At 33.8% G+C, this 288,358-nt stretch overlaps 1 protein-coding gene, 1 long non-coding RNA gene and 1 other non-coding gene across 7 annotated transcripts in view; 2 read left to right on the forward strand and 1 right to left on the reverse strand.

Moving 5' to 3' along the window:
• The window catches only part of LOC146998587 (uncharacterized), a 6,908-nt gene extending 2,782 nt beyond the window's left edge, over nt 1–4,126 (forward strand). Inside the window, exons 2-3 of the long non-coding RNA XR_015039562.1 lie at nt 969–1,058; nt 3,994–4,126. This is a non-coding gene — a long non-coding RNA (uncharacterized LOC146998587). The remainder of the gene's footprint in view (nt 1–968; nt 1,059–3,993) is intronic.
• Nucleotides 4,127–31,403: 27,277 nt separating this feature from the next.
• Hmgcr (HMG coenzyme A reductase) lies at nt 31,404–237,810 on the reverse strand. Of its 5 annotated transcripts, none has more exons than XM_085811156.1 (23): nt 237,248–237,810; nt 140,047–140,221; nt 133,511–133,622; nt 128,724–128,820; nt 126,783–126,867; nt 122,055–122,160; nt 120,711–120,817; nt 118,953–119,072; nt 107,697–107,833; nt 98,734–98,927; nt 95,720–95,785; nt 83,615–83,847; nt 79,784–79,978; nt 76,115–76,273; nt 75,267–75,352; nt 74,265–74,336; nt 63,766–63,871; nt 61,458–61,564; nt 61,270–61,333; nt 49,495–49,635; nt 39,554–39,703; nt 34,615–34,769; nt 31,404–31,783 (listed from the first exon to the last, which is right to left on the reverse strand). In XM_085811156.1, exons 1-23 carry the CDS (start codon nt 237,265–237,267, stop codon nt 31,708–31,710), a joined length of 2,763 nt encoding a protein of 920 aa, XP_085667282.1. In that variant the 5' UTR covers nt 237,268–237,810; the 3' UTR covers nt 31,404–31,707. The 5 variants fall into 5 exon arrangements, with proteins under 5 accessions (XP_085667282.1, XP_085667285.1, XP_085667284.1 ...); XM_085811159.1 differs by lacking the exon at nt 237,248–237,810 and adding an exon at nt 140,567–140,588; XM_085811158.1 differs by lacking the exon at nt 237,248–237,810 and adding an exon at nt 140,358–140,491.
• On the forward strand, nt 223,393–223,465 carry TRNAA-GGC (transfer RNA alanine (anticodon GGC)). The gene has a single exon. It is a non-coding gene; the product is annotated as a tRNA-Ala (tRNA).
• Nucleotides 237,811–288,358: the final 50,548 nt, after the last annotated feature.

Genomic DNA, 288,358 nt, shown 5'->3' on the forward strand with positions numbered 1-288,358 from the left:
TAAATGAGCACATACATTAAATTAATACATACATAAATACCCATTTCAAATTCACTTTAGTTACGGCCATGGGATCCAAAAATTCACGAACACTGTTTCACACAACACAGAATAAAGCCAAATACAAAATTTCCAGATTTTTTCCCGATTTCCCCCCTTTTCCGATTAAAGAACCGTAATTCGTCCATTAATATCACATGACATATCCCATGATCTCTCATTTCCCTCACACAAAATAATGCGTAATCGGAACTGAGTACTGCTCACATTATTACCAAAGTCCCAGGTAGTAACCTTTATCGCCTCCAAAATGTCGCCAAACTACCAGTTACCATATTGTAAAGATCAACCGAATTCTGTTTAATTATATGTGAAAGAATAGTTAAAGTTTGGCATTTAAAAAAATGAATTAATAACATGCAATTATCTTTTTATTATACATATATTACTATATATTTCTAATGCGCTATGTAAATGTCAGTGCTAAACAATTGAGATACTATTGTCAGGGCAATCTTTTCTTATACATGAAAAATTCTGATACTTTCTTATCATCTGCCCTCACAGCTTCAACTTATGCTAAAACAGCAAGTGTATGCACACGATAATAGCAAACTATGAATATGCATAAAACATACATGTATTTACATGCTTTATTTTTATTCTTTATTTCTGAACTGTATTCCATTGGATGAAAAATATGTGAATATTGACCCAATGTATATATTTTTGTGTGTGTGCATCCTAAAATTTCTTGTTTCTTATAAAGTGCTTATTTGAATTACTACTTGTGAACAGAGCAGTAGATATGAACCATAAACTAACCATTTTGCCAATTTTCACAGCCTTGCAGATAGTCAGAAAGCACCAAAATTTGTAATAATGTTAAGTTTAAATGATGTTCTATACTTTTGTGTTAATTTTTCTATTCTATTAATTCTATTACTGTGTTATCAAACTTTCTGCAGGAATTTCAACTGGTTAAGATGTTATTACCATGGGGAGAAGAATTTGGTTTTCAAGCTAGAAAAAATTGCAGCTGAAGGATTTTGTAGAAGGTCAGTCAAACTGGTTTTAGTTAATTTTAATTTAATTTTGGGTGAAGAATTCTCAAATTTATTTATCATAAGTGTCTAAAGGTCTTCTAAATTAAATTCTGCTTGTTTTTGAAATTTTTCATGACATTAATTCTTTGATTATTATTTTTTTTTTTTTTTTTAAATTTACTAACTTATATCCAGGCACATAATGTTGCATTTAATGCCATACCTTAAATATTGTAAAATGTTAAAATAATACATTTCACTTAAAAATGTGGTTGTGACAGTAAATTTTCTGTTACATTTAATCATATCTATAAACATTGGTATACATCATTTTTCAATAATCTGTATATTATTTTGTGCATTTCTTTTACATCCAAGATCTGGCATATGACTTGCTTTTCAAACTGATAACATGGTGTAATAATGTAATCTAATAACTAATAAATAATAAGTTTACTATGGAACGGGCCAAATTTAATAAATTATTCATGTGTTCAGTGTGTCTCATCTTTTTAAATTGCTAAAGTAAATTTTATGTACTTGCATTTAGGAATTTTGACTGTATCAGAGTAATTTTGTTTCAGTTATTATAACATGCAAGGGAAAAAATTCATTCATAGCTCTGTATTTAAAATTAGTTTTAAAGTCCTTAATAAAGAGGGACGTTTTGTTGTTTTTAATGTCGATAGAGTTTAATTAAAAAATATGCCACATTAAGGGTTACTTTTTAACCTAATTTAAAATTTTCATTACTTTAACATGTCCAATAATTGTTATTTTAACTCCGATATTGTAATAATATCAAAATTCCCTATTTTTTTATAGGTAATCCAAATGTAAAACAAGAAAAGAAAAAATTAAATTGTAGAAGTATATTTGTTTCATACCTCTAACAATAAAAACAACACGAGCACTTTTTGCTGTCTATCTGCATAGTGTGGCATGTCCTGAAAGACTGAGATTTGTATGGTCAAATCCATGTTTCAGTTAAAGGAAAATGCATGCGCAGTCTTTTGATTTTCCCTTAGATTAAGGATTCTGTATATACTAGCATAAGAAATATATTAGTTAATGCAGTGTTATACATCAATATTTATAGACAATTATTGTGGCTATGTTTATTATAATTTTGTTCACTGTAATGGCTGGAGTGCCTAAACCATCATGCTTTGTAAACAAAACTCAAATCTTCATCTCTGCATACTGCTCCACTAGTGTTTAAACCACTGAAATGGTGATTATGGTAGAACATCTTTGGTAAAAATTTACTCTACTGTAACCCTTGGCTTTTCTTTTTTTTTATATCAAGATCTTCACCTGAGAGGATCGGCACCAATTTCAAGGTGGCCGCAACACAAAACCAAAATAAGAAGACATACACAAACTCTGTGTCCATGTACACATCGACCTATTAAAACAGAGAACTGCACAAACTGGGCATTGTGCACTGCCTTAACTTTGTACATGTACACATTGATCTATTTTCACTTTAAGAAAATCAGAAAGTTAAAAATATCATAGTTACCAGAAAAAATTCGCCACTGTCTTAACACACAGACAACCAAAAATACACAGAGAGGAATAAGTTACCAAAAATACATATTTCCTAACATAAAAACATTAAACAACAAATCTTCTAACAAAAATTAACACACAGAGACAAAAAAATAAATGAAACGTCATTTTTTTTAACATACCTTTTTTTTCACATGCATATGTTTAGGCTTCCCACCACCATCCTCCAGGTAAGCAATTCAATTAAATTTTTCGTCTCTTAGTCACCTCAGACATACTCAAACGATGGTACCCACACCAAAATAATAAATAGCATGTTCAAAATACAAGACCATACCACTTCCGTGCAACCAAACACAGCAATTGAAAAGAATGGTAAGAACCAAAAACCTGGGACCGTACAAAAGGTTTACTATTAAAAAAAGTAGCCCAAAACTAAATTTATCACAGCACGTTGGCAATATTTGCAGAAATAACTCCTTTTTATTGACAAAAAAAAAAGGGGGGGTTTCCCCCAAAGGCGCAATGGGCTTCCACATTTCACAAACCAATACCACTTTGCGATTTTTTTTTCAGACAGAAACCAAGGTGTACCATACAGTAAAGATTAGCCACACCTTCATTTACTACTGTTACAACTACTTCTTTGGTAAATTTCTGCGGTTGAATTCAAAAGTTTAAAATTGCATTAACATGATCAAGATTCAGAGTCATAGCTAGGGTTTTCAGCGCTCAGGGACAACTGAAGATTTTGCGCCCCCCTACTGCTTGCCAAGGATGGAAAATATTTAATTCTAAAATGTTCTAACATCAGTTTGGCGCCCCTTGGATTCTGCACCCGGGGACAGATGCCCTCCCTTGCCCCCCTCTAGCTACGCCCCTGATCAGATTTTATTTTCTGCACGTAGCTAACAATTACTTACATGTTGTCAGATAAATGTTACCAGATGCAGTTAATTATTTTTTACTTGCCAATCTCATGAGACAAGTTTTTTTTGATCCTGCAAGACTTTACTTTGTGTTGCAAAATAAATTCATTCTCACTCTTTTTGGACTTGCCTACACATTAAATTTAAAATAGTTTTATGAATAGGTAAGATGTGATTATCATAATTTTGTTTCTCTCTTTATCTTGGCAACTTTATATGTTGATTCAGTATCCAGGTTACCTACCAGTGGCTGATTGATAAAACTGCTCATATGTTCAGCTGGTGGTTTGAGTTTATTTTCTGACATAAAAAATTTTAAAAGGCATCCCCCATGTTTATTTTACTATAATCGAAAAATCAAATAATTGCTACTCTGTTTATAGGTACTAAATGTTAAAATATTTTAAATGCTTCCTTGAATTTGCATTCTAATAGTCATTTGTTTAAATTTAATTATGAATTATATTCACATATAGTAATTGTGAGTGTTTTTTTTATTTTAGGTGCTGTGAAAGGCAATGACAGAGATCCAATTTATCAAGAGTTCTTATATACATAAGAATACATGGATATAAGATTGTTTTTCATGAATTCAAATAAAATGTGATAAATTGGATTAATAAAAACTATTTTGAATTTTGAAAAGTGTTTTTCCTCTGTTAATCATAATATAGTGCCATAAATTTCTGAATGTGTTTATTTTTCATCCAAATAAATAGCTTTACAAAAATTTGTCATATTAATAGATATTGCATAATTTAGCATTATTATAAATATTTATTATAGCAGATTTAGCTGAACTACTTTTTTAGTCTCTTTGCAGATGAAGTCACAAAGGTAAGTGGTTAGATATTTTTCTGTATTCCCCATTAAGTAATTTTATCTGGTAAATTACCATTACTTATATACTAAAGGTGAAAGAATAAGCTTTCCTTGAAGATACAAAAATTTGCAGATATTTCAAAAAATTGGTATACGTAAAAAAGTTCTTAAATTGCCACATATGCGAAACTGAAAATGTTATATATGAAATAGTTCAGAAATATAAATATTTTCACTAATTTTTAACTATAATTCACTGCATTTGTTATATATAATCACAGTTTAAGGTAGCAGTGCTTTTCTCACTGTGATTTCTCATGTATTTTGATACATAAATCCACGTATTTTGATTTCTCTTTTGAGACCGAATAAAAAAATGAACTAAACATTCTCGTTGACAATGAGAATTGAATAAAAGCTCACAAATTTATGGAAAATTTTACATTGCATATATTGAGCAGAAAGAGTAAACTGAATATACTTAATGGAATTAATAATTGGTAGAGTTGATAGTAGAATAAAATGCCTTAATTGCATGGTAAACAGTAGATCTTTTGAAGTTTTTCTATGTTGCGTAAAATGCAGATTTAAATTTTTGATATTGATTGTCATATAAATGGCAATTACTGTTTTATTTTGCTCTGAAATGAATGGTTAGCAATAAAATTCTGGATGAGACAACCTTTAACATGCGCTAGAATTTACAAAGTTTAATTTGGTGCTGATTTCAACGGGTAAATTTCATTTTACTGAATTTTGCATAAAATAATACCAATGAACCATTGCAAATTATTTTCAGAACTTTTTTTTTTAATCTAAAAGGGCTATTAGTTTTGAAATGTAACTTCATATTGTACTCGTAAACTTGTTTCGCTTTTCATTCAAGTCTTGCCATTTGGCAAAATTTAACATATTTACCTTTAAAATCTAATATATTATTGACTAACAAGCCAAGCTATTTAAAAGCATTACACACAGTTCTTAACAATGCTTTTTTAAATTTTTAATCTGATTGATTTAAAATGCATTTAATTCATGATATATCTAATTGAAAACATTTTAATATTTCTACATAATTACATGATATATTTCTTCATTTTTCAAATATATAGAAGATATATAACTTTCTGGTGTCAGTATCTTATAAAATGTTTTGCTATTTCCACTGCCCCATCTGGATTGATAATCTATGCATTCATAAACTTTTAGCCTCTTTGAGTGACTGCTAAAATCTGAGGCCTTTCAGATTTTTTTTTTAATTATGTGAGCAGAAAGATAGAATTTTAGAAGAGCTTCTTGAGTTACCTTTTGAATGATATAAAGAATTGTTAACATAATGTCAAATTTTTACAACTAAATATTAAATATATAAAAAAGCCTGCAGCATTCTTATGTTACAAAAACATATTTATTTATTCTGAGGCTAGGAATTGATTTAGTTTTAAAAATACAATTTATTCTTTTTAACAATTTCCCAACAGTGTCATCAAAACACTATAAATTCCTTACATGTTTTAAAGAAAGATGATTCATTTATGTAAAGATTATTAAATAGGTAATTTTATTATTCAATTTTTAATACAAATTAACTGAAATTAGAAACTGATTTTGTAAAATAATTTAATTATGAATAATTCAATTTGGGGGCTATTGGATGTTTAAAAATGATCAAAAGATTTTTAATATCTTAAAAATAAAAGCAAAATTTTCAGTTTTAATATTTTGTATTAATAATTCATTTTAATTTCCTTGCTCAGTTTTAATATATTCACAAATTCAGATTTAAAAACAAAATAAGTTGTATAAATATTTTCAACATTTCTGATTTTTCCATAGTAACCATAGGAGAACGATTTGAGACTTATCTGTGTAAAAAAAAGTAGGTTTTAGATCATCACACCTTCACATACTTTCACTGGAATTTTCCTATATACTGGGATGTGACACTAAGCAGTTGAGAGTATGTATTTAAGAGGTTAAAGGGATATTGTAACTAGTGTTTCAAATCCTGATAACATCCCATACGCTGTCGGTGGGAAGTAGATAGGATGTCCTAAGGATATACTGGGATGTGACATTAAGCGCTCAGGAGGAAAGTGGGATATTACGGGATGTCCTGAGGATGTAGTAAGTAGGACTTTAAATCCTAATAACATCCCATATGCTGTCGATGGGACATAGATAGGATGTTTTTAGGATATAATGGGATGTGCTTAGGAGGTTTGTGGGATGTCCTGAGGATGTAGTAAGTAGGAGTTCATATCCTAATAACATCCCGCACGCTGTCGATGGGACTTGGTTAGGATGTCCTGAGGATATCCCGGGATGTGACATTAAGCACTCGGGAGGAGGTGTTTAGGAGGTTCGCGGGATGTCCTGAGGATGTGCGCATATCCCGCGAGCAACATCCTTGGGATATCCCGAGGATGTTTTTGTGCTATGTGGGGCTGCTTTAAGTGTATGCCACACTTCATCATCATTAGTTGAAGAGGGGTGGCGGGACAGTCTCTCAGCAACCTATGACCAGATGTTTCCAATGGGTGACAGATCTGGAGACCGTGCTGACCAGGGCAGCAATCAAATATCCTGTGTATCGAGGAAGGTCAGAACACGACGTGCGACATGTGATCTTGCAGTATCTTGTTGGAAGATAGCGTTTGGCAGGCCTGGAAGATAAGGTACAAGAAATGTCAGAGATGTACCGATCTGCGTTCAAATTACCATCAATTCGAACTAGAGATGTGTCATGTACCCAGAGGCTGCACAATCCATCACACCAGATGCAGGGTCCTTATGCCGATATTGAATGCAAGGAGGTGATGTGCGGTCTCCTCGCAGCCTCCAGACACGTATATGGCCATCATAATATTGCACGCTGAACAGGGACTCGTCTGAAAAGACGACATTGTGACGTTCTTGTATCCAGTTTTGTCGTTCGGTGCACCAGAATCGTCGTCTTTCTCTATTCTGTATTTTACAAGGGAAGCCAAAATAGTGGTCGTCGTGCTGATAGTTCACTCTGCTGCAGGGCTTTATTTCTAAAATTAGAAGTGCTGGAGCCCTATGAAAGACCACCAGCAAAGAGCAATAAGAGTAAATAAATAAATAAAATGACTATTAAACTCATTAATAATTTGAAAATTAAATAATTATTATCAAATTAATTAATAGCTATTTAAGTAATGTTTATATATTTTATTTAATTGATAATTATTAGATAATTAATTAATTATTGAAATAATTAAAATTAAAATAAATGTAAAGCGACAAATTAAAATCTAATAAGCGATTGCTAAAAATAAAATTGTCGAGTTAAAATTTCTACGGAAATTGTTATTTAGTTACATAAAGATGTGCCGCAGCCTTCTTATTTAGGGCTCCGCTGCGCTCCGGCTAGAATTATGATTTATTACAAAAACTAAGAAGCACCGGAACCGAGTTCCGGCTCAATTTAAGCTCTGATCGTAAGGGGGAAAGTTCTTTTATCATCACAAAAATTAAATATACTTAAAGCATAGCTGAAGAAAATTCAGATAATGCTAAAAACAGGGCGAAACAGAATGAGGGTATGAGGTGGGTGGAAACAAAAAATTAGGGGAATCTTGGTGTGAGAGAACGTTCTCTTTGACCGCGGCTCTCTGCTGATATAATTATAGCCATCAAGCGGATGTGTCAGGAGTATAATGAGTCCTGAATCTGACTCTTAAGGATGAATGTAAAGTTGCTGATTACACTTTTCGCTCCCTCCCGTATTTGCTTACATTAGTGGATACTGTTGGAAGACGATGTATAGGACGTGCTTGAGCAGTGTTTCTCAGCATTTCACTCTTATTGTATTCGCTGTCACTTAACGGACATTTAAGATCACAAATTTTCCTTCCTACGGGGATAACTAAAGGCAACCATCGATAACAAAACACTAGATACGATGGCATGTCGAGAAATTTACGTGTTCCTAAACAAAACCCCAAATTTATTGCCCTTCTTAAAGGGAAAGGTTTCCGCATGTGAGTGAGGGGACTTTACTTGAACATGAGTTTGTATTTCTAAAGAAATAGAGTATTGCAAAGTCTGCTTATTGTTAAACTAAAACGTTAGGAATTCTAATTTTTTTTCCTTGAAATTGTGGCTCAGTTTTATAAAAAGAAGTACCGAAGATCATCTTATTTAGGGCTCTGGTGCGCTCCGGCTAGAATTGTAATTTATCTTAAAAATTGAGAAGTACCGGAGCCGGCTTCTGGTCGGCTCCGGCGCAATTTAAGCACTGCTATGCTGCAAACGTCGACGCACCGTACGAGCGGATACTGGGCGTACTGCAAACATACCCATTTCCTAACTAATGGTTCGTTTAACAATGTGTTTGTGCGGTTTTTTCAAAGCTAACCTCACAATATGTCTGTCCTCTCGGGCGTTAGTCAGGAGACGACGTTGAGATCCTGCATGCCATTCAGTATGACCCTCAGCAACCCATTGATTATATTCGCATGACAGTGATTGGTTGTCGGCCAGTACAACGGGCGATATCACGGAACGATAATCCACACTCTCTATGGGCAACAATTCTGCCTCTATCGAATTCCGACTCTTGCTGGTAAGAATTTCGTCTTAATATTCGACGCATAACACGATATTCTGAGAACACTCTGGCCTTACAAAGCGCATTCTGAATAAGAAATCCACTATACAACTTTTTTATGCGGTACTTCAGATGTCTTTTCTCCCTCCTGCATGGGCTGAAATTCTAATCCATTTGCATATTTAAATTATTCTTCCTGTTACGTGATTTGAACGTTCGTCACATCATTCCTTTCTGGTGTTGCAATTTTAATGGCCAGTAGTGTAGGTGAGAACAAACTCGTTTTCCGAAAAAAAGCCGTGTCCTTATATAAGCTTTCTCTTGTCTTACTTAAAAGTGCCTGAGCAAGGTTTATTCAGTTAAGCATATCGACTAACGTGTCAACGTTCTATAACTTTGACTGCCTATTTCACAGTGTTGTTTGCATTAGCTAATGAGAATGTATCCGAATACTCAATAAATGATAATCCAAATGAATAAATTCGATAGTGACTGCATTACCACTTTCATGGGAACGGACTGATCTTACTGATGAATCGTCTGACCTGAGAATCAGAATTCTGACAAGAGTGTAATACAGTTAGAACTATATTGTTACTAAGCATTACAATAAGCCATTCAGAATCACCAAAACGACAGAGCTAGAATGACAGTTTCTGGGAAGGATCGTGGAATAGCAAGAGTTACTGCAAATTAGTTGAAAGCTTCTACCATTCAGCATCACTTACCTAGATACTCTAGACGTGTAGTTTAAAAAAAAGTGTCACAAAGAAAGGTGGTTTGAATTTTTGGTGTCTGTTGCAATATCCATAACTCCTAGGCATTAAGAGCAGAACAGAACACTGGAGACGAACTCCTGCCCTGGATAAACTTTCAGGAAAATCGTCAGATATCCAGGAGACCATTCAAGCGGACGTAACTCCCGCGGTCTCCTCCGGCTTTATATATATATGGCATTGGACGAAGGATAACGCTCAGTCAATAAAAGTACGAAATCAGCTTTCCAACCGAGTACCACTCCGGTTGCAACGATTAGGGGGTCTAGTCTGGACAGCGGTCGAGATCGATATCGGAAAACCAGTCGGGATTCTCTTTCCACTCGACAGCAGAAGGGAGAGCGAGTCTGGCCCCTTCAAATTCCGTCGGCGGAAAGTGAAGTGGAAATTCCGTGCGGAAGTGACGTTTATTGCATAGCAACCAGTCTATCTTAAGGCTACTATAAAGGTATCTCTAGTAGCTCTAGTCTATCTAACCTCTACATTGCTCCAGGCTCAGGGGAAGGGGTTAGTTTGTTGTCAAAGGGTCTGTTTCGCACGTGCTTATTACTGAGGATGGCGGTAGAAAAGAAAATCGAGTTCGAGTAAATGGTGAAATTTTTCGAAAAAATATGCTGCTGGATTTAGTAAAGAGTATGGAAAAAAGAAATGGGGAACGTTAATGGATATTTTAAACGCAGAAAGAAATGGCCTTTTCAAAACTTCAGGTATGTGAAGAAACGTAAACATAATTTTACGTATGATCTTTTGCAAAATGGAAATTTTCTAAAAGGTTGCATGTTTGTAAACTATTTGTTAACAGAAATTTTATGATTAAAATACATTATTTTGTCTGAAAAGGTTATGCAACAACGTCATAAGTCAAATCATTGAAATATAGCACCGCGTATGCGTGTTTAATATTCCTAATGAGTTTGAATCAAAAAAATTTTAATTTTTAGCAACCCATGATTATACCAATAGATTTATTTATTCAGGAATTATACCTATCACGTAGCTACAAATATACTATGTATTGTAGATACCAATAAGCAGTGTGTAAAAATATAACAAACTTTTAACAAAAGTAATAGGAAGAAAAATAAAATAAATTAAATAACTATAGGTTAAATCATAAAACATATTATTTTGCACACACACATATATATATATTTTAACATATGCAGTGAAAGGAAATTGCAATACATATTCCTATTTATACCCTTTTTAAATCGATCCCACCAGTGACCGTGTGGTAAAATCGCTGAACACTGGTAGTTCGGTCCGATGTCCAAATACTGCGAACGGGTTTGTTGCATTACCAACATACCTCTGATAACCAATATATCTGTCATTACCAACATATTTCTCGTAATTTCCAAAAGCATAAAAAATTAAGGCATACAAAACCTTTTTAAATAAATAACTATATGTATATATAAATGTATTATAAATATATTAATATATGCAGTGAAAGGAAATTGCAGTACATATTCCTATTTATGCCTTTTTTAAGTCGATCCCACTAGTGGCCGAGCGGTAAAATCTCCGAACACTGGTAGTGCGGTCCTAGGTTCGAACCCCGCGAACGGGCTGGACACGTGGGCGTCATTACCAATGTATATGTCATTACCAATATATTATTGGTAACTTCCAGAAGCATAGAAGTTTAAGGCACAGAAAATCTGTTTTATATATATATATATATATGTATATATAACTGTATAAATATATTGACAGATGCAGTGAAAAAATTGTAGTACATATATATTTATACCCTTTTTAAATCGATCCCACCAGCGGCCGGTAAAATCGCTGAACACTAGAAGTTCGGTCCAAGGTTGGAATCCCGCGAACGGGCTGGTTGCATGGACGTTTTCGGGGTTTTCCCCATGTGTTACGTGTATACGAGCTAGGTTTTCTTAGAATGTCCTCCACGAAGGCCACGCTCACTTTAGGCAGATAGCCCTCGAGGCTTTGCCGTAATTACATAAAACCAAAACTAAGCACTTTTTTGATCTGAATAAATATACACAAAACTGATGTAATATCTAAAAGTAGACCACATTAAAAAATCTGATAACTAATTATAAATCTTGCATTATAATATTGACAAGAATTTAACCGAAAATTATACAGGAATTTAACTTGTTTTATACAGGAAATTCTAGAAACTATTGGAAATTGACATTGATATCGGTACAGTTAAAACTACTTAAATAAATTTTTTAACTCAAAGCAAATAAATGTAAATGTTGAATTTAGGATGTGCATAGTTTGAATTATATACTGCATATTCTGTAATGCATGTCTAATATATTACATTTTTGTACACTACACATTCAAATAAAAGTAGAGGGAAATACATTATAATTTAAAACATAAAATTTATAAATTTATAAATTACTCATCGAAACATGAAATTAAGTACATTGATATATACATTAGTTTAAAAATTACAATTTTAAATTAAAAGTATGCACCCCTTCTTTATATATGAAATAGGAAAACACCAAATATATTATTTTCACTAAAATTTAATTAAGGCATTGGTAATGTAGAATAAATAGATAATGTAGAATCGTCAGCATCAAATGCGTTATTTCTATAGGGAAATACTCGAGTTTTTCACAAATCTTAAGAAATTAAAATATCTATTACGTACATTTTCAAAAACAATCCGTGATCCGTGACCTCCGCCGTCCTCAGTTTAGCTCTAAAACGACAGTCAGAAACTTAAACGGCAGCTGTCCAGCTGACGGAAAAATTTCCGACGCGTCGATCTCTGTAATGATCGAGACGATGACACCAGTGAATAAGGCTCCTATATACCAGGCTGAATCATCAGGCATTCGCGTTCCCAAGTGGGAGATTTAATGGCGGCTCTGTAGTTACGGTGCAACAATTTTTTGTGTTTTTTTTGTGTAAAATGGGCGGATGTACAGCTATTACTTGTTCAAATCATTCACGGAAAGGTCATACATTGGTAAAATTTCCTAAAAATGAAGAAAGAAGAAAAATATGGGTAAATAATTGCCGAAGAGACAATTGGAAACCTGGTCCAGGCGCTGAACTTTGCTTAGTAAGTATAATGTTAATTACGCCTTCATTTAGAGTTTATATCTTCTCTGATGTTTATAATGTGCAAGTAAAGTGAAATTCTTGTGTACAATAACCTGAGTATCTGCTAATTTCTGTAATAATAGCTATAATTAAATTAGTCTAGGGTTAATGTACCCGTCGCCAAACATCGCCAATGTAGATGTTTTGAATATGGAAAAGAAATTTCTCTTCTAATATAAAGCGCGGATTTTGTTTTCCTGTGCTAATTGTGGAATTTATACTAATGTAACATGAAAATCATTAGCATATTGAAATTTATTAAAAATAAATAATAATTTGGAAAGTCAAGATAAAATCTCAATGTTTGCTAAAGATATATGTAACATTATACTATAGTTGCAATATCGTTGGAATGATATATAATTTTTTCTTTATTTTATAATCACTATTGTTAAAAAGTTAGATGAGTTGTTTATGCACGGTGCCCACTACTGTTTCTTGGTTAAAATAACTTCCAGAATTTTGACATTGACATCTGAAGTCAATAGAATAAATTGAATAGTGTGAGACAAAATATATATAATCTGACTTAAATAATTGCAAGGATTGTGCAAGTTTATTTATAATCACAGTATTATACAATTTGGCAATGGAGTAAAGATTTAGAAATGAATGCAGAACATTCAAATTAGTATTTTCTTGTTTCTAATATATAGAAATATAGTCTATTTTCCAGTATAAAAGTTTTACTTAAAAGTATGGGAAAGCAGATTTGTTTCATGCATGATCTTTATAATACTGGTATGAAATGAATGAATTTTAATCTGTAAACAATTTTTTGTTAATATTGAAATGCGTTTCTTTGGGTACATTTTTAGGCACTTGTGGATCATGTCAGACAACATGCAATAGAAAAAAGATGTCCGTGTGCATAAATTTTCCCATTGCGTTACTTCAATCTAAATTTCAAGGATAATTCTTTTCATTTTTATATGGCATGTTATCAGTATAAAGGCTAGTGAAAATAAATTGGTATGTGTATCTGTTTTTGAAGTGTAATGCTTAAATAAAAAGATGGTGTGTGTTTCTTCATTTAAACAAAATTTCAAGGATAGTATTTTTCAGTGTTGTACTGTTTGTTATTTCTCAATGTAAAGGGTAACAAGGGGAAAAAAAACTGGTATGGTATATCTGTTTTTTAAGCATGATAATTTTATTTATTTCTTTAGTGATGCATATATATAGAGAGAAGGTGTTTGGTCCAACTGAAGTTATAATAAATCTAATTTTACTAGATCTCTCCCTCCCCTCAGGTGTAGAAAATTTTCAAGTGCAGAAAGTTTATTTGCAGAATTAATTCATTTCTGATAAACTTATTATCATTAATTTTTTTATATAACATGTTATTAAGTTACACATTTGACTACTGTGTAATAAAATTGTATTTAGGACAAAAAATTAACTATAATTTTGCATCTGGTGACTAATATCATATGCTTCTAAGAATATTACTTTAACTTTTTCCATAATTTTTGTATTTCAGGAACATGAAACTGTTATTTTGATATACTTAAATAATAAAAGTGTGTATCTGAATCAATTAATGGATACAGATATTTTACAGTTATTTTTAGAAGATATTTGCCATATCGCTTCTAATAATTCATAAAGTATGTTAAAATATAGGTAAATAATTTGGTGCAGAATTCAGATTTAGGGTTTAAAATATAGTCAATCATAAGACTAAATGATTTTTATTGTCATGATTTGCCTGGGCTTAAGAATGTACTTTTCGCCCGGTGGAAATTGTCATCAAACTGTCCTGAACAGGCTTTTTGTTGATAACTTCCAGGCTTATCAGTACCTCCTTTTGAGTGGAGGGTATGCAAATATAGTACCCAATTTAAATTACATTGTGATTGTAATAATATTGTGGTATTAAATAAGTGATTATAATTACAATTTAGGTAATTGCATTGTAATTATATTACATTATATCTGTGAACTCTTAATTTCATTACTTTATGCAATTATATTGTAAGTGCATAATCTAATTGCAATAATATAATCTATTGACAATTACAAAATAATTATAAATGCAGTTACATCTTAAATAGAGGCCATTTTAATACTTTTAAATTTTCGCGAGATAACTTCCCATTAAGGTTCATTTGGAGGAAACTATGCAAATACTAAAAAAGAAGTTATGCTAAATTTACATATTTTGTACAGTACTTTCTTGTTATAATGCTGTTCAATATATTTTCAATACTTTTGTAAATTTAACGACATTCTTTGCAATCACTGTGGTGCTTTAAAAAAAAGTTTCTTAGTTATGCTTTCTAATAAGAATGGGTTTAAAATTAAGTATTATGTATAATAACTAGCAGTTAAAAACACTTGACTGCATGAAAATGCTGTTGCTGTGTAAAATAAAAAATAAGCTTTCTTTTATGCTTTGAAATGAATTACATGTGGTTAAGTCGTCCTTTTACAATTTAAGAATGTGATTAACACACATTCTTAAATTGGACAGGTTTTATCTAAATTATAAAATATATAAACTATGAATTATTTTGTAACATAACTCAAATTACAAAATTCATTCTATATACGTTCAAAGTTATTATCTTTTATGGAATAACTGTTTTTTAATTTAGGTAAAAATTGGATTTTTAGAAATATTACAAATACAATGCAATACAAAGGTGATCTGATTGAAGAGGAAGGACTTTTTATTACGGTTTCTAGTTCGTATTTATATTACATTTGATGAAAAGCATCCAAAACACAGAATGCTGTACTTTCTTCTTCCATATATGTTATGAAATATTTCACACATTTAAAAGAAAGTGTTTCTTCAGAATCTTGCACAATTATTTCCATATACCTCAGACTTAAATGACAACATATTCTTAAGTTATTTTTTTAGTATGAATTTACAGTGTTTTTATGGAAATTTTTGTTAAAATGTCATTAAGATAAAGTTATTTGCACACTCTAAGCTTTAACTATTTCCCCATTTGACACTATTGAAAGTTTTTATTCATATCTTATTTATTATAGTCCGCTAACGAAACTGAAACATCTAAAGAATAAGTTATTTTGAATATGTTTACAAAATATACGCGAAATTTTTATTTAGGTGAAAACGTCTATATACTATTCGAGAATTAATAAATTATCCGAAAAGTTTATATGCGCTGAATGCCGCGCGTCTATAAAATAAATCTTTAAAAAAACAGCAGACATTCAGCCAGCGTGTGCGATAAACGCGCAAAAATTGGCAGCGCGTTCACTCCCTCGCCAAGAGAGAAAAGTTGGTGATTCAGCCTGGTTTAGAGGAGCCTTACCGTAGACCGATAAAATAGGCTCAAAATACGGATACCGATCGATTTTACCGAAAGTAACGAGTAACAATACGATAGTAACGAGTACTGGTTCACCGAGTAACGAATACATACGGGTACACAATTTCTCGTTACTTCTACAGCACTACAAACTAGACAAGACAGGTTAAGGTTCCTCTAAACCAGGCTGAATCACCAACGTTTCTCTCTTGGCGAGGGAGTGAACGCGCTGCCAATTTTGGCGCGTTTATCGCACACGCTGGCTGAATGTCTGCTGTTTTTTTAAAGATTTATTTTATAGACGCGCGGTATTCAGCGCATATAAACTTTTCGGATAATTTATTAATTCTCGAATAGTATATAGACGTTTTCACTTAAATAAAAATTTCGCGTATATTTTGTAAACATATTCAAAATAACTTATTCTTTAGATGTTTCAGTTTCGTTAGCAGACTATAATAAATAAGGTATGAATAAAAACTTTCAATAGTGTCAAATGGGGAAATAGTTAAAGCGTAGAGTGTGCAAATAAATTTATCTTAATGACATTTTAACAAAAATTTCCATAAAAACACTGTAAATTCATACTAAAAAAATAACTTAAGAATATGTTGTCATTTAAGTCTGAGGTACATGGAAATAATTGTGCAAGATTCTGAAGAAACACTTTCTTTTAAATGTGTGAAATATTTCATAACATAATATGGAAGAAGAAAGTACAGCATTCTGTGTTTTGGATGCTTTTCATCAAATGTAATATAAATACGAACTAGAAACCGTAATAAAAAGTCCTTCCTCTTCAATCAGATCACCTTTGTGTTGCATTGTATTTGTAATACTTCTAAAAATCCAGTTTTTACCTAAATTAAAAAAACAGTTATTCCATAAAAGATAATAACTTTGAACGTATATAGAATGAATTTTGCAATTTGAGTTATGTTACAAAATAATTCATAGTTTATATATTTTATACTAATAATTTAGATAAAACCTGTCCAATTTAAGAATGTGTGTTAACCACATTCTTAAATTGTAAAAGGACGACTTAACCACATGTAATTCATTTCAAAGCATAAAAGAAAGCTTATTTTTTATTTTACACAGCAACAGCATTTTCATGCAGTCAAGTTTTTTTAACTGCTAGTTATTATACATAATACTTAATTTTAAACCCATTCTTATTAGAAAGCATAACTAAGAAACTTCTTTTTAAAGCACCACAGTGATTGCAAAGAATGTCGTTAAATTTACAAAAGTATTGAAGATATATTGAACAGCATTATAACAAGAAAGTACTGTACAAAATATGTAAATTTAGCATAACTTCTTTTTTAATATTTGCATAGTTTCCTCCAAATGAACCTTAATGGGAAGTTATCTTGCGAAAATTTAAAAGTATAAAAATGGCCTCTATTTAAGATGTAACTGCATTTATAATTATTTTGTAATTGCGAATAGATTATATTATTGCAATTAGATTATGCACTTACAACATAATTGCATAAAGTAATGAAATTAAGAGTTCACAGATACAATGTAATATAATTACAATGCAATTACCTAAATTGTAATTATAATCACTTATTTCATACCACAATATTATTACAATCACAATGTAATTTAAATTGGGTACTATATTTGCATACCCTCCACTCAAAAGGAGGTACTGATAAGCCTGGAAGTTATTATCAACAAAAAGCCTGTTCAGGACAGTTTGATGACAATTTCCACCGGGCGAAAAGTACATTCTTAAGCCCAGGCAAATCATGACAATAAAAATCATTTAGTCTTATGATTCACTATATTTTAAACCCTAAATTTGAATTCTGCACCAAATTATTTACCTATATTTTAACATACTTTATGAATTATTAGAAGCGATATGGCAAATATCTTCTAAAAATAACTGTAAAATATTTGTATCCATTAATTGATTCAGATACACACTTTTATTATTTAAGTATATCAAAATAACAGTTTCATGTTCCTGAAATACAAAAATTATGGAAAAAGTTAAAGTAATATTCTTAGAAGCATATGATATTAGTCACCAGATGCAAAATTATAGTTAATTTTTTGCCCTAAATACAATTTTATTACACAGTAGTCAAATGTGTAACTTAATAACATGTTATATAAAAAATTAATGATAATAAGTTTATCAGAAATGAATTAATTCTGCAAATAAACCTTCTGCACTTGAAAATTTTGTACACCTGAGGGGAGGGAGAGATCTAGTAAAATTAGATTTATTATAACTTCAGTTGGACCAAACACCTTCTCTCTATACATATGCATCACTAAAGAAATAAATAAAATTATCATGCTTAAAAAACAGATATACCATACCAGTTTTTTTCCCCCTTGTTACACTTTACATTGAGAAATAACAAACCGTACAACACTGAAAAATACTATCCTTGAAATTTTGTTTAAATGAAGAAACACACACCATCTTTTTATTTAAGCATTACACTTCAAAAACAGATACACATACCAATTTATTTTCACTAGCCTTTATACTGATAACATGCCATATAAAAATGAAAAGAATTATCCTTGAAATTTAGATAAAATGAAGTAACACAATGGGAAAATTTATGCACACGGACATCTTTTTTCTATTGCATGTTGTCTGACATGATCCACAAGTGCCTAAAAATGTACCCAAAGAAACGCATTTCAATATTAACAAAAAATTGTTTACAGATTAAAATTCATTCATTTCATACCAGTATTATAAAGATCATGCATGAAACAAATCTGCTTTCCCATACTTTTAAGTAAAACTTTTATACTGGAAAATAGACTATATTTCTATATATTAGAAACAAGAAAATACTAATTTGAATGTTCTGCATTCATTTCTAAATCTTTACTCCATTGCCAAATTGTATAATACTGTGATTATAAATAAACTTGCACAATCCTTGCAATTATTTAAGTCAGATTATATATATTTTGTCTCACACTATTCAATTTATTCTATTGACTTCAGATGTCAATGTCAAAATTCTGGAAGTTATTTTAACCAAGAAACAGTAGTGGGCACCGTGCATAAACAACTCATCTAACTTTTTAACAATAGTGATTATAAAATAAAGAAAAAATTATATATCATTCCAACGATATTGCAACTATAGTATAATGTTACATATATCTTTAGCAAACATTGAGATTTTATCTTGACTTTCCAAATTATTATTTATTTTTAATAAATTTCAATATGCTAATGATTTTCATGTTACATTAGTATAAATTCCACAATTAGCACAGGAAAACAAAATCCGCGCTTTATATTAGAAGAGAAATTTCTTTTCCATATTCAAAACATCTACATTGGCGATGTTTGGCGACGGGTACATTAACCCTAGACTAATTTAATTATAGCTATTATTACAGAAATTAGCAGATACTCAGGTTATTGTACACAAGAATTTCACTTTACTTGCACATTATAAACATCAGAGAAGATATAAACTCTAAATGAAGGCGTAATTAACATTATACTTACTAAGCAAAGTTCAGCGCCTGGACCAGGTTTCCAATTGTCTCTTCGGCAATTATTTACCCATATTTTTCTTCTTTCTTCATTTTTAGGAAATTTTACCAATGTATGACCTTTCCGTGAATGATTTGAACAAGTAATAGCTGTACATCCGCCCATTTTACACAAAAAAAACACAAAAAATTGTTGCACCGTAACTACAGAGCCGCCATTAAATCTCCCACTTGGGAGCGCGAATGCCTGATGATTCAGCCTGGTTTATAGGAGCCTTAGTATTCGCATAGAAACCGCATCATTCGTACTCGAACAAACCGCATCGTACGACAGATGCGAGTAACGAACAGATGCGAATAACGAAATGAATTTGTGAGTACCGAATCGGTACTTCGAGTCAATCGATGTACCCGTTACTCAGTAACGAACACATGCGGTTTGCTCCAGCTCTACTAGTTTGTCTGTCTGTATCTTCAATGTATTGAAATATATCCATAATATTCGAAATTTTTTAAGTTATTGAAAGTATTCAATATAATCATCGGAAATATTCTCATCGTGCTAAGTTGTATGTCACCATATTAAGCTTATATAACTGTCATTTGTTTATTACATATATGAACCATAGTGTACAGAATATACAGGAAGTAGTATATATGATGTAAAAGTGATCATATGGACATTTTCTAAGTGCCTTATATTGCAAATACTTCTGAGTATTACCTGCCCAGAAGCCACATAATTTTGCTTTCATTCTTTAGAATTTAATGTTCAAAAACACTTCATATTTATCCAAAATTTCTAAATTGTACTAAAAATCTGAATTCTTATTATAACTTATTAAAAATTATAACACCTTTTTCCTCCTTTTTTAAAATAGAAATCTTTAGCTTGCAATATTTGTAATAACTATATTTCTTATAATAATATTTTTAATTTAATACCTTTCCCCCCTCATTCTAAACAGAAATACTTTAAAAAAATTATATTTGGCTTGGAATATATATATTTTTTAATAGTTTAGCAATTAATACTGTTTTCTGGTCTCCACTTCCCTCTTCCTTAATTGCTTTGCTTCCAGAAAAAGAGCTAAATTATTTTGATAACAGGATGAAAATAAAACCATTTTAGTACTATATTTATAGGACATTTACCTATTTGTATATTTTTTTATATAACGAAATGGGCTAATCTTTGGAATTTGGTGACATTTTGGTAAAGCGATAAAGGTTACTAGCTAGGACTTTAGCAGTGTACATGGATAAAGTCAAGAGTGTGCGTAATGCCATTTTTGTGCAATTCTGGGATGTTTTTTAAAGTGAAAATAGGTCGAAGTGTACATGGATACCGTGTATGTGCAATTCTTAAAAACGCGGCAAGCAGTTTGCGATTCTGCACTTTCTCCCAATTTCGCACCTAATCTTCGTCATGATTAAGCACGTTTGTTCCATAAAAGTTCTAGCATAAGCGTAATTCGGATAGCAGATTGTTGGAAAAAAATGTTGAGGGGGAAAAAAAAAAAAAAAACATGCCTTTACTTCGTGAAAACAAAATGGCGTCCAAACAAAAACTAGCAGGTTGCTGTAGCAGGGTTGGTCGGCAAAGTTTCGCCAAGTTACCATAATCCAAAGATTTTGTAAATCTTTTGTAAAAGCTTTTGTAAATCAACACAACCATAGTTTCCAAATTAGTTAACTACAATTTTAGTTTCCAAATTAGAGACTTGCTGCTTAATCTGTAATACTAGACAAATAGTTATGGGTACAAAAGTCAGTAGCTGAGAAACGTGGTTATAGAAACTAAATTACAGGAAATAAATACTTATACTTAGTTATACAAAACGGGCATTCTCTTTCACCGTTATTTCTCCAATGACAAATTACAATTTTATGAAATTTTTAAGCTATAAATTTAAAATAACTCTCTTACATTGCACAGCTACAATATATATTTAAACAGTTGTATTATGGTAAAAATATCGTATAATTTGTTTCATTTGATGATTAATATGAATCATTTGTTTTAAATATTTCTGCATTTTCTAAACGCATTTTTCTGTTCTCTTAACAATTAGAGATTAAATTTAATAGTTTTATACAGTTCATTATGCATAACAATTTTGCATAAATTAATAATTCCAGTTCATAAAGCAATTATTGTTACCAAAGCTGGCTTACGGGAAAACTGTATTACTCTCTTCTGAGAATATACACTATACTGTGATCTGCATAGCAATGCTTAAATACTATTCGTAGCTCATACGGTAAACTGAATGAAAGTCGGCACTGAAATGTTTATGTGTTAAAGTTCTTCATTTAATCAACACATAGGGGGAGTAAACACTTATTGTATACTGACTTGAATGATAGCAGTAATAATTAATATATAACAATTGAAAATAAATTTAAAAATGAAGCGATTGCTGACGAGAAAAATACCAGAAATGCATGAACTTTATAGAAGCGCGAGTAAAATCAATGAAGATTCTTGGCTATCCACAAATTTCGGCAAACATACAATGAAATCAGGACATTTGGAATTATTTTAATACGATTTTATAGAGCAAAGACGAGGATTTAAAAAATGTGTTTTGAGAGGTAACATGAGATATATGCATCCTTTTCCTTTAATATAAACATGATTCAGTTTTTTATTTGATTTAAATAATATGAAGATATTATATTTTACAATGCATATTTTCAAAAAGTTGTTAATTTAATCTAAATGAATCTGTACAACACAGAGCTGTGCCATTTTTGGGCGTATCAGACACTTGCCAGTAATGGGGCACAAATACTGCATAAACAAGGATTCGGAATTTAATAAAAATGTTTAGGAAAAGCAGTTATGAGATTAGTTTGATATTAAAATCTGATGACAAGGCTCTGATGCTGTATTTCCTTTAAAGTACTTCTTCTTCTTTTTTTTTTTTTTTAAACTGGACTTTCTTTAAAGTTATCATTTAATTTTCTTTATTGAAACCAGAAATGATTTCAAAAAGGCATCAACACATATTTTACTATTAATTTTGTTTCTTTACTAGACGGAAATTAAAGAAAACTTATTCTAGTATTTTTTAATTTACTTTTAGCACAATAAGTATGTAAACATGTTTTTGCCTCTCATTTTAGAATCGCCGCAATTAAAACTGAATTTGAGTTATTTACTTAAGTTCAAATTGAAACTGGCTTATTTATGAAAATAAAAGTAATATCTTCATATTATCACTGTTCTGGAAAAAGTATAGCATTTTAATTCTGTTCAGAATGAAATGTTGTTTAAAAATGATGTTTACGTCCGATCATGTCAAAACCCATTGATCTTAATGATAAGTCATTGAATGGTCAATGGTCTCCACGAAAGGATCACCACTCTTCAAAGCAGAGAATGAAAAAAAACAGAGCCTATCCTCTTACTTCCTACCTCCATGGTACAACCACAGCAGTTGCCCCAGGCCCTTCTTTCAGTTAAATTTTGCTAGATTTAAATGTTCTGGCACATGCTCAAATTTGCATAACATTGAGGTCTGAGCAGGTGTTATGAATCAAAAGGCAAAATAATGATTTAATTAAGCTTAACCGTTCCTAAAATATTTCTCTCAGTATAATTTATGAAATTAATATAGGTATCTGGTCACAGTTCTTAATTTTGTACTAAATATGTTTTACATTTTCTTTATAGACATTTTGATTTTCCTATACAAAAAATTCTATTGCAGGATCTTATTCAATATTATTAGTTTCAGCAATCTTGTGAAAGCAAATTCAACATTTATTTACCATTATACTTATTTATAAGCAACACAACATTTATATTTAACATTAGCAACAGAAAATCATAACTTAAAATAATTCTTCAGTGCTTAACAATTTTTGAATGTTTCCGGTTCTGATGAAGTAATTGGATTAATTAAAACCACTGAACATTTTTGCAAGTGGATGATTCTAGAGACTTTTAACTAGCTTAAGCAATACTTAGAAACTACAAAACGTTTAACACGTTCAGTACTTAAGTGAATATTATAATGAAAGAAGGGAAATAAACTTTGAAAATTTGATTGAAATCCTATATCATTTTCATTCTATGTGCATCATAGTAATGTTGGTTAAAGATTAGCATTTTTGCTCAGTGAAAATAGGATTCTGGAAAAGAATAAAAAAAAAAAAAAATAAATAAATAAAATAAATAATAAAAAATAAATAAAAAATAAAGCAGTTTTATCTTTATAGGATTTTGAAAATCAGTCTTTGTGACTAAAATACAGATGAAAGGGAAAAGAGCTCTTCACAAATGTTTAATAGGCTAAAGGAAAGCGAGGTATTTGCTCTATCAAGGAATGAGGAATGAATGTCATGAAGAATCTTTATGAGTAGTGATGGAGTCTATAGGTGCTTTCAGATCTGACATTTGAAAAATGCCTGGAACAAAAGGGACTACAACATTATAATCTAGTCAAAGCTTAGCTTGCATTTAAAAAAAAAAAAAAAAAAAAAAAAAAGCCACTAGCAATATCACCAATTTTCAAATCCTAGTACAAATATCAACAGGGCTTTTAACTAAACGATCAGTGATCTAGTATACTGTGTTGCAAATTGTTATTTGAAAGTTCACCTGGGGGGGGGGAAGGAAAATTAATTCCCTGTGTTTTGCCTAGGATCTGAACTTAGCTCTTGGATACATAATGAGTCTCCATAGTGACTAGAACCATTGTTTATTTGATGGTAAGTTCAGGCTCGTACTGGTAAAACCGTGCCTGCCCCTTGGTTGTGGGTGGCATTGCATTGATAGATATCATAGGTTGTCCTTGCGGGTTTGGCTCTCCTTTATTGACACTGGGGTACAGTCTTTGACCTGATTTTGTTCTCTTTGTAGGAGACTGCTTTCCAGTTGTCATTTCTGCACTACCAATTTTCACTGTGGCCAGTTTTGTTACCCTGGGTTGACTACAGGGGGTTATGCCTCTTTGGATCACTTCTAAGGGTTGAGGTGTCAACACCATGTTAAATGCAAATAGCCAAAGACTGGGAGTCCCTTCTCCCTAGTATATTGCTACTTCAAAATATTGTATTGCAGACAGTATAAAAGACCACACGAAAAGCTCCTTGTTTCTTATTCTAGTAGTGGCAGAGTTGCCGACTCTCCGATTTAGGCGGGAGACTCCCGATTTTCGACCGCTCTCCCGCCAACCCGATTTACAATATATTTCTCCCGACTTTTTCTTATTCTTAATATTTCTCACGATTTTTATGGAACTTGGCTTAATACTTCGCTATATGAACAAAAAAAAAAAAGTGATTTTGGACGTCTGAAAGCAACTGAATTTTCTCTAGATTATATCTAAAATGAAACCTTGCGAATCAGATGAGAATTTCTGCTTTGTGATTGACAGCATACGTATCCAGAAACGTCATTCTCCAGTTGTCCAATGGGCATCGAGCTCCACTGCGTGTCATCTGGCATATATTAGCCAATGAGCACAAAGCAAGCTCAAAGCCGTTGGCCGTTCTTTCGCTATTTCATTCATCTTGTCCTGAGTTGTGTGAGTACACGTGCCTTTAGGAAATAGTTTTAGAAATTATCGTCTTTTGATATGTCTGCGAGAAAGGTGAAATACTCATGCACGTTTCAAAAATCGTACACAGTTGACTTTCCTTCCATTATTTCTTCAAGGAAATTTAATAAATTTGCGATCTGTTGTTGCGATTTTTCGATTTCGCTTGGTGGAAGGGCAGATGTTCTCAAACATGTGCGTACACAAAAACACAAGGACAACATGAGTTATTTTGAAAAAACGAAAAATTAAATTTTTCTTCGGAAACAAAAGACCAAAAAGTGATTAATGCAGAATGTCTGTTCTTTGCCTTTTTACTGGAGCACAACCTGCCACTGAATGCATCGGATCACGCTGCAGCTTTATTTAGAAAAATGTTTCCCGATAGTGAAATCGCTAAGAAATACTCAAGTGCAAGGACCAAAACAGGTGCAATTGTTAAAGAAATGGGTTTGAAAAATAAATTTTCAGTTATTGATTGCATTAAAACAGCTCCGTTCTGCCTCTCTACGGATGGAAGCAATAATACCAATTCAAAACTGTATCCAATTGTTGTTTCTTTTTTTAATCCAGAGTCTTCAGAAATTGAGTGCAGTTTACTTTCTGTCCCCACTTTAGAAGGGCATTCGACAGGCTTTAATATAGCACAGCTAATTATTAAAACTTTAAAATAAAATGCAGTCTTTCTGGATAATTGCTTAGCGCTTGGTGCCGATAATGCACCAGTAATGGTAGGCTTGAAGACTGGTGTTGCAGGCATCTTAAGAAAGGCAAATTCAGATTTGCAGATTATGAGGTGCATCTGTCACCTCTTAAATTTAGCAGTTGAAAAAGGAGCAGCTTCTTTACCATTAAATGTGGATGAACACATTGTTGATATTTATTATTATCTTGAAAGGAGTTCTAAAAGAAAGGAAAAAATTGAAACAGTTCCAACAGCTGCATAATACTGAAATGAGAAAAATTTTGATTTTTTGTAATTTCTGCATCATTCAGCAATTCAACTGGCAGTTCTCAAAATAATACTGCAAAATATAAGCGTAAAGCTGATACAAATTTCTCTCAAAATAAAAAAAAGAAAAAAAATTGCTCAACACATGAAACATTTTCCGATTACTGTAAGTTTTATCTTGTGAAGAACGAATATTTGTTTTTTTCTTCGGACCTTAACAAAGCTTTTTGCTTTTTTTTTACAATTCATTTTGCCATCATTCGATGTTCTGAACACAATTCTACAAAGCAGAATTCCATTAATTCCTGTTTTGCAATCAATGATTTATGATCTGTTTAAAGACATTTTATCAAAGTTTGTAAAACCAGTCTGTGTTTTGTCTTGTAATTCTATATATGATGTGATTTATGGTGAAACAGAAAATCAGAAGGAAGATGAAGATTTGGTAATAGGAGCTGCAACTACAAAAGTAGTGGAAGAACTTTCAGAAGAAGACAAAAATAAGTTTTATCTTCATGTTAGAAGTTACTTCTGTCGAGTATGTGATTACACACTACATAAATTTCCAGTCAACGATGAAGTGATTTTGCATGCTAAAGTTGCTGATGTTTCTGCTCTAGCAAATGCATCTTTTTTTGATATAAGGTACTTTTTGAACAGATTTCCTGTGTTACTTTGTTTAGTCATGAAAGATGATGATATCGATGTTGCTACTGATATACTGCAGTCGCAATTTTGCAGTTTACAATTAGAAAACTTGGATGAAATTATAAAATCAGCTAGGATTGACACCCAGTGGAGGTTAATTGGAAAATTGAAAGGTGCTTATGGAATTTTAAAATATAGTGAACTCTCTAGAATTATGTTGGCTATCTTGACAGTTCCCCATAGTAATGCAGAGTGTGAGAGGATTTTCAGTGTTGTTGCGAAAACGAGGACTAAATTTAGATCTAATATTAGTGATGACACATTAGAAAAACTTTTATTAGCGAAAGCAGGCCTACGTGGCAATTGCTATGAACAAAATTATGAAGTTTCTTTCTTAATGAGAGCAAAATCTGCCACTGTCCATAACATTTGTATGAAAACTGATTAAAGTGCCCTTTTTTTTTTTTTTTTTAACGATGAAAGTAATAAAAATGTTTTTTATGTCTAAGGTATTTTTGTTTTGCTTGCATTTAAGACTTAGTAACTATTTAAAGTTAATTCATTATTAAAATCTATATTTTTATCATTTAAAAAGTCTTTTTAACATTGTGAAAAATCTCCTGATTTTTGAGTGTCATAGGTTGGCAAGTATGTAGTGGTTTTAGATATCTACTTTGGGTCGGACAATCAGTTCCTTTACTGCGCTCTTGCTTTCTTGAGAAAAATAAGGGAAAGTGCCATGTCTTTTAAATTTAGAGATCCTTGAGATCTGCGATAGAAGGCTTGAACTCTATACTTTCACTTATTAGTTTCTTGTACCAGCATGCTAGGAGATGGCTTATAAAGGTATTTTTTGGTAAACAACCAGACAATCCTTTTTAAGCAATTTTTGTTGGGTAGGCGAAGACATAATATAAAACACTCTTGTCATCTACTGCTTTCAATGAGCTGTGGTTATACGAGGGCCATCCAGGAAGTAGATTACGTTTCCGTCTGTGTCCGCTAGGGGCGGGGCTAGCGCGACCATCTTGGGGTCAGAGCGTTGCGCAGCTCAGTCTGCATCTAGCCGTGCTAGTGAGAGGTTCGTGCTGTGCTCCGTTCAGATACTGTGACGGTTTGAAATGTCTGCGTTAATTGAAAATCCCGCGAGGTGCGCTCAGTAATAAGGTTTCTGACTGCAAAATACTGTAAACCGATAGAAATCTATCGGCAGCTTCGTGAAGTGTATGGGGACAACATTATCACTGAAGGTGGAGTGCGTCAGTGGGTCATAAGATTTCAAAATGGCCGAACCAATGTTCACGACGAAGATCGAAGTGGGAGACCCAGCATAGTGACCGCCGAACTTCTCGAAAAAGTCGATGCTAAAGTCCGTGAAAATCGAAATGTCACAATAACGGAACTTTCTTTGAGTTTTCCACAAATTTCGCGAAGTTTGTTGCACGAAATCATCAGCGAAAAGCTTGGTTACCACAAGTTTTGTGCAAGATGGATTCCAAAAATCTTGACAGAGGACCACAAAAATCAGCGAATGGCTGCAGCGTTGAACTTTTTGGACGCTTACCATAAGGATGGTGACTCTTTACTCGATCGCATCGTTACTGGTGACGAAACATGGGTGAAACATGTGAACTGTGAAACGAAATTGCAATCAATGCAGTGGGGGCACACAAGTTCTCCCCAAAAACCCAAGAAATGCATGCAAACAATGTCGGCAAGGAAGATGATGGCAACTGTTTTTTGGGACAGAAAAGGTGTAATTTTGGTGGACTTCCTGGAAAGAGGCACTACAATAAACTCTCAAAGGTATTGCCAAACTCTCCAAAAACTCAGAAGAGCAATTCAAAACAAGCGCAGAGGAATGTTGAGCTCTAAGATCTTGTTGATTCACGACAACGCCCGGCCCCACACGGCAAATGTCACTCGTAAAGTTCTTGAATCTTTTAAGTGGGAGTTGTTTCCTCATCCGCTGTACAGTCCCGACCTGGCACCGAGCGACTTCCACCTATTCCCAGCAATGAAGAAGTGGCTGGCTATGCAGCGTTTTGATGACGACGCACAGCTGCAAGAAGAGGTAACGAAGTGGTTGAAGGCGCAGGCGGCCGAATTTTTCGACGAAGGAATTTCCAAGCTCGTACATCGCTACGATAAATGCCTTAATTTGTATGGTGACTATGTAGAAAAGTAGTATTTGAGTGTGGCTTTCATCTGTATATAATAAAATTTGTTTCCTATACTTTATTTTTTTATTCCAAAACGTAATTTACTTTCTGGATAGCCCTCGTATTTTGAAAAATTGTTTCCTTAGTGTTATCTTAAACTGTACCTACTAAAAACAGAAGCACAACACCTTAGAACCCCCGATTGTGGCCATATTTTGAATAATTATAGGACCTTTAAAACGGACATACATGAATTGTTTGCAAACTTATAAAGGATTCTAAATGGAATGCACAATGAATCTTACTGTGGCAACTGTAACTTAAAACCAAAAACTGCCAAGAACACAAAATAAATATTAGAATGCAACATTGTCTTTCTACCATGACATGTTTACAGAAAGTTTAAATCGCCTAGAACAACAGTTCTCGAACATTCCAAATTTTATTCTCTCTAATTATTCAATAAAATTCTGCAAGAACGTATCTGAGGTTTCCGATATATGGGGTGGCACCCCCCCCAGAAGAATAAATAACATCAGGAGAAATCTGACCTTGACACTTCAACCACCACAGGTTGCTTCATCAGAACCTTTCTTGGGTATTTTTGTATATTTTGGTTCTCATCCATTATTTGTTTCGCAGAGACCCCAAAGGAAGCTCTATAGTTTGAACTGGACTCCTAATTACAGTATTTTAGCTATAATCAAATTCATTCATAATTAATGGAGCTCAAATTATGGTGACCACAGTTTTTCTCTTCCATGAGTATGCATGCAAAATTTTGTTTGAATCTATTGAGAAATCAGATATGCTGATTCCCATTAGGCAAATACTGAATAATCTATGGATTCGTCTACAACTATAGGATTTTGTAACTCTTTTATTTATTTATTTATATTTTATTTTTTTGCAAAGGGTTAAGGGAGAATGGAGATTGCTTAGTATTTTTTTTTTTTTAATTCAATGCTGATCTTATTTGTAAACCTGGCATCTACATATAAATAAAAGAACAGCAAAGTGAAAAATAAACAGCAATGTGATACAGTTAATTATGATTTGCTTCAGATTCAAATGGAGGCAAACAAAAGCTGCAGATAATTATATACCTGATACCATTTTGAATGTGACTGCTATACAATACCTTCCAAAAATAACAATAAAATAAAAGATTCATCATCAGAAGACAGCAACAGATAGTTTGCAGTATATCCACAGGTACTGGACAACCAAGAGGTTTCATGATTTTGAAAAAGGAAGTTTATACTGTAATATCATCAGCCAGCAGTTGCTCATTAATGCTGAGTTGGATCTTTCAGAATGCATGCCGAATGTGCCATTCTAAGATGAATTTATTTAGCAGAATTTCCTTATGCTTTGGCTGTCATCCAGTCTTGATTTTCACCTAAGTTCGATTACTACTAAATAGGACCATACTGTTTATTGAGTAAAAAGCTATGTCTCATAATCTTTCCCCTAGCACTTAATAATTTCTAATGTTACTGATGACTGCTGATAGCAGATAATGTCTGAAAAAAAATCTAATCAACTATTTTTAATGAATTTGAAATCAATGATATTGTTCAAATTTTTTGTACCAGTGTTTTTACTAACTAATGTGTACAATGTTTTTTACTAATTTTATCATCCAAAAATTGAGAGGGGGAAAATTACGCAAATAATTAAATTTCCAAAGGACACAATTATAGTAAGAACATAACAAATGAAAAGTAGGCATATATATAAACCATAGGTAACTATCATATTATTCATAAAAAACTACATTCCAATATGAATACATAATAAATATTAAGATAGCCTCATTTCTACTTTCTTATAACTTGAATCTCATCCATTTGTATTGTTGTTTCTGTTTCTCCTTAGGCCTCAATCTGTCCATAAATAATTAGAGAAGGAGAATGTGTAGTTGACTCAGGAAAATCACAGAATGAGTGTCAGTTGGTGCTTTCCTTATTATGATTGTCTATTTCTTGTATTAAACTTCTTGTATTAAATTGGCATTAGATTCAACAGTAAAAAAAAAAAAGGCTGAACATGATCTATGCAGGGAGTTTGTGTGGGTTTGTTTTTGTTTAGAAGGCAAAAACAATCACTATGTGGACAAATTGATTTTAAAATTTAGGGAAGCTTGTTCTCTGAATGCACTGAAAAAGGGGAAAATGATATGAATATTTAAAAAATTTTTAAAAACCTGGTCTTAAAAATTCAGAAAGAAAATACATGAGAAAATGTTATTTAAAATAATGTGAACTTGATTTTCTACTTATTTTCATATAGTCTTATATACAAACACTCATACAGTGTCACAAACATATTCTGTACTATGTCATATATATAAGTCTTCTGTAATTAGGCAGAATTTGAGTGAAATTGATGAGCTCCAAGGTTGTGCATTTCCTTTGTCTTGTCAGTACAGCTTGGAGTAAAGACGCTAATAATACAATTTCACACACTGATACTAGCAAATTCCATGAAACAAAACAAAAAGCTTCTATTTATAAAGTAAAATTCCAATTATTAAGACCTAACTTTATTTACAAATATTTTCTCTCAGAAAAAATTCAATAAAATTATTTTACAAAACCAGAGAAGAGCAAGAAAATTCAGTTTGGCAGATACGCCCATATTTCAAATGAAACATATTTTACATAATGGAAAAATAGCAGTGCGAGTGATTTTATCCTTTTCTGGCTATTGTAATGCCCGTTATTACAATGATGTTATCTTCAGCAGTTTCAAACTTCTGAAGCATGTTTAACTGAATGTTCTTTAAATATTTCATTTGTTGAAAACTGCAGTGATTCTAAAAACCCCTATTTCATGATGTATAATTCTGATTCACATGGACATCCTGTAATGGAGACTGCAATGATGAATGAACTGTAAGAGATGACCTGTAAAAAAGAAAAAAAAAAAAAAAAAGATTTTAGTTAAAATTCTCAAAAAATATATTTAGTTTATGATAATATAAAAAGGACATGATTGTTATTGTTACCTAACATTTATTTAACTTCCAATGATTTGAACTGCAAAATCTACATTATGTTCATCTATTAAGTACCACTATTTTGATTATAAGATACTGGGAATGATTCCACAAAATGCAAGATTTAAAATTCATTGTTCAATATTTATTAGGCCCTTTAAAGTAATTCTCTCCAACTCCAATGTATTTATGCCAACACCTTTCCCCCCAATTCTTGAAGCATGCTTGAAAGTCATTTTCATGAAACTCTTTCAGGAATTGCAGCAAATTTCTATGCATTCAAATACTAATCACAACATGGCAATTGCAAAAATGAGAAATTCACATGGTGCATATTTGGTAAATACAGAGCTAGTTACAATCTGCCGAGTTTTCGGTCAACATTTCACAAAAACAATAGCAGTATAAGTATGTGAACTGGTACGAAATTCATGAGTTAGAACAATTCAGATATTTTTCAATTCACACAAATGCCACAAAACTCATACATATTTTTTATTTGGAATTTGGCCAGTTGGTAGAAATTCATAATGCATTATATTTGCAGAAAACAGTCAAAATTACCATATTTTGGAGTTAACTGCGACTGATTTTTTTTGGTCTTGCTTTATCTTTAAGTATCATTCACCTAAATGTTGAGCTTCCCCCCCCCCCTAAAGTGTAGACCCACATTTCATCAACAACTCTAAGGCATTTAAAGAAAATTTTGCTTTGAGAATGCATCTTCTGGCTACTTCAGCATGCTGTGTTTCGGGGAAAAATTCAACATTTTTGGATAAACTTGAAAAAATTCAAGTGATAAGGAATTCTTTAGCTGATAACGCTAGCTAAGCACTAAATTTAAATTGACATGCTGGTCATTAATTAAAATAGATGGTCTAGCATAGCCTGGTTCAACTTTAACAATTTCTTCCTTGAACATTTTATAACACTAAAAAAAATTTCATTTTGATAAAGTTCTGCAAAGCTTAAACCAATATTTCAGATGATTCTGTAACATAAATTTCATTGCTTACACTAAATTATTTTCTATTAAAAATTTATTTGTAATGATTGTAATTTATTTGTAAAGAAAATGAAATGATTGTTGTCAGATATTGATGAAAGTTATAACAATTTTTAAAAAGTCTTTAAAAGTGATTTCTTGTAAGTGCATATTTTAAACGAATTATTCATAACAAATTTTTTAATTACACAATGTTGTGTGTGTGTGTGGGTGATTATGGCAAAGCCTCGAGGGCTATCTGCCTAAGGGAAGGGATGCCTTCGTGGAGGACTTTCTAAGGGAAACCGGCTCGTATACACGTTACACATGGGGAAAACCACGAAAATGCCCATGCAGCCAGCCCGTTCGCGGGATTCGAACCTCGGACCGAACTACCAGTGTTCAGCGACTTTACCGCTCGGCCGCTCGTGGGCCCTATTACACAATGTTGTACAATGTGTATGTATGTGTATATGTATATACATACATTCATTTGAACATTTCTTGTAAATATCCATGATTAAAACTACTTTACCCCCCTTCACACTTACTCCGCTTTTACGCTCACATTTCACCTTGCACTGTATCATTGTTACTTTTTTCATGATCTACAGCAGTGTTTCTTAAACTATGGGTCGCAACCTCTAGCAAATCGAAATTCTGATGTTGTGAAAATTCAGTTCGATAGATGAATTTAAAGAAACTGCATAAGACTTTAAAGAAATTATATTAATTGACATTAATGAGATTAGACTTTTAAAGACATTACATTAATTGATATTAAGGAGATTAATTACTTGTAAATACAAAAGGAATTTGTAAAGCTATCTAGCGATTCAAACTTACAACTTGAGTTTTCACAAAAAAGCTTGATGAATTCTCACTACTTCTGAAATGGCATTAAATGTTCTTCTCTAATTCAGCAGCACATATTTTTATAAAACTACTTTTTCAGCTTTAATGTTTGAAACCAAATGCCATTCAACGCTGAAACATGTTGAAGATGCTTTATGCAGTGTAAAATATAGCACCAACGTTGAATTTGTTATGTAGCAGAAAATAAGTACATCTGTCTCATTAGAATTTTCTTTTTCGTTTCCTTAAAATAAATCCCAAAACTACTTCATTTTATATGTATATTGTTTACTAAAGCAGAGAATTATGTAGGGGAGGCTATTTATTTTTATATCTTTATTTTACATTTAATATCTGGGGTCACAATTGAAAAAAGTTTAAGAAGCCCTGTTCTACAGGTATATTAAAAGTTATGATCATCATTTCTATTACACACTGTATGCCATTGCATATGCTGTGGCAGAAATCTGCACATATCATGTAGGTTTATTACAACTACTGTTTTAGGAAATCTTTCAGTGTTCCCTTCTGTTTCCATATTGTGCAATTGTAATGAGTTTTAACTGATAATATGATGCAGTGCAATTTTAATAAATGCCTAAAAATATTTTATGCTTTTTCAGTTAGTTCCCACAGATTACATACAAAAGACTTCTAACATATCACAGTTGCAATTACAGGTGGCAAAATAAGCAGTGAACTGGAAAAGGTGGGAAACTATGCACCACATGAATAAATAGGCAGATGATACTGGTGACAATTTTCAAAAAAGTGTTATTTACCAACATTCAAATAAATTACTTCAATGAAATTAAACATTATATGTATTTCTTTAGATAACTATATATTAGTGAATTATGATTCAATTGGCACATTAACCTGCAACTGTGGACACTCACCTATTATGAGTCATGTGTGAACGAACTAGGTTGCCTTCTGCTAATGCAGAAAGAAGGGACAACTCTCCAGCAAGGACAGTCGCACAGATGATTCTAGCAAGCTTTGCTGAATTATTCCCTGGGTTTTCTTCACAAGGACCTTTCACTCCCAGCATCTAACATTAAAAAAATCAAAACTTCACACATTTAAAACTCACATGTTTAATAATGCTACATATAGGTAGGATTACTAATCTATCTGTATTTTAAGATAGCCAACACAGGACATTTTATGAAAAACTAATTTTAGTGCTAAAGAAGGCCTTAAGATTTTTAATTGAACTTTATCACATAAATTACAGAGACTAATTTTTTTATGTACTGAAGCCATTTAATCAGCAAGAAGCATAAAAATGAATCAGCAGGGTGTGACATTTCCAGTTCTGCATTAATAAGAAAATTTTAATTCATTAATAAGAAATTTAAACTAAATTTCTTAAAGCCTTATTTATTATAATGAATGCATGGGATATTTTTATCCCAGACCCCAAGAAAAAGTTAATACAATAAACTGAGGCTAAGAAATAAAAGCAAATGTAAAAGTTTAGTACTTGATCAACAAAAATAGCCAAAATATTAAAAAATGGACTGCATTTTTCAGAAGGTCTATTGCAAAGATGTAGTTTTTTTTTTTTTTTTTTTTTAAATTATGGGAAAGTACGCTATTGGCTATCTCTTTAAAGGAAAGAATGCTTTCAAGGAGGACTGTAAAGCGAAACAGGCTCGTTTCTGTTACACATGGACAAAACAATGAAAATACTCATGCAGCTAGCCCATTTGCCTGGAATCAAACCTACGTTGAACTACCAGTTTCCAGTGACTTTAGTGGGTACCTTTTAAAGATGTAGATAATGCAAAAGTGTATAATTGAAATTGCCCACTAAGGTCACAAAATTTATCTGGTTTTACCTTTAAATACCTGCATCTCAGTAAAATCATTACTTAGGTTTCTTCTATAATTTAATATTTTTTACTAATAATTATTCTCTATAGTCAAAATTTTATATTTTTAAAAATAAAAAGGAGAGTCTGAAAAATAAAATTAAAACAAGAAGAAAGCATAAGAGTGTATGAAATAAGGCATTAACTTGTTCTTGAGGGGTTGCTACTATGAGATAATTTGACAGCACAGGCATGTTTTACATGAACAATTTAATACTGCCAAAAATAAAATCAACAAAATTCCTACAAATCAGATATTGAACTGTTGATAAATGCTCGTGTCTAAAAAACTCATGGCGAAAATCTTATCAAAAATGCAAAACAAATTAAAAAAATAATATATGGTCTTTAAAAAATAAAATAATTAATTAGCAAAAAAAAATAAATATAAATCTAATAATCATATGCTTGATTCAAATTATCACCATTTCCTCAGCAATGTATCACTTCGATAAGAAAACCATCTGCACACACCACCACACAGGATTAGATTACATTATCCTCAGGAATGTATCAAGCCCTGGTTTTGATGGAAAAAATAAATGCATGAACTGTTTGGACACAACACCGCCTTGATTAGACCACTATTTCCTGAGCAAAAGCTCTGGATTTAATGAAGAACCGTTTGGACACTGGATTATATAATTTATTATTGTTGTGTCTATGCCTATTCAAACAATGCCATGGGCAACGATAACAATACTGGAAATCTGCAAAATGAATCATACAGGTTTGGTCTCGTAAACAAAATCCAAATTTTCAGGAATTCAGTAAGGATGGTTGTACAATCCAAAATGTGTGCAGTCTTTATTCCTGATCAGAATATCACGGTATTAATGCCTACAGAAGCACCTAGTAATTAGCTTATTTATTTCTGTTTGGTGTTAAACGACTTACTGAAAAACAGCTTACAATTTTTTTACTAAGACTGCAATTACAACTGACCTATATTGGTATGCTTTAAATTACATCTGTATTCAATGTTTTCCAGGGAAAGGGGGGGCAAAATTTAAGGAACAAAGATTATCTTTGTGGGTTACAGTTATCGAAACCAAAAAGGCAGAATTTGTTCTATAAAGGCACAAATGCCAACACTAAAATACAAAAAACTGGGAGGTTTTTGTGCTTTGCAATACACTGAAACATTTAAAGTCACTTCATAATTCATAATCTGTGTTTTAAAACCAATTATAATATAATTTTGATTAAATATATTAATTAAATAGGTAATTAATTATTTAAAGTTTATTTTATGTTATGTTTTCTAGCTACCTATATCCAGGTTGGTTAATTTTCTTAAAATTTAATAATAATAAAAAACCAGTAAGGGGGAACTTTTTAAAAAAATCAAAATGATTTTAAACACAGTGAAAGTAAATATGCACAAAATTGCATGGATAAAACTTAATAATGCACCATTATTGATTTAAAGCAAAATGAAATACAAATGTTTAATGACTAAAATACTATGCAAATATTAAACAAAAATTAATTAAATCTTCATAAAATGCTATACAAATCTCTGCAATAGATTAAAATTATTCATATTGAATAAAAATTAACCAGAAAAATTATGCTGACACTCACCTGGAAAGAAAGTTTGATTAGCACAATTTAAGCGTAATTTAGAAAAAGCAATCTCATTACATTTGCATGAAAATACTATAATAACATTTCTTCTTTCTTCAAAACTTAAGTGATCAACAATTTGTCTAGAATTGCATTTGAGAGACATTATCTAAATTTAGCTAAATTAAAAACCGAGAGCTTTAGAGGTAACTGGAAGATACGAAATATTGTGAGTCTCCCAGCTTTACCCAGAGTGGCTGGTAGTTTCGGCAAGGTAATAAACAAACACGGCTAAAAAAAAGTTTTGTGAATATCAAGGTGTCCTGCACTCTTGCCAATGGCTAAAATAAAATTGTATGCATATCATAAAAACATGAGAAAATTAAATACCTCTAAACAAGATGACTGAGCTGGCAGGAAAGTTCCTCCACCAACAGTTCCAACTTCTATGGATGGCATTTTTACTAATAATTATTCTCTATAGTCAAAATTTTATATTTTTAAAAATAAAAAGGAGAGTCTGAAAAATAAAATTAAAACAAGAAGAAAGCATAAGAGTGTATGAAATAAGGCTTTAACTTGTTCTTGAGGGGTTGCTACTACGAGATAATTTGACAGCACAGGCATGTTTTACATGAACAATTTAATACTGCCAAAAATAAAATCAACAAAATTCCTACAAATCAGATATTGAACTGTTGATAAATGCTCATGTCTAAAAAACTCATGGCGAAAATCTTATCAAAAATGCAAAACAAATTAAAAAAATAATATATGGTCTTTAAAAAATAAAATAATTAATTAGCAAAAAAATAAATATAAATCTAATAATCATATGCTTGATTCAAATTATCACCATTTCCTCAGCAATGTATCACTTCGATAAGAAAACCATCTGCACACACCACCACACAGGATTAGATTACATTATCCTCAGGAATGTATCAAGCCCTGGTTTTGATGGAAAAAATAAATGCATGAACTGTTTGGACACAACACCGCCTTGATTAGACCACTATTTCCTGAGCAAAAGCTCTGGATTTAATGAAGAACCGTTTGGACACTGGATTATATAATTTATTATTGTTGTGTCTATGCCTATTCAAACAATGCCATGGGCAACGATAACAATACTGGAAATCTGCAAAATGAATCATACAGGTTTGGTCTCGTAAACAAAATCCAAATTTTCAGGAATTCAGTAAGGATGGTTGTACAATCCAAAATGTGTGCAGTCTTTATTCCTGATCAGAATATCACGGTATTAATGCCTACAGAAGCACCTAGTAATTAGCTTATTTATTTCTGTTTGGTGTTAAACGACTTACTGAAAAACAGCTTACAATTTTTTTACTAAGACTGCAATTACAACTGACCTATATTGGTATGCTTTAAATTACATCTGTATTCAATGTTTTCCAGGGAAAGGGGGGGCAAAATTTAAGGAACAAAGATTATCTTTGTGGGTTACAGTTATCGAAACCAAAAAGGCAGAATTTGTTCTATAAAGGCACAAATGCCAACACTAAAATACAAAAAACTGGGAGGTTTTTGTGCTTTGCAATACACTGAAACATTTAAAGTCACTTCATAATTCATAATCTGTGTTTTAAAACCAATTATAATATAATTTTGATTAAATATATTAATTAAATAGGTAATTAATTATTTAAAGTTTATTTTATGTTATGTTTTCTAGCTACCTATATCCAGGTTGGTTAATTTTCTTAAAATTTAATAATAATAAAAAACCAGTAAGGGGGAACTTTTTAAAAAAATCAAAATGATTTTAAACACAGTGAAAATAAATATGCACAAAATTGCATGGATAAAACTTAATAATGCACCATTATTGATTTAAAGCAAAATGAAATACAAATGTTTAATGACTAAAATACTATGCAAATATTAAACAAAAATTAATTAAATCTTCATAAAATGCTATACAAATCTCTGCAATAGATTAAAATTATTCATATTGAATAAAAATTAACCAGAAAAATTATGCTGACACTCACCTGGAAAGAAAGTTTGATTAGCACAATTTAAGCGTAATTTAGAAAAAGCAATCTCATTACATTTGCATGAAAATACTATAATAACATTTCTTCTTTCTTCAAAACTTAGTGATCAACAATTTGTCTAGAATTGCATTTGAGAGACATTATCTAAATTTAGCTAAATTAAAAACCGAGAGCTTTAGAGGTAACTGGAAGATACGAAATATTGTGAGTCTCCCAGCTTTACCCAGAGTGGCTGGTAGTTTCGGCAAGGTAATAAACAAACACGGCTAAAAAAAAGTTTTGTGAATATCAAGGTGTCCTGCACTCTTGCCAATGGCTAAAATAAAATTGTATGCATATCATAAAAACATGAGAAAATTAAATACCTCTAAACAAGATGACTGAGCTGGCAGGAAAGTTCCTCCACCAACAGTTCCAACTTCTATGGATGGCATTGTGCAACTAATATACAGATCTCCTTTTTTATCTTCCAACACAGTTAAGCAATTGGAACTAGTAACATTTTGAGCTGGATCCTACAAATTATGAAAGAAATATAATCTCAGAATGAATTAAAATTATTTAAAACCAAAGAAGTTTTTATAATTTAATTTTCTACATTTACTTCTTTGTAAAATTTGCATTGTCTTCATATTATCAGCTAATTTTGACAGCAAAAATAAAAAATTATGTGCATCTGTGAGGTTATAATAAAATTATGTAGCACAAACAATTCTACTCCACAAGCATTAACTGGAAAAAATTGCTTTATTTCACTTGTAACTATAATGTTATTTATAACTCAGATATACACTCTTTAGTAAAAAAAAATCGAAGAACTTTTGCGACCATAAGCAAATTTGGTATGCGAAAACATCTTGATCGAACTTGCAAATGATCAGAGTTTCAAGGCAAATGAACAGAAATTGCGATCACAACGAGCATTTCTATTGCGTAATTCGCAAAGTATAAAACCAGTAATAGAGGCCGAAAATTTATCTTTTTTTTTTTTTGTTGCTGCAATTGTAATACCGTAAAGAAGTAACTAAAGATGCCATTACAACGATATTGAAGATCTTACAAGCAACTAAACGATTTCGAACATGGTTGCATTGTAAGGTTGCGTGAACTGGGTTGTCATACCGAGCAATAGGCCACCATCTGTTGCATACAGACACTGCTGTGCAAAGCTGTTGGCAGCAATGGTTGCTAGAAGGAAGTTGCTGATGAAATGAAGGCTCTGGAAGGCCAAGGAGCACAAATGTGAGGCAAGATAGGATGATTGTTTTGCCAAGCCTGAACCGCCTAAACTGTATCACTGTCGACTATTCAACGTTATACTGCAACGTCTATACCTCCCATGGTAGCATCCACCATCTTAAGGCACTTATCTGAGGCGGGGTTACGCTCACAGAGGCCTTTAAGATGTTTGCTTTTGATTCCACAACATCGCAGAGTCGTCTGGAGTGGTGTCACAGCTAATCATCATGGCTGCCACCACACTGACATCGTATAGTGTTAACCCTTTGAGGGGCGATATATAAAATAATTTAAATTGTAGTAAAATACAACTACTACTTATGGACAACTTATGGACCCTAAGGACACAGAATTGAGACTTAAAAAAAATCTACAGCGAAATCCTGAATTTTAAGAGCCGGTATATATTTTATACCGGCGCCCCTCTAAGACATTTTTTTCCAGGTAGCTGCCAACTGCTAATTTTTGTTTTTTAAATTAATTTTGCGTACTTTTTATGTGCTTCTGTAGTGATGAGTGCTTGAATATAGTTATGTAAGCTTTCTTCAATTCAATATTATTATTTTATAATATATATATATATAACACTGCATGCGTAAATTGTATCATGCTGTAACTGAACTAGTATAATATTACAAGCAGATGTAACTCAGCCGAAAATTTAAAAAATTGAAGAATGAAACGCTATGACTCAGCTGAGAAAGTATGCTGCATTTTTGAAGTTGTATTTTATGCTTTAGATAATATGTGGAAAAAATCCATGCTTCATACTATGATACGAAGAATCCCCCCCCTCCACGCATACACACTTTAGATGATTGAGGACTGTAAGCGTCCCTTTTTTATTTTTTGTTAATATAGGTTGTAATATATTTTTTTGTTCAGGAAGAAACACTGTTAAACAATTTTATTATTTGATACACCTCAAAGCTATTCTTTGGCTCTTATTCCGATTTTTAACCCCTTTGGCTTCCTAGGGGCTCCTTTTCAACTTTTGGATAAACATGGCATCTAAACATTTTGGCATCTACTACGGGCCTTAGAAATATTTTCCCTCCTTTCGACAACTGTGAAAATTTATTTCGGAAACAACCTATTTGTATCAACCAGAGGGAAAATTTCTCTAGTCTTTCATCTGAAATTAACAAAGAATTAAAAAGAATTTCCCTAAAGAATAAAAGCATTCCTTCAAACCAGCAGTTTTTGTGATTACACTATGAGATAGAACTTAAGTACATTTCCATTTTATGCGAGCTTTCCCTTTGTATGATCTTATCACACCTCACAAAGGGAAGAAGGCGTGACTCCCGAATGACAAATTGGTTGTCAATCACCTCTTTTCATTTTCCTGGCATTCTAGGATTTTGGAGAACACGAAGCAACAGGTGTCTTTCGGGGGCTAGCATGCCACATTTAACCCCCACAATTGTGTAAAGTTTTGACCCCAGATGGCAATTTTGAAATGAGTCTTCTCTTGGGAAAGGGATAAGTGCTGAAATAAAAATTTTAACTAAACGCAGACTGATGAAACTTGAGCTGAGAACACAAAGAATAAATGAAACTATTATACTTGTATTCAGTCCTAGTGCAGAGTCAGTAAACTCCTCATTCCTTCATGAACGTACTATTTAATCCTAAACGACTTATAAATTAAACATGAAAAATTATTACACCATAAACTGTTATAATAATAAAGAAATTCTGTCATGTCACAGAGTAGAAAAGGAGAAGACTGGTGCTGCCATCTATTGGCGTGGTACCCTCAGTGTGGGCGCCAGTATATATTATATACCGGTTTTAAAATCGTATAAATAATCTTTTGTTAATTATCACTTCTGACTGAAATGAAGTAAATACGAGGGCCATCCAGGAAGTAGATTACGTTTCCGTCTGTGTCCGCTAGGGGCGGGGCTAGCGCGGCCATCTTGGGGTCAGAGCGTTGCGCAGCTCAGTCTGCATCTAGCCGTGCTAGTGAGAGGTTCATGCTGTGCTCCGTTCAGATACTGTGACGGTTTGAAATGTCTGCGTTAATTGAAAATCCCGCGAGGTGCGCTCAGTAATAAGGTTTCTGACTGCAAAATACTGTAAACCGATAGAAATCTATCGGCAGCTTCGTGAAGTGTATGGGGACAACATTATCACTGAAGGTGGAGTGCGTCAGTGGGTCATAAGATTTCAAAATGGCCGAACCAATGTTCACGACGAAGATCGAAGTGGGAGACCCAGCATAGTGACCGCCGAACTTCTCGAAAAAGTCGATGCTAAAGTCCGTGAAAATCGAAATGTCACAATAACGGAACTTTCTTTGAGTTTTCCACAAATTTCGCGAAGTTTGTTGCACGAAATCATCAGCGAAAAGCTTGGTTACCACAAGTTTTGTGCAAGATGGATTCCAAAAATCTTGACAGAGGACCACAAAAATCAGCGAATGGCTGCAGCGTTGAACTTTTTGGACGCTTACCATAAGGATGGTGACTCTTTACTCGATCGCATCGTTACTGGTGACGAAACATGGGTGAAACATGTGAACTGTGAAACGAAATTGCAATCAATGCAGTGGGGGCACACAAGTTCTCCCCAAAAACCCAAGAAATGCATGCAAACAATGTCGGCAAGGAAGATGATGGCAACTGTTTTTTGGGACAGAAAAGGTGTAATTTTGGTGGACTTCCTGGAAAGAGGCACTACAATAAACTCTCAAAGGTATTGCCAAACTCTCCAAAAACTCAGAAGAGCAATTCAAAACAAGCGCAGAGGAATGTTGAGCTCTAAGATCTTGTTGATTCACGACAACGCCCGGCCCCACACGGCAAATGTCACTCGTAAAGTTCTTGAATCTTTTAAGTGGGAGTTGTTTCCTCATCCGCCGTACAGTCCCGACCTGGCACCGAGCGACTTCCACCTATTCCCAGCAATGAAGAAGTGGCTGGCTATGCAGCGTTTTGATGACGACGCACACAGCTGCAAGAAGAGGTAACGAAGTGGTTGAAGGCGCAGGCGGCTGAATTTTTCGACGAAGGAATTTCCAAGCTCGTACATCGCTACGATAAATGCCTTAATTTGTATGGTGACTATGTAGAAAAGTAGTATTTGAGTGTGGCTTTCATCTGTATATAATAAAATTTGTTTCCTATACTTTGTTTATTTTTTTATTCCAAAACGTAATCTACTTTCTGGATAGCCCTCGTATGTAAGATTCAGCATGTGTACATCATATATTTGCAGATTTTGAATTTTTTCTTTCCCTCTAATAGAATTTATTAGTCTTCCAACATGATACCTTGGGACGAGGTATATTAATTTCATAACTGAAAAATACTGAACATTCATAGGGTGATGTTGCCATTTAGAATCAAAAGCAAACACTAGACACTTACGATTATAGCTTTTGGTGTAGAAAAATTAGCATTTTTTGGACGTTAAAAAATTGATAAACAATCGGTATATATTATATACTGGTGCCCTTCAAATGGTTAAGCGATGAATCCTGTTTCACTCTTGAAGCAGACGACCACCATGTTCATATCTGGAGAGGATGGGGCCAGCAGTCCCAATCAGCCTTTGTTTTACAAAGGCATACAGCCATAACCCCTGGCGTGATGATGTGTGGCACTATTTCTTATGATAGCAGGTCATCTTTAGTCATCCTCCATACATCTTTAACAGCTCAATGACATGCTGATATCATCCTGCAGTCAGTTTCATTACCCTTCATGGCATGTCATCTCGGGGCCATTTTCTAACAAGATAATGCCAGGCCACATACGTCTTGCACATCTCTGGGCTGCCTCCATGCGGTTGATACTCTTCCTTGGACAGCAAGGTCACCAGACCTTTCACCAATCAAGCATGACTGGGATATGTTAGGCAGTCAGATTCGGGCACCACAAAATATCACAGATCTGGAGCGACAACAGATGAGAATGTGTCATAGGATGACATTAGGAATCTCTAACAGTCCTTGCCTTGATGAATTCCAAGCATGCATTGCCACAAGTGGTGGTTCGTCCAACTACTAATGGGTGACTGTGAGCAGTGAACAGGTACTATGACCTCGATTTTTTAATCATTTTATTATCTGTGTACGAGTTATACACATATTCATTTTCATCAAAAACAACCACTTCCTTCATGGTGCTTCGATTTTTTTGCAAAAGAGTGTATATTATATTGGTTCTTGAACAAGTAAATGCTGAACTAAATACAACATACACTCTGTATGCCATACACTGAACACATCAATCCATCCCTACAAGCATTTCTAAATCCGGTCCTGATAACAGAAGAGTACCAATAATACTTAGATGATACATCTTTTTATATATCACCATTATGACTTGCAACATGGCACTAAAACAATACAGTATAACCCTGATGGTACAGAGATTATGTTAGGTTAGGCAATTTGAATGTGGCAAAGCACAGGTGGGCTTCTGTATCAAAGGAAAGGGATAACTTCATAAAGGACTCTGTACCAGAAACTCATGAAATTTACATTACACATGGAGAAAATCACAAAAAATATCATACTTGCCAACCTATGACACTCAAAAATCAGAAGAATTTTCAACGACAAAAATAATTTTAAAATAAAAATATGTAGAAAGAAAAATATATCTTTTAATAATAAATTAATTTTAAATAGTAACTAATTATTATCTGAAAATAAAAATGTTAAAAAACTGCCTATAGTTTTTAACTTTAGAAAGGTTTTTGTCTTTGCACTTGAGCATTTCTTAGCAATTTTACTGCTGGGAAGCATCTTTCTAAAAATGCTGTAGCATGATCTGAAGCCTTCAGAGGCAGGTTGTGCTTCAGTAAAAATACAGAGATCACACAAACTGCCTTTAACATTTTGGTCCTTTGATTCCACAGAAAAATTTCATTTTCTTTCCAGCCTAACACACGTAGCCCTTGTAAACGCACATGTTTAAGAACATTGGCAATTTCACCGTGTGAAATCAAAAAATCACAATGACAAACGATACACATTGCAATATTACATTTCCCTTGACAAAATAATAGAAGGAAAGTCATCTGGGTACGATTTTTGAAAAGTAAATGAGTATTTTACAATTTTTGCAGACATAACTAAAGCAGAAGATTGTTGTTTCAGGGAAGCACGTGAAACTTACGTTGTTCACTGGCGAGACGAACGAAATAAACAATCTCGATCTTGCTTTGTGATCATTGTCTAATATATGCCAGATGATCCGCAGTGGAGCTTAATTCTCATTGAAGAACTGGAACTCAAATTTTCGGACTCTCATACCCATAGCAGAAATGTGCCATACCTCATTGGTTCGACATCAATATTTTTTTTTATATGCATCTAGAAAAAACAAACTTTTTTGGGAGGAAGGGGGGCAAATAATGAAGTACATAACATTTTGGGGGGCCAAGCTACATAAAAATCGTGAGAAATTTTAAGAATAAGAGAAGTCGGGAGAAATATGTTAAAAATCGTATTGGTGGGTGTAAAGTCTCCTGCCTAAATCGGGAGAGTTGGCAACTCTGAAATATCCAGTCCATCCAGGACATGGAGCCAGTCCATTTGCTGATGTTTATATAGGTCTAAATAGGGTAACTTTAATTAGAACCACCCTGTATGCATGTGAAGATGGATGCTTTCTTTCTATATTACACACCTTTTGAAATTTAGTGTACATACACTGCCAAATATGTGCCACACTGTATTCCACTGTACCACCTGTCTCAATAGCAATGATTATTTGCTGCACTTAGTTCAGTGTTATTTTGTATTTTGAACAAAATGGGAGTTAATTACTTTGTTGCTCTAACAGGGTAACACTACGTGTACACATGCTCATTACTGCACATTGGTACCATGTCATTGCTTGGGGACTACTGTAATTCTAACACCACTAATATTTATACTATAATATAATGAATTATAAGCCATTTGGCTAATTGTACAACATACTTGTTACTCAAACAATACTCATTAGCAATTTTGTGCTGTGTATCACACTACACAATTAGATCAGCGACATATAATACACATGCCACCTGTCAGAAATGTACCTATAATACAGTAATGTCATAACTTACAGATGCACTATATTGTCCAATATACGGCACACACTCCTTTATTTCCACTATTTTTAATTGCAGATGATTTAAAATACCACACTTTGAGTTACTGTTTTTATGTTTATGTCATCTCTCACTGAAAGTTTTGTGACGATTGCTATCAGGAATTTCAAGTTTTCCATAACAAAAGGCCTCATAAAGCCCTAAAATGAAAATGGAAGGTGAGTGGGGTGGGGGAAATTTTTTTTATTTTAATGCTTTTCATGTATGTTCATAGCATACGTTAAGATATAATTGATATAAAATGCATAGTACTCTAGATGCTGATATTCAAAAAAGGACTAAGATTTTTCTTAAAAACAGAATTATTTTGAATTTTAATTATCGAAAGACATTTTTCACCCTTTATTGCCAATATATTGTCTTCTTAACACAACATTTATAATTTCCATTGAAAACAACCAGTAATATACTCATTCTTCACGAGCTCAAGTTCTGCTATAAAATCTGTATGCTTGAAGAATTTTAGAACTTCTGCTATTAATGTAGTTTTATACAAATTGGTTAGAAAAAAAAAAAAGATCCCCCCATATGAGAAATTAATAAATTCTCCATCAATCAATGCTCATTCCTTAAGCTAGCTATGGCTATAGTCAATTCCGTCATTGTTTCAATTTTGTCTCTTAAAATTTATTAGAAAAACAATTTGATTTTTCAAACAAATTTCCTTCCTAAAATTCTATACCTCCCTCAAAATTTTCAGTTGGCAATTTATATCTCTTAACCCTTTAACAGTTTGACTCAGATTATCTCGTTCTTTTATGCAGGTCACTTAACTGATTGTTACTGAAGACTGCAATTTAAATATACTCTCGAAAATGAGCTTACCCATGTTTGTGTTACAATTAAGATTACATCAAAGAGCAGCTAGCCCGGATTTTTGTCTTACTTTCACCCCCAAATGACTAAGGAGACAAGCATCCCTCCAACCCTGATGGCAACGGGTAATGACCCTCAATAGCGTGGGAACAACTCTTTTTGATGTTTTATGATAAAGGCCTTACACTAGTTCTAACATAACAAGAAATTTGTTACCAGTCAGAAAGTGAAAAGAAATAGAGAAATTTCTCTTTTACAGTTGTTTAAGAAATAAAAAAAAAAAAAAGATTCTTATAAAATAAGCTTTTATTTATAACTCATGATTAACGAATTAAAAAAAAAGAAAGAAAAGTAATTTAGATACTCTTCTACTATTGAGACCAGATTCAGGAATGTATGTATGCGTCTGTGTGCATATATGTGTAAACACATACATACCTACATATATACACACATACATGAATACATACATCCATATGTACGTGGAAAAATGTTTGAATCCAGTCCCGATAACAGAACAGTACTCTAATTTATTATATAGATCAATAGGAATAAGAGATAAAATAATATTCTTTACAAAATTCATCTACAAATTGATGTCATTAATAATAATAATTAAAAAAGGGGGGGGCACTTTTGATTAATTTATAAAGGCATATGTTTTTTATATTGTGATTTGACTGCTTGATTTCGTTATTTAAGCGCCTACACCTTTATGATTCAAGATATAAATTTTACACGAATATTGTAATGAGGCTTAATCTCTTGTTACCATTAAACTATACTGTAAATTGGGGATGCACAACTTGTGGCCAGCTTCAAAATTTTGTTGCGATTTGACATATCGGTTGTCTCTAGAAAGGGTTGTGAGAAGAAAAATTTCGCTGCTTCCACCTTCATTATTTATTCTAGTAAGTTTCACCATCTGAGCGCGAAAACTGCTCTTAGTCTGTACGGCGCACAAGTTGAGGAAGGGTCTCTGGTATGATGTGACACGAGTGCGTTTGCACACATGTGCTAGTAAAAAGGAAGAGAAAAATATTTGCTGGGATCAGAAGTGCCGCATTCATTTGCTTTGCATTGTTGCACTTTTGGCTTCGCCGTTCCCTCGTTGAAAAAAGGAATGTATTTACAAAGGCATCTTCACAATTAGGTAACTGTGTTGAAGTTAGTATGGGAACCGTATCCTTAATTACTAAAAGTGGCTGCCCATTTACTGATGGCGATTTTGAAAAGGAGTGTATATACTGAGAAAGTATGCCCTGAAGCTATGAAGAAATTTAAAAACATGTGTCTCAGCAGAACAACACTAAAGAAAAATTGAAAATTTATATAATGATGTTATGTAAAATTGCTGCCACCAAATTTAAGTACTTTTCTAGCAGTTGATGAGTTAACATACATTACGTCAACATGTCAGCTGCTATTGTTTGTTAAAGGAATTCCTGAAGTAACTGAAGCACTTGTTGGAAATGAAAGGCGAACAACTGAAGCTGATATTTTATCCTCCATTTTAATTTCGTATTCTGCACATAATTTTGATACAAACAAACTTGTTAGTATCACTACTGATGCAACTCCAACCATAACTGGAATTCATAATGACATGGTGAGTCTATCATCACCTGTCATCACGCAATACTAAGAAACCAGTAACCAGAAAAGATAGGTTGAGGGAAAAAAATGTGAAATTAATTCTATAGTTTTTTATTTTTAAATAAACAATAAGCTTTATTGAAAAAGAGGATTTTAATATTAAGAATTTGGATGCAATTCCGAGATATATTTTTCTCATGTGTGTTTTTTTTACACACTCCAATTGTGGACCCAAAAATAATGAAAAATGCATTTTAGAGAATTTTATATAGTTAAATAAAATTTCAAAAAAACAAAACACATACTGCCAGTAAAACCAAACAACATAAAATTTTGTGAAAAATAAAATGGGACAGTAAAAAACATCTGATGATTTTAAAGACTTTTATAAAAATATGCAATGATTAAGGGGTTACTACCTTGAAAAATCATGGCACCAGTTAGTTTCAATATTTGGAATTTGACAATATACGTCTGTGAATACTTAATATACAAACAAAAAACTAAAAAAATAAACATGAAAATACAGATTACTTACTTGACCTGTAGCAAGAAAGATAGCAGTGACAATATTAGCAGCTTGAGCATTAAATCCACCAATGCTTCCTGCCATAGCAGAACCAATGAAATTTTTCTGAATATTTAACTTTATTAAAGTAGCTACATCTGTTTTTAAGACCTGGAAATAATCAAAGAAAAACATAAATGAATACTTTTTATTTCAAAAACAGCAAGAGAATATGTGTAAGTTTTATTACTTTAATAAGCTACTTACAATAAAGCTAATAACCAGTAAACAGTCTCCCTCAGAATCTGTTTTGGTTTATCGTGTTTGTTGATAAGTTGATTTTTTTTTCAAGTGAAATAAACTGTTTTGATAATGTGTTTTATGATAATTGATAGAGAACTGTGAGGTTTACAAAACAGTTAATTTAGTTTTTTAACCCCAATATACTGAGTAAGTCAAAATGAATGGTCCAATTTCATAGGTGCACTACGCAAAATGTAATAAATGTATTCATTAAAAATTTAAATACAGGCAGAAGTAATATAAGCAAGTTTTGAATAGTCATCAATAGATGGCACTGGAACTCAAATTGTCATCAGTGTTTCTGCAAAAAGGAAAGGGGGCAGAAAAACAATGCCTTTATAAAATGGCGACGCAACAGCAAAAAGCATTTTGTGTGCTTGAATTTCATGTTAGCAAGTCTAGCCTCAGATCTCAACCCAAGCGATTTTTTTTCTGGGGTGGGGTCGTAAAAGATCACATGTAAGTGTCATATCACAGCTGCTGTTGCCAGCATCGATACAGACATGCTGCACAAAGCTTGTCAAGAATTACATTTGAGACTTGATGTATACCGTATAACAAAAGGAACGCAAACTGAACATTTGTGAGGCATAGATTCAAAATTTGCTTATATTACCTCCATGTATGTACATTTTCAATGAATAACTTTATTGCATTTTATGTAATGCATTCATGAAATTGTGGCATTCATTTTTGACTTACACTGTACTTTCTGTTTTTTACAGGTGTCATGTCAACAATAGAATGTCATGTCAAGAAAAAAGAGCATTTTCAATACCTTCTGCTTTTTGCATTTAATTGAGGTGCCAAAGAAACTGCTTGAGACATTTGTTACGTATACAGCAAAGAAGTGATGCCCCTTAGGATGGCTCAGAATTGATTTAAGTGATTCTAAAATGCAATTTTGACCTTAAAGACATGCATCACACTGGACACCCCATTATGTTTGAATGGAATCAGTTCATTCATGAAAATCCATGCCAAATGTCAAGGGAATTGGCAGAGATAATGGAATGCTTCCACAGTACCATAGAGGATCACGTTCACTCAATGGGAAAGGTTTAAAAGTGGGGTGCATGGGTTCAGCATGTTTTGAACGACAACAACAAGCTGAGGTACACGTGCCTAAGAGAGGATCGATAGAATTAAATGGACAACAGCAATCTTAATTAAGAGAGACATATAGCAATTACTAATCAAATTTAAGAAGGAAAAAAAAAACAACTTAGTTACCAGAGCTGGCAGCACTATAATGGACTGAAAACGACAGAGAACGGCCCAACCACCGACACCGGGATTCACATCACAGTGAAGTACAGACAGCAGGAGAAAAACTCGTCCCTTTCCATCAGCTTGTAAGTTCGCCATACAGGTTTAAAATGTCTTTCGCCAATCGGCGGTTTTCTGTATACTTTTGAGTTTGTATCGCATGTTCTGCGATGCCACTGCAAAGCCATGATCTCCACTGGTTTTCTTGCCTGTCATCGGTCAACTTATGGACATATAGAGATATAGAAAGATTCCTCTACCGAATTGTTACCAAAGACAAAAAATGATGCCTGTACAGCAACATGAAGCAGCACAAAGAATGGTTTAGCCCCCCAAAAACGGGCAACACTGCAAGCAAAATAAGATCTTCACCTGCATAAAATGATATTGTGCATATGGTGGGACTGGAAAGGCATGATCTACTACAAACTGCTTGCTCAGAACCAAACAGTGAATGTAAAACTTACCCTGCAATGACTCAACAATGCTATCTAGCAAAAATGACCTGATCGGCAACATGGTGTTCTTTTGCAGCATGAAAACATCAGCCCTCACATCACCAATATAATCAAGGAAGTCATTCAAAAGCTTGGCTAGGAAGTGCTGAAACATACTTCCTATTCTACCGCCTTGGTGCCTTTCGATTTCTATATATTCCGACCCTCCATGAATACACTACATGCCGTTTTGTTCAATAATATCGTGGAACCGAAGGCCTGGCTGAATGATTTCTTCCAAGTCCAAATCCGGTGATTTCTGCTGTTGAGGCACCGAACAGCTTGTTGAATGCTGAAAAGAAGCTGTACACAACAACGGAGAATACCTTATTGATTGATTTGCTGTTCAATTCTTGTTTATTTTTGTGGAAACCCAAACTAATCAAAAAAACTTATCGGCCAACCAAATATTGCTTCTTAAATTCTTCAAGTAAATGCTTTAAGAACCAACCTTTCTAAATAAATGTTTATCTAAAAACAATTTAAATTAAAATTTTTCAATAAGCTAGAAAATATATACAGAGATTTAAATTGACCTTTCATTACATCAATAATAGTTTTTTTAAATAAATACGTTTTAACCATTTAAAGGGAACCTGTATATGAGATATACCAGATGTTTGTCAATTTATTAACCTGCTAAAAATGCTAATTTTTCTACACCAAAACCTGTAATCTTAAGTTTTTAGTATTTCTTTTTGATTCTAAATAGTAGCACTACCCTATGAATCCTCAATATTTTGCAGTTATGAAATTAATATACCTTGTTCCAAGGTATCATGTTTGAAGATTCATAAATTCTATTGGTGGGGAAGAAAAAATTCAAAATCTGCCAATATGACATATACAGACTGAATCTTATATATTTACTGTATTTCGGTCAGAAGTGATAATTAACAGAAGATTATTTATACGATTTTAAGACCGGTATATAATATATACTGGCACCCATATTGAGGGTACCATGCTAATAGATGGCAGCAACGGTGTTCTTTTCTACTCTCTGAGATGACAGAATTTCTTCATATTATAATAGTTTATGATGCAATAATTTTTTTATGATTAATTTACAAGTTGTTTAGGATTCAATATTATGTTCATGGGAGGATGGGGAGTTGACCCTATGCTAGGACTGAATATAAGTATATTAGTTTCTTTTTATTCTTTGTTTACTCCACTCGAGTTTCTCATTTGTCCCTACTAAGCTAAAATCTGAATTTCAGCACATCACTCTTTCCCAGGAAAAAGACTCATCAATTCCAAAACTGTTGTCTGTCATCAAAATGTTACACAATCGTGGGGGTTAAATGTGCCCTGTTAGCCTGGGTTTTCCAAAATCCTAGAATGCAGTGAAAATGAAAAGAGGTAATTGAGATTTAATTTGCCATACAGGGGGTTACACCTTCTTCCCTTTGTGTGATAAGGTCACACAATTTAAAAGCTCACTTAAAAATATGGGAAATAGAAATGTAGTTTAGGTCCATCTCTAAGTGAAATGGAAAAACTGCTGATTTGATTTTGTTCTTTTAGGGTATAGTCTTTGTTAATTTCAGATGAGAGACTAAAAAACACAAGAGAAATGATCCCCCTGGGGTTTAGGATACAAATGGGTGGTTTTTGGAATAAATTTTCATAGTTGGTGAGAGGAGAAAAAATAGTTCTAAGGACAGTTTTAGATGTCCTTAGAACTACCTTAGAACACCGGCGTGCAAAGTCCTTAGAACACCGGCGTGCAAAATTCAAGGACAAGATATTTTTTAGTGTAAAGCTCTACAGATGTGTTTCACATTGACCTAACTCATACCTAAGATTTCCTAGATATGAAAATATAGGACAAATGAGCAAAACCATCCAAACAAGGTATCAAATGGATAAAAAGACACTTTATTGAAAAGGTAGTTCCGAGCACAACTGGGCAGATAACATCGTCTATGTCACAGCACCAAGAAAAATCCGTTTTTTAAAAGGGTATATAAAATCACACGACTTCAATGCACCAATGTCTGTCTATCCTGAGGACAAGGTTGTCAAGGAGCCATTGAAGCATAGTACCCATTCCTCTTGTAACATAAGCCCTCACACAACTTGCTGCGAGCAATGAGTCTGTTGCTGGCAATTAGCTGTGTGCTGCCAACCGTCTCCCTAAAAGGTCCGCATAAGTGCTTTATGGGATTTAGGTCCATGGGCCCTTCAGGCCTATCTACGCAGTGAATATCTTCACTTTCCAAGAGCTCTGCAACAGTTACTGTACTATGAAGTGTAGCATTATCTTCTATGAAGAGGAAGTCCAGACTCACATCATGTCTAAACAGATGCATGTAAGACAAAACAACATTGGTACAATAGCAAGCACAAATGACTGAACCTCCCTGGAAGAAATGGAACACAGTATGATTACCAAGCATACCACCCCAAACGAGAATTCTGGCATCTCCAAAATGGTCCCCTTTCGATGATGTTAGAGGGATGATTACATGTTGTCTTCTCTTTCCAGATTTGCAGATTCCAGATTACATTCTGAATCACTCATCAGATTAAATTGGCTCTCATCCATAAATAGCACTCGACCCCACTTCTATTCCGTCCAATTTTGGGCTCCAGGTTCTACAGAAACAAGTGTTAACAACACACGCCATCCTGGTCATTGTGCATATAGACCACATTTTCACAGCCTCCTGACCACAGAAAAATATAATGTTGGGTGTCCAGCAGCATGTGCATTGCGATTACCTTAATTTCCGGAAGAAAGGCCGCATCAGCATAAATGCCGCACTCGTGAAAAATGGCGGGAAAAAAATTAAAATTACATAGAAACGCCGCAATAAATTAAATTGCGCATGACGTCGTCGTGGGCTGTATAGATGCAAAAACTCAACCTAAGTCCTGATATATGACATACCAGTTAAGAAAAATGCATGAAATGAAACCAAAACTCAAAAATAAATTAAAGGTAAGAAATGTATAGCTTCTGTGCCGTTTAGAGACATTTTCAAAAATTTTCCGATCCCTAATTAAAAACTATCCAACAAGTACTTGTACTCTAACTGATGGGATCTGTATTTGGCAGAATGCCAAGAAAAATCCATTCATGCTGAAGGGGAAATACGTCAGAGTTCGTTATTGCGAGGCAGGTGGAGTCGTGTCCGCCTTTGAAAAAAAATTGCAGAAAAGGCAGGGGTGGAAAGAGGATGGGTCCTGGAAGATTCATCGAATGGCAGAGGAGAGAGACTATTCAAACTGATGAGAATGTTGATTTGAAAGGGGGAAGAATGTTATTGTTCTGAGATCTCGTTTAGGGTGAATAAGGCATGTAGGTCCATTCAAGGGAAAGAACGTAAACAAAATAACGTTCGCAAAAAGCAACTGAGAGGTCTTTTGTGTGGGAACAGCACCAATCTATGCACAATGACAAGGCCATCCAAACTATGTACAATGACCATCATAGGAAATATTTTATTTTTAGTGCACCTAAACGACGCATGGGTAGAAACGCCACACCCGCTGAAAATTTAAGTTTTAAACACGTAAACGCCGCAGCATTTCTTCCGGAAATTACAGTATGCCCAGTATCTGACACCTGTAGGACAATTTACCAAACACCAGCAGCTGCTGTTGCTTGTGGATGGCCACTGCTGAAGTTCAAACAGCTATTTTTGCCTTGAAAATGCCCTCCAGGCTCTTGAAACAATGCTGTGAGCGATTCTGAATTCCTCCACCCCACTTCGACCTTCTTCCAACTTCCCGATGATGCAACTTGGGTAAGCCATCCAGATTATGTCTCTAGGAATGCAGTTACTCGTAAGACACGGCCATAGCAACTCGTTATCATTGAAACCAATGTACACTGTACAACTTTCACCGAATTGCTGACCTGCACTGTACATGTGCAAGCTCCATGTCCCTTCTGACACTAATTCCCCCCAATCATGTGTAATACATGTCCATACCTTACTGTACCAATCAAAAATCTAGCTTCTGATCAAATCTGTCTTTAATTTCTGCATACAACTATACATTCAATGAAGTGGAAGTGGAATTTCAAAAAAAAAAAAAAAAAAAAAAAAAAAAAAACACATACGCTTTGAAGCTCTCACTTTAGGGTATTTAATTAATAGTAAAAGCTTATCATAATCAATCAACTTCAATTTGAATATAAATCAAAATTAAGTTAATGGGGGGAAAATCACTGTTGCCTTTTAATTGAAAAATATTCTCCCCTTTTTTATATTTAAGTAACTTTAAAAGGAAATGAAAAAGTGCATATTTTTTTCAAGTCAAAACATTTTTAGTTAACAGTTATAGTTAGGAAAGCAGACCACAAAAATTTTGGTAAATCTCAACCCTAAATTTCATACCAATATCTTAATTGAAAATGTTTGAAATAGTTTCTCAGGATTATTTACATTCACAGGGATATATATTGAAAATTTTTATTTGCAGTTTTCTTTACTTCATTAAACTTTAAAAACTCGTGAAATTATAGAAGAAATGCTTTAAAACATGAGTTTCCAGAGTTTTTTTTGCTACACATTCCTACTGCAAAAAATGAAACTTCCTGTGTCCCCTTCCCTAATAATAATAATATTACCTACCTATAAGGGACAATAAGAACAAAAACATCATTTATAAAGGTTTTAAAAATCGCTGTTTCAGACATATATGGTAAGAAGAAAGAGGGAGGAAAAATGATAAATCAATGAAATGGATGCACTTGCATGTTTTTAACAAGATACAGTACAAAGTCCGTAATCCAGACGTCCATCATCTGGAATGATCTATAATCCGGACCTCAAAGGCATGAACTTTTTCTTTTTGTATGCTTTACACATGCGCGTTTAATGTATAACAGACCGTATAAGCTAGGCTAAAATTACCTTTACTGATTCTAAGGCATTTCAGTTAATGTTGCAGATTACGCTGTTCCTTAATCTTCTAATTTGATCCGGCTTATTATTTTTTGCATACTGTTAGAGCAATTCATAAAAATTAAGCTTGAACTTTCAATTATGTCAAAAAGAGTTTCCAATTCTGGAGCTGCCAAAGGATCTACAAAGTGAAAGCATGTTTCGATGTCTATCAAGTTAGTTAGTATTCTCGACACAGCAATTATAGGACTTGAACAGTGGAACTTTGTAACTGAACAAGAAATTATGTCTGTTTATAGAATTAAAGAGAAAGTATTAGCACAAAAGAATGAAGCAACTTAAACAACTTACACTGAAAGAAATGTTTAATAAAAGTAAACAAGTTTAAGTAAACAAATAAATATTACGCTTTTTGTAAATTTTGATACCCTTTAGATCATAATTACTCTTTATTTCATAAATTAGGGCTTCATATTTTTAATTGTATAATTTCTGCATGCCATCTTAATATATTTAAATTGATGATCTATAATCCAGAAAAAAACCCTAATCCGGAATCGCTGAAGTCTCAACGAGTCTGGATTACTGTATTCAGATTTGTACTGTATTCAGTTTCTGGATGGGGGGGGGGAATTGTGAAACGTAAATCACTAGCAATACTGAGTTTGCTTCAATACTTTGTCTTTAATGCTACAACTGCTGAAAATTCTTTTGTGCAAATAAGTGCTTGCAAATGGTAAGTACATTTGTAGTGATAGCTCTGCTATTCTGGGATAAACTTCAAGCTATTTCACCCAAAATAATGGCTAATCCATTGTTTAAATACTTTTATTACACAAATTAGGGAAGTAACATTTGAATTCACCAGTGAGGTGCTACAAATGATTTGATATTATTCTTGATGTGCCCTCCTTCCAGGATCCCAAATAATTTGGGAAAACAAGATTAATTTCAGGCTAAAATTTTAGGTACCCAGAATTCCAACTTATCACAGGGTTGCCACTCAAAGATGAGAACAAAATTCCAATCTGTCCACATAGTGCACGTTGGTTGTGCTGAGAGGTAAATTAATAATGGTACCATTTGAAAACACAAAAATTTGCCAATTACACATGACTTATATATAATCCCCAAAGCATTACTATTATAAACTATTATAACAATAATAGGAGTTATTTCTCCACTAAAGATTGAGATTAGAATCTGCCCAATCTGGATTAAAAAATGTATTTTTTTGGAGACACTTTGTGGCTTAAAGAAAGAAATCTATTTAATGAAATTTTAAAATAAATTCAGGTATTTTATATTTAGCAGTATACATAAGCAAAAGATATGTGCATTAAATTTTGTGATAGCATGTCATCATACTGCTAGAATTAGTTTCAGGATTATGACAGAGAAAATTGCCTGAAATTTTAAAGTATTATTAACTAATAATAAATAAATTTAGAGGGAAGAAGCCACATTAAACCCTTAACTGCTGCAGGCCTTGCTCAGCCGATATATGCCTTACTTGGTCAATGCGTTAACTGCCCCGGGTGTGTATGTATATATATATATTAAAAATGTTATCATTTGCTTTGTGCGGATACCAGTAAAATTATTCACAAAGCTTTGGAATGTAACACCACAATGACCTTGACAAAGAATAAAGAAGGATACTATTTCAGAGAAGATGGGGGGAAGGAGATTGGAGGCGGGATGTTTCTGAAACGGTTAAAATAACAACTGCACAATTATTGGTCGTCTTTCTCTTTTTATTCTGCCTCTTCCTTTTTAATTTATTTCATTACTAGTTTGTAGTAGGTGCTTGTTTTTAGGAATATGGCTGACAGTGAAGACTAATGACTGTGCAGTTACTGCTCATGTTTCTGTTTGAGTAAAACATATTTTTTTATTCTGTGTCTTTCATTTTCGTTTACTTTGTTACTACAGTTTAAAGTAGGCGCTTTTTTTAGGAATATGTCTGACAGTGATGACTAATGACTGCACACTTATTGCTCATGTTTCTGTTTGAGTAAAAAGTACTTTTTTTACGAATAGGTATGACAATGAAATAGAGGATTACTTTCCATCATCTTCACAATCGAACACCTCAGAATACGATATTACATCACATGAAGAGGATTGCAACTATTCCCCAAAGATGATCGACGCTGGGTATGACTTAATATGAAAAACTTGCTTATGCTGCCTCCACACTTTCTATTTAGGTGTACTGATTTTACAAGATACAACATTGAAACCTGATACTACACTTTACTCGTCTAAAAATAAATTGATCGAAACTCCATTTTGGGGGATTTTCTTATATTTACATCTTTTTTATTATACTTTTACTTTAAACATTAAATTTTGTATTTTAATTTTTCTTTTATTCTTTATTTTGTGAAAGTAAACAGTTTTTAGACAGCAAACCATGCACTTATTTTCTCCCTAATACATCGCACAACTACGCGTTCATGTGTAAAAACGGATGGCACTGGGGAGTGAATCTTGTACATTTTTCGCAGCAGTTAAGGGGTTAAATGATATGAATAACATTAAAATAAAGTTACTTACTTAAAGTACTTACAAATACTGAGTTGAATGAAATATATTACTACACGATTTAACTACTACATATGACACTGGCTTCCAAAAATCCAGCGCAAAATGCAAATTAACAATTTTTGAAAAGTGAATGTTTGAAAAATCACTGTGGATGCAGATAGTAATAAGCAAATACTTAATGTTACAGCCAATCACAACTGACTGTTTGAACACATGCGAATTTGGCAGTCATTGAAGATATTAGCATTCTAAAGGATTTTAGGAGGTATATTTTTTGATGATCTTTGAGTTTTCATGGCTTAAACAAAACAAAGGGCAGATAGTAAGGGCTACTGAGCAATCAGATGCATCAAAGCCCGAGAGTCAAAGAAACATGTCACTCCTTTAATTGGCTTTGATCATTCAACTATTTCTTGAATATGGAAACAATTCCAAACATGTCAAATAGTTGTCCAGACATCTGTGCCAGTCAATGAAGGGTTACCAAATAGAATTGACAAGTGACCTTCACAGCTGTTACACTAAGGAATATGTAACGTCATTTGTTACACTTGTCACAATATCTGACAGCATTATGCACTGAAGACTACATGAAAGAACTGCACACTTCAGTACCAAGGTTCTGTGCTGCACTAAAGTATTGTCAACATCTCTGCTCGAATGCCTCAGATTGGTGCACCATCCTGTTCACAGGTAAGTCCAGCTTCGACATGGAATTAGATAATATGAATTTAAGTGTCTGGACAGAACAAGACGTACAGAATCAAGCTCAGAACAACTCGCATACAGAGGTGGCAGCACAGTGTGGGCTGGAATTTCAGTGGGATATCACTACACATCTATGACTGCAAGGCACCAGCACCAGGATGAAATTCTATAACCCACCCTAAAACAATGTTGCAGCAATTGGTTCTCATTTCTTCCTTTATAGATGATAATGCCATTCCCATTGAATCAACAAGTAAAGCAAGGGCATTTCTTGTATGGAGGGGCTACAGTACTCTCCTGGAACCATTACCATTAAATTTACACCATTGGAAATATTTCGGGTTCCCTTGGGAGTGCTGTTTACCTCCTCCAGCCAGTCTCTAATAAGTGGCAACTGGCCTAATTAAGGAATGGCCATTACTAGCATCTGCAATGGTTGATCCTCTCACTGAAGGCATAGGCAATTGCAGCAAAGTTTGTGTGAAGGTCTGGGGTGGTTTACATACCTTTTACGTTTTATTTGTTTCTAGCTCTAAACATTAAGATGTTAATAACCTAAATATGACATCATTATATAATTCACAGAAATTAAATATTCATCTTAACATAATGTTCATAATGTTTGTTTTCTTTTATAACACACATGCATATATACATCTGCCACCTTCACATGCAATTTGGCATTAATCAAAACTTTGCTTTTCCACTGTTGTTTATTTTACCATCACAAACTTTTGGAAAACGGCATATATTCAAATTTAAGTAAATATATATACAATCAATTTTTCTTTTGTTTATTGATTTACAATATTTCTTTTATTTATTTATTTTTTTTGCTTCTTTTGTAATGCAGTGCAACCACATCTACCATAACCAGCCATGTGAATAAAAGAAAAATTTACTGCCTTATAAAATTATCGGATTAGAGAACACTATGCACATGCATATTCCACATGCTGTATGTTCCTGCACATATATGTCTACACCTGCATATTTCTACAGTTATATATTATGCTTAGTATATGGAAATGACAGGAGAAAATATATTGAGGGAAGGTTTTTTTTTATTTCAATTAGAAGAAGAAATATGCACCTGGTTATGAAATACTTGTGAAAAATAAGAATGAAAACCAAATTCGGAGGAACACCAACTAATTATACTATAACTTCTTGCATATATAAAACATATCAGGTTAGATATTGTAAAGTTAACAGACTCAAAAGTGTTTTAAATATGGTAAATATGTTTGCAAAAAATGTAAATGATTTTATACCTGTAAAAAATGCAGTAAGCAATGTAGTATAATTTTTAATTATAATGATTATTGAGTTTTTATTTCTACTAGAAAGGAGAAAATAAATATTCATTAAATTATTATTTCAAAGTTACTATTATTACAAAGAAGTATTAAATGATACTTCCTTTCTAGAATCAATATTACCTACATTCAATCAAAAAAATTAAAATTTTTATCTAAAAACCAGTCTTTAGCCAGTTACAATATTAAAAGATATCAGTATATATTTTTTTTATTTGCAATGGTGATCAATTCAGATTTTTTTTTTTTTTTTTAAATTTTGTATTGAGAAATAATACATTTGAAAATTACCTCTCTGACTACTTCAGCTGGGATTGTTGCTCCACACACAACGTATTTACCCCGTCCTTGAATCCTAAAATTATTAGAAATATATCATATATACCTCAGAAATGTCCCATTTCAATATATGCCCTAAACTATTTTTGAACTTATGAGGAAGCAGAAATAGTTAAATTACAAAACAAAATGCTACATACCAGTTGATAGCTGCTGGTTTTTTATCAGTACAATAATTTCCACTAAGACTTATAATTTCTACAGAAGGAAAGATTTCACACAGCTTGTTAAGAGCTTTATCTGCCCCCTAAATTGAAATAACCTTTAATTAATTATGACATTTTAAAGGCTATAAATACCAAACAGCAATATATAATAGATTAATCTGCAAAATATAGTACAGAAAGTTTATAACCACAAAATAAAACAACACATGCAAAAACGGGGGTAGGGAAAAATGATATTAAAGGATTAACAAAACTGGTATTGGAATATTTCACTAATTTCAAATTTACTGACAAAACATCTAATTGGCATTGGAAAATTTTATTAATTTCAAATTTACTAACAAAATATCTATGTTCTTCAAACCGAAAATTTTAAACATCTCTTAAGTTTGACTGATATGAGTCAAAGTGGTTAAAGTTTAGCTGATATGGAATATTTAGGCAAAAGTATTTAACATTATCTTTAAGTTATGTGATACAAATTATTCCTTTTCTGTAGAATGGAGCTCAATCTCATAATTCTTCCAAGGTTCCCACTAAAATTCAACTTTTATTTTTCCTCATTTTCTCTAGACAAACAGAACAATTTCCCTGACTTCAAAATGTATTAATTATCAAATTAAGAATAATTTTATGCACTTACTAAAAACAGCAGATATGTACACCACATGACTTCCTTGTACGGAATATTAAATTATACGCATTTTTTCCTGCACTTTATTTAATCTTCATTTCTCGAATTTCGTTAGAGATATATTTCTCATTTAATTCAGTTCTCACTTTTCGGCAAGGCAAAAATACATAAAAACTCAAAATATTTTCATTAAAAATTGAAAGATTTAGAAAAACGTGAAACATCAAATACAATTAAAACAATCAAAAATAAACAATTTTTACAATTAAAATTACAGTTTCTAGTCAAAAACAAACAATTTGGCCAGCAAGCATGAAGGCAGATTTTTCGGTGCACAAAACTAAAAGTTTCCTTTTGGTCCTACTTACCAAAAAGACACAATGTGCAGAAACTGAATTCACTATTCTGCTAAGTTTCAAATGTACACAAAAATGGTCACTATGGTAAACAAAAATTAGGCTTAGCTGCACTTAAACAACTTTTAAATTGTTTATAATTCTACAATTATTGCATGCAGATTAACTAAAGGAATAAAAACCTTAACCGGAAGATAAGAACATCATAATTCAATCATTTTTAAAGCAAAAAATGCACAATTTACTAAGATATAAAAATTAAAAAAACTGAGCTCATAGAGCCAAGTAACAAAGTGGGTATATATTATACTTTTGGTGCGACTAATTGCAACCAAAAAGGGAGGTGCACAACTACATATTATAGCAGTCCTGCATACAAAATTTCAAAGTTCTGAGGCTATTCTTTTTTGGTCATGTGAGATACATACATACGTACAGATGCCATGGAAAAATCTCTTCTGAATCCATTTTAAATCAGTTTTCTAATTCGTTTGGAGAAACATAGTCCTTTATTCTGTCCTTACATATATATGTCACACAGAAACATGGTTAAATTGCATTCAATAGTGGTCAAAATGGATATTTTCATTGAAATATAGTACCAGAATTTTTCGTAATTACAATACTTCCTTTATTTTTGTACAAGGAAGTAAAAACATTCCTTTGGGATTGAAAATAACAACAATTTGTGAATTTATCAAGTGATAATTAAACTACTACATCTCAATTTGTGAAGATGGGCACACCAAAATGGAAGCCATGTGGAGTTGCAGTGTGGAAAAGGTCCAGTAAAAGGCCTTGGCATTAACAAGTAGCTCTCTGCTTTAGATGAGACAATACTGAAATATTTTGTTTTATAGTTATCATTTAAAACATGAGTTTTTATTATTGGAGAGGACTGATCCATAACAGCCCCCACCCCAACTTTTTGGAAAAGTTCCGATTATCCCAACATTTCGAAAATTTTTTACATTTTCACCTTGACTACGTTTTATTTCCTAGATTTTCCAGGTGAGGAGGAAATTTGTCAAAATGTTTTCCAAGACCAATGCTAAAGCATGCTTATTGCTAAACTTTGCTTTTTTAAATCTATTGCCCGATTTCCACTGAACTATATCTGAAGCAAATACTAGATCCGTCAAAGATTAAGCCGCACTGTCACATTTTTCTACTGAATTTCTTCATTAGAAGGTGGCCATATTTATGAGTGACACGTCACACACTTTTTCACAAAGTATCACATTCTAAAGATTAATAACATAAATCATGAAAAGCAGCAAGATATGCATACCTTTGATAACATATTCATTCCCATGGCATCTCCAGTAACAGCATTGAAGCGCAAATAAGCACAACAACCAGCAATTTGTACGTCTATTCTCTGAAGCCTCGCAAATCTGAAAGTTAATTATAAAACATAATATGGAGAGAAATGCAATATTTTTAAAATGTACATTTAAATAAGCACTGGTAAGAAGGGAAAAAAATGAGTTAGATTATTGCCTAGTAATTTAAAGGATTTTAAAATTAAATAATATATAAATTCAAAAACTTACAGATTAAAAGTTAACAATTCAATGAAAGAATCAATCATTATTTTTTTTAAATAAAAGATATTTAAAAAATGCATAAAATTTTTATTTATCTTTTCAAGTTATATGTCTAATACTTAATATATAATTTCAGAATGAATTTGCTAATAGTTTTGCTACAGTTTAAAAACTTGCCAAAAATCACATATCTGAAATGGGATGTTCAGAAAGCAATGCCCAATGGTTTGGTTTATTAGAATACGGCAAAGCACTTGAGGGCTATCTGCCTTAAGGGAGAGATGCCTTCGTGGAGGACTTTTTAAGGGAAACTGGCTCGTATACACGTTACACATCGGGAAAACCACGAAAACACCCACGCAGCCAGCCCGTTCGCGGGATTCGAACCTCCAATGCCCAATGGAAGGGGTGACATTATTCTATCACAAATTCAAGCTATGCAGGGACTTTTGCAGTTAATGAATAAAGAAAAGATTTATGTATGTATGCTTTCCACTAGATTTCCTTAGATACGAGGAATTCCACAAAATTTTCAGAAAAGCAAAGACTATAATTCCATTCTGTTAATGTGAAAAATTCCTGCAGTAAAAAACATCACCTCCTTTGAGATGTTAATAATATCTATTTTTGTCAAAGCTAAGTGTTTGCTGCAAAGAAAATTAAATGTAACTTGAACAAAGAATTTTTATTTCAAAGACTAAAAGAATTTTACTAGAAACTGTAACAAAGAATTTTTATTTCAAAGACTTATACATGCATTTCACTTTTCAATGCAAAATTACCAAAATACTGAAAAGCACTTTAATGTTTGAAGAAAATTTTAAAAAGAAATAATACAGAACAGCAAGTTACATTAAATGTTAAAATGTATGATTCAAAATCAGTTTTAATTTTTCCCAGAACATCTGTAAACATGGAATTTCTCCCTGCTCCTTTTAATTTGAGTTACTCAAAGTTTGACAACACAAGCAGGGTAATAGTCCTTACGTTACAACAAAATTTCATCATTAAATTTCATTTTGGATACAGAAAATATATATAAGAACTAGAGTGAGAAATTTAGAAACATTCACATGATATGGGAAATAAATAAAGAAGGTACTCTTCTGCTATCGGGGATCGCATTCAGAAATGTAAGTGTGTATGCATGTGTGTATGGACGTATTTGCAGATATGTGTATATAAGGTACACTTATATAGGTACATATTTATATATATATACATGCATAAACAAATAACATCCAGACACACATGCATATATACTTTTCTCACTTCGGTGCTCACATCAGAACAGTATCCTAGATAACAGGGTTCGTACACTTTTCTGCACACGGAAATTAAGGACTTTTAAGGACAATTAATGAAAAAAATTAAGGACCTATGAGCAAATGGGAACTGAACAAATTCAATTAAAAATACTATCTGTGCATGAACTTCACTTTTGTAATACTGTCCAAGAAACAAAAGTAGGCAGCATTACTATTAAACATAACTTAATTAACATAATTATTAATAAGTTATAGAATAAAATAAAACTTTATGAAATTTATCAAGTAGCATTAAATATTTTACACTTATAATAGTTGGACATATTAGAAAGAAGATAAGTGACATTTTATTTACATTTTACTAACAGTTAGATTTATTAAGATTGTTGTTTGACTTCTAAATTAATAGTTAGCTTTATGTTGATTTTTTCTTTTATGTCTCATTTTGCCACATACTTTCTCAGTCTAGAGGTTTAGTAAATAGTAGGTAGATTTTATGCCAAGCAGCATAGGTTAAAATGAGAAGTAAAATCATAATCAGCATGATTTGTAACAAAAGACTGGCTGTTGTCACCACTGCTGCTTGTCTAGAGAGAAACCTGCTGATCAGAACAAACCTGAAAGGCCTGATGTAGGCACGGCTGGCAGGTTTTGAAAATTAGTTGGGCTCTGCCTGATGCAGTTAGTGTCGTAGCTTCGCATAGAGTTCCAGAGGTTGAAACCCAGTTAATATACATTAAGGTTTCAATAAGCCAATAAAGCACCAGAAGTGATCAGTTGCTTCGTATTATTTTAAATTTCACTAGATGCGAAGAATAAGTTTTATATTAATTTTTACATTTTTGTGTTTTGTCTTGTGACCACAGTAAGGATTAATGACAGGCAATAATTTGCTTTATTACGCAGATAATTTTTAAGGGTAAGCAGTTAGTTATAAATAATTAAATTAAGTAGTTAGATAACCTAACTCATTATAGATTTACATGGCCACTATTAAATTTATCTTTTAAAAATATTTGTTAAAAAGGCAATGTTAAAATCACAATCTATTAACATGCCACAGTTTAAAATATATGTAATTTATGACATTGATTCTTAAACGATACTGGCCCACCAGTGGCCGAGCAGTAAAGTAGCTAAACACTGGTAGTTCAGTCCGAGGTTCGAAACTCACGAACGGGCCGTCTGCATGGGCGTTTTCATGGTTTTCCCCATGTGTAACTTGTATACGAGGCAGTTTTCCTTAGAAAGTCCTCCACGAAGGCATTTCTCTCCTTAGGCAGATAGCCCTCGAGGCTTTGCCACAAACACTTAGTCTTAAACAATACTAGAATAATTACACATTACTACACATTACTGAAAGGCCTGATGTAGGCACGGCTGGCAGGTTTTGAAAATTAGTTGGGCTCTGCCTGATGCAGTTAGTGTCGTAGCTTCGCATAGAGTTCCAGAGGTTGAAACCCAGTTAATATACATTAAGGTTTCAATAAGCCAATAAAGCACCAGAAGTGATCAGTTGCTTCGTATTATTTTAAATTTCACTAGATGCGAAGAATAAGTTTTATATTAATTTTTACATTTTTGTGTTTTGTCTTGTGACCACAGTAAGGATTAATGACAGGCAATAATTTGCTTTATTACGCAGATAATTTTTAAGGGTAAGCAGTTAGTTATAAATAATTAAATTAAGTAGTTAGATAACCTAACTCATTATAGATTTACATGGCCACTATTAAATTTATCTTTTAAAAATATTTGTTAAAAAGGCAATGTTAAAATCACAATCTATTAACATGCCACAGTTTAAAATATATGTAATTTATGACATTGATTCTTAAACGATACTGGCCCACCAGTGGCCGAGCAGTAAAGTAGCTAAACACTGGTAGTTCAGTCCGAGGTTCGAAACTCATGAACGGGCCGTCTGCATGGGCGTTTTCATGGTTTTCCCCATGTGTAACTTGTATACGAGGCAGTTTTCCTTAGAAAGTCCTCCACGAAGGCATTTCTCTCCTTAGGCAGATAGCCCTCGAGGCTTTGCCACAAACACTTAGTCTTAAACAATACTAGAATAATTACACATTAAAAGCTACAAAACATGTGTAGCAACAGTACTCAACAAAATATTTATGCGTCTTTTTAATTTGAAGCCTTTGCAGACATTCTGGCTAATTTATATCAATTTCCTTCTCTTTAACCCTTTGATGGTTATGAACGAGTTCAGCTTGCAATCGAATCGTGCTTCATAATGCACGCAAACAAGTTCCGCTCGGGAGCAAGATTTTGACCGAAATGGTTAGTAACGAGCACTACTCGCATAGTGAAATTTTTTCCCAATAAGCGCTGACGAGCTGACTTCGTTCGCCATTTTTATTCTGCACTGATTGTGTTTCAAAGTAATGCTACTCGCGAAATTTAGTTAGTTTTACTGTCTACAGATGGCAGTACGAGTTCCATGAATTTCTTTGCATAATGAAGGTGGATTTTTTTTTGACCTTGTTCATTTTATACGTATTTTGGCGCGGTTTTTAGGGTGTTTGTACAGTAAAATGGCTCAAAAGCGAAAGTTAGATAGGTATGATGATGATTATGATTGTGATACAGAAAGCTTATCAAGTTTTGAATCTGATGAAGACTTTGTTCACAGTATTTCAAGCTCAGAAGACGATTCAAGCGATGAGGAAGATTTTTCGAGTGTTCGACAGTGGTGTATAATTGATTCAAGTTCTCACGCTCCTAGCCAATTTAGTTTCACTGGTGATGTAGGCATGAAAGCTTGCGTGACAAATATTTCTGAAATTCTCTATTAGAAAGAACCTACTAGACGATGTGTGGTATGTTGCAGCAAAAATGATGCTAATGGAAAAAGAATTCGCCGTGAAACACGTACGTATTGGAAAGACTGTAATGCCCCATTATGTGCAATTCCATGTTTTAAAGTATATCACACACAAAAAGATTTTTAGGTAATTACTGTATTTATACTGTGCTTCATAAAGTTTTACATTAGTTGTATTTATTTAGTCCTTTCAATTTAATATTTGTCTTATATTTATAATTAACTATTATTATTTATATAATTGGTTATAATCATTTATAATTTACTGTTTAATAATTATTTTAAAGTACGTAAAAACTGTTATTTATGTACTACAAATACTTTAAGAAATTTTTAAAACGCGCGAGGCGAGCTATCTACGGCATCGCCAGAGAAAGGTGACATTTTCGGAAGAACGGCGGGAGAAAACAGCTGCCACTTTCGACTACTGTTTACTCCTAATGCTGCGCGAATTAAGTAAATGGAAACTGCTCATTTCCATAACTGTCAAAGGGTTAATCATCTTTTCTAACAATTAGAAATTTGTTTACAATATGCAAACCAGTGTTCTCACTAGTTTCTGCATGCTTTATCTCCTAATTAATTAGTCTATCCACAATGTACCTATGAGGGTTTATTTGTTCTGATAAAAGTTAAATAATCCAAAATCCCAGACAGATGTGCAAATTATCGCTCTGTGTTAAAGCAACTACAAAGGTTTAAATAAGCATCTTATTTAAAAAGGACTTACAACATAAAGGCATGTTCTGATGCTAACAAAATCAATTACAATTACAATTAAACAAGAAGCGTCAAATTCAAACTAAAAATGTAGACTTGGTGATCAAATATTATACAACTTAAATTTAATTTAAGCTGGCTCAGTAACCCAATCTTCATAACAAATTCAAATGTCAGAAGTGATAATGCAAAGACGAATAACTACAAATTATCAGAACTGACAGGAACTAATGCAGCGAGTATGTGGAGATCAGAAACACACTCTGTCTTGCACTCCATACGCCTCAGTTTAAAAACTATCTAAGCAATTTGCATTCTGGTGAGAAAACGGAAATAGGAAATTACAGTAAAGGCTGAAATTACAAACAACTGGGTAATTTACATAATAATAACTGTACATACTAATAGCAGTACATATATTTGAAGAATCTTTCTCCAGCACGTTTCCTTTTCATTTTAGAATTTAAAGATTTCTATTACTCTAAAAACACTAAATTTAGAAAGCATATAAAAAGCTGCTAATTTTATTTCTTTAGTAATATGAACATTCAGAAGCAATATGAAATATATATGGTAAGGGCTGGTTACAGAGACGGTGTGGCAGAATTTTTAGAATTAAGTGATACACCAAGAAACAAAATCTAGAAATGGCAAAACCTTTATAATTTAGAGGAGGCACTGGAAGCAGAATTTAGAAAGGCAATAGGCAGCAGAATTTAGGATCTGCAGAGATTGCATCAGGTGAGAAAATGCCCAGCCCTGTGTATGATGCATTCAGACATATAATATGAATCATTTAAATTGTCAGTTTTCAATTTCTTTAATAAAAAAAAATTCTTTCTATAATGCCTGTCCTTCTGATAAAAATAAAAGCATTTCTGATATTTTCCATGCCTGTGTCTAGTGAAAATTAGAGAAAGTAAAGGGAAGATAAACGTGTTAAGAAAAAGATTCTAGTATCAGAAGTAAAGCATTCAAATATTATGTTTTCTTTGTTCTTCCAGACATTCTCCAAAAAGTAAGAAATTCATTGCAAACTTTCTGTAAAATACATCCATTATGTGATGATACCATGGAGATATTTTTCATTTTGCCACATATTTCTCGAATCTTCTACAATCGCGGGTCTATAAATCTTGCCTTAAAATTCTTAAGTAAGTAAGTATTAGTAAGAAATACACCGTAAACTTTCTTCAAAATACATTTGTTACGTGTTAATAGCATGGAGATATTTTTCTGTAATTTTCTAGAATCTATGAATTATGCCTTCAAATCCTTCAAACTTTCTAAGCTGCAATGTCTGAAATCCTAAAGAAAAATTTTGTAACAGTTTTTACTGTTACAAAATTTTTTGAGAGAAATATTTTGAGAAAAAATATCAAAAGGAAAAGGTGTAAAATTAATTTTATAGAGAAAACTGAATATTCTGAGAATTCTGAATACTCTGAGACAATTCCATGGGAAAAACTCTTACCATGAAAAAATTTAAAAAGACATTTTAAATTACGAGGGCCATCCAGGAAGTAGATTACGTTTCCGTCTGTGTCCGCTAGGGGCGGGGCTAGCGCGGCCATCTTGGGGTCAGAGCGTTGCGCAGCTCAGTCTGCATCTAGCCGTGCTAGTGAGAGGTTCGTGCTGTGCTCCGTTCAGATACTGTGACGGTTTGAAATGACTGCGTTAATTGAAAATCCCACGAGGTGCGCTCAGTAATAAGGTTTCTGACTGCAAAAAACTGTAAACCGATAGAAATCTGTCGGCAGCTTCGTGAAGTGTATGGGGACAACATTATCACTGAAGGTGGAGTGCGTCAGTGGGTCATAAGATTTCAAAATGGCCGAACCAATGTTCACGACGAAGATCGAAGTGGGAGACCCAGCATAGTGACCGCCGAACTTCTCGAAAAAGTCGATGCTAAAGTCCGTGAAAATCGAAATTTCACAATAATGGAACTTTCTTTGAGTTTTCCACAAATTTCGCGAAGTTTGTTGCACGAAATCATCAGCGAAAAGCTTGGTTACCACAAGTTTTGTGCAAGATGGAAGGCAAGAAAAGGTAACGAAGTGGTTGAAGGCGCAGGCGGCCGAATTTTTCGACGAAGGAATTTCCAAGCTCGTACATCGCTACGATAGATGCCTTAATTTGTATGGTGACTATGTAGAAAAGTAGTATTTGAGTGTGGCTTTCATCTGTATATAATAAAATTTGTTTCCTATACTTTGTTTATTTTTTTATTCCAAAACGTAATCTACTTTCTGGATAGCCCTCGTATTTACATAGCTATTTTGCTTTTGCTAAAACTGTTTCGTTAATTGTGCTTTAGAGTATTATACCTTGCTTATTTTGCAGATTCAAAATATTGTATAATAAATGGCCAAAATGGAACTTTACAATATGACAGCAAAAATTAAAAACGTTTTATTTTAATGTTATTTTTTAAACATAATTTCAATATCTTACCACTATTTTAATGAAAATTATCCATCGAAAAATTCTCAGATTTCGAAATTAAAACTTTTCTACAGAAACTGATCTTAAAATCGCCAAAATGCTGATAAGTCGCCGAATTCAGAGCCGTTTAATAAAAGAATTCACGTCCCGAAAAGCCAAAAGTTGTTTAAGAGCTCTTCATTAGAAAAAAATGAAATCATTTTGAAATACTTATGCTGCACTTCTTTTACTATAAAACTCGAAAATCAAACGATTTATATTAGAAATAGGAACGAATTATAACCCATTCAAAAGATAATATCTGTCAGTTGAATCACCGAAAAATATTCTTCCAAAATGTTAATTCACATTCAAAATAGCAGACGTAGAAAGAAAGAAAGAAAGGGAAAAAAAAAAAAAAAACAGAAATTTCAGATGATTAAAATTAAGGACCTTCTACTGATTTCGGCCGAAATTAAGGACTTTTAAGGACCAAAAATCAATTCCAAAAAACTTAAGGACTTTTAAGGACTCTTAAGGACCGTAAGAACCCTGGATAAGTTCAATGTAATAAGAAGTTATAATGAATGTTTTCATTCGTTTATTATTCATACTGTACAAAGTTATTTTCTCATACCTTATAGGTGTTAATGCAATTTATTTATAACAGTAATTGCAGAAAACGATACTTGTCAGAAACGTATCTTGGAAGTCTATAGATATATCAAGGAACTGGCATTATATCTGCGAGATCTCTATGTGTTCTGTAGAATCATGCAAATTCATTCATAGCTCTAATAGAAATGGAGTTAGAAACATTTAATGAAAGTTCACACAGATACTGAGAAACTGGTGTCGTATTTCTGAGTGCTCTTTGGAAACACACGTCTTAAAAGCATCGGCATCTCTGATTTTTTGGTTTCACTTACAGTATTCAGTTAAAATCCTTATAGGATAAGCCACATGTTTACACTCAAAGTTTTAAGTAAAAAATATATCACTCAAAATTTATCTTCAGTTTTAGCATAATTTATTTCTCTAGCAATGGACTATCACATTTTTTATCAAAGACTTCATAAAATAAATTATTTGGTGCAATGCAGTTAACTAGGACTAATGCAGTTAACTAAAATAATCTGAAAAATTTTAAGCATTTGCAAAATTAACATGTTGACTGCATGCATTTGAGGTTTGCCTGTGGCACCAACATGAATTTTTTATTACATGATGTATATTATGTTGAAATATCATCTACAGCAGATAAGGTGAGTTATATAATTGTGTTAAACACATTTTTCGTAGGGAAAAGGTTACAAGTGACCCCCGAGGTGCTGTAGACTTGGTATTAGCAATTGTTTTAAATTGTTGTGCTTCAGTTGCTAAGCAACTACTCTGATTTATCAGCTTTATCCAGTGCATTTGTTAGACTCTGCCACTTTACACAAGTTTTTAATTAGCTCTTACAAATATGGCTTATTATTATTATATGTTATATTATTGGTCAAGTTCTTTATCCGACAATGCAGTTTTACAAAGACCCTCCAAGAGACATCGAAAGCTATCAGATGAGGAGGAAAGTTCTTCTAGTAGTCAAACATGATGAGTCCTTCCAGAGTGCAATGGCACTGAATTAAGTCAGACAGCGAAACTGAAGTTGAAGATGGCATACATGAAGAGCTTCGTGCCAAAATGCATAATCTTTTGGGAAATCAAGCCAAGATCACATTTTTGAATTCGAAAGGAATCAATACGTGCCAAATGGAGATTTTTGCTTGAACAGAACCGCATAGTTTTTATTTTCTATTTGTCATAGATGAAATAATCCAAATGATCACAAATGAAACAAACATGCATGTGCTTTGCAAAAATATCAGAACAGCAATTGTATCATCTAGATCAGTCACACAGAACAAATTCTAATAAAATAAAACATTTCTTTGGTCTCATTATATGGATGTGACTGGTGCAATTGCCAAAAATCAATCTATGCTGGAGTAATAATGAAGGATATAATTTATTCTTTCTTCGTACAGTCATGTCAAGAAATCGATTCGAATTACTTTTGAGGTTTCATTTTAATAATAATGAAAAAAATCTAAACAATAATTTAAAGAAATTTTATAATCTACATGAATTATTGCACATGGATATGTCATTAGTGCCATTTTGAGACCACACAGTATTTCGCCAATATGTAAAACAAGAACGTCACAGATATGGTATCAAAAATTTTAAATTATGTAGTGGGCCATGATACACTCATTCATTTCAAGTCTACATGGACAAAGACAAAAATACAAATCAAATATCTGGAAACAAATCGTTTGAAATTGTATTATCGCTTGGTAAAGATATTTTAAGCAAAGGTAATACTGTCTGCACAAATAATTATTACACAAGTGTAGACCTTTTTGGAAAATTCATTACAAGCCAATGCATTTTGTGGGTATGCTGTGAAAAAAGCGGCGAGGCAATCCAAAAGAAGTAGTGTCCAAAAAATTAAAACATGGAGATCTTATCACACGAGAAAATAAAAATGGTAGAAGTCTTAAATTAGAAAAAATAAAAGGGATGTGTTAATGCTATCTACAAATCATTCCACAGAAAAGACCTTGTTTATATGAAATTTGGCATTACTTTCTTCAAACAATTATAATAACAATGGCATTATTTAAAAATTTATCAGTAACAATATTTACTCTATGTATTTTTACTATTGGTTGCATTGCCAGTGAACCACACAGCACTGTAGATAAGTTGAGTTCCGGCCACCAGAGGAGCCTCCCATGACAGTCAATGTGTTAAATATAAGGAACATTAACAAAATAATCTCCATTCTGTTGCATAAGTACTCATCTAACTTAATAGCTTTGAAAACGAGAAATGGCAATTTTCTGAAATTTTAAAGTTAATGCACGCTGAAAACCAAAGCCAATTAGATATTCTTTAATCACTGCAAATTAACAAAATCTAGAATAAAAGTTACCTGCTAGTAGAATCAAAGGCTGCTTTCAAAAGCTCAAAATTTTCTTTCTTTTCAATCCATCTTTTTATATTCCTAAACAGAAGCAAAAAGTGAGAATTATTGAAAAATATTTGAATTTAAGTACTCTGAGAAAAATAAAGACCAAGAAATTTTGCTTGGAAAAACTGTACATTAATTTCAAATACACTGCTTAAAATAGTAATCGTGACTTGGTCTTCAAAAAGAATAAATGTCAAACCAACCTTATTGTTCACTGTACTACCAACTCAAACAATATGAAAACATTTTTAAATAGTCTTTTCATAATCACATAAATTTATGGGCTCTAAAAACAGCCAGAAGGGGGATATCTAGCTGCTTTAGAGTTAGATTAAAAACTGATATTACAAATAATTGGCAGGACAACCAAGAACATTTCTCACTGTTAATTAAAATCCTTAATTAGCCCTTTACAGTTTCTAATTTAACTCTATTGGGAATATAATTTATTCTAATAATAAACTACAGTTTACGTAATCATCTATCAAATTTATATGAAACTGCGAATCTATTAAAAAATTGCTTATGTTAGGGAAAAAAAAAAAAAAAAAAAATTTGCTAAAACAGATCCCGCTTTATTGCATAAACTCGACTGTTAATTGGAAATGTATGCAGCAAGTAACCATATACTATATAGAAGCAGCTTCTAACACACACACAATCCCCCCTCCGATTTCCAATCAAAGTTTAGTTTATTATGGCAAAGCACACTGCCTTCGTTGAGGATTTTATAAGGGCAACTGGCTTGTATATATTGAACCCAGGTCAGAAACTATCAGTACTTACAGATTTTACAGCGTGGCCAGTAGTGGGCTCAATTTCAGACAAAAAAAAAAAAAAAATGCCACAGTAAAATTTTAATGTGGAGCCAAATCATAACAAAAATAATTTCGATTATTCTTATATGCTCCCTGTATAAACAATATGCAAACTGCATCAAGGAATAAATTACAAATGACATACCCAGCTTCAGCTTCTGATGGCAATCTTATAACTGGTCCCCGAGTCATGCCATCTGCAAGTAATTGGCTATTGACACCTCCTGATAGCTGAAATGTAAACAATATCTTAATAAAAAAACATTTTTCAATAGATTTGAAAATATGCCAAATATTTTGGGTTAATATAGTCAATGCTGTGATAGGAAAAACCTCCCTCCCAAAGACTACTTGCAAGAACTATGCTCCTAAATAGGGCTTAACTTCTGAAATTAGACATACTGGAACCTTAAGTAAAGGCAATCAGAAAGAGTAAAAATAAATAAATTAAGAATGTAATTAAAAGAGTATTACATTAAACTAATGCATCTTAAAAACAAAATAAAATAAGAAAAATTGAACGATAACATGGAAAAGTACACTGAGAATATAAGAAAAATTCTGAATATTTTTTGTTCTCAAATAAAACTGTTTCCTTATTTTAGCTCCCAATTCAGCTCAACTTCCTTGGTCAGATGGCTACCATCCATATTCCTTTTCCTTGAAAGAGATAGCATTTCGCTATGTGGTGATCCTTCAGGTGCTGAAGCTTTACTGTGTATTTTGTTCTTCTGAGGGAAAGTGAGGCATAACTTCAAAAGATACATCAATTTCTTAAATTGCTAAAAAGAGTGTTGAGTTAATAATACAATTTCCAGGCTATACTGCAACTTAGAATGCCGTACTGAAACTCATTTTACTTGAGCTTCAGACTATTCCACTTGGAATTATCATACTATTCGAAAACTGAGATAGGTTACAGCTGAATTTAAGCTCTCCAAAAGTAACAATTTTTATACCAACATGAATTACATCAAATGACAAATAACTCACTGCTAGAGCTCGACATCCACGATTAGTACTTGCAACTAAACAGCCTTCTGTTGTTGCCATGGGGATGTACAGCATCTCGCCATCCAGTGACAATGGACCAGCAACTCCGACGGGTACAGGAACGTAACCAATGACATTTTCACAACAAGAACCCATTACCTACAAGTATAAAAAAAGTTTATGACATTCAAATACAAACATTTTAAAAGAATATCCATTATCACATGTTTTACACACATATCCATATATTTCCAAATAAAAACTGAACAGTATTTCTGCTGCAAAAATTCAAACCAAACTAAAAAAAAAAAAAAAAAAAAAAAAAATGTATAAGCCAAATTTAAAATCTCCCTATAAGTCCAGCTATATATATTTAAAAATGTTCAAATAATGCAAACAATCAGTGTATAAGTCAAGAGAGATGATTTTGGTACAATACATTTTCTTTGGTGAACTCTTCCGTCCGTTCAACATGCAATGCGCAAAAGAAGCTGGAAACTTGTTTTGCCTTTCTGAAAGACAGTCTGATTGGCGCTTCAAAAATTGGCTCTACACCAGCTGCCCGAACAACGCGCACGATACATAATTCGCCAAGAAAGTGATCGCTTCCAACATTACCGCAAAAATAGCTTTTTTGGGAATCGCTGTTTGAAATTCCCTGATGTTTCCAGATTTTGACTAAAATATTTAAATTCATTGACTTTTACCTGACCTTTCCCGGTAACGTGACAACTACAAAATAAATATTTTCAAGCTATAACAAATTGAATTTTTGCGAAAGAAGTACACAAAATTAAATACAAATATTACTTGATTAAACACTGCTTGAATGAATCCTCATATACGAGGGTTGAAACTTTAATAATGGCAACACAGCTGAAAAAACACTACGCAACAAAACCAAAGAATATCGCGTATACCACACGTGAACTACATACCTACCTTACCTCTCAGCAAAAAGACTCGTCCTGCCTACGTCACGCGCATGCGGAGTGACGCGAAGAACGAATCCTTGTATTAGCTAGCGGTCTAAAGTAAGTGTTGTCAAGATGTTTTCAAAACAAGAACAATGATGTTGAATAAAAATTGAATGTGCCAGAGGTCGTATAGCACGACAGTGTCATCAAGGGCTTCAAGAGGCTTGCGGGGAATCTTCAATGCCTTACAGAACCGTAGCAAGATGGGTGAAAGCATTCAATGAAGGACGCCAAAACGTGTCAGACATGCTGCGGCAAGGTCATCCGAGTGTCAGCGATGCAGACGTGAAAGCTGTTGCCGCACTAACGGACAGTGATCGCTGCCAAAGGATTCGTCAGCTGGCCAGACAAACAGGATTAGCGCGTACGACTGTGCTGCACATTCTGAAGGAATGCCTGTCCATAAGAAAAATTGCTTCACAATGGGTTCCACATCAATTGACGGAAATCCAGAAATGGCTACGATACGATGCTGCCCGAACCCACCTGGAGCGCTATGAGTGCGAAGGAGACGCTTTTTTGCGCCGTATCATTACGCTGGATGAGACTTGGGCCCCATCGTACCACCCAGAACTGAAACACCAATCAAATGAATGGCGTCATCACGGGTCACCACGATGTTCGAAATTTCGTCAGAACCCCAGCAATGTGAAAGTTATGGTGATTCTCGTGTACGACTGTGATGGTGTCATCCTAACGCATACCATTTCCCGACAGCAGACCGTCACTGCGCAGTATTACTGCTCATTTTTGCAGCACAATCTCCGACCAGCTTTGAGAAAAAAACGGCGACACTTTCTGCAGAACGCTTCTCTCATTTTGCATGACAATGCTTGGCCGCACGCAGCGCAAGCTGTGACTGATTTGTTCAAGCGATGGGGCTGGGAAGTGCTTTACCATACTCCCCAGATCTAAGCCCTTGTGACTATGACTTAATTCCTAAGATGAAGGAACCACTTTGTGGCACTCGCTTCCAAACTGTTCCTGACATACTTGCGGCAGTAGACCGGTCCATTCAAACTATCAACAAAACAGGCGCTGCTACAGGTATTGTGCGACTTCCACATCGTTGGAAACGGATTGTACACAATGCTGGCGACTATATTGAAGGGCTGTAAAACATGGTGACATGAATCACTTTTGTATTCCTTGTAAATAAACAGTTGCCACTATTAAAGTTCCAACCCTCGTAAAAATTTCCAAATGTATACAGTAAATTAATACAACTTAAATCATATGAAACTTAATGAGAACATTTACAAAGGTCAAGAAAAAAATTCATATGAAATAAAATTTAATAGGAAAAATTATGCTGAAAATCATTACAGATGGAAAAATTTTGCCTAACTTAAGTTTTATTAATTCAATAAATTTCATTTATTATTGAAAACATTTTCCTAAAAAACCAGGAGATTTGGTGATTACAGGGAGATGTGATGAAAAACTGGGATAGCTGGCAGCTATGTAATACTACTGCAAATATTATACAGATACCTATCATTTTCAAACTGCATGCATAAGAATAAGATGTTACATAAAACATAATCTATAATACTAATTTACAGAACCTTTAAAGATCTAGAAATATGAAATAAAGTAATTTTATTTTTTTCTGGTTATTAGCACCCTCTTGAAACGCATTCACAAGACAATACCTCTTGAAACGTATTAACAAGACAATATGCTATATTGGTAAAATAAGCAACTCATGACGTCACCAAAATGTATTTATGTGGCACTCCAGGTATGCATGCACAAGCAGTAGATGACCACATGGCAAATTTCCATTCTCAAATTCAATGGTGATTAATATTTCTATTGAATAAGTGCAATTTTTTTTTTTTTTTCCCTTGAAAGCAATCGTAAAGACCATGAAGTTCACTAGTTGATGAAAAGCAAATCATTGCATTCTTCAAAAATGGCACTTTGCCCAACAGACAATGCAAAAATTTGCATCCCATGAAGTTGCACTTTACAAATGAGCAAATTTTGTGCACTATGCCAAATCTGTGCAATTCCCCAATGTTCAGTTAAGCAAAAACAGATTGCTATGTACATGTGGAAAAACAAATGTGTGCACTATTCCAAATGTATGCAATTCTGAAAAGCAAAGCCAGGTTGTTAAGATAGGCAGAACAACAGCACCTCCCCCAAAAAAATCTATACAAGTACCATACTATACTTTTTTTTTTTTTTTTTAAATTTTAATTTGCACCTACAAAAATTTTATAAAAATTTCCGCCATCACTTGCTTTAAATATATATTAGTAAAGATAATACAGAAACTTCCAGATCTGAAATGCTTTGAATGCTTCTGGAATTATTTGGCAAAAAAGAGGCCTACAATTTTTAAGAAGAGACAGTAATTATTTGTAAACTAAAATTATTTATAAGAATTTCTTTACAGAAGTAACAATTTTGTTAAAGACGTCTCCCCTTACACAATTTAATGGTTCATTGCTCTTTTATGGAATTCTTAAAGTGCTGCTATTGCTACTATTTTCAAAATCACTACTGCCTTTTGCATAGTATCTTGGCAAAAAATTAGTTGCCAACTTTTTGGAAAGGATGTGGATAATCAGAAAGATTTTATTTTCATTTAATCCTGCTTTTAAGTAGACAATTACCATAAATAAAATACTGTAAAATTAGAGATTATTACATATTTTGTAACCAATAAAATATGACTTACCAATTTATAATCATAATCTGCATATGGTAAAGATTCTAATATTTCACCTCGTTTTGCAAGTTTACTGAGCAGCTTGCGTCGTATAGAAACACCTTTTTTCGGATTATTGACAATAGTTTCCAGTTTATGGGACTGTATAATTCTCTTCTCTGCTAACAAAATTATTTCATCTTCAGTCAGACCTATTCCACCAACCTGCAATACAAGGTACAAAAAAACTCCTTTACAGATTAAATGAAAAGTACAGAGCTTATTTTATTTTGATTTTAACACTTTTCTCACACAGTTCTCTGATATATCAAGTTACTACAAGGGACAATAACACAGTTACCTCAAAATTAATTTAAATCTGAGAACAGTTAAAAACACACGAGAAAAAGGAATAACTTGCATCATGATTAACAGAGATATAATAATTTACCTATATTTTAAGAGTTTAGTCTCGAGAATAAGTTTATTACGATACAAAACCCATATTCAAGATGAAAACAACATTAGAAATAACAGAAGAATACACATTCATCAGAAGTGAAGAAACTAAATTACAAATTGCATTAAAGAACAATACTTACATGCCAATTTTAATTCTGCCATTTGAGTTAATATCCATATAAAAAAGTCAATTATAACTTTTGGTTTCATATTGCACAATGTTTATGTATTGTTGCGAAATGTCCAGGCGTAGTAAGCTTTACTCAAGCAGGTTTAGGGTTGGCATAAAATGGCAAGGGAAGGCAGGTTTGCCACATTTGGCAATATGCCATGCCATACGTGGATAGAGAACCTTCTGGAACGAATTCTTACTGCTTTAGCCCAGAATGTTCTCGAACACAAACCAAAAGCTATATAAACCCTGCTGGTACGCGGAAAGTCAGTCAATTAGTCCGATCGGAGTCCATCGAGTTGATAGTCAGTCAGTGAGTGCCTAGTGCCAAGTTGGTCGTCGAGTGCATCCAGAGAGTCTCTTAGAGTATTGCGAGTTAGTGAATCATCAAGTTTGATCTTAGAGTGCGTTCAGCTCCGGGAACGACTGAACCGAGGAGTTGGGAGCTCTAGTGTATCGTTGGGTGCATCGTGAGTTGTAGCATGGAGAGTCTCGAGAGTACGTGGAGTTCCGAGAACGACCGAGGAGAGTCTGAAGCTGTACTCTGGTGCTTTGCAGTGAAGCTGTATCCACCATCATAGCCAGATAACTTAAAAGCTGTATATCTGATTGCTTCAGTGTGTTTATAGTAGATCTTCAATGACTGTAAACGTGATTTTGGAGTTTTCTTGAAGAATATTGGCCAATAACGTGCTTTGATACTCCATCAAGTGTTGTTATTGGTATAAACTCCAAATCCACACGGACCCATACTTACGAACATATGTGAAGAGAAGAACGTAACAATATCTTAAATTACAGACAAATATGGATTAAAAAAACTCCCAAATATTATGACATCCAATATCACTGCTGTTAACCTAAGCCCTTTTCTTTTCCTTTTTGCATTTTCTGCAGACAGAGTTTTTTTTATGCTGATCATTTGGGAAAGTAATTTTTCTGCTGCTCTGAAATATATATATATATATATATATATATATATATATATATTAATTTTAAGACAGCATTCATTTAATTAGTTGACTGCAATTCTACATAGTTTTAATCTAACAAAAACTTTCAAATTCTTAAAATTATAAAGGATTACAAAAGAGGTAAAAACGTGAACAACTGAGAAATTAACCCTTTTCAGGCAAGAGATACAGTTTCACTTTTGTACACAGATAGAGATCACTACACACAACTTCATCTCTTATGCATAATAGTATTTTGTCTCTGGCTTTATTTGTAGGAAAAAAAAAAAAAAAAAAAAGAGAGAGAGAAGAAGAAAATGTAATTTTGTAATGTTAAATAATTCTTCTCTTTCTTTATAATTTAAAAGCACCTTCGCTATTGGAACTATTCCCAAAACTATGTAACTGTCTTATCTATTATTGGTGTTTGCAGTTCCCTCCCCCCTTTAAAAAAATATCTGATTTTTGGAAATAAAATTTCTGCTCACAGTAGATAAGATTTTTTTTTAATCTTTTTTTTTTTTTTTTTGATAATCTATTCTGATGCCTAACATATTGTATACCACAAGTTAAAAAATATTTCTGCAAGCAATCACATACCAATGAAGCATTAAATTTAAGAAAAAAAAGGGGGGACGAAACATCACCTGTTCCAAATAAAGTCTAAATTACAGCAGTTTGGTGGGAAGAATGGAGCACTGTTCACATTTCAGGAACAAGTTTTCACTGGAGGCTCAAAAAGTGATACTTCATTCTCAACAAATAAAGGGATTTTTTTAGCCATATTTTCAATCTCAGTAACATACCTAACATATTATACTATTTTAGACAAAAAACATATTCCCTCAAATAAATACAAAAAAGAGGAATATAAAATGAATAAAAAGTTAAAAATTACCCAAGAAAAATAGCATCTGCTGTAAACATATCTAAACTATAAGAAACACATACGAAGGTTCTAAAGTAAAATCTTATTGCCACACATACACGGCAGCCATTTGCGAAGGGTTTTCATTAAATTTGAATTATATAAAATATAAATAAAAATTTAGGATTAAATTCACTGGAAAAAAATTTCACTGTTTAGACTTATATTTACATTACTTTTAGAGCCATTCAATTCCTTCAACATGCTTCTAATTCTTAGTACATTCGTACACTTCCAGATGCTCTTTTATAATTTTACTGCTAAAATAGTCCTTCGCTATAATAAAAAACTCTTAAAAAGATTGCCAGCCCACAACCAAAAACATTTTCATTTTAAGAAATTGAAAACCAATTTGGAAATAATAAATCTAGTGAAAAGTGAGATGATTAACAGGCGTTGCTCATTTTTTACTTCTGCTTCCAAAAAATACATAATATCTCTACAGTGGCGCCTGAACTAAAAGGGTGGTGGATGTTGATTCTCCTCACCCAGGATTTGGTGACTGGGTCCCCTAACAACCCCCAGATGCCCTTTAAAAGGGATGTATATAAGGTATTTCTCCCGCCTTCTTGGTGTGGTGATCTGCATGCTGGATGCGTATTCCAGTAGCTCGTGGTTCGATTCCCGGCGAAGGCGTTGCTAATTTTTCATCTTGCCTGTTTCAAAAAAAAAAAAAAAAAAAAAAAAAACTAATGTCTCTACAACATAACTCAAAAACTATAATAAAACTCGTCTTGTTCAAACTTCAGAATGAAGATAGGGAAAACCAAAATGTTTGGCTTTAATATTATTTTCCTTAAAAATAAAAGATACACAATGGTTACATTAATGATACTGTAATGATGTCATCATATTTGCTACCACAAATTAGCAAATCTATTGAATCAAAATTTTCTGTATGTAAATTGCCTTAAAATCTCCAAAATACTGAAAAACAGCCAAATTTGCCAACACACAGCATGAATTCATATTGCTGCCTTTCCAATTCCAAAAATTCATAGAAAATTAATTTTGTATGCAAGACTGTAAAACTAGGACAATTAAATGTAAAAATTATGAGAAATTCATAAAAATTGGTAGATACAGCTATTTTGGTGAAATTAGCCGAAAGACATAAAACATTGTACACATATTTCTGATCAGATAAAATCACCAAATTGACATAACTTTTGCTGCCTTTTCAAAAAATGCAAAATTCATAGAAAATTAATTTTGTAGGTAACACTGTAAAACTAGGACAATTAATGTAAAAATTATAAGAAATTCATAAAAATTGGCAGATATAGGTATTTTGGTGAAATTAGCTGAAAGACAAAAAACATTATACACATACTATATAATAATACCTCTGATTGTAGAATTTTCTTGCACTCCTCGATAGAACGTGGATTTATAAAATCTGTTCTTTGTAGTACTGCCCCATTATTTGTGGCTCCTGTCTGAACAAACTCATCAGTGATGTTTACTACATTTGCTTTTTCTCCAACTGTGAAAGATGCTGACTGCTTATCAGTCACACATGAAACTAGCAGGGATGATTGTACAAATGAAGGTATTACAGCTTGGTTACAAGATAAATCTAAAACAAAATATTTACAATATTAAAAATATAGATATTAAGAAAAAGTATAAGATATTTTCAACACTTGAGCAATATTTTTACTTACAAATTCAGCAATTATTATATGCAATAATCCATCAAAATTATTTTCAATTCACATACTCTATAAATACAAATATAACTTCAATTAGTAATTAAATAAAATTAATAGATGCAAATGCAATACACACAGTTAATCTTGATTCCAAGGACTGATTACCAAGGCATTGCATATCAGTCAAATTTGTTTACTGTGGAATAATGGAAAAAATATCGCATATTAGCTGCATAAAACAAAACCACATATAGAGGAAAAAAGTAAGTGGATTAACAGTAGTGACAGCATTATCTGCTGTGTACATGTCACTTATGTCAGCAATGAAGAGTTGTTTATAGCCACAGTGGTACAAAATTTAATTGTATGTCATCTGGAATACCTAAGCATTATAAGCAGATTTTTTAATGCAAGTTTGGCTTAATGATATTGCTCAAGTTAACTTGTAAATGCTGTTCTTTAGTACCATTTAAAACTTAATTTCTTCATTTCTAATGATGTTTGTTTTCCCGTTACTTAACAGTAGTACAGGGTTCGTACACATTTCTGCACATGGAAATTAAGTACTTTTAAGGACCATTAATGGGGAAAAAAAAAAAAAAAAAAAAAAAGCACCTATGAGCAAATGGGAACTGAATAAGTGAAATCATAATCAGCAAGATTCATAACAAAAGACTGAATGTTGTCACCTCTGCTGATTGTCCAGAGAAAGTGCTGATTCAAACAAACCTGAAAGGCCTGATGTAGGCACAGTTGGCAAGTGTTGAAATTTAGTCAGGCTCTGTTTGATGCAGTTAGTATCATAGCTTTATGTAGAGTTCCAGAGGTTGTAACCCAGTTAATATACTTTAAGATCCCAACATGTCATTAAAACACCAGAGTTGATAAGTTGTTTTGTATGTGAGGGTGACGTCTTATCACCAAACAGAGATCACACTCACGATTCAAAGTATCAGGTTTTATTCCTGAATTATAGAAGAAAAGATAAATGGAATGAGTATGTACAAATGGATTAAATATGTTTAGGAGAGTAATCACACTGGTTCCACTATGGAGATGTAAAAGTCACAGTTGACCACCTACGTGTGGTCACTTTAGATAAGTTCCAAGTCCGATCACCTACGCGCGACCAGTAAGCGTCTAGTTGTAGCTCCTTCGCGAGCATTGTTAGACCGCCTCTGTCTGACTTCTCGAACCAACTGAAGATCCTGGAACCTGGAGAGTTCCTACAGAGTAGTGATAGATAGCAACATCTGGTGCTTCGTTGAGGCACGATTCCCACATGCATTATTTTAAGTCTCACTAGATGCGAAGAATAAGTTTTACTTGAATTTTTACATTTTTGTGTTTTATCTTGTGACCACAGTGAGTATTAATGAAACGCAATAACTCTCTTTAATATGCAGAGATAATTTTTAAGGGTAGGCAGTTAATTATAAATAATTAAATTAGGTAATTAGATAACAGTCATTATGGATTTACATGGCCACTATTAAATTTTATTTTTTAACATGTTTAAAAAGCTTTAATGTTTAAAAAGCTCTATTAAAATCACAATCTAATAGAATTTCACAGTTTAAAATACATTTAATTTATGACATTGATTCTTAAACAATATTAGGATAATTACATATTAAAAGCTACAAAACATTTATGTTTTGTAACAACACTCAACAAAATATTTATCCGTAATTTTAATTTGATGCCTTCCCAAACATTTTGACTAGTTTATATCGATCTCCTTCTCTTTAAGCGTCTTTTCTAACAATGAGAGATTTGTCTCAATATGCAAACCAATGCTCTTGCTAGTTTCTGCATGCTTTATCTCCTAACTTATCAACCTCTCCACAATGTACCTATGAGGGTTTACTTCATTTGGTAAAAGTTCCCAAACAGTCCCAAACCCCAGAAAAACGTGAAGTAAATTATCGCTATGTCTGAAAGTAACTACAATATCAGACAAAGGTTTAAATAAGCGTCTTATTTAAAAAGAACTTAGAACATAAAGGCATGTTCTGATGCTAACAAAATCAATTACAGCTCACAGTGACATAATTAAACAAGAGCAATCAAAATTCAAACTCAAAATGTGGACTAGTGGTCAAAGATTATACAATTTAATTTCAATTTAATCTGGCACAGTAACTCTATCATTTGAGGAAATAGAAATGGGAAATTATAGTAAAGGCTGAAATCATAAACAATTGGGTAATTTACATAATAATAACTGCACATATCTTTGAAGAATAATTTCCTTTATGTATTCAGTTTCTTTCTTCAACAAGTTTCCTTTTCATTTTAGAATTTTTGGATTTAATTAAGGATTTCTGTTATTCTAAAAAATACTAAATGCATTTAGAATGTACAGAAAAAGTGGCTAATTTTATTTCTTTAGTAATATGAACATTTAGAAGCAATATGAAATATATATAGTAAAAGGCTGGTAACATGTCGCAGAATTTCTAGAATTTAGTGACACACCAAACAACAAAATCTAGAAATGGTAAAACTTTTAGAATTTAGAGCAGACATTGGAAGCAGAATTTAAAATGGCATTAGGCAGCAGAATTAAGGATCCACAGAGATTGCATCAGGTGGAAAATCCCTAGTGCCCGCTCTGTATATCATGCATTAAGACATATCAGATGAATCTTTTAAATTAAGTTTTCAATTTCCTTATTAATAAAAAAATCCCTTTCTATAATGCCTGTGCAAGTGATAAGATTAGAAGCATTTTTGATATTTTCCATGCTTGTGTCTAGTGAGAAGTAGAGAAAATAAAGGGAAGATAAACATGTTAAGAAAAAGATCCTAGTATCAGAAGTAAAACATTCAAATATTATATTTTCATTGTTCTCCCAGACATTCTCCAAAAAGTAAGAAATTCATTGCAAACTTTCTGTAAAATACATCCATTATGTGATGATACCATGGAGATATTTTTCATTTTGCCACATATTTCTCGAATCTTCTACAATCGCGGGTCTATAAATCTTGCCTTAAAAGTCTTCTAAACTTTCCAAGCTGCAATGTCTAAAATACTAAAAAAATATTATCCCTACCAATTCCGTAACAGCAAAAAGTCAGAAATATTTTGAAAAAAGAAAAAAGAGAGAAAAAGTGTAAAATTAATTTTATAGAGAAAACTGATGCATTTTCTGAGAGTTTTGAATATTCTGAGACAATTACATGGGAAAAACGCTTACTATAAAAAATTAGAAACAAGACATTTTTAATTAATTACAGAGCTAATTTTGCTTTTGCTAAGAGCTGTTTTGTAAATCATGCTTTATAGCATTATACCTTATTTTTCAGATTCAAAATATTGCATAATAAGTTGCCAAAATGAAACTTTATAATATGACAGAAAAAATAAAAATGTTTTATTTTAATGTTATTTTTAAAATATAATTTCATATGTTACCATTATTTTAATGAAATTTATCAATGTTTGTTTTAAAAAAATCGTAGCAAAATTTTCAGATCTCTGAATTAAAAATTTTCTATAGAAACTGATCTTAAAATCACCAAATTTAGAACCGTTTAATAAAAGAATTTACATCCCCAAAAGCGAAAACTTATTTAAGAGCTATTTATTATAAAAAATGAATTTCGAAATGCTTATGTTTCACTTCTTGCTTAGAAACTCGAGTTTTCCATCCTTAATATTAGAAATAGAAACAAATTATAACCCACGAACCCATTCAAAAGATAACCATATATGTCGGTGAAATGCCAAAAATATTCCTCCACAATGCTAATTCACACTCAAAATGGCAGTCATAAAAACAGACAGAAATTTCAGATGATTAAAATTAAGGACCTTCTGCTGATTTTGGCCAAAATTAGGACTTTTAAGGGCCAAAAATTGATTCCAAAAATTTTAAGGACTGTACGAACCCTGCAGTACATTCTTTCTTTCTATCTTAATACTGATTCTTCAGATTACACAAACAAAATGACATTCTTCAGATTACACAAACAAAATGACATTCTTCAGATTACACAGCTTGAAAATAGATGTAAACTGGTCAAATAAGGATTTGGCCTTAACCCTTTCAGGACGGGCATCCCATATATGCATTTCCTAAGAACGTCTCTTACAGCCGGGCATCCCATCCATGCATCACTAGAGATTGCATTGAGAGGACGGGTGATGCGTATACGCATTTTAAGCTGGAACGTTTTCTGAAGGCCACTAGATGGCATCCTATGTCCATTACTTTTGAAATGAACACAGTTTTAGGTTCCTGACCTTGAGTTTGATATATTCGGCTTGACTTTCATATTTTACTCATCAGCTCTTGCGAGGGTGGGGAGGGAAAGCGTAAACAGAGGTGAGCTCTTTAAATTGCTGCGTGCTAATAAAAACATTCATGCGTCTGATTTATATCCAATTCCTTTTTTTTATTCTATTTTTTCCCTTTACTATGGACGATCTTTTATAGTACTGTTATGTTTTGCATTGCCTTCAGATATATTTCCATTTCTTCTCTTTTTATTTTGGAAAGCCTCACCTCCAGTCTATTATGGCGGGAAGGCGCTATTTATCAGAGGAAGAATACCCTTGTATGGTCCTTGAACCATTTACTAACACAGATGAGAGTGATGATTCATTTTCTAAAGAGTTAAAAAGTGATACTTTTTTTAGAAAGTGATACTTTTCCGTACTTCAAGATTCATCACACTCAGTCTTCATTTTAAATTTTGTTACTTCTTACTGTAAATAGTTTTTATTGTATTGTTTTATTAATTTAAAACTTTATTGATGGATTTCACCAATTAAAACTTTGGAATAATTTGAGTAGCGCTTCCGGAAATTATTTTAGGAGATAAGCAATTTTTTAAATATATTTTCATGTAAAATAAAGAAAAAACCATTATTAAGTGCTAATTTTAACATATATATAAGCTCAAGTAATAATCTAAAATGAAACCAAAAATTACGATGCCAGAAGTGAATTTTTTTTTTTTTTAAATAAAATTAGGCTTGGCGATACAAAACCTCCGTCTTTGTACGGTGACTGCCTTCAATTCCCTTCCATTCCGCATGAGCATCTTAAACAAAGATGCGCCGTCGCGAAAGGGTTAAGCAGGCAGCAACTGAATAGTATTTTCTATGACATAAAATCGTGATGCCTCAAAGAGTTATCCGAATCGGATGAATTGCATATGCCCATACCATACGATAGAATATGCAAATGATTAACTTTTGGTGGCCAATTACTGACCTTGCTGAAGCTCTAGCACACTGCAATAGAGCATACAGAGGGTGTATGAAATAGAGAACATTACAATGTTAAGACATAACTTCCATGTGAATATGGTTTTGTCAACCTATAAAGACTGTACCAATGCCTTCCAGACAGGTTTGTGAAGAATATCAGCAGAAGTCACCGTTTGAGAGAAGGTGTGCAACTGGACTAGAGGAAGTAGGGTTGTCAAATTGCAGGATAGCTAGACATTTGCGTCGAAGAGATGCTATAATTTGATGCTGCTGCAGGAAATTTATTTCCTTTTACTCTTGTAGTTGTATTTCTGGAATAAAAAATTCAATTCCTATGACACTTTGCGTTCTGTTTTCAATACATATATCAATTTTCATCTCATTCGGATAACTCTTTCTCGGTGCACTGCTGTTATAAAGTGTATATATCTTGGCCACTTAGAAGGTTGATACAGCACAAAGTCTGGACTATCATAATCTAATCTTATCAGCATGAGCCTCCAGACCTTGCATAAAACCTTTCATTTAAAAATTTTTTATTTTTTCTCATACAGTGTAAAGGAGGATAATTTGCTAGTCAAGCAAAAGAAATATGCTGCAAATTGAATTTTGTTCCAGTTAGCCCAAGTCCTTTCATTGAAACAATATTACTATCTGTGAAAATACTGAATACATTGAAATACTTTAAATACCTACCAGTTAGTGAATCAAATTTTCCTTTCCAGTGCTCAAATGGCTGCGAGTGGTCAGCACTTTTATAACTTATCTAGCCCTGTATACAACAAGCAAATCCAGAAAACAAACGTTTGTTTGGGGTGGAGTGTTATGCATACTGATTTCCTTTTGCTGGTGTATCAGGAAAAAGTAGAAAGAATTTGATTCTGGGAAACCTGACCTCAGGTTTAGCACTGGGAATGGTGCTCTTCCTCGACTTCCTGATTTAACTTATTTTGCTTAGTCTATTATTATTACTATTATCTAATAAAAAAAATAAGGCTTTAATAAAAGGTAAAATCTCCATTTCATTCTTCCCTTGAAACTTTTATATCCATTAATCATGCAATGGATACTGGAATCTTGTATGTATTACAATGCAAATAAAAGTAGCTGTTTTATAATCGATGTGGCAGTAAAACCACCTAAGAATTACTGAAATATTTTTATATAAAATTTGCTGCATGGAGCATTGCAAAGTCATGAAAACAAGTCTACATATAAAATGCTCACACAGACATGGGCCATACAGTCAGCTGCTTATGATGCAGACTTTTAGAGAGGGCAGTTAAATTGTTCTTGCAAGTGGTAATTAAATAAAGGCATATTCCACTCTGAAATGTGAATATGTTTTATTCACATAGGACACCAACTGTACTAACTGCATACTGAAACCAGGCCTGGTTATAGCCAGTTACCATAGTTCATAATGATGACAGTTATTGCAAATTTGAATATTTTCAGATAATATCACAAGTAAAAAGAAAAATTTCATATTTAATATGATAAGAAATGCTACAGGAAGACACAAAGGAAGTTTCTTACTCTCCTTCAATTATCAACTGGTCAACAGTCTTCAATTATCAATCAATTAAAGGATGGTAAAATCCATACGGCTGAATATATTGCCATTTAGCATCAAGTCACATTTCCAATTTCATCTTTTTTAAACATGACATAGTTATTCAAACAGTCTCTTTTTATGCAGCATATCTTTCTCTTGAAGAATGAGGATAGCTGCTTTTTCATATCCCAGTGAATCTCAAATCATAAAAATTCATTTCAGTTTAAGGGGAAAAAAAAAAGTATATATATATATATATATATATATATATATATGATGTGGACACCATATGACTTCCTTATATTGCCTAAATTTTTTACTGCCCTTCTCCTTGAATGTTATTAGAGATATACAATAAAAAGTCCAAGATCTGGACATCCAATATCCTGATTGTTCTAAAATACGGACCACAAAAAAAGACACCACCAACCCCCTTTTTTTAAGGAATTTTTTCGAATGCTTTACGCATGCACATTTGATTTTTTCCCCTCTATAATAAATCACATGGAGAGTACTGACTCTCCATGTGTATTAAATAAAATACCTCGTTATTGAAGAAAAAATCATTTGAGCATTAATTTGTATGATCAATAACTTGGCTCCATAACTTGACATGGATCTCAAACCGAAACATTCTTGTACATAAAAGCATTGTTGATTTTCCACTTACTAATATTTTATCTCTGACGGCAACCTGGCAAATCATTATTATATTTTGCTTTCATCCCCACATGTTTATCAACACATGACAACTTGAGTAAAGACTCATGCAGCGATGCCGAAACAATTTTTTTATATTAGTAATTGAATAACAAAGTGCATGGTAACCTTTTATGTTGACATTACACTTGGTGGTGATTACAGATTAAGCTAAATGGGCTAAGAAATATTGATGAGAAAAAATTTAACAAAAAATTTCTTTCAATATGTTAAAAACATATTTTATTAATGATACTCATAGACCAAAAGATTACATTTAGTTCTATCTGAATTAAGAATAACTGATTTGTTATTCACGAAAACCCAGAACTGGTGGAAGAGCTCATGTGGCCGCACCTGGCAGCAGAATTTAGGGAAGACGAAATTTTTGGAATTTAGAGAAAAACAGAGCAACAAAATTAAGGGATGACTCCTTTTTAGAATTTATAAATGAAAGGCATTGGTATAGTCTTTATTGCATCATGTGGTACGATATCTAATGCCAGCCCTTAATAGCCTTAAGTGTACGTGGGAGTTTATTTATTCAGGACTCGGATAAGCCTTAAGCATGTGCAAGAAATAGATATTAGTATAATACATAACTAAAATAATACAATTTAGGCTTAATTGTGTTAGTGTGCGATAGAAGTAAGAAAACATTTAGCAGAACAACTTGTCTTTTGTCGACAATCTCATGACACATAGCCAAATGTACAGCGGACGCTATAAAGCTAGGTTAAAATTATACTTTACTGATCACAAGGAATTTCTGTTAATATAGTTGATTGTGCTGTTGATTTGATCCAGCTTATTATTTTTTGTAAGCTGTTATTATTACAGCAATTTTATGAAAATTAAGTTTGACCTTTCGATCATGTCGAAAAGATTTTTTAATTTTGGAGCTGCAACAGGATCTACAAAGTGAAAGCATGCTTCGATGTTCGTTAAACAAAAAGTGGAATTGCTGCAAAAAATTGATAAATCTGTCTCAAAATTATACGAGGAGTATGGCATTGGAAAGTTAAATATCGACGAAGAAATAATATGACAAAGAAATGTATATGATATAAGAAAACAGAAAAAGGAAAATTTGAATTTTTTGTGGCACTCACAATGAATAACAGAAAAATTATTCGCTATGTTAAAAGTGACGATCATGACAATGCGATGACTGAATGGGTCAGACAGTGTTACAGCAAGGACGTGCCCTTGATGGGTCCAGTGCTAATGGCTCAAGCCAAAATATTTCATGAAGAAATTAAGTTAAAACTGAGTGCCCATATTTAACAGGTTGGTTAACCAAATTTAAAAATCGCCATAGTATAAGGCAATTAAAAATTTCAGGTGAAAAAGCTTCAGCTGATACTGAAGTTGCTGAACTATTTGCAGATGAATTCATTAATAGTGAAAATTTATCTGTGGGACAAATTTGCAACGCTGATGAAACTGATCTTTCCTGGCACCATGTACCACAAAATACCTTAGCAACCTCTACAGAAAAAGCTTCAACTAGTGTCAGAAATTTCAAATCGAGACTAACAATTTTAAACATGTGCAAATGCTGCAAGAACATGAGTGTTACTTTTTCATAATCGGAAAAAATACATGACCCCCCATTTAAGGGAGTAAAGATTTTCTTCGTTATATATCGTACAAATAAAAGAACATGGATGACAGAAGAGTTAATGAATGATTGGTTTGAAAATCATTTCATAACCGAAACTCCGCAACATTTGAATTCAGTTGGTTTAAGTCATGACGCAAAAATTATCCTGACTGTAAATAACTGTTTGGCTCATACTTCACTTAAAGTTTTAATGAAAGATAATGTATCTGTATTATTCTTTCCTCCAAAATGTACATCCATCACTCAGCCTATGGATATGGGAAAAGTGCACACGCTGAAATGTAAATATAAAGTAGCATTTTTAAAATCCATGTTAAATTATCAGGATATTTCTCCTTAAATACATATCACAATGTATCATAGCACTAGTTAATATCCTTCTGCATCTAAAAGAGAAACTTATAATTTTTCCAGATTTCAGTTAACTCCTGAAAGATGGCACATACTTGCAACTTCTAGCTAGAAACACCTCAATCAATTTTTAAAAAATTATTTTTTTAATAAAAAAATTACCAGCACAATTGTGTGATCATGAGATAAAAGGCAGTGAGCAAATCAATTTGAATAGGATATTCCATGTTCCATGAATAGCAATACCCTTTAATTCTATTTTCTTTCTAGTTCCTGCCATTTTATATTTACAATTATTCTACACACTGTTTTAAGTTTTTAAGTGTTGAGTCATCCACTTTTTTTGGGGAAAGGGATCAATCTAATAGTTTTTCTTTAATATATATATGCGTATACAATTTTTTTGTAGTAGATATCACTTCAAGGAAAAAAAGAGTATGATTATTAAGTCAGCATATTTTGATAGTTCAAACAGCAAAATATGTGAAATAAACACTGATCAATTTATAATTAAAGACCTAAGATTAATATACAAAATAAAACACAAACACAAAAAGTAGCCACGCCCACCAGCGGCCAAGTAGTAAAGTCGCTGAACACTGGCAGTTCGGTCCGAGGTTCGAATCCCGCGAACAGGCTGGTTGCATGGGCGTTTTCGTGGTTCTTCCCCCGTGTAATATGTATACGAGCCAGTTTCCTTTCGAAAGTCCTCCACAAAGGCATCCCTCCCCTTAAACAGATAGCCCTAGTGTGCTTTGCCATGATTAAATAAACCAAACCGAAAAGTAGCCAAATTTAATTATCAGAAATAAATAAGATTATACAGAAATTCATTACATAAATGAATTTTGGAGTATAAAAACACACAAAAAACAAAAATCAAACAAATATGCACATAGAACTAGATTCTTTGCACGTGTTTTCAAGACTTTCATTATATCCTCTTAGGAGTTGATAAAGGATATAATATAGACATTAGTATGGCAAATTCAATCTCCAAAGAAGTGTTGTTAAAGCCAGAAGTTTAATGCTGCTATCACACGGCGGTTTGTTTCGGAAGAACAACTGTTTGGAACAATTTTTCTGCTTTGTCACAACAGCCAATCACCATAGATCACTTTGGGGTTAACACAGGGAAAACTGGTTCCCCATTACAAACAAGCTGATAGCATTCGAGGCTGATAGCTGATTGGTTGAAAACGAACAACTTGCAATTTTTTTGGAAAGGAAGGAAAATGTTGCACGTCTTTCTATCAATAGTAAATGAGGCAGAAAAATTGTCCGAAACAGTTGTTTGTGTGAAACAAACTCTATGTGATATGGGCCTAAGACATCTTTATACTCAGCGAGAATAGATACTTGCAGCAAAGCTGATTATTAAGAAATGCAGTCAATTCCCAACTAGCATACAGACTAAAATACTCACAGTCTAAAGAAAACGTTCATAGTGGATGTATGAAAAAATTATCACAAAATCAGTGTAAAGCAAAACTGTTTATGGAAAATGAAAAAGATAAAACAAAGTATAGGATATAACAGCAATGATAGATGACCATTAATTTGAGAGTTATTTTTAACCATGAAAGTAACTAACTTTTATGGCTAAAATATGTAACCAGGAATACATAAACAGTATAAAACTATCAATCTTAAGGGATGTAAAAAAAAAAAAAAAAAAAAAAACATTTCTGAAAAATGTCAAAACTGTTTTTTTCTTGTTCTTTAAAGCTGTGTACTGAAGTTTCTTGCTTTTTAATGATGTTCATTCCTATATTAATTACAGTGTTTATTCTCCCATATTTTTTTCTTTTGTTTTGAATACAGTATTATTTGATGTAAGCAAATGAATGTATTTTCCAATTTAAATTGCTTGAAAAATAAGTAAATTTTAAAAGCATTTTTCTTCTCATAATATGATCCCCCCTATACATTCACCACAAAGGTAACCCTTCCTTTAGACAGTTATCACTCACATATTTTGACATAATCAAATAAATTAAACTCAATCTCTTCCCTGTGCCTTTTTACCTGCAGTCAGATTATCTGCAATTTTGTGTCAGGTATGGGCATCATTCTCAGTATTATCCCAATAAATTGAGATGACCTATGAGACTAAATAGCCCTTTTCAGGGGGGGGGGATTTAAAATAATTTTTATCTTTTGTAGTAGTTGTAAAAAGCAACTAAATAATTCAGCAGTTGTAAAAAGCAATATTTTTACAACTGCTGAATTATGCAAACCCTGGGAAGTCGAATGACTATTTGCTCATTTCTTTGCATTAAATGTTAAAGTAACTACATAAAATGCTTAATTTGCAAGGAACAGTAAATTCACCTGCACAATCTGCTGTTTGAACGGCTTGAGAACACAAACTGTTTTGAGGCTTAGAAGACTGATGACCTATAAAAGATATTTTAATGTTAATGATTTTAATGCAATGATAAATATTTATAAAAAATAGCATGAACCCTTTTATTTCTAATGGTACACATACTACTTAGATCTAAAAACACCTAAAAATTTGTTTTATCAGTTCCAGAGAAATGAAAACTATCACATAAGAATTTTGGCTTTTGAATACACAATGCATTGTTCAGAATACACTTACATCTTCCAAGAGAAAGACCAAGAAGCCAGAAATAACTGGGAAACAGAAACCAACAAATACCTTTTATTTCTAATGGTACACATACTACTTAGATCTAAAAACACCTAAAAATTTGTTTTATCAGTTCCAGAGAAATGAAAACTATCACATAAGAATTTTGGCTTTTGAATACACAATGCATTGTTCAGAATACACTTACATCTTCCAAGAGAAAGACCAAGAAGCCAGAAATAACTGGGAAACAGAAACCAACAATAATTCTTTGCAAATTAACATTTCTCTGTGTAAAGACAGCTGTTCATCACAAAAATTAATATATTTTGTAATAAATGCTGTTATTACTAATGAACACCATCCTCATCATAAAAATAAAAAATTGCAGGGCTTATAATTTAAAGCTCTTCCTATAATACAGTTCCCCCCCCTCCCAAAGAAGAAAATTAAAAAATTCTGCTTAAGATCTAAATGCAACAATATACTACATCCTTAAAATACAAAACACACACACACACACACACAAAAAAAAAAAAAAAAAAAAAAAAAAAAAAAAAAAAGAACTCCAAATAAAATTTTATTGCACTTTTCTCAAAATTCCATCGTATAAGTTTTCCATTAAGCATCATAATCAAGGAATCATCGTAATTTAATTGATACTTACACATTATACCATAGTAGAAATCCAAAAAGCTTTAGATAACACGACTCTGGTAACGAAATGCATAGCAATTATTCAGGCCAATATGCGCATGACAAATATTCATTTTCTTACACTGCCATTTTCGTAAGTGTTCCTTTTGCTATACAGCAAATTCCAACGGTTTTCATAGAAAAATGATGATTATTTTTTGTCAACTCAATTTAAAAAAAAAAGTTTGTTACTATGTTTACTGACTGTCTTTTGAAATAAATATATAGCTGGAAAGTAGAATATGTATGTCTAACATATAAATTTTACAGTAAAACTAATTGTTCTTTTTGCCAAACTGGACCGAGGTGGTTGCGATAATATGCAAGTACCATTTAATTTTTCTTGGTTACTCCAATTGTTTAATATATATAACTTGGATATTTTGAAAAATGAGTTTTATGCAGTTCATTCTTCATTAACAGCATGCAAAATATCAACTTGAAATAATTTAATTTCACAATCCCCTGTCTTTCACAAGTATGCCAGTACAAAATCAAAACTGTGGAAAAAAAAAATTCTGGGCAATCTTAGATTGGCACAAATTTTAAATAAAACTCTTTTCATGAGTTTGAGAATGTTCAAATAACGTTCCTTTTCCTCAGCAGCAAAAATCTGGTATTTATATATAATCTTATCAACCATGAAACTATCACCAAGAAGCACAATTTAGTGCCAATAATGGATAAGAGCGATGCCACAACACTCATTACAAACCACACTTTCATTTGACATAACTATAGTGTGTGTTATTATAGCAAAGCCTCGAGAGCTATCTGCCTAAGGGGAGGGAGGCCTTTGTGGAGGACTTTCTAAGGGAAACTGTCTCGTATACATGTCACAAATGGGGGAAAACACGAAAACGCCCATGCAACCAACCTGTTCTCAGGATTCAAACCTCGGACCGAACTACCAGTGTTCAGCAACTTTACTGCTCGGCCACTGGTGGGCTCTGACATAACTATAAACAATGGTAATGCAACATGAAAAACTGTGACATGTGAATATCAATTTATAAAGAAACACAATTCAAGGGCTGTAGAATCATATTTGTAACTGCAATCTGGTTCAGCTACAGCTGGCCGAAATAATTAATATTTGATGAATGGAGAAAACAACAGGTAGATATGGAAAATAAACAACAACAGACTGGAACAATTACTGGCAGTAAGTATTCATGGTGTTCTAAATAGAGCTTCTAATAAAATTGGAGGGCCTAACAAAGCACTAGAAATCAACAAAAGCTTTTTTGCAAAGCATAAAGATGACACAGGTTTAATACTTCTGCAGCAGTGGCTATTTGGTAAACTGTGAAGAGAAACTGACAAATAATTTAAAGAAATGCAAACAGAAATGTGGCTCAGAATTCTGCAGGAACAACAGGTACGTGTTTCACAGGATCTCTGACAACTTTCTTGGTTGGATGATAGCCAATTTTCACAGTTATTGGGATAATACACTAAGTAAAAAATTATTTCAATTTTTTTAAACCATAGATTTATTTAAAATCTACAGACTGCCTAATTTTAATCTTCTCCTTGTTTCCTCTATTTACTTAAATATCTCACAAACACTTTAAGAACAAACATCACAGATTAAAAATACAAAAGCAAGTTACTTTAATGGACTACACTAACAAAAAGTAAAAAGACATACTTAATAAAGAGAAATAAAAGTAAGGCACCAAACAGTAAAGAAGTGTGCAGTCAAAAACAAAGTATCTTCCCAAAGTTTGAAAAAAGAATATAATTCAACAGAAGATTTAAATTATAATCTCTAAAAAATAAAAAAAAAATATGCTTATTATTTATACACCCTCCATTATTTACTGCTTAATGCAAAAGAAAATTTTAAGTTTTTATTTTGTGATTCTTATAATCAGCTTATAAAATGTTTTAAAAAATTCTCATGTTTTTAAAGCATTTTTTTAAAATTTGATTCCCTAAATTTGCATTTTTGAAGAAGTTCATAGAAAACAGGAAGGCAGAAAAGATTTAACATAAAAAATAATGTATTAATTAAAATAAACATTACAAGGTTAAAAGAAAAATTTACCATCGTGACAATCTGTCTGTATACTCCGAGTAGTTCGAGCTACTTGAAAGCCATACGGACTTTTAGATAAAGACGAGGCTGCAGCTGATGCTAGATGTTCAGTCAAATCTTCACGAGATGGAAAATAATTAGCTGCGAAAGTAATTGTTGTTAAAAGTGCTATCATTATAATTGGCTCCGAACCACCAAACCACCTGCAGAAATTAAAAAATAGGAAAATGAGGATAAGACATTATATATTACATATATATATATAGAGAGAGAACTTACATTTTCAAAATTACATAGGAAAATTTTATATTTATTAACTTTCTGAACACAATATAAAGTAGAACAGAATTCTGATCAACAGCATGCTTTGGGACCAAAGGTCTTGCAGTTCTGTATCAATACAGACAGGATTAGAGATCATTAGACATATTAATTATTATGAGTAAAGAATTCTGTGAAAATAAAAGATCATAACCTTTCCAGGTTTTTCTTTCTTAAACATTTTTTCTGTTTTAATTTTTACATTAAATTTTTGGGCTGTTGGCATTACTAAAACACGTCTATACATGAAGAATTCCTTATTCAAGATTTATTGAATAAAATACTATAATACTTTAAAATTATGCAATAATTAAAAAATCTGATGTAGACATTGACTTCCTCATACAGCCTATTAAATTACACACATTTTCTGATTCACTTCATTGAAATTATTCCCTCGAATTATTCTAACTTTACTGATCTCTCAAGCCAAAAATAACATAAAAAATTACAAATTTTCAAATGAAATATTCCAGTCAGTTTTTATTGTATGGGATTCAAGTTTCTTATAACCTTATTTTTCAATAATAAGTATAAAACTTTCCCAAATGTAATACCAGGAGAGCGCATTAAAAGTCAAATTTTGTTATTTGTCGAAAATTATTATTTTTTTGACATTGCCGAAACATGAACATTTTTGTTAATTAAAATACTTCTGCAATACTACTAGATTCTGAAAATAAAGGCTGGATAAGAGCTTTTAAGTCACGCAAGGGGAAAGGTATATGTATTATTGTGTGTGTAGGGGTTCGGAATAGATTGAATGCGCATAGAACCAATGATAGAATGATAAATAGCTTGATAAAATTAATTTTACCAAAAGAAATATTTCACAGTTCTGAAACTTTCCACAAAATTATTCACACAGCTCTTATCAGTATCATAGAGGACAATCACTAGTTACACTTCAAACTACTAAGAACATTAAAGACAATGCAATGCAAATGCATCTAAAAAGAGAAGCTCTCACTATTATCTAAATATTCCAAACTCAGCTTTGAAGAAATAACTGAGAGCGGATGCTCTCCTGTCTTATATAGTTTTTACCTGGCCGCTGAGAAATCTCTAGTAAATTCAATTTCTAAAAATTATAGGAAGTCACACGATGGCCTGATACGGTTACAGTTACATAAGGATCAATTACAGTACCCTTTACAGTTATACAGGAAATACATACACGCACACATTTGGTAGTGTCAATTGTAATAACTGCAATAAAAAAAGGCAGGTGCACACCTAGATGTTACACTATACATAGCAGTACTATACAAAATTTCGTTCTATGCTTAATTGTTTTTGAGTTACGCAAGATACATATACACATACATAAAGATGTCATGAAAGAAAAAAAAACTTTGGAGGGGGGAGAGAGTCCTTTATTCTGCTCATATATATAAAGATCATGAAAAAAAAAAAAAAAATCTGAATGCATTCAAGAACAGTCAAAATATGATACCCCAAATTTTTTGTGATTACAATACTGCCTTTACTTCATACAAGGACGTAAAAAACAACTGTATTTGTATACAAAAACAATATTGTGCAAATAAAATGATGCAAGTACAAGACAAAAATGCAAATGAAAAGAAAAAGAGGTACTTCTTTGATACAGTGGCCTCCAACCCTATTTGGAAATTTTAGATTTGTGCTAAGATCTCAGCTATAATTTTGCCAAGCTTGTGAAGCACGGATGTAAAAATAAACACCACAATATGTAATTGTAACAATAACTCACATATTATTCCTTAGAATACTTTTAATAATCCTCATTATTATTTCAATGCATTTAATTGTTCCAGTCAACTGCAACATTTTCACACATATTTAGTTGTTTGTTACACCATTTCATGAATACTAATTCCTCTGCCCAAGAATACATAAATCTAACAGTAGTGATGAATACTATTCTATAACCGCTGAACCATGAATATATTTTTAAATAAACAATGAGAATTCAAAAAGCTCATCAAAAATGAATAATATTAGAGCATGTGAAAGAAAAGCAAAAATGCAACACAGTGCTAATATATGATTAGATGGCAACATATAAGAACATGCAGTCGGTGCTAATATACAATCATTAGGCGAGGTATAAGAAGATGCAGCCAGATTTCGGCGAGATATCTTGGTTGATTGCCAACTAAAATCTTGGAAGCCACTATAACAAAAATGTACAGACATAAATAAGAAGGAATATTTTAAGATAGTAAACAACTCTTACAGAAAGACATCAACATATTTTATGCGAGAGGAGAGCAACAACAATAGTAAAAAAAATAAATAAAAAAAAATATTCCTACTTATGTCAACAAAGAAAAATCTTATTTTAGTTACTTTTTATTATTATTGTTTACATTTTTTTGTTTCTAATTTATGAAGCTGATGGTGGTCTATAATTTATCTTTCTAGCCACCTCTTGTAATGATTCATTATTGTAAGGAACCTTTCCAATGTGTTTCAAGCAATCCAGTTCTTAATTAATATTCCATCTAATGATTTCACATGACTCGAGGCGACATATGCTTGACCTGCTGCTGTTTTGATTTCTCTAACGCTTGGGCTGTGTTGTAGTTTCTTTTCGCATTCTCCGTTTGTGAAGCAAGGGGCATTTTAAAGGATTATATTTTAAACATATAATTATTACCACGTTAACATAGAAATATGGGAAGAACTTTCGCTAGATAATGGAACATTACATCCGCTTCATCCAACTCTATAAAACTATAATTCTTTAATTCCATACACTTTAAAAATCCTTAGAACTCTGTCTTACCGTTGTCACTTATTTTTGTTAAATATTATAATGCCATTTATCACACTCATGTACTATTATTTATAAGTTGTTATGAAATTAATTTTTACAGCACGTGAGAATTCCTAATAAACGGTCATTATTTCTAAGTCTTATAACATATTTAACAAAAATAGCATGTCTTTAGTTCCGATAAACAGGAATAAATAAGTAGGAATTGACTTTAATATGTGAAAAAACTGTATTAACATCAAGTGTCATCCACTAAAAGTTTGAAAAAACGTATTTGAACTTAAGGATGAATAAAAAGTATTTTATTAACGATTGAAAATTTGAACAAGCTATAGGGAGAGTGTGAGCTAATAGTAGGAATTTAATAAACATAAATCTACTATTTATATGCAAACCACACAGCAAGATTTTCCCCAATTTTAATTTTTTTGCTAATTCAGCCACTACGTCCTAGGTATATGATACTACATTAATAATAGTACTAAGAATTCACAAAAGATGCTACAATATTAACTTTGGATTTATTAATGTTCTTTATCGTGGTGACCATTTTTGACATCATCATAGTTTCTACAAGTGCTATTTTTAAAAATATATCCTTGTTTCTTACTGATATAAACAAGATTTTTCATTGTACAGAATGTAAATAAACCTGTTACAAGGTACATTTAAATAGAAACCCGGTTGGTCAAAAGTAAGTTATTTGCCCATAGACTCAAGATTAAAAAGCAATCAGTTATACACCCAAAGAAAGGATTTATCTGAAAAGAAAATTTTCAGACTCACAATCCATGCTTACAATTTTAAAAAAATGCTCATAGGCAAGCACAAATGCTAAATAAGGTAAATGATACAAAAAATTTGCTTCTTCAATCAAAATATTTTGTAAATGCACTGAATTTCTGTTAAAGAGTTTATTTGTACATAGATACAATACCTAATTGCCATTGAATGTGCCACTGCTGAATTTAGTGAAATTCAAAATTTTGTTTGTTTACATCCACGAGTAAGGATGGTAGGTATTTACTGAATCCTGCTGCTTCGGAACTAGTTATAGTACCATGAAAGCAATGTTAAGAATTATGGTTAGGTTAAATATTGCATGATATAAATAATACTTGTACAAAATACATCAAAAAGAAGCATTATGTTATAAATGGTTATGGTACAAAATACGATTGGCACACATTTATTTGTGACACATCAAATTAAACTTTGACTACCCAAGTTCTTTTTACAGATGCTCTCTGTGAACTTGCATCCACTTTATAGTCTCAAGAAGCAAAGAACCACGTGCTCTTCATACACTTCCAAATTTACCTGGCTACTGGTTTGGTTTGGTTTTGGTTTATTTAATTATGGCAAAGCACACTAGGGCTATCTGCCTAAGGGGAGGGATGCCCTCGTGGAGGACTTTCTAAGGGAAACTGGCTCGTATACACGTTACACATGGGGAAACCACGAAAATGCCCATGTAGCCAAGCTGTTCGCGGGATTCGAACCTCGGACCAAACTACCAGTGTTCAGCGACTTTACTGCTCGGCCACTGGTGAGCCCATTTACCTGGCTGCATCACACTCTTTAATTTTGGGGGGGGGAGAAGGAAAGAGAGTTAAGTTATAAACAGTGTTTCCACGCTTTCAGTGCCATCTGACCCTAATGAACTCAGAACCTACACTATCCATAACATTACATCAATCACATTAGACATTTTAGATATTCAATAATATCTATGGACTGAAAACGGACTACAAACTGTATGGCACATGATCAATTTAATGACTTACTGTATGGCACATGATCACATTAAAAGTATCTCACACAGATCATCAATAATATGTAGGAAGAAATGTGGGTACTTTCTGATTATCCACCCAATTCTAAAAACCATTCACCAAGCAATGCACTACATCTCAAACACAGAGAACCTGTAACATCACCAAAATGTATTTATGAGGGAACCCAGTATGCGTGAGCACATGAATGCAATTTTGGTTTTTCAAATTAATTTTTCTGGTTAGTGCTTGTTCTGATGAGTAGCAATTATAATGGGACTGTGAAGTCTGCCAGTTGATGAAAAAGAAAATGTTGCATTTTCTTCAGAAATATGGCATTTTGCACAACAGCTATGGAATGTAAAAATCTGGATTCTATGAAGATGTACTTGAAGTTGTTGTTGTTGTACTATGAAGTTGTAAATGATCAAACTTGTGACCCTAAGTTACAATTTTCTAATACTTTTTTAAACAAAAACAGATTACTGCATGTATGGAAAAACAACAAGATGTGCAATGCCAAATTTGTGCAATTCTCTGATAATAATATCAAATTTTTTAAAAGTGAAAACAGATCATTGAGTTCATTAGGAAATGAAAATGTGTGCGATGCTAAGTTTCAACAAAGGGGATTGACCAGATAGTCAGGAAGTACTGAAATTTGCATAGGAAAACTATAATTAAATGCATCACAGGTAAAAATATACCAATTAAATACACTGCCCTACAAAAATCAGGAAACAGCATGTTTTTTAAAGCTCACCATTACAAAAATATCAGTAACATTTAAATTTACAGTTTATATGCATGATAGTAACAAAGTTTAAGAAATTATATGCAAAAACAATAGCTACTACCTTTATTTTAAAGAAATGAATACTTTATATAGAAGTTGAACAAAAAATTCAAAAAGTGCAAGTTTTGTTCACTAGTATTGATCTTCAATTGTTATTATCAATTTTGTTGACAATATTCGGGAGAGTCTATCAATGCCCACAAGAAGTCATTTGTCTGATTCGTTGAGGTGGCAGGCGATCAGATGGATGGATGGAAATGGGGATGTCACAAGCTGATGCTGCTAGACATCGCAATGTCTCTCATTGTGTGGTCCACTTACTATGGAATCAGTTTGAATCCGAGGATTCTGCATCAAGAAGACATGTTCCAGACAGATCTAGAGGTACAACACATGGGGAAGACTGTTATTTAGTTCTTCCAGCTTGAAGGAGGAGTAACATTACTGTGCCTCAGCTCATGGCAGATCATTTAGTGATAACAGGAACAAGAATTGCAGCTACTACAGTGCACAGAAGACACCTGCAAAATACAGGTCTGTATGCAAGACCAGTTGTTTGTGTGCCCTTTTATATTGGGCAAGAGAATATACCTCCTGGACCAGTCAATAACGGTCATCTGTTCTTTTCACAAACGAGTCCAGGTTCACTTTGGAAAGTGATTCAGGTCATTAGCTGTTTTGGAGGGAACAACACACCAAATACAACCAATCCCACATTGTAGAAAGAAGTTGCAGAGGTGGTGGAATGATGATTTAGGCTGAGATCTCTCTCGGTGGACACCCTGACCTACATGTATACATGGAAGAACTTTGACCAGTGTGAGATATCAAGACAAGATCCCTCATCAATATGTCTGCTATTATGCCACTTCTAATATTCCTGGATTTCTTCTGATGGACAACAATGCGCGACCGAACCGAGCTCGGGTAGCTGAAGAATATCTTTAGGGTTACGATATGGAGCGGATGGAATGGCCAGCTCAATCCCCAGACCTGAATCCAGTAGAGCATCTCTGGGACTACCTTGGTAGACAGGTTACTGCTTTAAGTCCTCCTCCAATGTCGTTAGATGAGCATGAACATGCCTTACTCTGTCGTCTGGTTGTTGATTCCCATTTCACTGACTGACAACGTTATTGGCAGCACTGAACGTCGCTGCCGCCAATGTACTGCAGCTAGGCCGGACACATTCCTTATTATAACCCATTTTTTTTAATGTTATCATCCCCAATTTCCCTCAAAAAACTGTGATATACTGTTCCTCCAAGACTAGATTTCTCTGCTAAGCAATTTTTTGTTGGTACTTTTCCTTTTGTCGGCGCAAAAGATAAAGTTGCCAATAATGGTACAACTGATGCCAAACGGAATATCTTTGCTGATGCCAAACGGAATAACCTTTTACGCTTCACTCTCAAAACAAGTTGCAGCTATTTCTTATCAGAATGATTGTTTCTTTCAATACTGGCATACAATTACATACCGTTTTTACAAGAGAGTTAAATTTTATGCCCTAAGACCATTCGTGGTAATTAAGTCAAATAGGATGCAATCACCCCGCTCACAGGAAGGCGAAAATATAAAAAGGCAAAATGAAGGGTTAAATTCATCCATTCTGATGAGAATGTACTAGCAAAGCACTGTGGTTTTACATAATTTCTGAGTAAGCTATTCATACGAATTGAAATAATTCTTGCATTTAAACTTATATTCCAAATTAAGATTTAACTTGAAATTAATGTAGATAATTACTGAGAAAATTAGATTTTTGTATCGTAGTTTACACGAGATGAGATCACTTGGGGTCACATGATAAGAACCGGCAAATCATAATGTTGAACTATAAAAGCATAGTAAATTCTTAAATTAATGTCTTTTTACAAATTTATTGTCTTTATTTATTGGCTTTTTACAAAATTTTAAACCATGTCAAAATCAAACAATATCAAAATAAAAAATTCTTAGAACAAACATTTGTTAAAATTTTTTTATGTGTATACTGTATGCTGTCACCAACAAAGTCTGCTTGGCGAGATTTGTGCCAGTAAAACGGAAAAGTACCTTTTTGTTTAATTCATGTTTGTGTTGACCTTTAGAAACATTCTAAGTGTATTCATTAGAGAACTGTTTAGTGAACCTGTCCTGTAAATTTTTTGTTTCTATGTTGCTTCATTCTCAAATTAGACACAAAAAACATGCTGTTCCTTAACTTTTGAAGGACAGTGTATTTGATTGTTACTAGGTTTATACATTTGTAATAATTTAGTTATACATTTGTAACAGGATGATTCTTTATGACCTACTCTGGGCATAAAAAACTGTATATCTATACAACATAATGCAAAATATCATACAAAACCTGAAACAGCAAATATAAAAACTTAATATATATATATATAAAGTAATTTTATTGACCCAAAAATTTTAAAGTACTTTTATTGTACATAGTGGTTTACCTACATTTATATGTATGCCAACACTACAAATTGTACCACTAATTAATAAATTCCGAAATTTATACCAAAGCAAGACACACAATTTTAGTAAAAATACACCTAAAACTGGAATTTAACAAATTTACCAATTTCTTACAAAAATATATCTGGTGGCCCATAAATTTCAAAACAGTTTAAAAATCCCTGCAAGCTGAGAAAATCGGTATATTTGAAAGCATATTGTGAAAAATGGTTTTCATGGAATACGTTTTTGGAGGGACAGAAAATGTTTTAGTTCAAATTTTTGTCAAGAAATAACTCTTCAAGCATTCAGACTGCAGTAAATATGCAAAATCAAAGTACTACAAAATGCAAAATATAGAACTAACATTCATTTGTCACTTCCCTCAACGACCAACAATTAAGTTTTCACCGTGGCGTCAATATTGGTGGATAAGCACTACTAATGAGGTTTTACCTCAGACATGAATTGTTCATTGAAGCTCTATGAAAGTTTCAGTTAAGAAAAGAATGAAGAAAAATAAAAACCAAATCTTTCTCTCCATATTACTTTTATTGTGCGTGATGTTTAAAAAAAAATCATATTTCATCATATTTATAACAAACTTTTATCCTCTGCTGCAACTTCATAAATAAAAATTCAGAGTAGGGCAAGAAACAGACAAAAAGTGAAACTGCACTCGTCTCTCTTGAAAAACATATTTTTCCATAAAGTCCTGGTTTATCTAAGATTAAGTTTTAGACTGGCAAAAACAACATTTGATTTTTAATTCTTCAATAAATTCCTCACATCATTAAAAAAATTTAGCATGTTATAAAAGTTAAAAAATGTTTAATTCAAAGAGTAAATGTATTTTACTCACCTTTGCATGTATATATCCCAGTTGGAGTATGGACCCATAGAATCTGGAGAATTGGCTTTACTGGCTTGCTGAAGTGCTTTACTGGCCACTAACAAAGGCCACCGACTGTGTGCATGAACTAAGACAAGACCAGCAGACTAGAGTAAAAACGTGAAAACTATATTTCTATCAAAACACTGACTTTTTTGACAATAAAATGATACATACCATTTTGTGCAATCAAGAGTGTTAAATTCATGGAAACACAGTTAACAAACAATCTTTGAAAAAAAAAAATGTCATAAATCAGTACTTCAGTTAACTAATTTAAGCCACGGATTCTAAAACTACAGATCACATAAAAATCTATTACGATAGAAATATTTAAAACATGTATTTTTAGGAAAACTTATGGGTGCTTTTCTGTTAATATGGCATTATTAACAGACACCATGAATACACTTGTGTACAAAATTTAGAAAATTTGCAAATTCTATGTTTATGAGAAGTACTAAACCAAAGATACTTAATATGCCGCCCAAGAATTATGCAAATATTTAGAGTCAAATGCATAAACGTACATATACATGTCTACAAAGTTGCACTTGTAGAGGGGATATAAGTGTACGAAGGGTTTTTCAGTGATAGTGTGCCTTTACTCCTTCACAATATTAACCACGTTTCTCCAAAGAGTTCAGTAAATTTTGTAAAGTATCACCTAAAAATGAGTTGCCAGAACATATGGCTGATGGAATGAGATGAAGAATTATCAGAGGAATTAGTCAAATTAAGTTTGTCTCTATGACAATATTTTGTAAAATCGTCTTTTGTAAAATACATAGTATAAACCTCGCATGGTAAAATCTTCACAAAAGAAGAGAAGTACCAAAGAAATGTTTTACAGTTGGTAGCACAAAACAGTTCATAACTCAACCAGCAGCTAAGACATACATGGCTAATTTAGGTATTTTTCATATTTAGCTAGCATTACTTTACAATATTTTTTTTAATTAGATGATACAGTTTTAGACACTGTACCATCTTTCATTTTATTGGACATGTGAGTTCAAAGTTTATACTCACTATATGAACTGTATTATGAATCTTAGAGCCACTGTCAAATGAAAGTTGCAGAGGCACTGTATCCTTCTTGAAATAGCTATTTTATGACCTTAGGATTTCAGAAGGGAAAAAAGTTCTTTGTTCTTCAGAAACAAGCCATCAGAATAAATATCAGACAAAAAGTGTAATCCAAGAAAAACTAATCAGCTAACTACCTAATGCATTTACAGTATAGGCAATGCCATCAATTGTCCCCCCCCCAAAAAAAATTAGAGAATACTGATGAGTACACTCATTCATGGTATGGAAATATATAACTTTTATGGTGATTATTGTTGTCTATGCTAATCAACAAATTAATATAGTTCATGTGGCATCACATGTATTCTAAAACTGAAAATATTTTCCTCCATACAATATTTACAATTTCATACCAGCTGTTTACTTTTGTCCCTTCCCCCCCCCTCTATAGCTCTTTTTTTATTCGGCACAATAAATTAATTCAAGATACAAGCTTTCTTATTCTCATATTTACCTCTAGCTAAATTAATATTAGTACACTTGCGTACATCTAGCCCAGTACCCTATTAATGGAAAAATACATAATTATGCAATGAATATTTTGTCGACACAAAATGTTTTTTAGGTGATTTTATTATTTATATCTTATTTATTTTTAACATTTTGAAATTGTATGGGTAATAAAAATTCAACATTCACTTTAACAAATCTTGTAAAATCCTATTTTACAAAACTGTAATAATAATAATAAAAAAAATCAGGCCTTCATCTGAATAAAAAGACCATAAAACAATTATAAGGGCTACAAAAAATTTCACTTAGTCAAAGACGTATATAATAGGGGTACTTTTTCTGTTAATAAGATGCCAGTCAAAAAATGTAGGCCAGTGTGGCACCTTATTTATATTGTGTCATGAACAGTCATGCAATAATGTCACTAAATAAGCAAAAAGAATGAACACCAATCCAGAAATTTTCTCTCCTAGATTTTTCAGTTACTTAAGCAAAAGAACTGGTACTTGCTGGATATGAGCATCTGCAAGTTCAAGTTAACCGTAAATACAATATTATTGATCTTGACATGAAAAGCCACGTACAAAACAGGCAAAATAAAAAATAGTGCAGCACTGTCCACAACCATGTAAATTTCTACCTCATCAAATTCATATGGAGTTGATTGCATGAAAACATATAAAGGTTTCTGCCTATGTTAAATTAAATTGGCAGTTTTATACTTTATGTGTAATCTGGCAAGATCTATTTTGTATTTTTGTACTTTTCTTTATTTTCTTGTATTTATTTTGGATTTAATAAAAAATAGTGATTATTATTTATTTTTATGAAGCTTTATTGGGTTGTTAGGGTTGCCACCATTAAATTAGATCCCACATTAACATTTGTATCTTGCAGCTCGATGTAATCTCATTTACAGAAAAGTATTAAAAAATATTCAAAGCCTCATTTAAACAATAATGAGTAATCAAAATATGGGTAACGCAATGTATATGTAATCAAAATATGGAAAAGAAGAGAGTTATGGTTTGATAAAATTATATTAGACATGAGATGGGTAAAAAATCTCTGTAATGAAACAAAGATCACGGTAATTCTTCACTTGGTTTCTTTCAGGTAATTGTACACATTTTAAAACAGAACTTTTTAATTGTCTCAGAAAATTGAGCTGCATTTTCTCCCAACTTTCTGAGGAAAATTCCAGAATTTTGACTTCAAATTCAACATTCACCAATTTTCCATGTCCATTTTACATTTCCATGACTTTTCAGATAAGTGCTATAAAAATATGGGATGCTGGGGTTACTTTTAGATTGTTCAAAGAAAGTTTTAATATAAATGGAAATCATTTGTTTTTCATTTAGTAAATTAAAGTTAAGAAAAGGTGACATAAATATTCAAGTGAACTTTTTGTATTGCCAGAATAATGTTTTAATTTTGTATTCAAAAAAGAAATTCTCTGTCTTTATGCACAAAGCCATCAAACTAAAGCTATCAGTCGTATATTTAAATCTATCATTACATTCCTCGGGAAAATGATAGAAGAGACCATTGGTTACTGATCAACATTAAGATTAAAGTCTCTTTTGCTGATTCTCAAAATTTAAGAATTAGGTTCCCGTATATGGAGGTACATTAGATAAGGCTGAATCTGATGCTCAGAGGTCTCTAAAGAACTGGTGACAAACTTCTTGGGTCAACAAAACGCATGACATTATTCAGGATAAATAGTACGACTCTGAAAACCAAAAAAGTATTGGAGTATAATGTGTTGATTAATGTACGTTTTCTGAACTTCAATCTTGATTTTAGGATAAATGGTTACAAGTGATAAAAGGTAATCATAACTAATTTTTATGACTTTTACTGGAAAACAAAATTTTTATTAAAAAAAAAAAAGGTCTAAAATTTCAAAAGTATATCTGACAGCAAAATTCAATAATCAGACTTGAAATCAGAACACTTTAATTCAAATAGGTATCCTTTCACTTATTAAGCATTGGTTAGAAATTGTTGTACTCACTATCCCTATCATAATTGTGTCATTTAACTATCTTATCATCAGCAGCATGCCCAGGATGCGCTCCAGGGATAAATGGCTGACAACCTACAAGGGGATGGATAATTACAAATATTTATACTTTTTCCAGGATTCAAACATAGGTCCAATGATTTGACAGCCTATATTACTACATTAGCCTTAGACGAAAAAAGGAAAGTGATGCATTTTCTCCTCAGCAAAAGGCAAATGGTTACATACATTTTTCCCAAGAGAAACACTTACTTTCCAAAAAAATGCATGAAAATAGCCATAATATGCAAATGATGTATCATCTAGAGATGCAATGTTCAGCAATTGTAAAAAGAAAGGTGTAGTGGGTCAAAAGTATCCTTTCTCATGGCGTTACAGATCAGTTACTGTTGAAACAACGCATACTCTATTTACTTACGTGACTTGCTAATGAGATATTTCTCGATGATACCTTTATAACACAGGTTGCACCCCCAAAAAATCTTAATGTACAATTTATCAAAACTCACTGTTACCAATTTTGAAAGATATAGGTCGTAATAAACTGGATTAATTTTTATAATTTTCTACTGAAAATCCAATAGTAAGCTAATCAGAATTAACATTTAAGGTAAAAAGTATCTTCTTTGTTAAAACAAGTCATCAAGCTTAATCACCAAAATTTACAAGCTGAATAAACCAATCTGAAATAACTAAATTTAAAATCTCACTAAAAATCTATGCAGAGGCTTCTTTAACAAAGAATTATATATATATATATATATATATATATATATATATATAAGAGATTTTGAAAATATATTGAAATGTATTTTGCAGTAATTTACAAACAGACAATCTTCTTAGTAGAACATAAATTTTATTTCTAGTTCTCGGTGATAGACAAATTTTATACAATTCTTAAGTGGCAAAATTTCATACTACTCCTAGCTATAAAAATCTTCAGAATCCTCATCTTTTTAAAACAATATCTCACGTTACTGAGTAACGGTTTAATACAAATATGGCATTGCCACTTCAACAATAATTATATTTATTTATTAAATAACAAGATATTACAACCTCTCCCTCCTCCAGATAAACTTTAATTTATATTTTTATAAATTAAAGTTTATTTATTTATTTATTTATTTTTTTCCAAAACAACAATATCAGCACAATACAGAATTGAAATACAAGATATAACATAATAACATACACTGAGGAAGAGAGAAAGGAACAAAATATATTTTTATCTATATAGAGAAACAAATTATTTAATCAGGCCAGGGAGTACGACTTAATGCGTCTACATTTTTATGGTTTTTACCACTTCGATGAACGATCGTGTAATTGTAGGGTTGTAGTACTAGTGCCCATCTCATAAATCGTGGATTTAGAATCACATTATTTTTTAGCCAAACTAAGGGATTATGATCGGTCATGGTGAGGAATTTAGTATGCCCGTCTAAATAACATTGAAGTTTCTTTACAGCAAATATTATGGCGGCGCATTCCTTTTCTGTGGTAGAGTTCTTTTTTTCAGTTTCTGTAAACTTCTTACTGAGGTATAATACTGGATGTTCATTGTCTCGTTCATCTTTTTGAGATAAAATGACACCCATACCAGAGTTTGAAGCATCAGTTTGCACAATAAACTCCTTATTGAAATCAGGTGCATGTAGTATAGGCCTTTGAGACAGTTTCTCCTTTAGCTCTTCAAATGCTTTTGTGCACTCTTCTGTCCAATTTATTTTCCCTTTCTTTAAGTTTCCTTTCAAAGTTTCTGTTAAAGGTGCTGCGATAGATGAGAACATGGGAATGTAATGATTATAATATCCCGCTAATCCTAAACATGCTCTGACTTGACTTTTTGTGGATGGCACTGGAAAATCAAGAATAGCTTTTACTTTCACTTCACTTGGCATTCTTATACCACGACCTACAATGTGTCCTAGATATTTTACTCTATCTTGAGCAAATTTACATTTTATTGGTTTAATAGTTAAACCAGCGTCCTTTATTTTGGACAAAACGGCTTTCAGGTGACTTAGATGTTCTTCCCAGGTGTTTGAAAAGATTGCCATGTCATCTAAATATGGAACAGCAAAGTTTTCACAACCGTGAAGGATTTCGGCCATCATTTTACCAAAAGAAAATGGTGCATTTTTAAGTCCGAAAGGCATCCGTAGAGGTCTAAATGTGCCAAAACTTGTAACAAAGTGGCTAATCTTTGAGCATTAGGTGTTAAAGGTATTTGCCAGTATCCCTTTGCTAAATCCAAAAGAGTTATATATTTTGCGCCTGCTACCGTTTCTACTCGTTGTTTGATGTTAGGCAAGGGGAAGAACCGTGTTTTAGTCAATTTATTCAATTTTCTATAGTCGATACAAGGTCTTGGATCCCTCCCTGCTACTTCTACTAAAATCATAGGAGAAGTGTAATCTGAATCTCCTATTTCAATTATTTTATGCTGAAGCATTTTATCGATTTCTGTTTTTAATATATCGTTTGTCTAGGAGACATTCTGTATGGTTTACAGTGGATTGGGATGTTTTCTGTCAATTGAATATCATGCGTTATTTCTAGCGTTATTAAATGTGTTAATCATGCGTTATTTCTAGGTTTATTAGAAAAGATTTTTGAAAACTTCAGCAGCATATCATGCAATTCTTGAATCTGTTGTTCATTTAGCTCAGTGCTCCGCAACCTTTTCTCACCTGCGACGCACAAAAAATCTTTCTGGAATTTCGTGGCACACCAAAGAGTTCCCAGTTATCAAGTGCTGAAAAAATTCAAATGCTGACACACTTACAATCACACACACAACCACACAACAGTGAAATATATAAAAACATTTAAAATAGACATTATTAAGGAAAAAAAATTGTCATTGTGTATTAAATACATGATAAAAAATTGCAAAATGTCAAATACATGTATTTGATTGCGGCACACCTATATCCTACTCATGGCACACCAGTTTGCCACGGCACACCGGTTGCGGAGCACTGATTTAGCTTATCACTTAAGGAACTGTTTTCTTTAATGTCCTCAAAATCGAACAATGTTGTTTCAGAGTCAATTGTTGGGAAATTTTCCTCCATAATCATCAATTTCAGACTGATCTTCTGTAGTCGTAAGGTTAACCGATTCTGCTCGCTTATGATAAGGTTTTAACATGTTAACATGGTACACTTGGTTAAAGTCATTTTTTCCTTCGAAACTCACAACATAATTAGTTTCGGATAATTTCTTTTCAACTTTCCCAGGACCTTTCCATTCAACTGCTAGTCTGTTTGGTTTATTCGTTGATACAACTAATACTAAATCTCCTTCAGAGAATTCTCTTTTGATAGCTTTACGATCGTACCACACTTTTCTTTTGGTTTGCATTTCCAGCATTTTATCTGTAGCCAGCTCTTTGCATCTTTTTAACCGATTTATTAATTGAAAAACGTATTCAACAACATTATTTCCTTCGTCTTCAGGATTCATCCATTGTTCATATAATAATGTTACAGGTGTTCTAAGATTTCGACTATATACTAATTCTGCAGGTATAAATCCCGTACTCTCGTGCGTTATTGTTTTTAAAACAAATAGAGCTGCGGGAACTTGCTTCTCTCACTCGGGCTGCTTCGGATACATAAAATTTTTAAAATTCGTTTGATTGTTCGGTGAAATCTTTCAACAGGGTTGTTCTGCGGATGGTGTACTGAGCTTCTAGTTACTTTTATTCCAAATTTTTCTACAAATTCAATGGCTAGATTGCTCATAAAGGAGGTACCTTGATCAGTTTGTATTTCTTTCGGGAAACCCATTCCACTAAATATTTGTAACATGGAATCAATTACTGACGTTGTACCAATATTAGGAACAGGTACAGCATCCGGATATTCTGAAGCTAAACAAATAGCTGTAATTAAATATCTATTGCCATTCGGTGTTATTGGTAAAGGACCACATGCGTCAAAGTTAATTTTTGAAAATACTTCTGCAATAATTGGTACTAAAGTCAAAGGTGCTTTGGCTTTATCATTAGATTTTCCCACTCTTTGACATGGATCGCAAATTTTAACATACTCTTCTATTTCTTTATAGCAATTAGGCCAGTAAAAGTATTTTGTTAATCTATCTTTAGTTTTGACGACGCCTAAATGTCCAGATGTACTATCATGACATAATGACTTTATTTGATCTCTATATTTTTCAAGAATAACAATTAATTCCCTTTCATTTCCATTTTTATCTATTTTCCTTTTCACCAACAATCCGTTTTCTTTTACTTTGAAATCATTTGTCTTGCTGGAATTTGCCTTTTTAGCTTCGTTAAGCAATGATGCTAGATCTCTGCTTTGATGCTGAGATTCAATTAATTCCTTTGAATTAACATTAATCACTTTCTTAATTTCCTTGTCTTCCTCATCAGCTTGCGGTAAAATATCTTCATCAGTGTCAATAAACATCAGTTCTTCTAGTTTCTCCATTTCGGTTTCTCTATTTCGATCTTCTTCACAAGATCTTTTTACTTGAGAACGTGTGAACACTGCATTTATGTTTTCTAAATTTAAGAATGATTTATTTTTGAACAATTGGGCAGTTTTGTCACCCAATACATATCTTCCTGGATCATTTCTAACAACAGCTGCCTTTGTCTTTATATGACCAAGTTTGCAATTAATTTCAACTTCTGCTAACGGTAGACACACTAAATGGTCATTTAAAAGATATTGTATCCAGACATGTTCTCCAGTCATTTTTGCATTATCTATGTATTTCCAAGAAATAACATCAACAGTGGCTCCTGTGTCTCGAAGAATAGGAATTTCATGCCCATTAACTAAACCATTAATTGTATATGTCTCTAACAAATCATCATTCGAAGATACGCAATTTATCTTTTCATTTGGTTTTAAGCGAGGATACTGAGGCTTAAAATGTTTGTATGATCCACACTCGAAACAACATGGTCGATACCTTTTGTCATATAAATTTTCTTGGTTCTTGTTTTGAAATTGACTTCTTTGTCGGTGATCTTTCTGGTATTTTGAATCGTCCCATTTATCAGAATGCTTAAAATGAGGCGGATGCTCTCTTTTTTTTCACAAAATTATCATAATGCGGTTTAAATGATCCTTTGTTAATTTTCTCAGTCTGATTGACAGAAAATTTCGGTTTTATTGTTTTTCTCACATCTTCAAAATCTTCAATTTTCTTAACTATTTCAGTAGGTGAAATGATGGTTGTCCATTGATCCATAAAATGTTCTTTGAAATCAGGAGAGGTACACTTTTTTATTTGATCAACCAGCATGAGATCTTTTAGCTGTTCAAGTTTTAATGTTTAATCTGTTAAGCCATCCTTCTAAATAATTCTTTAATTCATAGTAGAAATCATACCAAGTACTTTCAGTAGATTTTTGGTGTTTATTAAAAAGTTGTCGAAATTTTTCCGCACTTAATCTAAATCGTTGTAACAGTAAAGTTTTTACATATTCATACTTTTTCGCGTCCGCTTCTGGTTCTCTAGCAATAAGCTGAACAGTGTCGGGGGGCAGCAATGAAATAAGTTGAGTCACTTGATTTTCAGCAGGTATATTCATTATTTTAGCTTGACGCTCAAATAACACCAGAAATAAACTTATTTCATCTTCTTTAGGGTTGAAACGTGGCATGACATCGTGAATTCTGATTTATAAAGGCTGCTCAGCTAACTGTGTAGTTTCTACTGGCTGTGCTGTTGCAGCCATTGCTTCCAACTGAAGTTTCTGTAGCTCAAAGGCTCTAATTCGCTCTTCTTTTCTTTCTTCTCTTTCACGTTCCTTTTCTCTCTCTTCTCTTTCGCGTTCCTTTTCTCTTTCTTCTCTTTCACGTTCTTTTTCTCTTTCTTCCCTTTCACGTTCTTTTTCTCTTTCTTCCCTTTCGCGTTCTTCTCTTCTTTCTCTTTCGCGTTCTTTTTCTCTTTATTCTCTTTCATGTTCCTTTTCTCTTTCTTCCCTTTCGCGTTCTTCTCTTCTTTCTCTTTCGCGTTCTTTTTCTCTTTCTTCTCTTTCATGTTCCTTTTCTCTTTCTTCTCTTTCACATTCTTCTTTTCGTTCCCTTTCTTCTCTAATTGCAGCCAGTAGTTCTCGAGTAAACTCCTCATCATAATCGAGACTTTCAGTAATCAGTTTATGCAACTGAACAATCTTAAATTCAGGTTTCACGGTTAAACCTAACTCTTCTGTTAGTACTTTTAAATCCTGTTTTTTACTCCTAGCTAAGAATGACATGTTGACACAAGTTACCTTTATTAGGCGTCCTTTTGAAATTGAATCTAAAAGATCGTACTTGTACTAAAAATGTATAATTTCTGGCGAGACTTAATTTCTCAAATACGAAATTCACACTAACCAATTAGAGAGAATTATTTAAACAACTTTGCCAGGTTGGCACAAAATACTATAATACTACGTTGGGTTGACGTTTTAACTCACTATTCACAAGCCTTGTTAGCTATAACTATATAAACACCTTTGCCAGTTAGGCAATACAATGGAATTTTACCCACGTCAGTTTGACGTCTTTACTATCTATCTCCACGCCTGGTTGGCGATAACAAAAACAATTTTTGCCAATTTGGCAATACAACTTTTAGAATATACAATCTGTAATACGTCGGAATGACGTTACTATCTATCACACGCCTGGATGGCGAGAACTAAGAAAACATCTTTGCCAATTCAGCAGTATAATCAAATCACACTACATCAGTTTGACATTATTACTTATTTTTCACGTGCATGCTTGGCAACAAATTCAAAAACTCAGCTAGCAGTTCTTTTTTTTTTTTTTTTTTTTTTTTTTTTTTTTATATATATATATATATAAATGCCGGGATGGCTTACATATATCATTTATCAACATAAAAATTCAATGCAAATAAAAGTAAAGCATAAATAATAATTTCAAAATACTTCTTTAACCACAAATATCAATTATAAATTTAAGCTGAATAATTTTGGGGTCAGTTATTTTAAACAAAATCTTAAACTATAATTCTGAAATAAAGTATTAAAATTCAATAAAAGCTTTTTTACGAAAACCAAAAGTTAATCTTATCTTCAGAGATCAGCAGTATCCTGTTTTGACAGATTTTTGCTCAGACGCAAGTTATAGAAGCACAGAAGATAACCTTTGAATGATCTGCTTCAAATCTGGCTTTAAAACGGCAGACTTCTTACATCCATTTCTCCTTGAAATAAACAAACTCGGCAATTGGTATTAGCAAACTTGTTCTAAAAAATTCAGCAAATTTCTGGGATTAGGAGACCAGCACCATCGAAATTGATAATTGCACTCCTAATTTCCAGTATCTCGGTGGAACCTCCAATTAATTAAGACTGTAATGTATTTTGCAGTAATTTACAAACAGACAATTTTCTTAGTAGAACATAAATTTTATTTCTAGTTCTCGGTGATAGACAAATTTTATACAATTCTTAAGTGGCAAAATTTCATACTACTCCTAGCTGTAAAAATCTTCAGAATCCTCATCTTTTTAAAACAATATCTCACGTTATTGAGTAATGGCTTAATACAAATATGGCATTGCCACTTCAACAATAATTATATTTATTTATTAAATAACAAGATATTACAATATGCATACATAAATGATGCACTTACCATTATTACTTTCACTCTCTGCAAAACAGGATTAGGTTTCTGTTCTTCTTCTTGTTGTAAAATTCGAGTCAGAGTGCTGAGATGCCAGACAGGTCTTCCCTCATCCCTATCTCGGGATAACTAGAATGGTATAAGATAAATTTAATGTGAATACTATTTAAATATTACGTAAAATACAAATTTTTAATCAAAATTCATGGCAACACAAGTTGTAAGGAAGCACTCAATACAGATATTTTACATGACAGTATAAGAGTTAAAAGTTTTCCAAGTATAAGATATCTATTCCTTATGTTATTTACTTCAATGATCACAGAAGCAACATGCTTAAAAAACTACTTGAAAATGCCCTTCAAACAGATAGCACTTACAAAACTTGCATCCTGATTTACAGTTCAGAAAATTATATCTTGAAAAACCAATTACCAAATTTAACTAACCAAACTTTTGCTTATGTATAAAACAACACAGTTAGTATTAAGGGAAAAACTTTCCGTTCTGTGAATAAAACAGAATGATGTAACAAAATTTAAATCTGTCTTTAATTAGTTAAACTCAACTTATAAATAAATGCAATATGAAACAAAATTCATACAGGTCAAAAAATGGAGCTAGGTGAGCTAAACTGAGTGCAAAAGTCCAATTAATTTCAATAAATGTGTATTTCTGAATATCTAAACACATTTTAAAATGCAGTGCCCACTTCAACTGAAATAAATTTACATTCAAGGCTCATTTTAGGAAATTGAATTCCCATTGGTGATCAAGTGATAAGAACAATGAATGCTGGTAGTTCAACTCAGATCTAAATCTTAGCGAGCAGATTAACAGTAAAAAGTTTTCAATGTGTTCCCCATATGTCATACAAATATGAGCCAGTTACCCCTAAAAAAATTCACAATGAAACCATTCCTCCCTTCAAGCAGGTAACCCAAATGAACCTTAAGAGTAAAATTTACTTTCCCGTACATTAAATAATTTAATCTATTCAGGAAAATGAAAACCTTTAACACATTAAAATAATAATATTAGAAATCTGTCAAAGATTTTTATAATTTTTGCTTAAAATTATCCTATTTCCTGAGATTCCAAAGTGAGGTAAATAAATACCGTTTAGGCAGAATAAATTCTGTTAACTCAAAAATGTTCAGAATCACCGTCTATAATTCTTAAATGATTTTATGTTATTGTTTTGTTGAATTTTACATGGCTTATTATATTGCTGCGTACATATGGGTTCATAAAGGGTTCGTAAAGGATGCATATACATATACGAGTTGAATACAGTTATACATAGGGATAAATTAAAGTTATCCAATTACATTATAGTTATACAGGACTAAACCAAAATGTAAACAAAACAATTGCCAGCTTGCCAATATCTCACCAATTTAGCGAGATAGCCATTTACTTAATGTTAAATAGACCTGCCTTTGCAATCTTACTTTTCTTAAGGCATTTTATGTTACATTATACAAGATATACCAGAATTCTACATATAATTTCACTAAAATTATATATATATACAAAATTCACAACAATATTTATATATGAAAAAACTTAAATTATTTAATAACTTACACAAAGCACTTTTGAAATAACATACTCAACTAAATTGCAAACAATATTTTCAAACCCTACAGCTAGTAATATTTAATAATTAATATAAAACTTTTTGAATAACAGAATTAAACTGAAAATAATATTTCCGAACTATACAGTTTTAGTAATACAAAAGATATTTAAAAATAAGCATACCTCAAGAATAAGGGACAAACATGCCGGGAAGAATATCATGAACACAAAATAATTGATAACTGCAGATATACAAGCAAACCTGCATAGTTCTTCCAACCTTTTTACACCTAGAAAAAAAAAAAAAAAAACAGGATTGAACACGTTTCTAATGAACAAAAGGCAGCAAAAAATACCAAAAGACTCTACTTCTATCATTACACACACAGAGATTTTGCGGATAAACAAATTTTATGATGATTAATTATAAAATTGTTGGTTATTATTTGAAGTATTTCAGAAATCACAATTCTTAGACTATAAGAGCAGTGCGTTTTGATTACTCAGAAATTACTCATTCTAATGATGTAGGATTGATAATTCTGTGTATATAAATATATAATCAAATATTTGACCTGCGATTATCTATCTGTACATTTTTCATACTTTTAAGTAATGTATTGTGGGACTTTCTTTTTTTTCCAAATGTTAATACCAAACTCCAAAACATAATTGAAGTCACAGTACAGAAACCAGAAATATGTTCTAAAACTTATAACCCTCAGCAAATAAAGTAACTAGAAAGATATTACATTAAACATTTGTTTCTTCCATTAATGATCAGTAATGAAATTATCCATTAAACTCATCTTATGGGCTTTGTCAATTTCTCATCAACTTAAAAACATTCTAAAATGCATTTTGAAAGTGCCAGGAGCAATTTTTTTCCAAATTTCTAGAAGTATTCAGACAACATTATATATGGCTGCCCAACAGCCAGTGACCAGTCCAGAGAATTAGCTGATAGAGACAGTTTAGAATTGTGCAATTGTTCAGTAGTTACTATTGTTAAGTTTCCTTGTAATACTGGTAATCCTTGAAATTCTTTGCATGCTACGGAGAATTTGTCTCATCTATTTGAGCTACTTACAGCTCTTTATTTTGCTATGAGGCAATATTTGAATAAAGTGTAGTCATAAACAATGCAGCTCTTCTAAAGAAATTCTAAGGTGCAAAATTACTGAATAACTAAAAAGAGTACTCTTCTGTTAGTGGGACCAGATTAAGAAATTTATGTTACATATATGTGTACATACATGGACACATGTATATGTTATATATGTATGCCTGTATGTGTTCATTGTATGTATGGATATATGTATATGTGTGTACACACACGTACATACATTTCTTATTCCGGTCCCAATAACTGAAAAGTATTTGAAAAAGTACAAAAAGTTAAAAAAAAGTACTGAATAACAAAGGGTTAATAAAGTTATATAAAAAGTCTTTCAACATCGAATTTCAATTAAAAAAACAGTTCCCTTAAATCAACAAAAATGTTATTTAAAGAAAGCTTGATTATACCTGAAAGTGTCCCAACACCAATGACTAGTGCTTCAACTATGGTATCTAAAGTGATAGTTGGTCCTAAAATAGACATGCCTTGAGCAATATTTTCTTCAACCTCTTCCTAAATACAAAGAATTTTCTTTCAGACATTTTTCAATAAAATAATTTATATAAAAAATCAAGCAAAAGCCAAAGTATACATGTGTTGTATATAAGGATTCTAAAAAATAACAAGAATGGCAACACTGCACATGTGCATTTCATTGTTATGGATGATATTATTAAGCATGGTTATGCTGGGATTTCCTGCATCAGTCTGCCACATAACATCAGTCTGTGCAGTTGTTTGGTGCTAATTTATTAGTGCTCATACCTCCCCCCGTCTCACAATTTTTGTGACAGATGACAACAAAAACCAAACAGAACACAAGAAATTTTATTTTTTGTTGGGAAAATTTGCAGCTGACATACTGCTAAGTTTCAGCACGCATTTAAAAATTATGCTTTGAGTAAATCAAAAGTGAACACTTTGCCAAGATAAATTGATTATCTTGGCATCTTGGAAACTTTATTGATTAAAAAATGGCAACATTTCAACTGAAGACTTGCCATAATCTCAGTCCATTGATATGCAGAAATGAAAAAAATACATAAAAAGAGCAATGGGCTATTAATGAAGACTGTTGAAAGAACAATGAGATTCTTGAAGAAATAAATATATTATGATTCCAGCCAGAGAATGTTTATTACAAGATTTGGAAATGAGATGTGATATCAAAATTTGTGCCTTGCATGCTCACACAGGAGTAAGAATTTCAAAATGAACTTCTGAAACTTCCTTCAGATGTTATTGGGGATGAAGCTTAGTGCTACAGGTATAAGTCAGAAACAAGGAACAAAATACCACCAATTCCACCATTCACCAACATTTAATAAAGCATATCAGAAATATTAAGATTAAGCTGATTTGTTTCTTTGATGTTAGTGGGATTGTATACAGAGAATTTATTCTTCTAGGTTAAACTGAGAGTTGAAATTTTGCAAAGATTGTATGAAAATGTGCCATGGAAATAGCTAAAGTGGAGAGTGCTTCTTCCAACAGACACTCTGACCTACACAACTTAGCATCCAACATTTTTTAGTAAAGAACAACATGGTGCTTACATCTCATCTTCTTCCATGTGACATTTTTCTATTTTTGCAGATAAAGAAAGCTTTTAAAGGGATGAAATTCAGTAATACAGACAAGGTGCAAGAAAATCTGCTGCATGCCCTGAGTATCACTAGTATATCACTACTGATGGAGAATACATTGAAGGGGACTAAATTATGTAAAAAAAAAAGCTCTATATAATTGCATAAAAAAATCTTATTTTTAGATACTCCCTCATACAAAGAGCAGAGATACATACACACATATACAGAGATAAAAATAGTTCATACTTTATCATAAAACTATATTTCTTTTATATTTTTCATACATCCTAGGCCAATGCATACACATTATAGCTTAGTAATTGATTCAATAAGTGCATCTTAAATTTTATAATTCATTTATCTTCTCTAGTTTATCTAAAACAATTTTGTTGAAGCATTCTTATGCAACTCTTTTTTAATATTAAAAATAAATGATGAAGACTTAACTCTCTATATATTAGAAAAAAAATTTACGAAAGCTTCCCAACCTTCCCAAGGCACAAGCTTTCATTTCTTTAGCAATAACTAAATAACAATCTTACCTTCACAGAGGTTATTTCTATAACAACATAGGAAAAATCATGAAAAATTCCCCATCATAAAATAAACTTTGGCAGGAAAAATTAAATAAATAAGTATAAAGAGATGTTTACATTAATTCTTTTATATGAAGTGAACTGAAAAGTATTTGTTTGGCAGCTTAAGTCAGCATCATAACGTAGTTTAATGGGATTGACTTTTGTTACATAGGAATATGCAAATTTTAGCTCCCTTTCTTCTACACATGCAGAAAGGAATACAAAGGCATGCATTAAATTCTAATTTCAAGGACTGTACGAGCAGCTGGATAAAATTTTCACAAGTAAATGTTGAAACATCATATTGAGAAGCCATCTTACAGGTTGCAATCAGTGGAACAAACACAGCTTTGTAAAACCCTAAATTAGAGAAAAGCATCATATCAGGAAAGAGTTTAAAGACTTTAGTGATGTAAACAACTACATCGAGGTCAAAAACATACCACATACAATTCTCAGGAGAGATATTAGACAGTAATTGTTGTTATAAGAAATAGGCAACTTATATCAGTGTAGTCTGTAAGGGAATCTGCTATTAGAACTGAATTGTAGAGATATACTATAGATGACAGGCTGCATTAGAGAAGGCTGTATGCAGGGAAACTCATGATTTCTATCTCACTAATTTAAGCAGCAAAATGTGCCCAGCTGCATTAATGCAGAGATTATCATGACTGGAATACAACAACTGGATTCGAGTTCTCTTAACTAATGAGTTTCGTTTTTGTTTGGAGCGATTCCAGACATGTTACAGCCTCAAGGTAACATACAGACAAAAGCCTAAAATCATCCATGAAAGGCATCAGTACAACAGTGATGAAATCGTGGTATGAAGAGTGGGCATCATACTGGATGTCTGCAACGATCTACATATTTTTATGAGTGCAACTATGAATTCTAAATTGTACAAAGATGAGGTTCATGATCCTTATGTTAAGTTGTTTAGCATTACCGATAATAATGTTCATACCAACCATGTTGCACTAGTGACATTACTTTGACGGTGAAGGAATCCGTTGATGGAATAGGCCCAAATAATTCTGGGATTTAATTTTGAGAGAACACATGTGGGACATACTAAAACATTGAATTGCATTCCTGCAGCATTCTCTGAGAGCTTCAAGGAGCTATTCATCATGAACACACTTTGTTACTGCAAAAATTTCAGGGCAATCTGATATACAACACGGAAAATCTCCGTAAAACTTGCATTTCGGATCACACACATATTACTGATTTTTTTCCCTAAGTATCCCTATAAAAGCTTTAATCACTCTAAATAGCATTTCCTATGCCCTTATATAAATTTAGTTTTTACAAAAAAAAAAAAAAAAAAAGTCAATTCTGTACTTTTAAGGTATGTCAGGGTTGATAAAATAAAGAAACTGTACAAGTTTCATGTTCTTAGCTACACAATTATTTTAAGTTACACGAGTTTTTATAGTTTTTCCTTAAATTCTTCCTACAAGAGTATCAGTATTCAATAGCTTTACCCATTTGGCCACTAGCGGTTTTACTTCAACCATCAATATTCAATGAATAAAACTTGTTGACACCCATCCTATTACTTCCTCAATAAATCAAGAAAGAATAATAAAGTGTGAAAATTATTAAACGCTTTCATTAATCTTTCTGAAGAGCATTATTTCAAAATGAATCTGTCATATGATTCTTATGTAATGCTAACAATGTATGTAGTTACATAATGGCAAAAGTGAAAGTAAAATCTCATCATATATAAGATTATCTGATAATCAATTCGACACCTAAGCAAGAGCAATGAAATGATACTGTGTCCCTCTGCTGAGACACATAATAACTTCAATGTTCACAATTCAATAGCATAGTTTTTGCTCCTCTCAAATTTCCTTCTGTACTGCTCAAAAGCATCTGAGCTTGAAATTATTGAATAACATGTACACTTTGCCCACACAAACAAAAATTTAAAAATTTATCTTGGCACATTTTTTTTAGTTTACACCAAGAATAATTCACTTGGCAAAATTCCTAATTTATAGTAACCTACTTCTTTTTTTTTCCCATTGATGCATGAGCAGAAAAAAAGGTTCATCGTTCATTCTTTCAAATAATTTTAACAAAGTGCATAAACCACATTTTTGTTATTATCACTTACAATAAATAAGCCAAATTTCAAATTTACATATATCTTAGGAAATTTGGAAAAAAAAAAACTCTTCATTTTTTGTAGGTATGCTTAGAAATACATCTACTTTAAAATGATAGTAAAAATTTTATAGCTTATAATTCAAAATTGTTTCCGAAAAATTTATAAAAATTATTTAAATTACAAATTTCAAAAATAAATCATAAAAATGGACAAATTTCTTTCGGAATGAACCTAAATTTTGAAATGCAAAAGGAAGAATCAAACAAGTTTAATAAAAAAAAGAGATATTAATAAATATATATCAAATTCAATTAACACTGAGTAGATAAAATTTGGAAAGCTAATTTTTATAAACTACTCGCGCGATTTTTACAAAACTTGGCACTTTTTGCATAATTTGAGTCATTGAATCGAAATATGGAAAAAAAATTGGTATTTTATTTCAGAAAAAGTCCGATTTTGTGTCAAAATACCTATGTTAGAATAATGCTATATATAAATCTAATATATATCCTAAGACACACTTTCGAGACATGGAAAACACAAGTTAAATTTCGATAATCGGTCCAGTACAACGAAAGATACAGAACTGTCCCATTTTTTTTCATGATGTACATGTAAAGTGTCTCGGCATTTGCAGCACTTTATTGTATTCATATTGCTGCAATCTTATCCTTATATAAAGACGTGTCAAATGTCCATGACTGCCTCCTAATTAAAAAAAAATTATTACTACATATGAATATCTGACTCAAAGCCTCTAAAAATAACTCAAAACTTCATGTTAACTTGTAACTTCATGTTTTAAAATGTAACATTCAAAAAGCAAGAAAAACAAACCTGTGTAGAAGAGCTGAGAGCAAACTGTGCTAGCAAACCAGCTTTTGTGAGATCCATCAAAAGAAAATAAAATGGCAGTGCCTTGCTGAGAAAAAATCAACAATTTTAATGCAGATAATTTAAAAAATGTTATAACAATATTAAACCATATATATATATAATATTTCAATATGAAATGCTCATAAACAGCTTTTTTTTTTTAAAATGTAAAAAAAAGGGGGGGAATTCACGGTTTCTGTTTCCTTATCAGAAAATCACAAAAATTCAAAACTGCATAAGAAATTCAATGAAAACTATGTTTGCACATATATTAATTGCAATAACATGTTGCAAATACAACACTGAAATCAAACAAATATTTTATACAAAGCTCTGAAATGTCCAAATACATATATAATCTCACATGATTGTAAAAAAAACATTTTGGTAAAAATATAGGCACATTATGTGGTGATAGAAGATCAGTATTGCCAAGCAATCTCAAAATTTATTTAAGGGACCAATTAAAACTGAAGTATGAATTTTGGTGGTCACATAAGTAAAATATAATGTATTATAATTTCAAAGATCAGAAGTCTTATTTGCATTACCGTCAATGTTGTTACTAAACTTGGTACTTGTTGATTATCCAGTACTTCCCGATACATCACCAAAATATCCGTTACGACTCTGATTCTTATGAGCATTTGATAATAACAGAAGTTACTCCAGATTATTACAAAGATGAGATTTTTACTTCTTTTTCCTTGTCAATGTTCTTTTTTTTTTTTTTCTTTTTTAATGTCAAGTTAGATCTCAAAAGATATCTACATGAAAATAATGGAATGTGTGTGGTGAGTAATAAAATGGAGGAATAAGCAATAACATGGCATAGGTCATCATCATTCACCTTCTTAGTTAACAGAATTTTCACAGAAGTAGAGGCAAAGTGCAGAAAGTAATAAACTGTTTTATGGAATTTTTAGAGATTATCAAACAATACTCACTAGAAGTTAAAAAATCAAATTTTAGTACCAAAAGCCTCCAATGTATTGACAAGTACTAGATATTTAATATGTATCTACCATGCACTGCTTATTTTTAAGAATATTTTAAAAATTTAATTTAGATGAAATAATTTCAGCTTTCTTTTTGATAGCGCAGAATCAACTATATCTTACCCAAATACATTTACAGTTATTTTCGATAAAACTATGGAATTATTAGAAATAAAACACACAAACTGCAAATGCTTTTGCTCATGTACAAGTACATAATGTTAAAAAATTAGCCACTAAATCACGCTGAAAAACAAACAGGAAAAATACAAATTTAAGTATGTTCAGCAATAAAGTGCTGCTCTGGAGACTTTATAAAATTTTAAAATTTCATCAGAAATTTCACCACTGGCATTCAAAATCTTCCTATTTAATAATTTTTCTTTCTGGGTTATTTATAAAATACGAACAGTTATTTTTTTTTTTTTTTACAATTATGCATTTCTAGATGAATAGATTCATATATATTTTTTGAGAAACTTAGATCAGCAAGAATTACAGTTTCTCTGAAAATAATGTGCAACAAACATTTTGAAATTACCTTAGTTCCTTTTACTTGATAGCAATTTTCATTGTAACTAGGCAGAATAACTGCAGTCAGTTACTTTTTATTACACTTCTAGTATATTCATGGTTAAGTATATATTTTTTCATTCTTGAGAATAAAATGCCATTTTTTTATCGTAAAGTGTAATTTTTAAAAATTTTTAATGTCACTGTAAATGAAGTGGATTATTTGGATAATGAAAGAGAGTTAATATTTGTTATGAGAAAAATATTCCCTTACTGTATAATTCCGATTAACTGAGGATTGTGTAGATTAGAAAATTCTATGATAATGTTGTTGCAAGTTTTGCTTACATTTCTCCTATTTAATTCTTACATTAAATACAGTTATACTCACTTAAGTTCTGTGAAATCTCCCTTTAAAAAGTTTACAGTGCTGATACTGAACACAATACATGGTACTAAACAGAAGATAGTAAAAAGCCCTCCAATAGCTAGAAAGGGAAAAAATACATATATATACATATATATATATATATCAGCCTGTTTAAGCTAAAATTTAGATAGAAATAACAAAACATCCAATTTCAAAGGTTATTTTGGACAATATACATTACCAAATATATATTTTAATGCATATTTACTTTCCATAACAAGTTTTAAAACTATAAAAAGTATATAATTCAGCTCTAACTATCAAATTTTTCAAGTCAAAACTGGAGGAGGGTGGGGGGAAGAAGAAAACCAAAAATTGCAATATGAACAATTTTAATTTCAATCTAACATCTCAAAGAATTTATAAAACATTAAAATAAAAAATCCATTGCAAATACCACGATATCCTTGAATGGAATATTAAATTACAAGTATTTTTTACTGCATTTCATTTACACTTATTTCCTCAAATTTCACTACATAGATTTCTTATTCAAATAATTCACTTCTCCCTTCACAGCAAGGCAAAAATTCATAAAACCTCAAAATATCTATCTTCATTAAAAATTGAAAAATATAGAAAAAACATAAAACACCAAATGTTAAAACAATTTAAAAAATTTTTTACAATTAAAATGAGAGTTTCTATGCAAAAACAAGCAATTTGGCCAGTGGACAAGAAGGCAAATTTTTCGGTGCACAAAACCGAAAGTTTACTTTTGGCCCAATCGGCAAAAAGACACTGAAGGTGCAGAAACTGACTTAATTCACTATTAGTTTCAAATGTAAACAAATATGGCTGCTAAGGTTAAAAAAAAAAAAAAAAATATTAGGCTCAGCTGCACTGCGAAAACGTAGAAAATTCCGGTACATTCGGTAATTCTTGTCCTCCCACCCAAATACTACACACGTTTGAATTTCTATCAAGATTTTAAGAAATTTGCATTCTCGTTCCGCGTGGTCAGTTCATATTCGTGTTTATTATGATCATTATGCTTATATTATGAGCATATGTATGAATATTTATAATAATATAATTGCAGTAACTGCTGAAGTATAGATAAACTTCCAAAAATGGGTGTGTTTTTACACAGATTAGCTTTCTAAGGAAAAATATTCAGAATGGCTTAAATAAAAGGAAAGTAATCGAATAGTCAAAGTAATTTCATAACAACAATCGCATGCAGATTAACTAAAGGTATAAAAACATTAACCAGAAGATAAAAACATAATTCAACCATTTTTAAAGGAAAAAATACATAATTTACCAACATATAAGAATAAAAAAATCTGATGTGTACACCACATAACTTGAACGGAATACTAAATTATACACATTTTTTCCTGCATTTTGTTTAAAATTATTTCCTCAAATTTCATTAGATATATTTCTCATTCAATTAATTCAGTTTTCACTTTGCAACAAGGCAAAAATACACGAAACCTCAAAACATCTTTATTAAAAATTGAAAAATATAAAACATAAATACAGTTAAAACAGTTTAAAGAACAATTTTTACAATTCAAATCAGAGTTTCTATGCAAAAACGTGGCAAAAAGTCTCACTCGGCAAAAAGACAATGAACACATAGAAACTGACAATTTATTATGGACATTATGCTGAGTCAATATATAAGGTAATTTAATAACTTAAATGATAATTCCAGAAAGGATTAAGCACGATTTAATTTGCAATAATAAAAGACATTATCTTTGTTGATGCGAAGCTTAATTTCTATAGATTGGCAACAAATCTACTGTTTTGCTAAGTTTCAAACGCAAACAAATATGGCTGCTATGGTAAAAAAATTAGGCTTAGTATAAATAAACGATTTTTAAATTGTTGATAATTCTACAACTATTGCGTGGAAGTTAACTAAAGGCATAAAAACCTTAACCGGAAGATAAGACCAATAGAATTCAATCGTTCTTAAAGTAAAAACTGCATAATTTACCAACATGTAAGAATAAAAAAAAAACTGAGCTCAACGAGACGAGTAACAGAGTGGGTATATATAATATATATATATTTATATACTTTTGGTGCTGCTGATTGCCACCAAAAAGGGAGGTGCACAGCTACTTGCTATAAAAGTCCTATATAAAAAATTTCAATGGTCTGAGGCTACTTGTTTTTCAGTTATACGAGATACACATACATACAAACACTACAAAAAAATCTCTTCTGAATCTATTTTAAATTAGTTTTATAATTTGTTTTTGGAAAAAAAGTTCTTTATTCTGCCCTTACATACAGATGTCATGCAAAAACATTGTTAAATTGCATTTGATACTTTCAATGAAATATGGTACCCAGAATTTTTCTTTGATTACAATACTTCCTTTACTTCATACAAGGCAGTAAAAAAAACTGAGCTCACTGAGGCGAGTAACAGAGTCGGTATATGTATACATATATATATATATACTTTTTGTGAGGCTGATTGCAACAAAAATTAGGCTTCGATGGAAAATAGAAAATAAATTATTTCACAGAGCATACTAGGATTTTTAAATTATTCACATGTAACAATTATGCTGCTGGTTTATACAACCACATTATTAACTTTCAAATGAGAACTTACCTCCAAGTAATCAATACAAACTATTAGACAACTTTTCATTACTTTCTAACTAAAAGAAATAATTTTAGTACTATACTTTTATTTTAAAATTGTACAACTAAAGTACAATTTTAAAATAAAAGTATCAACGAATGCATCGACCTGATAGTTATACAAATTAAAAGGTTAGCAGAAGGTACATTCCACTAGCTTACAACTAACCGAAAATACACATTCAAAACCAAATTAACTGTAGATTATAAAACTAAAGCATGTCTACCTAAACCTTGATAAATGTCTCACTAAGTACTCACGAAGTAATTACTGTTAGCAGAAACTTGCAAATGAAATTTCAACAGCAGAGAAAATGAAATAGAGTGATAGAATCAGCTTGAACTCCCCCTCGAAAGTTCAGAAACTAGAGGCTTATATATGCTTTAATTAATCTGCATTCTGGTGAAATTTAATAAAAGTAGAAGTTACAGTTAAGCCAAAATAAAATAATTAAATTGATTAAATAAAAAATCCTACAAATTGACATGGAAAAAAAAATTACACTAATTAATAATTAATTTGAAGTAACAAAGAAAGTAACTAATCAGTTCCAACAATCAATTTTTATATGTAACAATATCCTTGGTGGGCAAAAATATGGTAAAAATATATTTTAGGGTGTCCCTTGGCGAAAATTGGCGAATGATCAGGAAGGCACAATTTCAAGGTGGCTGCTACACAAAACCAAAATAACATGTAAAAAAATTATACAAACTTGGCGTCCATGTCTTCAATCCATTTTCCCATTTAAAAAAAAAAAAAAAAAATTATTTGCTATTGCACACTCTCTTGACCTTGCACACATCAATCTGTTTTCACTTACAAAAAATCAGGACAATTATGACACCATATAATGTTAAAACAAATTCATCACCAAAATTGAACAAAATTTGTAGCCAATTAAAGCTCAAACTGCATTTTAAATCACACAATGAAATAACATAAAAAAAGAAATGCATGTTATCACATAAATGCACTACAAAAAGGAAATATCAACTTACCATATTTAGAAATTTTTGTTTCTTCAGGCTGTGGCACAAAATTCCTTAGCTCCGATCCTAAAACGTCACTTATCCTTAGCGGATAATTGACATTTAAGGATTTTACTTAAGGATTTAGGATTCTTAAATGTCACTGCATGATTTACAAAGAAGTGAATGAAGCCATTATCAAAAAGACAATTGTATGACTTCCAACAGTTGGATATGATCATTATTCCAGATAAAATACATCCAACAAAGTTTCTTTTCTTCTGTCCTCAACCATTAAAAAAAACACTTTCTGCTCTTTTGTTCTATACCATCAATTACCCAGTTTATCATCGGCAGCCATTTTACGATGCAATGCACAAAATACACAATGTACTTTCTAATTGACATCAAACACAAAAATAAGCCCTTACAAATATCTTCCCATCAGTCAAATTCGCAGCAATCATGCAACTAATCACATGCTTGGAATTCTGTAAGATTTTTATTTTCACATCCTTGCTAATCCTTGGAATATGGTAACATGTAGTTTGGCAACATTTTGGTAAGGCGATAAAGGTTACTAGCTAGGACTTTAGTAGTGTACATGGATAAAGTCAAGAGTGTGAGCAATGCCATTTTTTTGCAATTCTGGGATGTTTTTTTAAGTGAAAATAGGTCGAAGTGTACATGGATACCATGTATGTGCAATTCTTAAAAACAAGGCAAGCAGTTTGCGATTCTGCACTTTCTCCCAATTTCACACCTAATCTTCGTCATGATTAAGCCCTTTTGTTCCATAAAAGTTCTAGCATGAACGTAATTCAGCTAGCAGATTGTTGGAAAAAAATGTTGAGTTTAAAAAAAAAAAAAAAAAAAAAAAAAACTTTATTTTGTGAAAACAAAATGGCGTCCAAACAAAAACTAGCAGGTTGCGGTAACAGGGTTGGTCGCCACATTTTCGCAAAAAAATCACCAAGTTACCATAATCCAAAGATTAATCCATTCAACTACTCAGGTTACGATAAATGAAACAACAATTTGGTGATAAATGAAACAACTTTACGATAATCCAAGGGGCACCCTAAAATATAGACTAACCAAAAAGATGATTATACTTTTAATTACAACTACAAAAAAGAGGAATTAAAACAAAAACATACCAACTAAATATGTAGATCCTAACTTGTTCAGACGCAGAAATTGCTGGACTAAATATAATATACCTACACATCTAGCAACGGTAAGGAGAACTATTTCGACGCTTTTGTTCTCCTGAAAAGGAAATTATTAAACATTAAAAAATGCAACTGTATTTGCTATTTCATGCTAATAAAACTAAGAATAACTGCAACTGACCTCATTTTGGCTGATCTTTGGAATATGGTAACAGGTAGGTTGGCGACATTTTGGAGGCGATAAAGGTTACTTCCTAGGACTTTGTAATAATGCGAGAAGTAGTCAGTTCCGATTACGCATTATTTTGTGGGAGGGAAATGAGAGATCGTGAGATATGTCATGTGACATTAATGGACGCATTACAGTTCTTTAATCGGAAAAGGTGGCTAAATTTGCAAAAATAAGTACTATATTATTTTGTATTAAGCTTGATTGTGTGAAATAGTGTTGAATTATTTTCGGATTGCATGGTGCCATGTAAAGTGAATTCTAAATTTTTAATGTGTTTATCTGATAATAATAAGAAGTTGAGATTGTGTGAAAGGAAGTTTGAATGGCGGTGCAAGAAATCTGGTGAAAATGGACATTTTGTGAAACGGAGTGTAAGGAAGGGTACGTGGTTTGCTGAAAGTAGTTTGAGTATGGGTGAAATTTTATTAATTTCTTATTACTGGGTGAATAGACTGCCAGTTGACTACTGGATTTCGGATTTAGAAATTAGCAGTAGTACTGCAGCCGATTGGAACTCTTTCTGTAGGGAAGTGTGTGTTCCACGTAATGAAGATTCTGAAGAAGATTAGGTAAGTTAGTATTTTTAATCATTTGAGGATATTATTTGTATGCATTGTTCTAAATGTAAGGAGTAAATAAATTAATATGGTATTATTGGAAAATTGTTATTAGCAATGATTTAAAGTAATTAGGATTGTAATCTAATTTTTATTAATTTAATGTATATGCTTATTTATATTTTAAGTAGTGTTTTTTAATTTAATGATCGTGATTTTGTGAGTTATATGTTTGTAGTATTTTGGAATATGTTTGAGTAGTGCACGTCGAGTATTTTCATGCATTTTCGTGAAATTTTTCTAATTTATGAGAAAAAAGCAGTGTACATGGATATAGTGAACAGTGTGCGCAATGCCATTTTTGTGCAATTCTGGGACTTTTTTTTAAGTAAAAATAAGTAGACGTGTACATGGTTTAGTGATATTTTAATTAAATGATAGTTATTTTGTGAATTTTATGTTTGTAGGAATTTGGTATACGTTTCAGTTGAAGTAAACGTGAATGGAAATAATTTAAATATTTGACACTAAGTACTTGTAACTATTTTTAATGTTTGCGTATAAATTCGTAGGTCACGTTTATAATATAATAGATAATTTAGAGGTAAAAGCTTTTGGATATTTTATTTATTTTATACGTGGAAATGTTCATTCTTGGAAAGGGTATATACTTTTTCGCGATCACGTAATTTCATATATGTGCTTTTTAACGAGTTTAAAGATTAAGAAAATTTTCGTGCAAATTTTTGTAATTTATGAGAAAATAGCAGTGTAGATGGATAAAGTTAAGAGTGTGTGCAATGCCATTTTTGTGCAATTCTGGGATGTTTTTTTAAGTAAACATAAGTCGACGTGTAAATGGTTTATGTGTATGTACTATTCTGAAAAACGCGCAAGGAGTTTGCGATTGTGCACTTTTTCCCAATTTTGCAGTTAATATTTGTCATGATTAAGCAGTTTTGTTACATAAAATTTCTAGCATAAGTGTAATTCGGCTAGTAGAGTGTTGGAAAAAGTGTTGAGTAAATAAAAAGAAAAGAAACATGTCTTTACTTCGTGAAGACAAAATGGCGGCGAAAAAAAAATAGAGGGTTGCTGTAGCAGAGTTGGTCGCCAAATTTTTGCCAAAAAATCGCCAAGTTACCATAATCCAAAGATCAACCCTCATTTTTTCTATCATTATGAAATTTTATCAAGAAAAAAAAATTAGTATATTTTACTTATTACTTAACGTATCATGCAGACTGAATATGTGTGCATCAGTTTAAACTTGAATAACTGGTACTTTTGAAATAATATAGTATACCCTCCAGCTCACAGACACTAAAAACTGAAACACTTTTTTGAGGGGAAAAAGTATAAAGTGCATTTTGCTGAGAATGCTAACAATTATACAGTCAAAAGTCTTTAATCCAGAATGATCTATAATCCGGACCTCAAAGCTACAAACTTTTTGCGCATGCATAAACACATATATGCTTTTACGCATGCGTGTTTAATGTATAACGGACGGTATAATCTAAGCTAAATTATCTAATTATCTATTTCAATTAATGTTGCAGATTGCGTTGTTCCTTAATCTCTAAACTGGATCCGGCTTATTATTTTTTGCAGACTGTTAATGCAATTTTTTAAAAAGTAAGCGTGAACTTTCAATTATGTGAAAAAGAGTTTCCATTTCTGTCAAAGGCGAAAGCATGTTTCGATGTCAAAGCGAAAGCATGTTCCGATGTCCATTAAACAAAAAGTGGAATTGCTGCAAAAAATGGATAAAGGCATGAAGAAAGTGACAGAGAGGTGATTTGTTTTTCTAATCATTCTGAAATCTGTTTATCAATTTCACGCTACTCTGGGGGGGGGGAGAACGTCTCGGTGCGGAATGGACTGAAGTTGATCTGTCAGCACTATCCTTATCTTCAGGCAGATGTTTTTATTTTATTTGTCTTATAATTCCTTACTAAATGTAGTATTTCATCTCGATGTACTCCGTCTTTGATCTGATTTAAATCAAATTCATCGTCATTATAAATATCACGAATACACATCAAATAGTTTTCTGGTTGCAATTTTCTAATTTCAACTATGCGTAATGTATGCTTTACGCATGCGTGCGTTGAAAGAAATGTTTAATAAAGTAAACAAATAAACATTAAGCTTTTTTTTTTTTAAATTTTGATAGCCTTTAGATCATAATTGGTCTTTATTTCAAAAATTACGGTTTCATATTTTTAATTTTACAATTTCTGCATGCCATCTTACCAGATTTAAACTGATGATCTATAATCCGGAAAAACCGATAATCCGGAATCGTCAAAGTCCCGACGAGTCTGGATTAAAGACTTTTAACTGTATCAATGTTTTGAAACAGTTACAAGAGGAAATTTATAAAAAATTACACAAAGAAATTATTTTTAACATATTTACAATAGCTGTTTTGCTTTTGTGGACAAGAAATTTTTTTGGATAATTATATATTAGCAAATTATCTTGGTGTAGTTTAACAATTTTTTTAGGGCTAGGGAAAAGAATCAAGATTTCTAACTTAAAAAAATCATATTTTAATTTAACGTTTATGTTGAAATCAATTAAGCAAACTTATTTACAATCTAGTTTTTGTTTATTTTGTTCCAGTGGAAATTTTGTGATAACTGCTTTAAGAACAGACTCAAAGCAATTGCCTCTTTGTAATATTAATGCAAAATACTGTACTCTAGAAAAATTTTATTGCAGAAAAATTTCCTAAGTACCGTATTTGATGGCATATAAGATGCACCCTTATTTAGACGGCCACACACAAGGAAAAAAGTTTCAATAGCGTGGTTTCTTTTAGTTCTCGCGTTTCGTAAAAGCCAAATAAATATTTATTGAATGAAATTACCTTCACGTATAAGACTGTGTCCTTCACGTAATAAGATGCAGGTAACTTTTTTGAGACCAAATTTAGGAAAAAAAGTGCGTCTTATATGCCGTCAAATACGGTATATATTTTAAGTTTGAATTTAAGATAAAAAATATCATGATTTGTCAGTAAAAATCACTGTAACTTGGAATACAACAGAAAAAAATATACAAAAATGCTGATATTGATTGCCAATGTAACAAACTGTTATGCGCACAGTTGCTATGGCACATTCTGAGTCTGAAGACTTCTGCTAAGGTGGTTGTGCTAATAAAAGTAATATTAAGTAGCATTTCTGGAAACCCTAAAATATAGATTAGGTAATAAATGCTGAAATGATTTCAAGGTAATAAATGCTATAAAGCAAAGGTAATAAATGCTTTATAACATTTATTACATTGTTTAAATTTCAGAATCGAGATATTCAAAAATCACCAAAATAAATGGTAAAGACATTTTAAAAACACGACAGAGAAAAATAAAAATTAAATATTTTTATGCCATTTTCTTAATCTAATTTTAATATATTATCTATTTAATTTAGTGATAATGCTTATTATACTTGTTAATATCATTATGTAATTCACAAGTCATAGAATCAAAATTTATGTACACAAACTGATCCTAAAGTCACCAAATTTGGAGACATGCAGCAAAAGAATTTATATTTCAAGGGAAAAACCTGCTTTTGATGTTACAGTTATAATGACAAATTCAAACAGTTCGAGGTCACTTATTTGAATATTTGTCCTAGCCTTTCAAACAACAGTATACTGAATTGACAAGTGATAAGAGGAACAATATGCGTGTCAGTGAAATGCTTAAGGGAGTAAATATTCCTTAAGAGGATGGATTGTATTCAATGCAGATGTTAAAAAGAATGTTATTGTAGAGTTCCGAGAAAAAGGGGATATAATTTGGAGTAAGAATGCACTTCCAACATGAATGAATTCGTGGGATTTGGAGTTAGATGTTTTGTCTTTCTGTACTCATTTGAAGACATGATTTTGAAATGAAAATCAAAGGCTTTAGTAAATCGCATTTGCTTTAGTTGAAATACAGTTGATCTGGTGTTCCTTTTAGTAGTAAATATGTTTCCTGCAAAAAGAAACAAACACATTGCTGGTTTCAAATGCAAAGACATTCGTTTTGCAAAAGAAAATGAAAATTGTGCTGCAGCAAGAATGTTTGGTGTTGATGAAAGATGGAACAGATGAAGATGATTATTCATTTATGGATCACAGTAATGATGTGCCTATTGATATAACGGAAGATGAAGATGAGACAAACTTTTCATCTTATCTGATAATGAAAATTTTTAAGTTCATAAGGCATTTTTAAATAAACAGTATTTAGGTACAAATAGAAATCCAATTTTGTTTATGCTCATTCCTTTACTAGAATAAATGCACATACCTGCATATTCATTTTCTGTATTGAAACTTGATTTATAATATAATGCATATCATTTATGTTTACAACATTTAGACCAGTACAGTAGTTTAATTGTATTTAAAATTAACATAACTTTATTTTTTATTTCCTTACAAAAAACTTCATTACAAAGTAAAGTAATAATTAAAGTAATTTAATTATTAAAAGTTTTTATAATGTACAGTACGAAATAAAATTGCTTCCACTGGTTACAATAACATTACTACAATTACGAATGATCACAACTGCAGAATCTGTGCAAAGTAGAAAAACAAAAACATGACTACTGATAGTTGATCCATGAATACTTTTCATTTGTTAATTCATTTTGTTTTATATTTTTCATTTGGTATGTGCTTACTGTAACTGCTTCTTTTAGAAATTAAATTATTCACATAATTTTTCCATCTCAATTTTTGCGAGATAAAATTAGTAAAAAGGGGAGTAATACATGAGCAAATATGGTATTTCTGATACTTCCTTATTAATCTCCACACAATTAAGTTTTTCAATTCCAGTAAACCATTGGTGAAAATCTGAAATTTGCATGTTACTGACTGAGTGATTAAGTTTGCTAATTCTGGTAAAACGTTGCATGTTAAGAGACTGAGTGATTATATTTGCCAACTTCAGCAAATAATCACATAGGCCCCTTTCAAATGCAAGTATCAAATTAAGCATGATATAAACAAAAGTTGACAAGGAAATTAAAAGTTTTTGCCGTTACCGATTTTTCCAGCTTATTTACCTAGAAAAACAAATATTAAATAATTTGTTCTTGAACTGGAGAATTTAATTTAGAATAAATCAGCCTTAGTTGTACTAATTGTTTCGTGTTTGAAATGAGAACACAGTTTTTAAAATTAGCAATGTACTGATAAAATTAGTATATTTATTACTTATGTTAAGCATCACCATTAATTTTGAGACCACAAGATACAGAAGATGTAAAAGATCCAATTCATATGCAAATAAATACATTATGTATCACAATTCGTGTTTCGTTTTAATAATTATAATGCAATGTTAAATATTTACTTTTAATAAACTAGTGAAGGTGATTTACTTTTAATAAACTACTGAAATTAGGAAGATGCATTATAAGTCAGGGTTGTTCAGTGACTCAAATGTTCAATACATTTTTCCCCCTTTAGAATTTGGTTTAGAAATCTAATCCTAACTATACTTAACAAGGGTAAAATTTATATAATTTGCGGCAATATGGACGCAATAATTAAGCTTTTGTGCATCCGTGAATATTTAAAAATTATATAGTCTCATAATCTTAAATACAATCAGTTTAAAATATCTATTACTACATCGCTGGCCAACCTGCGACCTATATTACGTAACTGGTGGTTAATTCTAACACATATAAAGCATGCCGAAACGTCCTTACCTCCGAACATTCATAACCACAGCCTTTGGCACTGCCGATGTATGCTGTTCCCGTTGATATTTTCCATAAAATTAGAGTCAAGAAAGCTATAATAACTTCCCAAGGGTGAGAAGCACACATACGTCCATGCCGATAAAATACCTGAGACAGCATACTGAACGGATGTTCAATTGACCTGAAATTCCAAGAAAATGGTATTAAGAAATAATAATTAAATTAATAAATATTAATATTGTTAACAGCAACAAAAAATAGTTATATATTAATTAGCTGAAAGAGAAATGGGGTTAAAGAAAGAAATATGTTTATACCAATGAAACCAGCAATTTATTGAAATACGTAACCGAAACTACATTTTGTATTTTAATAAGGTTAACATGGAACTAATTGCAGAGCGGTTAATCCATTAGAATTTTCAAACTACCATTATTATGAAACAGAATTTTAATACATTTAAAATGCACCTAAAAGCTTCAATTAACAGCTCTTCCGGATAAACAAAAAGAATAATCGTCCTTACCTCACTTCTAGCACAAGGAAGTAGAATTCCAAAAGCGGAAATCACGTGATGATTTGAGATTTCCGGCAGAAATTGATCGAGTACACCGGTTTTTCGCCTGCACTACCTAGTAATTCATTCTCGAAAATTTTATACGTCGTGACCGGCCTCAGAATTTTTCTTTTCTTTCTTTCTTTTTTTTTTTTTTTCCTTGGAATTATTTTTATATTCATTTTATGCTATTTATATACAAAAGTTTAAGTAAAAACAATTAAACCTTCTTATATAATTCTGCCCTAAATCTGTTCACCTTCTTATTTGCGCAATTTTTTTTTTTTTTTTTCTTTTCGTGTTTATGTTTAAAAAAAATTAAGAGCATGACTATCTTTACATATTACTGCTATCAATTTTTTTAAATAATCACAAAGAATTAAATAAACATTTTCAAGACTGAAAATTGTAAATTTTAAGCAGTGCCAGTGCTAGACGTTTTGTTGTACCACACACAGATTGTATTTTATTCTCGAGTGTCAAGATGTGGAAACATCTTTTTACTCGACTTCTAATAAGAATCAGGGAGGAGGCGCAATTTTTATCATTCCTAAATTCTACCACCCGGTTCTTCCTTAAATTACAAAATTTTCTCGCTCGTTGCATTTTCATAGGTTGCCCCAACTTAAAAACACCGATAATTTTCCTTTAGAGAGTTCAATATATATTTGAAGAAAAATGTCGAGAAACAATTAGAAAATTAAAAATAATTGTATTTTATATCTATGTGCTTTACAGATCATCTGCTATTTAAAATTTGAAGGGTGTGCCGCCACTTTTCTTTCTAATGGTGTCTTTCTTAAGTTACATGCAACACTACAAGGAAATCTTTCTTAGGATTAGCCTGTTTCGCTAGAAATTCGATACTAGAAAGAAATCAATGCCTATAGTGACCCCCAATCATTCCGCCAAAGGCAAGGCGTTGAAGATAATGTTCTAAAGTTTACATCCTTATTCATCACAAGAAAAAAGTCTTGGAGAAGACATATATCACAATTGCAGCCGCACCAGTTATGGCATTATCTATAAAATAATAAAATTGAAAATAATTCCTTTAATTTTTTTTATCCTTGTTTAGCGCGTAGTTAAGTAACATAAAGAAATAATAATAAGAAAAAATATATTCCTCTTTGCATTTTTTAATTATCTACCTTTATTTTTAAAATTTATTTATTTATTGTGCAATAATGATAATAAGGAAAAAAATTCCAGATCTGTTTTGAAAAACACAAAGAATATTACTGAGAAAATCAATGGAGTAATTTAATGGCCCTTTTTATTACAAAAATATATTGAACTCTTTGAACGGGACATCTATAAATGCTAACAGTAATTAGTGTAATAATTTTAGAAATAAAATTAGCGACATTTATCAATAGTTCTTGGAAACTTTGATTTAATTTGAGGCAAATATCTACAAAGCAACTGTCTGAATAACACACAACTATTTCACTATGGAATAACTTTCTTTTCTGTCTATGGAACTTCAGAACTTCCCATTTTTGGCAAAGAAAAAAAAGGTTAGAATTAAAAAAAAAAAAAAAAAAAAAAAAAAAAAAAAAAAAAAAAAACACCTGCCATCTGAAAATTTTAGATTAGGATTTAATATTTCAAAAAATGAAAAAACTAAAAAACTAAAAATATAAAATGAAAAAATCGCAATTTAATCTTTCTATTTAAATTCCAATACAAAACATATTTATTTACAGATTTAAGATAGACGATAAGAAGGGTCCACTAGTTAAGAAAAAGACTTAATTCGACAGTATTCCACTTACTCTGCATTAACCACCAAGTTATTTTGTAATTATTCAATAAAGAAAAATCTGAATTTATCGAAAGGATATTGCTCCCCCCCTTCACCTTCAATTGATCACAAACGCACGGCTTCGACAAGCATTCCTGAATGTGGTTACATCTATTTTGTGAACTCATGAAATTCTCGTAACGCATAACACAGTAATACTTTCGAAGTACAGAAAACTTCCCAAATAAAACAATCTACATTGAGTTTTACAGTAATGCTATTATAAAAACAATCTCATGGTGATTTAAAAAAAAAAACTCTCGATTGTAACGGAAATTACTTAAAAAAATATTTGTTTACTTAATAATTCGCAATTTCACTATAATAAGATTGCTGCTGCTTATAATTATACTGTTTCCCGGTTAAGATGGGTTCGATATCTCGGTTAAGATGGGTTCGATATTATGTACGTATTGTTTAAAATCTTAGTAACTACTCAGTTTTAAAATACTCCGCAACTCCACTTCTTACTTAGGGAAAAAAAAAAAAAAAAAAAAAAAAGAGGAGGGAGCCTTCATTACGGGTTTTGCCCCGACCTCCAAATTTTTAAATCAATCATCTCAGGCGAAAAGAAGCGTATTGATTGCTTAAGTGATTGTGTCAAAGCATGTAATGACTATTTGTTTTATAAAATATAGCTTATTTCTTAGAGGCTCTATCAGGAGTAACGGCTCGTATTCAGGTTACACGTACGGAAAACCTCAGCTGATCGTCGGGAGCTGAAACGGGCCTTAAGTACCAGTGTTCAGCAGTCTTATCCAGTAGACCAATACTGGATGGCATAAATAGGAAGAATGGGACGCGATGTAAAAATGGAATTGGTACCTTCAAAATTAGCGTAAAATCATTTATTTAAAACGAATTGTTCAAAACATCAGTGCAAAACATAAGCAAGCAGGTAGGAGTGAGATAATTACTTATTACATCCCCCCTATTTAAAGAGTTGACTGGGGAGAGACATGAGACCGAGTCGATCCAATCCAGTTGAGGAAAACCACCACGGGCGTTACTCTACAAGAAATTAGGTTTTTCAGGGTGGAAAACTTGAAAAATCAACTGCTGAATCACCAGAATTCGAACCAAGGATTTCCCAATTACGTTCACAAAATGAACTAATTACTTACACCACGAGATCACGAAAGGGGAAATAAGAAACATTTTTGTAAGGGATTTTAAATGTATAGGTCTGAAAAATATTTAAAGTTAATTATTTTTAAACTAATTATAGATAATTTATTTAAAACTAGCAGCTACGCTGCCAGCCTTCGTCTGGCTTTTAAATGTACCAGAAAGATGTTTGAAGGAAACGCCAAACGTTAATTTAAAATCTGCGCAGAATTTTACTCTGTAGCACAATTTCATCAAAAAAAAAAAAAAAATGTATTACATAAAACAAAAATTACAATGAAATAAGCAATTTCCCTTAATACAAATATTAATTACCTAATAAATAAATTAACCAACTTCCCGTTGCCTTCTCTCAAAAAACGTCCAGTATCCAAGAGAAACATTCAATTTAAAAACTGCACAGAGTGATCGCCCTCATTTTTGCAAGTGCCAACAGTGCTGATTTTCAACCGTCGGCAATCCAGAAAACTATTGCCTAACCTCATTTCTAAAAGAATGAAACTATTCGAAATGATGCGATAAAATCGAAAAGGTAAAATAAAAATAATAATAAAAAAAATCTGATTCGAATTTTGAAAAAATCTCTTCGAGTGCATTGGCTCTTGTCTAGATGCACCTGTGTACCAAATTTCGTAGCCCTGGGTCTATTAGCTTACGCGCAGCACGAACGAAAGACACACAGACTCTTTCTTTTATTATATGTAGAGATTATTAATAAATTTGTAAACATAAATTTATTGTTCATTCTTATTTACATTGTGCGCTTGTGAATCGAAACAGAGCAAAGAATCTTGTAGACACGATAGAGGAGTATTCCCGTATTCGCGGATAATTTTTCCAGGGTTTACCGTGGATCCACAGATACGTGAAACCGCAGTAATAGCGAAAGCTACGCAAAACAGGATATTCAAATTCGGTGAAACTTAATTCATGAACCTAGCACACTAAAACATCATCAGCATTAATAGGTAATAATAAAAGATACACTGAACACTGTATTATTTCATACTAGCAGCTATGCGGCCAGCCTTCGTCTGGCTTTTAAATGTACCGAAAAAATGCCTAAAGGGAACACTAAAGGTTAAATTTATCGAAAAAAAAAAAAAAAAAAAAAAAACCTAAGAAATTTTATTAAAAATGTACGACATAAAGCAAAATTACAATGAAATAAGCAATATCCCTTAATACAAATATTAATTATGCTAATAAATAAATTAACCAACTTCCCGTTGTAAAATCTTAAGAATTCAAATGGTATAAAGGAATTTAAGAAGTTTGTTTCCTACACAAATCATGCAAAACTTTTTATATAATTAAGACATACTATAAAAAAGTACAATGATATAAGCAATACATATCATATTTTCAAGAGAAAACAGTCAGCAGTCCAGTATCCAAACCTATGAATGAAAAGCTGTTGCCAAAACCACATTCTAAAAGAATGAAACTATCATCAGAAAGCAATAACCAATCAAAATTGATATGGATGACATAATTCAAAATATACAAATCTCTTTGGCATAGCTAATAAAGAGAGAGAGAGAGGGAGCAAAAAAGGAAATTCTTTCTGTTGTGCCTCGCGAGACACATGCGCGTCAGAATAAGAATATTGCGATGTGCGTGTTGCGTGTCCAAAAATCAAAATATAAAAAGCAGTATTTTATCTCATATTTTCAATAGTCAGCAATCCAGTATACAAAGCATGGAATTCAAAACTATTGCCAAACCCCCATTCCTAAAAGAATGAAAATATTCAAAATGATGAGATGAAATCGAAAAGATAAAATTAAAAAAAGCAAAACTCTAACTTGAATTTTGAAAAACTCGCTTCGAGGTGCACTGGCTCTTGTTTAGATGCACCTATGTACCAAATTTCGTAGCTCTGGGTCTATTAGCTTACGCGCAGCACGAACGAAAGGACGCACAGACTCTTTCTTTTATTACATATAGAGACAGAAAAAATCTTATAATAATGAAGTAATGATTTTTTTTTCTTTTTTTTTACATTATAGTACACTCTTTCTCTCACTCAGGTGTATAAAGTTAGAAATTTGAAACTTTAAGTTGATCCGAAAAAAGCGGAACAGCAATTAAGACCAGGGCCGGATAAAGGGCGATTGGAGCGATTGGGCCCAATCGGGCCCCGCGTTAACATCAAAATGGGAAAAAAAAAAAAAAATTGAAATTCAAAACAAATTGCTTTTGACGATAATGGATAAATTATGAATTATTCAAATAATTAAAAATATATTTATTTTAAGTTCGCATTGCTGGATGAGATTTATTATTCTATAATATATACTTTATAATATAGAAAACTGATGCCGGTAAGCATATTTCACAAGTGCACATCTGTGTAGCCACCGAGGGAGTGGCTTCTAGGATGGACCAATGGGAATCCAGTAATATTTCTGTCATGTCACATGACCTTTCGCGTGCTTTAAGAATGAAACAAGATGGTTGATAATATTTTGTCATGCGATTTTCTGTACAAAAGCATCGTCGATTTCTTCTGAAAATTTTCATTGCGAAGTTAGATCAAATATAAGCAATAGTGAAGATTTCACTACCTGGTTGAAAGAATTTGAAATAAATACAAACACATGTTGGATACTCCGCAAAAGTATTCATGTGAAATATTATTTAATAAGTGGTAAATAAAATGAAGAAAGAAATATGTAATAAACATCTGAGCCCAAGTGCTATCTTTACATAAAAGTATGCATGCGAGAAAAATATTTACATCAATTATATATGTAAATAGAAGTCAGCATTTTTTATTCTAGTGTCTATATGAAAAAGATGTTCTATAATAATAGCCAATGCAAAATTTTATTCAAAGTGAACTTTACTAATTTGCATTCGTATTCATTTCGTGTGTTAAATTTCACATTTAATAACTGTTCACTCTTAAATGTACTGTTTATAGAAAATACTCATCAAACAGAGTGAATTTATCTTATTCACAACGAATATATTCAATTTATTCACATGTAACTTTTAAAGTTAACAATGGATATAATCACATCAAGCACAATATATATTCTGAATCTTACACTCTTTAAAAACCAAAAGAATGGAAGCACTGAAATAAGAAAACACTAGATTCATTGTAACACTTCCAGTCCTTCTCAGCTCAATAAAAAATTATGTCAATAATATATATGTGAAAAACACGCTCAATTAAAAATGCGCTTGAATTCTCTTAATCTACAGGTGTTAGTAAATGCCTAATATTTGACGCTAATTGTAGCTTGAGTCCTTTTTTCGATGTAAAGAGCGATAATATGCCGTAAACATCCATCCAAATATTAATGCGTGATAAAAAGGGAAATGTCAACTATTCATTAAACTCATAAAAACTAAATAACGAGGAGATTTTCTACTATTACGCCGTACATTTATAACTGCGAAACAAATGCAAATTAAAACGTAAACTTTCGCTCACATGCATGAAGATTTAGCGACACAAGAGCGATAGAAGCTCATTGGTCTATTTTCGAAACCCCTCCCTCAGTGGCTACGCTGATGTGCACTTGTGAAATATGCTGCCGGTAAAAGTTCATGTCAAATTTATTGAATTTAATCGGGATAGTCCTATATTAGAGAGATTTTGCACTGCGTAAGTGAACTACTTTACGTATGTAAACTACTATGCAAGTATATGTGAGCGCAACTAGTTGCGCAACCGTACTAGCCAGTGGTGGATGACAGCTAGTGGTGGGTGTACTCCAACTGCGCTAATGAAAATCCCCCCCCCGGGTCGAGCTATAGTCCAACTGCGCCAACCAGAATTTATTCCCCCTGCTGCCTACAGGGTTACAATTTAACTTTTCGAAGCCAATTGTAGCCAAGAGGAAAATAAAGGTAAATAAATAGAATTACATATCACAAGACCAAGTAAAAAACTATCTAAAAAGCAGGCTAATTACTTGAATAACAGTAATAAATGCGAGAGCTAACAAATAAAATAAAAGTTATTGGTAAACATACAAATTAGCATTACAAACATCTTTCATTTATTATAATAATATCATAAATTAAATAATTATAAAGCATACAAATTATATTTTTAATAAATTACATCAATAATAGTCAAGATAGAACTAGACTGGAAAATTTAATAGAGTTCACTAGCGTGCAAAAAATTATTTCATATCAAAGTGTGTTAAAGTGTGCTAAAAATATTTTTTGTTAATTAAAGTAATCATGTAAATGTTTGCAGAAATTAAATTTAGTTAAATTAAAAAAAAAAGCTTAGCATGAAATTTATTATAACAACATTATTATGCATTTGGAACACTGACGTATAAATTGTAAATAAATTTAAATTATTATGCTAAGAAGTTTTTTCTAAAATTTATCTAGAAGAAAGGAATTAGACAAACAACACTGCAGATTAATATAATCAGTCAGGCCTCTCAATAAATAAAAGTTTATTTTTTTAATCAAAAATTAAAAATTGGGATGAAAAAGTTTGAGTAATATACTTGGAAATATCTGAACATATAATTAATTAGAAATGTATAATTAAATTAATAACAAGCTAATTAACAGTAACATTAAGCTTAATTTTATTAAATCTAAAACAAGCAATCGATGAGGAGCTCAGCATAACTGAAGTTTTAATGCTATTTTACGTAGATTTGCGTATAAAATAAAAGTTGCACTTGTGAAACAAATAAATAATGAACTGATAGTCAACAGGAATTAAAATACAGTGGTTAAAAATATAACTACTTGTCAGAAGGTATGCAAAGTTGCCGTGGCTAGAGAAATTGAATGGTTATAGAAAACTCATAAAGTTGAGCGCTACAGTGTGAAAAGAAAATTCGGAATATACATGTTAAGAAAATTAGATGGAGAAATAATCCTTAATTTATTGATATCCATATAAACTCTATGCTTTTGGAAAAATGTTACATATAATTTGCACCGAGGTGTCAATCACCGAAACCGAGTTAATTTCTTTCCTTATTTTTTCTTATTAGAGGGATTTGTAAAAAGATATGCTAAGGTGAAAATTTTTGCAATATTTTTAAAGAATAAATTAAAAAAGTATTTTTACTTCATAAACTGAAATTTTTACGCTACATTTTTACACTAAATAAGTAAAAAAAAAAAAAAAAAAGCTGGAGGATCTCTGGGATTAGAAACTCGAATCGAACTACCAATGTTTAGTAACTTTTCCGCTCGATCGTAAGATCTTTCGAAATTAAGCTGAACAATATATTAAAGAAAGTAGAAGATACAGCACATGTAAAAACAAAAGTGGGCTGAATTATAGATTTATATGTTTGGTGAATGAGTTAAACATAGATAAGTATGTCATACAAATAAGTATGCCATTATGAAATATTGGGAATGTAGCATAATGAAGAAGGCAATGGAAATCTAAAACACTGTAATCTAAATGTATAATATTATAGTACATGCTATTAATTTCAATACTGCTGAAAAAATTATAAATGAATAATATTACAAATCACACGAACTCGTTGCATTATAAATTAAAACAGTTAGAAATATTATTAGCGTGATTTAGCGACTATCATTGTTAACAAATAATTTCAAGTAATTAATTTTACGAATAATTCAGCCTGAAACTAGGTTAGAAAATAAGCTACATGCTGAAGATAAAGCTTTGCCAAGGTGTTAGAAACATCTTCTATTAACTAGAGTTGTGATGCAAGAATTTGTAAAAATTATCATTTAAATATAAATTCGCATTAATATAATACAAACTAGTATATAAATTCTACATACAATGAAAACTTGAGTACAGCGCAACAACATGAGAAAAAGCTGTGTATGTGTGTATTTAATTATGGCAAAGCACACTAGGGCTATCTGCCTAAGGGGAGGGATGCCTTCGTGGAGGACTTTCTAAGGGAAATTGGATCGTACACACGTTACACATGGGGAAAACCACGAAAACACACATGCAGCCAGCCCGTTCGCGAGATTCCAACCTCGGACCGAACTACCAGTGTTCAGTGACTTTACCGCCCGGCCGCTGGTGGGCTTATGAGAAAAAGGAATGGATTAAAAGAGAACTGAAAATTCCAGGATATAAATATAAGGGAGTTTGAATTTTTTTGTTGTTTTGTTAATTATGAAAATTCTGCTGATGCTCATAATTATTAATTTATTAATTAAATGTGTATTAGAAATTAAATGTATGCCAAAGTACATCAGGTGGAAAACAATAAATATTTAAACGTTTCTAGTATTAAAATATGGAATTTGTAACAAAGTTAAATAACCTTAAAATAACTTCAATAATTAAAAATGGAAAGCTTAATACGGGAATATATTGCAATAATATTAGCGTGAATTTAGAACGACTTAAGAAGTCCAATTTTTAGATTTAATAAAGATAATTTTTATAATTAAATTAGAACTGTTTACCTAAAATGGTAAATTTGAAAGTTAAAACCATTCTGCTATCTAAGAAGATTTGTTAATATTTATCTAGATAAGAGACTTATTGTTACGAATTTGGTACTTAAAAAGCTAATGTTAGTTCAATTATAAATTAAATGGTTTTATTTCCCAAGCAGTGCGGCGCGTGACGAATATCAAAAGAAAGCTAAGCCGGAAAAAGATATGATTCTGGGAAAGGATATGATCGTATTGTGGTATTTAGTGGCATCTATATTTAAGTGATGGTAACACAATGTTCATAATGATAAGAGAACGTGGAATAACGGTGTACGTACTGTTATGGTGGTACGCTTGTATTCAATTAAAGAAATGAGGTGAAAATCAGCAGTATTCAAGAAAAACGCTTAAGCAGATGAAGAAAATCCAAAAATTTAAGGCTTTTTTCACTTTTATGAGTACCGACTTTATTTATTTATTTAATTTTAATTTTTGTCATATCCGAAATTTTTACTGTCTTTCTAAGAAGACCGTCTAGACTTTCTAAGAAGAAAAATCTAAGACATATCATGGAGAAGACATATCATGATTTCTAATTAAAAGCACTGTAGAGACATTAGGTATTTTTTTGGAAGCAGACAAGTTAAAAAATGAGCAATTGCCTTCGCCGGTAATCGAACCACGGACCTCTGGAATACCGGCCCAGTGTGCAGAACCACTAAACTACGAAGGCACGCTAGGAAGGCGGGAGAAATACCTTATATACTCCCCCTTTTTAAAGGGCGACTGGGATTTTTAGGGGATCCAGTCGCCAAATCCTGGGTGAGGAGAATCATCATCCAACACCCTTTTAGTTCAGGCGCCACTGTAGAGACATTAGGTATTTTTTGGAAGCAGGCAAGATGAAAAATGAGCAATCATCTTCGCCGAGAATCGAGCCACGAGCCTCTGGAATACCGGTCCAGCGTGCAGAACCATTACACCACGAAGGGACGCTAGGAAGGCGGGAGAAATACCTTATAGCACTACAAATTTCACTACTCTTAAGATCTGAAATCCTTGTTGAGTAAATAACAACAATAGTTTTCTTACATGCCTCGCCGCGGCTGTACTACACGGCCCAAATCCACTCAGACTGGTTCCGGAGGTTCAACCTTCTTCCCCGTACCTCGGGGCCTCCAGAACCACTAAGTTCATAAATTTTATACCCCTGTGGCCGAGACTGCCTAGGTACAGATTCTAGCCACTAGCTTCGCAGAGTTTTTTAGCCAGTAGCTCGCAGAGTTCGTCCCCCAGGGGGTGTAAATAAGAAATATTTTAGCTGTCCAACCGGGATAGCGGTTAGCAGCGCTAACTGCCGTCCCGAATCCCGCAGAGGGCCTGGATGTTCATAAATATATGTTATCTGTACGGCATGGGGGCGCTCTAAATACGCGGCGAGCCGAATGGTTGGTGGTAGGAGAAGAAGAGTGGAAGACCCTGAGACCTATCCCCACGGGGGGCTCTCCATCAAAACTGTGGGCGGGACTGAGCAAAGTCGTACTGTGACCTGTATGGTGGTCAAGGCTGTTGCCAACGACAGGCGCAATGTCACACTCATTGCCACAACGATTTTCGTGGGCTTGTGCTGATGTTACTGTCAGACCGGTGAGATAAGACACAACACAACAGAAATTTTTGTTTAGAAGAGCTGCGATTAAACGTTGCTAATAAGAACAAAAAATTGCTAAAAGAACAGCAGACGGGAGCTCTGTAGTTCGGAAAAATCTGTGTAATTTCGGGAGAGAAAAATCAAATGCTTAGACAGGTGTCTCCAAACTACAACCAACGAGCACTATCAATCCGGCCTGTTAGAGACTTTTTAAAATAATTTTATAAAATTAAAAAAAAGTAACATGCAAGTTAACTATTTTGTATAACAACCTATCTATAAATACATTGCCTGCCAGGCACGTGTTAAGCATATTATAAACGTTACACAACACACAACCCTTTCTATATTTACAGTGAGTGAAATACCACAGCACTCTTACCGTAGCTATTTTCATAGTAGTATTCTAGGTCTGTTTGTTCACAGAAATTTTCAGCAGTGATTTTGTTTAAATCTGAATTTTTGTTCTACATATGTAGAAATTAATTTTAATTTTGGAGTTATTTTTTCACACAAAACGTGCCCCAAATAGGAAATACCTATGAGCGAAAGCTTGCACTTGACCAAAATGTAAACAAAATGCCCGCTGACAAATTGTTACAACTGGAAGGTAAAGTAACGCAACACTTAAAAGTAAAGTTACATTACAAACCAGAAGAAATTTCTGATGATCTGAAACAGGTTAGGTGAGACTGCATTAAGTCTGAAAAACAAGTCTATTCGTATTATCATAGCGGCAGAGACCCAATCGCAAAACACTTTCCTCAACCTTGGAAGACTGCGAAGATCATTCCGATCCTCAAGCCCAGAAAACCTCCATCGAGTTTGGCTGGATGCTCTCGTCTACAAATTACACGCCCTAGGCTTCCCAAGCTACATCATCAACATTATTAATTCCTACCTAACCGGTAGACACTTCGTGGTTCACGTTCCTAGCACAAACTCCACAAGCCATGACATCCAGTTCACCAAAAAAAGCAAATTCAAGAAAAATCTCATTTTTAATGGCACCCCTATTCCCTAGGCGAAGCAGGCCCCCTATCTTGGGGTGATCCTCAACAAAACTCTTACATGGGCACCACACATTACATCTATTATCCAAAAGTTTCGAGTTCGTAAAGCTAAACTATGCCCTTTAATTGCTCGAAACAGTGTTTATCTATCGCATCTATTGACAACAAGTTACTCATTTATAAGTCCGTTCTCCGTCCATTACTATGTTATGCTAGTCCAGTTTGGGGCTATAACAAAAAGTGTAATAGAAAAAAATTACAGACTTGCCAAAATTCTGTTCTTAGGCAAATAGTTAAAGCGGAGTGGTATATCCGCAACAATAGAATTCATGAAGAACTGGGTATGGAGCAACTACGCTCACATTATTAGAAACTTGCTAAAAGCTTTCGTGGAAGACACACACACACACACACACACAAAAAAAAAAAAAAAAAAAAAAAAAAAAAAAAAAAAAATAACAACCCGGCCATTAAGATTTGATATTATGACTACAATAACCTAGCAAATATGGACAGGCTCATGGCCCAACTGAATGTATATATATTATGTAATATTTATTATAATGTCTTTACGGTTTATGTTAATCTTCTCTTATTCTGCTATGCATTCTTTTTAGTCTTACGTTCATAGAATTTATGTCTTACTTATCGGATTCAAATTACCAGTGTTCGCCTAAGCTTGCCTTTATCCACACGCTCACCAGATCGACAACTTCTGGCCTGCACTCATTCGACATCGCTTAACACTTTAATCAGAATCTCCTAACTCCTGAGTTAAATATGAATTCTAAGTTATTAATTATTCATTTTAAAAACTTTATTATAAGAAACAAATTACCTTAGATATTAATTCAGAAGTCAAACAACCACCATGGTGGTTCGGTAAAACCATTGAAACCAGTCCTGTAAAAATTTTGTAAATATAACGCTGATTTTTGTTGTTTGACTTCTGAATTAGTATTTATTCGGCGTGTTATTGTGTCTTAATTACCTTAGATATCTTTTAGGTTTTTTCATCATACCATTCGCAATTCGCAAACTGTTCTACAAGGGGTAGAGCCTTGTCGCTCAGGTACTCTGGTGTACCAAACACCGTTCGACGGAGACAGAGACCCAATCACAAAAATTTAGCTGCCTTTTTTAAAAACATGTGTGCGCTATTCATCATAATTATGAACATATGGTATGATGAACTAAATAACTAGATCTTGGGGCTTGAAGCTTTGTGAAAGAGCCAATACGGCCCGCGGGCTAAAACGTTTGGAAACCGCTGGCTTAGACCACTGATAGCCGTAGTCTCCTGTTGGCATTTTCATAGCCGTCAGAGGATAAGATGAGCTAAGAAAGGGTGACTCTGAGGAGCGAATTACTAATTTGCATTAATTTAAAAATACGTTTATTTTAAAATTTTAATGAATTACTTATTGTTTTTCATTTATTGCTTTGCAGTCTTTCTTAGAAGCTCTGGCGCTTTTAATTTTAGATTTCATTTATTTCTCTACTAAATTTCTCTTTTAGGATATAATTAAATTTAATTTACTCTTTCAGTAATTATTATGTATAATTTAAAAATACGTTTATTTATATTTTAAAATTTTATTTATTATTTTACTCATCATGAATTTATATATATATATATATATTCCTCTTCGCCTTTTCTAATGATCTTAATTAGGGTTCTTGCAGTTATAAATTCTAATTTGTTTGTTTCTTTATTTAATTACAGTCTTAAGATAAATTAGTTTAATTTACTCCTCCAGCACTTATTAATATTAATTTTGGTAAATTAATCAATGTTTTGATTCAATTTTTTAAAATGTTGTTTAATTATTTATTTAATTACTCCGCCTTTCTTGATAATCTCCTATAGGACTCTAGCATTTCCTATTTTAGAAATTAAGTCCTGCGTGCAGAGAACGAAAACAAACTTACCACTTAAATTTCATCTTTTCAGCTGAATATGAATCAACAAATAAGAAACTCTCGATCGGCGTCGTAAGAAATAATTCTCTCAGTATTTGTAGTCTCTAAGTATGTAACATATTACAATGCGAAGTAGTAACAAAAACAGATAATATTTAAAAGGTCAGTAATCTCGATATGGAAGGAAATGCGAAACTCATTAAAATGTAAAAGCGATAACGGCTGTTCTAAAGTTCACAAATCCGAAGGTGGCAAAAGCAAAAATTCACTTTGCTAACTATTCGTTGCGCATCTATAAATAGAATGGCACATTCATTCTGAATAGATAACCTGAGAATAAAACTGGGCCAGCCCGCGCCGAAAGCATCTTATCAGGAAGAGAAAAGGATTCCTGTGAAATAGGTTACGTAAAGAAGTGCGGAGTTTACAAGGTCAAATGCGGTCACTGTAACATCTCCTTTCGAAGGCCAACGGAAGGTTTGACACCCATTCATAGCACAAGCTCCGTAAGGTTCGAAATGCAGCTAAATTCTACAATATATGCTTCTTCATAGTGCCAGGATTTGTAATGCACTTCAACTTCCATTTCTCTGAGTTTCGATGACCAAACTGAAAAATTTCCCCTAATAAACATCACAAACTATAGTGAACTCCCGTTTTATGGCGATATCTTCACAACGACATCCACAGTTAACCCAAAATCACAGTTAATTCCGGGGCAGATAAAGAAACACTGTAAAGAGGAATAACCAGCATTTAAAATGGACCGAAAAATGCGTTAACAATTTACCAATATTTTCTAGCAATTTATTCCGGTGAATAAGTTCATTTGGTTTCGTTAATTCCAAACAAGAATAACACACTATAAATTATGGAAAAATAAACGTCATTAGGAATGAAGAAAGGCATTAAAATGTAATATTTGCACTAGAACTTAGACAAGGATATATTATAGGACTGTGCATTATCTATTAATAATGCGCATAATATAGGACTGCGTTTCTCTGAACTGCGTAAGCCTTGCAGACCCGTTTCCGTTCGACTTAGTATTTATCGATCTCTTGACAGTATCAAAATCGAAGTTCGATTGCATTTTTTAAATACATTTCTATTAGAAGTAAGTTTTAATTTTCCATTTCTCTTGAAAATGGTCCCAGAAAAGTGCCAGGTTGAAACATTTCATACAAATTTAGAAAACAACAACAAAAAAAGAAAAAAATTAGCCATAAAATATTTTCATCAGCACAGATTTAGCGGATTATACTTAATGTCACGGGCGTAGTTTGAGAACATCTCCGGGTATTTATTTTTAATTATTTAATGTTTAATTCAGGGCTTAATTTTTAAAAGTAGAAGTGCCAGAATTCCACGAAGAACCGTCAGTAAAGAGGAACAAGCATAAATAAATAAATAAATAAAATAACTATTAAAACCATTGGTAATTAAGCAATTAATAAATAAAATAATTAAACAATTCTTGATTAAAGTAACTAAATAATTAAAACTTAATAAAATGCAAAGAGATAAATTAAAATTTAATAAGTGATTTTTTAATATAATTTTGTTACTAAAAATTTTGAGCTCAAATTTCTACTGAAATTGTTGTTCAGTTACATAAAAGTACCAGAGCCTTCTTATTTAGGGCTCCGGTGCCCTTCGACTAGAATTATGATTTATACCAAAAAACTAAGAAGAACCGAATTCGGGTTCCGGCGCAAAATAAGCTCTGATTTAATTTGTTTTAATAGTGGTTTGGTCAAGTTTGCGTTAGATGCTTAAGTTAAAAGAATCCACAGAAATAACGAAACAAAACCCTAAGATTGAATTGAAAAACAAAACAGCAATAGAATTTGCGAGATAACCTGTTTATCTGCTGAGATTATTATCTATAACAGTGTTTCTCAACTGGATTTACTCCAAGGACCGGTAAAATATTTCGGTATGCTCTCGCGGACCGATAAGTTTAATAATTCGACCCATTTGCACAATTTTTTCACATAAATGCTGTAATATCTTATAAATTTACACATAAATGTTGTAATATCGGTTGTCACTTTGGATTATGGACAGATAGCTGGATATTTCGCCTACCGGCGGTTGCGAAACGTTGACCTATAGCACATACTGTGTGAATTATTGTACTTTTTACAAATATCACAGAAAATTACTGTTCATAAAATATTTATTAACTAAAACTGTTCTAGGAAATTTGCTATGTATTCTGACTGTGCCTAAAAACTGTTCAAGAAAATTTGCTATATATTCCGCCTGTTTCCGTCAGAGATGTTTTGAAGACAAATGGCTGACATTTCTAAAAGCCGATCCTGTTAAATGTATTCAATGCTTTCAAATTTTCATCTTTGTATCGCAAAATGTTAATAACTTCTATTAATGTAAAATGTTGAAGTTGTATGAACTACTGTTAACGCATTACCTATCCATTTTTTTATGCGCAATTCATAATTTCATTGAAAAGATATTTTACATTTCATATTTGTATTCGATATAATTTCTGTCATTATGTATTTTTATATTTTTTACCGAATATATGTTTGTAAGCACATATTTTTTAATGCAAACTGATGTGGTTGTTTGCTATCAGAGATGCATCTGTTGGCGCCCCTTTCTGGATTGCGTTTGTCAGAACTGCGTAAGCCTTGCAGGCCCGTTTCCGTTCAACCTGGTATTTATAGGTTTCTTGACAGTACCAAAATCGAAGTTCAATTGCATCTTTTAAATACATTTCTATTAGAAGTAAGTTTTATTTTTAGAATTTCTACTCTTATTAGAACTCCTTATTCTTAATATTGGGATAGATAGCACGTTAAATCAAAATAAAAAAAATAATAAATAAATAAATAAATAACTGTAAAATTTTAAAAAAATGTGATGAAATTAATTATAAACTGTGTCTAATTTAAAATCATTATTATGATTGCTTACATTTCATTTTCATTGGCTTTTATTCTCAACGTTCCTGCCTTCCATCTCCTGAGATTCTTCGTTTCTACTTTTACAGGAAGATGATAAAACTTATTTTTGTTTAGTGGCATTTCGTTTATTCAAACAATCCAAAGAGTAACAGACATAAAATAATTCTGAAGTTTAACGAACTGTGGATAGATGGCGCTGGTTTACAGAAAAGCTCGACTCGCAGACAGTAGCTGAGCCTTAAATTTAATTTTGCCGCTCAGGAGCGCTTTGGTGAGAACTGCTTAGCTCGTGGATGACTAACCAGTTAGAATATTGGTTGATCTATATTGATCTACTTTAAATATTATTTTAAGATATATTTTTCGAAGGGTAGTTTCTAACAAACTTTATAATTCTAAGAGTTCCGTAAGCCGACGAAGTCTGAAGATTACTGCCTGCCCGCTGCTTGTTCGGAAGATTTCATTTTCAGATTAGTGGAGAAAACTGCGCCCTCCTTCTATTCTAAATTCCTTGATAAGTAACGCGTGTCAATTATTATATTTATTACAAAATTGCCGATATTTTCTGCAAAACGTTTTCAAATATCACTTAAAATTTGAGAAAAATGACATAAGGAAATAAGTGCGCAGATTATAAATACATTTGAAAATAAGCTATCAGTTACAGAAATGACGCATTCCGGGAATAAACAAATTCCAATAAACAGCATTGCTTACAAATATGCCTGCAAACAAATCTTTATATTAAACATATAATTAAAATAAGGCATTTATTTGATAAACATTTATCTGTTATCAATATGATTAATGAAGCTCCAAAAAGAATAATTCTAATACCAATAATTTTTGTTAACGATTACGTCAGTTGCGTGCGAAATTTCTTATCATTCACCAAATAAAAGTGAGACGAATGTCATCATCGGAATGAAATCTTAAATGCAGCTGAAGTAACGATAACAAAACAAATAAGGCAATGTTTTGCATTAAAATAATCTTTTATTATTAAATATTTTGTTTATAATCAATACTGAAAGATAAAAAAATAATTTTAAAAGAAATCTGAGAGGCCTACTGTTGCACTCATTCCTGTTAACCCATTTCTTTTGTCTTTTAAGCTTTATTATTAAGCATCACTTTCTTCGCACTTACGCCATACATAATAGAACAGCAGAATTACAAAAATTTTAAAAGCGGCATATGGCTAGAATTCTTAATGTGGTTTTAAATGTTGGCATACATTTTTTCTAATTTTTTCAGTCTTTTCTCAGTTTGTCATATCAATGTTCAGTTTTTCTTAGTAAGATGGCTTGGAAAATTTTTTGTCGTTTTATTATTAACGTTTATGTCCCTTTTGTGCTAACAACCAAAAAATATGCACGATATTAAATTAATAAGTAGAAAATATAATTGGAATAAATGCAATATCACATAGGGAAATATTAAAACCGAAGGTGGAATTAACAGAGTCGGTAGGAAGTGAAATTAACAGCGGAGAAGGGTAGTTGCTGATGTTTAATACTGTTACATGTGCAGTAAGGTTTTAAAAATGTTAAATATAGTGAAACCTTAGTTCAAGAATTTAATTCGATTCTAGAGGCAGTTCGTCATCCGAAAAGTTTGCAAACCGAAATCCCCATAAGAATTAATGTAATATAGATTAATTCATTCCTGGATCACAGATTATTACGTATGTAAACTTTATAACAGTACTTTGTGTACAATTTCGTAACTCAAAAGTAACAGAAATCATTAAATTTAAGTAAAAAAATACAAACACAATTTAATTTTATTGTACCTGCACAAAGCAGAATAAATGCTTTACTAGCCTTACTAGATACTAGATACTTAACAACTGTCTTATTAGATTATACTAGCCGCTATGCGGCCAGCCGTCGACTGGCTTTTAAATGCACGGGAAAGCAAACGTCCAGTATCCAAGAGAAACATTAAATTTAAAAACTGCACAGAATTATCGCCCTCATTTTCCCCAGTGGCAACAGTGCTGATATCAGCAAAAATGGCTGCGTGCCATTGTCGCTGATGTAATGAGAGAAAATAATCGATTTAATGCAATTTCATAAAAAAAAAAAAAAAAAAAAAAAAAAAAAAACTCATTCGAATTTTGAAAAAAATCGCTTCAAGGTGCACTGACTCTTGTCTAGATGCACTTACGAACCAAATTTCGTTACCCTGGGTCTATTAACTTACATTATTAATACGAGGGAAAGACACACACACACAGACAGACTCTTCCTTTTATTATAAGGTAGTTTTCCCGCCTTCTTAGCATGCCTTCGTAGTGTAGTGGTCAGCACGCTGGGCGCGTATTTCAGAGGTGCGTGGTTCGATTCCCGGCGAAGGCGTTGCTCATTTTTCATCTCTCATGCTTCGAAATAACATAATGTCTCTACATATGTAGAGATACTGTGGACTCTTTTTTTTTTTCCTTCTTGTTGTTCTCTTTAATGTTTGCTTGTTCTGTCTACAGCTGTTTTTGTCATTGCCATTAGGTATTTAACAAAAAAAAAAAAAAAAAAAAAAAAAAAAAAAAAATTCAAAATGCTTCTACAGCGAGCCGTGACATTGTCACTGCAAATGCGTATACTGCAGCTTGCTGCTGCTTTAGCAAGACGATATCGTCAAATGAAAACTTTGCAACTAGCCTCTTTTTTTGCAAAAATTTCGCGGGTCGGAGAACTAAGATTAAATTTTCTTCTTTCCTCTTCTTGTGAAGACATTTCCTCCCCTCTCACTTTTTGTTGTTTTAGTTCATTTTTGTTGAACACATTTTTATGGTCCTCTATTAACTCCTTGTTGTATTCATTGTTAGCTTCCAAGCCCAAACCCAAAGATACTTACCGTAGATTTTCAAAGTCTCTGCTGCAATACAATTTGGCAATTTTAAATACTATAGCAGGATATGGAGGGGCGGGTAAGTACCCTCTCTACCCTTAATGATGCCATCTTCCCAGGTTAATTGGGAGTTGACTGCACGCAATTCCCCCCCCCCCACACACACACACACTGAATCGTTAACAGCGAACGTTTTCCGAAAATGAAATGGAAGCAATTTCTATTTTGCTATGACGCGGAACTTTCATACAGTAAGGAGTTCTTTGAGGTGTTTAAAAAGCTAGAAATTTTGAACAACTGCATTGCAGAGAAAACACAAGGAAATGAAGTTTTCAGAAAAGAAATATTCGTTGCCGAAAAGCCAAGGAATAGCTAAAAAGGAAAAGAGCACAGTACAAATCATCTTCTTTCCGGTAACAAAGGATTGGGGGGAGGAAAAATCCTCATCTGCGGTGGAAGTGAAGGTAAAATGTGACTGGCACTCCTTCATGATGAAAGCGTTCCCCAAAGCCATTAAGAGAATGACAAACCATCTCCTGAAAAGGAAAAACACACAAGATGAAGATTTGGCACTGCTGTTGTTGCGTGCTACAAGTTAGTAATTTCATCTGTTTTGTTTTTTCAGCAAACAGTTCCTAAGATAAGAGAAAAAAAAGAAAAAAGTCTTTATTAAAACGATTAATGATTCGAAAGAGAATAGAAACAAGGGCAACTCCACATTTTGTACGCATCAAACATTTTCGAAAATATTATCAGAACTGCTTCGACGAGCAGGAATGAATCTGTGAACCGAATTCTAAAGTAGTTTTTTGGTCTATTAATGCGAAGTATTGTTAAGAAAATTTAAATTAATTTTTAATTTAGCTGGTTAATTTATAAGGTTAAACTCAACTTGATTTAATTTAAATACTCTAATCTGACTTTCAAAGACTGTCCAAAGAATTCATTTATCATCTTAATTCTTCGCTATCAAAATATTAAATAACAACAAAGCAAAATCAATTAAAAGATCTATTTTACACTTCAGTTCAAAATTACGGAAGTTAAAATAACTAATAGAACTAACTTCCACTTACTGTAGGCTGCACAAACAGCCATGTTCAAATTATGTGCATGAGTTATCGCATTCGTGTTATTTACATGAGCAAATTATTTACATTATATTATTTCAGGTAACAATTCAAATTATTTATTGGGTTGAAACATTAGTAATGGTCGTTTATGTTGTGTTTAAAATTACGCGGTAAAAATAAAATTTATTGACATAATGTTTTGTGTTATTCGAAAAAGAATCTTTCCGTCTACAAGATGGCGATCACTGTGTATTGCATCATTACATTATTAATAATATTCAGTGTGCAAGGTAAAACTGTACAGTACATAATTTATAATTAACTGTTTTCAAATAACATGTAGCATCATTGCTGTAATATTTAATTAATGGTATAATTTAAATGTTTATGTCACTTGGCTAGTGAGGTTTATAATATAAATGGTATTTTTATTAATTTGAGCAATAATATTGACATTTTGAATAATTATATAGATTTTTGTTCTAATAAGCGCATAGAATTGTTGTATTGAATCATTGCATTTGAATAATCGTATAGAATCATAATATTGAATTATTCATGAGTAATCGTACGGAATCATTGTATTGTATTATTTATTCGTGTAGTATTTCCAGTGTGCAAGTAAAATTGTACCGTACATATCTTATAATTGAATTGCTCTCTAGTAATATGTAACATCATTTCTGTATTAAGCACCGATATGAAAAATTATTATTTTGATGTCAACTTGGCTGATATGATTAATAATATGAATAGTATTATCATTAATTTAAGTAATAGTATTGAATTATTGCACATTCATAGTGAATCATTGTTTTAATATTCGCATATAATCATTGTTTTGAATCATTGTATTTTAAAAATTGTATAGAATTAATGTTTTTATAGTGTATTTATAGTCTAAGTGCAATTACTCATTTAACTGTATTAATATCCAATTTTAATATAATAACTCTATCTTTAGTAGTAAGCTGTAATATAAAAGTTAACAATGACATTCAGAATAATTAGAGACCTATGTCAGATCTAAGCATTTTTATGCTTCTCCACTATAAATTTAAGTTGGCAATGTATGAAATATAAGCATTTGTATGTTCTTAGGTTTTTGTGTACTGAGTTTAAATATTGAATTTTGCATTAGTAAATTCATGTTGACAATGTCGTCAATTATCAATTACAATAGTATAATATAATCATTATGTATGGTATATCTTCTTTATGTACTGAATTGTAAACTTTATATATAACTTACTAAATTACTTGCTAGGGTATTGAATTGTAAACTTTATATGTCACTTGCTAAAGTTATATTCATAATTCATAAGTACTATGTTCGCATAGATGTAACCATTTTTAATATCTATGTTTTGTAACACTAATCAATGTGTCCTATGAGTGGCTCTCGTGTGGCCCTAACATCGGGTCAGCTCTAGGTAAGGGTGGACGTGGCGCTAAACTAATTAACCATAATGGTAAAGAGGTGGTGCCCACGTGCTTAGATCCTCCGTTACTAAACTAAACTACAAGATGACGTATTTGATTTTTTTTTTATCTGAGCTCATTTTTTTTAGTTATCAGATCATTAAAATGGAGTGTCAAGTCGATAAAAATAAGCATTTTTGTCGACACCTTCTTCTTTTTGCATTTAATCTGCTGCGGAAGCTGCCCGAGAGATTTGTGAAGTGTATGGAGAAGGTGCAATGCTTGAACGAACTGCAAGAAATTGGTTTGCCAATTTCAAAAACGGAAATTTCGACCTCGAAGATGCTGCTCGTTCCGGACAACCCAAAACGGACGTCATAAATTTCGCTCATACTACAAGCTGGGATTGCGGAGATCATTAGGGATTTTGGAAAGATGGTAAACGGGAAAAATGAACTGTGTCATCACCTGGATTGGAACCACAGATCTTTCAGCTACTAGGCAATGTGCAGCATGACAACACGTAGTGGGGAATTCCTTGCAAGATAGCTAAAATGGTAAATCTTCCTGAAAAATGCCTGTTCAATCCATTTAGATGGAACATATAGATCAGCCCGCAAGTTTCCGAAAATTTGTGCAATAAGATGCTATGTTTACAAGATCTCGAAAACGTCTCAAAGCTGGAAAGGTACAGAGCTAAGCTATAGAGATAACAAAGAGCCCAATAATAAGCTAATCAAATGCAATTACACAATTAGTGAGCAAAATGAACTAGAGAACAAACACAATCTTAGAATGACATTTGTAACAAATTTATAACATAAGTTTACATTTTCAGGTTCTGTAGAAGGAGCCTCCTTCATATAATTCCTATAACTAGAGTAATAACTTTATCGCATGCGAATTTACGCAATTTTGTCCGATTTTAGAGAATTTTTTCCAAAGGTATTCAATATTAGATTTAAGAGATTTTCAGTATTAGATTTCTACGCGAATATATAATAAATTCGCGAAATTTGGATTTTCGCCTAATATATTTTTAATTTCTGTTGTTACAATAAAACTCCTTTCACGTGATTTGTATTAGCCTGTCTTTGCGTATCACCTTATAAGATATTTCCTCCCTCCTTTCCGCATGCCTTCCTGATGTAACTGGAAGCACGCTCGACGCGAATTCAGGAGATCCGGAGTTGGAATCCCAGGGCGGACATTGAGGATTTCTTCGATTTCCTTGCTTCGAGAAATTCTAAAAGTCTCTAGAAGTGCCCCCCCCCGAACAAAGTAAGAACAGTTGTACAGGACAGGGCAACTTTTAGGCCCCCCCCCCCGCATGATCTCAGGCTCCACCGGCACTAATAAGTCCTATGACAGGATTAGGGTTCATTGTAGATACAATGCGATGAAATAAAAAATTGTAATGTTTGGGGGTATATAATTTTTTGTTGCTTATTACGTGCTCCGCCCTTAGGCACTGTACAGAAAGGGAGGGATGCCCTGTGAAGGTCTTTTGCTCTTATCCACGTTACACACGAGAAAAAACACGAAAACGCCCATGCAATCAGCCCTTTCACCGGGACTTGAACTACCTGTGTTCAGCGGCTTTTACCGCTTGGCTGCTGGTGGGCGGAAGGTATATAATTGCTACAAAACATATAAGCTTCTTTTCGTAACCTTTGAGTGCTATTTAAAAACTTGTAGTGGAAGCAAATAATATGTGATACTTCGTATTATATATTAATTACAGTAAGCTGTAGCACGGAGAAATAAAATTTATTATTTGAAATAATGGTCTAAAGTGAAGCAGTGTTATTAAAAAACACATCTAATTTCCCAATTTGCGTAAATGTATGTTCTGTTACATCTTGAAAATATATTATGAAGTATAGAAAATGCTGGTACATAACAAAACTTGAACAAAAATACATAGTTTTTTTTATATTGATACACTAAAACTGGATACTTGTAAATAAAAGGCTGACCGCATTCCCCTAAAGGGGAACTCCCTCCCCCCTCCGGCTCAGAAACCCTGTTTTAACATCAACTATAAAAGAGAAATGCTGCCTTCTTTTTAAAAATTTTTATCGAACAATAAAAAAGAAGAAAAAAATCTTGTTGTAAGTCCAAAAACCAAAAACAATTCTAAATAATCCCGCTTCCAGCATCGAGTCGAGAAATGAATGAAAAAATAATACATAATTACTTTGCGAAACACACTTTTTCCTCCCCTTTTCTCAAAAGAAACGGCACGATTTATCGCCGAATTAACGGTTACAGAAGTAAAAAGAGAAGTCTTTATTAAACTCAGACGATCCTTTGCACGTACACAACCCTTCGTTTGCGTGACAGTTTTTTCACTGGACATCAAGCAAAAAAAAAAAAAAAAAGTCTTAAATTTTATTGCGCGGTTGAATGCGCAGAAAAATCTTTGACTGACCCCGATACAAGTCAACTTGAGTGCGAAATACTTTTCTTCTCTGATTGAGAAAAAAAATTATCTTGTTATTTCCAATTTATTACGCAATTTCATCATGCAATAAAGCGATCAGATCATCAGCTACAACTATTGCGTGTACGTATCAGGTATTCTTGAAGTATTATCTAATAATAAATAAAAGATAATTCATTTAATACCCTATTTCATATATTGTTTATTATTTAATTTATTAGTTAGTATTTATTTTAATTGTTAATAACTGTTCTTTAAAGCGCTCTGTGTATCTATCACGTCTTAGGCGTAAAAACTTTTCAAGTTTTGCATTACTGTCTTATAGACTCAAGGTATGGCAGAGGGAATGTTTATTTTATTATTTCAAGCACATAAATGAAAATTTTAAAAAATATCTGAAATGTTTCAGATTTTAACGGTCGCCCAATAGGATTTGTTAAGGTTTTTTACTCTCTCGTTGAAGCTCGAAGTCTACCAGTCTGTTATTGCCTTCACTCCTGGTAACCCATTTCTGTTTGTCTTTTCAACTTTATTATTAAGTATAATTTCTTTTCTCATTTACGCCATATGCAATTGAACAGCAAAATTACAAAAATTTTAAAAGCAGTATGATAACACATTTTTAGAATTCCCGATACAGTGTTAAGCGTTGACGTATACTTTTTTCAGTCTTTCTCTGTTTATCATATCAATGTTCGGTTTTTCTTAGTAAGGTGGCTCGCGAAACCTTTTTTTGAGGTCTTTTTACTTAGTATGTGTTAGCTTTATTTACTAAATATCCCCTTCTTCGAACTTACACCCTTAAAATTCAGTTCAACAGCAAAATCACAAAATAATATTTAAAAACAGCTTATCTTTAGAATTTCCGGCAGAGAGTCTCACGCGCTGGAGAATTTATTCCGTACACCGCTTCTTTCAAATCGTTGAACTAATCAAAAATTTATTAAAGTTTTACAAAATATGAAGGAAATAATAAAAATACATGACGTCATTTTACGAACATACCGAATATTTTTAATATGATAGATGACGAATTAAATGCATTATTATTATTTCAATCAATCCGATTCAAAAGTGAAAAAACAAATATTGTTAAGAACCGCATTAATCGGCAATAGAAAGATTCAATTTAAAAGCTAGATATCTTACATCATGCCGAACGGCAAGCAACTCGAATAAAAAGTGAAACAACGCAGTTATAATGATTCGATGCTAATTCTCATTTCGAGACTAATAGCCACTTTTGGGCTCATAAAACAAAACAAAACGATAATGACACTACAGATAATGTTACAAATAGCGTGAGAATATGGAAGAAAATTTTAATGGTGAAACGTGAGTATAAAAACAAAGAGAGAAGGGTCAAACACTTTCCGACCATGACTGCCAGCTGATATAATTACAGCTCTCAGGCAGAGTATGTGACAAAGGGAAAATACACCTCCCCCTCCCCGGAATCCGAGAGTCAATTTGTAACCTGAGAACAAATTTTAGGTTTTGTGCACGTTGCCATTTTCAACCCTCTGTTTAGTTACATCAGCTCGAAAGGTCCGCAGGTGCCTTTTTCCATGAAACCAGTAGCTTTGGATGTGTTTAAGTCGCTTATTTTAGATCCATTGTCACTTGGAGCGCATTTAAACGGAGGTTTTTCTATCCATCCTACTGTATACGCTTTCAATTGATCCCTCCCCCCCCCCCGATATCGAATCAAAGGATAAAATGACATGACTAGGGTGACCACAAGAAATTTCTCTGTTCCCAAGCAAGCTGTAGTAAATTTATTGCCCTTCCCGTTTACGTTATGAAATTTCCAAGGAACCCATACTTCGGCACCTAATATCAGATTCAAATATCACAACTGACCGAACAGAAGTGTCGAAATTTAACAACAGAGTCCGACATGCCTATGTTATTCTAATTTCAGAACTTTAAGAATGGATACCTGCATGAATATAACAGCACATTCCAAGTCGAGCTGACAGCTATACAGTGACAAATTAATTAGGTAACACATCGGAATGTTTACTTAATTATTTTTTTGGACAGTCAGACAGCGATTTAGATAACTGCAAATTACAGAAATAAATCTCCAACCGTGCAAGAAATTCACGATTTAGCACTGAAAAACGCCAGTAATAAAATGGGTAAAATACCGTAGTGGTCAAGTGTATAATCAGAAAGCAGATTCTCTTACCAAAGAAGCGGCACAATATGAATCACTGCCTACAACAGAAATACTATTCCCAAGAGCACATATCAAGAGTTCTTTAAGAACACTTAAAATCTGGAAAAAACGAATGCAATGAAGCACAAGAAAGAACAAGAACATATAAGATGTTAAATCCCACTCGTACGACCCTATTTCATATAAGTTCTTCATAAATCTATTCATAATGGAACATGGCCCTTTTCCCACGTATTATTTTGCTCGAAATCCAAGCGAAACAGAAATATGCACATGTGGGGAAAGGGATGACCCTGAGCTGTCAAATTAGCTGTCATATTTAGCTGTCAAAAGAAAACCGTTCAAAACCAGGCCAGAAGTCACGCCAGAAGATATCAGATATGTTCTGAGAGTAACGCATGATTGCGTTTCTCTCAGAACATATCTGATATCTTCTGGCGTGACATGATTGCGTTACTCTCAGATAAAAAAATATCGAAAATTATGATGCACCTCTTAGCATGTGACAAAACAAAAATATACCAAAACTAATCAAATGAAATATTTATACATGCATCCAATAGCAACTTAAACACATCCAAAGCTAGTATCCTCTATGAGACGGGCGCTGTGTGGCCCGTGATGGATGCTGTGCTAGTGTAGTAGTGCGACGGAGCAATACCTGTAAATCCATAGACGAAGGTGCTTCGTCCACTTTTCCCTGTTCCTGCACTTCTCACTTTTGACAATCGACTATTGTCTATTGACTATGACTATTAACTATTAACTATGACTATCGACTCATATCCTATCTCCCAAATATGGACTACTATGAACAAAAAATTATTGACGCTTATTCTACTTTCTAAATATGGACTTTTATTCTATCTTCAAAATTTAATTACGTAATGTAAATTCAAATTTAACTATTTTTACATATTTATATATTCATTGTAACCTTGATGTAACATACGTTCATTGTAAGCATTTATATATTTATTCAAAGAAGTGCCTGGTGGTAGATAGTATCCGTCAATAGAGCATAAATAAGCCGTAAGTCTAACCGATGGGGCGGCTGCTCTGTTGATTGTCTCTCGTCCTTGCTCGTCCTGGAGAAATATTTGGATACATGGATGGAGCATATTTGCCTTTAAGCGTCTAAACTTCCATCCGTGGGTTTATTTCCCGGGAGGTATGCATTCGGAAATTAGCAACAATGTTTAAATGCCTGTTATTGCTAAAATAAAATATTGTCTAAGAGAAAAAGAATTTTATGCTGAAACTGTGGTTCGATTCCGTAAAAAGAAGAGATGAAGGTCATTTTATGTAGTGCTTCAGCAAGAATTATGGTGGTGGTGGTGTATTTAATTATGGCAAAGCACACTAGGGCTATCTGCCTAAGGGGAGGGATGCCTTTCGTAGAGGACTTTCTAAGGGAAACTGGCTCGTATACACGTTACACATGGGGAAAACCACGAAAACGCCCATGCAGCCAGCCCGTTCGCGGGATTCGAACCTCGGACCGAACTACCAGTGTTCAGCGTCTTTACCGCTCGGCCGCTGGTGGGCCTCAGCAAGAATTATGATTGATCCCCCAAACTGAGAAGAAACGAAGCGCGGGATTCTGGCGCAATTAAGCATTGGGTCTAATACGTCGAAGAAGGCTATTTCAATAAACGTGTTTAATAATTAAAAAATACATACATAAAACGTTGGGAAATAAAATAAACATTTATTTTTTATTTTCGAATAAAAGTATTATTTAAAGGCGCTAACTCAGGAAACTAAATCTTTACGATTAAATATAAATTCAGCTATAACTCCCCCCACCCCCACATTAAAAGCATTTGTTTCTACATTTCTTTTCGTAACGTAAAATGTTATAAACAGAAAAATAACAAAATCATAAAAACTGTATTACCTGCACCCGTTAAGAAAATTTAAAAAGAAAGAAAGAAAGAAAAGAGCGCGGCAGTGTGAATGCGTAAAACTTCACCATAGCCATTCGATTTTATTTTGCATACAGATAACAGAGTGCAGTTTAGTTAGCAATCACTATACTGTTTAATAACACGTACAGTAGTTACTTGTAGAGACATTAGGTTATTTCGAAGCAGGAGACATGAAAAATGAGCAATGTCCTCGCTGGGACTCGAACCGCTCGAATCCCCGTCGAGCGTGCTGGCTATTACACCACGAAGGCATGCTAAGAAGGCGGAAGAAATACCTTATATACTCCCCCTTTTAAAGTGCGACTGGGGATTAGAAGAATCAATCGCCAAATCCTGGTGATGGATCATTCTCATCCGCCACTGTTTTTAGTTAGAACGCCACTGTAGAGACATTCGGATTTTGAAGCTGAGAGACGTGAAAAATGAGCAATGCCCTCGCCGGGACTCGAACCTCTCGAATACGTGGATGTGCTGGGTATTACACCACGAAGGCATGCTAAGAAGGCGTTTCTCTTCATCATGCGAGGTAATCTTTCGCCTTTTACTTTATACAATTTCAAACGTTGTCGACTGACAGAACCCTTAGAACTAACTATAAGGTATTTTTTCGGACAATCCCCAACTGACCATTAGAAAAAGGGATCCTAAAATAATATTTAAAGCACATCAATATGTTGCAGATTACTTAAATAAAGATAATTAAAAAAACCATTGCATTTTTTTATTAAAATATTTTAACATAAAATCAGTATAATTTACTCATAACGTGTGCTCCAGATGTCACCTACCCTTGCATTCTATTCAGTTACGGGTCTGTGCTTGCATTTTTTTTACACAGACTGTCGAATTCTAGCTCTACTGATGTTACCTGCAGTTGCATTTTTTATTCTGCATTTAATTTGTTTCTTTATTTTTGTTGCCACATACGCTGAGAAATATTTTTCGCTTAAATATGTTGTTAACGAATGGCATTAAAATGTTTATAGATTTGTGAGAAACTTCTAGGCATTCTGCACCAATCTACATCTAAAAGTTTAAGAGATACACTTTCTTAAATTTGGATTTTAATGTTGAATTTGTTGATATGTCGACAAGTTGTTCCCTTATCGTATTATTCGAACGCATTTTTTTAAATCTAATTATACTTACTTTTTGCTTCTGGAAAATATTCTTTTATAGTTTTCTTCAGTACTCCAATATATAAGTTTTAACACCGCCATCTTAATTCAATTCATTTTACATCAACAAATTGATTAGTTTTGCAGAGCACTGCACGTCATTCTCTTTGGCATATGCTAACCACATTTCAGTTTCAGTTTCAAACTAATCTATATAACTAAAATCATCTTTATGCTCTTTACTAAACTAGTGTGAGCGCTTTATAATTTCCTTTTCCAATTTTTATTTTGACTTGTGGAATAATGGGAGTTGAATCGCGGAACACAGGGGTTTGGTGGAATACAGTTTAAAGACCACCGATGTAGAGCATCGTACAGAATTATTAGAATGTGTAGAATGTAATACATATATATAGTAATATACTATATATTTATATATGTATATAAATATATAGTATAATAATAATAGAATATTTTATCATTAGAATATAGAATATAATACATCAATGGGGTAAAAGAAAAGAAGAATCGCACATATAAGTAAAATAAAAATTGCTGTTAATAATTTAACTGTATTGCTGCGTGTGTACGGGTTCGTAATACACTGGTGTGCAAAAATTAAGGACGAAGTCGAAAAATTAGCATATCAGCTGAACGAAGAGGCAGAGCGGACAGAAAGACCAACCAGGAGATTAAGTAAGGTGATGTACGGTAGCACATGCGCAGATATGCAGGTAGACGTAATGGGGGAATGTCTGAGTAGTATAAAGCATGTTGTCGGTGTAAGATCAGTATTTCTGGCAAAGAGCACGCCGTATAGCAGTTAAAATCACACCGAGTTGCTACCTCAGCGAGAAATGGCGAATAATCAATCTGTTAGACAACATCTGGATGCTTTTACCTGAGGTCGAATCATTGGGAAGTTGGAGGAAGGCCGCAGTGTGACAAGTGTGGCTGCAGAGCTCGGAATTGCTCACAGCATCGTTTCACGACTTTGGAGACAATTTCAAACTACAGGAACAGCTATCCGGGGGTTTAGTAGAGGTCGTCCACGAGGAACCACACCCGCAGATGACCGGTATATTGCCTTACAGGCCAGAAGAAACAGGCGGCAGACAGCGGGAGAAATCGCTAGACACACGACGCAGGCGACTGGACGACCGATATCGCGTTTTACCGTGGCTAGAAGACTGCACGGTGGTGGTCTGTTTGCACGACGCCCTGTACGGTGTGTACCTCTAACGCCTGCCCATCGGAGAAGGCGTTCTCTGTGGTGCCGGGAACACCGGAATTGGAGAGACAATGAATGGGGACGAGTACTCTTTACAGATGAGAGCAGATTCAGTCTGAGTAGCGATTCTCATCGCATACTCATCTGGAGAGAGCGGGAAGCCTCAATCATCCCTCGAACATCATTGAAAGGGACAGGTATGGAGGTAGCGGTGTTCTCGTTTGGGGAGGCATCATGCTTGGTAGTCGTACAGACCTTCACATCTTCGACGCAGGTTCAGTCAACGGGACCCGTTATTGTAATGAGATTCTTCTTCCATATGTGCGTCTTTTGAGAGGCGCTATGGGTCCGCAGTTGCTTTTCATGGACGACAATGCACCATGTCATCGCACAGTAGCTGCCGAACAGCTCTTAGAGGGTGAGGATATTGAACGTATGGATTGGCCGGCACGATCTCCGGATCTCAATCCCATCGAGCATGTATGGGATTTTCTAGGCAGACGCTTGGCAAGCTCGTACCTTACCACCAGTAACGATTCCGGAGCTTCGATTGACGCTGCAAGACGAATGGGCAGCAATGCCTCAACAACTCATTGACACTCTCATTCTCAGCATGGGCAGACGCTGTGAAACCTGCCTAGCAGTCAGGGGAGATCATATCCCCTATTAAAAACCGGATGTTTCTTGCTGGACACCCATCACAGGGATGTTTCGGCCTTCAGTCGCATTGCGCTCCATGCTACGTTTTCAATAAAGCTTCTTTTTATCCCTCTGATTTCTCTTTTAGCAACTGTTGCTTACATTACTCATGTCCTTATGTATTGGGGATCTTACGGTATTAAATTTGTTGATTTGGAAAGCTTTTGTACAAAGTTATATTGAAAAAACCGTCTCGTCCTTAATTTTTGCACACCAGTGTAGATTGAATGCACAAGTCTTATGAAACGTTCATAAAATTTATGCTTATAGCAAAAAATAAAAAAAAATGCTGAAATTTTTCCTCACAGATATTCGTACAATATCACAATATCACACGGTAGTTATATTTTAAACTACTGAAACGTTAAATGGAACACAATTCAAAAACGCAGAGAAAGCTAATCCGATCTCTCCGCGAATTCGCTACAATCAGCAACAAAAACGTAGTAAACAACTGAACTGAGATGTTTTTCTCCGGCTTTTATAAGCTTTCTAATCATGCACGAGAACATTCTGGTTATTTTCTCGAGGTTTCTGGATAGCAAAAGAGCCCAATTACGAGATATCTATTTAATGAATGTTAAATGCGCGTGCTCCTGTATTTTCTTTTTCGGCGTAGCTTTCTCTTAAAATAATACATAAACTGTAACAGTATTTTCAGCATAAACTGTAACAGTATTTTCAGCAATTTAATCTAGAAAATAAATTCGTAGGGTTATTTCAATTAAATCGGTATTCAAAACAGAAAAAATATACTGTAAATAATGCAAGATTAAACATAATACGACATGGAGGAACTAAGATTAAATAGTATTAATGAGCAACATTTACAAGAAAGTTTAAATATGTCAGTGACTTCAATAGTAATAGTGACTTCAATCAAATAATAGGTTAGAGCTCTTCTCTTTTCCTTTGTACAATGGATAAAATACTATTACATCAACTGCATCACTGCTACTATCCCAAGAATTTTTCTTTTCCCTTTTTCTAGAGAGTTTTTACGCTGATTTTTGTGAAAATAATTTGTCTATTGTTCTGTAAAAAAAAAAAAAAAAAAATAGCGAAGTCTCGTTTAATTCCGCAGTTAGGAGTTGACTGTCTTCTTTCATACACTGATGTATCGAATTCTTGTTTCATTTTTTAAAATCCTTGTTAGCCCAAAAGGCCGTTAACACGATTGGGCTTTTAATCTCGAAACGGGATTTTGATCGTCCACTATAAACGTAGAATAACTTTTCAAACTGTTGTTATCAAAAATTATTACCTTGCATTATTTAAAAAAACAAATAATGAAGAATCTGCATGTATACATGTATGCTGATAAAACGACGGTACATAGAGCCATCAATTTTGAATAACGTATTCCAAAATGGGATCCTGAAAGCCCGAATTTTGAATTTCGAATTTTGCTTGTATATTTCATATTTTGTAAAATTTTAAGGATTTTTGATTAACAAACTCAACCATTTTAAAACGAACAGTGGCAACATTGTGCGAAATAAAACATTTTTATCTCCACCGCGCGAGGTTGTGTGTAAGAAATTCTAAAGTTATGCTATTTTTAACTATTTTGTGACTTTGCTCTTGAATTTTATGGAGCGTAAGTGCGATATTTGATAAATAAAGCCAACACACAAAACATTAATAATAAAAAGTTCAAAGAAAAAAGTTTCGCAAGCCAATTTAACTAAAAAAAATGAACATTGACATGATGAACTGAGAAAAAAATTGAAAAACAACATAGAAAAAGTATGTCAACACTTAGCACTGCATTGGATATTCTAAACATATGCTGCGATGCTGCTTTTATATTTTTTGTAATTTTGCTGCATACAGCATAAGTGAACTGAATACGGCATAAGTGAACTGGATACGGCATAAGGGCGATGATGCTTAATAATAAAAGCTAAAAAGACAAAAAGAAATGGGTTAGCAAAAGTAAGTGCAATAGTAGACTGGTAGACTGCGAACTTGGGAACAGCATAAAAAAACCTTAACAAATCCCTTTGAACGCTCGTTAAAATCTGAAACCTTTCATATTTTATAATAGTTTTTTTTTAATTTCTTCTTTGTTTTGATGTCTGAAATTCTAGCTGTTTTCGAAGGACTATAAACTTTCTTTTAATCCAATACTGTGTTATAAATTTTTTGACATTCGAAGTGTTATACCAAAAAATTACTTCAACTACTGCAAGCTTCGAGTGTACAATGCATATTCAATCTGTTTCGGTAGTTATTGCTTCGCCATTTCAGCGATAATCTGAAGTCAATGGTTTTATAGGTGCCATGTCGCCCCGTCTTTCGGTCGCCTTCCGAAGCTCTTCCGGATCTCTAGAGAAATTCGATGACGCCGAGGAAGAGCGTTATCTGTCCACTGCAGAGGATGCGAAGTTTCGAAATTTGCGGAGCATTTAGTGACAATATGTGAGCTACACAAGCTTCGACGGGCTTTCAAATTATTATGTCATTCTCGTGTGGTATATCTAAACGATTAAATCGATGTAGTAATAGCTCTGACGGCTGACTACTTTTCTCTCATTCAACGCTTGGCGAGAAGTGAATTGCATCGAAAAACATACTTCATTTTTCGCTGCCAATTAAAATAATCTACGTTCTGTGGAATCGTAGAGTTCCGTGTAACTGATATGCTGGTTCCGAAAGTCAGAATCAAAATTCAACACTGCATGAATAAAAACACTTGCACGCTTTATTTTAATTACTATTCTATTTTTAGCTCAAAGGAGCATTAGCTCAGAAGGGATATTAATTTCGTTTTAGCATTTTGTGTCAATTCACTTTCTGCGTTGATTCACTTTTCGAACTATTGCCACCAAATGTTACAGCCCTGTATTATAGTTAAAGAAAGTAAATAATGAAGAGTTACATAAATGTATGTATGTTTCTCCCAACAATGCTACCTAGAGCCATCGAATTTTGAATAACTTAATCCTACACCGAATATGGGCATATGGGAGCCCTAATTTGGAATATGTTTTATTATCGATTTCATATTTTGTCAGACATTAAAGAATTTTTGATTAACAAACACAACGATTTCAAAGCCACAATGGCAATACTGTACGAAAAAAAAAAAATTATCTCCAGGGCGCGAGACTGTGTATCAGAAATTCTAAAGTTATTTTGCGATATTCCCGTTGAACTGAATTTTGCGATTTAAGTACGAAGAACATAATACTTAATAAATAAAGGCACCACACGAAACGTTAAAAAAAAACGCCCTCGTAATGTAAAATCTGAAAGTTTTCAGATTTTTATTTTTGTAACTTCTTTATATGTTTTTAGTTGTTTTTAAGTTGTTGTACACATTGCATAAAGAAAGAGGGGAGGGGGACACTTCCGTATCTCTCGTTCTACTGGGTCGATTAATGTAATTTAACTTGCATTTTTTCATGTCCCGAAAGCGCGACTTAGGATATATATTAGGGTTATATATAGCAATTGTTTTAACATCGGCATTCTGATACAAAATCAATCTTTTCCTGAAATAACATACCTATTTTTTCCATATTTCGGTTCTACGACTCAAATTATGCCAAATTTTGTAAAAACTGCACGAGTAGTTTCTAAAAAATTAGCTCCGAAAACTTTAGCTCCGCATTGTAAATTGAATTTGGTATCTATTTATTAATATTTCTTTTTTTGTTAAACTTGCTCGATTACTTTTTTAGAAATTTAGGTTCAATCCAAATAAAATTGCTAGATATTTTCTGATTTGTTTCTAAAATTCGCATTATTTAGTAATTTTTATAAAATTTTCAAAGCATTTTTGTATTATAACCTATACAATACATTTCTGAGCACCTGCAAAAATTAGAGTTTTTATTCAAAATTTCTCAAGATATACATGAATTTACATATTGACGCATTCTGAAATTTGGCATATTTGTTATAACTATATTTGTGGTGGCTGAACTTGATATATAGATGCATAACTTTTAATGCAAAAAATAGCTTAACTCTTAATTCACCCTGTTTATCAGTAATTAAAAATCTGTTTATTTTTTCCTTTGTATATTATTGACCTGTCTAAAGCTTCTTCTATTAGGTAAGAGGGTATGATTGGTAATAGTTTTTTTTTTTCACTCATTGCATGAAAAAGTCATACATTTAAAATATTAATTTAAAAATATACTATATTAAGTAATTTTTTGTGTTTTTTTCTTATTTTTATTTTACATCATTTCTTCCTTACTATAAGTTACAGCTTTATATCAAGGCTATCGATCCACTGATCATCACTGCCCCCCGATTTAAAATTTCATCGATCCCTAAGGCTGTCTATACAGACCCCGTTTGGAACCCCTGCTCTAGAGTAATGCCCGAACTAAAAGTGGTGACGTCACTACTTGAATTTAGTCGATTGGATCTCTCGCGTCTGCCCCTTTAGGCACCTAGAGACTTCTTGTCCTTTATATGAGAGAGAATATCGGGAATTACTGCATTATCTATGTATGTTTTTATAGAGTAAGTAATTAATATGTTCAGCTAGAAATGGAAGATTTGTGGTTCGAATTCTAAAGAAGTTATGGCTAGTTTTCGCTAGTTTCTGGCTTCGCAAATCCTAATATTTTCTCCTACTCAACCTTCTTTTTTTTTTTTTTTTTTTTTTGAAAGATGGTGGAAAACGCAGGCTGTGTTATAAATTGAGATTAGGGGATATTTTCAAACTGGGCTCGGCTGCCAATTAACAGAATCTTTTCCAGGCGATGATAAACCTTTTAAGGCTGAGTTAAGAATGGCCTGAATCTACCCTAAGCGCTCATATTTACATACTAGTCGACCCCAGCAGCACACAGGCTGGCCACACCTGATTTGAGTAAATGGAGAATGCATACTATCCTGTGATCCTTGTACATCTCCGTTGATCCAGTAACATCAGTTCGAATTCCTCACACTTCCAGCATCACCCCTTCTCCGTATTGATTTCTGAAGTTGCACAACTTAACGAAACGGCTTTCTAACTCCTTGGAGGGGGTGTCGAAGGAGAGTTTCGCCGATGTTAATGACTGGCAAAGGAGCGAGGATACACTAGACTCGGGGTGAGGGGGAGTAATGAGCCTCACCGAGAACCGCAGACGAGAGAAGCGAACTTTACTGTCCGCTCCGATCTCGGAAATGGCTCATTAAGTAAACAGCAACTCGAGGTGCCGCTGGAAGATACGGATGGAATTAAGAGACATCCAGTCGTGCGTGTAGGTTGGCACTCACCAGATGAGGGTGACCTAGTGTAATCCATTCAGGTATTTTCATGCTCAGGGTCTATTTCGATAGGGACAAACGGGACACTTACCTCGGGGCCTTTACATTCAAAAGACTTCCAGATCCTTCTGTAGTATTTCAAATGTAAAATTTTATGCCCTTCCCTCGATTTTAAGTTTCAAAAATATTAGAAGAACCCTTCAAGAGGAATGATTTATATCAAATATAAAAGCAACTAAGTTCTAAATTTGTAATGTTCTTACGCTAATTAAAACTTTGACGGATAATGAAAGGGCTCAGCTCGTATTCCAATTACGCACCGCAGTGGTCGCACACAAACAACCGCGCATTACGAATTTACGATGATTGACAGATATCGCGCATATTTGAAAAGAAATTAATTATTACTATTATTGCTTAATCTCGCAACCGCAGACAGGTTAAGTGTATTTAAGCTGATGGTTTGGGATCTTAGACAGACAGAGCTTCTGGCACTGTTAGATTTTGACAGCTCTTTCTCTGAATGTCTCTAAATGTTCTAAATGTTATCTCGGCTTTTCAGTCTCTCGCAGCCGATTGCTTTGAACGCACGCGCCGGTAAAGTTAGCGAAGCCAGCTCATAGCTTATTTATTTAACTGTGTAGTTTTAGACTACTTTTAGCAATGTTTGAGTATCTGTTATTGATTCGATTACTCACCACGAGTAGTGGTTTACTGTAGCACAAGTCGTGCACTTCATGAAAGTTCCGTTTAATAAAAAGGTTGTTTAAACCTCTCTGTTGTACTATTTTCAGACTTAGTGATAATTCTCTACTTATATAGAAGGGTATTAGGACTCTAATTCAAGTTCAACCTTAAAAATTCTATATTTGGTTTATAAGGTATTTCTCCCTCCTTCTTAGCGTGCCTTTGTGGTGTAGTGGTTCTGCACGCCGGGCCGGTATTCCAGAGGTCCGTGGTTCGATTCTCGGTGAAGGCGGTTGCCATTTTTCCTCTTTCCTACTACCTGCTACCAAAAATAAATATCTAATGTTTCTACAGTGGCGTCCGAACTAAAAAAAGGGTGTTGGATGAGGATTCTCCACACCCAGGATTTGGCGATTGGGTTCCCTAAAAAACCCCAGTCGCCCTTTAAAAGGGGGAGTATATAAGGTATTTCTTCCTCCTTCCTAGCGTGCCTTCGTGGTGTAGTGGTTTTGCACGCTGGGACGGTATTACAGAGGTCCGTGGTTCTCGGCAAAGGCGGTTGCCGTTTTTCATCTTTCCTGCTACCAAAAATATACCTAATGTCTCTACAGGTTCATGAACAGTGAAACCCCGATTCACAAATTTCATTCTCTTCTGATGGCCGTTCGTCAAGTAGAGTGGGTGAGTACCACTCTGCTTGACACACACTAGGCCTCTGTTTCACTCCAAATTTGTCCAACATGATTTGGTGTTGCTTACTCTTCAAAACATCTCTAAAGCGAGCAGTGCTGTTGTCATTGTAAATGCTTTCTGCTTTGTAAATGCTTTTTCATTTTCATTGTAAATGCGTGAAAACTTGCATGAAAACAAAAATCCCATTTTGTACTAATTCCGACCATTGACGCCTTCATGATATAGAATGGGTTTATAATCACCGACGCTGTGTAATCAGGATGATATGAATTTGACTTAATTATTATATTTTAGGACAATTATTATATTTTAGGATACCTGCATAGGGTGGATACTGTATAAATTCGACTCCATAAAATTCATATCAGCATACGATCGTAACGACAAGAATCCCTACCGGCATCTAATTAGTATTCATAGGACTTATATTTTAGCAATAGGCCGCCCAGACGCGAAAGCGGTTAATGACTCTGGCTGCCGTACAGAAGCGCCCGGGTTCGAATCCCGAAGAAGGCATGGATGTAATTTATCTCCTTTTCGTTGGAGGCAACGGTGGCTCACCTATTAGGTGCCTCCATAATAAAAAGACCACCGCTTCCGATCTTAGTAGTGACCAATGCCTCATAAACGGCTAGAGCATGCATTTGGAAAAGAAAATATTTAGCAACAAAATGCAATGAAACTCGAGAAATTTTGATTAAAATATTTCTTTAGAATAGAGCGATTGTGACGTAGGATCGATACTGGACTAGACTCGAAACCAGTTTTCATGTCTTTCAGCCAGCACATCTTTATGAAAATACCTGTCTCTTCTAACAGTGACCGACTTGCATAATCTTTCTGACACTTTTATGACTAAGGTACAGTTATGAAGATGACCGCTTAGCGTTTGAAGAATTCGTTACGATTAGTTGCAGACTATTTGAATATTTCTTCACTAAATTCTATAGGAACTAGTCAAATCTGTTATGCTTCGTTTTGATTCCGATCTAACTCAAGAGCGTTTAAAAGCATTCAATGAGAGCATTTTATGGACGTACTTAGGAACTTTTTAAATAGAACGTTTTAAATCACGTTTCTATGTTGCATTCTAAAATGGGAAAAGGCACCTCGAATACTTGTATTCGTAATATTTCCATGCAACGGGCTATGAACGTTCTACTAAAATGTTCCTGGTACATTCTAGCAGAACTCTCTAACTGCCCCAAATTTTATAGAAAACAACCCCGAATGCCGAGTCCAATGTTCTATCCCTCTTCCCCGATCATCCGTTTTTCGAGAGGACCTTGCGCTCGAATGGGTATTTAAATGACTTGTGCCTAAAGCAAACTGTGCGCTTACAAGTATCCATACCAAAGAACCTCTATACATATTCTCTGTCCATACCTCCTCCCGAACCCAACGCTGTGGTAGCCGGTTTACTTACAGTCAAGCCAACAGGGCGAGCAGAAAAATACAAACAACATTATACACACACACACACCCAAATGTCTATCGGTGTTAATAATGCCGATATTTGACGTATTGTTGTCCATTATAGAATTGTAACATATAGATGTAACTGAGAATGTTCCAGCAGAATGATTCATTATCCATTACAGGATTTAAATATAATATCCATCATAGAATTGTACTACACAGACGTAACTGAGAAAGTTCAAGTAGAACGTTCTTCTAGAACAGTGACCTTCAAACGTTGTCGAATCGCAGAACCCTTAGAAAACTAAACTAAACTCAGTGGCGTAACTGCTCTAGTGGGCAAAGGCCTGCAGTGCCCGAAATCTGCTTTCTTGACCATGGGCCTTGGAGTGCGTGAGCATATGCCCTGAACAAGTGGTTAGCTTGTCGCTTGGGGACTAAACCCGGGGTTTAGTCCTCAACCGAACTTGGTACTCATTTTATCGACCCACTAGAGGGTTGAAAGGCTGAGTCAACCTTGCCCAACCCGAGGATCGAACCCCGGACAAGTTGCGCGATGCGCTAGCTACTACGCCACCGGGCTACAGAACCCTTAGAACTATAAGGATATTCTGGAGAACCCCCATCCTCCCCCCTAAAAATGTATTAAAAATAATGTTTGTATATAAAGTAGACATGTACTATATATAGATACAATTAATGAAACGTATTGTATTTTATTAAAAATGTTTTATATAAAATTAGTGTAATTTATTCATTGATAGCAAAACCTCATGCTACAGGTGTTGCCTACTCTTGCATTACATTTAGTGACAGGGTTGTGCTTGAATTATTTTACACAGATCGTCACAAATCTAGCTCTATTGATGTTATCTGAAGTGGCATTTCATATTCTGTAATTTAATCATTTCTATATTTTGTTTTTGTTGCCAAATACATTGAGAAAGATTTTTCACTTAAATACTTTGTTCCGAATGGCATTAAAATAATATAACGTAAATATGTTAAAGTAATGCATTAAAATGTAATATAGAATGTTTTGCACCCGCGTAATGTTGTAATTGATGTGAATAACACGTACGTTTTACAACCTACATTACAACGTTACGGAATTTTACCAGTATTTTACACGGGAAGACACATTCTACCGAGGCAAACATGGCTATAAGCGAATCACTTCAACAAATTATGCAGTGACGCGTTTACAGCATGCATACGCATGTTGTTTACACGTAAAATATTGGTACATTCGAACGTTAAGACGCTCGGGAATGTACCATTATTTTACATGGAAAGGCACATACTATTAACGTTACACTTCAGAACATCATGCTGAACAATCTAAAGCTACTTAACACCCTCTTAAAACGAACGAAACGTTCTCTGAACGTTCTTGGACCATTTTGTTGCTGTATGAAGGGCAGTGTTACAATTTAATCCAGGAGGTAAAAGACATATTACTTCAAACTAAACCATGCCACTGTTTCACAATTCAGTTATGATTAATTATTACCACGATTAGAAGCAATATGTCATAACAAATACATCTGTAATTGTTTCATCTCATCCATTCATCTACCTTGCTCTCAGAACACGTTCTTTCCCAGTTGTCGTCGAGGTCATAACGTCTAATTACTCTGATAACATAACGACGACCGAAAATAAAAAAGATTCGAATATCTGGAAGGATTTGTTTTCGATATGTAGCCCTCAGCCAGTTTATTAATGTCTGACCGAAAGATGGATTCGATAACTCGGCCGTGATGGGAATTAGGATACATGGAAATGGCGGGACCTGGAGATATTAATGGGGGCTGTTGACCCTCCAAATCGCCAGAAAGGGTCTCTGAGAGCGCTTTGTAGTTGCACCAGCGCTGCTGCAAAAGACAGGAGTTTTGACCTTAGATGTGTTACGTCATATATAAGACTCATCAAAACGATTGAATGACATATATTTTTGAAGGGCAGTTGTAAGCCTTTTTGTCTGATTTGAAGAAACAAATCGAGTCTCTTCTTTTATAAGACAAAATGCATCAGGCAACTGTTACATGTGCCAGCATTGCTTAAAGGCCAAAATTAAATACTTTGTTTTCATTTCCTTTATCAGTATTGTTGTTTCCAAAGTAAGCAGTCCCAATCAAATTGTTTAAATCTCGTCATTCCATTTCGTTGTACATTTATTCGAAAAACACTTGCCTAAAATGTACTTTTTACACTTCGAAAAATCTTTTGCCCAGTCGAAATGAGTTGATGCCAAAGTGTATTTTCTCACTAGAAATACAAAGCTGGCACATAAACACTTCCAAAAAACATAGTTGGCACGGGTTGTTTAAAAAAAAAGATTAAGTTCGGTTGTTTATGTATGGCAAAGCACACCAGAGCTATTTGAATAATGGAAGAAGTGCCTTCGTTGAGGGTTTTCTAAAAGTATCAGGACTTGTATGTCTCTTAATCTGCTTTGGGAACATGACGTGTCCTGAATGGAAACAGGGAGCTTGCTCAAGCTATGTTCAAATATGTGTGGAATGGACGACATAAGCAGGAAGGGTTAACTTTACCCTTTATTTTTCAAGGTATAACAGGTGCTCTCGCACTTCGGGATACCAAGAACAACCGGTCTGAACTTAAAAATATGAGAACTAACTAAATATAAGAACGTAAAAATATAAGGGAAGACAGCAACTGACTGAAACTCGCATGAAATGCAGTGGCAAAGAGGCTCACCTTCTCTCCATCTAACTCTGAACTTGGAGAAAAGCCACTACTTAGATACTTAAGTGTTAGCAAGTACAATTTGCATAAACAAGTAAACTCGTTTATTCTGGCCGGAAGTGGAAAATAAGAAAACATAGTAAAGTTTTAAAACAAAATAAACGTTAGTAAAACTTGAGATTCTTTACAAGAGAAACCGGCTCATATTCACTTGGGAAAGAAAGAAAGTTAGTCTGGGTTCGAACAAGACCAAGTTATCAATATTCAGTGAGTGTTTTTGACCATTAGGAATCTGGCAGAGACGTTCTAGCGACGGAAAAGTGTCAACAAATGAAATAAGGCTGCATTCAAATCTCAACAATTTTGTTGTCATGATATCTTCTAGTGTAAATAACTTTAAAATGATTAACATTTTTATGTGCCATCAGTAGAAAAACGTCGATGTCAAATAGAAAACTTAGGGGTTATTAACCTTTTCGGAGGAGAAATCATGAAAATTCTTTAATTGCTCTCGCGGAGATTCAAACCCCGGAGCTTCCACTACTATCATTTCCTTCAGAAAAGCGTTAATGCGGAATATTCGATATGATGCACATTATAAAAAAAAAGGTCAAAACTAAATTAAAAGAAAACTCATTTCTACTGCGCTTAGAAAGGGGAACAAGTGAAGAAGAAAACTGCAGCTTAGGATAAAGTAAATTTTTTACAAATTATTAGAAAATTCAGTTCTAAGATGAAAAAGAAAAACAAAGCGATCCGGATAACTGCAGCTCTGAAAATCGTCAATCCGGATAATTGAAGTAATATTATACAAGTAAACCCCTCAATTAATTTGCTGCCCGTTGTTGGACACAGCCACTGAACCGCTACCCACCTTAAACGCAGGCGGTTTATGGGAACTTAATGCTAAATAAATGACCTGACATACACAGCTAGCGACAACTATTAACGGAGGCAATTCAGCAAATGCCACAGCAGCAAGCAGATACCTATAATGTATAGTACATATCAAATATAATAAAAATAGAGAGTCTGCAATCTTTGCATTCTATTCCGGCAATACCGCTATGATCAGTTGAGCAAAAAATATGAAATGAATTTCGGGTTTTTTCAAAATTGTTTTTGCAACAAAAAATTTGAAATTTTTCAAATCACTTTGAGAACAAAATCAAAAGTTTTTGAACGGTATAATTATCCCAGGAGGGCACAGAGCGAGTAAGTGAACTACGCTGTAGGAAACCATCCATTTCAACAAATGAATCATGAAATGAAAAAGACAAGAAACCTTTAACTTTCAGGAACTTTCGAACAAGTTACTATATGATTTGAAATCCGCCAAAGATTTTTCGAAACGTTATTTGGGCTTCACTTCTCGAGCTTTTACAAAAAATGTTTCATAACAATAACGTGTCGTGTCGAAAACGAACATCCGGGAGATAAAGGCGACTCTTCTAAAGGAAATGATAGTAGTGGAAGATCCGTGGTTTGAATCTCGATGAGAGCATAAAAGAATTTTCATGTTTCCTCCTCCGAAAAGGTTAATAAAATCTATAATCTGTAACCCTAAATTTTTCTATTTGACATCGAATTTTTTCTACTGAAGCCACATAAAAATGTTACTGATTTTAAATTTATTTACACTAGAAGATGTAATGGCAACAAAACTGTTGAAGTCTGTATGCAGCTTTATTTCATCTGTTGACTCTTTTCCGTCGGTAGAACATCTCTGCCAGATTCCGAACGGTCAAAAACACTGAATATTGATAACTTGGTCTGGTTCGAACCCAGACGAACTCTTTTTCTTTACCAAGTGAATATGAGCCAATTTCCCTTAGAAAACCCTCAACGAAGGCACTTCTTCCATTATTCAAATAGCTCTGGTGTGCTTTGCCATACATAAACAACCGAACTTAATCGTTATAGGACAACACGTGCCAACCATGTGTTTTGGAAGTGCGTATGTGCCAGCTTCGTATTTCTAGCGAGAAAATACACTTTGGCATCAACTCATTTCGACTGGAGAAAAGATTTTTCTAAGCGTAAAAAGTACATTTTAGGCAAGTTTTTCTTAAAACAATTCTCAGAAATATACCTACTTCAAGATTATGACGAAAATTATATAGGTTATAACTCAAAAATGTTTTCGAAAAATTTATAAAAATTACCAAAAAAAAAAAAAAAAAATGCAAATTTTAAAAACAAACAAGAAAATAGCTACGAATTTTATTTGGATTGGACCTAAATTTAGAACTGTGAAAGAAGGAATCAAGTAAGTTTAATAAAAAAAAGATATTAATAAATAAATGCATAGCGAATTGAATTAACACTGGGAAGTTAAAATTTGAGAGCTAATAAATCGCTTGACGAGCGATTTTTACAAAACTTGGCGCTTTGGCATAATTTGAGTCTTAGAATTGAAATATTGAAAAAAAAGGTACATCATTTCACTAAAAGTCTGATTTTGTGACAGAATACCTATATCACAGAATGCTATATATAAATCTAATAGATACCCTAAGTCGCGCTTTCGAGACATAAAAAAAGCCAGGTAAATTTTGTGAATCGGCTGAGTAGAACGGGAGATATAGAATTGTCCAATTTCCCCTCCCGCAAGGTATTCGTAATTCGGATTATATAATTCTGTTAATATTGTTAATGACATTTTTCAAGTTATCTGATAAATATTGTTATTTCTTGTCATTCATAAACCTATTTAGTGATGTCTGTTAGTGATTTCTAGTAATGGTTATTCTTCCGCTATTTGCAATGTCTTATTTTTTTTTGGGAGGGGAGAGGGATGTCCACCAGCGGCCGAGCGGTAAATTCGCTGAACACTGGTAGTTCGGTCCGAGGTTTGAATCCCGCGAACCGGCTGGCTGCATGGGCGTTTTCGCGGTTTCCCCCATGTGTAACGTGTGTACGAGCCAGTTTCCCTTAGAAAGTCCTCCACGAAGGCATCCCTCCCCTTAGGCAGATAGCCCTAGTGTGCTTTGCCGTATTCTTAATACACCACACCATTTTTTTTCTTTTTCTTGCTTTGAATACTGGTTTACTTCCCGTAATTAAAAACTTATTCTCCAGATTAGATAAACTACTTGAAAATACACGTAAATTTGTAATAGTATTTTTCTGTCAGTGTTATTCTTTCCCCCCGCCAGACCGGCTTTGTATAAACTTGAGTTAATTGTGGATTTCGTTCCTACTATTGTCACAGTTAATCGAAAACCGACTGTAATTCAGTCTAAAAAGTACTCTTGAAAGCTCAATGTAAATTAAACTTGTTCTTGCATTTCGCTAAGTTTCAAGAAGTAGTTGTCTTAAGTAGAACTCTCTACAACAGTAAATAGCCAATTCCATTGTATTTTTTAAACAGGATGCCTTTCAATGGGGGCGAATGCAGCGGAAGACTAGCTTTTAAATCCATTAATTTCGAAGAGTTAACTGCGGCAATAATGGAACTGGAGCGAAACAATCGTGACTCGAAACGCCCACAGAAATTCAACGAAAACATCTCCTCGCAGATCATTTGGGGTGACTGAGAGTACAGGATCGAAAGAACGGTCTATCTTTTTGTAAATGCACAGATGCTTTTACATGCACGAATCGGAAAGCTTATGTGAACCTGTAATTATCACTTCCAAACCGGAGCGGACACCCCAAAAAAACTAAAAATTCGTCTACGCAAATCTTGGACACGTTCCAGGGTTATTCTCTTCTTAAGTTGGTTCGATAAAAGTCGGCAATTCGCTCGTCATTAAATACAGCATGGTTTCGCAATTACTTAGAGTAGAGGAAAATTAATCGGTCGAAATTTCATTCTGAAAAGCTAAATTACCAGACGAGAACAGCGCTAGAAATGACAGCGATCGTTTCTTGAAGGAAGACAGTATTTTCCTCAGCCGCTTTCGTCCGCGTTACTTAGCAGGGCGTAAATAGGACTTCTGTATAAAACTGAGGAATTGTGGATACAGATCCCTCGTGTAAAAAAAAAAAAAAAAAAAATAATAAAAACTGAAAGAAATATTCTTAAATGACACGGTTTTAATAAGATGCCCTGTAAATTAAAAAATAATTGTTTTATCGACCTATGGGCCCACTAGCGGCCGAGCGGTACAGTCGCTAAACACTGGTATTTCAGTCTGGGGTTTGAATCCTGGCGAACGGGTTGGTTGTATGGGCGTTTTCGTTGTCTTCCTCATGTGTAACACGTACATGAACCAGTCAGCCTTGGAAAGTTCTCCACGAAGGCAATCTTTCCTCTTAGATTGTTAGACCTCCAGTGCTTTGCCATACTCAAATAAACCAAACCAAAACCAGTTTACCGAACTATCAAAACATTCAATTAGTCTGTTCAAAATGATCCAAAATTTCGAGTCTTTAAGATCTCAGTACATATCAAAAGTTTTCCCACCTATTTTAAACAGATTTAAACTTTCTCGTTAAGCATATATCAGAAATGACTAAAAGCTTTTGCTATTTAATTGCCTCTTCACCACGAATGCTATCCCGGATGCATCACAATGGCAAATGATATTAAACTCACAAGAAGGGGGATAGAAAATAATAAATATCCCTGGTCTTCGCATGGATTTAAACTTAGGCCCACGTTATGACAGGCTGCTTCGCTGACCAAGGCAGCATACAAGAATCATCTTGATCGCAGATTCATGAAGAACAACACAGCTATTCGAATTTTAAAACCTTGATGATACTGCCAATATGTATAAAACAATATGTATGTACCCTGCCAATATGTATAAAAACAAAGAAGCTTATCATCTGCATATAGGCTTAGAAGTAACAAGCACATAAAAAGTACAGAAATAACGGTAATGGAAGACTAAAGGTATAAGGTATTTCTCCCGCCTTCTTAGCATACCTTTATGGTGTAGTGGTCAGCACGTTCGACGCATATTCGAGAGGTCCGAGGTTCGAGTCCGGGCAAAGGCATTGCTCATTTATCATCTTTCTTTTCAAGGGAAAAAAAGGCCTAATGTCTCTACAACTTCATACCTTTTTATCAAACATTCGCAGAAATAATGTAACAAAAAAAAATGTAATTCATTACTTGATTCATAAATGATTTGCCATGATTTTGAAAACGCGGAAATTTGGTATAGAATGTTTTGCCTTTCTTTTGAAAAATAAAAGCAGGCTGCGTGCGTATAGATAGGTGAGAAGGTGTTGTCGCCGTGCAGTACAGTGGTTTGAGTACAACGATTTTTGAATGAAGAATGTACAAAGCAGTTTTAAAAACACTTCACTAGCAGGATGTAAACGAATATTGATAATGCAGTTTTGTTCGGACGAGCTAGATTTACTGGGAATTTGTACGGGAATGCGGTTTAGAATTCTAGCTTATTATTCCTGAGTAGATCCTATAAAATTAGTCTAAAAAAATAATAATCTTACTCTCCTTATTATAGGCTGTTGCTACTTCTAAGCCTTACCTAAGCTATGCCTGTGTCGATTATACGTTGCGTCGATTCCAGTTGATTCTACGATCCCTTGGAGAGTCGATAGTATGCCACTGGTCGATTTTATGATACAGTGTCGGTGCTTTGCCTCTATTGTTGTTATGCCGGTGACGCATATTTATTGGTTCTGGGTACGAGACAAATATGCATTAGTCTTCTTACTCATAATATTATTAGTAAAAATTTTTCTTTTTTACACTGTCGATCATATACCGGTTACTAACTCTGTCTTATGCAGGTGTCGACACTGCGCTGGGTCAGTTATACATTGTAGCGTTTCTACGCAGTATCGATCTTATGCAGGTGTCGATACTGTGCTGAGTCAGTTATACGTTGTATCGTTGCTACGCAGTGTCGATCTTATGCAGATGTCGACACTGCGCTGGGTCAGTTAAACGTTGTATCATTGCTAGGCAGTTGGTTCTAGAGAGTGTCGAATCTACGAATTTAAAATAAAATGTGGTATTATTATTAAATTGCAACAGTGTGTATAAAAATGTACCTGAATTCATTTTGATCACAATTAATAATTTAATCGTAATTTTTAAGTGCAAATTGTCAACAGATTTTTTTAAATCGAATTAATAATTTTACTCATAATTTAATCAACATTTTTATTACTCATAATCATAAACATTAAGATTTTAATCTGAATGAAATTTTAATCAATCACTGCAAATCAAAAATTTTATCCGATCCCAACACGTGATGCTCACAGTGAGGACGCTTATCGCAACTTTTCATCACTGCAGTTGAAAATCAACTAAATGATATCTCGGGGGTTGTTTTCATCCCAGTGGCCTCGCGATTCCCATTGATCGAAAAGGAACGCCAAGGGAGAAAGAAGGATAAAAGATACCATCTAATTTCATTATTAATCTCGCGGATTCCTCCTATTAGGCAAACAACGCCCTTAGAACCGCTTATTAGGGCTGAGAGTCTACGGTGTCGCTTCATTAGGCGGAGAAACATTCGATATCAATTTGTAGAAAAAAACCATTTAGAGAAGCATCAGACGATTATTCTCGTTTTTGCAGATGGCGGGCACGACCGCCATAATCACCCTTTAATGACTAGAATCACACGCCGTCTAGTTTAACTATTATTTCTTTTAACCAGAGGGTTTACTTTTGGCGTGGCCATTTACTACAAACGGCCTCTGCCCCCTTTTTCGTTTCGTTTCTTCTTCTCTCTCTCTTTTCCCCTTTATATGTAAATAAAGTTTTGGAGCTGCTGAATCATCCGGACTAAGATTTTCATAACAGATTTCATTTTAGATGGATGATTGCATTGCCATTAGCAGCGAGCTCGACAACAGTTTTCCAAATTTCACCGATCGGTGAAATCGAGTACAACATCCTAAGTGGGGCATCTGTGTTCATTGGTTTGGTTTTGTCGGATGTCAATTCCGGTAACGCAATAGCACTTTTTTATATTACCGCCAATGGCCTTAAAGCACAATCAACTTTATAAGTAAAACTCCTGGACATTAAAGGCCTGAGTATCTGTTCACCATGGTCAACGGTTAACGGAGTTATTAGCTTAAAATGATTAACGATTATTAATAGTGTACTTCTTCTTCTTCTTGAATTTGTTGTCGTCGACAATGAACGGATATTATGAGAAAGTTCTACTAATTACAATCTGATAGTACCTTAAAATATCCACTTAATTACTGAAACTTATATTCTCCTGAAGCACTGCAGCTTACTGCTGGCCAGGGCCGTCTCATTCGGTCTACGTTATCTGGACCTATTCATGGCAACATTCCTCCAGTCTTCCCTATGTATGGTTATTAATGTCATCCTCAACAACATCAAGCCACCTAATTTATGACCTTCCTCGCTTTCTAGCTCCCATAGGTTTGGTAAACGCGAGCTGTTTTACTGGGTTTGTGTCTTCAGTTCTATAATACTCATCAAAAACATCAACAAGATTTCTCAATGCTCCACACCTGTAAAGAGTTCTAATAATCCAGGTTCCAATAATCAAATCCATTTTCTTGCCACGTTGCTTGCGTGAGATCCATTCGGCATTAACTTCTTGAGATTTATTGACAGCTAGTTGATCAAAAAGAATCAAGAATGATTCCATAAGATTCCACCAGATTTTTACTTTTTAGTCAATATTTATTTTACCCCCTTAAAAGTAATCCCCTCCGACTATAATGCCAACGTTTTCCCAAATCCTTGAAACCTGTTTTAAAATTCATGTTCGTAAAACCGCTTCAGCACGTTATACGATCTTTCTTTTATTGCATCGATAGAATCAAAGGATGACCATGTAACGGAAATAGGAATAAGTGACACTTCAGGTGAATGATCGTTTTGGACCTTGCTTCAAAGTTTTAACTTCAGCTTTATCTTGACTTGATAATTTTGCATCACAGTCAGCTAATACTCTCTGAATTTGCTGTCGTCGACAATGAACGGATATTATGAGAAAGTTGTACTAATTACAATCTAATAGTACCCCAGAATATCCACTTAATTACCGAAACTCATATTCTCGAGTGATAAATGTCACATCATTGGCTCGATTTGCAAAATAAGAGGGCCTAGAGTAAAATCTCTTTAAGAGTGTCCCTTCCCTCTAATTCCGTTTCATGTAGTAGATATGATTGCTGAGAATTAAGTAAATATTTCGCGAAATGACATAATAATTTACTACTTTTTATTTAAAGTTATTTTAAAAAAGGCATATTTCACTTTCTATAAGTTTTGTTTTTATGGTTTTATTTTATTAAATGCTGCATAAGTATAAGCTAATACATTTTAAACCAGATTAAATTTTTTCGTACTGATTTTATGCTGATTTTGTTACAAACCTTACTTAATTAAAAAAACGAGATCAAATCAAACTAATGCAACTAAATTGTATGTCTTTTAATAATCAAGTGTATATCCACTCCTAGAATAATTGAATGAGCTACCTAGTTATGCGACATCATGAGCTTCAAATGAGGTGGTCATACAATATCAAAATTTGGCTCTTCAAATTGGTGTTAGTTTACAATTTTAAGTTTCATTAAGCGATACAAATATCCAAAAAGAGAGAGAAAAATTTCGAGCGTCTGATTTGCCAATAAATAAATAAATAAATAAATAAATACAAAATCCACATATTGTTGCTGCTTATATGCCTTTAAAACACAGAACTGATAACAGTTGTAGAAACATTAAGTATTTTTTAAAGCAGGAGTGATGAAAAATAAGCAACGCCTTCGCCGGGAATCGAACCACGGACCTCCGGAATACGCGCCCAGCGTGCAGACCACCACACCACAAAGGCACGCCAAGAAGGCGGGAGAAATACCTTATACAGTTACTTCAAATTTTGCATATTTTAAATATGAAAGATTTGGAGGTTTCTTCGAAAGTAGAGACACGCGTTTTCCCTTGAGTACAGTGACTCTTCGCACATTTTTCAGATAATTTTGCTTGCTGTAAAAAAAAAAAAAAAAAAAAAAAAAAACTTCTCAGAAATCCTTTTTATTGACTATATCTTTGAAAGTATAAATTATCATCTGCTATTTGACGGTTTTATTTTCATACAAACAACCGGCTTTAAAGAAGCAATAGATGGAAAGCTATGTTTGCGCTCTTTTCGAAGAAATTTATTCATATCCGGTTGTAGAGACATTAGGTATTTTTTGGAGGCAGGCAAGATGAAAAATTAGCAACGCCTTCGCCGGAAATCGAACCACGGACCTCTGGGTTTGAAGTTCGGGATCTCGCTGAGCCCCGTAGGTTAGTTTAGGACTTGTTAAACATTTCAACTTTTGATTTTCAATTACCTGCTTTTTCAGTTATCGCCCAAGTAGAGACGGAGTTTGTTAGCGTCGAGTTGACACAGTGTAAATTTTAAAGAGTTAATAAAGGGTTTGAAACCTTCATCTGTGTAGTTTCCTGATACTCCTGTATCCTGACAGAAGTTAACCCATCTGGACTCTACAGTGGCGCCCGAACTAAAAGGTTTGTGGATGATGACTCTCCACACCCAAGATTTGGCGATTGGGTCCCGTAAAAAACTCCAGTCGCCCTTTAAAAAGGGGAGTATATGAGGTATTTCTCTCGCTTTCCTAGCGTGCCTGTTGTGGTTCTGCACGCTGGGCCGGTATTCCAGAGGTCCGTGGTTCGATTCCCGGCGAAGGCGTTGCTAATTGTTCATCTTGCCTGCCTCCAAAAAATACCAAATGTCTCTACACGGTTATTAAAAATTGTTGTGAAAGCCATGGGGTTTCGATATTTAAAGCGACGATAGGTAATATTATCAACAAGAAAGGGCAATCCTCCTTGGACTTTGGAAAGATGTTCAAGAGGAATTACATAAAATAGCTCTTACGATACTAAAGGCTTTCTTGTCTTGGAAATTGCAGTGTAGAAAGATAGTGAAGAATTGGTGTTATCAAACAGAACATTTAAAATTAAAGTTTGGGTAAAATATTTCCGTAAATACGATGAAAATCGTCTAAAAATTATACAAACAGCCCCTGTATATCCTCTAATGATGCCCATATTTATGTCTTGCATTTACCGCACAAAAAATGCTGAGAATTATTTTTTAAATTTTTCTCTAAAATTATCTCAAAGAAATAATTACGCAAAATTTAAGAAAGAGAAACGGTATATTCAGCAAGAGAGAGACATCAGAATTGCTCTAAAATGGAAACGCACTATTATAGATCAATTTCTCTTTCTTTAGCATCACTCAAATTATTATGTTGTTATCCGGACCTCTGAAATACCAGCTCAGTGGGCTGACCACTACACGACGAAGGCACGCTAGGAGGCGGGCGAAATACCTTATATACTCCCCCTTTTAAAGGGCGACTGGGGTTTTCAGAGGACCCAATCGCCAAATCCTGGGTGTGGAGATTCATCATCCACGACCTTTTTAGTTTGGACACCACTGTAGATACATTAGGATTAATTGGAAAAGCCGGAGAGATGTAAAATTAGCAAGCGTCGTCGCCAGGAATCGAACCACGGACCTCTGTAATACCGGCCCAGCGTGCAGAACCACTACACCACGAAGGCACGTTAGGAAAGCGGAAGAAATACCTTATAGGATATGTCTCCGATAGAATTTTGAATATCCGAGAAGAATCCTTTCGGCAATAGCAGGTCATTAAAAGTGCTCACGTCACTTTAGAATCCCTAATAGAACCAGACATCGTGCACGGAGATAAAATGCTAAAGATATCATCTCTCTTATCTCCAGATTACATCCACTCGATCCGTCAAGAAACGCAAATCACGTAATCGTAACTGTCAGCGAACGTAGATGCTGGTTTTCCTTCTTTCTCCCCCTCCCTTATACGTTTCAGAAAGTTGTAAAGAATAATGAGAGAAACTTCTCAACGCTGAACGGCCGCATCTTATTCAATCAGAGACGTTAAAGTGGGAAAAGAAGGTTTTTAAGTATAGGCGGCTAAGGATTATCAGATTAAATTTCTGATTTGATCTCTAACGTCAGTAATACGGCTTTGCATGATTAAAATGAATTTAGCCTAATCTAAGCACTAGCCTAACTCCTTAGACTGCCGTCCAGTCTCTACCTTTCAGAACCAAAACGTTTAGTAAATGCAACAACATTAAACAGCTAAGAATTTATTTAAAATTTAATTAAACGTTTTAGAGCTAAAACTATTCACAAAATATAAATTCCCTCTTCTTGCGGAATTCACTCTTCTTGCTACAATGATTCAAAGTATTTAAAGATAAAGTTTAGATTTAAAGCATAACAACCTGCCTGCGGTATTCGGCGACTACTAACTTAATTTTTCAGACAGACAGACAAAATGGTAGTAACAGCATTAAAGGCAGACCGTAACAAATGGGTTTCTTCACAGCAGACTGATGTTGCCAAAACGTCTTTCGGAAACTTAAGATTCTCATTCCTATTCAAAACTTACGTCACTGACATATTCTGGTAGAGTAGTGGAATAGATGAAATAGCAGAAGTGCACATCATTATTAGCATAATAATGTGTTAATTAAGCTAAACCCTGTAAGGTATTTATTTATTTTATCTAGTCAGTCATTTTATGTTCAAAGTTATACTGTCATTTCTCCCTTTTGAGTTTTCCTGCCAGAATGCTAATTTTAGTTCGCGGGTATTCGAATGAGGCAAAAAGAGATGTATATAAAGGGGGTTTTAGACTGCTTAGACAGAGCGTGTTCCACCTGCTTGAAGGCCACGTTATTAATTGAAATTCTACGATAGTAGTCTTTATTCTTGCTTTACTTTTGCCAGCAATGCTTTTCACGTCGGTATAAGCTTGAGTCAACTTGCGCGTAAATTATTTCTATGTAGCCTTTGCGCTATCATAAGATTTAACTTTGTTTAATTTTTAAATTCCTTATTTTTGAGTTGCGCCATAAATGCTGGCTGGTTTTGTAAGCACAAGAAGTGTCTTTTGTTAAGTTATTTGAGTTCTTAACAAAAGGGTCTTTTACACCTTTACTTTCTTACGTTTACAGTTTTTCACTTAGCGATAAATCACTTAGCTCCTTTCAAAGTTTCAACTTGAAACTTTGCTTTTTTTTTTTTTTTTTTTGGGAAGCATGGCATGCTTCCCAAAAGACTGATACTGTACAACCTTATCGTAAGTTGATGTAATTTAGAACACGTTGATACATGTTGACGCAATTTAGAACGAGCTGATGTAATTTAACTATATTTAAATTATGATTAATCCAATATTTAATTTTCAGGAATATTTGCAGCATTAACATAAATAATAAAGACATAATGCCACATATTACACATCTGATATAGAAATCCCTCTCTGCGTGTGATAGCATTCAACAAAAAAGATTGCTCATCTCTCAACTAATAAAAAAAAATTCTCAGTGGAGTCTTATCACTGCTAAAACACATTCTAGAACAATTTGTAACAATCGTACAGAAAACTTCTTCTTGCCTTCCGTTCGAAAAACATAAAGAGATGGTATTATTTTCAAGCCTTTTGATTCTAAATAAACATAACAATAAAAATCAGAGAATAAACACATTGTTATTTATTTCACAGTTATCTTATCCAACGTTTTAGAATAGCGCAATATTGTGTTTTTGTGAATAGTAACTTTTTTTTTTCTTTTGTAAAATCAAAGTTCTTTAATGGTGAAAACAAAATATGCATTCTTTAATAAACAACTAATTTATGTTTTTACTTATAAAGTAGCTTTATTAAAAATTTAATCTTGGTTTTTAATTAGAAAGAAAGCTAAAGGAAACTGAAATAGGGAGACTAAAATAGCGCAAAAATATCAAAACGAATCTCGAGACTCAATAACAGCAAATTTAGCGCCGCAGAATTTGCATTAAAAATCTTGGAAAAAGGAACGAAGACTATCTATCTATACAGAAATGAAAACACATTATTTTGTTGCGTTTCTTAAAGTGATGATAAAAAATGTAAAAAATAGAGCGCGTTATTTAACCATCAAAAGCAAAACATTGGTTGTACAGCCATTTTTAGAACGAACTCAATGCATTTTCAATATTATTTTAAATAAAACATGAAAAAAGGCGAATGATTTATACGAGGTTTGTGAAAAGGTACCGGACAATTTTTAACCGCATATGACTAAGAATATTATGAAAATAAATGTTCTTAATATATTTATCTTTTTAACTAAAGATATTAAAAACATTTTAACAATTTTAACATCTGAAAATTTAACTTGAAAATAATTGCGTAACTTAATATTCTCTCCATATAACTTTAAAAATTCATAATGCCATACAATTTTTCAAAAATCTTATATACAGGATGCCCGAGAATGAATGATACGATTTCATGAGGTCTCTGAGACTTAAGTTTCAAGTGAAATGAACAGAAAGCTTATAGTTTTAATGCCGCCACTTAAAAGGTTTACTTGCAAGTGTCTCTATTGTGTAGTACCGATATCTGAGGCTGGAGTGTATTAATTGAATTATGGCTAAGCACATCAGGCTCTTTTCGTCTCAAGACAGGGCTGTCTTCTGGAAACTTGCAAAAGTTTCCACAAGTTTTGCGGTACACAAATAGAAAGTCACGAAACGCAGCCAGCCTCTTCGCCAGATCTAAACCCGAAACGAAGTGCCAGTCTTCAGTAGTATTAACACTTAGTATTTAGTGCATTTGTTTTCTGTAATTTCTTCCTTCGAAATGGCAATGGAAGTTGAATAAAAGAATTCACAAAGACTATTAAAATATTTTTCTCAGAGATGATCTGAGTTCTAGATAAAACCGAGCATACCTTGTCACTTTCTGCTTAATAAAAAATGAGTTTTGCAATTTACGGCCGGTGCGGAGTTTCAATCTTCTTCAAAAATCATGAGTCCATAAACTTCGTCTCATAGATGAGCACGATGCATTCTTCGAAGATAGTAACACAAATCATGGCTGGAATAATCATTTTACGATGCCGTCGAACTCAGAAAAAGAGGCCTCGGAATCAGAAATGGAATTTTTAATTCTGGAGTCTTATCTATTTATTTATTTATTTGTTTCAGTATGTACCGCTCGGAGTCACCTTATCTGTCAAGGATGGTCAAAATTACAATTTCGCGCTCTGGCAGACTTAGCTGTGACCTTGACTGGAGATACGGCCACACGTAAGAGTCCTCTTCACGGAATATGAGGAGCATTTTTAATTAATTTCTCCCGCTTCGAGTAATTTCGAACATCCTCCTCTTCTCACCCCCCAGTCCACGTCTTCCAAAGGCTCCCAATGATCGTAATGAGTACTGTTACAACGTCTGCCTTTTGTCCAGTATTCTTTCTTTCACAGCTCGCCTTGAAGACAAAGGTAGCGTTACAGCAAAACAAAAATTTATTTCGGACAGATGAACTGTAATTTATTTTATTACTTTTTTACTCGACAAGAAGAATGAAATAAAGAAAAAAAAATCTTATTATGGAAACGAGATATGCCTGAGAATGCAAAGGTCTAAACTAGAACATTCAAAAGTAAAATAAAAAAATAGAAAAGTATTAGTTCCGCTCCCCGTAATTGTGTTTCTATTGTCGCATTTTCTTTCGTATGTCGCTAACTTCTGAATTATTGCTTTTCTGGTAGTTAGAATGTCTAGTAACTTGTTACCCTAAAAGAGACGATAGTCTCAAAACGGTATTTTGTGTCTAAACACTTACATACGTTTTATCACTTTTAAAATTGTTGTCATCAAATGTTATCACGGAGTATTCTATTTAAAGGAATTAAAAAAAATAAAGAATCTGCATGAATGATTGTATATTCTCGCATTATGAAAAATCAACAGTACCTAGAACCATCAAATTTTGAATAACGTAGTCCTAAACCCGAACATGAGTACCTAGAAGCCCGAATTTTCAATTTCGACTTTCTTTTATTATCTTGTAGGGTTTATATTTATTTTAACTAACATTTATTTTAAGTTTAAACTATCTTTCCTGTCAAACCTTACTTTCCCCTGGAACTGCCAATGCCAGAATATGTAAATTTGAGTAGAACGCGCAAGCATTCAAATTATCAGCGGAAGTAGTATGATTTAAATAGAAGGAAACAAGTTCGGTGAGAGAGAGTTATTCTTACTTAGCGAGCGCGGAGGTAGTTATAGAGATTTGAAAAACCCCGCGTTGCGGCCTATGTGCTTGGCGGGAAGTAGTTGCAATTGTTCCAGTGAGCTTCAAGTCTGCTGAATTAGCAGCCGTATTGTAAAACGCGGTGAGTTAGTTATTTGAGAGAGCCTCGTAGTTAGAATATTGTCTTTAATTTCTTTTCAGGTTTTTATTTTTATTTTGACTGCCGAGTTGGCACCGTTTGTAAGCGTCAAGAGAACGCAATTGTAAATTAGTACGTTGAATAAAAAGGGACTTAAACCCTTTATAAGACTCTGTGGTTTATACAAGCTTTCACAGTCACCTCTTGGTTGCGTGCTAGTTAGAGGCGCGCAACGTTATATTGGCGCCCGAACACTTATCGAACTGAAATGGCCGAAAACTGGATGGAAGCCGCTGGACAACACCAAGAAATGACAACGCAGTTAGAAGGATTTGGATACCTGGTCCAGACTTTGAGAGCATCAATCAAGCCAAACGTCTATTTCGACGGAAAAAATTCGGTGTCCGTATTTTTAGAAGGTATAGAAAACCACTTTCAGCTCTATCCTGTGCCCGAAAGACAAAAAGTTGCTATCGCCACATCAGCACTAAGAGGACAGGCCGCGCTATGGTGGAAAAATATAGGCAAATTTCTTCTAGATGAATTTGGAAGCCCGACGTATACTTTTGAAAATTTCAAAAAATCGTTAGTAAAGGCCTTCCCCATAGTGAAAGATAGCGCACGGCTGGAAGCCGAGCTATATAGTTTCTATCAACGGGATACAGCACAATTGACGGACTTTATTTTACGAAAAATCAAGCTAACGGATATGTTGTATGGGAAAAACCCGATGCGGAGATTATTGAAATAATATTACCAAGATTGTTACCCGCTGTCCAAGACTACTTTGAAATTAGAAACCCAACCACATTGCAGGAACTTTTCGAATTGGCGGTGAAGTTTCAAAATCGCAGAATCGCGGAAAGAGCGAGAGGGGAAACATATTCTCAAAGTACCAGAAGGAAGGAGGAAACAAGAAATGGAAATCGCTCATATGGGGGAAAGAACTATCAAGCTAACGCATCGAAACTTGAAGGGCAAGGCCCAAAAAGAAAATTTGAAAATAAGCATCCGCGTACCCAGAAGACACAGATTGAAAGGAAAGCTTTAAACGACTAGAGGGGCCTGTGAAAGGAAGGGTCCAGACCCCGGAAGTTTTAGAAAAACCCTCAAATAGACATCTAAATACAGTCATCGTAAAAAACTCACAGCTACCAATTATACAAGTCCTGGTTGGCGATGTACCAGTAGAAGCCCTCATCGATACAGGGGCAGAAGGCAATTTCATGAGTGAAAAGTTCTTCAAAAAGAATTTTTATAGGATACGACTCTTTAAAACCAGAAATACGGAAATTATAGCGGCGCAAGGAAAAACATGTCACTGCATCGGGAAAGTAGCATTAAACGTACAGGTAAAAGAGGAAAATCTCAAAGTATTAATTTTTGTGGTGAAACACCTCCAACACTCTCTTATTTTAGGTATGGACTTTTTAAGGGCCGCGAGGGCCAAATTAAATTTTCAAGATAGTTCCGTGGAGCTGGAGATGGACCAGAGGGTGGTGGAACCGGTGGAGACACCTGAATTGGACCTTAGCCATTTGAATGACCAGGAAAGTAAAGCAATACAGCAAGTGGTGAGTAATTTTTCTCATTTGTTTTCAGAAAAGCCGGGAAACTGTCAGATTGTAACTCACAAGATTCAATTAAATGCCGAAAAACCTTGTAGGACTAAACCTTACCGCTATGACAAACAAAAAGACGTAATCATCGAAGAACATATTCAGGAGATGTTAAAGAATAAAATAATAACGCCCATAAACAGTGAATACGCGAGTCCAGTCGTACTATGTAGGAAAAAGAACGAGTTTCCTCCTTCGGATAAAAGGGCTTGGAGGTTTGCTATCGATTATAGAAAACTAAATAGCATAACTAAATTCCCAGTTTACCCTTTGCCGGTTATAGACGAGATCATTAGACAGATCAAATCGACGAGATATATGTCTACTTTGGACTTAACGTCTGGCTACTATCAAATAGCTATGAGACCCGAAGATATACATAAAACCGCGTTTATAACAAAATCGGGCACTTATGCATTTTTACGCATGCCTTTTGGGTTGTGTGGGGCCCCGTCAACATTCCAGAGAGCTATGGACATTGTTCTAAAGCCTGTCCTAGGAAAATCAACTTTAATTTATCTAGATGATATAATTATAACGAGTAGTACGTTGGAACAACACATTAGTGATCTCGAACAAGTTTTTAAATTATTAAAAGAGGCCGGTCTTACAATTAACGCCTCAAAATGCAAGTTCGCAACTAAAGAACTTAAATATCTTGGTTATAAAATTTCGCAAAAGGGTATAGAAACGCAAGATTCAAAAATAAAAGCTATTAAGAATTTCCCACCGCCCAACACCGCCAAGAAACTTTCGTCTTTCCTTGGACTATGTTCTTACTATCGATCTTTCATAAAAGATTTCGCTAATATTGTTGAACCACTCTTAGTAATCAAAAGCAAAAAGAGTAAATTTACGTGGACAGCGGAAGCTAACACGGCTTTTGAAAGATTAAAAGAAGCGCTTATTAATGCCCCTGTTTTAAAATTCCCTGAGGGGGACGAAAACCTGGAAATTGCGGCAGATGCATCAGACTATGCGGTGGGTGCGGTTCTTATGCAAAATAACCATCCGCTGGCATTTTTTAGTAAAACATTGAATCAAACACAAAGGAATTATACAGCTACAGAAAGAGAAACATTAGCCGTATTAATGGCTGTACACAAATTTCGAGTTTATTTCGGCAAATCGCCAGTAACTGTCTTTTCGGATGATGCGGCTGTTGGTAGACTTTACTCGGGAAAAAACCTAACGCCCAGGTTAATAAGATGGGCTTTAAAACTCCAAGAATATAATATCACAATAAAATATAAACCGGGTAAGGAAAACAATGTAGCTGACGCACTTTCTCGTATAAAACTGGACGAGGAAGGTAATGAACTTAAATGCGCTGTGTTGACTTCAAAAATTTTAGATTCTAGAGATACGGTTATTACTGAACTGAAAGCTGATCCTGAATTTGGAAATATCTATGCTTATTTGAAAGACCCCGAAGGCTTTGAGCATACAGATATCGATGCGATAAGAAATAGAGCAAAAAACTATGAAATAATAGATAATTTATTATTCTATACGAAAACAACGAACGAAAATCTTGAGTATAAGCCAGTCATCCCAGCCTCGCTTCGATTAAGCATTTTGAGGGAGTTGCACGAAAAAAAAACAGCGGGCCACCTCGGGGTCAGAAAGACTTTAAAAAGGGTACGCGAGGCGGTATATTTCCCGCAATTATACAAAATAGTAACGGCGTATGTCAGGTCCTGCAATCAATGTCAGTTAATAAATGATATTAATTACAGCCCGGCCGGGTACTTAAATAGCATTCGCGCTACATTTCCGAATGAAATTTTAGGCATAGATCTCCTTGGTCCCTTCCCCCAGAGCGAGTTAAACAAAAATCGTTTTCTTTTAGTAATAGTAGATCATTTTTCAAAATGGATAGAAATTGTTCCACTTAAACGCGCGTCAGCCAAAACAGTCGCAGATGCATTCTTACACAGATACATTTTAAAATACGGTGCACCGATAAAAGTCATTAGCGATAACGGAAAACAATTCATTAGTCAAATATTTGAAAACATATGCAATGGACTTGATATACGCCATATCAAAATGGTTCCGTATAGACCACAGGCTAACATAGCAGAAAGAGTTAATAAAAACATTGTAAAAATAATTCGCAGTTACGTTAGAACACATCACAAGCGCTGGGATGGCTACATAAATGAATTAGCTTATGCTTTAAGAACGGCACATCATGATACTACGGGAAAAACTCCAGCAGAATTATTTTTAGGCAGAAAGTTAATTACGCCTTTAGATAAATTATTATTTGTGCAACAAAGAGAGCAGGAATTCAAACAAAAGGACGTGCAAAAACTAATTGATCAGGCGCTTAAAACCTCGGATACGGCAAGAAATAGGCAGAAAATTTATTACGATAAAAAACGCCGTGAAGCAGATTTTAAAGTTGGTGATAAAGTATTGAAACGGAAATTTTCTTTATCAAGTGCCCCAGACAATTTTATGGCAAAGCTAGCTCCAAAGTTTGAAGGCCCCTATGTAATTCAGGAAATCAAAGGAGTAGTTTTATATCTTAAAAACGAGAGAGGGGAAATCTGTAAAGCAAGTCCCGACCAGGTGAAAAAATACTATAATCCCAATGATTTTGAAATCCTTAAAAGTTTCTTGCAGGACTCAAGTGTAAACGAAATAGAAGGGCCAGAGACTGCAACAACTATTCCACCACCCAAGAAACGGAGAACTGAAGAGAGACCTAGCACTTCTACAACCCGGACGTCGGTATCAAAAAGAAAAAATGATTATCAAACTCCGGCGTTTAAGAAAAACAAAAGTACAGATGAACCGGGTAAAGAAACCGTGGTAAAAAGAAAAACACCACCTACAAATGATGGCAGGAGGAATTACACATCAAGAAGAACGCGCACACGGCCACAGAGTCAGGTGCCAGCAAGGCCGCCGTTCCGGAAACTGAAACGCCAACAGGAAGCACAGAAGTACGAGGAACAGAAGAAATTCAAGGACTCCAGACCGGAGGACGTCAAGACCAGCCGTCCCAGACAGAAATGCAAAAGCCAACAACCAGACGATTACTCCGTCAAGAGGCCAGCATGTAGAGGACGCAAAAGAAAGATCAACGGGGACGACAATTGGAGATCAACAAGGAGAAGATTGACATCCATGACACCTCTAACTTAGGATCAATTTCGTCAAAAACGGATGACGGAGTTTCAAGCATCGAAAACTCAAAGATAAGTTAAAACCTTCTATAAATATTTTTCTCTTTTGTTCCGAAATGTTATGCATAAGTACGAAGTTCTATGTTTTGACGAAAGTCAATATGTCTCGGTTGAGACTTAGTTTTGTTTTACTTTATTTAGCTAAGGCAAAAGTATTATTTTCTTTAAGTGTAAAAGCTAAAAACAAGCATTTTCTGTTGGTCGAAAGACTAATTCTGTTATGTTAAAGCCAAAATTTGGCCGGAGATAAAAATAACTTCGTATTCTTGTATGTACTAATAAGAATTTTAGTTTCAGTGCCGCCAGCTTGGCGAAGGATGAGTAAAGTAAAAATTTATTTTCTCTTATTCATTTTATGGTAAATTGTAAAAAGCATATGTATTAAACTTTTGTAAATGTATGTAAATACTTGCATGTTATGTAAAAGTAGAATTTAGTCTAGAAGCATAAAATTGTAGATGCTAAAAGTGAATGCTTAAAAGCAATGAAGTCAAAATTTAAGTATTAAACTGTAAAGTCATGCTTTAGAGCGAAAGCCTGCATGTTTAAAAGATGAATGAGGGGGAAGATAGAATGAATGTGTTTTGTAGGGTTCTCCACCTACATTTGAATTTTTAAGAATATTAAAGTAGCTCATTGAGTTGTAGAATGTCGAGTAAGGTGTGTCTATTTGGTTGTTGAATTCTAACAAATCATGGTGGTTAGGGGAAGTGTTGTAAGACTAAAACACGAATATTCCCGTTTGACACCACACACGGTGGAGAGCCAGGGTAAAGTTAAATTAATGCTTGAAAAATTGAATGAATGTGAAGTAAGCAATAACTAAGAAAAACGAAACGTTAAAAACAAAAATTTATTGTGTCAAGAAAGTGTAAATTATAATGTATGTAGAAAGATACTGATACTTATTCCTTCCAGATGCTGGAAGGAAAGACCAAGATTGATTGATGAAGTCCAGGAAAAGTTGCTGTAAGAAGAAACCTTTGTAAAGAGTAACAGAATTTTAATTGTTACATAAGATTATTTTTGTGTAAACGAGGCTTTCGCCAGTTAGTTCAGAATTAGATAAACTTACAACAGGTCGTTTGTAGGACCTGCTTCCAAGTTTTCCAAATTCTGGCAGCGGCAAATGTAGGGTTTATATTTATTTTAACTAACATTTATTTTAAGTTTAAACTATCTTTCCTGTCAATCCTTACTTTCCCCTGGAACTGCCAATGCCAGAATATGTAAATTTGAGTAGAACGCGCAAGCATTCAAATTATCAGCGGAAGTAGTATGATTTAAATAGAAGGAAACAAGTTCGGTGAGAGAGAGTTATTCTTACTTAGCGAGCGCGGAGGTAGTTATAGAGATTTGAAAAACCCCGCGTTGCGGCCTATGTGCTTGGCGGGAAGTAGTTGCAATTGTTCCAGTGAGCTTCAAGTCTGCTGAATTAGCAGCCGTATTGTAAAACGCGGTGAGTTAGTTATTTGAGAGAGCCTCGTAGTTAGAATATTGTCTTTAATTTCTTTTCAGGTTTTTATTTTTATTTTGACTGCCGAGTTGGCACCGTTTGTAAGCGTCAAGAGAACGCAATTGTAAATTAGTACGTTGAATAAAAAGGGACTTAAACCCTTTATAAGACTCTGTGGTTTATACAAGCTTTCACAGTCACCTCTTGGTTGCGTGCTAGTTAGAGGCGCGCAACGTTATAATCTGTTTTATATTTTTTAAAATGCCGGCCAGACGGTATAGTGGTTAAGGAGCTGACTGCGATACCAAAGGGCCCAGTTCGAATTCTGGGGAAGCCATGGTTATAACTATCCATTTCTTCATAGGAGGCAAAGGTGGCCCACCTATTAGGTGCCATAATAAAGTGACCACCACTTCTGGCCTCAGTCAGCAGTGGCCAAAGCACTTGATTACTTGTGTGCCCGTTATTGGAAAAAAGGTTATTTTGTAAAATGCAAACGAAATTTTTATCAAACTCAACGATTTCAAGGCGAGCAGTGGCAACACTATATACGGGAGAAAAAAAAAGAAAAAAAAAAAAAAAATTGTCTCCAGCTCGCGAGACTATCTATCGGAAATTCGAAAGTTATGCTGTTTTTAAATATTTTGTGATTTTGCTGTTGAATCGAATTGCATGTGGCATAAGCGCCAAGAATCTGGTAGTAATAAATAAAATAAACACAAACGTTAATAATAAAAAGACAAAAAAAAGTTTCGAAAAGCCATGTTATTAAGAAATTTGAGCATTGATATAATGAACTGAGAAAAGACTGAACCCCCCCCCCCCAAAAAAAAAAAACAGAAAAATAAATGCCAACACTACATCGAGAATTCTAACAATAAGCTGTTTTTGAACTTTTTGTGATTTTCCTGTTGAATTGTATAGCTTGTAAGTGAGAAGAAAATAGTGCTGAATAATAAAGCTAAAAAGACAAAAAATAAGGGGAGTTTAGTAGGAGAGAGTGTAACAGCAGACTGGTAGTCTGGGATCTCAGCGGAAGAGTAAAATATCTTAGCAAACCCTTCTGGGTGACGCTGAAATCTGAAACCCTTCAGAATTTTTAAAAATTATTTTTAACTTGTGATTATTATTACAATAGCGAGTTCTTAATTTTCACATTAGAAACTTCCTCAGTGAAGTCTTTAAAAAATTTCTGGAATACTGCTTTTAGTTAGTTTATGACAATTATGAACACTGTCTTGTCTTTACTGTGATTCACATCACTTACGTTTCGCTCAGACGAGAAGTTTGCGCAAATTAAAGCGGTTGCTTGAAAACTAGCGTTAATTAACATTTATAAGAGAAGAGCCGCTTTGCTATTAATAACGAATAACACTTTTATCATGTTATATGAGCTGTGAATCATTTCGTAAAGTTATAAGGTATTTCTCCCGCTTTCCTAGCGTGCCTTCGTGATGTAGTGGTTCTGCACACTGGGACGGTCTTCCAGAGGTCCGTGGTTCGATTCCCGAAGGCGTTGTTAATTTTTCAGCTTGCCGGGTTAAAAAATCCTAATGTCTCTACAGTGGCGCCCGAACTAAAAGGGTTTTGGATATGGATTCTCCACACCCAGGATTTGGCGATTGGGTTCCCTAAAAACCCCAGTCGCCCTTTAAAAAGGGGAGTATATAAAGAATTTCTCCCGCTTTCCTAACGTGCCTTCATGGTGTAGTGGTTCTGCTTGCTGGGACGGTATTCCAGAGGTTCGAGGTTCGATTCCCGGCGAAGGCATTGTTAATTTTTCATCTAGACTAGTTATTTTAGGAGACCTCTATGAACCTGCAGCACGTAACAATATTTACAGAGGGAAACCATCTTCATGAGCAACGGAAAAAATAAATACTGCAGTGATAACATTTAAGTTTTATTTTAGCGTTAGATAATTCACATGGTTGAATGACTATGGAGTTTTTTCGAAGATTATCATTCAACGCATACTTTCACCTTTTCCACAGTTTTAGTTTCAAAACACAAAATTATAAAAGCAAGGGATTATTGTATGCAAATGTACGCAATATATGTAACATAAAAATATATAAATAAAAAGCTTAACTTAAATTACATTCAAATCAAAATGAAGAATAAACGGGATATTGCACATTTAAGTTAGAATTTCGATTTATCTAGTTTTGTTTTATAAATTTATGGTATGTGCAATAGTTTTTTAATTGCAGTAACTGTGCAAATGACCGTAATTACCAATCAAATATATTATAAAATTAAAATATTTTATGGCATGTGAATTAAACGCATTGTCACGAACTTTGACCTCTGAACTCTTGGCAGCACACACGATATACTCCATTCGTCATTTCTTGATTAATTCTTCCATTTCTCCTTCTTCTATATCTTGAAATCCTTCGCCGCCAACTGCTTTTGCATTTTGTACGATTTTTTAACTTCTTTTAGATGATGGACATTTTTTAAAGTCGTTGAAAATTTCTGACCAGAGTTGGTGCTTTGTTGTTGATGAATGAATGTTGAGCCGCGTATGAATGAAATTCTAGTGCAGGACAAACGAAACACAAGCAGTTAAGATAACGCATAAATGTGAAACAGCGCTTCGAAAGTCCTTGCTCCGCAAACGTTTACTGTGCAGAACGAACTGTACAAGAAAAAGAGTAACTTATATTTTCACTTCGTTTGTTACTAATTACAAATATTAGCTTATTTTTATTATGTAAACAAGAAAAAAAGGTTGCTAAGCAACATGTTCTGATTTAAATTTTTTTAAGTCTCATGACAATATTCTTGCGGTTTGTCAAGCCATTAATATCAGATATCATAGATCTCATGTCTGATGCAAAAGAAAGCGTGTGGTTTTTTCCCATGCGTAACTTAAATACCAGCCACCTTGCTTTAGAAATTTCTCCCCAAAGGCATCCTTTCCTTACTTCTGCTTATCGCTGACAAATTTGTGTCGTGCACGGATAGGTCCTGTGCACACATTCTAAGTTTGTTTGGATTGGGGGGGGGCAGAGGACAACGGACGAGGTCTTATTTCTAGCTCATCTATTATCCTACCCTCTTTTACTGAAAAATGAAACGCAAATGTATCTGAAAATAATATAACCAGACTTAATGCAGAAATACCATGACGACTTCTTCTCGGGTTACGTTACGTCCTCACAGGCAAACAACATGAGTTTTGGAAAGACTTTCTAATACCAGAATGAATCTGGTATTAGGTAATCTGGTAATTTTTTTTTTCCTCATTCTAATACCAGAATGAAAATAACATTATTAGTAGAAATTTCTAGTCCGATTATAAAGTAGAGTAAGGCTTTCTTATAATAAAATATAACATCAGATAATTTAAAGTTAAATAATACAAACTCATGTATACATGTAAGATAAAAAAGATGTAAATCAAAATTGTAATTTAAATTTGTAATAGCTCTTTAACTCTTCATTTTAATTTGAATAATTCTTCTTTCTATTCTAAAATCAGTAACTTGTAGGGTTTATGTTTATTTTAACTAACATTTATTTTAAGTTTAAACTATCTTTCCTGTCAAGCCTTACTTTCCCCTGGAATTGCCAATGCCAGAGTATGTAAATTTTAGTACAATGCGCAAGGATTCAAATTATCAGCGGAAGTATTCTGAGTTAAATAGAAAGGAAACGAGTTCGAAAGGGTACTTAAATAGCATTCGCGTTACATTTCCGAATGAAATTTTAGGCATAGATCTTCTTGGTCCTTTCCCCCAGAGTGAGTTAAATAAAAATCGTTTTCTTTTAGTAATTGTAGATCATTTTTCAAAATGGACAGAAATTGTTCCACTTAAACGCGCGTCAGCCAAAACAGTCGCAGATGCATTCTTACACAGATACATTTTAAAATACGGTGCACCGATAAAAGTCATTAGCGATAACGGAAAACAATTCATTAGTCAAATATTTGAAAACATATGCAATGGACTTGATATACGCCATATCAAAATGGTTCCGTATAGACCACAGGCTAACATAGCAGAAAGAGTTAATAAAAACATTGTAAAAATAATTCGCAGTTACGTTAGCACACATCACAAGCGCTGGGATGGCTACATAAATGAATTAGCTTATGCTTTAAGAACGGCACATCATGATACTACGGGAAAAACTCCAGCAGAATTATTTTTAGGCAGAAAGTTAATTACGCCTTTAGATAAATTATTATTTGTGCAACAAAGAGAGCAGGAATTCAAACAAAAGGACGTGCAAAAACTAATTGATCAGGCGCTTAAAACCTCGGATACGGCAAGAAATAGGCAAAAAGTATATTATGATAGAAAACGCCGTGAAGCAGATTTTAAAGTTGGGGATAAAGTGTTGAAGCAGAAATTTTCTTTATCAAGTGCCCCAGACAATTTTACTCCAAAGTTAGCTCCAGAATTTGAAGGCCCCTATGTAATTCAGGAAATCAAAGGAGTCGTATTGTACCTTAAGACCGAGAGAGGGGAAATCTGTAAAGCAAGTCTCAACCAGGTGAAAAAATATTATAATCAAAATGATTTTGAAATCCTTAAAAGTTTCTTGCAGGACTCAAGCGTAAAAGAAGTAGAAGGTCCAGAAGTAACGTCACCCGTTCCACCACCCAAGAAGCTAAGAACTGAAGAGAAATCTAGCCCTTCTACAACCCATGCGACGGTACCGAAAAGAAGAAACGAAAACTTTCAGACTCCAGCATTTAAGAAAAACAAGAAAGCAAAGCCGCCCCGTAAAGAAACCTTGGTAAAGAGGAAAACACCACTTACAACGTATCGCAGTAGAAAGTCTACATCAAGGAGAACGCTCCCAGGGCCAGAGAATCAGGTGCAAACAAGGCCGCCGTCCCCGAAAATAAAAAGACAGCAGGAGGAACGAAAAGACCACCACCAACAGAAGAAATTCAAGCATGACTTCAGACCGGAGGACGCTAAGACCAGACGTCCAGGGAAAAAACGGAAAAGACAGCAACCCGACGACTATCACTCCAAGAGGCCAGCATGCAGAGGGCGAAAAAGAAAAATTAACGTGGACTACAATCGGAGGTCATTAAGAAGACTGACGTCCATGAAACCTATAACGTGGGAGCAGTTCTGCCAGAAAAGAATGACGGAGTTCCAATCATCGAAAACTCAAAGATAAGTTAAAATCTTCTATAAAGTTTTTTGCTTTTGTTCCGAAATGTTATGCGTAAATACGAAGTTCTATGTTTTGACGGAAGTCAATGTGTCTCGGTTGAGACTTAGTTTTGTTTTACTTTATTTAGCTAAGACAAAAGTATTATTTTCTTTAAGTATAAAATCTAAGAACAAGCAGTTTCTGTTGGTCGAAAGACTAATTCTGTTATGTTAAAGCCAAAATTTGGCCGAAGATAAAAATAACTTCGTATTCTTGTATTAATAAGAACTTTAGTTTCAGTGCCGCCAGCTTGGCGAAGAATGAGTAAAGTAAAAATTTATTTTTCTCTTATTCATTTTATGGTAAATTGTAAAAATCATATGTATTAGAATTTTGTAAATATACGTAAATACTTGAAAGTTATGTAAAGGTAGAATTTAGTCTAGAAGCATAAAATTTTAGATGCTAAAAGTACATGCTCAAAAGCAATGAATTCAAATTTAAGTATTAAACTGTAGATAAAAACATGTTTTAGAGCGAAAGCTTGCATGTCTAAAGATGAATGAGGGCGAAGTTTGAATGAATGTGTTTTGTAGGGTTCTCCACCTACACTTGAATTTTAAGAATGTTAAAGTAGCTCATCGAGTTGTAGAATGTCGAGTAAGATGTGTCTATTTGGTCGTTGAATTCTAACAAATCATTGTGGTTAGGGAAAGTGTTGCAATACTAAAATACGAATATTCCCGTTTGACACCACACATGGTGGAGAGCCAGGGTAAAGTTAAATTCATGATTGAATACTTGAATGAATGTGAATTAAGTAGTAACTAAAGAAAAGAAATCGTTCAAAAACAAAAACTTATTCAGTGTCAAGAAAGTGTAAATTATAATGTATTTAGAAAGATACTGATACTTGTTCCTTCCAGATGCTGGAAGGAAGAGAACAAGATTGATTGCTGAAGTCCAGGAAAAGTTGCTGTAAGAAGAGAGAATTAAATAAGTATACTCAGAAATTTAGTATACTTTTGTGAGATAACAGATTTTTTTTTTTATGTAAACGGGACTCTTAAAATTTAGTTCAGAATTGTAGAAACTTTTCAACAGGTCGTTTGTAGGACCTGCTTCCAAGTTTTCCAAATTCTGGCAGCGGCAAATGTAGGGTTTATGTTTATTTTAACTAACATTTATTTTAAGTTTAAACTATCTTTCCTGTCAAGCCTTACTTTTCCCTGGAATTGCCAATGCCAGAGTATGTAAATTTTAGTAGGAACGCGCAAGGATTCAAATTATCAGCGGAAGTATTCTGAGTTAAATAGAAAGGAAACGAGTTCGAAAGGGTGCTTTCTTGCTTCACGAGTGTGGAGGTGGCTAGTTAGAAATTGAAGAACCACGCGTTTCGGTCTGTGTGCTTGCCTTGGCAAATTGTTAATCCTTCAACGTAATATTCAGAGTTTGCTGAATTATCAGCGGTATTTTAGAACGCGGTGAGGTTAGTTACGTTTAGAGAGCCTCGTAGTTAGTCACTTGTTATTATCTCTTTTTAATTTCTTATTTTTATTTTACCGCCGGGTCGGCGTAGTTTGTGAGCGTCAAGAGCACGCATTTGTAATTTCTAAAGTTGAATAAAAAGGGATTTAAACCCTTCTCAAAACTTTGGTTTATTTCCAGTTCTCAGCAGTCACCACTTTGTTGCGTGCAGGTTGGAAGCACGCAACTTTACAAACTGTTTACAATAAACTTCTTTGAATTGCATCATTTCCATATTAATCTATATTATATGACTCTTATGTAACGCTAGTGCTGTAAAGGTTTTGCGAACGAAAGCCCAAAGACTTAATCAAAATTTTATAGCTTTCAGAATTAGCCAATCAAAATCGTATCGAAAGCTCAAAGACCTAATCAAAATTTTATAGCTTTCAGAATTAGCCAATCAAAATCGTATCGAAAGCTCAAAGACCTAATGAAAATTTTATAGCTTTCAGAATTAGCCAATCAAAATCGTATCAAAAGCTCAAAGACCTAATCAAAATTTTATAGCTTTCAGAATTAGCCAATCAAAATCGTCAACCCACTCTGAATTAACATTTTATACAAAACCAGTCGCACTTCGCTTCTGCTTTTCGGTCTAACTAGACTGCTTTTGAGCTGCTCTCTTTTTATCACAACGATATCAAAATGCAAATACTCATTAACTGGCACGACTCGTGTGCCAAGTTATTCGTGGTCGCAAATGTTAAATTAAAATAAAAATGAATATTTAAACCTGCCTCAGTAGCCAAGTTATTCTTCATTGTGGATCATCTGTATATGCTTCAACATTTTTCTACGTCATTTTCCAGTTTATTACATATATGTAAGATAAGGACTATGCCAGAGAAAATATCAGCTGCAGTTTGCTATATTCTATAGTGCTAAATCTCATAAATCTCTCTGAAGTGCAACATTTCAAAATGAATCCCTATCATACCAAATATGAAGCTAATGACGGATATACTTACATGACGATCAAAGATCTTTTACCCGAAAATACTAAAAAGTATCCAAATGAAAATTTTTAATTACTAAACAGAAATAAAAGGTTGCAGAGCTATTAGGTTTTTTTTTTTTTTTTTTTATACGGGAGACGGGGAAAATGTGCAATATCTTCTAAGAGAGTAGAACCTGGACCTCCCGAATACACGCCGAGTGTACTGACCGTTACACCACGAAGAAATGCTGGAAGGAGGGTGAACGCCAAATCCTAATGGTGAAGAATCATCATCCACCACTATTTTTATTTCGGGCGCCACTATAGAGTCATTAGTTTATTTTTGAAGCAGGAGACACACGGACTTTCGATTTGGCAGTGCTGGCATGAGGTGTTGCTGTTGATTAAAGAAATTGTTCTTTCTGTCTACGGCGTTACTTTTTCTGCGATTTTGTGAAGTAAGGGAAAACGACATTGCTCTCACTACTGAAGCTGATCCTGAGTTGCTGTCGTCTCTTCTTGATGTTCACGATAAGTATGTTTTCTTTATTCTTTTCGCCATTAGGTTAAAAGTTAGGATTCATGCATATCATGGACAAGGAGGCGATTGAAAACCGTATCAAATCTGTGTGTGATCACAGAAATCTGGAAGTTACCTGCGATAACTTAGAAAAACTTAAGCAACTTATGCTTTCTGAGTTTCATGCTTATCAAAATTCATTTAATCCAAAAAATGCGACTGAAGTTCACTTAGCCCACGTCAATGCTATGGAAAAGGATATACAAATCTTAGAATTATACATTAATGAAATGAAACAAAAAGAAACCCTAAATAATCCAACAGAGGGAACAAATCAATCTAATATTACTGCTAGTCAAAAATCTAGAATCAAAAAGAAAACCACAATAGATAAAGAAGGATACATAACCCCTAGAAAAACTCATAAAATAACTCTATCAAATTCCGAAATTGAAGAACCAGCTCAAAAAAAATAAATTCGAGGAACTAAACCCTGAAGACAATATGGAAGCAGAGGAAGGTGAATTTATTACACCCAACAAAAAAGCAGGACACATTCCCCCTATAGTCTTAGCAGACTTCACGGGGGATTGGGATAAGATTAAAGAAGATTTTGAAGAGCAATTAAATATAAAAAAATATCGTGGAAACCTAAGTGGAGGTACACTGACCATAAGAATTTATGACTCAGACCACTACCGCACAGTTACTGAATACCTAACTAAACTACTTATTCCTTTTCATACTTATAAACTCAACAGTGAAAAGCCTATCAAGGCAATAATTAAAAAACTTCCAAAAACAGCTAATATGGAACTAATCAAAAACGAAATTGCCCAAGAAGGTATCCCAATTCAAAAAATTCGACAAGTAATTCACATTATTGAAGGAAAGAAAGTTCATCTTCCTGTTTTTATAGCAGAATGTACTAGAAATAAAGAAGGTAAAAGAATATATGAACTAAAGAAACTCAGAGGTCTGGATGTCTTCATCGAGCCTTTTAAAGCTCGCCCTTGACCCGTGCAGTGCCATAAGTGCCAAAGGTACGGGCACACACGGGACAAATGTCGCTGTTTAAAATGTGCAGAGCCTCATGAAACATTCACTTGTAAACAAACAAAAAATGACAACAAACTCCCTGTCTGTGCCCTCTGTGGGCAAAATCACGTTTCTTCCTTCAAAGGTTACAGTAAACATCCTTATAATGTTCAGAAGCAAATCGAAGAATCTAAAGCTTTCAAAGAAGAGAAGAAAAAAGAACAATTTAAATTTAACAAAAAGGATTTTCCTTCACTCCCTGAGAACAAACCAAAAAATGCATGGAATACTTCCAAGGAAAATGAAAACACTAGTAAAACAGAAGACACAAACTCAAACCCACTTGGCTTTTTTGACTGGATAAAAGTCCAATTCACTCAAGTTAAAGAATTCTTCCAGAAATTTAAAACAGCAAAAACAATATTAGACAAACTGGAGGTCGGTATGGCGGCCTTCGAATATTTCTCAAATCTAAACTATTAATTTTAATCAAACTCATAGTCAAATAAATTTTATCTCAGCTACAAATAGCTTCTTAAAGATTTGTTACTATAATGCAAACGGCATCAGATACCAACAAGTGGAAATTTCAAATTTTCTTACTAGACATAACATTGATGTTATGCTAGTAAATGAAACCCATCTCCGCTCTTGCGACAAATTTAAAATACAAGGCTACCGCATCTACAGAAAAGACAGAAGACATAATAGAGGGGGAGGAAACGCAATTCTCATTAAAAACCATATCAAAACAGCCAAATACGATTTAAATCCCGCTTGTACTATAGAAAATGCTGCAGTACTTATCTATAGTGGTTTTAGAGAACCTTTTCTTTTTATCTCCGTCTACAATCCCCCCTCCAGCACTCTTGATCTCAATAATCTGAAACTACTTACTGAAAATAACTACCCCACCTTAATAGCAGGTGATTTAAATGCTAAACATTCCTCTTGGAACTGTAGAGTCACAAATAGAAATGGAGAAAATTTAAGCAACTTCATCCACAATAGTAACATCAATCTCATTGCTCCCAATCACCCAACGCACTATACGCACAACGGACTAGGGGATATTTTAGATATAGTTTTGATTAAAAACCTTCCTAATATTCCTAATCTTGATGTTCTCCCAGAACTTTCGTCTGACCATCTCCCTATAGTCTTCAACTTCTATGGATTTTATCCCCCTCTCCCTAAAGCTCATACAAAAGTTAATTGGTATATGGTTACCGAACAGCTAAATTCTGTTAACAGCAGAGCCACACTTCGTTATGACTGCGATATTGAGCTGGAAATCACCAGATTAAACTCCAAAATTCAAAACGCTATCAATAATGCTACCTATACAGTCAAGAATAAAAATCCCTATGACATCCCAGAAGAAATTAAATCCCTTATACAAGGAAGAAATAGACTTAGAAAAAGATGGCATATTACTCACAATCCTACTGAAAAACGTCATATTAATTATTTAAACAGAAAAATAAAAGAAGACATCGCCACCCATCGATCAAATTCGTGGGATAATTTCCTAGAAAACATGGATCTTTACCCAAACTCTGTTTGGAAAGTAGCTAAATCACTCAGAAATCTTTCACCCAATCAAATTCACCCCCTGTATCACATGGGCAAAATTCACCACTCCGAAGACTCCATAGCTGAAATTCATGCAAAAGAATTAGAAAACATTTTTAAACAACATGAAAATAAAAATTCTGATCACGAAAAAGATATTAATTACTCTGTCAATAGCATCCTCAACAGTCCCAGCATTAATTTTTTACGCCTCCATCTCCAAACGAAGTTCAGCAAATTATTAAAAAATTAAAGAAGCGCAAAGCTAAAGGATATGACATGATTTCTAATGAAGCGTTGCAAGCTTTACCTAGAAGATGCATAGTCTTAATTACAAATATTTTTAATGCTTGTATTAGACTCAGCTACTTTCCATCGCAGTGGAAACATTCGATCATTGTTACGATCCCGAAACCAGGAAAAGATCCAAAGCTAGCAAAAAATTACAGACCCATCAGTCTTCTGCCAGCGCTTGGAAAAGTTTTCGAACGAGTACTTAGTGCTAGGCTCACCAATCATCTAGAACGCCTTAATCTAATAGACAAGCATCAATTTGGATTCCGCAAAGGCCACAATACCACACATCAAATATTAAATTTAGTTGAATTTATTACCCAAGAATTTACAAAAAAGAACGGAGTAGCGGCATGCTTCCTCGATTTCGAAAAAGCTTTCGATCGAGTGTGGCATGCTGGCTTACTTCATAAGCTATCTAACTTCCTTTTACCAAATAGCTTTATTAAGCTTATGCATTCTTATTTTAAACATCGTACTTTTCAAGTGCACTGTGGTGAAGCAATCTCTTCAAAAAAAGTTATTTACAGTGGAGTAGCTCAAGGCAGTGTTTTAGGACCGAAGCTTTTTACAATATTCATAAATGATATGCCTCTACCTTTTCATTCTAATATACTCAAATATGCTGACGACACAGTCATCCTCACCAGTTCACGAAGTCCAAATAATGCTTTAGAGAAACTTCAGCTCCAAGTCAACATTATTAACAAATTTTGTCAAGACTGGAAAATCAAACTAAATACTGATAAATGCTGCGTAGTTCTCTTTCGCAGATACAGAAAAAATATCCCAGTGAATATAAATATCCGACTCAATAACCAAGATATTCCTGTTGCCAACTCCTATAAATATTTAGGTGTCTATATTGACAAAACCCTAACTTTCAAAGATCATATTCAATATGTTACAAATAAGGCTAACGCTGCTTTCATTGCTCTCTACTCATTAATTGGAAGAACCTCTAAGTTAAACCTCCGTACCAAGAAAAATATCTACATCTCGCTTATTCGACCAATAATCCTTTATGCAGTTCCAGCCTGGGCTACTGCCCGAAAAATAGACAGACAAAAATTAAATGTACTTCAAAACAAAATCTTACGTAGCATAGTGAACGCACCCTGGTTCGTGCGAAATTCTCAAATTCACAAAGACCTGGATATCAATCCAATTCACGACCAAATCCTAATTTCTGCACACAACTTCTTTGAAGATATGAGAAATTCTCCCTATGAAGCTATTAAATCGCTTACAGACTATGACCCTACTATTGAGAACGTAGTGAAAAGACCTCGAACGATCCACCACAATTCTAAGTGGTGGTAGTGTATATAATGTATATATATATATATATATATATATATATAAAATTACTATTCCTTTGCAGTTACTATTCAAGAAAGATGAACTTTGCAAAACTAGGACTTTATTTTTCATCGATGAATTCTTCGTTTTACTACTTATTTAACCAAGATTTTTACTTTTTATTTTTACTATTTCGTATCGTGTGTTTTAAAATCAAAGTTCGTGGTAACACCAAGTGCTTACTCTCACTCATTAGCCCTAGTGAGCTACATGACCTCATTTTCGCCTTTTACAGTTTCCTATTCATTTAATGATTATATCGCAAGTTTAGAAGATTTTCAAGTGTTTCAAAAGACATTAGACTCTTAAATTCACAAATAGATGTTGCTTTTACTATGTTCGAACTTTATTTATTGCCAAAAACTACAAAAACTTCATTTTTCGAACTCTGACTCCTCGACCAATCTAAATACCGGACGCTGATCACGTGTTCCTGCTCTTCTTGACTCACGCAGAAGCTTAGACTTTCATTTCGCTTCTCGCCACCATTTTCGTATATAATCACCCATGCTATGCCATGATATGCAATTTAGCAAAACTTATTTTATGAGTTCTCTCATTTATTGATCTCGCCTTCAGGCATGGTGTATTTTAAATACACCTCTTAAATTTTTAACTTTATGGCCTATGGTAAAATGATAATATACTGGTAAGAGCTCCTAGTAGCTAAAGCCAGCAGTAAAGATATGATCCAAGATCCAAGAAGCAGGAGACATGAAAAATGAGCAATGCCCTCGCCGGAACCTGAACCTGGACCTCTCGAATATGCGCCGAGTGTGCTAACCGTTACACCACGAAGGTATGCTGGAAGGAGAGAATCCTCTGTTATAGTTGACAGTGTTCAAACTCTGCTTTCAACTGTCAACTGTATTAGCAACACCGGGTGTGTTGCTTCTCTCCATCGAATGCTGAAATGTTATACATTTGTGGACGTAGGTGTAATTTTGGAAGGAAGATCATCTTGCGCCAGTTTAGCAAATATGTAGTCAAGATTGTTAAACCAAGAATAAAAAAAAAATGTTTACATCGGCAATGTCTTCATTGCAACTATACAGATGTCGTCACCGCCTACGATAGATATAAAATATGTAGGGTGTAACAGAATTAATGGTCACAATTAAGGGGTAACTGCACTTGGCAAAAGTGGCAATGACCGTTTACACCGGCAATGTCTTTATTTTAACTATCCAACTGTTCGTTGTCGCCTGCAATAGATATAAAATATGTAGAGTTTATCAGAATTAACTGTTACAATTAAGAGCAGAATTACCGGTCACAATTTGAACATGACAAAAGTAGCAAATTTCGTAATAGAATGCAATGGAATATGAAATGTGAACGAAGAAACACGGTAAATACGGAGAACATGAAGAACGAAATGTCGTTACATTTGCAAGAACTGTTTAACTCAACGTCCATCGGTTGCAGTGCATGAATTACAACGACGACGGAATGATTGGCATACACTTTGGAATATACCCAGTACGTCCCACATTCTTCTGCAATAGCGGCATTAACTCTGGCGACAAGATCTTCAGGAGAATTAATCAGTGTCTCATAAACCAGATTTGTTGTTATTGTGATAAATGTATTGCAATTGCTGCTCGTTCGAACCGCTCTTATATATTCCTCAAACACTATTTGTACTGAATGAGCGTGATTAAAACAACTTTTCGTTTCCATGGTCTTCGTATTTAACTGTATTTCGTCTTCACGTTTCACATTCCAACACAAACTGCACTGCGAAAATTGTTTTACTTTTAAAACTTTACCTTGTATCTTTTAGAATTTTTCTTTCTTTTAGAATGTTCTTGAGGATCATCAATTCCTCTACATCCAGTATATTTTAATTTAAAATGAAGTTAAAAATTTGCTGATCATGAATCCCTCCTTCCTCCTCGCATCCGCCTCGATCTCTTGGAATTATTTATGGTCGGCCTGCATCAGAACTGAACACCAGATGAGCGAGCTGACAGAGAGTTCAGAACAGCCGTCGTTCACCCCAAGCGTGCTCGTTACGTCATCCAGGGAGAAGAATCCGCGTGGAAGGTTGATTAACCGGCGTGGTGGCCTTGCCAGAGACGAGACGTTGGTCTTCTTCCTCCGCCCTTTCCCAGAGACACTTCCCGTAACGAGCACATGCGAAAAAGATCCATCATGTCTCGAAAAACAAATGTGCTGAGAGAAGGACAGTTAAAAGAGGTGAACCATGCCGATATGTTACATTTCGGAAAGAATTATTGGGGTTCGTTCTTCATTTCAAGATACGGATAGCAAGTTTATAGATTTTTTCAATGACCGGCAATTTGATAAAACTAAATTAAAATTGATATACCGGTACTTTTTCTTTTAAAATGTACTAAAAATATGAAGAACAAATAATACAGAAGCAGACTTTTCATTCAAAATTTAGCAGGCACTACAAAAAGTATCTGTAAATAAATATTAATTTGAACATAAAACAAAAACATGAAATTATATAGCCCATATATAAAAACATTTTGAATTATTGTTAATAACTGTTAAGGACGCAGCTCTTTACCACGAAAATACTGAGAAAATTTCTTCAATTACGTCTATAATTATTGAACACATCAAAGTATTTAATTTCTTTTCGTAAGAAATACTGAAATTTTCAAAAGGATTGGATTCATAGGATTGAGCGATTCCATTCAGTGACACTTGTAAGCTCAAACCCAGGGCTGGTACTAGGCATTTTTTTCCGCCTGGTACAACCTCAGTGGCTTCAACATTCTGCAACTAAATATATCCATAAATTTAAAAATTCTGCCGGCCGGTACCGGCTCTGGTGCCGACCCTGGTCAAATCTAATTAACTGTCTACAATAATTTGATGCAAAGTGGTAATCTGTCGATAGTTCTGGAAAGACTTACTATTCATACCCCCCCCCCAAAAAAAAAAAAAGAAAGAAAGAGAAAAGAAACAAGCAATCCGAACATTTAAGATTCCTCATTGTAAATGTTTGGACAGAAAAATTCGTCTATCACCTTCTGCCATACTATTCGAAGGCATTGTACATCATCAGCGCGTCCTTTTCTTTTAATGTTTCACAGGCGACTGCCCTAAAGAGTGGATAACCTCATTTCTACCCTTGTAATGCCTCTCTCGTAGTGGTTTCTTTTATTTTGGCGAGAATATCATTTAGTCAGGTTCAGGTGGAAATGTAGTGGAACACCCAATGTTTACTATAAGTAATGTAGGTATAGTCCCACTACATTTCGGTTTATTGTTAAAATTAATATTCAAAATAGTACATAGTATAATATAACACATAATATAACAGTATAAATAATATATCGATATTTTGTTGATATCATATCTATTGGATATAAATATAGAAGTTATAATAGGTATAATAATAGTAGGCTAACAGTCATAATGTGTTAACCAATTACATTATGAGTGTTGTTACGTAATGGTTACAATCATTTAGTCACATGAACTCATACCCGTTCAGTATAGCAGCTATTCCAGTACTATCGCCAACGTCGTAGGATATCCGCAACATTATGGGATCGCGCATTATCGGGAAAAATGATGCATCATCAGCATGTATCATCGCTTTTTCCAGAGTGCTGGACGCGGATGATGCTTTATAGGCGGCAAATCCAATGATTCTTTAAAAAGTGCGCGCATCATAACGTAAGTCTTGTTAAGGTACCTCCTGCGACGGTGGCGATGGGAGGTAATGGAATTCCACCGCAATTTTTTGATATGAGTTTATGTGCTTGCGAATTCTATGCTAAAATAAAAAAAACCATTGCGAGAAATCCATTACAGTAGACAGCAGGTTATATAGTTTGCTTTCAGGAGGTTTAGGGCGTGTGTTGCGGAGTATCACCAAAAATGGAAGTGTTGATGGTGCACAATGCCTTCCAGTTATTCGGCAGAAGATGGTAGATATGGCAGGAAATTATATTGAGGGATTGTAAATATTTGCACATTGGTAATAAAATCTTTTCAGAACTAACGGCACTTTGCCACTACTTTTTATCTAACCCTTGTAAGTTTGATTCAGAAGTCAAACAACAAGCCTTGTAAGTTTGGTTGAATATCATCTATTTCTTCGGCAGTAGGAAACAAAATGATGAATTAATGACCATGAAATATTTTATGAAATCATAATGTATTACAAATAACTTCTGTCGAAATAAATCCAGTCAACATTGTTCAGTTTTGGTATTGGACAACAAAATTTCAGAATAACACAATGACAGATAAAATACGCAAAGTTTCCGGCGTCACATAAATGTTTTGCAATCAATACATCTTACAGATATGTAGTGACAATACTACATAAATAAATTTGAAAGCCTCGTTAGAGAAATCGCATGCATTTTTCCTCGTCTCTTGAAGTTATAAGGTACTTCTCCTGCTTTCCTAGCGTGCCTTCGTGGTGTAGTGGTTCTGCACGCTGGCCCGGTATTCCAGAGGTCCGGGGTTCGATTCCTGGAGAAGGCGATTGCTTATTTTTCATCTCTCTGGCTTTAAAAAATTATTTAATGTCTCTACAGTGGCGCCCGAACTAAAAGGATGTTGGATGAGATTTCTCCACACCCAGTATTTGGCGATTGGGTCCCTTAAAAACCCCAGTCACCCTTTAAAAAGGGAAGTACGTAAGGTATTTCTCCCGCTTTCCTAGCGTGCCTTCGTGGTGTAATAGTCAGCACATTGAGCCGGTATTTCAGAGGTCCGTGGTTCGATTCCCAGCGAAGGCGATTACTCATTTTTTATCTCTCCGGCTTCCAAAAATTACCTAATGTCTCTACAAAGTGATGTGATAGTTAATAAAGTATTTTCTCCCTTATTTCAGCATGCCTTCGTTATGTAATTGGAAGCGTAGTCGACGCATATTCGAGAGATTCAGGGGTCTCGGCAAGGGCATTGCACATTTTTCACTTCGCCTTCTCCAAAGAAAACCTAGGCCGAGCTAAAAGGTTGTGGACAGTAATGCGTTACCACCAGGATCCGGCGAATGGGTCCCCTAATTCCTAGTTCCCCTTTAAGAGGGGAGTATGTCAGGTATTTTCTCCTTCCTTTCCGCAAGCCTTCGGGTGTGATTAGAAGCATACTCGACGCGTATTCGGAAGGTCCGAAGTTTGAATACCGGGGAGGGTATTGCACACTTTTTTAAGTCTCCAGCATCAAGAAAACCTAATGACTACAAATTTGCTGAGATATGTTTAGAACTGAGTATGACTCAAGAAAGTCTTGATCCCAAAGAAATAAACCAAGCTTGGGTCATGTGTATGCTCATTCGTCTCCTTCCTATTATACGCTGAAAGGATGGCTAAAACAATCTAGGCTGAGAATCCATGGAAACACTCATCAATTGGATCGATCGGAAAAGAAAATACTGCCTTCTCCATACCATGTCTTCTCCGGGATTCAAACCCGGGCCCTTCCGTACCGTAGTAGGCTTCCCTAACCACTATACCGTCCTGGCGACCTTGTATGTATAATAAACTTTGCACTGCGCTGTGTTTAGCATTACTAAGAATGTTAAACACAGCGCAATCCAAAGCTCATCCAAAAGGCGAAGCTCACATGGACCCAACTACTCCGAAGCCGCTCTGAACTAACAACTGAAAAACTGATGCTGTCTCCGTCTTATATAGTTTCCTTCCGACCGTCGAGAAATCTCTTACTGGGAGGCATATGAGAGCCGGATACGGTTACAGTTACATACAGGGATCAATTACATTTATTCCGTCACAATACCAATTACAGTTATACGGGGACTGGACCAAAATGTTGCCGAATGGTTGCCAAATTTGGCGACTTTTTGCCAAATCTAGCCACAAAAATCAGTCAACAAAACTGTCGCCAGCTTGGTTATATCTCGCCCGTTTGGTGAGATAGCCGTTTACTGAACGTTAAATAGACTTGTCTCTTATAATGTTATTTTTCCAGCAGAGCATCGTCTCTTTCAAGCATTTCTTGTTACAATATACAAAAAATAAAACAGTGTCACATGTAATTTCACTCAAGTTACTTATACATACAAGGTCGCCTAGACGGTATAGGGGAGCCTACTGCATTAGGTCTTCCTCATTCGTCAACAGCAACTGAAAGAATATTTCTAGCAGTGACAGAAAATAAGAATAAAGTAAGAAATCAGTTAAAAACTCCTTTGAAGAGCAACTCCTTTTGACAAAAGAAAAACGAAAACATTCATGAGTAACACATTTGGCTATTTCTTTAATTTATTTAACAAATCAGCTGAGAATAATGACAGAGAACTTGCAACTTATATTTTGAAAGTACGAATACATGCAATTAGTATATTAAATATATAATGAATCTATACAAATATAGCCCCACAAGTTGCCAAATACATAAAACCGCTTAACAGTGGTAGTTTCATCCGACTTTGAAAGCAGCTTATAAGCTATTTCTCCCGCTTTCTTATAGCATGCCTTCGTGGTGTAGTGGTTAGCTCGCTCGACCGGCATTCGAGAGGTCCGTGGTTCGATTCCCGGCGAAGGCATTGGCATTGCTCAGTTTTCATCTCACATGCTTTCAAAATACTTAATGTCTATACAAGCTGAACAGATCCTTCGCATGCCCGTTTTTCGCTTATGCAAGTTAAATCCGTGCCCGTTTACCTTCGAAAAACTTTCACGAAGGCATTTCTTCCCTTAAATAACTCTCACATGCTTGTCATATTCAATAACTTAACCTACACGAAAACAGGATATGAGAGAGCTAATGAATTTTGTCATTCTTCTTTTCGTTTTTGTCGGACAAAATGCTAATTTACCAAATTTATACTAAATTCATCTTTGACAACATCATAGAAATAGTGTGAAATGCATTAGAGAAAGTGAAACAAAGTCAGTTTATTTTTTTCAGAGTTAGTATTTTTTTTCGCATAAATTAACATAAATATTTTTGCTAGGTGGTCACTTTATTTCAAGCAAAACTCTCAAATTAATGTTAGAAGATTCAGGAGAATTTCATTAGTGATTAGAATTTCATTAGAAATGGAGTGATCTACTAATGAAGTTTGACCATACCTCTATTATTGCACGAACAAGAAGAAAACGCCGATGCCTATTAAAAATGAAGACATGAAAAAGAAAGCAAAACTGACAGCAACCCGAAGAAGATATCTTCTAACGGGCGAAAAGTGTCAAGAGAGCGTGAAAACAAAACTTCTGCCCGTATAATATATCGCTGCGACACATATCATTACATAGACTTAATGAAGTGCCTGAAAAAGACAAAGAATGATATCAAGCCATTAAGGGTGATAAATGGCGGCGATATTTAATTAGCATCGTCTCGCGTGATTATTACAGAAATTTAAGCGTAATTTATATGTTGAATAGCGTCTCCGATGAAGCAATAATTAACCCATAAACGTCATTTCTTTTCTAAGCCAGTGGGTTTCGAACTTTGTCGACTTAAGAAATCCAACTATAAGCCTCCCTCCGTGAAAGCCCTACTTTTATTTAAAAAAAAAATAAAATTTAAAAAAGCGTTGAAAATATAGCAATGTTATGAACACTTTATGCGAAAAAATGGAGAAACGTCATTGTGATTACAATTTTTAAGCGTAGCAATGTTATGAACACTTTATGTGAAAAAATGGAGAAACGTCATTGTGATTACAATTTTTAAGCACAGCCATGTTATGAACACTTTATGCGAAAAAATGGAGAAACGTCATTGTGATTACAATTTTTAAGCACAGCCATGTTATGAACACTTTATGCGAAAAAATGGAGAAACGTCATTGTGATTACAATTTTTAAGCACAGCCATGTTATGAACACTTTATGCGAAAAAATGGAGAAACGTCATTGTGATTACAATTTTTAAGCGTGGCAATGTTATGAACACTTTATGTGAAAAAATGGAGAAACGTCATTGTGATTACAATTTTTAAGCACAGCCATGTTATGAACACTTTATGCGAAAAAATGGAGAAACGTCATTGTGATTACAATTTTTAAGCACAGCCATGTTATGAACACTTTATGCGAAAAAATGGAGAAACGTCATTGTGATTACAATTTTTAAGCACAGCCATGTTATGAACACTTTATCCGAAAAAATGGAGAAACGTCATTGTGATTACAATTTTTAAGCGTAGCAATGTTATGAACACTTTATGCGAAAAAAATGGAGAAACGTCATTGTGATTACAAGTTTTAAGCATAGCAGTGTTATGAACACTTTATGCGAAAAAAATGGAGAAACGTCATTGTGATTACAATTTTTAAGCATAAAAACTAATTTACTTTATGTTACTGTATATTTCGGCGTACAATGAACACTTTTAATAGCAAATATAAGATCGAAATTTACGAGTGCACATTATACACCAGATATAAAAATGATAGGTTTAAAAAATAAGGAAGAGATGAGCATTACAAGAATTACATATCTACAGGTATTGAAATGCTGTTTTTTTAAAAGAAATGATAACCTTATGAACTTAAATATTTTCATTATCGGATAATATGAAAAGTTCGTTACATTCGTCTTCCGTTATACCATTGATTGTCTTTCGTCGTCAAAATCACTGTTACTCCGATTCATAAATAAATAATGATCTTTTATTCCATCTAGAAATGTTAAAAAAAGTATCAGATAGTAACAAAATTACATTAAACGCATTTTTCTGTTTCTGTTTAAAGAAACAGAACCGTTGTTACTTAACATGCAATGATATATGTTAGAATTTTAAACTGTGGTATTTGAACGCCTTAAAGAAATAATCGATATTCTTCATTAAAAGGAAGAAACTAATTTTTACGATTTTTATGAACCCTCAAAATATTAAATATAGTAATGTTTCTATTTATGTATTATTTATTATGCATTTTTATATATTGTGAACTGTTTTGAATAATGTAATTTTTGCATTTATTAAAGATAAACTGTTCTGTTGTTACAAACTGTTCATATAAAATGTGCCTATGCTTAAAACTTATAAATTTCTATTCAATACAGCCATAAAAATAAGTAAAACATTATCACAATTGAACATTTGAAAAGATATACCCCAAAACGTATCTACTTGATTTCTTTAAGCAAACTTGAATTTAAGTTAATTTCTTTACTCAAGATTCATAAATATGAAACAAGTGTGAAATAAAATCCTTAAATTTACATAAATCTATTTATTTTATTCTAATATTTAGCTAAATATTTATAACTTTACCAGATACTTTGGTATTATCGCTTTGGTAGAAGTCGCCAAACTGTGGCAATCGTACGCATAACAATTCTTTAGGTAACTATATCGATAACTGTGAGTTTGAAATAAGCAACGCCATCATTTTCGTACATATCATTTGGTGGTGTTAGAATATCTAAAGGCAAGCTGCGATATTCTTGGTCTTCAGCTTAATTTAGAAATATATGACTGTGGGATTTGCCTACAAACGAAGAACGTTCTGTGACATATTTGTAGGAATATAACATTTTGCCACAAAGTCGAGAATGATCAGATTCGTCTTTCATGATGCTGTATTTTGAAAACAGCATTTTGGAATTGCAACGTGAAAAAGTGTTACGAACAAATCGGTATTCGAAGCGGTAGTTGGTTTGAGAATAGTCGTCTGTCGTTTACTACAGCAGTCAGATTTATATACTACTGGAGTGAAGAATTAACGAGTAGTACTCATAGGGAAAACTATGCTCATAGGGAAAAGGAATAAGTCATATTATAATTGATAGAAAAATGATATTAGCAATTAACTTGTCAAGCATTTAGATAGCTAGAGTCAAGTTCATTTGATTACATTAATTAACTCAGTATTCAAAACTTAAAAAAAAAAAAAAAATCTGTAAGTAACGGAAGAAGGGATATCTTTGGGTGAAGGAAGATGCGAAGTTAAGATTTAAATAACATTTGATTTATTTTTGGGAACAAGCAATTTATTTTTAATGGATGATTTAACAATGCTTATGTATCCTGGTTTACATGCAATTAATTTTCTTAGTTATGTGAATGAATATGGCTCCAAAATTATGTCCGCCGAAACGTTGCGGACGAAAACATCGTTAAGAAAACAACGCAGGGAAAAACGTCGTCGTACAAAACATCGTGGGAAGAAAGAAAACAAGAAGAAAACATCGCAGTTCTAAAGCATCGTTGTACAAAATATCGTCATCGCGGCTAAGATTAAAATAAAGCGATTCAAAAACTTCACAGTTTAAAAATATCATCTTCGTAAATACCGTGGTAAAAAATAAAGCACCTACAAACCATCGCATGACGATAATACCGCAGACATGCGTTTTTCAGGCTTTAAAAGTTTTAAATGCATATTCGCATAATGAGCTGCGATCGCAAGATGGAAAGAAAAATATTTTACTTTTATACTTCAAATTTTTGAATAAATTTACAAATTTTTGCTGAAAAAAAGAAGGATATTTAAGCATTCAACTGAAAATAAGTTGAAAAATAATGCTATGCAGAACAATTAAAATAAAATTTTAAACTTATATAGTGAACTAATAAAAACCATTAATTAATTAATCTCTTTCTAAAGTTTTATTGGTAATTTTTCGTGAAACATATAATCTAAAATGATCAGAAAAAAGGAAGGTGAGTAACTGCATGTGGTTATTTCTATTAAAATTATTTAATTAGCTATCAGATAATAAAGTTATGTTAACCGCTATAAGTAGCATTTTTTTTCTACACGTTTTCACTTTTTGAATGCTGAAGATTCCATCTTAATTTTTCAGCAAAATTTTGTTAGTTAATTCAAAAATATAAAAGTAAAAATATTCTTCACTCTTTATTACACACAAAATCATTACGCAAACATGCATTACAACATTTAAAGCCTAAAAATGGCATGTCGGCGATACTATCGTCATACGATGATTTATAGATGCTTTATTTGTTACCATGATATTTTTAAACCGCGGAATTTTTTAAACACTTTATTTTCGAAGGCGATATTTTGCACTACGATCTTTTAAATTGTGATGTTCTCTCCTTGCTTTCTTTTCTCCCACGATGTCTTGTACGACGATGTTTTTCGTTGCGTTGTTTCCTTAGCGACGTTTTCGTCCGCGATGTTTTTAGCTCTAACCCGGCAAAATAGGACTTAATCGTGATATCACTGATGTTCTTCGCTGCGTGTCGTCTCTATCTCCCTCTTTTTAAAGTACTTAGATCGTTTTGTTTTACGCTGACAGTTTCTGAGAGTAGTTTTGCTATCTTCCCTTAATGTGTTGAGACATTAGGTATTTTCGAAGCAGGAGTGATGAAAAATGAGCAACGCCCTCGCCGGGAATCGAACCACGGACCTCTGGAATACGTGCGCAGCGTGCACACCACTACACTACGAAGGCATGCTAAGAAGGGAGAAATACCTTATATACTTTCTCTTTTAAAGGGCGACTGGAGTTTTAGAGGGCCCAATCGCCAAGTCCTGGGTGTGAAGAATCATCATCCACCATCCTTTTAGTTCGGGCGCCAGTGTAGAGGCATTAAGATTTTTTTGGAAGCAGGAGAGAGGAAAAATGAGCAACGCCTTCGCAGGGAATCAAACCACGGACCTCTGGAATACACGCCCAGCATGCTGATCACTACACTACGAAAGCATGCTAAGAAGGCGTGAGACATACCTTATAAATGTACAAATTTAAAGGATTTATTTCGTTAGACCGTAATTTGATAAACTCATGTCCGTTTAATCGGAAGTTACCTTACCCGAAATAAAGCCAGTTATGTTTCATTTTTTTTAAGAGCTTTTGCTTCACCACTACTACGTCATTCATTCCGATAACACCAGAACCTAAAAATGCCAAACCGCGTTTGACATGGTTTTTGCCACCTGTTGCTAGCTACGCCGGAAAAGTTGAACGAACTCTTCACAGAAACAGAATAGTTGTGCTTGCCCGCCGGGGTAGACTTCACCCTTTACTGCAAACATGCCCAGGAATGCAGCCACAGAGGTAAGAAGCCTCATTTTTGTTTTAAGGTCAATCCTATTTGCGAAAACCGCCACTGACCCCGTGACGCCATAACCCAGGAAATTCACTGATTCAATCGTCTTCCCTTTGCAATAAGCATCAAAATAACATCAGATGCGGGATTCACAGTTAACCGCAATCCAACTCGAGAATGGAAAAACATAATGCAATCAAAATCTAGATTAACAAGTCCGGATTAACCTGGTGCTGTCTGTGGGAAAAAAAGGGGGGGAAGTGGGAATAAAAGAAAAAGAGAATAAAGCATATCAAATGAACAGTTGTACGGAAAATTCGCATAGAAAATCATCGCTTTGACTGCCTGTATTAAATATACATATATTTAGCTTCTCAATAAATAGGAGTGCCCTGTCCAAAATAAAAACATTTTTTGGAAAGACTTCGTTAAAAGCGTTTGTAACGCTCAAACTCTGAATGACGCATGGCAGAGGTAGAGACTTTCCAATTTTCTTCAGCAGGAATATCTCTTAACCGGGTTAACGATTCTAGGATTCATTTGCACGCAAGTAACTACTATTCCATTGATATACGAGATAAACCCTTCACGGTCCACTTGCAATGGGAATCATTATTCCAGTATTGTTCTCTTTCTTAACTGTATACTTCCGGTTGCAATATTCTTGCTACATATTCGTTTCTAGAGCGAGCAAGAGTGGCAGAAAGTACAACCAGTTGAAGAATCCGTTTAAAAAAGTATTCTAAGGGACACAAATTAAAATAAAGAATTAAAAAAAAAGAAAGAAAATCTGAAAGTTTCAGTTTTTAAATTACGTCCAAAGGGGTGTTTTTTTAACATTTTGTATGTTAAATTTATTTATTAAATATCATGTTCTTCGCACTTAAACCGTAAAATTCAGTTCAAGAGCAATATCGCAAAATAATTTTAAATTGTGCATATCTTTAGAATTTCCGATACTGAGTCTCACGCGTTGGAGATTAAAACGCTTTTTTCTGCACAACATGGCTCGCTTTGAAATCTTTGAGTTTGTTAATCGAAAATTCGTTTTACAAAATATGAAATGGGTAAAAAAAAATTGCAAATTTCAAATTTGAACTAACCAGATGCCCATATTCGCAGTAGGATTACTTTATTCAAAATTAGATGGCTCTAGGTAGCGTTGTTTTATCAAAATGCGAGAAACATAGATACATTTATGCAGATTCTTCCTTATTTAATTTCTTAAAATATAACACAGATCGATAATATTGGGTGGCAACAGTTTGAAAAGTGAAACGGACATTCAGAGTGATAACGCAAAATCGCAAAACGAAAACAATAGTCCCTCAGGGATAAAGCCAATTTGGACTAATACAAAATAATAAATAAAATTCTAAACGCAAACTTTTTTTTTTTTTTTTCTTCCGAAAAATCAGACCTTAGCAACAACAAAATTCTAAATGCATGAGGTTACTAATTGTTTTCAAATGAAATCCATTTAATTTCTTTTTGAAAATGCATTTAAATAATTTACGCTCAATTTTTTTTTCAATTACTATTTTAAATAGTATTTCGACTGTAATTTCCACTAAATAATTTTAAAACTTAATTTCAATAAATTGTATTCGAATCTGCAAAATAGAAAACAAAACATTCCTCTTTTCCTACAAATTTTTAACACGTTTTTTGTCAAATCTTTCAATTAGTAAATTTTTTATTTATTAATTAAAATATTTATTACTTAATTTTGCGAGCAATTATCTAATGCCTCAAAAATGTAAGACAAAATTTTAAAAGCGGTCACTTTTTTTCCATTCTAAGCGGTGGTCTTCATAATCTAAGATAGAGACGAAAGAAAACAAACCAAAAATTAGTGGTTTTTTTTTTTTTTTTTTTTTTTTTTTCTTTCCCGCCTTAAATGTTTAATTCGCCGAGAATTTTTGTTAATCATTATGATGACAGTATGCGGTATGTAATCTGTCGAGACGCACTGCTAATAATAGGAGAAAAATGCCATCATTGTTTTAAAAACAAGAATGACGACTAAGTATTTCTAAAGATTCGTGTGAATTTCTTTAGCTTAAAAATCTTACAAGATAAAAATTTTTATGAGAGCAAATTTAATATTATCGAAACAGGAAAACAACGAAAATTTTTAAAATCTTTTCAGAGAGAAAACTTCTTAAAAGAGTAAAATTTTCATAATATTGTTACGGATTTTGCATTTATTTAGCTATTTTTAGTAGAATTGTAATTAGAATTGTTTTATTTTCCCGTGTAATGCAGCGCGTGACGAGTTTTAAGACAAAGCTTCGCTGAAAAAGTAAAAATACAGGAGCATGAGTATTTTACATTTAATAAATAGATATCTCGGAATTGTACTCTTTTGCTTTCCAGATACCTCAAAAAATGCCAGAATGTTTTCGTGCATGATTGAAAAGCTTATAAAGGCCGGGAAAAAAATGTCAGTTCACTTGTTTTCTAAGTTTTTGCTGTTGAGTGCAGCGAATTCGCGGTGAGATCGAAATTAGCTTTATCTGGATTTTGGATTGAGTTCTATTTAACTTTTTAATAGTTTAAAATATAACTAGTGTGTGATATTTTGATATTGTACGAATATCTGTGAGGAAAAATTTCAGCATTTCGTTTTATTTCTTGTGATAAGAATAAATTTTATTCCGTTTTATCAGACTTGTGCATTCTATTTATTACGAACCCGTCTGCGCGCAACAATACATTTTCGATGTAAAGAGAATAATCTTTCACAGGAACATGAAAATTTTGCCATACGTCTAGAGAAGGCTTTTCAGATTTTTTTTTTTTTTTTTGTCGTTATGCTACCATGCATTTACCATTTAAGCGACTTTTCAAGTTTTATGACTTTACGAAGCATAAGGGTTTTGAATCATCTTCCTTGAGAATTTCGCGGCAACTTACAATGTTAATTTTCTTTCGCTATTGTAAGAATGATTCTTAGACAGTCTTCGTTTATTAAGATTCGTGGTTAATTCTTAGATTACGATATGCTGTTGTCGCAGTTTTTTTTTTCCTCAGCTCCACCATATGCAAATGTAAACAAAAGACTAATCCAATCAGCCAAGGGGGAATAAAAGAGTTTTATTTAATTGTACTCATATTCGAATGCATTTTAAAACATATATATGTATGCATTTCATAAAATTTCATGGAAGTACACAGTGTGGATTCTCTTTCAAAATTGTAAGATTCAAAAAAAGGTTTCAGATTGTAAATGTATAAGCATTTTTCTGTAGCAAGTCCTCGAAATTATTTTTTTCGAACTTATGATAGATTACTCTTAATTTTTAATGTCATAAAGAAGTCAATCAACATATTTCATGGAAGAAATAGCTGTAAAATTTTCCTGTAACTTAAGATCGTCTGTATTTAAATCTAATATTTTACATTACACGACAAAAATTACAGAAAATAAAATCTGAAAGATTTTATATTACGCGAACCTAAAGGGGAGTTTATTTCAACGTTTTGTGCGTTACCTTTATTTATTAAATATCATGTTCTTGGCAATTAAACCATGCAATTCAGTTCAACAGCAATATCGCATGAGCATATCCTTAGAATTTCCGACACACAATCTCGCTCACTGGAGATAATTTTTTTCCCGTACAGTGTTGCCATTACTCGTTTCAAAATCGTTGAGTTTGTTAATCAAAAATTCGCCAAAGTTTTACAAAATATGAAAAAGATGATAAAACAAATTCCAAATTCCATGTTCGGTCTTCCAGATCCCCATATTCTAGTGGAGGACAACTTGTTGAAAATTTGATGTCTCTAGGTACCGTTGTTTTTTCGCAGAACGAGAAACATACATACATTCGTGAAGATTCTTCATTATTTAATTTTTTTAAATATAACACAGGAGGATAATATTTGGTGGCAACAATCTGAAAAGTGAACCGACATTTAAAGTTAACCAACACAAAACGCCAAAACGAAATTAATAGAACTTCTGGGTTAACGCCCTCTGGGCTAATAAAAGGAAAAAGCAATGTAATGATTACATATATCATATGTTATGTGTATAATGCAATCATGCAATCATTATAACGCTATTTGGTCGTGTGCTTAATATGAAACACTTATGAATTAATTTTAATTTATTCAGCAGTAACAACAAAATTAAAATGCAAGAAATTTTGTAGCTGCTTTCAAGAAAAGATCATCATTTAGAAAAGAAATAACGACAAACCAATTGAAGTAGTCTTGCTGTAAAAGCACGAATTTGTTTTTGGATGATTTAGGAAACAGTCATGTGTCATATCTTCCTTTAAGGGCAGACCAATTTTATTGGCTTGTGTAACGCAAGTAATCATGTGTCATCTGAATTCATGACGCACATACCAATTAAATCAGCTTTCATGCAACAGACAATTTATTTTTACGAGCGAAGAAAATCTCAGATTACCTTCCATTTCGCTATTTTTTTTTTCTGGATACACATAAGACCTGTCCGGCAGAGCTGAATTTTAGCAAGAAGCATAAACTTTTTTCATAATTCAGGAGTCAAAATAAAACACTAACAAAACAACCCTGTCATAAATACGAAGCTAGAATGCCACAGAAAAAAAAATCTCTCAACAATTAAGATTCTAAAAGATTAAATTTTAAATAAAACGATTTTTAGTTTTTTTCAGACAATTCTTATTTAATGTACAAGGCAGTAAGTTTAAGATCCAAGGGTTAATTATTTCGGAGTACCTAAGTTTAGTACTCTCTACCTACACAACATAAAAATAAATATCTGATAAGGATACCACATGACTTCCTTGTACGACCTATTAAATTATACATATTTTTTGCTGTACTTCATTTAAGCTTATTTCCTCGAATTTCATCGGAGATATATTTCTCGTCCAATGAATTGAGTTCTCATTTCGCGGCAAGGCAAAAATATGTAAAAACTCAAAACACCTTCAGTAAAAATTGTAAAAAACAGAAAAACCTAAAACAGCAGATACAGTTGATAGCAGTTTGAAAAACATTTTTTTTACAATTAAAATTATGGTTTCTACGTCTAAACAAGCAATTCGCTAAGCGGGCAGGAAGACAAAATTTTCGGTGCACAATATTGTAAGTAAACTTTTGGTCCCACTGTGCAAAAGGAAACCGAAGTTGATGCACTAAATGACTTCAAGCAATTTTCCAAGATGGCAGGAAGACGTTAAAATTAAAATTTCTTACCAAGCAAGCATCTACATAATAATTTATTGGCTTTCTTAATAACGTTCCACAAACAATCTGCAGATTTCGGTAAGCATCGAACCACACCAATGTCTGAGTAGTTAAGACCGTTAAATTCTAGTAGTTCAACTTGCCTTCGAACTCAAGCGAATGAATGTACTGCTTTGATGTTTTCGTGGTCGTTTCCATGTGCAATATGAACACGAGCCAGATTTCCCTAAAATGTCCTCCACAAAGGCATTTCTACCGTTAGGCAGATAGTCTTCCTGCGCTTTGTTATACATAAATAATCTAACATAACCGTTACAGGGTTTCGCACATATTGTTGTTTGTCTACTGTACAACCTGTTTCTTATAATCTTTTATTCAAAAAATTTTAAGAACGAACTTCCATAATAATTTGAACATTGAAAATTTTGCTGTAATCTTTTGAAAATGATGATTACTGTTAGATTGTTTGATTTTCAATGGAATAAATTTCAAAAGAATTATTTTTTGCAGTTTTGAATTGCAAGTTCTTGAAACAAAATATTTTTGTTATTTCAAATTTCAAGCGAACATGGCAAGATGCTAAAACAATAAGTTCTATTAGAAATTTAATTATAAAACATTACAAAAGTGCTAAAATGTATCAGAAATAATGTAAAAATCATTAATATAAGTGCTCTGCTGAATTTACCGTTAATGAACGATGGGTATTCTGTGGAACAATTAAAAATCATATTCCACGCTAATCCCAGGGCGGAAATGAAGATTGCTGCATTAATATAAGATAAAGACTAGTAGAAATTAGTGTATCGTTTTGTTGCTATTGGTTTAATTACAGTTTCGATTTAATTCTAACTTGATAAAATATTTTATTTTTTTATTTTTGCCTTTTTATAGTTATATAAGTGTCTTATGTCAGAGTTTTGAAATGATGTACTTTGGATACATTTTATATAAGAATGTTGATGTTTTTCGGTAGAAAGGGAAAATGACCTTTTTAAAAAAGGTATTTATACAGGAGCAGTTACAAATTAAAATTATAATTTTATCTTACATTTATATGCATGACATAGTTGCAGATCCGGTAATGTTTAAAAAATACTCTTCTTAATTTCTTCAATAAAATTTCCTTGGGATTTTGGTTTTTCGACATTTTGTTTTTGTGATTGCTTCAGAAGAGCAAATGCCATTGAAATTCATGGGTTAGCTCTTAATAAGTTGAATTTGCAGAGAACTTCCTTCTAGGATTAGGAAAATCTATTGGAAAACATAGAAATAGTTAATTCGATTCAATCATTTTAAATTCTTTCTTCTTCTAGTCATTTCAAAACTTTTTTAAACCGAAATTATAAACTACCCATAATTTAAATCGCAAATAAAAACTGCAATCGATTTTCAGTTTATCGAATTAATGCCGGAAGCATGTCCATGATCAACTCGGAGTCACGGTTAATTCGAGGGCAAACAAGCACAGGGACTAGGAATAACACATATTACAATTAACAGAAAAATACTATTAAGAGTTACCTGTAATTTTTAGCAGCTTATTGTGAAGAATAAATTAATTTAATTGCATAAGTAAAATCTTTATTGAAACTAATAGAAACACACTAAGAAATCTGAAGTGGGCATCTCATGAAATGTACGATCTATTAAATTAAAGACATATTTTACTGCATTTAAACTTATTTCATCCAATTATTCTGAAACTGATCCTTGAAGCCAAGGTGGAAATGACATCAAAAATTGCAAATTATGAAATTAAAAATATAATGGTCAATTTTTGTCATACGGAAGTAAAACTTCTTGTACCTTTATTTTTTCATAACGAGTAAAAAGTAGTCTCATATACAAAATTTCGACGTTCTACGGCTAATCGTTTTTGAGTAATGTAAAATACATATGTAAGTGTACGTACAGACTTTACGAAAAAAATCCATTTTAGATTCACTTTGATCCATTTACAATTCTTTTGGAATGAAGAATTTTTCATTCTGTCCGTACGCATAAATGTTACGAGAAAAAAAATGGTTCAAATGGATTCGAGAACGATCAAAATGGATATTTCCGTTGAAATTTTATAACCGAATTTTTTGCGATTACAATTCTTTGCTTCCTTTAGCTCGTACAAGGAAGTAAAAATAGAAATATAATCATCTCTGGAAATGAAGAGATTCATATATAAATGGTATTAAAGAACGGTAGGCATTAAAAAAAATTAAGAGTTTTTTTTTTTAAACATTGCAATGACAATTACGTACAGGGTCCAATTTGCGAAACCGGGGGGGGGGTCAAGGAGCAAACCATATGATGAATGTTCTCTCTATTTTTTAAAATGTAGTAGATGTACTGATGCAAATTATATTTCATATAAAGTATTTCATAAAATAAACTTATAACTTACTATTTTTCTTTCCAAATAATCTAAACAAACAAAAAGTACACTTCTCTTTGTTGTATGTTATGTTTTAATTTTTTTAACGGATTGCATAAAATATAACCTTACACATTCATAAAAGATCTTGTACTCTACTTCACGAAGAATTTTGGACAACCCTTAATTAAATTATAGATTTATGATCAATCAAATATAATTAAATTTTTTATCATTCCCATAGTGAAGTATACGAATAAATTACATTCGAACGTGAAAGAAAACATTTCTTCTGATGGTTCTGCTTCTAGTTTTATATTTTTATAACCTCGAACTGGAAAATATTCATAAAACTTCATATATTTTAAAGAATGTAGAAGGATTTTGGAGGCCCAAGGCACAAGCCCCGTTACAGCCTGCTGAAGTCAGTTCCTGATTTTGCAGGCTTATTACATTTCCTCTGATCGGTAATGGAAAAATAAATTAATTAATACTCAAATTGTAACTGAATTTGATCTTGAACGGTTAACTTAACTAACGAGAGGGTTTAAATGATTCATTCCCCCCTCAAGCAAGTATTTCGAATTGGTCTACTTTTTCATATGTGATACAGTGAGTGAAGGAATGGAGTAATACCTAGACTTTTCGAGACGGTCTTGATGCGATGAAAGAATTGAAAGAAGCCAATTGTTCTGAACTCAAGCCACCCGAATCGCGCTTCGAACCGCAAAAAGACCAAAAACATCGAAAAAAAGAAAAATAAATAAATAAATAATCTCACTTACTTGAGAACTACTTTGGCCATGGCGCTTCGTCGATGGCGGCTGCTGAGAGAAGTGTCACTTGACTTTCTTAAAAAAGAAGTATTGCATTAAAAATTCCTGGAAAACACACTTCAAATTGTTAAAAACCGTCGATGACCTTTTTTCGTGCGTGTGCTGGGAAGACTCAAAAGTACCGCTTCTTATTCACCGTTATTGCTCGCAAGTGGAACAGACTCCGTATCCACAGCTGGTTCTGGAACAAGTACCTCAGAAATTAGAAATATAGAAAATTGGAGAATTCTTCGAAAAATTCTTACTTCACAATTCTTCACTTCGAAGCACCGTCGACAAAAATGGGATGAAATGCACTTTTAATATTTTAACAAAATCGGCCAGTTCGTCAAAAAATATATTTGCGACAGGTTATTATGTAGTTTGGAGCTGTTTCTCCGAGATGCAATTGTCTGGCGATGTACCGTCTGCTAGGGAAAAGATACCGGTTGCTTCGGAGCAAGTTCCACGTGACAGGTCAGAGGCGCGGGATCGTTAGAAGAGAGAGAAAGGACTTGTGCTGCCACCGAGCGATCGGCAGAGTGTGGCACGCGTTTCGGAAATGACCTGATACTCCAAACACGCGTTAGGGTTGCTGTCGAACGAAGGGATAGGACAGCGGTAAGACTTCCTCGCCCTCGAAGATGTTGCCAAAACGACTAAACGCCGGGTTTAGAACAAAAATATTCTATTGTATGAAAACGGATCCTTCGACGAAATTCTGAACATTTTATCAACTCCATTTTGTATTAGCGAAAAAAAGAAAAAAAAAAAAAAAATTTTTTTTTAGATTTCTCTTTTTGCACTGTTTATTATATTTATGCTACAGTTATCTAATATATCTATTTATATCTAATAGGAACATTTCGACTTCATATTCCATATATCTAAGAATTAAGGAATAAATAAAAACTTACTTCAAAAAGAAATCTTTAATGACATTTCAAATTTTTACAGTGCTTATTGCTCTTAGATTAAAGTTGTCTAACTTTTTTTTTATTAATTTCCCATTTATAAATTACAAATTCTGATTTAATTAATTACAAATTCCAATTTTTGATTTCCGCAGTAGTACATCTTTAGTATCTAAATTTTTTTTCGCCTTTCCTAGGAGATAATCTAATCATTTATAAGGTATTTCTCTCGCCTTCCTAGTGTGCCTTCGTGGTGTAGTGGTTCTGCTGGGCGGTTATTCCAGAGGTCCGTGGTTAGATTCCCGGCGAAGGCGTTCGCTCATTTTTCATCTTGCCTGCTTCCAAAAAATATCCTAATGTCTCTACACATAATCCAGATTTAATTAAATTTTTAATCTTAGTAGCAATAACACAGGATTTTACTTTTTAAGTCCTTTTAAAATAAATTATGAATTTCCTTAATTTTTAACGTTTCTCTCCTTGTATTTCTTTACAAATTTTATTATCTGTCTATCCTTATATATAGACGATTTGATTTCACTAACTTTACAGACATGTGATAATTTTTAAAAGAAAAATGAGATATTTGCAGTCAGGGCCGGTAGCATAATTCAAAAGTGCACATCAGTATCGACACTGAGTGAGGAGTTTCAAAAATCGACCAATGGTCTTCTATTTCTCTTGTGATGCTGAATCTTTGAAACTATGAATATGAGCGTATATTTTTGTTTACGTTTCATTTTGCATTTGTTTCTCAGTTATAAATGTATCGCGTATAAATGACGCTGTCATTTTAGTTGAAAATCTCGTAGTGCTTTCATTTTATAAGTTTATTTAATCGTTAACATTTCACTTTCGCGAAACATATCACGCACTGATATTCAGATTAATGTTCCTGGCATATTATGACTCTTCATATCGAGAAAGTGACTTCAACTACAATTAGCTTCAATATTATGAGTTTACTAACACCTGTGGATTAAGAGAATTCAAGGGCATAATTTCTTTTGATTGAGCTGAGAGTAATTGGAAGTGTTACAATGAATCTAGTATTTTCCTATCTGAATCTTTGCATGCCTTTGATTTTGAAAGTTAAGTTGCAAAATATATATTGTGAATGATCTGATTATACCTATTGTTAACATTGAAATTTATATATGAATAAATTAAATGTATAAATTAAATGTAAATAAGATAAATTAATTTAATTTGATGAGTATTTCATGTGCAGGCAATACATTTAAGAGTGAACACTTACTAAGGCGAAATTTAACACACTAAATGTGTGGAAATGTAAATTAGGAAAATTCCCTTTGAGTAAAATTGTGCATTGACTAATATTATAGAATATCCTTTTCGTATAAACGCTGCAATAAAAAGTGTTAAGACTTCTTTTATTTACATATATAATTATGCTTATATTTGATCTAACTTCGCACTGAAAATTTTCACAAGAAATCCACGATGTTTTAATGATTTTGTATAGGAAATTGCGTGGCAAAACATTTTCAACCGCATTACGTAACGCGCGGCAGAGGTTATACTGAAATGACAGAAATATTACTGGAAGCACATTGGTCCATTCAATATGCCACTGCCTCAGTGGCGATACAAATGTGCAGTTACGAAATATACGCGCCGGTATTATATCTTTATAATTAAAAATGTTACTAACGTTTCGTTAGTAACATTTTTGATGCGTCACTGATAAGCTGGCCCAGTAAGAGGGCATGTCCTTGAAGAACTTTTACATTATTGACACGAAATACATAATTTCTTTAAACTATTAATATCCTAACTCGAAAAAAAAATCTAGCTTAACCTCAGCAAAAAAAAAAAAAAAAAAAAAAAAAAAAAAAAAAAAAAGAGAGAGAGAGAGAGAAGCAGAGACAGAGAAAGATTTTTCCAGCTATTATAGATCTGGAAAACATTAGAAAATCATATTCTAATACACTTTTCCCTGGCGGAAATACTCTTAATTTTTGTTTAAAACATAATTTAATTTCATTTGTACTTCCGCCGTAGGAAGTAATGGAAGTATTGTAGTCGTAAAAAATTTCGGGTATCATTTTTGAATGGAAATATCCATTTTGACCATTCGCGAATTTATTTTGAAGGTTTTTTTGCGTGATGTCTGTGCGTACGGACAGAATAAAGGACTCTTTTTTTCCAAACGAATTGTAAAATATATTTAAAATAGATTTTTTTTCATGACGTCTGTAGTACTTACGTATGTACGTGTGTATGTAGTACGTGTGTATGTATCTCACATAACTCAAAAACGATTAGCTGTAGAACGTTGAAATTATGGATATGGGGTTAGATTTTATATTACGCCCAAACGAGCGGTTTTTTTTTTTAATTTAGAGACACATATAAATTTCGAGAGCATTTGGGCTAACGCCACACGGGGCTAAAAATATTTAAAAACAGCCTGTCCTTAGAATTTTGGATAGACAGTCTTGCGAGCAGGAGATAAAAATATTTTATTCCGTACGGTGTTGCCACTACTCGGAGCTTCTTAATAAAAATTCGCTAAAATTTTATAAAATATGAAATAAACCGTACCGTTGTTTTCTCACAACGCGAGAAACCCACATACATTCATCCAAATGCTTCATTATTTAATTTCTTTAAATATAATACAAGGCGATAATATTTGGTGGCAACAACTTGAAAAGTGATTTAGAACATTTAGTGATTCGACGCCAAATGCCGTTTGGAGACTAATAGTGCTTTTGAACTAACACCCCTTTGCGCTAAAAACGGAAGAATGTATGTAAATACTTAGTACTGCATCGGGAATTATAAACATATGTTGTTTTTAAAATGTTTGTAATTTCGCCGTTGAATTATGTATGTTGTAAGTACGAAGAAAATGGCGCTTAATAATAAACCTAAAATGACAAAAATATATTAGGGATGAGTTTAACAGCAAACTGGCAGACCGAGAACTCAGTGAGCGAGTAAAAAAAACTTTACAAACCCTTTTGGGCGCCCGTTAAAATCTGAACCGTTTCAGATTTTTCTTAAGCCCTTTTTCCTGATTTATAATATACATTTCTGGACGACCGGCTTAGAGTGAGAGGACTTTAATACCGAATATTCTTCCATCCCCATTCGAATTTCCAACATTAAGGCGCTAAAACATTCCTTTCATGTGATTCGGCACTCCGAAGAGGTAGGCTCCAGCGCTCAGAACATTCCACAGTCACCGAGGTAGAATTCCGTGTCAACTCTGCTAGCTACTCCCCTCACCTACATAATTATAATACCATGTAACAGCTAATTATAGCGTTGTTTGCATAATTGTCAGAGCCATCTACAACCTTGTCTTCTCTTAATTTGTCATTCTGAAGGTCCAGAATACTATATGCACGTGCAGCTCGGGATCTGTGCCCTTTCAGCTTATGAAACGCAATGCATGACACCCTTAAAATTTATACGAGACTAATCAACTCGAAAAATAAGCAGTTTTCTCACGTAGTATTACAGTAAAAGAGAGTTTACAGCTAAAATTTGTAATGTGAAAAGCAAAGCTTAATTTACAAAGTTAGAAGTGCTGGAGCCGCATGGAAGACCATCAGGAAAGAGGAGCAAAACTAAAAAAAAATAAATAACTATTAAAGTAGTAACATAATTAATAACTAAATGGTAAAATAGACAATAATAAAATAATAAAATAACATAATTAAAATTCATTAAAGAGATAAATATAAATGTGAAAAATTATTTAATTAAAAACATAAAATCTGAAAGCTTTCAGATTTTATATTACGCCCAAATGCATTTTATGTGTTTCCTTTATTTATTAAATATTATATTCTTCGCATTCAATCCATAATATTCAATTCAACAGCAATATCGAAAAATAATTTAAAAAGAGCACATCTTTAGAATTTCCGATACACAGTCTCGTACAGTGTTGTCATTGCTCGCTTTGAAATCGTTGAGTTTCTTAATCAAAAACTTATAAATGCTTTACAAAATATGAAACAGATAATAAAACAAATTCCAGTTTGGGCTTCAACATGCCCAGATTCCAGATACTCGGTTGGAGACGTACGCTATTTAAAATTTGATGGCTCTAAGTACCGTTGTTTTATGACTATGCGAGAAATATACATACATTTATGCAGATTCTTCGTTATTGAATTTCTTTAAATTTAATGCACCGTTCTAATATTTGGTAACAACAATTCGAAAAGTGAAACGCCGTTTTATAATGAAACAACGCCAAATGCCAAAAGGAAATTAATAGCCCTTTTGAGCTAACTCTCCTTTGTGTTAATAATAAATAATTAATGAATGAAATAAAATTTCGAACTTCGTCTGATTAGGGCTTCGTCTGGAATTACAGTGTCACTTAAATCTAAGAAATAACGGAGCCGGACTCTGACTGGAATTAAGGTTCTTAATATAGAATATAAGATCCTATTTCAAGTAATGGGGAGAAGAAAGCTCTTTTTAACATACCAGTTAAAAACAGTATATTATACAGTTATAGAGTAAAAGGTAAATTTTATCAGAGGATGTGTAGGCATGAAAATAAAAATAGAAGAATTTCTGACCAACACTTTCTGAACACGATCCTCTGAAAGTAGAATTCTAGCAATCAAGCAGAATACGACACAGGGAGAAAAATTTCTCCGAATCTGAGAGTTAACTCAGAAAAAAATAACAAGTGACAATTTTGGTCTCCCTATTTGGTTACATCGCTTCAAAAATTCTTTAAGTGCTTTATTGTACGGCAGGTCATACATTCACTGCACCAGATCTGGAGAATAAGGCCTTTGACATGTGGGTGGGGCTTTTGTTTCCTTAAGAGTCTCAACTTCGGTCGAAGGATTTGTTTCCCAAGAAAACAGAGGCATGCATTCAGAAGTTACAATTGAATTTTAATTTTACTTTATTTCTAAAATAAAATTTTCGAAATCAAAATAATTTTTTACTGAAATTGTGATTCAGTTACGTAAATGAAGTGCCCGCGGTCCTCTTGTTTAGAATTCCGGTGCGCTGGTAAAAAAAAAAAAGTTTAAAATAACATGGAAAACGGTACAAATACCATATTTTCCGACGAATGCAGTATTTCTATAAAGTTTTATGGATAAGTTCGCACAAAAACAAAAGTTGAAAGATAGCAACAATCTTGCCTTCTAACCTTTAACAACAGTTTATACACTAACTTTATACAACACTTCGTACGTTCACACAGTTACTTGATTCCAACGTAAAACTCTTCTGGATTGCTGTTTAAGTATCTGGTTACGAGTTTTAATATTATTATTATTATTATTATTATTATTATTATTATTAGAGTTAACTACATCTCTCGAAAGCTATTGAAATAATGATCTTTGAGGAGAAACCGCATATTAGGAAAGAAAAAGATGTCAAATATTCATTTATAAGGGAGAGAAAAAAGTGTATTAAGTATATTAAAATGTATATGCTTACACAAAATTGAAAACCTAAATATATAAAAAGCCTTGCAATGTATATATTACCCCAAAATTTTATCATTGTCATACTTTATTCTGGAAACATATGATACCGTATGTGGAAAGTAGCGTTAGAAGGAATATTATAGCGACCCTTAACATGGTGGTATAAGATTAATTTTATTTATATCACACATGGGCAGTGACATATAGTCCATGTCACCTAGGTTAGCTGACAAAAGAGGGCATAAAAGCCGAAAACTGAAATTTCTGTTTTCAAATTTATTTGTTTTGTAAAAGACTGAATACCGGATATTCATTTATGAAATTGCTTTTAAATGTAGATTTGCATATATAGATTTTTTTGGGGGGCGGCGTTATGTGATTACGGCAAAGCTTCGAGGAGTATCTGCCTAAGGGAAGGGATGCCTTCGTGGAGGACTTTCTAGGGTAAGCTGGCTCGTATACACGTTACTAATGGGAATAACCACGAAAACGCCTATGCAGCTAGCCGTTCGCAGGATTCGAACCTCACGCCGAACTACCAGTATTCAGCGACTTTGACGCTTGGCCGCTGGTAGGCCCACATATATAGAACAAATCAACAGCTCTATAAAATTCAGGATAAGCGAGCACATTCGGTATTGTTATGAATTTTGTATATATGTAAAAAAAATTGTGAAATTGTAGTATCTTTTGTATAATATAATATGAAAACTCTGAAGAGACGCAGCTCTGTTGGTAAAATAAGATTACAATGGAAAGTGTGTTTAACATTGAGGTAAACAGCCATCTCGCTAGATATTTACCTCAGTAACAATCTCGCTAGCTATGTAAATGGCTATCCCGCAAGAACTGCCAAGCTGGCAATGGTTTTGGCTACTAATTTTTGTAGCCAAAATTGACGAGAATTCGACAAAAATCGCGAAGTTTGATGGCCATTTTGGTCCGCTCCTCCTTGTATAATTATAATTGATCCCTGTATGTATCGATAAGCCTAACCGAGCATTATATGTAACTTTAACCGTACCTACCTTCCAATCATTTCGAGAAATTGTCCCATCTTTTCTTTCTGGCCTTTCGAATTCGTATAAAATGTACGAAGTTCCTTTTTACTCTCCTCAAATACGAAATTGCCCCTCTTTCTATATACCTTTCTTTTGCACCTAGGCTTGATTTTTCGCCCATCGGTGCAGAAAGACTTAGCGGGTGCAAAATAAGACATCTGTCTACTTTGTCTGTCTGTCTGTCAGAAGGTATTAACGATTTCTCCGCGGCTGGGGGAATGACCGGAAAGATCATCAGTTTGTCAGTTTTTAGTTCAGAGCAGATTTCAGGGTAGAAATCGTGCAAGCTTCGGTCTTTGGATGTGCTTTGCATTGCATTACGTTTAATGTTATTAGCAGTTAGAAGTGGTAACTACTGATTGTTTTTGCTCTGTCATATTGATAAGTGCAAGTACGTTTGTGATCGTTCCCGAAATGTTAAACGTTTCTTTTGGAAAAATAAATTTAAGCAAGCTATCATCGTTTCTGTGTGCATTCAGTCCGTTAAGAACCCCTGCGCACATAAGAGTGTATTACATGAAAGGATTGAAAATGTCTTTCATATGGAATTTGTTGTTGTTACTGCTAATATTCACTTGTCTGACCTATAGTCAGCCCAAGTCCATTCGAAATTACTTGTGGCGAGAAGCGCAAGATTACCCCTGGCGTTGGCAACGCCTTGGGCACCTTAGAAGGGACAGTGCGAATTAGCTCAGTTTCGCCCCCCCCCCCCAATTTTGATGGAGAGCACTCCGGAAGACGGGTCCGAGAGTATCTCATTCCTACCAACAACATCTCGAGAGGACTTTCGGCTTATCGCATATTTAAAGTGCTCTCATACCGCTCGAACACTATACATTCACAAACATTTACGCATTCTCCGGGATTGGAACCCGGGCCCTTCGGCACTGCAGTCAGCAACGCTAACCACTGTACCGGTCGGGCAGCATATATGAAATTTGCCAGACCAAAATTATTGCTCTGCTTCCTCCCTCTAGATGGCTTTCTTAGAAACTTCCAGATTTTTTTTTTTTTTGTGCAGAACACTCCAGTTAATGATGCAGCTTCCATTTTCTTCCTTTCGGATGCACAACGTGTTTTGAGCTTACCTATTTCCTTTGGACTGAGCATTAAAACTTCCAGAATACTAAATTTCAACCGCGTTCAGTGCAGTAATCAAAGCTCTGATAACGTTGGAATACGCTTCAAGGAAATTGCAAATAACGATAAAATCTTTACTTATTTGTGTTAATTATTGTCTTGAACGTTTTCATTTATTTACTATTGTAACAAACGAATATCGTTGGCAACGCGCTGTACCGACGATATAGAGAAAATACTCAATTCAAAACGTACGCGGAGCTGCAGAAGTGAGATGTGATTGTTTGAAATCACGCTCTGAACTTTTAAAAACTATTTTATGTTATTCCATTTTACAGTTTCATTCATTTATCGTTTTCCTGTATGTTGTTGTTAGGTGTTAATAAAACGTTATTTAAAATTAATTCCTAATTAATAGAATTTGATTTTCTTAAGCATCAATAAATACTACACTATTAAATTCTCAAAGTTATTTTTCTCAAGTATAAATTTAGACACATTTCAGTAAAAAACCTTTCGTTGAAAAACTCTTTTATTTCCTTGTACGAAGTAAAAAGGAAGTATTGTAATCGCGAAAAGTTTCAGGCAGCATATTTCAACGAAAATATCCATTTTGACCGCTATCGAATGCAACTTAACGATGGTTTTGCGTGATATTGAACATAAGGACAGAATAAAAGACTCGTTTCCTCCAAAAAAAATTATAAAACTGCTTTAAAATGAATTCTGAAGAGAATTTTTCGTGGCGTCTGTACGAACGTATGTACGTACGTATCTCGCATAACTCAAAAACGAGTAGCCTCAGAATTTTGAAATTTTGTATATAGGACTGCTATCACTATATATATCCACTCTGTTACCCGGCTCAGTGATCTCAGTTTCTTTACTCTTATATGTGTGTAAAAAAAACTCAAAAACGAGTAGCCTCAGAACTTTGAAATTTTGTATATAGGACTGCTATCACTATATATATCCACTCTGTTACCCGGCTCAGTGATCTCAGTTTCTTTACTCTTATATGTTTGTAAATTGTACATTTTTCGCTTTAAAAGTGATTGAATTATGTTGTTATTATCTTCCGGTTCAGGTTTTTATGCCTTTAGTAAATCTGCATGCAATATTTTTAGAATTATTAACAATTTTAAAGTTATTTAAGTGCCGCTAAGCCTTTTTTTGTGGCGGCCATTGCTTGTTTACATTTGAAACAGCAGACTAGTGGCTTTGTTGCCAATCTAGAGAAACAGCTTCGCAACAACAAAGATAACGCCTTTATATATTATTGCAAATTAAATCATGCTTAATCCTTTCTGGAATTTTTTCGAGGAAATAAGTGTTTAAGATTTACTTCGTAATTTTTAATACACATATTTTGAGTTTTTATGTATTTTTGCCTTGTCGCGAAGTGAGAACTGAATTAATCAAATGAGGAATACTCAATCGTCTGTGAAAAACTGTTTCTTTTTTTTGTTTAGTTTGCTAAATTTCTTTTATACATCGTTCTAGCTTTATTATAGTATTTGAATAGAACATGTGGCAAAGATTCGATAATTCTTTAAATGATATCAATTTTGTGCATTCTTAGTTATAATATGAACGAAATGTGAAGTGAATCTAGCGCCAGAGTGTCGCTAAGTGAATAAACAAATAGAGTGAATTTTAAAGAATGCATTTATTCTATTGTGTTTTACGCGCTGTCGGCAAGGTAGATTTAATTCAATCAAGTTTAAATGAAATGCAAGAAAAAATGGGTATAATTTAATATTCCGTACGAGGAAGTCATGTGGTGCACAATCAGACTTTTTTTTTCTAGGGCTACAATAAATAAATACATACCCTTTTTCTGAAGAATTTAAATTTAAAAACTCTTTTAATACAACATTGAATAATTAAAAAATATGGAATGTGATTGAATAATTTAATAGCGTCACTCTAGCTATTCAGAACTATTTCACTGCTCCGCTAAACAGAAACCCGTGACTTTCAGCTGGTGCATTAAACAATTCTGAGAGTCAGCTACAGTCGAGGTTACAGGGAAGAACGAGAGAAAAAAATCACTCTAAATCCACAAATATGATACATTGCGTATTTTGTTGCTAACCAAGCGTTAAAATGGCGGTCACAAAAAATGCGCCACTGACTTCTCAACAAAAGTGCCGAAAAAAGTGCCGCCGGCCAAACTGTGGAAATATGAAATATACTCGGATAACTTCGTGTTTTACACCACCGCATCTCTTCGATCTAGATCCGAAGTTAAAAGAATTTATTTATTTATTTACTTTTCGGAAAACGAACTCCAAAGAAAAGTTCCGAAGGCGCCGTTCTCTTCTTCTTCCGTACATTTTGAAAGCTTCCATTTTTCATTTTCCAAGCAGTTATTTCGAAAAAGTGCTAAAGTAAGAAAAATGGATGATTCAATCCAATGCATGAATTTTTCATTTTTCTCGAAAAGGTTGTTCTCTGAAGGCAACACATTTTCTTTAAATAAATTAGTAATCGATGAATAATTTTATCAATCAATAGATGGTAAATGGATAGGTTTAAATAGGTAGATTACCTCTTAACCATTATCCTCTTAATTTTAATAGATAATTTCGCTTATTTTGAACATTTGTTTGTTTAGTTAATGTAGGCAAGTGTGTGAGGGCAGTGTACTGAAGAGGACAGATGCTCTGTAGAGGGCTTTCCAAGAAAAATTCGCTTGCACCCACGTTACACTACGAATAAACCACGAAAACGTCCATGCAAACATCCCAATCCATTCGTCGAGATTTGAATCCAAAAGAACTACAAGTGCTCCATCTTTCTTTCTTATACTAATTATTAACGAGTTTTAAAATGAAAAAGAGATCCCAAAATAAATGTATTATAATATATTTTCTTTCTCCATCCAGGATGGTTTCGTGGTGTAACGGTACCACACTCGGCGCGTATTCGAGAGGTCTAGGTTCGAGTTCCGGCGAGGGAGCACCCAAATAGACGTTCTTCTTTATATATATATAGATAGATTTTGCATAACTTACAAATTTTTGATTAACAAAGCGAGCAGTAGCAACACTTTTCGAAATAAAGCATTTTTATCTCCAACGCGCCAGACTGTTGCCACTCGGAAAAATGAGTACGAAAATGATTGTTTTCAGAGTTTTCTAATTAATATCTCGGCTGATTAAAGTCGTGCGAAGATGGGAAGAGTCGAAATGGCTTCCTAAGAATTTTTGGAATCGGGAATAATGTATTTAATGTTTGGCAATGCTATTTTTATTTCATTGTAAAACTTGGACATTTTTTTATTAACAAACTCTACGATTTGAAAGCAAGCAGTGGTAACGCTTCTCGAAATAAAGCGGATTTTGATCTTCAGCGTGCAAGATTGCTGTTGTTGCCACTCGGAAAAAATGAGCGTTTTACGAATTTTTAAATAATATCTCTGATTTTAACTATTTTTTAAATTCCTACTATTAGCTCACACTCTCCCTATATCTTGTTCAAATTTTCAATCGTTAATAAAATATTTTTTATTCATCCACTCAAGTTCAAATACATTTTTTTTAACTTGTAGTGGACGACACTTGATGTTAATACAGTTTTTCACATATTGAAGTCAATTCTTTCTTATTTATTCCTGTTTATCGGAACTAAAGGTATGCTATTTTTATTAACTATAGTATAAAACTTACAAATAATGACCGTTTATTAGGAATTCTTACGTGGTGTAAAAATTAATTTTATAACACCTTATAAATAATAGCACATGGCTGTGATTAATTGGATTGCAATATTTAACAAAAATAAGTGGCAACAGTAAGACAGAGTTTTAAAGATTTTTAAAGTGTATGGAATTAAAGAATTGTAGTTTTTTAAAGTTGGATAAAGCGGATGTCATGACCCATTATGTAGCGAAAATTCTTCCCATATTTCTATGTTAACGTGATAATAATACATGTTTAAAATGTCCATTGCTTCACAAACGGAGAATGCGAAAAGAAACTACAACACAACGCAAGCGACGATTAGACAATCCATCAGTCACCCTGAACTTGGGCAATAATGGTGTTTGTTCACAAGAACCGAGCCAATATTAGTGCAATTCCCAGGCAAACGCAGTTAGGGTACTGCTGAACGAAGAATGCTACTATTAATGCTATTATAACATAAACAACAGTACATAAAGATGCAAGGTAACACTGTAGATTATGCAGTAATATATCTAGGACGAACACTCTTCGCAGCAGTTCAAGCATATGTCGCCTTGAGTCGTGTGAAATCATTAGATGGAATATTAACTGAAGAACTGGATTTCTCGAAACTCATTGCAAAAGTTCCTCGCAATAATGAAGCATTACAAAAGATGGATAAAATGAGAAATTGGCTAAATCGCAGAATAGGCTGCATCAGTCGATGCTGTGTTTACTTCTCTTATGCTTGGACACGCCTTTTTATGACGTAATATTGGTTACGCCTCTCCTTAAAAACAAGTTATAAGTATGCTATAGCTTCGTATTTAAAGAAAACTTAAACGAAGTTTTAACTGAGTTGAAATGGTAGGTTTATAATGTTCTGCGCGAGATTTTTTTAATTATAAATCTACTTTTGTGTGGTGTGTGGTAATGTTAGCATTTAACGCAACGAATTATCTCTGATAAATGTATTATTAATGTACCAAACGATTCTCTGACAAATGTATTATTAAGATACCAAAGAAAACGATCATTACCAAACGATTGAAAATATTGAATGCATGAGTTAAAAATTATAACCGTAAATTCCGAAAATACAGAAAAGAATTCTTTTGCTTAAAGAATGTTTTGATTATTGATGAGTGTGTCAAAATCGGTGCTTACTGCAGAATGGATGAGTATCTGAATCTGGATTTTTTTAATCAGTTGGAGCGAAGAGGCAAAAAGAGCGTTATTGAGTGGTGTATGAAGAAAAGTTTGATTGCAATATCGTATAGTAAGTGCCCAATTTGTGGAACAAATATGAAACTAGTAGAGAGACGGTTTTGAGACGTATAGACGATTTTGAGTGGTGCGCAATGCCGAGTTTGTGCAACCCTGAGATGTTATTTTAAGTGAAAATTGATCGATGTGCACATGGGCAAAGCCAATGCTGTCCGCGATGCCGAGTTTGAGCAATTCTCTGATTTTTCTTTAAGTAAAAATAGATGGATGAGCACATGGACACCGAGTTTGTGGAATTCTCTGATGTTTTTCGAGCGAATACTGATCGTTGTGTAGAAGAGAAAACGAGGTTGTGTGTGATGCCGAGCAGTAATGTAACTTTATTTATGTGCAATGTTTAACATATCGTTAGTGTATTTTAAATTTGTATTGTTGTTTTAATTGTGAATTATATTTAAGACGTCATTTTTCATTTAAATTGTATTTTTAATTTTTTGGCTTTGATATGTTTATAACGCTTTCCGACTTACGACATATATCGATAGCCCGACGATCTACTCAACAGTAGAAAAATTGTTAACTTTAACTCTTGAAGTAACGTTTACCTCATATTTTAATACGTAGTGTTTGGTATCGTAATTGCACTTGATAATATGAGTTCATTCATAATATGTGTGTGTGTGCGTATGTGAAGCATTGCTTAGTGTTCCAAGTTTATAGTATTTATTTTATTGTATTATTTTCTTTCATTCTGAGAAATTAGATTTTTTTATTTATTAATGCGTAGAATTCTAGCATGACTACACAGAATATGGCGTGATTTAGGAATTTTAGAAACTGATATGAAAGCTGTGTAATGATGTTCATATGCAATTAAAAATATTCTTCTTTTTTTATTAATGTAAAGTTTAAAATTTTTAGAAATAATGAAAATTGTCTAATTATTGGTATGCAAGGAATTATGTCGTTACGTAGCAAGAAGGTAATTTGTAAAAATGATAAAATTGAAATGTTATACAATATGAATTTAAATTTAAAGAAAAAGTATTATTTTATTTGTATAAATAAAAAAATTAATAAAAATAATAATAATAATTTAATAAAAATCTTTGAAAATATTGAAGCTCAACAAGTATTAGAGACTGCGACTTTGTTTATCGTTTTAATAATTGGTAGAATTCGCTCACTGTATCATGGTAATTTTAAATATAAACAATTTATTATACTTATTATCAGTAACGCCTAAGCTTAAATGTTATAAATGTAAATTGAAAGTAAAGAATTTGATATTAATTTACAATAATAAACAATTTATTATTGTTATTTTTAAGAGAAAATAGAAAGTACACGTAGTGTAAATGCGAGACTACATTGTGACGTCATAAGCTAAGTCCCACCCATTTATGGACGTCACACAGCTCCTCCTACTGAACTTTGTTGATGCAGCCTATTCTGCGCTTTTACCGAGAAATTTTAGGCCACCATCAGCTTCGTAAATTAGAAACAAAAAATGTAAATAATAATAATAATAAAAAGTAACTAAAATAAGATTTTTCTTTGTTGACTTAAGTAGGAATTGACTTCAAAACTTTTTTTTATATTACTACTTTTAAAGAAGGTGGACATCGAACTCTTCCAGGACCCAGAAAACACAGTTTGGTGACGATCGTAGTAGTTTGGTGACGTAGTAGTTTGGTGATCGTAGTAGTTTGGTGACAGTAGACAGTTTGGTGACGATCGCTACAGTAGTGACTGTGTATTAGCGAACAAACAAACACACAGACTTTATATATATATAGTTAGATTATTGTTATTTTTCCTTTAGTTACCATATGGGTTTTTAACTTAAACCCATATGGTAACTAAAGTCATAACCTCTTTTTGAGTTTTGTATATTGCCGTTGGATGAACAGTGAATTTGAATAAACGGTTGACGTCATCCCTTGTATTACTTCAATAAATCGGAGCTCTGTTATTTCAAAATCTTTGAAAGGCAGACTAGTAATTCAGAAGTAAGTGATCATAAATTTTTATCCCGCCATAAAACAGTTTTACAGATGCAAAAAATGCATCTACTTTATTTATATTAATAATAAAAATACTTAGCATTGAGAATTATTAACTTTTGTCTTCAATTATATATTTCGTTCCTCACAGAGAAAATTCTTTTGTAGTCTGTAAGACTCAGAATGCGAAGATCGCCACCTAATAGGTTTTAAGAATCATTTTAGAGCGCCTGACAGCGATCGATCTGTAAAACACCAAAAAAAGAACAGTTCAAATTACCTAACAAAGATTCCTTGTCTCGGTAGTATATGTTTGAGAGATTGGACGTGTGTCGTTTCGCTCCTGTTTTTTCGAGATTTTCTATTGGAAATTCTGCCGCCGAAAGTGCGCCGTTGGTTTTAAAGTGTGTATGAATATCTGCTGCATGCGTGGATACTTTGTTTATGTGTGTGTGACCATTTTTTACGGAGATATAAGTGTTTTAGTGCAATAACAAAGGGTTATAGGCTGCTGCAATTTCAGCGGACTTCTGTTGACTTACCTCGCCGCCTCCCCTACGGAAGGTTCCCGCCGGCCAAACACGTGGCACAGAGGTAGGCTTAACTTTTTGCTTGAAATTTTCTAAGTCCAGAGATTAGACAATTGTTTTCAAAAATCCATAACTCTTCAAATTTTAGTGATTTTCATACCGGGTTTTGTTCAAAATGTGTTAAATTTTAAGTTCTATCTTTTTGTGTTACTTAATATAATCTTGTATTGATATTTAACGAGATAGGATATAATAGCTATGTTTTTATGCACTTTTGTTGCTAAATTTCACCCTGTTTTTAAATAGGCTTAACTGTATTTTCAAATGTTTTTGCTCCAAAGGGTTTGTCCTTTTGGCAGTTGTTTTTCGCGAAATTTTTAACATTGTCGAGAAGTTGAACTTTTTGTCGAGATCCAGTTCTCGTCATTAGACTATTGTCGAATCTCACTCGACAAGTGTTCGGTTTTCGTTTTTTGACATTTGTATTGATTAAAATAGTATTTTAAGTATATTTCTTGATCTCTCAACTGTCTTATAATATTCCTTAAGCATTGTTTCACTTTATTTTATGGTTTTTTTTATGTAATTTAATTAATTTTACTGGACTTAGTTGTTTCATATTGTGAAGATTGAAATCTATAATCTCTGCCTATATTTAGTATCTTGCTATTATAACTGCTGATAATATACCTCGATATGTATTTGAGTCAGTTATAATTTTAGTCATTCTGCTGTCTAAACATTACTTTGCGTATATTGATTAGTTATACAGGAATTTTGCTTGTATTATTCTCTGTTATCACGTGTCACATAGACATTTTAATTTGATCGTTCTTAGTGACTTTTGGACATTGCACTTTTAGTCTATGTTTTATTACTGCTCTTTACTACTTTATAATGTCCCGTAAATCTGTTTTAACAACTGCCAGAGAAACATCACAGGGGGCTACTAGCACACCCGATTTGTTAGACTCTGACTTACCTTATGCGGATAAAATTAGACTACTCTGTGCTGATATACGCAAAGTAGCTACCACCAGCAGAGGTGGCAGAATCCTCTTATCTTCGGACCTTCGAGAGCATCTGTTACAATCTCTGACAACTTTGCAAACTTTGACCTTACAGGGGCCTGAGGGCTTACCTATTCCAGAATTGGTGGACGCTGAAGTCAATACATATACCATACTTTGCTGTGAAGCGGTTCGACAACATTCTTTCCAGTCACCTGTTCTCCCATCTACAGCTGATCAGGCTTTGGCTCCTGCTCCATCTTTTGCGGATATTGTTCGACGACCTAAAAAGCCTAGCCTTATTATTCGTCCTAAAGCTGACACTACTAGTGATACGCTTAAAGAACAGCTTAATACCAAAGTTCCGCTCTCACAACTTAAAGTTGGAATTGATCGTATTACTAAAATAAATAACGGAGGTTTGGAGGTCTTCTGTCAAACCCCTGATGATGTTGCGACACTCGAACAAGAACTGACGCGCTCTGATGTACCAGCAGATGTCAGTAGACCAATCAGACGAAAACCAAGAATTGCTATCCATGACTTGCCGGAATCAATCACACCGCAAACAGTACTTTCAGAACTCAGAGGAGCCACGGGATTGCCAGAAACAGCATTCACGATGCGATTCCGTCTCAAGGAGCGACGGAAGGGATACATTAAATGGATTGTTGAATGTGACTCCCCAGGTTTTGCTGCGGTCATGCGTCGGCGAAAAATTTTCGTCGGCTGGCAAGCTCACAGAGCCACTGAATTTATTGGAATTAAAAGATGTTACTCCTGTCAGCAATATGGCCATGTGCAAACAGAATGCAAGAGTAAGCGAAAATACTGCTCCTACTGTGCAGGAGATCACGGGCTCAAAGATTGCACAGCTCAAACACCTGAATGTATCAACTGTGGCGAAGCCAATAATCGTTACGGTACCAGATATGACTTCGCCCATCCCGCCTACCACCCCGATTGTCCAGAGTATCAACGTCGCGTCCAGCTCGTCAGGGCAAACACAGACTACTAACTTCAATCCTTATAGTCTAGCATCAGGTAACTTAGTATCTGATTCTTCATTGGATCATATACAAAAATATCTCAATACCACTCTTCTGCAACGAACTTTACCGACGGAATGTCTACAAATAAACCTTCAACATGCTCGAGCTGCGACGGCACAGACTGTAGAATATGCTACTTCTGAGCATATTGACTTCATCTTAATCCAGGAGCTGTATTGTCTAAATGGTAAGGCGGTTGGCTTTCCACTGCACTGGACACTATATCAAAAGGAAGATCCTTTACTTCCACCCCGTGCAATTATTGTCAATTGTAATCCTTCCTGGTCTCCTTTACTTGTCACTGCGCAGCGAGATATTGTTGCTGTTCTTCTGGAAGTTCATCATCTGACAGTCCTCCTGGTTTCCATTTATTCCTCACCGTCTTCAGAAATCGAACCTGTGCTCTCTGCGATGCAAGATTTACTGACCTCAATTCAAATTCCGAATTTGCTCTTTTCTGGTGATTTTAATGCTCATAATGTTTCGTGGGGATATGCTACTACGGACGTAAAGGGTAGACTTCTGGAAGATTTTATATCCAGTTTTAATCTCGTGAAACATAATTCACATGATGCTCCTCCGACTTTTGATCGTCAACATTCACATGGCTGGCCAGATTTGACTTTGTCTACTTTGCCTATGGCCTCTCTTCTTCAAGATTGGCGAGTAATTGAGGACCATAACTATATACGTTTTTCACTCACGGGAACTACAGCTACCTCCATCATACGGCGTTATAATTTACCTGACCGAAAGGTCAGACAGTTTACTGCAGCCATTCAAGCCAATTTGGCCTCTTATCATTCTCGTCTTCAATCTCTGCATTCTCGTGAAGATCTACAAAATTTTACTAGTGATCTTATGGCTACCATTCGAATAGTATGTGATAGTGTTTTGCCTATTCGTACCACTAAGAAGTTATGTACATTAAATTGGTGGAATGCTTAGCTTCGTACTCTACAACAAAAATGTAGAGCTCTTCGACGTCGGCTAAAGCAAGAGCGTCGAAATAATATCAGCTCCAATACTCTGCTTCTTTACCGACAGGAAAGAGCATGTTACAAACAAATGATTATACGTGCCAAATTAACTAGCTGGCTCAAATTTTGTTCTGAGACAACATCTGTTTATGGTATTCATCATAAGTTTGCGAACGACAAGCTGTTTAAGCCAGCAACTTTCCATCTTTTACCTACAGTTAGTCCTAATAGTCAGCTGACTGAATCAACTCTATCAGAAGTCCTTGACACGGTTTTTTCTACAGATGATAATTCAACTGATTCCTCCTTTCACCAGACTATTCGAAATCAAACTTCTAGTCTTCAAACACCAGACGATGTTATTTTTACTACTCAAGAAATTCGGCAAGTCTTACGCCAACTCCCTAATAAGCGCGCACCGGGTCCAGATGGTGTTGACTATCGTATTGTCAAATTGATTATTAGCACCAATCTCAGTCTCTTCCAAAGCCTGTTTAATAAGCTATTCAATAGTGGAACTTTTCCTTAATGTTTTAAAATTGACCAGGTGATCTTATTTTTAAAGAAACACCGTGATGCAGCCCGAGCCGATTCTTATCGCCCTATTTATTTGTTGTCAGCTTTTGGCAAAGCTTTTGAAAAACTTCTTATGGGACGATTGAGATTTCATTTGCACTCAACAAATTATCTGTGTCCTTTTCAATACGGTTTTCTCACCAAAAGATCAACACTGCATGCTTTAAAGGAAGTTCAAGATACCATCCTGCGCAATAAGTTCTCCGGCCACCACACAGCGTTTATCTCAGTGGATTTAAAGAGCGCCTTCGATACGCTGTGGTGGCCGGCAGTTCTATATGCATTAAGAGATGCCAATTGCCCCGCAATTTATATAATACTCTTGAACATTATCTGTCCGATCGACATTTGATCATTTCCTATAATGGAGGCCTGGTACATAGATATCAGACTCGGGGGTGCCCGCAGGGTTCATGTGCGAGCTCCTTTCTCTGTAATGTGACATACAATCTTATCCTTAAGCAGCCATGGCCTGAGCATACAACTGTGGTTACTTATGCCGATGATACCGCGTTCATAGTGCGAGGTAGGACTCGTGATCAACTTGAAGCAAACTCACAGGAGACCTGTTCTTTGTTTCAGACTAGATGTGAAGATTTTAAATTGCAAATCTCTGAAAAAAAATCGCAAATTCTGATCATTTCTAAGAAGGGTGGTTCTGTGACTCGTCAGCTGAGAATAACCATAAATGGCAAGCGTCTTTGTATTAAACGTAACTTAAATACCTTGGAATTATTTTCGACGACAAACTCAATTGGATTCCCCATGTGTTAGATCTCAAGAAGCGTACTGCTGTGATTGCTCAACGCCTTAAACTTATGAAGGGAATCCACTGGGGCTTAAATCCACATCTTCTTAAAGTTTTATATGCAACAGTAACTGAAAAGATTGTTTCATATGGTGCTGCAATTTGGGCAGCACCAGTGCAAGGACGCAAAGTCCGACATTTAAATAGTATACAGAGACCATTTCTCTTAAATATCACTCGTGCCTTCCGCATATCACCAACTAACGCCCTTGCAGTTGCAGCTGGAGTCTTGCCTTTACCTATTGCTGTTGAAAAGGACGCAACTTATCAGTTGATTAGACAACTTGGCTGTTCAGTTCCGTTTGGAGATCACTCTTTCTCCTCCCATGATTACGAAGCAGCAATAAACAGAGAAGATCAACACCCCTCTTTCTATGGAACGGGAGTTAAAGTTAATCTCAAACCGAGTCATCAAGTTTCTCATGCTGATCTGGTCTTTTATACTGATGGCTCTAAATTGGAAGATCAGGTTGGCTGTGCATATATAGCCATACTGCAAGATCAGACAACTCTTCACCAGTGGAAATGTCATCTGTCTTCTTTTAACAGCGTCTTCCAGAGTGAGGCTATTGCTATTCGACAAGCCATACAAACAATCATTAATCATCGATATTCACATTCCTGTGTTCTTACCGATAGTCTCTCCACATTGTATGCCATTTTAAATCCTCTGCATTCATCCCCCATTATTGTGGACATTCAAACTAGCTTGTCTCGACATAAAAATCTACACATTTGTTTAGAATGGACAAAAGCTCATGTGGGGAACTACGGTAATGAAACTGTCGATAGGCTTGCTAAAGAAGCAGCACAGAATCACGAGATAACACAGACCTTGACGGTTTCACGCCCACTATCTAAACTAAAGCGTCACTTACTTCTCACAGCCATCTCCTTGTGGCAAAATGCATGGAGTTCGGAGGAAACTGGTCGCCGAGCATTTGCCCATGTCCCTAAAGTAGATTTAGACCGATTAATCATGCCACCATAGCTGATCTTCTACATTACGGGTCACGGGCCTTTTCCCTTATATTTCGAGAGACATGGACTCTCTTCCTCAGCACTCTGTAGTTGTGGACAACTGGGCAATCCAGAACACTATCTAATCGATTGTCCACTTACTACTGAATTTCATATTCCTTTTCCACCAACGGATAGGACTGCCTTTAGTCGTTTTTTGATTAAGCAACGGCATCAAGTCAAAAAGATAGTCCGTTTAATCGACAAACTGATGAATCTGGGACTTGATCTTTGTGCCTTATAATATCGACATATGATTCAATTTCTTCAACTGCTTGTATATATTATAACCCATCTACTTTTATGCTTTGAAGTATTTGTAACCATTGTAATCCATCTGTTATAAGTCGCTGTGTATAGCAGCAGTCAAATATTTGTATATTCTCTCTCAGCATCTTTTTCTAAGTGCAATCAGGTAATATTGTCTATAACAGCTGTCCCTGCACCTATGGTACATTTAATACCAGGTGCTGTTTAGTATCTGTATATCTTGCATTTGCCTATTTACCGATGAATAATAATGTTATCTTTTGCATATGCACATTTATTATCAAGTGCTGTTAAATATCTGTATATATTGAATTTGCATATTTATCTGTTGCATATGTATTGTCCTAATAGTCTCTTTGTTGTCCATAGCAGCTATCAATGTACTTATGGTACATTTATTACCAGGTGCTGTTAAATATCTGAATATATTGAATTCGCATCTTTATCTGTTGCATGTGTCCCGTCCTAATAATCTCTTTGCTGTCCATAGCAGCTATCAATGTACTTATGGTATATTTTTTACCAGGTGCTGTTAAATATCTGAATATATTAAATCTGCATATTTACCTATGAATAATAATGTTATTGTCTTTATTTTTATCTTTTGCTCATGTATTATCATACATATAACTGTCTGTATTCCCTCATAATGCACTATGATAATATCTACATTGAACATATTTTGCGTTTTTCACTGTATAATAGTATATAATATCTTGGCATATGTAGTTGTGCATATAATTATGATACATTGTTTGCCAGTTGCTGTTAAACATCGGTATACCATATACTTGCATATTTGGCTATACATTATACTGTTACTGTCTTCTTTTCATCAATTGCCCATGTAATATCATACATTTAATTCTCTGTGTAATAATAACACTGAATGTATTGGGGTCGCTAGAGATTTTCATTGTATAATATATTCAACCATTATCCATTGTTTTAAATATATCCATTGTATTAATACCATTGAATGTATTTTGTGTTTTTCACGATATAATATATGTTCATAATTTGTGGCATACTTAAGGATCACAGGTGTCATGACAATTTTAAATGTATATTTATGTTATCAACACTGAATGTATTTTATATTTTTATTGTATAGTATTGTATAGTATCTACTGTATCGTATCGTATTGTGGTATTGTTTAATATTGTATAGTATCTTATATCAGTTGGCTTTATACAGGTTAAATATGTTAATTTTTATTCATTATAATCGTTTAATTAGCTTTTGTATTGTATTGTATTGTACTGTAGTATTGTATGGTATCTTATATTAGTTATCTTTTATGCAGGTAACTGCATCAATTTATTTGCTGCATTAGGTTCACTGGTGTCATGACAATTTTAAATGTATTTTTATGTTACCAACACTGAATGTATTTTGTATTTTCATCACTAGTGTCATGACAATTTTAAATGTATTTTTGTGTCACCAACACTGAATGTATTTTGTATTCTCATTGTATAGTATTGTATAGCATCTACTGTATCGTATTGTATTGTGGTATTGTATCTACTGTATCGTATTGTATTGTGGTATTGTATAGTATTGTATAGTATCTTATATCAGTTGGCTTTTAGTACAGGTTAAATATGTTAATTTTTTTTTTGTATTGTATTGTATTGTAATATTGTATAGTATTATATGGTATCCTATATTCGTTAACTTTTATGCAGGCTAAATATGTTATTTTTATTCCTCATAATCGTATAATTAGCCTTATTGCATGTTTTTCCCACAATACCACGTGATCAATTGTATTGTATCGCTATTGCATTCTGTTACTAAGTTTGGTACGAATCCTGTACCATAATTGGTAGTAACCAATGTATCGACCTTTGTATATCTTAAACACAGTTGCATGCTAAATATATTTTGTATAACATATTCCTTTTTCCTAACTATTGCTGTACTATAGGGATTGAATGCGTACCGAGATCAAATTATATTGTACGCTACCTACTTCTTCTGTATCACATCACTACCTGCGATATTGTAACATTACTTTGTCATAGCGAATATCTAGTTTATTACACTGACTTTCAATATGTTGTTTTGTCAAATATATGTACTTGGCTATGCAATATACCCCGATCCAGTTGTTAGTCTTCTGAATTAAGTCGAATTCTGAATGCTTTACGCATTTCCCATGTATCAGTACTTCCAGTCACACACTGATGGCTATTGTATTCTTTTATTTTTATTTCTTTTGGTATATCCTCTGTGTATTGCTGTAATCATTTACATTCATTATGTCACTATGTTCTCTATTTTTATGTTATATTGTCATTAAGTCTAATTCTGTCTATATTTTACTCATTGTATATTATTGGGCTGCCCAACATCAGACTGTACTTTAGCTTATGTATATTCTGTATTTGTGTGTATTACACCTTTGTAAAATTTTTGCTTATTGTCAAAACTCGCCCTTTTTGGGCCCTGCATGCTTTTGTTATTTTATTTAATAAATGTGGGGCCTGGGCGGTTGTTGGGACTGTCTTGGTTTTGGTCTGTTGGACTGCCCCCGGGTTGAATTTGGCTCTGGGTTTGGGCGCTCTTTAGGCTCTAGATATAGGTGGACGTGGTGCTATACCGATTAACCTTTTGGTAAAGGGACAGTGCCCACGTCCTCCGTTGCTTATAGCTTAACAAAGATTCCAGAAAATGGAATTCACTGCATGGGAGTTTTCGAAGATTTCCCTTTGAATAACATGAACTAAATGCCAGTTTTTCTTAAAACGTCTTCCATAAAGGTATTTCTTCCCTTAAGATGGTAGCAGTCAAGTGTTTTATTGTAATCCACTAATGCAGGGTTTCTTAAACTTTTTTTCAGTCGCGATTCCCTTTTGTCACTGAGATTTTTTCGCAACCCTCCAGGACCCCATAATTTTTACAAAAATTTTATGGGATCCCATAAGTATTGCGCAAGTCCGACACACCCGTGAGTGAAACTGTCAATTTTTTCACTTGTACTGTAATATACTATCGCAGATTTAGGTCATTAACTTTAATTTCTAATTTTAAGACATAGAAAAATGTGAAAATTTTAAATAATTAAAAGACGAAATGACAGCGTCACGTGCAAAGCAAGGAAACTGAACCTATATTACAAAAAGAATGCGTCGAAACGTTTTCATTTTTTTTTTTTTTTTTTTTTTTTTTTTTTTTTTTTTTGTCTGTATCGTCCTATTTTTATATATTTTCAGACACACTGTGTAAATATATTTGGTAACTGTAAAATATTATAATAAGTTAACGAAATATCAAAACTGCTAAAATTTTTTCAAAAATTTAAACCCCCTGCTGCAGGTCACGCGACCCCCTTGGGGATCGCAACCCACAGTTTAAGAAATGCTGCACTAATGTAATCCAGTTTGGCAATTTGTAACTATACCTGAATTATTGGAATTTTCAACATAAACAGGAATAGACAGAACATCGAATAATGCAGAATTGTTTAAAAGCGCTTGTTAAATTAGCCAGCTCACAACAAGAAAAGATAGTACTGTAAAGATATTAGGTATTTTTTAAAAGCAAGAGAGATCGAAAATGAGCAACGCTCTAGCCGGGAATAGAACTAAGAAAGCATGCTAAGAAGGCGGGAGAAATACCTTATAGTACACGCTCGGTGCTATAAAAGACGGCGTAATCTAGTTAAAATTACTTAACAAAGAGACTCAGTTTTATGGTGGTGACCGTTTAATAGTTGCAGTCACCATTTTTTAGGTTATATTATTTTAGATAACTTTGCACGGAGGACAAAGTGGAGGGTCTGCCTGTTCTCCTGCGATAAAGAAAATTCAGTAACAAGTACCTCTTCGAGATTGTTCGAGAAGATCAAGTTGTTCACGACTTCAAAGTGTCGGAGCGAAACTGCAAGGGTCATTATTATTTATCGGAAATTGACGCACATGGTTAATTTTATCATTTCACTATTCGTTTGCTTAGTTAATTATAGCTAAGCACTTAAGGGTTCTCTACCTAAGAGCAGGAATACCTTCGTAAAAGGCTTTCCTTGAGATACTCAGTTATATTCCCCTTACACATGGAAAAATCCATAAAATCTCCCATGCAGCCAACCCTAATCATTAGAATTCAAACCCAAGTTGAAATACCAATGTTACTATTATAATGTTCTTTGCTGTGGTATTGCAATTAATGAAAGATGTTTCTAATGTCAGTATATGCGTTTATTATCATCTTTTATTTCCTTACTAGCTCTTGCATTTATTACTGTAATTCAAGTAATTAACTTGCTTATTAGACATTCTCTACTTGATCTTGTAATATGTAGTTCTGTTTCTCTGTTTTTCTTTACCTGTTGGCTACTATTTGAGCTCGAAAAATGAAACTTAGTAACTGTCATCCTTTTAAACGAGTGGACTTGATACATGTCTTCTTCAGAAAATGTGAAATAGTGTCCAAAGAAAGAAGAAAGCTCCTTTCGTTTTACCAAGGTTGTTAAATGTCTCGCGCAGATGAATCCTTTTCCTCCTTCATTCGTGGAGTTGGGTTATACTCAAATAACTGTTGCAATTCGCTGAAGATTGCAATAAAGACCGTAAACCTCATTTGGCGTCATTATCGCTTTTAACAAATATGCTAAACTTCAAAACGATCCAATATGTAAATTCACGTATATCTTCGGAAATTTTGAATAAAAAGCTGTAATGTTTTACGAGTGTGACTAAAAAGAGATGACGGTAAAAATTTTATAGGTTATAATTGAAAATTTATTTCGAAAATTAACAATTTCTGAAGAAAATGCAAATTTTAAAATAAATCAGAACAAATTTACGAATTTTGTTTGGATTAAATCTAAATTTCAAATTATGAAAAAGTGAAATTAAGGAAGTTTAATTTAATATATGGCAAATTCGATTAGCGTTACGAGGTTTGATACGATTGCTAATTTTAAAAACATTGCTGTTGCATTTTTATAAAACTTGGCACTTCGATATAATTTAAAGTGTACAATCGAAAAAAATTGGCGTGTCATTTATGGAAAAGTTCAAATTTGTATTAAAAGACGTTCGTTGGAATAATGCTACATATAAATCCAGCATGCGTCCTAAGTAGAAATTCTGAGACATGAAATACCCAAGTTGAATTTAGTTAATCGGCCAAGTAAAAAGAAAGATAGAGAACTCCGACCCCCATTCCCCCCCCTGGTAACACTGGAGTACGCTATCTCCAGTTAAACGAAAATCATGGTTAATAGGAGGAAAGTTATTAAAAAAAAAAGGAAAGAGGTATAACTCATATTGTATTTAAAAGAACAATACTATCAACAATTTAAATATACTTACAAGCTGTTTAAGAGAGGCTGGCTGTTAATTTACATTAAGTGCTTCAAATCAATCAGCGTTCAAAACAGAAAGAACATTTTGCAAATAACGTAAAATTGACGTCATTAGAAAGGAAAAAACTAATTTAAAAATGGCATTAAAGAACAGTTTCTACAAGAAAGCTAGAAATATGTCATCGAATTTAAGAGCACGTAAAAAAGTTGGCCAGAACATTTTGCTTTTTGACAAAGTTCATTGGCATGCACCATCCACTGCTACCATTACTCACCTCCCCCAAGTTTTCGTAGATATTTTCACTTTACGCTGATCGTTTGTGACAGTAATTTTTTTATCGTTCCCCAAAGAACTAACTTTTTTTAAGACTTTTTTTAACTTTTCTTATCTGTAACCCGGTTAATGCGGCCCCGGTTAATCAGTGGTTGGGTGTAATGCTATAAAGAGACGTTGCAGTTATATGTGAAGCATAAAATATTGGTCTGAATCTTTGTTCAAGGCTCTGGTTACTATTTTCTGAATCGCTTCATCGTTACTAAAATATAATTCTAGCCTTCTGTTGGAATGTGAAGTTTGTGTACACTTTAGGTACTTCACAAAATATCGTCAGGGTAGTGAACCCGATTTTACGTGCACGTCATCTCTCCATCAATTATAATTAATCCACTAACCCATCTTTCCAATTAGCCCCGAGAGGAGAGATAATAATACCTCCGGGGGGAACTCCATCATAAATGGTCGTCCGAATCTAGTGACGCGGAACGCAAAAAAATTGTGCCGACGTTGCAATATTCTTTTCCTATATGCAGATTAGCGGTTGAAGACTCATTTGCTGTCCTTAATGTCATTTTCTTGCTGTTATTTACGATCCTATTTGTATCTTAATCGTCGTGTTTTGAGAGAAGGGCATAGATTCGCGTTGGTTTTTTGTACGTATCCGTTCGATATAGATCATAAAAACTAATTATCTTAATCATTCTAGTCCATTTCTAATACTCGAAGGAACTAGACTAGGTCTAACAACTACAACTGACAGTTTTTCTCTGCACGATGAGTTTTTACATGTGCATACACCAAGGATATATTCGCTTGCACTAATCGTGCAATTATTGATTCAGTTACCCAATGACAGTTACAATTCAATTATTGGTAGTATGATCAGTCCAAGTGTGTTGTACAGTAAGCTATATTTCCTTGCACAGGTGGCCCAATTATTAACAGTTAGTTACCTTCTACATGATCAGTACATGCGTACTCTGCAAGAGTAAACTCGCTTGCATTTACCGTTCAGTTATTAACAGTTACTCTCCGCACAATTAATACGAGTGTTACAGCCAGGATATATATTCTTTTGCAGTGATTGTGCAGCTGACGATAATTGTGTCCAGTTGCTTGCGGCGAACATGTGACCGTAAAAGACTGTCGATGCAACTTCCTCATCGTGATAACCGTAAAATGATCAAATAGTGACCTTATGCAACTGGGAACTTCTATGAACACTAGAATGGATACTGCACAGATAGACATTAGCATATTCCCGACAATTGTTACTGATATACAATAAACATTATAAAAAGAATTTTTCATAATGATGTATGGGTAAGAAGGTTACTGAACACATGGTCAGCTGCACACAATCATCATAGGCATATACGATATGCACTGGTATAAAATCGACACAGCATAAAATCGGATATTGGCATGCATCTGACACTGGGATAGCTTAGTTAAGGACCATACGCATACCGACCACCACATAATCAGGAGAAAACGAATTTGACAAAATTATTATTTTTAGAGTAACTATACGGGACTGACACAGAGAATCGATTCGGCATAGGACTGAAACCAATTGTTGAGCTGTCGTATGGACTGTTTGCTCGCAGAAAGAGGTTGTTAATCCCGTGCCGAATTCCCTGTAATGGAATTTTTCTTAAATTGAATACAATAGCGCACATAAGGGCTATCTGCTTAAAAAAAGGGCCTGCCAGCGGCCGAGCGGTAAAGTCGCTGAACACTGGTAGTTCGGTCCGAGGTTCGAATCCCGCGAACGGGCTGGCTGCATGGGCGTTTTCGTGGTTTTCTCCATGTGTAACGTGTATACGAGCCAGTTTCCCTTAGAAAGTCCTCCACGACGGCATCCCTCCCCTTAGGCAGATAGCCCTCGAGGCTTTGCCATAATCTCTCTCTCTCTCTCTCACGTCTGCTTAAAAAAAGACTACCTTCGAGGAGAGCTTCTTGAAGGAAACTTAAACGCTTTCATGGTTATATACGGGAGAAGGAGAACAAAACAATCCATCTCGTTTGTCGGCATATGAGGCTGTGTCAAATTACCAGTGTTAAATTATCATATCTAGATCGTGAACTGGTGGGCGGCAACAGATAGTACACATTAAAATAAGTAGTAGTTAGATGTTTCTGTCGCTACTGCACCCCCCTGGGATCGATGGGGTTATCTTCTTGTGGGCTGGTTAGGATATGTACCTAGGAAGCCTCGCCATCGAGTGAATATCCCACCTTGGGAAAATTCACGGATTCAGCTTCTTGATGTTTTCAAACATCACGTGAAGGCAAGCACTAACGAGATCGTTTACAGACAACTCTTCGCTGATATATTCGCTGATAGACACAAATATAGCAGTTATCATCCGATATACACAGATGCATCAAAGTCAAATGATCATGTCGGGATGGCATTTGTATTCGAAGATTACATAGAGGGCAGATGCCTGCCTGCACCATGCTTTCTCAGTTCTAACATCTGAACTAACTGCAATATATTATGGACTTCTGTACATCTTAAAACTCTGCCACAAAAAATTTATAGTTTATACAGACTCGAATAGTGCTCTTAAAACTTTGGAAGCTTTTCCCAACACTCAAAATCCTGTTGTAGTGGATGTTCTGAAAATTCATTTATAAACTTAAAGATTCGAGGATATGAAATCCTGTACTGCTGGGTTCCCGGGCACACGGGAATAAAGGGAAACGAGCTTGCAGACATCGCGGCAAAATCTGCTGTTGAACTGTCCATTCGCCTTATCCCTTTTAGAGACATCTGCTGTGTCATCAAGGGGAAGATCCAAAAAAATGGCAGCAAATTTGGGACGTTCAGCTTAACAACAAGTTGAGAAATGTAAAGCCCAGAATCGAACATTGGGATTTTGCTGAAAATCGTAAGGAGGAAGTTCTTTTGACTCGCCTCAGAATTGGTCACACTAGAGCAGTGGGGGTGCGGGAGAAGCCCCTATCTAACCAATAAATTTATTAAATATCATTTATTAAATTTCTTATAATCGTAAATTATTTGAAATCTGCAATAGTGTCCCCAATACTGAAGCTCATAAAAATTGGTAGCACCTAGCTCACTTATCGGCAAAAGACACAGGAAAGAGCCGGTGCCGATGGGCGCATACACTACGCTACGAAAAGGCATGAAACGCTACAAACGAACGCGAACAGGCAGCTAGGTGACGGCGAAAAGAAAAAAACTTTGTGGGAATACAAGCGTGTCCTTCGAGAAACCGCAATAGCCAGGAAGCTACGATACAAGCGGAGAACGTTATTCCAGCTTGGCGCATGCGCTGAGTTCAACATGTGCTACTCCAATGAAATCTACGGATTCACAGATTTGTATCTACATCTACTGCGCCTGTGTTAGGTTGAGTCAACTATTGTGTCTGCGACATGTGTATTGTGTATTCTGAGTTGTCCAGAAACCTCTTGAGACTAATACATTCTTAATTGCTCGTTCAAGTCGAAAGAATTCAGTGATATTACAAACGTAAGAACATTATATATATTATATTACATTATTTCTAAATAATTAAATCGATTATAGTGAACCCCACTATGTCAAAAAAAAAAAAAAAAAAAAAAAAAAAAAAAACGACAATGGAACGATAAATATGCCGGTTATGGATTTACCTGCACAACCGAAAAAGATGGCATGCAACGACCGCAATGCATCTCGTGTTCCAAAATATTTTCAAACAGCAATCTCAAACCATCAAAGTTATTAGAGTATTTCAACAATGTGCATGGTGGCGAAAAAGCGCATAGCATGAACAGCTTGAAGTTAAAGAAGGCTCGGTTTGATACCAGTGGAACTATCCTAAAATTGTGCGGATCAGCAATTCAAACACCTTTATTAGAAGCGTCATATCAAGTGGCATATTTATGTGCAAAAAAAAGAAACCTCACACGATCGCTGAAAAGTTGATTAAACCTTCTGCTTTAATTATCGCTAAAACAGTTTTAGATTCGGAAGCACATAAAAAAATCCAACAGATTCCATTATCGAATGATATTATACGATCGCGAATACAAGATCTCAGTGAAGATATTTGAATGCAAGTAATTAAAGACATAAAAATCAGTCCACTAAAAATAAGCATGCAACTGCATGAGTTAACTGATGTTGATAATTGTAGCCAACTTTTGGTATTTGTCAGGTATGTGAAGGAAAGAGAGGTGATAGAAGGTTAGGTTAGGTTAGGTTATTTTATTACGGCAAAGCCTCGAGGGCCTAAGGGGAGGGATGCCTTCGTGGAGGACTTTCTAAGGGAAACTGGCTCGTACAAACGTTACACATGGGGAAAACCACGAAAACATACATGCAGCCAGCCGTTCGCGGGATTCGAACCTCGGACCGAACTACCAGTGTTCAGCGACTTTACCGCTCGGCCGCTGGTGGGCGAGAGGTGATAGAAGAATTTCTATTTTGTGAGCCACTGGAGGTGAATACGAGAGGAATTGATATTTTCAATCGCATCAAAGATTTTTTTACTAAATATCAATTACCAATGAATGTGATTGGCTCAATATGCACTGATGGAGCCCCAGCATCACATATGAAAAGAGAATTACTGGAAGTTATAATAACGCATTGCATGTTGCATCGTCATGCACTTGCGTTGAAAGCATTGCCAGAAAGTTTAATACAACATCTAACTACAGCAGTAAATGTAGTAAAATACACCCGAGGGCGAGCGCTTAATCATCGCATTTTTCGTGCATTTTGCGAAGAAATCGGTGCTGATCATACCGTGCTCCTATATCACACCGAAATACGATGGTTATCTAAGGGTCGCATGCTTAACAGAGTTTTTGAATTGTGTGAAGAAATTATTCAATTACTGACTAGTCAAAACTGTTATTTAGTAAAAGATTTTGAGAGTAATGATGCAATGCTGAGGCTGGCCTACTTAGCAGACATATTCAGCCATTTAAATGAATTGAATCTATCAAGGCAAGGATTTGGTATAAATATAATAATATCTAGTGAAAAATTATCTTCATTTATCGCAAAATTAGAAATTTGGGTACGTGGAGTAGAAAAGGGGAATTTTACAAACTTTCCCTTGCTTGATTCTGTTATTGCAAAAAATGAAAAGAATACAATTATACCCGACATTGTAATACATTTGAGACGATTGAGGGAATCATTCAATGGACACTTTTCTACTGGAAATATTACCAAAACTCAGAGATGCATACTGGATCCATTTCTATTTGACTTAAATCTGATGGATGATAGTGTGATAGTGATCTGAAAAAAGATCAACTTATTGAAATGCAAGCAAGTGGACATGTTCAAATGGAATTCGAACAATTAGAATTGCAACAATTCTGGTGTTGACAGTTACAACGTTATCCAGAGTTGGCGAACGGAGCACTGCAGTTACTCTTATCCTTTGCTACCACCTACTTGTGCGAAATGGGATTTTCATCGCTTTTGCATATAAAATCTAAAGCGAGAAATCGCTTAAGTGAAAGTGATGACTTACGCGTATGTCTTTCAAAAAAGGAACCTCGCTTTGCCAGCATGATAATGAACAAACAACAACAGACTAGTCATTAATAAAAATAATATTGTTTTGTATTTATATAAAATGTACAATGTTTTTCAAAAAAATGTATTTTTCTAGACTAAAAAAATTAAAACACATTTTTCAATGGGGTGCGGGAGATATATTTTCAGATTCAATGGGGTGCGACTCGCTAGAAAGGTTAAGAAACACTGCACTAGAGTGACACATAACTATCTTTTAAAAGCTGAGAATGAGCCTGTTTGTTTAAATTGTAATGTTTGTTTATCTGTCCGTCATATTTTAATTGAGTGTCCATATTTTAATAGTCTTCGTCAGAAATATTTTAATAGCTGTGACTTGCCTCTCGACCGTTTAATCGGAAGAGAGGTCAATTGTAATTTATTTTATTATTTAAAAGAGACTGGCTTTTATTACCTAATGTAATTTGTTTTGACGATTGTGTCTTGGATTTTAATGTCTGCTTTTACCTTGTTTTTATATGACTGCATCCTCTGAATTTGTTACATTTGTCCACTTGTTTTTATTTATTGTATTTTAATTTCATAATTTTTGATCATCTCACCTTGCGTTTGGCGCGTCATAATCATCTTTGGTTTTACGCCAAAAACCCCACTCACTCACTCACTCATCGAGTGAATATAACCAGTCTTCACAGGACCAGAACCATTGTTTATCCGGTAGTAAGCTAAGGCTCGGCAGGGACCGTACTGGTGCTGTCTTGTCTATTCCTTGGTTGTGGGGACGTTACATATTTGATATTTACGGCTATCCTTGGGGAAACACCTCCGTCGGTAAACTCGAGGAGTTTGGTGTGATCTTTAATTGACTGCTTATGGTGAACAGACGGCGCCTGGTTGCCCTTATATTGTATATTACATACTCGGCTTTTCTGCCTTCCCGCTGCAGGCACTGAGGAGATCAATTCTTTCTTCGTTTTCAATGTGATCGATTTGGTGTCGCGGTTCGCCTTTGACTTGAGATTTTTAGTCTGCTGCTTAGGACTGGGGACCCGAGGCGTTAGCATCTTAGTGACATTATTCTTACTCCCAGGGAAGTGGATATAGTTGACGATTTCTGTTTGCAACTTTCAACGATGCTTTGTTCTGGCTCCCGGGTCGATTGATGGGATCGCGGTTCCTTGGATCACTTCTGGAGATGGAGCGGTAATCTTATAAAGGCTATCGAAGCATGACCGAGTCTGGAGCTTCATTTTCTAGCATTCATTCCACTACTGCACCATTACGTGTATGTAAATATGCTTCTGCAATGCTCTATGTACTCCTTAATTAACTTAATGTAATTGTGTTTTGCTGTATATACTTATTTGTCCTTTTCAGCTATTATTACTTACTAGTATATCAAATCTGCAGAAGTAATATCGTACGTGCTGTAGTAATATTCTCTCGTACGTGCTGTAGTGCTATAAGTTGGTAGCATGCCTAGTTAGCAGAAAAATCAATGTTTCGAATCCCAGAGAAGGCTCAGTTGATTTGTCATGTTCCCATTCATACATGGCAAACTTTTTTTTTTTTGACAAAAATAATTTTTTGACTTATTAAAAACGTACACAAAAACCATTTAAAAGTATTCTACAATAATTCTGGCACCATTCCCTTCTAGTATTCTTGCTTGAATTTAGAATGACAAAGTTCAAATGACTTCCTGGATCGGTGTCCTGGGACAAAAAGACTTTGCCGGTCCAAATCGCGATATCAGACACTTTCTGAATGGACGTGCTTTCTGTTTTACAATGGGTATATGAAATTTACTTCGTTATGGATTTAACTGCTATAGATATGCCGTTTGATATCAGAGAATTGCATAACTATGCACATATAACTTTCTACTAAATTAATGTTTCTACGGTGTAGTATTTTTGTCAATAATGTACACCTCAAAATTTGACGTTTGAAATACACCTGGACCAAGACAGTGTTCCAGGCCTTAGATACTGAGATACTGTGCTATAGGTAATTAAAATAGTATTGGGACATTTTGGCGGATATTCTAACGACATTGTTGATCAACACCTCTCCACTACAGGCAGAATGAAAAACTGGCGTGACTACTTACTTATTTAAAAAGAATGAAGGCTATTGAAAATGAAATGAAAACGCGCCATAAGTTCGTTAAATAACAACTTAATTTACGCTAGATATTTGGACGGATGGTTTAGTTTGGTTTATTTGATTACTGCAAAGTACTCGGGGGTTATCTGCCAAAGGGAAGGGATGCCTTTGTGGAGAGTTTTCTAAGAGAAGTGGGCCGTATACACGTTACTCATGGAGAAAACCATCAAAACGCCCATGCAGCCAGCCCGTTCGCCGGGATTCTAACTGGATCGAACTACCAGTGTTTAGCGACTGGACGAAGTCATGAATACTGCACGAAACGTCGGAACTCATTTACATATTAATCATGAAAGATAAGCTTCAGATTTCAATGTTTCAGAAAAAAAATTTTTTTTTTTTCTGTATATTTGCTAAGCCTTTTCCAACCGACCTAAAACTTAACCTGCGAACTCACAAACATAATGCATAAAGGTGCAGTCAGATAAAAAATTTATTTTATTGTGTTTTGATAAGTTGTTTGTACCTAAAATAAATTTTAGAGTTCTTGATAAAAAATTCCCTACTTATGACATCCGTCTTTGAAAGCATGTTATCTGATAATACATGCTAACCGTTTTCTGGTGTATTATATAAGAAATTTCCTGATAATTTATATTATTTTATAATATCTGTTAATCATTGATTATATCTAATGACAAAAGATATCTCGAAATTATTTGATAATATGTGATATTTGAGAATATTTTCTTTGGCGTATTGAAGTATACTAAACTTGAAAGAATCCACACTGCCCAGGCACAGTCCGCAGGTTTCTTCAAGTGCCAGGTTCTTGTATGTACTAAAAATTTCAAGAGAATGCCTAAATATATTCTTTGCAAAGGTTCATTGCCTATAAACTTAACAAAAGTAAATCAGTGTCAAAACAAGATAGGTTCAGTGTTCATATAAAAACACTAAGCAGAGAAGCAACAGTGACTCGTGTTGAAACCAAAGCACCAGCTATGACTGGTCAGCAATGGGAAAAAATGAAGCCAACGGAATTAGAATGGCTACAGACCTCACTTAAAAGATCTGTTTCCTCGTGTTATGTTTATTTTGTTATCTTATTTAAGATTTTGTTTGTACTTATTTATAATAAATAATCTGTCATTAAGATAGCAATCATTCCCGCAAGAAAGAATGATCGAAGTTTACCCTTTTTAAAGCAATTTTAACTGAAAACGAATTTGAAGCTTACAAGAAGACTTATTTTTCAAGCCGAATTCCGAATGTAAGTCTGTAAACTAAATATAGTTGGATAAATTTTATCGTTGTCATTGCTACAGTCCTTACTTGAAATATTGTTGTTTGGCCATCTATCTATCTACATTTTGAACTCTCGCCCGTTCATTGAAGAACATTTCGGGGAGACAATTTTGAACCCCGGGTAGAAGCTGACAAAACAGTTGACGGGCCATCCACTCAGTATATGCAGCCATGCTGAAGGCATGCGGGTTAACCCTACTCGATTAAGAAATTTTTTAATTTCGTAAAGGTCAACGATATTAATTCTTTGTTAAAACATGAAAAATAATACAGTAATGTAGTAAGGAAGGAAAGCTGTATCCAAGATGTACTGGTGGAAAGAAGACTTGATATAATCTTCTCCTTCTGTTGCTTTACAAATGTCGACAGGACTTGTAATAATATTCATTTGCTCATAAATACTTGCTGCCGAACTGCAAGCGCATTCTTTGTATTGTATAATAAATCTTTCACCGGAATTTTTGTTGCAGATCTTGGTAGATGCTTTGCTGTAATGGATGAAAGTAATGAACATTACCGAATATAATGCTGGTGTCTGCTATATGTGCTGTTGTTTCGAATCTACATTTTACACTTTTTCTGAGAATTCCTTGAAAATAAGTTGGACACTTTATAAGGTGTTTTCTTTTCCCTTTCTGGTTCCGTCTTAGTGTAACGAAGCGCACTCGGCGCGTGTTCGAGATATTCAGTTCGAGTCCAAGCGAGGGACTCGGACTGGCATTGCACATTTTTCACATCTCCTGCTTCAAAAATAACCTAATAATTCTACAAATGGCGCATGAGCTGAAAAGTGGTGGACAATAATTCGTCACCACCAGGATTTGGCGATTGGGTCCCCTAATTCTCAGTCGCCTTTTAAAAGGTGTGGGGGGGTATATAAGATATTTAATCTTCCTTCCAGCATGTCTTAGTGGTGTAATGGTAGCACACTCGACAGGTCCAGGTTTGAGCCCCGGTGAGGGCATGGTACATTTTTCACATTTCCTGCTTCAAAAATGATCTAACGACTCTACAACTTTCCATGATTTGTTGCTAATTGTGCTAGTATATTTTTTTATTATTCTTTTCACTGATACTTGTGGGGAGTAGTCGAAAGTTTATCTTCCAGTATATTCCTCATCACACCTCCTTTGCCATTTTATTAAGACTTTTCAGAAATTTTATTCTCAACTGTATGTCTTGAAACAGGAAGATGAATATCAATCACATTTTTGATTTGGCTTCTTCAGCTAATTTATCAGCTTCTTTATTCCCTGTTGTCTCCGTATCCAGTTTAGGCTAATGGGCCGTGCTGAGAAGTTATATGTTTTATTGGTGCGCACGATGAGTATGAACACCACATGGTTATGAACTATTACCCTTTATTGTAGTTAGTAGACTTCAGCTTAAATGGAGCTCTCGTTATTAATCTTCACTACTCTCGTCACCATGGTACCACTTACCATTGCGGGAGATGAAGAATTTACTTCAACTTAGCTTCCCGCTTAGCGGCTTTTCTTGCTGTCATGGACTCCTTCACTGTGATTTCTGCACTCGACAACTGGCTTATTTCTACACAACCATATATGAGTAAAAATCTCATGATGTCACTGCTTGTAACATAACATGCTCCCACCTCGAACTTTCGAAGGTTCAAGAAAATAAAAGAAAATCAATTAGTCACGATTAATCAGATAACAGTTTAGAACTGCACATAAATATAAAAGTTTAACAGTTGCACCTGAGATTTTCCCAGCATCTTAGAAATCCTTTTTTTTTTTTTTTTTTTTTTTTTTTTTTTTTTTTTAATATTATATTTACTACTCGCATTTTGTTGTCATCTCCTGGAAAAACATCTACCATTCTTTCAAGTAACCAGCTGCAAAATGGGATAGTATCTTCCTTAACAAGAGTCACCTTAACAAGTTCCTAATTTCACCAACTTCTTTAACAGGTTCCTAAATTCACCAGCGGCCGAGCGGTAAAGTCGCTGAACACCAAGGAGGTTAGAATAGATTCTATTCTAACCTCCTTGCTGAACACTGGTAGCTCGGTCCCGGGTTTGGCAAACAGGCTGACTTGTATGGGCGTTTTCATGGTTTTCCCCGTGTGTAGCGTGTATACGAGCCAGTTCCCATTAGAAAGTCCTCCACGGAGGCATCCTTTTCTTAGGCAGATAGCCCTGGAGTGCTTTGCTGTAACTGAATAATTCACTTCTTTGTTGTAAGTTATTTAAGAAAGTATGCGACCATTTTTGAGTTCAATCAGTTTTGTTACCCTTTGCTAGAGCGGTAGTCTTTTATCTGCAGAGCATTGAAATTTCCTTCAGGGATGTCTGTAACCTATCAAAAATTGTGCAAGTTAACACTTCAAGTTAACACTTCGAGTGGAGTTAACACTTCGAAATCATTTGCATGCGATGACAGAAAGGAAATAGGGCGAGTACTAATTATTCCTTCAATCTGATTTTCTACAGTAAAAAAACTCTTGCAAAGTTAATTTTGCATTACCCCCCCAAGGCTTTGAATGATACTTGAAAGTCCGAGCTGCGCAGAGTCCTCTAAAAGTTAAGATTTAGGGATTAATAAAATTCCATTTAATGTCTTCCGTAGCTAGATACCCCGTTAATATGTCATTTGGCCTTCTAATAACATTTTAAAGTTTCTTTATTTCGGGCAGTTTTAGAATTATCACTAAATAATTTGCTACTTTGACCACGGCTACCAAAGAATCTTTTTGAGGCAGCTAGTTCCGTCACGCAGGGCTGTATTAACCACTAAGCAATATAAGTAAAGAACGTCTATGTAAAGAAGAAAAGGCTCCATAGACGTAATGTAAATTAGTTTGTCTTCTACGCCGCTAGAAAGAAGAGGGAAAATTCGTCAAGGAATTTGAGCGACGGAAACTGTTGGCGAGAATTTCCCCCTCTGTGGTGTACCAGACCCGGCCGAGATTTTCCTCCTCCGCAACGTGTACAGGAAATTGAGGAACACCGGTTAAGATGAACAAGAAAATTAGGTGAAGTTTCACTTTCACTGGCTGTTGAACTTCCATTATCCATATCGCAGTTTGATGTCTGATTTTATTATCGTCAATAAGGAAGGAAAAAAATGGAGTCACACAGCTTTAAACGCTTGATAAACATGACCGTCGAACCTGTTCGAACTTCGACATCAGCTTCGAGATTTGGCGCTTTTTGGTGACAGATATTTCACACACGCGCAGCTGTATCCCTTTTCGTTCGAAAGGAGCCACTCCTGCTGCTGAGAAGTTTTCCTTCTTAACAATACATATTCTTTGATATAAGCACGTGCATAGGACATCACGGGGAGGCGACAAAAAGGTTCTTAGGTACCCAGAAAAGCGGACACAAAAAATTTTTCCATTGCCGGTTTTATCATGGAATGTATGGTGCAGTTAAACCAAAACCAAGAGAGAGAAGGAACGAAGAAAAAAAATCCGGCGTAAACATATGTGGAAGCACCAAAACCGTTAAGTGCTTAGGGCTTCTAAAAGTCTTACTCCGGTGCTACCATAACGGTTAGAATATTTTGTCTATTTGTGCTGGTGTAGCGATCGCAGCGCCACACAATGTCAGTAGCAAAAATCCAGTGGTAACCAATAAGCGAGAAGCACGCACTCGGTCCACACCGAATCACTTTTCCTTCTGCCCGTGCAAAACTGCAGCCATTTGTTTAATTTAACCATATTCCTTACTCAGTCTGCTGCTCGTCCAAGCGGCATTATTATGCGTTAAAAAATGAATGTGGTTAAGTGGTTCAAGTTACAGTCCATAACGAACAGTAATCAACATTTTGAGGGGACGTGTACCTATTTGCCCTTGATATGGATTCAGTTCTTAACTAAATCTGTGCTAAACGCAAGGTTGTTGATTTGCTGCTTTTAAGTTTCACTTCGGCATGTTTCCTTTTCTGTTTTGATACCATGTATTGGTTTTCTTTCCTCTTGCCTTCACCCCGGTTCCCGATGGTCCATGGGGTGAGTCTATACTTACTCTTCATGGGCCGGGAGGTGTTAGTCCCCTCCACCAGGGTATTGGTAGCCAAATGGCAAACTGGACCATTGAGAGTCTGGTCACTGCTGTCCTTGGTATTCCATGTAAAGCCTAAGGAGAGGGGCATCCCATGTAGTGCTGGCAGGTAGCCTCAATCAACGGCCAGTCATCGCTCCAAGTTGTTGACTGGTCCGTGTTTAGTGGTAGGCGGCTAAACGTTGAACGTTTAGCAGAGGGAGCCTTTAATTTGTTGGTTAACTCGGGAGATGTGGGACCCCGGATCTAGCAGGTATGATAAACCATCCTAAGGATGGCTTTGACTGATTTTTCAATCCCTGTAGTGCTATTAGGTTAGCGGAGCAGGTACATACATAGTTAGTTAGTTCCTCTTGCCTTCGACTGCTGTTAGGTTTTCCATATACGAGGATGGTAACTTTACTTTTGGCTCAGAATTGGATCTTAATAATATCGTTTGCGGTAAATCAAGCTAGTGAATTTTCATATCACATTTACAATCACCGCATAAGAAACGTTTTCTATAAAGGCTCGAGTTCTTCACTAGATAATAACTCTGTTTTCGACATTTACGTATTTAGCTTTTTGTCTAAAGCAAATTTTCTTTTGGAACGCATGAAATACAAAACCCGTCCCTTTTAACCTCCCTTTTTTGTTTTAGGCACATTGCAAGAGCACAAAAAGCCAATACTACATAAACGGTACTTTACCGAAGAAACTTTATAAATAAATTAACTTTATAAATTAATCTTCCGAAGTAACTTTATAAATTCAGCTATAAATTAATTTTATTTTTAATTAAATTTTAATATTCTATAGATATTTTTGGCTAGGCTTAGCGATAATAGAATGCTCTACCAATTGAGCACAAATCCTGATAGTCATATAACAGCAACTCCCTTACAATGCAAAATTTAAAAAGAAAACTAACAATGTAACAAAAAGGTTTTGATAATACAATCAAAACTTCTCCTACAAAACTAATGTACATTATTGAAAATCATTTGGGATGTTCATGTTAGAATAACACTTCGCAGCAGAATGAAAATGCAGTTCTAAACATGCGAAATCACAGCTGATGCAGCATAGTGACGTCAAATAACTTCTTGTTAACTACCGGTGCGATGATCGCTTCGGCAAGGAAAAACTAGCCCTTCTCCTTAACCCTGAATTAACCAGCCATTCCGTCCTCGAAGCTAGAGCAATTTTTGCATTGTTCCATGTTCAACACACTTAAAGTCTTTTTCAGACCGGGGCAGTCATCCGCAACTCGGCTAATCGGAAACCAACGGTTTGAAAAACTCATGACGTAAAGACGAAGCAGTTAATCAAGCGGAAGGCCCGTTACGAAGTGTCAAGGAAGAAAAAGGAGAACAAAACAATAAAAAAATAGCAGGCTGATGTGATAAATGAGCGTTCCTCAAATATTTACCCAGAGAAGCTAAACTGTAGCGGGAAGGGCCCAAAGACCTACCAAAATTGGAAAGCGGGCCACGGGTCTGTGTCCGGGTGAGGCACCGCCCCAGGAAGAAGAATACCGGAACGAGCGACCCTTTTTCACTCGGCATAGGTGGGGCCTCACTCATCGGTATGCTCGCCTTAGTGCAAGAACAAGGTCAGCCGAAGAAACACGGCCTCGCATCTCGACGTGCGGGCAAGGTCACGGTTCGCAGGTAGTGAAGAACGTGATGCTGCGCTGCTTCCCCATCAACTCTTCCAAGATAAGAGAAATTATCTTTTGTGATATAGCACGTACTCGGAAGTGAATTGGTAAAGTAAATACCCCGCCAGAAGATCTCTTCAGATTTATTGCATTTTATACACACAGTGTTCACAGAAATTCCTTATATGGCTTCTATCTTCGCGACTGTTAAACGTAGACAGTAATTTCCGATTACGGAAGTGTTTTAAATGACGCAAGTACTCATGTTTTGGTATTTCTGAATTTTTTAAAAAAATTAGCCTTTGGAATTACGAAACCTAACTTTTTACATGGTCCCCGGTCTTTATATGGGAAACGTTTACCCTCACTATAAAGAAGAAAATGTAAAACATTCGATTAGTGTACTGACCTGGATATTTAAACTTTCCATCTCATATTTAAAGGTCGTGAACTAAAATGCTTGCAACTGTGGGTAAACGTTTCTGATCTGAATAGATCAAAAGATAAGTACTGCCATGCCGATTGCTATAAAAAATACTGATCAATGTAAATCTATTTTCAAAAAGAAGATCTTATTCAAAGAATCTGAAAGAATTCGTGTTTTAAAAACAGTGGCAGGCACATAGCCAACTCGTAACATTATTTGCATAAATTAGAGATGAAACGCATTTCTAGGGTAATAATTTTTTTTTGCTTGATTACAATTCTAAGTAATTTAATAAAGTTTTTGCATGATTACGATTCTAAAGAAATAATAGTTCCATGAGATATGGTAAAAGTAGTTCCGTGAGAATATTTACTACGCATTTTCAGCATCTGTAAACTTTGAAGTGACTTGTGTGACGGACTTGATTTTTCGGAGTATCATATTAAAGAATGTTACTCACAACTAAAGCGCAAAAAAGTATTCTTGAGTGGCAATAAAGGGAGAAAAATTAATCCTGAACTATTCTAAATTCTGACGTCTTGAAGCAAGCCAAAACTGAGATCAAATTTTGAAATGAATAAATATCTTGGTTATTTTTATCGTATGAGAGCCCAATGGCTTGTGTTCTACTTTTCGAAATGAGCAAAAAATTTAGTAAATATAGCAAAAAGAGCCAAAAGTCTACATAAAAAAGTTAAAATTAATATAATTTATAAAATTAATTTTTTAAATTCAAAAATGTTGAAACATAAGGATTTGCATCATTTGAATTTTTTTTTAAAATTGAAGGTACATATTTGCACCAATGACTGTGAACATAAAGGCTACGTAAGAACTTCTGAGGATGGTGGACACATATGTAAGATATTAAAAAAAAATGTTCAGATAAAATGCTAACTTTAATTTTAAAAACTATCTTAGTTCTCATTTTTAGTTTGGTTAATTTCGTTCTTTTCCTGCTATAAGTAGTAACTGTTTATAATAAATCTCTCCAAAATGCGTCATTTCAAAACTAATCAATCTCCCATGGTTCCTGCATAATGCTAATGACGCAGGCACTTGCATAATGATTCAACTAATCGTAATAATCAAATTTCCGAAATGAAACGTACATTAACCAATCAAAATGAAACTGAACCCAAACTAAACCAGTAGTTTTCAGATCATCGTGTATCGTTCTTCGGATGCGTGTTTCCAAAGAAATAAAATGCAAATGTCTCTTACGATTGCATCTTCACCTTCATGAACCCGTTATCATCTTGTAGATGTTAACGATGAAAGTCGATTCATGAAGAATAAGATGCAGTACTATCCAGTTCAATATATTTTTTATTATATAAAAGCATTTTTATGCAGACGCCGCTAAATTCTCCCAGATGGCGTGCCGGTTCTTGAATAGTTAGTTACATTGTAACTTCTTGTATTTTTGTAATACATGTGAATTAAAAAAGGGCGGGCAATGAGCCAGCAAAATGGAGAAGCAAAGAAGATAGTGCCAGATTATACTATATCAAAGTATAGGTTAAGAATAATTCGGATTAGTTTGGCATTTTCTCTAAATCCTATTAGTTACAGTTCAGAAATGTTAATATTATTATTGTTTGAAACATTATGTAAATACTTGTGTCATTAGAGTTGCATGAAAGTATTATCTTTGAAATGACGCATTTCAAGGAGATTCCTTATAATGCATGTACTATGTTTAGGATAGAAAGAAAAAATAACCAAATAAAAATGGGATTTTTGCAAACTAAAGTAAAAATTGAATTTTTCATATTATTTATCTACACATATACACAAAATTATACATAAAGTGAGTACATTTTTTAATTATCTTTTCGGAGCAGCCACAACAGTATACTTCACAGTCAAAAGAAAAAGAAAAAAAGTAAAAAAAAAAAAAAAGACAGCGCATTATATTTAGAGAACAAACCCGTTAAAATGTTTAAAATAAGCAAAGTAGGGTGTTACATTTCTCGTAACATCTCTTCAAGGAATCGGTGTCACGACTTAATTTAACAGGTACAGGTAGAAGCTAAGCCAGCACCTCCGTAGTGAGACAGGTAATTGAGGTATTGCTGAACCTAGCTAACTCTTAAACTTTTCACCCAAATTTTGAGAGGGAACACCACAAGGGGAGGTCCGAGGATCTCCTGCCCCTCTTTTTTACCATCAACCCCTTGAGAGGACTTTCTGAGATAACTGATTTCTGGTATTAATAGTGTACACAAATCATACTGAGAAAAGATTGTCCATGAAAAGTTTAACAACTGATGCTTCCCAAAAGTCTAAATGCAAGAATAAATGTCCTTTCTAAGGCGGAAGGTGTATTAAGCAAGTCTTTGGACATCCCGTCCATCAGCATTGCATAGAAAAATGAAATTATTGGAACAATAAATTAAAAAAAATTTAAATAAATATATTTTAGTAATATATGGATATGAATAAGCATTAGATATGATAAATATCCAGTCCGATCTTTGGATGTGTATAAGAACGTCTCTAATTTTGGCCTTAAGGTCTGTTCTTTATTGCGTATTTCTTAAATGGTATTAGATTATTGTTAGACTTAATCAGATGTTTACCGTCCGTTAGATTACAGTCAAAAATGTAATGATCATGGTCACCCCTTTTGCCACATATGCAGAGATTCGGTGGGCACATACCTCTGCCGCCATGGATGTAGGTGGGGAAAGGACCGTGCCCTGTGATATACTGATTCAGAACATGGTCATAGTGCAGTGTCTCTTTGTAAGTTCTTGGGATAAAATCGTAGACTCTTCTGCCTTGCACTGCAGAATCCCATTCTTCTTGCCACTTTGAGTCAACAATTGCATTCAGTGTAAATTTTATATGGGACTTTGGCCACGAGACATGAATCACCGAACTGTTGATGTTAGTCGATGCATCCTTTGCAAGGAGGTCAGCCACCTCGTTGCCGTTGTGGGCTTTTACCCAATTGAGGAGAAACTGGATTTCTGGGTGGGCGCTTATTGTATTTTGAATATCCTGAACCAGTTGGTTCTTATTGTTTCTGTCCTTCAGGGCATATAATGCAGATTGGCTGTCTGAATAGACTGCCATTGTTCTGAAATTATTTGATATGGCTTTATTTACTGCAGATTGAATTGCTGACAACTCAGCTTGATAAACAGAATTTTCTGGAGATAATTTTCTTTGCCATATTGTTGGAATAGAGGAAGATGAATAGATTATTGACGCTGCGCTCACTTCTCCATGAATTTTAGAACCGTCTGTAAATGCTCTTGGACATTCTTGACTATTGATTGCTGATGCGTCCGTATTGATTATTAAACTATAATACTTTGCTGGATGGTAAGTCAATGGTATGGCTGGAGACTCATATTTTGAGGCATAAAAGGTGCTGCCGTTCAGGTAAGTATCTTCTTTCAACTGGAACACTTTGGCTTTTATTGAATCCTTCATCGCAATTAAATGAAGGGGAGGTATCCCAGTGAGAATGCATAGAGAGTAATTCGCTGTAGTTCTATAGGCTTTTCAGATGCTCAGGAGAAAAGGTCTCTGTATGGCGAAAAGTTTCCTTTTCTTCCTTTCTGTCATAGTCTCTGCCCAGATTGCAACCCCATAATTAACTATGCTCGATATTACTATTCTAAATAAAATTTTTTTAATGTGAGGACGAAGTCCCCAGTTACTGCCTTGCATTTTTTTTAAATTATTAGTGATTTGAATTGTTTTCTTCTGAGTCTCCGTGAGATGATACATAAAATTAAGTTGGTTATCTATGTGTATACTTAGAGACTTCAGGACTAGGGTAATCTTAATTTTCTTTCCGTCCAGGATGAAGGTGGGCTTCCTTAAGAGCTTTTGGCTTGGTTTGTTAAAAAGTATAGCCTTGGACTTCTCTTGCGAAATGCAGAGTTTTAACCTCTGGCATTCTATGTTAAGTTGTTTGAGAAAACCGTTCACATTCCTTTCAATGATGTCTCTAGCACTAACAATCTACCTTCCAAGCACCACTAAAAACCAGCGATGTGTCATCTACAAACGCTAAGATCTTCGTATGATTGGGGAATTCCTACTTTAAGACGTCACTAAAGGTGAGGGCCCAGATATCAGCGCTCAGGCAGGATACTCGAGGACATCTTCTAGTAAATTTTTTGCTGGTAAGCATGTTGTTATGAATGCATATACGTTCTCTATTATGAAAGTAATGTATAATGTTATCTGTTATGAAAGTAATGTACTTAATTTAACAAGACAGCAATGCTCCTAAGCTGCATTATAAGGTATTTCTTCCGCTTTCTTAGCATGCCTTCGTGGTATAATGGTCAGCACACTCGGCGCGTATTCGAGAGGTCCCAGGTTCGAGTCCTGGCTAGGGCATTGCACATTTTTCATTCTCTAGCCCAAAAAATAATAATATCTCTACAGTGGCTCCCGAACTACAAATGTGGTGGATGGTGATTCTCCACAACCAGGATTTAGCGATAGGGTCTTCTAATCCCCAGTTGCCCTTTAAAAGGGTGTTAGAAAGTATTTTCCCGCCTTCTTAGCATGCCATCATGGTGTAATGGTCAGCACGCTCGGCACGTTTTCGGAAGGTCCGAGGTTCGAGTCCCGGCAAAGCCACTGCCCATTTTTCATGTCTCCTGCTTGGAAACAACCTAATGTCTCTACAACTTGCGTGAAAATTCTTTTGGAGTATCCTGTTAAATAATGTTACGCATTACTAAATTTATTCAATTTTTTTAGCCCTTCTGAGATAATGCTCCTTTGGGCTAAAACAAAATTTATTAAATAAAGCAGGGTGTTATATTTCTCGTAACATCTCTTCAAGGAACTGGTCTCACTACTTAGTTTAATAAGACAACAATGCTTCTAAGCTGCATAAAATCTATTTAACATTCTACCAAAAGACAAAAATTAAAGCCAACCTTGTTTTACAGCCTATGCAAATGAAGTAAATAATTATTCACTAATATAGTCCAACTCATGCATGGTTAAAAATGGAAGCATGAGGTAAAAAGCAAGACCAGATATGCAAAATAAATTTAAATAAATCCAATAAATTAAAATGCAACAACAAAACAAGAAATGGATGCAAAATAGGGATTCTAATCTCTATTTTACATCTATTTATTTTTTTTTTCCTATTTGTTGTTGCATTTAATGATTAGACTTCAATAGACTTAAATCTGGTAGATAAATAGTGTTTATCTACCAGATCCTAGTAGATAAATAAATTTTACATCTATTTATTGATTCTTTTTCTATTCGTTTGTTGCATTTAATGATTAGGCTTAAACAAATTTAAATCTGGTACATTCATATACAGGCTTTGTAATGGGTGAGATAAAACTTCCGACTCATACATGATCAGCAGATCTGTTGAAACTTTCATGTTTCATGTACAGTTGTGCACAGTGGAGTAGTTAGAGGATGGCGGTGCGCCCCGGGCAGCATTTTTCAAATGAAATATATTATAGGGGTCAGCCATATGGATATTCGGAGAAGAAAAGCTAAGTAGATTTATTGCTTATAAAGTTCAGTACGGTTATCTGTGTAAGGAGTGGGAGAGATTCAGGAAGAACTAAATGTTTTCGTGAAGGGCCCGAAAATGGAAAGTGGCTTATATTCAAGCTACGAAAGGGGCAGTGGCTCATATTCATTTCAAGCATATACGAATGCAGGGTTATGTACCCTACTTTACACAGAAGGTAGACTAACTACATAAGGCAGCAAACCCACTACCTGGGATTTGCCCTCAGGTGGAACTATCAGTATTCAGTCATTTTATCCAATCTGTCATTAGTGAAGGAGAAGAATCACAAGATGCCGAATTCTTATATAAAACTGGATTGAGGAGAGAAATTAATTTTACATTGGACAGAGTATTCAAAGAAGTTACAAAGAAACTTCAATAGTTTCACTCTTTTGCGGTGCCCTCCGTACTCCACCGAAACTTTTGAATGCGAATTATAATTAAATTATGAACTTAATGATAGAAATAAGGAAGAAATCCTCTCTGGGAGAGAAATGCTTGCAGAGTTTTATTTCTGTTATCGCTTGGGAAGACGAAACCAAGAGGTAAAAGAGTAGTCGCTTTAAACTTTTGCAATTTATTCTACTGTAGGGTTTCCTTTAGTTTGCATAAGAAATTCTTTTAAGTTTGGTACCTTTCCTGAGCTTCTTATTTTCCCCTCGTATTTCCTTGCCAGGATGAAAATTTAAAGTCAAGTGAAGTGAATATAAAGTCAGAAGAATTGAGCAGTTTATTCAGAGTACGATTTCTCTAGCCAGTGCTAATTACTATTTTTGTTCTTGCTATTAAGCTGAGTTGCTGATATGCCTTTTGCCCATTTAATAAGTATATAACCTAGTAGGTTGATGAATCAGACTAGTTATTCTTAAATCAAATTGTTAGTCCAGCGCTACTCTTTGAATTTATTGTGAAATTACTATTAAGTTCCACCGCAAGCCTTTGGTGTTATTGTAAGCATGATGTACGTGCATTTGTGTTAAGAGTTTGACGAATAATAAAAAAGGTGTATTTTACTCTTCTTCTGTGATAGTATTATTCCCGCCTGTGCGAGAAATCTCCAGGTTTCTTAATAAGATCAGTTACCTTATGATAGCGAAGAGAACAAGATCTTACAACATCTTCAAACACAATCTTCAATCAATCTTCATAACGCAATCTTCAAAACGGAATTCCAAAAATTTTAATTCTGCTTCGAATTTTCCTCACACTTGCTGTACGTATTACTTGGTTCGAAAGGAGGTTTTTTAGCTACAAATTGGTGAACAAGTACCTAAGACATAAAAAGGAGTGTCTTGCTTATAACAATACTGTATTGTTTTGTAAAGAGCAACTGGAATAATGAAGCAATCTTTTAGAATGTTATTGATGATCGTTGATTTCTTGCTAATAAAAAAGCAAGAAAAATATCACTTTAAGTAACTGGAATTAAATTTTTTTTTTAAAAATTAAATTACAATACTTGTTTATTTCTCTACATACCGTTTTAACATTTTATAGATCTGACTTTTTGGCGTGTATTGAGAAGAGAGACTAAATGTCTAGATACATTACCGGTTGTGTACTAAACGTTCAAAATTCATTGTCCACCCCTCAATAAATCAGATTTTGTTTACACATGTCTCTGTAGAGAGTAACATGGTTGTACTTACATGTTTTCAACATATGACAGTTTTATGACGATCAAAGCAAAGATCACTGTTTACTTCCTGCGAATTAATTTATACTTTTTCGTTGCCCTACGTTGGCAACACGCTAGGGATTTGTCGTCGATAGAATTCGCTCTAGAATGTAGCTGATATATAACTGTTCTAATACTTATTTTAAAATTTAATTGTGTTATTGAATTATTACCAGATGTTTACGTTTGGATACTTCACTGTTATATGTTACAATTAGGTTTGTGTAAACTGAGACTAGTTGAATTTATTAAAGTTATTTCGAAGCAGAACTACTCTTTCGATTTCGGCGTCATTTGAATATAGGAACGTAAACAATATCAATCTGCTTCAACTCTGATTACTCGCATCGAAATTTTGGGGGTTACGAGGAGAATGGACTTCTGCACAGAGTTGGAAGTGATTTCAAACTTCGTTCAAAATTTCTACTCTAGTTCAAAATTTTGTTTATAGCCATTTTAAAGACAGTCTTTCACCCATTAGGATTTTATATTAATTAAACAGTTATTACGATATGAACCTTTATTTTAGCTTCTTTTTTCCGTAATCGTCCCCAGAATGTAAATTAGTTGTTGCGTAATAAAGCCGAGTGTTTGAATGTTAGAGTTTAAAGCAGCCTCGCTTTGCAGTTGCGTACTATAGCCAGCTCTGCTAAAGTGATTCTGGGTTTAGCACCTCGCTAGCCGACATTTAAAATACACGTCGTTAATTATCTTTAGCCAATAATACGTCGTCAATTATCTTTAGCCAATAATACGTCGTTAATTATCTTTAACCAATAATACGTCGTTAATTATCGTCGTTAGCCAGCTTAAGTAGTCTATTTTGTGTGTGGTTTCTAACTACGTTACCCACATCTGAATTTAACTACATCTTATGTTATATTAAATACAAGCAAGTAGCGGAGGTTCGAGTTTAACACAGGCAGTACTTCTATTTAGTTAAGAGTTAAATAAAAAAAGTTATTTTAATCTTCTTAACGACTTAATCACTTGTTTCGGACTAAAGCGACAACTAGCTTTAGCTTTGCAGTTTGGTAAAGTCTTCAGGACAGTAAGTCAAGCTTCTAGACGGAGCAGAACTCTACATCTGCCGCATAACTCTGTCACGAACCATGTCGAAAGACAGCGCATTATTTAGCCCGGCTTCCCCAAGACTCCAAGTTCCTACGGCACCAGTAAGTCCTATGGAAGGATTCGACTTCATTGTGGACATTGTGTGTGCAGCAATGAAACCATCAAGTGGTTTCGAGGGTACAAGCTCTGTTCTACCTTTTATTGAAAGCTTAGAAACGCATTTTTTACTATACCCCGTTAGGGAAATACAAAAAATGGCCATATCAATCCCTGCGCTATGGCGTCAAACAGTGAACTGATATAAAGGCATTGGAAAGTATTTGCTAGGAGAACAAAGGAGTGAGAATAATAAATTTGAGGTATATAAACCTCACTCTTGAGAGCATTCCCCGTGGTTAGGAAGCGGGACTTCATGATAAAACCAGACTAAGGCGCGGATGAGCTATCTGATGTTATTCTGAGAAAGGTACAAATGGCGAATTTGTTATTTCGAAAAAAATCCAGCACAGGAATTAATCAGA

The sequence above is a fragment of the Stegodyphus dumicola genome, chromosome 2 (genome assembly GCF_044657685.1).
Source record: "Stegodyphus dumicola isolate Sdum_Otavi_A_Nest chromosome 2, ASM4465768v1".
In the NCBI taxonomy this organism is placed as follows: Eukaryota; Metazoa; Arthropoda; class Arachnida; order Araneae; family Eresidae; genus Stegodyphus; species Stegodyphus dumicola.

Coding starts and splice junctions, on each gene's coding strand:
- Hmgcr (XM_085811156.1), bottom strand. CDS start 237,267: ATGGCCAAAGTAGTTCTCAA. Junction 79,979..83,614: donor AGAAAATTCTACAATCAGAG/GTATTATTATAT, acceptor CTTGTATTGCAG/GTTGGTGGAATAGGTCTGAC. Junction 75,353..76,114: donor GTGGATGTCGAGCTCTAGCA/GTGAGTTATTTG, acceptor TTTACATTTCAG/CTATCAGGAGGTGTCAATAG.